This window comes from Elgaria multicarinata, chromosome 8 (assembly GCF_023053635.1).
Source record: "Elgaria multicarinata webbii isolate HBS135686 ecotype San Diego chromosome 8, rElgMul1.1.pri, whole genome shotgun sequence".
Taxonomy (NCBI): Eukaryota; Metazoa; Chordata; class Lepidosauria; order Squamata; family Anguidae; genus Elgaria; species Elgaria multicarinata.
Genome location: NC_086178.1, coordinates 62,643,141 through 62,861,688, shown reverse-complemented (window position 1 = coordinate 62,861,688; position 218,548 = coordinate 62,643,141). Strand labels below are relative to the sequence as shown.

The following is a 218,548-nucleotide window of genomic DNA, read 5'->3' as shown; positions in this document are numbered from 1 at the left end:
TTTGCACATATTTACATTCCCATCACATATGAAGATACGTTCCTTTTTCACCACAACCCCTCCAACAATCTGCCAAATGCTGATTATTAATCTTGTTTAATCTAACCGGGGTTAGGTACCACCTCCATACAATTTTATAATAATTCTCCTTTATTCTCACTGACATATTTCTCAACACTCTCTGTCTCCATAGTCCTTCCCAACTCTGCTGTCCTATCTGTATCTTCAGATCTGTCTCCCAAACCAGTTTTCCTACACTATCCGACAAACCTTTCTCAATTAATATATTGTATAATTGACTCATTAAACCTTTTATCACTGTATTTTCTCCCTTATCCATTTCTTTTTTATCAATTCGTTTCTCAAACTTCGTCATCTCTCTACACTCTCCATTTTCTCTTACCCAATTTTTGGTCCATTGTTCCAATTGCCAATAATTTAGCCAAGTTAATTTTCTATCTTTTAGAACCTCTTCCATCTTTCCTCTTGTATTCATCCCTCTTAACCATTCTCTTAATTTCATTTTGTTTTTCTCTATTAAAACTTTACTTAATCTATTCTTTAAATCTTCAGGAAAATTCTTTAACATTATTACCGGTGTTAAAGGGGAGCTGCTTGGAAGCAACTCCTTTTTATATTTGCTCCAAAGTTCCCAATGGAACTTCAAGAGCTGATTACCTATAGCTTCAACCCATTTTTTACCTCCTTCCTTAAAAAATACATTATCCAAATTTAATTCTATATTGTTTTTAGTTTTATCCTCCATCCAATCTACCTTTTTCTGTTGTTGTTTTTTATTAGTAGTAGTAACATATTTTCTTACTGGAAGCTGGGATGGCTTAGAAGCAAAGTGAGAGCTTGCAGCTGCTGCCATCTTCATTTCCCATGAAGCCTCTGGACTATATGGTGTGGCTCAGAAACATTCTTAGGAAATGAAGATGGTGGCTGGTTATGGCAGCCATTTTGTAGTTGTGCACAGGACAGGTTCTCAAATTGTGAAATGTGCCCTAAGGCCCAAAATGATTGCCTACCCCTGCTCTATAATATCACCATCAACTCTGAAAAAATATGCCAGTCTCCAGACTTTGAAATGACCTTCTCAATGAACCTTAAGGACTTCTTTAAACAAGCTATTTATAGCACTCTCGTGAGTTTGTTCATTCTCATCTAATCCAAAAGTGCTGCCAAACACCAATTTAGGGTTGGGACCTAATTAAAAATGGCCCCTAATCTGTTTCTTCAGTGCAACTTTATTCCTCACCTCTTCTATACTGGAGATCCTGTTTTCTCTGATCCTTGTATTTTCTTTCTAATGTGGACTATAAGCTCACCAGGGTGTGGACCAGTACTGTGTCTTCCACAGCAAGTAGCACACTCTTGATGTTAAATACATGTTACATGGAAGGCATGGCAGTAACAATTATATTTCTCCCCAGTATGAAATATACATAGCCTTGTTAATACACTGTTCAAAACTCATTTCTAGAAGCATGCATTGAAAGCTCACCCTGCTTTTGTTATATTTTTCTTAACAACTGTGCCCAGTACAATGGCTACATTAAAATGTCCATCATAGAGACTACTACCTTTTAATTGCCACTTAAGAGAGAATTATGGACAATTGCCAGTCAGCTGCAAAACTTCAGAAAGAGATTCAGTGCTAATTCTGATACTACCATTTGTGATTTCATCTTTGTGGAAAATGGATAAAGTGAACTGCCTATGATTTCCAGGTTTCCTTCTAAAGATAATGTGGAGTCCTAAAATATACACATACATATTCATACATGCATGTACACGGAGTAACAGGTGATCAGAAGATCACATGGATGATTAGATTAACTCAGAGAAATTCCTACTTGATTATCTCTAACACATTCTATGTCTGTGCTATAGATTGGCACATCCATATTATAAATGCAAGCAATAATTCAGTTGTGCAAACAGTGTTACAGTAGAACTGGGCCTTGGTTACAAATGTGGCCTGGAGCAGCAGACCTATGAAAGTAGAATTCTATACATTGAACAACAAAGTCTTGAGGCTTCCCCAGACTTGACCCACTTCCTTACTGATGTAAATATCATTGTAGCTAGTTTTCAGTGGAATATAAAGACTAGTAGATTTGGGCTGGGTTCTATGAGGAGCATGTTTCTAGGGGAGTACTGTAATAAATAAAGTGGTGTTCTAAATCCAGACAGTTTTGATGGATTAATAGTACAGAACGATGTGTTCTGAAAGAGAGAAACTAGCTAATACTGTGTGCTGTGCGATCCACACTCTCAAGTATTGCTATATATGTTTCCATTGATAAGCTCAGTTTCAATGGCACGTAGCAAGTGTGTATGAGTATTCATGCATGCACATGTATTGTGAGGGGAAAGTACACCCCAAATACAAATGCTGTTACTGCTCCATGGCCTTTCATATCTTGGAAGAGTCAGCCATCTGAGAGTAAAGGGCCAGTCTGTGTGAATTGACAAAGAGGTCACATAATTGACTAAAATCATGAAGGATTCAGTACCCTCTTTGTTAAAGATGTTTATTCAATGCAGCACAATCCTATGCACAGCTACCCAGAAGTAAGTTCCACAAAGTTCAATGAGACTTATTCCCAGGTAAGTGTGTGTAGGAGTGCAGCCTACATTATGTACATACTGTATCTAAAGGCATGGGCAATTGTCATATCATCTGGCTGCCAGCAAGCAAACATATCTTGATGCTCCAAGAAATAGCATTGGAGAAGCGAGGAGGAAAAACTAAAACAATCCCAATTGAGCAAGTCATCTTTTATCTTGCTTGTTCATTTTTACATGTAACTAGCACATTATTAGTAAAAGGATTAAAAATAAATCTGCCTTAATGCATTTATACAGATCTATGGTGCAGTTGCATTTGGAATACAGTTCTGACCATCCATCTAAAAAGAACTAGCAGAAATATGAAAGGATCAAAGCTTCCCTATAAGGCATGTGTGGGGACCCTCTTTCAACCTGAAGGCCAGATTCAATTTTGAAGAAGCTCTGGAGGGCAGAGGGGAGCATTTCAGTGGCAGGCAGGCAAAACAGATGTGGCTCAAAACACCAAAAATATCAGCATATTGTAACTTAAAGTTTTACTGCTAGCAACTAAGTTTTTACCCCATTCAACCTTTTGGAATGAGGTAAACACTGCATATCTCTGAATACCAGATGTTGGAGTCATGCATTGGCCATTCTGGCTGGGGGTGCTGGGGCTTGTAGTCTAAGAGCTTTATCACACCAGTGTTATACTGTGCAATCACTGTGAATTGTATGCAAAGGACTCCGAAGTTTTCGAATTGACTCCGAAGTTTTCCAGCTTATAATTTGTTTTTATTGTGAAGTACTCTGAAGTTTTCCAGTTTATAATCTTCTTTGACTGTAAAGTACTCCCATGCATCCTGCTTTAATTGTGCTATAAAGGGAAAAGAATCGAGGTATTTAGCTACTAGTTTTCAAGTGAATCATTTGTTGTTTTCTGAGAGGCCACTAGGAGTGCAGGATCATGTTTAAAGAAAAATTAAACAAATGCTTACATCTGCGTAAATTTTAAAGATAAAGACATCAAAATTGGTGCAGTAATAGATATTAAGGAGAGTTTTAAGCATACCAAATTTGAATCAGATTGGGTCATCCATTGATTTTTGATGATTTTTTACATTTCCCTCCTTAAACCCATTTCCTGGTATGCAAAAGATCTTAGGAGTGCTGCCGTCCAGGGTGTGATTTAGCTAACAACAACAACAACAACAACGGTGACAGCTTAGCACTGTAGGGGATAATTCAAGGGAAACAGGTACATGGGATGAAGCTTTAACACATCTGGAGGGCACCAGATTGGCGAAGGTTGGCCCAAGAGAACAAAGTATTGGGGGACTAACAAAGGGTATTCCACAAAGTTGGCAAATATTTGAAATGAATAATATTTCCATGTTAAAAAAGATGGTATTTTCTTACCAACAGGCCTTTTTTGAAACACCTATTTTCCCGTGAGAGCTAATCCTATTCCAATATCTTTTACACATTTCATCTGCCTCCCAAAGTTCATAGCTCCCTGGTTTTTAAAACATCAACCTGGCGTTCCCCGCCCTTCCCAAAGGATAAATATGCTGATTGTTAAAAGGCATACACTTCATTCCGTACAGCATGAGTGATATTAAAATGGCAGCATTGTTTGATTTGCAATACTGCCCATTTTTCTTTATATGGTTATGAAATAATCATTGGGCTATTTAATTTTTGCTATTGTTTTTGGAGCGTGATACCTTGCTTCTGCTCTCTGGTACTTGGAGAACAATCAATGTACATGGCACTCTACAGGTTTAAGTGAGGCAGAACCCTGTTAAAAGTTTTACAATCTAAACTGCAAGAAGAACAATAAGAGGAAAGAAGAAAGATTGGTCAAGGCCAAATGGTCAAAATGGGCAGGGACAGCGTACTGGCAAAATATGAAGGAGTACAATTGCTTTCCATAGAGCAAGGAAATTGATGATTTTGGGATAGTGGGGGAAGGATAGCATTTTTCTATGTAGAAAATGCAGTACACAGAATGCTTGGCAGATGTGCAACCTAAAGAGAATCGACCTAGACTTCAAACCCAAAGAATTAGCACCTGCACATTTATTGTGCTAAAAATTGTCTGAAAAAAAAAAGCTGTTTGAATGTATGTTGGTCTCCGATTAGTTGTTTCATTTTGCAACGTGGCTGGGTAGAGTGGGTGGGGGATGCACTGCTTTCAATAATTGCATAGCATAAAATAAATAAAAACAAAAGGTACACAGAATTGTATGACATTGCTTTGAGAACAAAAATAGCTACATTGATGCGCAATACATTTCTTGCTTGATTGTTATATCTTTAAAGCATAGATCTGTCTGCTTTATGCCATTTCTCTCCTGCCTTTCTCCATATTATGACTTTCTCTTACGTTGGAGTGGTGCAGTTTGCTCCTGACGAGTACTTCTCATTATTTCATTTTGTTTTACTTGCCTTGAATCACTTTGCTGGCAGCCTGTGGTATGACATCAGCTAACAACCAGAATGCATAATTCAGAATCCATGTTCAGCCATTTTATTTGATAGTTTTAAGCATTTGGTTCTTGATCTGTAAGAAATTTTCTTGTAATACAAAGATGAAAAGGGACTATCTAAATCAGTTGAATTAGGTGTACCTGTGAGATCTATTTAAGCCTTTGGTAAGAGTTTTAAAAGACAGTGCTAGATGTCCCTATCTTTTTGCCTGGCTTAGAGTACTGCTTTAATTACTTTGGGGTCAGCTACTATTTGCTCCATATAGGCAGCTGTGGAAACCAAAGTTTACTTTTATGCCCATCTACAATCTTTCGGCATTTCCCTTCATCATAGCTTGACTTAAATCCTTTGTATTAAGGAAATGTCTTTTCAGAAAGAAGTGACTGGTAGTTCATTCTCTGTCATGACACATTCTCAAATACTGGAAAGTACAAGAAGTTTCTTTTTTTGCTATTTTTTTTTTAGAGATCTCATTGTTGCATAACGGTGTTAGATAGCTGACAGCACAATACTGTGCATATCTGCTCACAAGTACTCCCCACTGAATTCCATGGGATTTACTCCCAGATGAAGGTATATGAGAACATTAAAGGGGCACAGTTTCCTCTTTAGTTAAGGGGAGCTGCCAAAATATGCCCCACCATTATAAGCCACAAAATTTTATTGTTTTTTTTTTATTATTTTTTAAAAACACTTATTGAGATAACAATTTGAAACTTCGCATACATGATCTATTTATTTATTTATTTATTTATTTATTTATTACATTTTTATACCGCCCAATAGCCAAAGCTCTCTGGGCGGCTCACAAAAGTTAAAACCATAATAAAACAACCAACACGTTAAAAGCACAATTACAATTACTTGATGAGTTCTGCAATTGTGACATACAAAACAAAACAAATTGCCACAGGTACAGCAAATAAAAATGTTATTAAAATCCTTTTTACTCCAGTTTTCAGACATGCATATCATATATTTCAGTCAAATTTTGATGAAAAATAATGATGCTTATTCAGTCCTTCATTTGTTGTTTAGGTTTTGGTGCCCCATTAAAGCAACGGCTGGCAAAGTTATCTCATGCATGCTCAGGCAGGATCTACACTACTGCTTTATACTAGTTTATAATGGTATTTACAACTGTTGGTGCCCAGGACACATTCCATATACTGTTTTCAAACTGCTTTCAAAGTGTTATATTCTGAAGCTAAAATGCTGTTAATCCTCCCGTGTTTTCAGAGGGATTCTATGTTGCAGAAGAAATCCAGTGGATCCTATGTGCAATGCCTATTTCTTTAGATATGAAATGTGACCACACAAAGTCAGGCCACATGTCACTACGTGGATTGGTGGTACCCAATCCTGATGGGTTAAGGGATTTTTATTTATTTATATTTATTTATTAAATTTTTATACCACCCAATAGCCGAAGCTCTCTGGGCGGTTCACAAAAATTAAAACCATAATAAAACAACCAACAGTCTAAAAAGCACAAATACAAAATACAGTTAAAAAAAAAAAAAAAGCACAACCAGGATAAAACCACTCAGCAGAAACTGATATAAGATTAAAATACAGAATTAGAACAGTAAAATTTAAATTTAAGTTAAAATTAAGTGTTAAAATACTGAGAGAATAAAAAGGTCTCCAGCTGGCGACAAAAGGAGTACAGTGTAGGCACCAGGCGGACCTCTCTGGGGAGCTCTTTCCACAGCCAGGGCCGGTGCTACCATAGAGGCCACTGAGGAGGCCGCCTAGAGCCCCAAGCTGAGAGGGGTGCTGGGCACAGCGCAGCACTCACAAGCGTTGGCTGTGAGCTGGCCCAGCCCGAGGATTCAGCCGGGCCTGGGCGGGCGAGATGGCGTCCCATGCCAGCTGAAGCAAAGCCAGGGACGCTGGGGTGGGGGTGGGGCAGCTCCACGTTCAGACTTCCAGAACATGCCCGGAAGAGAGAGAGAGAGAGAGAGAATGTAAGGGTGAATGGGGTGCATGGGGTCTTTGTGTTAATGCACGTGTTCATGCGTGTGTTTGTTTGGAGTGAGTGATGCTGAGTGTGTGTGTGCGCGCATGCATGTGAGTTGGGGGGGATGATTTGGAGGTGATATTCCTATTAAATAATGCATTTTAGACCCATAGACGTTCCTTTCCAATTTGTTTGCTATAATTGGCATGACGTATTTCTTGCACTTTAAAATAAATTTAGCAGTTTCAAGTTTTGTGCTTCTTACTTTTTCCAGGAAACATACATTCTTAAAAATCAAAGTTGGCATTTTTGGGGGGTGATGGTGGTGAAAGTAGCTCACCTTGCCTAGGGCGCAAAATAGTCTGGCCACAGCGGAGAAAGCCCTCCTCCTAGTAGCCACCTGCCTCACTTCCTTAGGCAGAGAAGGGGCCTTCTTTAAAAAACTTTCCCACCCCTCCGCAGGATGCCTGGATCACCTGAGGAGCTGCGATAGAATTCTGAGAAGGTTGGGGGGGGGGGTTTGGAGGGTGTAGAAAGGTGGTTCTGAGGGAGAGTAGATTTGAAAAAAAGGAAAGCGATTGGGGAGGTCACAGGGAAGTGAGTGAATAAAAAGTATAAGGTAAATAAGACAGTAAAGGAGAAAACTGAAGCCAAATACCCTCCCTCTCTCCCTCCCCCCTCTCACACAAACACCTCTCTCACACACACACTAACACACACACACACACACCCCATGAGTGACCCGCTGAGGCCTGCAGCTGCATTCCATCCCAGGGCTGTGTAGCAGCAGCTCTCTTCCTCCTTTGTTTTGTTTTGTTTAAAGAGTTACCTTAAGTTGCATAATTATCTGAATTGTTCCTATTGCTTCTTTCCCTCTTTCTCTCTGCTTATTCAATAAATTCTTGTCAGCAAATATTTTCAACCTTCATTAGCATTTTATTCAATTTCCAAAGTTTTACTCTGTGTGTTTTTAGGGATACATAATAATTTTTTAATTATTATTTTTTAAAAGAAATCCTGTACACAACTGCACTACTGGTTTAGGTAGAACAAGTAACTTTTCCAGAGAGCAGAATCCTATGCAAACCTCACTAAGCTAGTGCTGTGCCAAAAATTTCTCCCTTGAGAATTTCGACCATTCTTATTCAATCTCATAGAAGAGAAGTTGCTTTCGAAAAGATATTCAAAGGAGATGAAATTTCGAGAAATTCTCATGACTTTGGTTGAGACTTTTTGTGATTACCTTACTTATGAGATGGCTGAGGGGTGTGTGTGAGCGTCCTGTCATTCATTGTACAATCACCTCTCTGACACAGCCTGTAGCCTCCTTGGCTTTCTGCACTTCCCACCAAGAAGAAGACTTCATACATTCATTCCTCCCTTAGGGACTTTTCAGATCATGAAGTGCAGGTGGCCTGGGAGACTGTAGGGCAATCGTGAGATGAGTAATAGAAAGAAAAATATAGATAGTATCCTCAGCCACCTTACAGTGATTAGGTAAGGCCAAAAACACCACCAACACACATTTAAAATAGATTATAAAATTCCCTGAGTATGAGGCATAAAAATGGAAGCCCCTTTCATAGGGGAAAACTTTCAGGAAATTCCTGAGATTTTTCTTTTCTTATGTCCTAGAAATTAAAGGACACTTCAAAATTTTTGTCACATTTTCTTCACCATTTGTTTGTGTGTGTGTGTGTGGTGGCTGTATTCCCTCCCTTCAGTGCCCTGGGGTGATGTTAGGTATATGGGGCATTGTGAAGGATGCAAAATGGGGACCAGACTGCCAACACAGTTGCAGTGAGAAAAAAATACCCTTAAGAAAAAGAAAGAAAGAAGCTGTTCTACAACCCTTGCCAATAGTGATGCCTACCTGTGAGAAATTGTTGGAGAATTTCTCTTCCCCATGGAGAAATTCAGTGAAATTGTCCCCCTTCCAACTCTATAATGGAAGGGCAGGGTACACATTTATTTTTAAAACATTATTAAATAGGTTATGGGCGCAATCCAGCCTAAACTTTAACAAGATTTCAAAACATGCCTAGGTATCCCATTGACATCAGTGGGGAAACTTATGGACCTTGGCTGAAATATGGACTTTGTGGGTTTTAAGTTCATTAGCTTTCTATTTGTCACCACAAAATCCATGAAGAAGGTGGGTTCGAACTACAGTTTAACTGGACCCTATGTAGTCAAAAGTTTAACTTCCTCTTCACAGTCATGGCCACCAGTGGACTGAACCCAAAATACTTGCAGTGAATCCAAATGAAACATTATGAAAACAACAATAATGGTTCTTTTTCTACCTGACAGAGAAAAGGGTGAAATTTAATAGAAGGTCAGGGGGTGCAAGAATCAAGGCAGGTTTCAAATAACCTCATCTGTGGACTTATTGAGCAGGCTATATCAAATAACAGCTGCAGGGTGTGTGTGTGTTGTGGGAGAGAGATTTTAATTCCGAAAATGGCTGTGGGAAGAGGATAAAACCCTATACACTCCATTTCTGACCTGAAGAGTCTGGCTTGGACGTCCCATCTGAGAAATTCAGAATGATAAGGCTATTGGGAGGCTGAATGACAGGAAGATTATGAACATATTTTTTTTTTTGGAGGAGGATGAATATTCTCTCTGCAGTTGTTTATGGATTGCAAACTGGTATATAATTAATTAAAGGGTGTGTGTTTTTAAGGCAAAGGAAAAGTGAATTGTTTGGTGTCCCTTTACATTGCAGATGGAATCATCTCTCCTTTTAGGTTGATGTAATGGTGTTTTGAGTGTCCAGGACTTTGGTCCCTCGTGAACTGGGCCAAACCCAGTCTATCTGCTAAAAGGTGAATTTTACACCACTCCTAGGAATACAATGATTGATCCACTGTCTGGAAAAGAAGCTTAGCCTGGAGGATAGAGAGAAGGTCATTTGACATCACTCAGTGCAGGGAGAAAACATCATTTTTAAAAAACAAATACTCTATTTCTTTATGGGGAATTCATTTAGGAGCTTATCCCAAAGGGTGTAATACCTGCACACCTAAAGAGTGAATACACACCTCAAGATGTTGGATACTGATTTACACAGTTAGGAAAAATCTAAGGAAACCTGAACTTTTCTTACTTCCTGTCACTTTGCACATTGCAGTTGTCCATCAGAAGGAAGTGGGATTATTTGGGCAATCCCAGTTTGGCTATGATTTGTATCCCATAAAACATTGAGAGCATCATCAGACAGGGGAAAATTGTGGTTCCCTGCAATCGCTTCTCTGCCCTGAAAGAGGAAATAAACAAAGACCATGTGGCCCATTCAGGGGCTTTTTTATCTTGCCGCTTCCCCTGCACACAGCAGGAAATGGGGGCACATTCCATTTCCAAAATGAAAAAGAAAAAGCCTGATTAAAAGGTGTCCATTTTGTGACAGAAAAAGGGTGAGAAGGTGTGGGATGTGTGTGTGAGGTGGATGGTATCGTCTAAAGGATGCGTGAAAAACCATGAGTGGGCAGTAGCGAGTGTGCGATAGTATTGAAGCCATGCTACTGAAAGGACTTTGTTACAAAGAAACAAAACCTTGGGATTACCTGTGCCATTAGTTTCTGACTGCTTCACTTTATTATTATGGAAATGTCATTCTTAAAAACAAATTGGAGCTGTACAGTACAATTAGGAGTGCATATTCATTTATTATCCGTCTCTCTTATGTGTTCCCTGTTCTACAGTGTTTAATGCTTGTTAAACTGCCATGTTGAGTTGTGCCAGGGGGCGGGGGGAGCGTTAATGAGCTAAGTTCAACCAAGTGATGGGTTACAAGTTTCATTTCTATAATGTGGTTTTATTTAATATGGGTGTTTTAGACCACATTGCAGGTGAAAATTGGAGCAGAATCCGTTTAGGGAATGGCAATTGTTTTGATGTGGTTGGCTGGCACAACATACCGTCAAGGGAAGCAAAGATTGTTACTATTCTCTTGTTATAGGAAACAATATTTACTGATTTTATTTTAACCAGGTTCTTGATCAATTGCTAACTTATATAGCAGCGGAGGGGAAACCTCTGGTTGTTGGACTAGATTTGGTCCAGTAGGCCTGTTTTGACACCTTTCTCTTCACAAAGTCCTGCCCTCAGAGAAGGGAGAGGGATGCCACTTCAAGTTGCCTCCTCAAGGCACCAGGCAGGCTTGGCAGTTCCTGAAGTAGCAGTGAAAACGGATGAATGGTGTGTGAGAGAGATAGAGGGAGATGGTCCCATCCACTTTGGGCTCTGCTGTTACCCACTGAGGCCTTCAACATGCTTCCCTGGAGCTAATATAGCCCTCAGGCCAGAAAAGGTTCTCTGCCTCTGTCATATTGCCATACCATTTCATTTAGAGACTCATCACACGGGAAAATCATGTTTGCTTATTTCTCTGCCCACGCATTTGAACCCTCATTACTTCCTCTTGCATGTGACTTATTCAGTGGGACATTTTGATCCCACTGCTTCTCCTGCACACAGCAGGAGGTAGTGGCAACTTCCGTCTTTAAAAATAAGTCAGACTTACTGGCGGGGGGAGTGTTCGTCACACAAAGAAGGCTAGAAGGGGCGGGAGGAGCATAGGAGGCTGACGACATCGGGAGTGGGACCCGCAAAAATAAAATGCTGGTTTGATGGAGCTATTGGACACCTGCCTTGTGTGTAGTTGCTATTGTCAATAAAGAAGGATGAACTATAAATAAAGCCAGGTGGAGTTACCTTTCTTTCAGGGAGTGGAGGATAAGTCTATCAATAGTTACTCCTCATGATAGCTAAATGGGGCTACCCTATCAGAGGCATTATTCCTCTGAATATCTGATGCTAGGGACAAATAACAGAGGTCTGTGGGCTTCACAACCTCCTTTTAGGCTTCTCAGAGCCATTGGGCTGGCTGTGATTAAAACAGAATGCTGAAGCCAGTCTGATCAAGTAGAGCTTTTCTTGAGTTGAATCCAAATTTGGTCATACTTTGAGAAGATTCATTGAAATTAATAGAAGTTGTTAGTCTTAAGGCTATTAATCAGGCAGTAGCTAGAAGGAAAGTCACCCAGCAGTTAAATATGAGGATTCTGAATGTGGCTTTGAGTAACCAAAGCAACATGGATTGAAGGAGATATCACTATGTTTCTTATTGCCCACCAAATACATAACATTATCATTAGGGGTGTGCACGGACCCCCCACTCTGCTTCACTTTAAGATCCGCCATTTTCGGATCGGCCCGCTCCGCCCCGCCCCCACTCCGCCTGTGCCCACTCCACTCCGCTCGGAGCTCCGGATCCGGATCGGAGCTCCGGTCCCCCCCATAGGGGTGTTTACCGGGCCCTGCCGCCATCGCCGCCCATGCGGCGACGGCGGCAGAGCCCGGTAAGGGACCAAGGGGGAGGGGGGCCTTACCTGCCTCCGTCCGCGGTCCGTCGCCGTCTTCAATTGAGCCCGTGGTTCCACCAGGAAGTCTGGGCCGCAAGTGCGGCCCAGACTTCCTGCTGGAACCACGGGCTCAATTGGAGACGCTGACGGACTGCGGACGGAGGCAAGTAAGGGAGAGGAGGGCGGCGGGCGTTACCGGGCCCTGCTGCTGTTGCCGCATGGGCGACAGCGACAGGGCCCGGTAAACCCCACTTACCTTTCCGGCGGAGCACCGGATCGAGGCGAAGGATCCGCCTTCACCTCGATCCTCTTCGCCACGCTCCGCTGGCCCCCCAATCCTCTTCGCCTCCACCTTAAGGGCAGGCGAAGCCCCCCGCTCCGCTACTGCTTCTCCGGTCCGATTAGAAGCGGAGCACATCCCTAATTATCATCATATGCTCCTCAAGCCGCAAGTAAAAAAATAGGAGATAAAAACAGCACTGCAGGCAAGATAACGTTATTCTGAAATATTGGTATGTTAATGTTACACTCCTATGATACACAGAATTCAAGCATGCTTTCAATGATATCCTAGTGCCTGGTAGCCATTAAACAATCTGTTGATGTTAGATTTATTTGAGCCTAGTTAGCACACCTTTGAGGACCTGTTCCTCCCCTGTGTTTGTTTATGTATTTATTTATTACATTTCTATACCGCCCAATAGCCGAAGCTCTCTGGGCGGTTCACAAAAATTAAAACCGTAATAAAACAACCAACATGTTAAAAGCACAATTTAACATGTTGGTATTACTGTGCCGCCTTCTATTGTTTTATTTCTGGAAGCTCATCTCACAAACTTAGGGTGCTTCTAGCACTACCATTCAAAATACATTGTGAAGCTAGGCCATCTTTTCCTGCTTAATGGGTTTGTTGTGTGGGTGGAAAGCAACAAGATAGAAGCAGAGGTGGGAAAACATTGGAGGGTTACAACTGAAGAAAACGTCATCTGCATTCCCCATAAAATACCACGACTGAGGGCCAAATTAAACGTTTGGCTTCAGTGCAGACATTTTTCTTTTTATAACCACCCTACAGTGTGTGTGTGTATATATAATTTGCGGAAGGCGGGAGGAACAGGTGGGGAATGATTTAACCTCTCTCCCAGAGTGCCAATATGAATTTGGGTCATATCTGCTTACAGGAGAGTAAGAAAAACAATCATGCATAGTACGACTATACATATTACCCCAACATTAAAATCACTGCACTGGCTGCCAATTAGTTTCTGGGCAAAGTACAAAGTGTTGGTCATTACCTTTAAAGCCCTACATGGTTTGGGTCCAGGTTTGCCTTCTCCTATACAGTCTGCCCGCACACTCAGGTCCTCTGGAAGAACTTACTTCAGTCAGCCAAAACTAGTCTGACAACTGTTACCCAGAGGACCTTTTCTTCTGTCGCCCCCAGACTGTGGAATAGCCTGCTGGAGGAGATTCATAAACTTAACTCTCTCTCTGAATTTAAGACAGCTTTAAAGACTAGCCTTTTCCGGCAGGCCTACCCAGATGAATGTGAAACCGAGAATTTTTAAAATGATTTGTAGTATTAACGTTGTTCCCTGCCTTGATCCAAAGGGAGAGGCAGGTAAGAAATAAAAGGTTTAGTCTGATCCTAAGGCAGAGCAATTCCATGATAAAAGCTTTAATCTAATTGTAAATGGATGTAGGAGCATTGCTTTCTTGTGGATTTTGACCCAAGTGGGGAGGGGGGTGTTTCCATTTGATTTCTCTACATGACTTTTTTTAGGGAGATGGGGGAGAAATCTAGAATTTGGGGCTTTACTCTCAGGGTAGAGTGAGCAGTATGTAACAGCTCTCCTCTATTGTCTGCCAGAGGCCGATGCAAGAGGAAAGAAGCCCCCCCACATGCCTTCCATTTGCCCACCCCCAAGAACTGAAGATTTGTAGATCAACTCCTGGAGGCCAGACACCCCTGGTAACGAATCACTGAGCTATCAGATGCAACAAAGTCCCAAAGAAACATACAACATCTTTAACATTCAAAAGCAGTGAATAAAAAGTAAAAAGAGTGCACATATCACTGTCTTTTGACATGATATTTGTAGGTCTCTGGGTTATTTGAACTGCATTTTGAGTGTGTGCTACTTATGGTGGAAATTTGGTTCTGGGAGGAATACAGAGAAGGGACAAGCCTTTGAAGCACCCAGGAATTGATGTATGGTATAACAAAGGGAATATTTATATGGATCAAAGAGCTTCCTGTTCTTTCAAAAACGTTATCTTCGTGTTGATTTTTGATTGGGCTTTCTTTTCCTCCAACCCAAGGCCATCATGCTCTTCCTGGCTATGATTTCACCATAACCAGGAAGAACATGATAGGTGGATGGAGAAAAAGACAATCCTTCCAATCCAAATTAGGAATCCAGGTCAACTGAAAAAGTATTGAACGAGTCCCCCAAAATCATGCCGACCGCAACATGGCCACATGTTTGAGTATTTACAGGATCTTCGTGAAAACTTTTCAGAATTAAGTGTAAACTGTTCTTAGAAGGTGTAGTGTAGTTTCTTGGAGAGAGCATTAAATATAAGGCTGTTGTAGTCAAATATTACTACCACCACCACCACGGAGTATTCATTATGCAAGCTCCTACCTAGATAATTTTATCCATTGTGTCCCCATTTAGACTGCTATCAATGGATGTCTTATCTTGAGTGGCAACTGGAGTTAATGCTCAGTGCCAGAGTTTCTAGATTTGGGGCTAGACCTTTGAAAATCCCACTTTTTGGACTAGGGGTATCATTCTTTCTTTTGAACTATGTAGTAGAGAACAGTCAACCCTGTCATTCATTCATGAATGCCCACCTACTCCCAACTAACGAGTAGGGTGGCCATGTGACTTTCTTTACAGATGGCAGTCATCTATCTGAAGGGGCTGTCCGGTTTAAAGATAAAGAACTACAAGAAAGGAGAACAGGGGCCTTGAAGTTGTCCACATAGTTAGCAATATCTGTACAGTGCATCGGGCAGCAGGCACACAGGTTACCTGGGAGCTGCCTAGATACTCTGAAAGCCTTGTGGTGATGTGCGGGGGAGCTGCGTTGGTTATATGATGCAGCAGCCACCTCTCAGCCACTGCAGGGCTTCCCCGTGACGCTGTGATTTTAAAAAGTCAGGGACTTACCCCAATGTTTTTGTCGGAGCGAGGTGAATTTGGCACATCTGCCATGTACTGTATTTCTGACAGCTCAAAGTTGTTTTTAGATGTATGTTGTCTTTATGTGAACTGTTTGTTTTTACCTTTTCATGGTTTAAAATTATGTATATTGTTGTTTAATGTTTTAATGTTTTGTAAACTGCCCAGAGACCTTCGGCTATGAGGCGGTATAGAAATGTAATAAATAATGATGATTTCTATTTAAATTATAGCCATTGTTTTTAAAAGTGTATCTCTACATATAAATTAGCATATGCAAATTCTGTATGCATCTGAGTCCTCTTTTGTCCTCTTTTTCGGAGGTTACCCAGCCTATCAACTATGAAGAGGAACATTAATACTGCATGAGCTGTAACTTGTGAACAAGGCCTAAGTTAACTGTGGTCGAACTGGATGGGGTATTTCCCCACCCCCATCCAGTTCCACCACATAAACAGTGAGTGGAGAGCAGGGTGGTATTTCTGCTTCCAGTCTTTGTTAGAAATACAGGAAATCGAGGCTTACCAAGACAGAAAGATAGAAATCCCACAAAGGGGTGGGGTGGGGGATCTTTTAAAATCCCAGCAAGCGTTAGTAAGAACAATGGAGAGTGGAATAAAGTTTAACAAACCACAGAAGATGGAAAACATGATAAGGCTGTCTGTCCTAAACTTTGGTTTTTGTTCACCCGATTGCCTAGGAGAGTTTCTGTTTGACTTAAATGTTTTAAAGAAAAAAGGTTAGCACTTGTTGCAAACAGAGAACCCAGGATAATCTGAAAATCAATTATTTACTCTGTCAGATTAGAGGAAGCTGTCAAAAGTAATCCATTTCTGCACCCCCAGCAAATGTTTGTGTCAGACTCCCGAATTGGTTTATTTCAGCATTTATTCACAAACATTTCTGGTTTACTGATCAGAAGCTGTCCCATTATCATAGAATAGTAGAGTTGGAAGGGGTCTATAAGGCCATTGAGTCCAACCCCCTGCTCAGTGCAGGAATCCACTTTAAAACATCCCTGACAGATAGTTGTCCAACTGCATCTTGAAGACCTCTAGTGTGGGAGAGCCCACAACCTGGTTCCATTGTAGGACTTCTCTAACAGTCAGGAAGTTTTTCCTGATGTCCAGCCTGAATCAGGCTTCCTGTAACTTGAGCCCATTAGTCCGTGTCCTGCACTCTGGGATGATCGAGAAGAGATCCTGGCCTTCCTCTGTGTGACAACCTTTCAAGTATTTGAAGAGTGCTATCATGTCTCCCCTCAGTCTTCTCTTCTCTAGTCTAAACATTATTTATTTATTTATTTAAAATATTTATATCCTGCCCTATATCAGTAAGATCTCAGGATGGTGTACAGATAAAAACATACAGTATAAAACAATAAATATACGCAGTTAAAAACAAATTAAACCATGATCCAAGTTAAAATATATAATTTAAAAGCAATAGATACAGATTAAAACAAAACAATGTGCCAGTGAGTTTAACCATCAAAGGCTTTGTTAAAAAGCCATGTTTTTACTTGGCGTCGAAATGAAATCAATGTTGGTGCCAATCGGGCCTCCAAGGGGAGGGCATGTCCAGTTCTTTCAGTGTCTCCTTGGTTTCCAGACCCCTGATCATCCTCGTTGCCCTCCTCTGAACACGCTCCAGCTTGTCTGCATCCTTCTTGAAGTGTGGTGCCCAGAACTGGACGCAGTACTCAAGACGAGGCCTAACTAGTGCCGAATAGAGGGGAACCAGCTCCCCCTCCCAATTCTTAAGCAATTTTAAATGCTTCAGATTCTTAGGGGGAAATCTCTACGATGTTGATTTGCTTGCTGATTGCCCCCAAATTCCACAGCATCGCTGCTGCAAGGCAACATCGATAGACTTACATGGCAGAAGGGAGCATGGGCTATCTGGCCAGGAAAAACCACGGCACCGTTGTAAGACGGTGGGAATGGAAAGGAAATGGAAGGATCAGAAAAATGCAGGAGGGGCAACTCTGCATAACTTTGAAAGCCTGTAGCTTGTATCATAACTGCCCTTACTTCCCTGGAGTTTTCCCTGGCAGCCATTCCTCTAAACTTGTCAAGCCTGCCCCTGCCCTGCATTCCAGCACTTTTCCTGCATTGGGATTCACCCAGAGCTACTCCCACTTTATTAACCCAAATCAAAGCCACCACTGATAGAGAAAAAAACAACAGAGGTGACATCAGAGCAATAGGAGAAGTCACTGTGAATCGATACTTAGACACAGTGTAGTTTTGAGGGAGAAAGCCCAATGCGGCTGCTAGTTGGCGGCTACATCATATAAACAACGAGGCGCAACTGCGCAGCCACGACAGGGTTTTTAGAGCATATAGACAAGCCCAAACTCTCGATCCAATCAGATGATCAGTGCAGTTGTTTTATTGTTTTATTTAGGGCTTTCAGCTGTTTAGGTGCATTCTAAGAAATAAAACAGGCCTGATGGGATGGAGGTAAGGGCAGGAGTTCAGCACACAGCCAAAAGCAAAATGTATGGAACCAACATAGTTTTATGCATGTTTACTCAAAAGGAAATCCTGTTGTGTTCAGTTGACAGTTATTTCCAGGAAAATATGCATAGGATTGCAGACTTAAAAACACACAACAAACAACAGAGCTCCACCTCCTAAGCACAAGCCCCCCAGCATCAGAAAAGCAACTCGGAACATACTTGAGTGTTTTCTTGACTTCTACAAGGCTCGAGGGGTTATCTACCTGGGCTTAAGGAAGAATGCTGGGGCCATGCTGATTTGTAGATCTCTGTGAATATTAATGCATGCAAACATATGCAATAACGCATACACACACACAGCCATGTCGGAATCAAAATTATGAAAGCCATTGGCAATCAGGCCAAGCTAGTTTTAAATCTTCTTTGGTGGCAATGGTTTGTTCCTTTTTATTATAACAATTTTATTTGGGGGGGGGGAAGGCCCCCAACATCATTCGTACCTCTCAGGTTCTTTGCAGAATAGAGCTCGCCATTCTTTGGCTGCCTCCAGGCAGGCAATTTTAGGGCAATCTAGCATTGCAGTTGCTTTGCTTGCACTAGCTACCGAGAAAGTAGATGGGGCTCAGGTGCTGCTTAACTACCTTATCACCTGCCTCTGCTCACAGCAAGTCTAAAGGGCAAAGTGTAAAAGAGGCTGTCAGTGTGGCGCTCATCATCTGGGAAGCTCTACCAGCCATGGAGCCACAGGCCTCAATCAGCAAGGGAGGAATCGAAACCTTTGCTCAATTACAGGCCACAGGACATGGCAACATTTTCAGCCAAGGATAACTTTCAGTTGTGAAAAGGTTTCGAAGCCATTCGTAGCAAATGTTGAAAGTGGCCTGTTTTGTGAAACATTAGACAGGAAAAACAGGTGATTTTGCTGATGTCTATTCCTTTTTGCCATTGTTCCATGTGCAGAACATATATACCACCTTCACGCTTTAAGGCTGTGATCCTATACTCAGTTCCCTGGCAGTAAGCCGCTTGGACTCAATGGGACTGACTTCTGTGGTTGACTGATTGGGGAGACACTACAAATGTGCTGTTCAAGCAGTGGAGATGTTTAGAAAACCAAGGCCAGAGCTACACCAAGCAGGATATCAGACTTCGAAAGCAGCTTGATAACTGCATATGGAGTGTTTCATAGGCCCCAACAGTTGTCACTACTGTCATAAACCATTTTAAAGCAGGAGTGTAGATCCTGCCAAAGTTGTAACTCAATGTTTTACATCAAGGTGTCCACACACAGTGCTGGGTCCAGGTTTGTAGTTGCAGGGAGAGGTCTTGAGCAATATCCCGCCCCCGCTCCAACGGGCTCCCCTCCTCCTTGATACTGTTGCCACTGGCCAAATTACGGCTCCTTCTCCTTTATCCTCTCACCTCTCTTGTGGAGGGCAGATGGCAACATGGAGGAGCAGCAGAACCAAGAGACTCTAGGGACTGGTGGTGCTCCCCCTGCTGGGCTGAGAGCCTCAGCACTGGCCCAATGGAGCCAACTTCTGATGCTTTAAAGTGCTTTAAAGCGCTTTATAACCGTTTTGACAACTGTTGGGGCCCAGGACACACTGCATATACAGTTTTCAAAATGTTTTCAAAGTGCTTTAAAGCGCTTTAAAAGCAGTAGTGTAGATTCCCCCCATTGAGATCCACCAAGCCAAGTGCAGCACACATTGAACCTGGGACCCTCTGCATGCAAAACGGATGCTTATTAACTAGGCTATGTCTACAGCTAGTGACTCAATCCAAAATAATAATAATAAAAAAATCATAGTCCCAAAAGAGGACCACAGATTCGCCTAAGATTTGCAAATGCTAATTTATAAGATATAAATGAAAATTTAGAAATAAAATTAAATAGAAATTCAGAACATCTCACTCCGGGGGAGAAGACTATAACCAGGCAACCGGTGTAGCTGCTTAGTCTGCTGTCCAGGGGCTAAGTGCGGATGGGCAAATTCAAGGCACCTGCTTGCTCTCCCTTCTTATGGTCATCATCATCACTGATGCTGCTGCTGTTGATCAGTAGAGCTCCTCCTCGGATTCATTCTTCATCTTGAAACTGGAACTGGATAGCTCTTCAAATGGAGATGTCTTCAATTACAGGTCTGTCCTCTCTGACAGTCCTTCAGGTAGGTGACTCTCCTACGTAAAGTAGGTCACATGGCTACCCTTGTTATGTCCCCTCCCACTGACTTTCAGTAGGTTCAGCAGGCCACTCAGGTGAGATTACAGGTAACCTGATTAAAGATTCTGATTCCTTTTGTAGCACAGGCTGGTTTTTCTGGGCAATTTTTATACCTTTTATTAGCCTTGCTCTGCATTCTGGCTCCTGTTAATGTCTGGTCTTGCACTAACAAGGGATCATAATTATACAATCATAAAATACATAATGATAACTTCTAGCTACATAGATATTTATTTATATTTTTGCCCATTTATGCTAGAACTGATGTATAAATATATACACAGTTCAACTTTTTAGTTATAAGTCTTGATTATATTCTGGCTCAGTTATGTTCTAAATGTATTTAATTTTAATAAAATCAGTGTGTGTGTGTGTGTGTGTGTGTGTGTCAACCAATGTACATTTAAAATTCTTCAAGTCTTCTAAAGACTGTGGGTGGGGGAGGGGTGGGGAGAGACATTAGCTTGGATCCAAATTGCTCCTTCAATTGCTCTTTCCTCCTCAGTTGCACCCCTGTGCCATATTGGTCTCACAAACTTGAGTAACTGTATTGGGTGGGGGCAGGAGGGGCTGGGAAACCCTATCTGGGTATGTGGAGGATTCCATGCAGTTCTTTTGAACACAAGAATGTAAGAAGTGTTGGAAAGTATGTATGACTTACAACAGAATTGTTTTATATAGAGAAAGCATGGCAACACAGCACTTAGTATTGGAGGCAAAGGGTAAAATCCAATGTAAGCCCTTCTTAGAGTAGATCCAGTGTGGTGTAGTGGCTAAAGTGTTGGACTGGGAGTTGGGAGATCCGGGTTCTAGTGCCCACTCAGCCATGGAAACCCACTGAGTGACTTTGGGCTTGTCACAGACTCTCAGCCAAACCTACCTCACAGGGTTGTTGTTGTGAGGATAAAATGGAGAGGAGGATTATGTACGCCATCTTGGGTTCCTTGGAGGAAAAAGGTGGAATATAAATGCAATAAATAAATAAATAAAATAGATCCATTGAAATGAATAGGACTTAAGTTAGTCATGACTACCCTTAATCCCATTCATTTCAATAGGTCTTCTCTAAGTAGGACTTATGTTGAATTTTACCCAATAACGCAGGCTAGAACCAGTTTAAAAGAAGTTAAACTCAATGTACTTTATTTGTGCTTTTATACACATTGTCAGGGAAGTCTATCTAACAGTGTAACTACAAGCACCCCCTAAAGCTGGGTGTGTGAATGTCAGTAAATGAAGGCCTGAGATATGGGTACTTGCTTCCTTCAGGGAGAGAGATGCATGGTGCTTGTTCCTCATAGCGGCTAGTCTGATGCTTCTGAGTAGCTCACAAAGAGGACACGGAGGCAATAGCTGCCCCTAACTGTTTCCCCCACCCCCAGCCACTGTTGTTCAGTGGCATACAGTGACTGTATGCCACTGGGGTTCTATTTGGCTGTCGTATCATTGCTAGACCTCCTCCCTGTGAATTTGTCATCTTTCTTTTTAAGGCCAAACCACACACTATCATCACCATGTCTTTTGGCAGTGAATTCCATAACTTAAGCTTTTCCTATTGTCTGGCTTGAATCAATTGCCATCAGTATCTTTGGATGATCCAAATCTGTATTTTGCTTAAACTCTCCCTTTCAAATTGGGACAGGATCTACACTGGATGCCTTTTTGTGTACGCCATCTTTATCATGCAAGGAACTGCCATACAGCAATGCATTGTGCGAGAACTGGGAAGAGTTGAGATGGTCATCTGTGTGCCACTGATTCCATTTGTAATGCAATATGGCACCTCAGGGTAATCATATGAGACTAAAATCCCACATCCTTACTGGGACTTCTGCTTCCAGATTCTTTTGGGATTAAGATTGGCTCCTTTACACAAGCAGACATGTGCTTTTGAATCAAGGACTTCCTTTCTTGGCAAATTCTATATGTTTCATTATACAGCCACTAGATGGCACTGCCTATATGATAGATTAATGTTCCTTATTGGGTTATCTACGATTTTTTTCAAAGCAGGATAAATGTCAAAAAGCACGAGAAATGCCCTGGAGGTTGACATCATCATGTAAAGGACCTGCAAACTTCCTTGAGTGACCAATCACATTTGTGCAATAAAAGCCTTGTGTAGAAGTGATCACAATTGTGGTATACATAAATTGGTTCCTTTTCCTTTAACACACACACACGTTCACCTGCATTCACTAAAGTGGTAAACCCTAAAAAATGAGAAAGCACATCACCTATATTTCCACACAGATACTGAACAATGAAAATTCTGGTTCTTTTGGGGCTTCCATCTGATTGATCCAGTATGTTACAGTCACATGCTTGGTCTCTTAGGTAAACAGGTATTCAGCTTCATTGCCAGATGCAAGTTACCTCCTGCTCCAATCAGTTCAAAATAGATCTTGCACGAATTGCATGATCACTTGACCTCTACTTACGTTGCATAATTGTATTAGTAAAATCTTTAGGGAGAGCACCATATAGATCTAGAGATACACTTTGCACAGAGTTGCAGCATCAGAAGCCCTAGAGTTAGGTATTACCATTTTAGGCAGTTAATTCTCACATAGGCATTGAGAAACAGCGTGGCAGCACCTGGAAATGGTTGTGACTCTCAAATGACCCTAAGAATACATAGTTGCTATTGGATGTTTCCAGCCAGTGAAGATTGGTGGGAAAATCTCATTCTTCAAATTTGGGATGATGATAAGACAAAACCCACACTTTTTGAAATTGTGGAGCTTCGCCCCACACCGGAGTGGAAGCATACCCTAATGCAGGCAACTGATACTTGTTGAGAAGAGTGTTTGGAAGTTTGCAAACATCTGTTTCAACAAAACAGCAGCAAAACAGTTTGGCTTTGGGAAATATTGCTGAACATGACTCTCTTCTCAACAGGTATCAACTGAAATGTTTATTGAGATGTGCCTTGCCATGAAACATGTGTTACTGTGGTGTACCATTCACTCTGGAGATATATGGGTATGTACTTGTTTGGTAATGGTAATATTGCTCACCATTTCTTTTTCAGATTATGGATGGATTTGGCATAGTTGCTTGTGATGAGATATATGTGCCAATAATATTTCCAATATGGCAGGGTTTCATAAATTGAAAGCATTTCAACGCCATGGTTCTACACGACATGATCAACAATACCAGATGGTTAATTATTGTTGACACTGATTGGGGCAGTAAAAATAATGATGCTTATGTGTTTAGAAATTCTGTACTCTGTGATGCTCTGGGTGCCAGTGCATTTGTTCCTGGTAAGCTGCCATTTACTGTGGTTGACATGCAGATTCCTCCCCTTCTAGTTGCTGACCCCTATATGTAGGCGGCTGATGAAACCTTGCAGGTGAACCCTTCATCAGCTCCAGGTACATTTCAACTACTGCTTACCCAGAATTAGAAACGTGGCAGAGCATGATTTTGGCTGCCTGAAAATACATTACTGCCAGGTTGCCCAAAGAGAATGTTGCATCCATCATTAGCACATGTGTGATTTTGCATAATGTACATGAATCCAAAGGTCATGCGATCATGACACATTGAGAGAATGTCATATGGGGAAAAATGATACCGAATACTCAGTACAAGGTAACAATGTATGCAACATAATCACTGGTTGTGGACTGGTTGGGCTGGCTGTTAGGTGCAAGTGCAAATGTCTGTACATTCACTCAGTTCATCTGCAGATCTCTGCATTAGATTTTGCTCCATCCTCTTTCAGTTTATACTGCACTGCTGCTCCATTTATGCTATTAGCATTTTTAAAAAAACCTTTTCCTCTAAGTTGTGTTCATTACCTGGAAAATTTGCCATCAAATAATAGATTGAACTCATCTCCCTGCTGAGCAACACAGCTGCGCACATACATTTGAAGGACAACAGGTGGCACTAAAATGAACTATGTGGTTGCTGGGATACTCACTGGTTCTGGTGTCTCCTGGTCCACATGCTGCACAAAATGTCACCAGGCCTAGTGGCAGGACGAGGAGGTAGAAATGCATTTTCAATTCCTCTGGGAATGTGATATGGTGGAAAATGCAGAATTCATGACTCTCCACCATCCAATAAAAATGTAATAAATAAATTAAATACCCACATTTTCAGGGGGGTTGCATGAACCCATTGCCTTTGAGTACCCTAGAACTGCAATGCAAGTGTAGACAAAGTTCAAGTCCTTTAGGTCAATTTTTTTTGAGGCAATGGAAACCTACCGAGGTCACCCTCCTGTTATTGCTTAGTCTCCTTTCTTCGAATTACCGTACAAACTATGGGAGTATGGAGGTCAGCCAAGCTGGCAAGAGAAATGTTCTGGAGTAAATGGTGAAAAATCTGTACTATAATGCTATTCTAAGGCCTACAGTCTACTGATTTTTCTCCATAATTTAGGCCATTACTTCATTTCCCAGGTATAGCTACCCTGGAAGTTTGTTGTGGAAACTGCTTGCTGTTTAATACAGTGGAACATAGTATTGTGGGAAATGTCCCATGCACTCTCAAAACATACTCCATATTGTACAAATTGAGCTCACTCTTTTTGGAGGTGGGGGATGCCCTATCTACGATGTACATTGCAGTTCAGTTATAAATTGTGCATTTACACAACTGCCCTTTTAGCCAGGCTCCAGAATTTTAGAAGTCTTTAACCTTTCGTTTTTTAAACTTGCAGTAAGTGATGACTTTGAAGGTCCCACAATGCCATGGATACCATGGATAGTACATTATGGGTATTTTTCCATTCACATGCCATGCAGTAACCATTGCATGGGACATGAAGCAACACAAGGCTGTGAATAGGAAGGCATCTTGCCTGTGCTAATGATAGAAATGTCGTGCATGTGAGCACAGTTCTTTGTGAGCACTGGTCTGGATTCACTGATCAGTACATCAGTATATAACACAATACTCGTGATGTGCCCACTAAGAAAATAAAGACTGGGCAATCCAAGGGGCTAAGTGGCAGCTGAGGAACCTTTAATTGTGGGGTTTTTGGAGAGGAGTCACATGAATGTTGTTTGTCCATGCACGAGGATCATCAGAAATGGGGGTGGGGGTGGAATCATGTTTCCCTACCGTTGCTTTGCCTCCTGCTTCTGACTTATAATAGGGATGAACAGCTTCCTCTTTCTTCACACTGGGAAGAAAGAAGAAGCAAGCAACGACCACGTGGCCCATTCAGTGAGCATTTTTATGGCGCAACCTCTCCTGCAAATGGCAGAAAATAGCACCAATCAGTGTTACAGCCAGAAGAATCAGATTTTCTGGGCTGTATTTTGGAGCAGGGAAAATGACAGAAGGAGAGGGAGATGCACAGGAGGATTTCAGCGTTATCAAAATGTCCCCACGAAGATCCGTGAGTTGCCAGTCACGAGTGTGCCATAAAATGCTCGCTTGATGATGCCCATAGTCATAAACACTTTGAAGGGCTGCATTGCAGAGCACAAATAAGCATATGAGAAGCATCTCATCACTGTAAAGTTAACCTATGCTGGTATGTAAACATATGCATAACATACTTCAAGTAGACTTCAGTGTGAATAATACTGCGGTGGTGCAAGAATGCAACATAGGAATGTACAGTGCTCTTATTGTTCAGTGAGGTTGTATGCTGACTGGGGAACGCTGGGAGTTGTACAACATTTTTCTGCCTAAACGTGCATAGGATTGCACTCTACATTGCTAAAATACATTGACTTATTTGTGACAGTTTTGGTTAGCTATAAGTACAGTAAAAACAGCAAGGAGTAACTACTTCAATATGGAATAAGGTGCCGTAAGCTACAGTTGATGTCAGATGCATGAAGTGCCCCTCCTGGGTTCCACATCTATGTACATACAGACTTTTAAACAGTGACACAGAAGGGAAGTCATATGTTACCAAATGCATTTGTGGAAGGGAAGTGTATTGCACTGAAAGTTATGTCATAATAAAATTGGTACATTAAAAGGTGACACAAGAATCTATCCTGGTTTTGCTGCAATGGCCTAACACTGCCAACCCTCAGAAATATGTACAGTGGATTCACAGAACGTTAGTGTGTTGTTGTCACCTCAGACATGTCATTGTAGAGTACCTCCTTCAATTTCAGAGCAAGTGGAAGAGAGACTTTCAACTTCCTCTGTGGGCTGAGGCTGCGCTCAGCTGTCTATTGCAACCCCGACAGAGACTTTTCTCTATAATAGTGGGACTCAGACTGTTTCCAGTAACTGCATTTCTGGTCTTAAGGGACTCTGTCAACAAATCAGTTAGGTAGCCACCACAACACAGTCCCTGATACTGCTTCTGCATCCTTCTCCCTCACTCCTCTGACTATTAACAACTTCCTAATTGCTTCCTACAGGTCAGTTAAGGAGAGGGTCATACCATTGAATGGATGTGTGTTGCACCCGAAGCCTAAGAGCACATTCTCGAAGGAAGACAGGGATAGGGCCATGGGCATATACGGCATTTTGGAAATGTGTCTCAGGCAACACCACTAATTGGTGTGTGGGGTTTTTTTTTTTAAAAAAAATATATGTTGGGAGCAGCTTCCCTGTCTGGACTCTGAATGTTCTTGTCCACCCCTATCTCCCGCAGCCATTTTTTTTGGCAGGGGACCTTTGTCTCCACCTCTGTTCAAGTCAGCAGAGCACTATCACTCCACTGATTTGTGCAGAGGTGGGTGGTGGGTAGGAGAGGGACCTCTGCTGAAAAATGGCTGAAAGGGAGAAAGTCCACGCACCATCCAGGTTCCTGTTGCCCCAAGGGTCCTTGGTGGGGTGAGGTTCCTCCATCTCAAGCCATTTTGCAGCAGGGAACCCTTTTCTCCACTGCTATTCAAGTCAATGGAATGACATTGCTCCATTAACTTAAACAGAGGTACGGAAAACTGTTCTAATGAGATGAAAAGGGCAGCAGTGGTGAGTACAAAGGCCTTGCAGGTACAGTTGGGAGTCCTGGCAAGTGCTAATGCACCTGCAGCCACTATGTTGCCATCCCTTGAAGTAACGCATTCTGATCCAAATGAGAAATTTTTAGTAAATTCAAGGCAGCTTATTTCTTTTGGGTAAGTATTGCCCACCTCTGAGCTGTTTCATGAACAAAGTGGGATGTCATGATGTGCTTGGAAAAGGGGGGAATACTGAGACTGTGAGCCATTCTACACAAGACATTTATTGTGCACTTGTGATTCCTCACTCACAGTAGTTTGCAAGTGGATTAGACCACATCCTCCTCCTCCTCCAGGGCAGCTCCTGTTCTTTGCAACCATTGCAGTGCTCCCCCTGCCCCCATGAAGAAAGTCTAGTATTTCTGTGAATGTCAGGATGAAGCCCTGGTGTATTTGCACAATTTTGATACACCACAGTGCCACCTAGTGGTTATGTAATGGAACATATACAAAGGCAGAGAAAGAAAAACCCGAGGGGGGGGGGGAAGATGTGTAAAGGAGCTGAACTTAATTCCACAAAGAATATGGAAGCAGAAGCCTCAGTAAAATGGTGGATTAAAAGCTTCATGTAGAAAAACCCACCAATACTGTCAGGATGATGGGCCAGGGAGTGCCTCGTGTGCTGCGCAAGTGAACCAGGCATTGCAGTAAAGATATTGATCCAGACAGTGGGAGATCAGGATTTATTGCTATGAAAAATGCCAGAGTAGAAAACAAAGCCAAGCTGTCTTGTGATGTTTATCATTTCCATCCTATACCTGAAGTAGAGGAATGTCAACATATCAAAACCCAATTTTTCTGTGAAGTCTTTGGAATGACCTTCTCATTTCAAAGTAATAACCTACTTTAAGGGCATTTCTACATGAGGCTTTTACATTATCAAATACGTAATCAACCTCCAGGGCCTCTCCTGTGCCTTTATAGTGGTGTTTGCTTTGCAGTGAATTTCCAGAATCCTCTATATCGCATCTATACTGCAGCACCATCTAGTGGCTGAATAATGAAACATATAGAACTTACCTGGAAAAACACCCCCCCTCTGGAAAAAAAAAAGACATGTAAAGAAGGCGATGTTAATCACATAATGAATCCAGAAGCAGAAGCCCTGTTAAGGCTGTAGGATTTTAGTCTTGTGTAGTGAAGCCCTATGCCTAAGTCATATTTAAAATGTGAGCCCATCAGGACAGGGACCTGTCCTCCTTTGTATGGCACTATGCATATGTATAGTGCTATATAAATATAAATACATAAATTAAGTTAGGCCAGAAATTCAGCTTTGCCTAACTTTACAGTGACCACACCCAAGAGTACAAAGAGCCAGGAGAGGCAGAGAAAATGTGTTTTGTTTTGTTTTTAAAATCTGCCTCTGCTCTGATATTGCCAAATGAGAAAGGGATTCTATTGCACCACTGACATCCCCATCATATGATGGGTGCTATATTAGTTTCATGGCTTTAAACCACAGGATGCTTTTCTTGTCACCCCTCCCCATATACAGGCATGTGGTATCTGAAATGTTCTGTTCCTACAAAAGCTCCAGGCACTGAGCGTCTGCACTCCCTTGTGAACACACCCAAAGTAACAACCTGCCATTTTTATACTTTTTTTTTAAAAAAAGGGCAGTTTTTTAGGCCATGGTTTTTCCTTTCCCTTTAAAACTGCTACTTAAGGTATAGTCCAGGGTGAAGCGGAGTGGCAAGTGAATATAATTAGAGGTTCGAAGATCTGATTATACACTTGCCTGCAACATGTAAGCAATATTATGTTACCAAATAATGGGAGAGAAGGTAACACTTCAACCTGGCAATTATTTTGTTATGATACACCGGAGCCACAGTGGAACCAAGTGGAGCACTTGAAGCCAAGGACAGGGTATCATAAAAATGTCTGGGTCACAGAGATTTTCATCTGAGCAATTCAGATTGCTAAGCGATATTGCCTGGATATTCTAGGATGAAGAGCATGTTAAAAAATACTTTGAATGAATACATGTAATAGGGCACGATTAGTAGTGCTGGGATACCACATTAAGGACCAATCCATGCATTTATGCACATTACTAATACTTTGAAATAAATAACTCAAAAACTGAACTACCTTTGAGATGCCTTTAGACGATATGAACAACTGAAGTTTTAATTGTGACGTGACAAACATACAAGTCTGTGGTTCTTCATCCTGAGTTCAGCTATGGGAACTGGTGACTTGGCCTTGGTTTCTGAGAGTCTGGAGCCAAACAGAAATGAGACAGTGGAGGCTGGTGGCTGCAATGTCAATGGCGCAATGAATCTGCTCTGGGTTATAGAGCTTTATCACACCAGTGTTATACTGTGCAATCACTGTGAATTGCATGCAAAGGACTCAGAAGTTTTCCACCTTATAATCTGCTTTGATTGTGAAGTACTCCCATGCATCCTGCCTTAATTGTGCAATAAAGCAAAAAGATTCACCGTATTTAACCCCTACTTTTTGAGCATATTTTCCGAGCCACTGCTGGGGCACAGAAGCAGGATTTTAAAGTAATGCTTACATCTGCTTAAGCTTTAATGATAAAGACACCAAAATTGGCACAGTAATAGATATTGGGGAGTGCTTTAAGCATACCAAATTTGAATTGAATTGGGTCATCCGTTGATTTTTAATCATTTTTTTTACATTTCCCCCCTTAAACTCAATTCCTGGTATGCAAAGGATGGCTGTCGCCTGGTAGCAAAAACAACAACAACCGAGAAAGCTTAACGCTACGGGGATAATCCGAAGGAAGCAGGTACATGGGATGAAGCTCTTAGAACTCTAAAGGAGCTACCTTGGATAGCCGCTTTGCACTTTGTATTGCTCCTTTAGTTCTGACATTGGAGCCACCAGACTCAACTGGATTGAGATTCCGCAAAATGTCCCCTTTGAAACATATGAATCTGCATTTGTGTTTTATAACTCTTTCCATCCACTATATAGCAGATAGTTGGGATCAAGAAAAGAGCAGGTAATCACTGGTAGTTTGAGGGGGTAAGAGAAGCCTGGTGAAAAAGGGCCGGAATGATGAGATGTATATGACCAAAGGCATGGGAAATACATTTAAAAACCTTTCAGGATAGGACTTAAGAATGATCTAAAATGAGCTCTTTTAGCATGCAGAGAGTATGACTGTTTCAGCTAAGTCTTCTTTTTTTAAAAAAAAACTTTTTTTGAACTACTACATAAAATACAAACCAACATAACAATTTAACATACCATACAAAAAGAAAAAAAAAGAATTCCAATACATAACAGATTACTTGAATATATAATTGTTAACATATAATATTTTATCCATAAAATAATCCAACATAATTCAACATAATCCAACAAGTGCTCCCCCTTCCCTTCGGGATCATTCCTGTTTCCAAAATCTTAACACCTCTTCTGCTGGTGGTTTCCCACTTCCCTTAGAAAACACAAATATTAGGAACTGTTTTTGCTATACCTCTTCTCACTTTAATGTTACATGTCAATTTATCATTAATAGCAATATCCCACAGCTAAGTCTTCTAAGAAATATGTTCAGTTAGTTTTGAGGAAGGATCTTCCACTCAAAATACATTGGGTCACACTGAACAGCGATGGTTTTTGTGCACCTTTGGGGCTCTTGGGCTGTGGATTCCTGCACTAGTGCCGCCCACGTCTTACTGTTCTAACCAGCTTGGCCACCCCATTCCCTCCCCACCACCCCAACAGGACATGGCAGCCCATAGGTGAGAATAAGCATGACAATGAGCTGAATTCTTCACAGCCATCTTGTCCCTTGTTGTGGTGGTTGGCTTGGCACAGAAAATTCTAGATCCTCTCCCTTGGGCTCCATTGTGCAGGGCATTAGCATGCACACCGTGCAGAAGGCGAGTCTGGGCAGCTCCATGGCATCATTTATTTATTGTGAGGAAAATGAAAAGGGTAATGTAAATGTCGTGTGTGTGTGTGTGTGTGTGTGTGTGTGTGTGTGTGTGTGTGTGTGTGTGAAATCATGAAAAGACCAATGGGTGCAATAATAATCAAGAGAATAAAGACAGCTGCCTCATAACAGATCCAAAATGAATTCTGTTTCCAGTGGCTAGTATTTTGAGCCTAAACATGCCAAAATGTACCCCTGCCTGATGCACCGCATAGTTGGAGAGAGAGAGAGAGAGAGATGTACCTCCACCTGGGTCTGGATTGCCCCGGGTTGTGTGTGAGAGGTTTCATTCTTCCTCCTTACCCCCACCCCCTGTTTCTCCCCCACCCCCTCTGCCACACTGAGTTTGTCTGGACGTCAAATCTGCACTTTGTGACCATGTTCAAGCAGACAGCTAGACAAGCAGGCGAGCCTTTCTCTCTGAGAATGTGGCCGAACGCCATCTGCTGCTTTAGCATGACTCCCCCATGCCTTTCCAGCTCTCTCTCTCTCGCGCGCTCTCCCACACACGCACGGCCCCGGCTTTTTTAGACATGTTTACCAACTGTCAATTAACAGGCCTTCCATACACTGGAAAGGGAATGTAAGCCACCCTGTGACAAGGAAGGTGCCAAGGCTGGTAGGTGCTCCATTGCCAACACGTGAAACTTGAGCCTTATAAGGTCTCTGACCTCAAAAGAATCTCAGCCTCTTGGTGCTTTTGATGAAACACCCCCCCCCCCCAATGCTTAATGAAAAGCGGCATTGTGATCATTTTACGCAGCAAGGAGATTGCGATGATCTCATTGGGCTGGGTGAAAGGGACTGTCGTTACTCAGGGCCATTGGAGTGATCTCATTTGTGAGCTGGGCTCTAGGCAAAGGGAGCCCATCTGCGGAACTTTTTTTTGCCATGAACAAAATGGGATGTTGCAACATGCCCAGCGCTGGATATCAGGGGAAGCTGATGGCTCCGATGTCAGAGGGGTGGTGAATCTGCTCCGGGTCTCAGTCAGAACCAGTCTGAACCCTAAAAGAGCTATCCAAGGTGTGAAGGAACTATCCAAGGTAGTTCATTTGGGGTTCTGACACAGAGCAGGTTTACTGCCCCACAGACATTGGAGCCACCAGCCTCCACTGCTGGATATGCACTACTGTCTTCTCCCTCATTGGTGGGCAGTTTCTTCAGAGCCAATTCTTTTGGAAATAGGAAACCTGGGATGCTGTTACTCTTGGTGAAAGGTGGAGGTGGAGGGATGGCTCAGATCATTTCAGCAGAGTCAGTCCAAGGCATTTTGCTGTCTGAGACAAAGGACAGTATGGGGTTTTCCCTGGCCCCCACCCCCACCCCAAATCCCTATCCAATCAGAAGCTGATTGGACAGGAAGTTGGATCTTACTTCAACACTGGCAATGACAAGACAACATCCTCCACTGCACTAGAGGGCAGCAGACTAGTTTAGGGCATGTGGTGCACACAACTCTATCACCTCCAACACCTCACTCCCTCTCCTTGTCCCTTCACCATCTGCCACCTGAGGCAGCTGCCTCACTCTGCCAGAGGTTAGGGGCGGCCCTGCCTCTCCCCTATTAGAATTCTATATTCCAGCATGGACCAGGGAGAATGGTGGACTTCAATAATCCTCTCTCTGCCACAGACCCTCTGGATTATCATTGATTGGTTTTAACGTTCTGCTTCCTCCACCTTCTTGATCTGGATCAGGTCTCCATGCACCAGCTATTTGCAAAGACTGGAATATTCCCACTGGTGCTAACCCACTAGAAATAGAGCTCAACCCCACTGTTCAGGGTAATGCACACAACTGACAATTTGGAAGCTACTGTATGCAAGCACGAACACCCAGTTTTTCGGGGGGGGGGGTGCATTTGAAATTAGGAACCAATTCAGAGAGTCAGTCAGTAAGCATTGTATTTTCAGATGTTAACTAAATCAACATAAGCCAAGGGTGAGCACCTTGTGGTCCTCCAGATCTTTTGGACTACATCTCCCATCAGGCCTAGCCAACATAGCCACTGATGAGGGAAGCTGCAGACTGAAACATATGGAGGGCCACAACTTGCCCACACCTAACATAAACAAATGAACAAGCCCCCCCCCCTCCTCAGGGAGACATAGTAAGCCTATTGTGGATTCCAACACTCCCCTCTGCAATTAATTTTTGTTTTACAACTAGGAAATCTGTATCTCCCACATGGCCATGGCTTCACATTTGTGCAAATTTGCACTTGAAAATATTTACAAATCCCTCCCCCTCAAATGTGCATTTTCAGGCATTGCTTTTTTAAAATTTTTACTTATTTATCTACAACTAAATTTGTGTAAAACTCTGGAAGGTAAATGAACTGGTCCACAAGTCTGCAGAATCTGTGTGACTCAGGAAAAGCTGGTCTGATGCAGAAGCTGTGGGTTGGATTCATAGACATCTGAATTCATTTGATTCTGTTGTGGATTTCTTTGGCATCCCTCAACCAGTTGGTGCATCTCAGGATTCTACCAAAACCCGAAGTTTACCCACCCCTAACTTCCAGCCAAGGCTTTTAATGGCAGTATCATTCTGCATTGTTCACAATTTTACAGGGGGGTGGTGGTTTCAGATCTCGTCTTCCATTTGTAACTCTCCTGTGTCTTCCCACGGGTTCTTCCATCTTTTTTTCTTACCAAAGAAAATCCAGTAAGGAGGGGGAAAATGGAACAGGTTCTCAATGTCTTTTGGCTGGTAGCACATTATGAAGCCTCCATCTGGAGGCATTGTTCATCATCAAATTGCTGTTCTCCTGTGGTTTGTGTTCTTCTATCTCTTTTTTAGGCAGTAGAAAATCTGACTCACTTTAGTGCTGCTCGTCCATCTTTTTAAAGAAGCATGATTCTGATAAATGCAGTGATGTACTGGGCAGTGAGCCTATCACCATGTATCTAGTTTGGCACACCTTTGCAATTACCTTTCCTATTGGTGCCATTTTATCAGCACGTTTATTTATTTTTTAAAGAATATTGGAAAGCATTTTGAACATTTGAAATATTTATAGAAATGAAACGGTGCTTTTACACCCGTTTAAACATTGATGAACACAAATAGAAATGCCTTTCAGGTTGGTGACACTTTAGCAGTGTGTTCAATTCCCCCTCAGTCTTGTAATTAGCATTAACACACTTGTCCATTTCTGCTTGCCCCAAAGGAGGGAAAAATACAGGTGCATGCATTTCCCTCTAAGGAGCAGCAAACACCAGCAAGGAGGGGAATTAACTGAGATCACTGCAGTAGCGTTGCAAAGCAGAGGCAAGAGGGCGCAATTTGTGGGGCTGGAGTAGGAGGTGGCACCAGGTGCTTTGCCCTTTTCCCTGCTTACCACTTTCCCTTAGCAGCTATCTCCAGGCGACCATTTTCTCCCTATCTGGTTCTTGATGTATGTTTGCCAAGATGAAGATGAGAAGTAGGAAAATGGTGCTGTCTGTAGAATTCCCCCCCCCCCGTCAAAGTGATTACTTCACCCTGTTTCATGTTAAGCCAGTCCCGAACCAGGTAATCCTTATAAATTACACCTATCCCTCATATGGACCTGCAGTGTGCCATAACTGAAAAACAAGTAACTTAATGGTGGAAAAAATGACCCTATGAATCCACTCTGTGCTTCATTAACATAACCTGAATGTATAAATAAAGCAGCAGCCAGCATACGCTTAGAGGTGCAGCCACCTACTTCAGTCATGAATTCTTACGGACAGTCCAAATGACATCATCCTTCACTTGTAATCCTCCCATGTTTTCCTACCACTTCCAGGTTTGTGTTTTGTTTTTTCTTACCAAAGAAAATCTGTTAGGGAGGGAAAGACTGAATCACTGCCCGATGCCTTTTGATTGGTAGTGCTAGAAGCTGACTGGAAGCACCCAAAGTTTTAACTTCCCAGTTTGGCTTCTGTTGTAATGAGAGCTGATTATCCATGATGATTGGAAATGATGTTTGATGGCTGATCTTCTGGTAGAAGTTTCACATAGACAAGTTAAAGAGAAACTACAACCAACATGGAAAAAAATGTAACACGTGAACTCATCCAAAGATCATTTGGCAACAATATTATATGATTACTTCAATTTGATAATAGAGTTTGTCTGCACCATCAACATATTCTTTGCATGGATCATGTTCTAGAATACAACATAGGGAGCTCACTGTTCCACAACTCATCCTGGATAGTACTTCTGATCAGAGGCCTCATTTACACGTGCTTTTTTGGGGGGTAGGTGGGTGTTTCCTCTGACTTTCCATCTGTTCTATTACACAACCACTAGGTGTCACTTTGGTATAGCAGAGTTGCGCAAATACAGTAGGGTTTCATGCTGGCATTCATGGAAATACCAGACTTGTTAGGAAAAGAAAACCACTAAAATGGTTGCAAAGCAAAGGAGAAACCCTGGAGGATGACAGTGTCATGTAAAGCACCCATAAACTACCATGACTGTAGAATTACAAGTGCACAATAAATCCCTCATGTAGAAAGGCTCTTAGTCAAAACAGAGAAATAAGAAAAAACAGAGAAAACGTAGACACATGGATATTTTGCAAGGTGAAGGAAGGAGAGAGTGAAGACAACCCCACCACACAGATATTTTTGACACAGGCTGGTTTGGGGAGCAGACAGACTCCAGGGCAGCCTTCCTCATGCTGGCACTCTCGAGATGTGTTATGCTGCAACTCCCATCATCCCCATCCAGCATAGTCATTCTGGCTGATAATGATGAGAGGTGTACTCAAACACATATGGTGTTACACTACAACTCCCATGAGAGGTGTAGTCAAACTATGTAGAAGGTTTCCCTAGGGGATTAATGTATTATAGACCAGTACTAGGTCGACAATCCAATGCAGAGTTAAATACACCTACATTCATTGATCTAAATTAGCTTAAGTATGCCTAACCCTGTTGGACTGTGGCTTAGGGCCCTCATGCTATCTGCTTCCCTGGTCCACAGGTAGCAAATTCAATGGCTAGTGCTTTTTGAGAGACAGCCTATCAAAACTCCCACCTGTTCCTTGACCATTATCATTTTTTCTTTTTCTAGGCGGAGTCAAACAAACTAGGCTTGTCCAAGATGGAATGTCCAAAATGGGACCTTGTGAAGATCTGCCATCTGGCCAGATGTCGGGGTTGGTGTCAGGGGTTGGTACCTGCTGAGAGCCCACAGACATTACCCCCCCTCCCGCCCCGGATTTGTTCCTCCTTTTCACTATGGCTTATTCACCTGCCCCTTGCTCTGGCCCAGACAATGGGAGTAGTGAGGAGGAGGAGCAGGAGAGGCCACGGCCTCTCTGGCTGTCAAGCAGGCAAGCCAGAGCAGTGATGAGAAAGAGAAGGGGGAGCAAGCTATAGCAATGTCAGTGGGAAAGTAGACTGATTAAGGGAGGGATGGGGACTGAGGGTGTCTTGTCCAAGAGCCCTCAAAAACCTGGAGCCAGCACTGCCAGATATGTTCTTTTATAGTTCAATATAACAAAAATTGATGGACAGAGCTTCTTTTCTTTTTCTTTTCTTTTTAACTGAGCGCCTGTCAAAAATTGCCACTTGCCATGATTTGCTACCTTGATTCCTGAGATCCTGTTGCAAGGCAAGAAAAGAACGTAAATAAATAGACGATGACATGTGGCAAATCCTGTAGCCAGAATGACATGAATTAAGTAAACAAGCATAATTCTCTTAGGGTGCAATCCTAAGCAGGCTTGGACAGAAAAAAATGTTCTACAGCTGGGAGTTGCATAGGATTGCACCCTTAACCAACAAAATTAAGAGGCTGAAGCTTCTGTTTGTACAATTGGTTTTTCTTTGTTCCAGAACTGGGTTTCTTTGTAAGGAAAGGTTCTATTGACTAAGGAAACTTTTAAAAATCCAGCTGGAGTTAAGCAAAGTCCTTGCTCAGCAGAGTCCAAATGTGTTTGTGTGCCAAAACATACGTTACCGCAGGAATCCGAGATCTAGGTCAGAGATTCAGTCTTCAAAACATATTTCTAATGCGAGAGCCCATCAACCAAAGCATGAAGAAGTCAGGAATAATGGGGTGAACATTGCAGGAACATCCCCATTTTCATTCCAACTGTTTTGCATTCCGCAGATAAGATGGATGTTTAGATTCCTCCTGTGATGACCAGCCATTGCCCCAGAAAGCCCAAACTGTTCCTTTTAAACTCTAGAAGATTTTAACAACCCCCTTCAAAAGGACTGGCAGCAGGGTGGGGGTGGATCGGGGAGGGGGATGAATTTGAGCCAGCCTGAAGAAACAAACCAGAATGTTAGCCACGGAAACTGTTAGGCCAAGAAACAATTTGAGTGAAAAGCTTTTGTGGGCATGCCAACAGCACATTCAGCCCCTAATTGTTTTTATTATTTTTCCATAGTTGACAGCCTTTTTCACACATTTATAAAAAAAAGAGCGCTCTCTCCCCTCCTTTCCCCCTTTTTTTAGTCTAAAGAGGGGGGGAACCCCATAATTAGTAGTAATGGTTCTAAAGATCTATTCTGGGACAGAAGGCTTTTTGTACAAGCAACTTTGCATAGGCGTGCATATATTTGGCACATGTTTTCACTGCTCTAAATTATAGTCTGTGTCCTCAGAGTTGGCACATGATTTGGGAAGAAGGGATGCATGTAAACAGAGGATTGCCTTGGCTGGGACGTTGCAGGTCAGCCAGGACGGTTAGGGTGCTTTCAAAGGTTGTCTGGTGAGCATTCACGCTTAATTGTTTTTAAAAGCACTTCAGAGAGACATACATGGGGTAGTGTGTGTGTGCTGTTTGCTCTAAATCTAAGTTGCATCTGCACAAAACCTGATATGGGTGAATGCTTAAAGCAGTTTAAATGTGCCAGTTATTCTGGTTTGGGATTCATAATATCTGAGGTTACAGTCTTGGCTACAGCAACAGGTGTGTGGTAGGTGCAGAGGAAGCCTCTGAAAAGCCTCTGCAGAGTGGCTTTTCATGTGGCTGCAGAGCCCATGTGCCTCTACTGCCACACGATTAAGGCATGCCATCACCAATGATCAAACTGCAGTTTGGAGAGAAGTGCCAGCATCTAGATCCTTGCATGCATAGTGACAGAAACACGCAACGGGCTAACTATGAGCTGGCTCCAGGGTTTTGAGAGTCCTTGGGCAAGACCCTCTCATTGGGCCCCCACTTGCTTGCTTGATGGACAGTGAGATGGCGAAGTAGGAGATAGTCCAATCGGCTGCTCTTTCTTTTCACCCCCACCTTTGTCTGGGCCCAAGCAAGAGGAAGGTCAATAAAGCAGACTATGACTGTGACCTGAAGCAAGTCCAGTGCGCTGGGGTGTGGGCCTTCTGCAGGTGCCTGACCATGCCTCCCCTTGAAGCTGGCTCTGGCCAGTATACACATACTTTTCACATTACCACCACTCTTCCACAGCTGCCTTTGGGGATTTCAAGCTCCCTGTGAGCCAGTTGCACTTATACAAGACCGACCAGAAACAAGGCTGGACCCTAAAGTATAAAATGGCTACCTTACTGGCACCTGAAGCATCTATTTATTATAATGCTGGCTTTGGGACAGGTTACCTAGGGTGACCAACTGTCAGGATTTCCCTGGATTTGTCCTGGTTTTTGTTCTTTCCATGGTGTCAGGGGGGATTTTCTATAATTTTCAATAATGTCCTGGAATGACACACCTTCCCCTTTAAGGCTGCCATTAGCATGGCAGGAGTGAATGACATGCTTTCTTGAGGCACATCATTCCCACACCCTGAGCTCCAATTGAGGTCTTAAAGGGGAAAGTGGGTCATTCGTGGACATTATAGAAAAGGCCCCAATTGGAGTGGATGGTGGTGGTACGGAATGAAATCCTTTCCCCTCCTCCACTCCAATCGGGTTCTTTAAGGTGGCGGGGGAATAACATACTTTCTGCAGGACTCAGAAAGCTGCTTCCCCACACACACACTAGGTGTCCTCTTTTTTGGTTTCCCAAATATGGTCACCTTAAGGTTACCTGAAGGATGATCTCCTTCCATATGCTCCTGCCAGGATCATAAGATCGTCTTCAGAGGTCCTTCTCCCTGAACCCTTGCCAAAAGAAGTGAGGGAAGAGGGCCTTTTCTGCTGTGCCCACCCCCAGTGGAATTAGCTTCCCAGAGAGACGCACCTGGCACTTCCATTGTGCTCTTTTATTTTAGTTTTTTAGTACTGTATTGTACTGTATCTTGTACTGTATTTTAAATCCTTGCATTGCTGCTAGGTTCTATTTGGGTATACTGTAGTTTTAAACTTTTATATTGTATTTTATCATCTTATATTTTAAGAGCTTTGGCTGTTCGGCAGCACAGAAACAAACAAACAAACCAGACTCATACCAAAGACTGAATTTTTAAGATCCTGCTTCTTGCTTTACTTTTATCTCCCGGCTGCCCTATATTTTCTAGCCCTCATCCTTTAAATTACAAATTACCCTTTTGACTGTGACCCTGGAGTGGAACTCTGCCCTCTGAGATCCTTCGCTGGCTTTTGTTAGTGAATCATTCATTTCCCATTATTGACTCCACCCCACCTCCCTCCTTTGCCTGGACCTTGTTTCAGCGCTGCAACACCTTGGCTGTGCTGGAGACTTAGGGTGCTTCCAGATGCAGGGCTCCTAGTGTTACCAATCAGAAGGCCTTGTGCAGTGATTCCATTTTTTTTTCCTTAAGGGATTTCCTGCTATAAGAAAAAAGACAGAAGAAGTGGTGGGAAAATGCAGGAGGGATATGAATGGAAGAGTAAGATATCTGGATTCTGTGAATGAGGCAGGACAGTGCGCAATAAAAGCCTCTTCTGGATACACGGAGTCTGGATGCAGTGGAGTCAATGGCAAAGGCTTGAATGACTTCATCCTTTGATGGTGTCCCTTGTGAAAGTTTTCCCTTATCTTGTCTAGAACATAAATTATTTTATGTTATTTTGTGCCTGTGGGCAAGGCTTAGCTCTTAAGTTTAGATAAAAAGTTGAGTATGAGGGCCTTCTTTAAAACTAGAAAACGATAGAATTGTATTAAAAAATATGCATGATGTGGAGAAAATAGAAATGGGAAGTTTTCCTCCCTTTCTTGTGATACTAGAACCCAGGATCATCCCATGCTGAATAGGGGGTTTCAGGACATATAAAAGGAAGTATTTCTTCACGCGGCACATAAACTTTGGAATTTGCTACCACGAGATGTAGTGATGGCTGCCAACTTGAACAGCTTTAAATGGGGTTTAGATGTATTCACAGAGAATAAGGCTATCAAAGGCTACTAATCATGATGGTTATTTATTACCTCCAACCAGGTTTCAATGCTGACATTCCATACAGCATCTTGTTTTGGTTAAACTGGGTGGAGAGGGACAAGGAAGCGACAACTCAAAAGGGGCCTTCTGCCAGATTTTATGCTGTTTGCCTGGAAGTATTTTTGACTGGCAGCAGTAATGGAATTGGTCAATGGGCATCAAGTCGTGTAGGCATTGAATGTCCAAGGAGGAGAGTTTCCTCACAAAGGTGAGAGCTGGGCAAGAAAGGCTATTCCCCCCAACACACACTGTGTACCTGAGGAGACTACAGGATGGATATGACAGGATGGTTTGCATCGAGAAGGAGTGTGGTGTAGTGGCTAGAATGTTGGACTGGGACTTCAGACACTTGGGTTCTAGTACCTAGTCGACTTTGGTCACCCAGTCACTGACTCTTACAGCATCATCACACAAGAGGAAAATCGCATTTCCCTACTGTCACTTTGGCTCCTGCTGCTGTCTCACAATAGGGACAAGCAGCTTCCTCTTTCTTCACAGGGGGAAGAAAGAGGAAGTAAGTGCCACGACACAGGCTCTGAACACCAGACCTCACGTCTGCCACCACTTCTTATGGGGCGACACAGGCTCTGAACACCAGACCCAGCCGAGGCCACTCCCTGCTCAAGCCAAGCACCACCACTTGGTACGTCTGAGGCAAGGGATAAAGCCCACCTTCCTCCAAACTATGTGGAGAAAGGGGTTTAAAATGGAGAATGGATTTTAATATATATAATAATGCGCTGTGAGTTATATCTGCTTAGGTGAATGATTGTCAGAGTGGGTGCTGAATGTGTAAACTTAAGATGATAAACGCCAAACAGACACGTGGGATTTTTGTGGTAGTTTTAAAACAAACAATCAAAATTTATTTTTAAAAGTTAATAAGCTTTGTTTCAAATAACAACATTTAAAAACCTTTTTTAAACCTTCCATACAATCCTGTCACTCTCACATTCGCGCTTTCCTTTTTCTCACACAATCACTCTTGAACTTTCTTTATTCTCAGTATTGATTAATATACTTCCACTACGTGCACACCACACTCTAAAGACACCACTCACTACACTGACTCTCAAATTTCCCAGAACTTAAGTACCATAAATACAGAGAGCAGTAAAGACTCTAAGAGTACCTAACAAGTCTCCCTGGAAAGCTTTCCTGAAAAGAACAAGAACAAGAACAAGAACTCTCAGTCCCCTCAGTCATTCCCTTATATATCACTCCTCCCCCCTCCCAAGACATTCTAACTCCACCCACTCAGGCCAACATTCTACAAACCACAGACTTACAAACTGCAGACATACATTTGGAATTGACTTGTGGGGTGTAACGCCACAGTAAGCACCAGCCACGTGGCCCATTCGGTGGCGTTTTTATCATGCTGCTTCTCCTGCACACAGCAGGAAATAGTGCCAAGTTTCATTATGGCAAACAAGCAAACAAACAGGAGGTGAGCGACATCGTGAAAAGGAACAATGAAAAATTGTGAATGACCAGTAACGAGCATGCTTGCCTCATGAACCCCTCAGCCTAACCTATCTCACAGGGTTGTTGGATAAAACAGAGAGGAGAGGGGGGCTCGCTTTGGGCCTTTTGGAGGAAAAGGTGGGATATTAATGTAATGAACTAACAAACAACACAACAATGGAGTTTGCTGCTGCTGCAGCTATTACAGGGAAAGCTAAAACATCAGCTTCACTAGGGTGCAGACATCCTTCCTCAACCTGGTATTCTTCAGATGTATTGGACTGCAGTTCTCCTTGCCATTGGTCAAGCTGGCTGGGAATTATGGAAGTTGCAGTCCAACACCTCTGGAGGCTGCCAGGTTGGGGAGGTGGTGCAAATGTGGCAAGTTCTTCTAGAGCCCTCCATGCCTACAAATGGCCCTACTGATTAGAAATAACGTTGAAAATAGTCCCTTGTAAAGTTGAATGAAACATAATCATATTTCATTTAAAAAAAAAATTCAACCACTATCTGAACTTCTGTTCCAGACTCAGCCAACTGACAATATACATGCAAAACAACAATGTGGTCGCATTAAGGCTACTTAAGGAAAACAAATTAAACAATGCAGTACTTCCAGCTCACACTCAAAGCACATCTCTGCCATTCTCAGGCACCTAGGAGCCTTTTGGGTGAGGAGGCAAGTGCTTTGTGCAGAGATTTTGTAGTCTCTGGTCAGGGCAGCTGTCTCTGGCCTTTGCTTTCACACAACAAACAACTTGCGGAGAAAAATGCCGGTTTTGACAATAGATCAGCTGCTAGCAGCCAGGCAGTAGGGAGTGCGTGTTGAGGGTGCCTGTCTGTGGCAGAGGGAGGAGAAATCTATATTTGGAACACAAAATAAAATTGGATACATTTTCCTGTGGCATTATCTTGCCAGGGCAGACTTGTTGCGATTAAGACTGACAGTTGAGTACCAGGGTAAACAAGCACCTTATCTCTCTGGTGCCTGTGCCTGCTGATTTCAGCAACTATACACTCAGCCCGAGTGAGATACATCCATGCAAGCTGTAACCACGACCTCTTTTACTTAACCATGTTATACTATCAAAGTTCTATGTTAAGTGAAACTTGGGCTTCTGCCAAGATAATGCACTGAAAGGGAAGACTATAAAGCCAACGCTTGCACTGGGCCTCAAGGGGACAACTTTAAAAAGCTTCTTTATGCTTAAGCATAAAGATCTAGAGAGCCATTGTGGGGGGGGCATAAACATCTCTCTACCTTGCATTTTTCTTTTCTAAAACTTAGTTGACCCACAGAAAAAAATGAAGAGAACAAACTAATTTCCTTCTATGTAATCCTCCAGGGGTATCTCTGAATGCTCCCAGTACTTAGCAATTCTCTCTTCAGGATGTTTTACTCTAACTGTCCCACAAGCCCACCCATGGTATTTGAAGGGCTGAAATCAGTGGTTCAGATTGCACGTCACAACAACACACTGTGTATGTGTGTTTTAAAAAACAAGAGTTGTTGTGAATGAAGCAGGAATGAGTGAGCATGCTGGTTTTTACTGCATGATCTCTTTCATTGCAGCTGGGCGGAGCTGAACAACCCAGTGACACTCTGTCCCTGGCTTGTTTATTGTGGCATCTGAACCAAGAATTGTGGGTTGATGGGGGAGACACAACCCAGAGTTAGAACTGAAGAAGAAACCAAGGTTCTAATGCTGGTTATCCCCCCTCCCCCAACAACTCCACAATTACAAGTTTGGACATCACAATTTAAAAAATCCAGGGACAGAGCATTCCAGGATTGTTTAGGTCACGCTCACTCACTCCTGGTTTAAACAAACCCTGTGTAGCTGTGACATATGAATCTGTTCATAGAGTTTCTTCTTCTTCTTCTTCTTCTTCTTCTTCTTCTTCTTCTTCTTCTTCTTCTTCTTCTTCTTCTTCTTCTTCTTCTTCTTCTTCTCCATCATCATCTCCTTTTCCTCTTAAATTTGTGATTATTATGGGGTACACTTCCTGTTTTCTGCCTGTATTTTCAACTTCATTTCAACTTTTCTGTAGCACCATCCACCATCTGGAAAATGCTCCCTCGTGTGTTTCGGGAGTTGGAAATTGTAACACCCTTTAAATGCCTCCTGAAAATATGCCTTTTCAAACAGGCTTTCCCTGGGCTGTAACTGCTACTGGGTTTATTTTGGTTTTATATGGTATTTTTAACTTTTAAAGCTTTTTATTATGTTCTGACTTGCTGTGTTTTATAGCTTTAATTGTGAACTGCCCAGGGAGCCTTGACTATTAGGAAGTATAAAAATGTAATCAATCAATCATCATTGTTGTCTCGACTGATCTACTTTTTCGCCATGCAGAAGTGCTAGAAGTCTCTCTTGATTCAATAGCAAAGTTTATGGATATGTGGTTAAAGCTATCAGCCTTAATATAAATGCAAATAAATTAATTAGCAGGGTTATAATTTGTGCTCTTTTGCGTAAAGGTTTCACCTGCAAACCTACTAAGCATTTTTCCATGCTGAATAAAAGAAGAAAAAAGGTTCAGACTTCAAGAAGCTCCTGCCCTAGGCCCACTGAAACCTGGCACAAGGCCTTACCAGAATAGTTCACATGCAGGACTTCAAACACATCTACATGCTCATTCCATCAGTGTTTCAGGAGGGGAATAAGATCCTTCATTAAGGGTGTTTACAGACGTCCCCTTCCTGGCTCCTTGCTGAGGATCCCACAATATATATATTTTTAAAAATCAGCACCTACAAAGATTTTGATACTCTAAACATTGCAGTGCACCCACAATATAAAACATGCTTTGCAGGCAAGCTGCGAGGTTCAATCCCTGGCGTCTCCAAGCAGGGCTAGGAAAGAATTCTGCCTGAAAATCCAGGGTCAGTGTTGACAAATGGTCTCAACATTATCTCTCAACAAGTAGCCTGCGGCAGGATCCACCCTTCTCTCTTCCACACAGTAAGAGCATGCTTTGCTTTGCTTAACACCCTGCTTTGCTTAACAGATGAACCTATTTTGATCAGCCAAAGCTTTGGAAGAATAATAGTAAAATTAAAAGAGCCCTGCTGGATCAGACCAAGGGTCCATCTAGTCCAGCACTCTGTCCACACAGTGGCCAACAAGCTGTTGACCAGCAACAGCACCCTCCCGCCCATGTTCCCCAGCAACTGGTGTATATAGGCTTACTGCTCTGATACTGGATAATAAAAGAGATTAGGAGCCAATCAATTTGACACTGAAATCCTATCTATGTCTAGTCAGAAGTAAGCCCCATTGCATTCAGTGGAATTTACTCTTGGGTAAGTGTGTATAACTGAGGCCCAGTATTGGGCAAAAGGCGGGATACAAATAATAATAATAATAATAATAATAATAATAATAATAATAATAATAATAATAATAATAATAATAATAATATTGTAGCCTTACACAGAATGTTTCTTTGAAGCAGAAAATTAGGAAAACTTGTTACATACTTAGGTTAATGCTACCATCTGAATAAAATTATTCGAAGTTAATTTGTGTGTGTGTGTGTGTGTGTGTGTGTGTGTGTAAACTTGGGATACAGTTGCAACTTTGAGGGGTCAGATATATTCATTCAATGCTGCAGGTCCCTACAAGACACACAACACCCATTTGCAGTGAGGATGGAGGGAATTACAAATCCAGCATGGACTGTGCAGTCCTATTTAGGGGAAGGAGCAATATTGGCCTAGAAATCTTTGAGCCGTGTGCATGTTTTCCTGTTTAATACTAAGAATGCAACAAGCATCCGTATGAACTTGCATTTAGTCTGGATCATGCACGAAAAGCTCAATTTAATTATCATTTCTTGCTTTAGTGGAGACCACTTAAGCCAAAGGGGCATATAGAACTAGGGCTATGTTAATGTTTACTGTTGTTTTCAAACCTCAGATGTGAGGTTGCATGGCATCTAAATGGAACAAAAAAGGGGGGAAAAAACCTAAAGACAGAAGTTTTCTGACAACTTTTTTTCTAAAGACACTTCTAGCAAGGTGTATGCTTATCCTTCTGCTTGCTATCTGAATAATAGAGAATTATAATATCACCTGAATGACAGTTTTCTTCTGTTATTTGGGCAACTTATAAGAATGTTTGGGTTGTGCTTATGCTGCCTCATTACAGGGCATGTGGGGTGCTTTGAGCTACCACTCAGATGTCAGTACTAGGAACCTCCAGCTCCATTCCAATCCTATCGTTCTAAGAATTGCTTTGTTTTTAAAACTGCTCTGTACTTAAAATGTAGTGCGAAGTAGTTTAATAGGAAATCTACATGTCAATCTTAAATTGTGATGACTGCATATATAAAAAATCTATCTGTGGACTGGGGGCACTGTTTTACAGTGGTTCCACTCCTACCTACAGAGCATATTCCAGAGAATAGCACTGGGCGACTTTGTTGCTTCCCCTGGCAGTCTTCCTGTGGGATGCCTCAAGGTACCATCTTGTCTCCATTTATGACTGTCTGAAGACACTGGCCATTAGGGGATTTGGGGCAATGACAGCCAGATCTATTTCTTCATTACATCTGAATCAGGAGACGCTGGGCAGTGCTTGAACACAGTGGTGGACTGGATGAGGAACAATGAGTTGAAGCTAAAACCTTATAAGGTGGTGGCGCTGTGGTAAATGGTTTTGGGGTTTGGGAGTTAGAGGGATTATCAGCTCTGGATAAGGTTATACTCCCCCTGAAGGAACAAATTCACACTTTGGGGATGCTCCTGGATTCATTGCTGTCATTGGACATTCAAGTGATCTCCATGGGCAGGGGAGCCTACTACCAGCTTAGGTTGATACGCCAGATGCACGTGTTCCAGGGCAGGCATAGTCTGACAACTGTGATCCTAAAATTGAATTGTTGTGATGGATTACTGCAATCTGCTCTATGTAGGACTGCTCTTAAGGTTGGTTTGGAAGCTGCAGCTAACGCAAAATGCACTGGCTAGGTTACTGACCGGGGTGCCTTACCATACACATTATGCTTGGGCTAAAGGATCTACATGGGCTACCAGTCTGCTATCAAGCTAGGTTTCCAGTGTTGGTATCAGTAAACGAATCCCTATACAACTCAGGCGAAGGTTAAGTGAAGGCAGCAATACAGAGATGTGTCTACTCTGCCGTGGCAATCACCCTCTGAAATTATCTTCCCTCTGTGGCTCACCAAATCTCAACACTTTTTTTCTTAGGTTTTCCCCCAACTGCTTTGAATCAGTCTCTACTATAGTTAACTATTTATTATGTTATATTTATTGTATTCTTTTCTAAACTGGGAATTGTGCAAATGAGAAGCAGTATAGTTGGTAATATACCACCCCATCGAATTTCATTTCAAAATCCTTTGCTGTTTCCCAGAGCCGGTATACTGCAAGTACATAGAATGGAATACTTATATACAGGTGGAAGTGGCCCTAAAATGGAGGGTAGTCTGGCATGTTAAATGTGAAAGTTCTATCAACTACCTAAAATAATACACTCTAAAAATAGGAATATTATGGTTCCCAACACAGTTGGCAAAAACCAGCATAATAATGTTAAAAGATTTTAAGGAAAATGTGTGGGGAGAAAATGTGTGTATAGGGAGGGCGAGAAATCCTATGAGATAAACATTCCATTTCTGGGTTTCTAACTGAGCTGATAAACACAGACATCCAAAAAAGCCAGCTGTTCCCTTTCATCTGTTTGAAGTGCAGCTGGAATAATGCCCACAGAGCCTCCACCAAAATACTTTCTTTGAAAGCAGCTTGCTAATTGTCTTTCAAGGGATTAATCCCACACACATCAAAAAATGGGAAAGGGAGCAAGTGCCACCTAACGGTCATAAGCTGCATTGCTTTGCACTGTACAGATAACCATATCTTCAAAGTAATTACTACATTGACAGTATACTCTGCTCTGAGTTGTTAATGCCTGCTGAGAACATATACACAACCAAGCAGTGGCAATTGTGGGACATGGTTGAATTACAATGAATGCAGTTGAGTTACACTGAATGTAATAGCCACACAGCAATACAATCTCCCCTTTTACAGGCTTTAATAGACATTGCGTACAATTTTAAAGTTTTCCTGTTGCAACGATAAATATAGAAAACTGGTGGGGTATCTGTGCTTATTATAAGATTCTATCCTAGAGACCATGCACAATGTGATTACAGATTTCTAGACCTTCTGAAAATAAAACTAGGTAGTTACTGAAAATTGCATTTCTGTGTTTGACACATTGTAATTTTCTAATTCAGTCTCTTTAAGAAATAAAAATAAAATAGAGCTCTGGTTAGCAAGCTATTTTACTCAAAGCCTGCTGGCTGCCACTGCATGAAGGGCTGCATATTTCACACTCCCGTGTGGAGGAATCCTGTGAAGAATGGTAGCTTCCAGAATCCATCTATTTAAAATACTGTTTATTTGTGATTTAACATTAATTAGCATTACATCTATGAGCAATTTCCAACAACATTTATATATCTTTTTCCACAGGACACAGAGTTGGCTGGCTCATTCTTTATGCCAAAGCAAGTAAATAGAGGCATTAGCAAAAAAGGTGCAAATAGTTCACGGTTGCAGTTTTTAAAAAATATTTATGCACATTGCATTCATTTAGATATATTTTTTAAAAGTTATGAAAAGCATAGTTCACAGGTTACTGTTTCTACATATGTTGTAATACAACACAAAAAAATGTAGAACATAAACGAAGTTAAGCAACTTAGAGATTCCCACTATTTTTTTTTAAAGAACACACTGATTCCAGTATTTTGAGATATCTAGATATCATTTCCAGAGTCACTCCAGCGCTGCATTGTCACACTTACACAGTCACAGCTAACCAGCCCTGTAACATGCTATAGTCATTTTTTGCATGCCAAACCACGCCCCAGCCATATTTAACAATCTATATACGGTATATATTTGAACTGGAAATCTGGGAGTCACATTGATATTTGAGGTGTATTTGCTTTAGTGGCTATTGATGTACAAAGGCTAGTTTAAAGGCCCTAGGTTAATTTCATGTTTAGTGTGTATTTACAGGTTTCTTTGTTTTGTTTTAAATCCGAAGGAAAATAAAACTACCAGCAAAGAGGAATACGTGGCAGGATCAGCACATACAGTGCTAGCTTAATTGTTTCTATGATTCTTTGAGAAGGCAAAACTCAGATTAAAATGATTCTATTAAAATCTATTACAGCAAAGGGGGAAAGTGTGGCACTCCGTATGAAATTCCTATCCACTATTTTATCATTTTAAAATATGAAACTGCTGTTCAATCAGTTTAATAAAAATACCCCCAAATCTATACCATATATTTTATGAAAAATAACCCACAAAGTACTACTCTTTACCTCTACCCCTTTAAGCTTTCCATTTCACTTTCCCTTTTTCAGTTTTGGCTCCTTCATTTGGTTGTAGGCCTTTCCAGACGATCAGTTTGTAGTGCAACCCATATGCAGTTGCTTCTGATTTGTTGTATGGGATCCAGACTCATCCCCCAAGGAAGCACAACTGTTGTGGGGATATTGCATTTTGCCTGCATTCAGATGGCAATAGTTTCACTTCAGCAACATTATTCTTTCCCTAGCGAGTGGGGCCATTGCTAGTTGGGAGTGTTGCCCAGAATGTGGTTATACAAATGTGTCAGGCACATGTAGTCCCTGTGATATGCTTTGCCTCATGACCTCGCCATTCTGTGGCTCTAGCACCAACACTCTGTCTGCCAAGAGGGAACTCCTACAGGACCTCAAATCGAGTATCTCAAGGCAAAGAGTGGAAAACGCCCTTGTAGTTTTAACTTGACCAGCAAGTTCCTAAGACTTTGCTTTGTGACTTTAGCTGGGCTTGCTATAGGAATATCCGAGAAAAGTGAAAATGAAGCTGGGACATGCTTTGAACTGATCTTCTGAATAGGCCGTATGTCAGCAAGATTATTTTTCTTCATTCAATAGTAATACCATGAGGAAAAATATATAGTAAGATTTAAACCTGAATCCAGTTAAATTTGTATGCTTTCAACATCCGGTATCAGAAGTTCTGGATTCCCGAATTATCTTTAAGTATACTCTAAGCCAAGCATCCTTAAATACGTTCTACTGTTAAATGCCTGGTTTACATGCCTATAATACTTTATACTGAGTGGTATACAAAATTTTCAACATATAAAATTCTTTTTCTGTTTTGCCATAATTAAACTAAGTTATCAATGTTAAGCATATAAAATCCCCTTTATTGAAAAATAAGGGCTTTCTCCCTGCCCCCCAACTGATAGAATAAAAAAAGATTTCAAAAATTATATCTTACTAAAATGAAATATTTGGCAAGTTATTGTTGATGAATGCAATCTTCATAGAGTCTGTAAAATTCCAAATGCAATTCCTTTTACAGGTTGTCCCTCTAATGTTATGTGCCAGTGTATAATAAATGACCTACTCTTAAAAAAGGTGTAGTGAGAAGCACCCTCTGTGGCAGGGGCAAAACAAATGCTATGGTCAAGATCACAATACAAAGAAGTATCATCTAATTACACAGTGAGGCAGTAGATTAAAAAACAAACATTATCTGATAACTCAACAGCTACCTCAGTGAAATTGTGCTGAAGATTTTCTAATCAAGAAAAATCTCCATGTGTAACTTGCTACCATAAGGGTATCTGAAATCACTATAGTGCTATATTGGAACACCTGCCAGTGCTACTTTATGGTGGAACAATTCCATATTTCAAACCCTTATAGTAATTCTTACTCATACAAATTAAGAGATGAATTCTTTGCTTAATTAATATAAAAACTGTTTCTATTATTTTTTTCCAGTTCTGTTCTTAGGTTAAGGCCCAGTTTCCTGCACAACCCTACCTAACTTGACCATGTTAATGGCAGACTAAAACGTGGGTTTGAAATGTGCAATGTAGCCTCAGGCTTCCATCTTTTCCTTCTTTTTGTTCTTTTTTAGGAAAGATGGAGTGCGGAATTTCTTCTTCTTCTTCGATGGTGACTTGGAAGGAGAGCCTTCAGGGGATAGGGCCTCCTCAATCTTTTCAGAGGTCTTAATTGTAATCTCTACATTCTCTACAGTACTAGTGGTTAACTGGCTGACTCTCTGTGCAAGATCCTCTTCCACATCATGTGCATCTTCTTTGCCATTCATCACCACAGCTGGGAGCTCAAGAGAGATGAGGTTAGCATCCTGTAGGTAATCATCATTATTTTCTGGAGAAAGAAAAGGGGAGGTGTGTTACTCTTTTTTGCACTGAAGGTTATGCAACAATTCGACAAAGGGCTAAAATGCAAACTCTGGATTTGGTGCCTTGAGAGAATAGCCAGTAAAGCCAGTATTTGGGACTGGGCTCCTCTTCAACTCTGAAATGTTCAATTTCCCCCCTTCCCTCACTTTTTTTTTTTTTGAATAAAAAGAATACAGAATTTAACTCATGGGCAATATTAATTTCCAGACACCTGGAATCAAGATTTTTAGCCAGTCCTGCACACAACTAGACACTTACAGACTGTATCTCTGATTAGAATGTGATGCAATGACAATCCCACCGGAGCAACATCATGGCCTGTTATGTTAGCCTGGCATTATAGACCAATGTACACACATAGTGCTGGCAAAGAAATGTGGATGCATTTCCCCCACAAAGTCGTAAATACAAATTAGTGCTAGAACAATAGATCAATATGATGTTGAAACTATCTGTAAGTAACCTGTTCTGAAAAAATGAATGAAATTACAGCCAACTTCTATTCAATAATTCATATAGAGAAGACATTGGATCCCCTAGTTATGATAAATCCAGAAGGATTCTTAAAAGATGTGGATGGCAATAAATAAAATCCTAGCCTTCACATATTGATAAGGCTACTATATTTTCCTTGGCTGAACCAAGGAATTAAATAATAATAATTGGCCAGGAAGAATATAACAGGCTCACGATATTGTATAGGACGTTACATTGTATACCTTCTAATTTGTCTGGGACATTTTGTGGGGACTGAGTTTGAGAGTTAATTTGTGAAACAGATGACCCATCATCTGAGAATAATTCCTGATCAGCATCTGCAGGACAAGAGCTTGAGTTAGTAAAAGCCATGCCAAAACAAACTAAACACCAAAAGATCAGTGTATGTTAGTGCATACAACACAAGCAACTCTGCTAGTACTGACCTGATCATGCTAATGTTATAACACACAATTAGATTATAGTCTTATCCTATTAGCAACCTATAGTTGTTAATGTAAAATACACCAGAAATGTCTCCAAATAATTAGAAGAAAGCATTCCATGAGAACATATTTGGTTTAACCATGGAACTATTACTATACAAAATAGACAGAACAATCTATGCAACGTTAGTGCTAGAAATGCTAGTGTTAGACAATAACAAATTAGTAACTCCTGCATTATTAAAGACCCTCATCAGATGCTTTGAATGAAGATGGGTGAAAAAGTTTGTTGAAATACAGTATTTTTACCTTTGAATCTTTATGCTTTCAAAAACAAGAAATTGGCAAGTTAGAAAATTGCTAACTTTAATGCTAAGATCGCAGGCAACATAACATACTATTGTCAGACTATTTTGCTAGAAAACAAATATGATGTAAGAAGTCTTACCTTTTACCTTGTTGATTATACTGTTGAACAAACCTGGAAATAGTTTCTAATTTCTTTCAACGGATGTGTAAGACTTTGTTTTTAAATGCTAACATGCTCAGACTAGTAACATGCAAAAGCAACACAAATGTACAACAGATTGCACCAAGTGCATGTAGCCATCTTTCCTTTCTACATAAACTCCTTTATAGAATTATGAAATTTAACAAGTACCCATTTTTATTCTGTAGATTTCAAGACTATTAGATGCATGCTCCAAGAGCCTGGAAGTGAAGGCTATTTTGATTTTGTGGAGGGTGGAGATAAATGGTGGAGAAGATAGCAACCAGGAGTCAAGAGGAAAAATGGAGTGCTTAGATGAAAACTATAAATGCTCTAGAAAAGAACAGGTGGGCGGAAAAGAGACTGTAGTAGATTGCTTCAATTTCATAACTGAAAAAAACATCAGCCAAAAGCATGTATGTGTGAGAGAACAGTAGGCTTAGTAATGTATTAGAATGCATTCTTTACATATAAGACACTTAGATACATCAAAGTATTATCCAAGCTATGAAGTTGTTCTTCTGAAGTTGTATAATGATGAGTACAAAGTTGGAAATCTTGGAATACTGCTGGTCCATCTGATCACCCCTGGCATCAAACTAAGATTACACTTCTATTTATTTATGTCAGTTTTTAATCTCCATTGATCTAACCAGGTTCTAAGGGTTGTGTAAGGTTCAAGATTTACTGGTCACAATATAAGGGGAGAGGGTAAACACAGCCTCTCCACACGTTGAATGAACAACATTAGTAGCCCTTTCTCTGGAAGCACCCTAGGACTCATACAGGAATGAGCATTTTTCCCTAAAACACAAATAAGTGAAGACTTTTAAATGTGAACTTATTGAGGTTGCCATTGATAATGTGATAGCTTTTAGTCTAGGAATTTAAAACATTCAAAATTCATTTCAATTATGTTAATTCAAACTTACTCCATCAAAACTAAATGTTCAGGTGATCAGAACACTCACCCTCCACTCCTTGTTGCTTGCGTTCGATTGTCCGCTTGTACTCTTCCAGTTCCTTTTCAGTGAGATGACTGAATGGGTTGGGAGGTGCTGGTGGGGCATGCTCATCTTCTTCAAACTGCATGGGCTGGAAGAGGAAAGTAAACATTTTAAGGAGTAGAAAGCAATTCCCAAAACCAAACACACTAAACTGTTCCCAAATTTTCCTATTGTTGGTGATAACATCCCTCAAAACAAGAATCTGAAAGACTGAAACAGTTAAAAAACAACTACTATTACACAATTTACCCCAGTTAATACACACTCAACTACTGTAAAGGTAGCTTACCTATGTGCTGTGTGAAGAAGTACTTTGTTCTATCCATCCTGAATCTCTCACCACTTAAGTTTCATTGGATGACCCCAGGTTCTAGTTTCAATTTTCTCCTCACGCTGCAATTTTTTATACACCTCTGTCATGTCCTCTCTTACTTGGAGGGGAGCTACTCCAATCCCTTGATCATTCTGGTTAGCTTTTTTCTAGTTCTATAATATCCTTTTAAAGTTTTTGTGTCCAGAACTGTACAGTGTTCTAAGTGTGGTTGCTAAATAGATTTGTATAAATGCATTATAATATGGCAGTTTTAATTTTCTATTCCTTTCTTAATGATGCCCAATACAGAATTCACCTTTTTCACAGCTTTCATGCACTGGCTTGACATTTTCATTGAGCTGTCCACAACTCCAAAATGCCTTTTCTGGACAGTCACCCCCTGGTCCAAACCCAGCAGCATATACATGAAGTCAGTTTCCCCCCACCTCCAATGTGCATCACTTTACACTTGCTTTCACTGAAGCAAATTTATTATTTCAATTCCCATTCTTCCAGTCTGGAGAGATCTTTTGGGAGCTCTTTGCTGCCCTTTTTTGTTTTAACCACCCTAATTAATTTGGTGCCATCAAAAAAATGGGCCATCCCAATTACTGAACATATGGAAAGGTGCATTAATCAGCACATCGTGCCAACTTTAAGTCAAAACAAAATGTAATTATGAACACCAACTTGTTGGTTTGAGAAAGCTTGCTCAGAAAGCAATAGAAAGCAAAGAGTAGGAATAAACAGCCAGTTCATTAGTAACTTGCTTCTCTCCTTTGTTTGAAGAGGCTTATAAAAGCAAAGAGACAGACTCATGAAACAAGGCTGAACTTAAAAGTTTAAGCTTGGAACATTTCAAAAGTTATTTTTTTCACCTAGACAATGGTTAAACTTACAGCACTCGGCTTTTTATCCACCACTATCCCAGCAAGCAGCTGAGACTGTGGACCTGCAGTCTTTAAGTCATACCGATTTTGTTCTCGAATCTGGAAAGAAAGAAAAAAAGCAAAAGGGTTTTGGAAGTACCCATTCTCTTTACTTCAGAAACACAATGAAATATTAAGAATCCCTGACTTGATGTGGGATGTACAAAACAGATATATCACCCTACTGTTATTAGATTCTGGTCAATCTAAAGTGCTTGCAAATCCTTAAAAATGACAATATAGTTTTTTGGTTTTTTTTGCTTGAACATGCATTTTGGAATATCATCTAGATGTAAAATGTATACCAATATTAACCTGAATTATTACTTTTCTTTTCCACATATTTATATATCTGAATCAAGGGTAGCGAGTTTGGTCTAAAGTAGGCAGTTCTTTAAGGTTCTCTCTAAATATGTTGGCAGATTATCAGTCCTGCACATCAGCAGTCTTAGAGGTTCTGCATAGCCTTAAGACCACCCTTCCTGCTTAACCCAGCTCCAATCTCAAGCTGACATTAATCATTCTTCTTTGTGAAATACAGTCCTGCTGATACAGTTGCCAGCAGAACACTTGAAAACCCTGCCAGAACTTCTGTAACCACATTTTCTTTCTTCTGTTGCAGCTAGCTGCCCTGGTGCACAGCTGATGACAACTATAAAAATGTACAGAACATAGCCTCTCATGTTGACATCCAAATGTCAAGTCTGCCTGAGAAAGCTGCGTATCTAGAACTGATAATGCTATTCTAAGCTGATGTCTGGGTGACATTGCTGTCTTGATCCTTCCCTATAAAGAGAGCAATCTCTTCTGAACCAACTTGATTCCTTCAGGACAGTGGCTTTGCCCTTTGATCGCTAGCAGATGCAAAGTATGAAATTCCCAGAACTTCTAGGTGAACCTTCATGTATCTGGCAAAGCAATCATTTCCCAGGATGGAGCCTGAATTTGTATGAAAAATCAAAGAATGCACACTGAGGACAAAAAGCAGCTTGCTGTCTGTGCCTACAAAGAATCTCTTGTCATCATCCCTCATTGCCATTGTTAAATACCCTAGCTGATTGGGAACCAAGCAGGCAGAAAACAGCAGGGTTCAGGCTACCAGGGCAGAACATTTCTAGTGTAAAATGTCTAGCTGTTCCTTGAAAAATGAAAGGAAGCAGGAAAGTCCAAAATCGCATAACGTTAGGAAAAACACAGAAGAAAATATCAACTTAAATACTTTTCTTCAAAATCAGAATAGGTATTTTTAATGGGAATTTAAAAATGAAGAATTTTCCAGAACAAAACTATTGAAAACTTTTAGCAAGTGCTAAATACTCTGTTGTACTCCAAGGCTGCCTTCAAACTACCAGTGAAACCAATAGTGTTTTTTTAGTGCTATTCAGGCAAGAAGGATAATTTAAACATATTCCTTTCATGACTGTTGTCAAGAACCAATGAGATATATCTTCATGAAATCTGCCATACCCTATTCCTCTTTTCCAGTACGTCACTTGGATTTGTATTCAGAGGGACAAACTGGTTTGGATCTTCAATTTTGATTGGAGTTCCTCCACTAATCTTCGACGAGTCTTCAGCTTTTATCCACTTGGGAAAGAAAAAAATGCAGTAAGAAAAGAGGAGATTGTACTCAAGGGAAAGAGTCAGTTTAGTCGTTGGAGTTTTAGGAAAATGGGGTTTATATTCAGCTATGCAGGTGACCTGCTAATAGTTCTTTGTCATGTAAATTAGCTTCTCAGAACATAATTTCAAAGGGATATTAGGTGGCCCTCTTGCTTGAGAAGACATTAAGTATTTTTAATTAATTATCTGAAAAAATAACACTAAATATTTGTAGTGTCTCCATGGCCATTTATTTGTTTATTTATTCTGATGGACTAAACATCTACAGCATTTCTTAATTCATCACCCTGATGTCCATTCTAAGTAGGCATTTTTATTATTCCTCTAAAGCAGTACATCTCAAAGAGTGGCTTACTGAAAACTGCTGATAAAAAACATAACAAAACAGAAACAATAACCTAGTTGGTTTTGTTAAACTACCACCAGGTGGAGCTGATTATTTAAAGTTGAATTTATGCTGTGGTCACTAATGTCATAGCTGCCTTGCATAATATTTATTTTTTTATACATGCTCTCTGAATAATAGAGAGAACGAAATACTATCCTTGGGACAGGGTGGTAGAAATAATCGCTATGTGCTACAAGGTTTTGGAGAAAAGGGCTCTATAGAAAAAATGATCTTGGCCGTCAATGTAAGCTACCATCCTGCTACCAGGAACATAGGAAGTCAAACCATTGATCCATGCAACTCAGTATTGTCTGCACTGACTAGCAACAGCTCTCCAGGGTTTCAGACAGGACCCTCTGCCAGCCCCACCAGGAGATACTACAGGCTAAACTTATGCTGTACTACTGAGCCATGGGCTGTGTAAGGTGGGAAGAAAGGTACATAGGCGTATTCAGATAATCCACTAAAAACATGAATCCTGTTCTAATGGTACTAGTATGCTATACAATCTGTGTGAAATGGATTCCAAGAGGAGGGGGTTAATTGCAGCAACAGGGATAGCCTTGCTGTGAGGTGGTATTAGCAGCACACATTTTAAAAGACTGGATGATATGCAGCCCAGTCACAAAAGGGCACATGCACTATCTGTGAAGAGGAGGCAGGGGTGGGAGTTAGAATAGATTGATTGTATCATGTATTGGGTGTAATGGATAATAATGCATAGATTTTCTTGAGAAAGGGTTCTTGGTTCTTGTGCCAATGAACTAGCAACAGCAACACTTCTGTAGTGCTATGAATTGTCTGTATGGAAAGGCCTAGTAGGTATGAAGGGGGAAGGAGTAGTGAGTGAGAGGATGGAATATAGGCAAATGGGTTGAAAGCATACAGACAGCTTTGCACAGAATGGAAGCAGTTGGAGCAGAGATAGGAATTTTGCTCACATTATAAAAGAACTTTGAAATCATTTATTCTCTTTACATGAACAAAATAAAGCCTTCCCCAGAGTTGCACATTATTCCTATGGGAAATCAAGGAGACGGTGTGCAGAACTGCTGCCAAAGTTTGCCATCCAGATGTACTCACTGCTCATTTTCTCAGGGGCCTGGTTCTTCCAAAGATGTAGCTATTCATGCACTCTTCACTGAATCATCAGTTCTACCACATACGACACTGACAGTCCAAAAGAGCCCTATTCCCATTCCTTTTAGGACATCCCCTACAAATCCCTAGAAGCTGCTTACTGTAGTTCTAGTCCGGGGACTTGTTTCTCCATTCCGGGATTCTTCAGGAACATCCACTTTCAAATATGTATTTGGGGAGTTTAGCCATCTTGTCTTCTCCCGCTGCTGTTTTTGTGCCAGGAATTTGAGAGGGGAAATTGGGAGTGGATCATCCTCAAAGGAAAAGGCAGTCACGGTGGCAGGGATCTCAACATCACTCTTGTGCCTGGGTTTCTCCCTCACTAGGGGTTGTCGATAAGCATAGCCTGTTCTGTAACCCTGTAGAAAAGTGAGGAAAATGTTTGTTTATTGTGCCTGAACAACAGTAAATGATTGGGCCTAAAATTAATTCTAGATCATAAGTGATTGCCAGTTATGTTTTGCATAGGTATCAAAAAATACCTGTGCAAATCTAAATGGTGAAAATATCAGCTGAACTGCCACCTTTAAATCTAGTCACTAAATGCCAGTTACCAAAAAAAGAGGTATTTCAGGCTTGCTCTTTGGCCCTCTGTATCTTTGAAGGCAATATACACTCTGGTGTTGACACTTATACCATCACCTACAAAGGCAGTTGTAGGAAATTCTTGGTATGACACCATGGCAGTTCCAAAGCATATCCCACATGGAAAAGATGGAGGTCCTTACACAGAGCAGGCAGAGCCCACAAAATAAAGAAGTGCAGGCGAGATCTAGTATGGGCCTAGCTGTCCACGAACTATACTAGCTGTCCATACATCTAGTATGGGCCTGGCTGTCCACGAACTATTGCCTCAACCGCAGTCAAATCAAGTATCTCTTAATTTATCAAAACAAAATGCTGGTGGTTTCTTCTCAGCATGTATTCTAGAAAAGTACACAAATGTGCAAACTTATATAACAATTTCCATGCAGGTATTGCATTTTTTCTATATGTATTATTATCAGTGTAGGGAAGGCACAACATGTGAAGTAGTTTTGTTCACCAAATAAGGAAGGAAAATATATCTTTTGGGCCAGTAACAGCAGACTGAAGAACTGACTCTTTTTTATTGCTTCTGAAAGGAAGTGTGTGCTTTTCTGTACAATAAGGTTCTTAACACATGTGCTGTTCATACATTTCCCTTGCTACCCAGGGTATTGGATGGCAGGTTGTCTAGCGGAGAAAGGGCCTTCTCCACTAGACAACCTAGTATCGCCTCAGTTGCAAAATTCTCTCCTTGAGATGCACACTTAAATTACCCTGATGTCATCTTGGAGCCAAGCAATCCAATGTTTTATTATGGCTAGATATGTTGTTATTCTCTTGCTCCTAGTGATTTTACTATTTTCAGTATATAGTTTAATGTGTATGTTTTAAATTTGTTTTATTGGCTTTAAATTCTGCAAGCAACTTTGGACATTTGTTGATCAATCAATCAATCAATCAATCAATCAATCAATCAATCAATCAAAATAAAATAGTATGAGGACTGGGGAGGGGAGCAATACCAGAATTTCTTTCTGGCACAACCCCATAGAGAATACATTGTTCAGAACATGAGAGCCTCTGGATTAGACATGTGCACTCACCAGGTTGTCCAGCATCCTCATCAGTGCTTCAAACTCTAGTTCTCCAACTTTCCACTTGAACTGAGAGGCCATATGAATTCCTTCACCTGCTGCCACTTGGTGTGTGAAAGGTTTATACTTCTGCAAGTCTAGGACAAGAAGATTGTCTATGCCGCCTGCAGACAAGGCATGTACCTGCGATATAAATGACTAAATAATTTGCATTCTTACAAGAACTCTTTGAAGGCTGAATATATAGCCTTCTTGAATTTTCCTGAAAGAAAACATTTGTTATTATTGTTCCTCTAGATATGTTAGCATATACAAACATGATAACCATCTTGTAAAGCGCAGTAACAACTAAATACTAGGACAAAGGCTGTGTCATGTCTGCATCCTAACACACAGATGGTTTTTTATAAATGTTAACTATAATAAATTTTCCCTTCATCGTGTGGATTTCCTAGAAATATTTGCTCTTAGTAGCAAGCACTCTATTGATACACAAATATTTTAAATGTAGCATTTATATAGCATTTTAAGCATTTAAAGTGCTTCATTTACAGCAGTGGTTCCCAAAGTGGGCGGTACTGCCCCCTTGGGGGCGGTGGGATTGCATAGGGGGGCGTTGGGTGGCAGGGGAAGCGCTAAGAGGCAAAGGGGCGGCAGGGGGGCGCTCGAGGTGGTCTTTTCCGAGAAGCGCCTCTCCAGAAGGTCTTAAAACCCAGGGACATTTTTATGGGAGAAGGTAGTTTGGTCCCAAACCATATATATAGAGGAAGAATCCACACGTGGCTACTAGGAGGAGGGCTTTCTCCGCTGTGGCACCCGGCTGTGGAATGAGCTTCCCAGAGAGGTCCGCCTGGTGCCTACACTGTACTCTTTTCGTCGCCAGCTGAACACCGTTTTATTCTCTCAGTATTTTAACATTTATTTTTAACTTAAATTTAAATTTTACTGTTCTAACTCTGTATTTTAATCTTATATCAATTTTGCTGCATGGTTTTATCCTGGTTGTGCTTTTTATACTGTATTTTGTATTTGTGTTTTTAACCTGTTAGTTGTTTTATTATGGTTTTAATTTTTGTGAACCGCCCAGAGAGCTTCGGCTATTGGGCGGTATAAAAAAGTAATAAATAAATAAATAAATAAATAAACATGTATTAATACCGTTTAAGAAGAGTCCTTTTAACGGTGAATTGAAATGTTTCAAAAGCACCAAAATGCTAATGAAGAGACATACCCTGCTTGGTGTGCCCCGCCAAGCCGTATTCGTTCTTTTTTCCCTCCCTCGGCAAGACTGCGGCGGGTGCTTCTCATTTAAAGGGGCCACGCGCAGTATGACCCCTTTTTCATTCTCAGCTCAGCTCCTCCACCCAGCCGCCGCCGCTGCTCAGCCCAGGCGCCCAGACCAGCAGGATCCAGAGGAGCGGGGCCCCTTTAAATGGGAAGCACCCACCCCAGGCTTGCCGAGGGAGGAAGGCAAAAGAGAGTGAGCGCCTCTGTTTGCAGCCGGCGCGGCGGGGCACACCAAGCAGGATATGTCTCTTTATTCACATTTTAGTGCTTTTGAAACATTTCAATTCATCGTTAAAAGGCTTCTTATTAAACGGTATTAATACATGTGTGGATTGAGGAGGGTCTTGTTGGCAGCATGGCTCCAGACAACTCGGGCTGATGGAGCTCCTCTCCTGGCATGACCCTACCCAAATATATTACACTCATCATCTAAGGCCCTGTGATATCTAATATTCTTGCTAAATGACTATCACACTTTGAAAAGATGATATCACTGGATCAGGTTCATCAATTATGTTTAATTGAATAAACTAAAACTAAAAAATGTAATTGGAGTTTGAATAAATATTCAATTAATTGTTACTGTTTTGAATTTTATTGTTATTATCTTCCTTATTGGGTCATTGAAAACTGCTATTCTGAACAATGATTTTTATAGTGTATGGTAGGGGGCACTGGGCATGAGTTTGTGGAACCAAGGGGGCAGTTACCTGAAAAAGTTTGGGAACCACTGATTTACAGCTTCCTCACCTGTGTTTCGCAAGCTAATTGCACATTGTAGATGTAGTGGAAGGCCTCCTCTAATGTCTCTCCCAGTGCTACTACGCCATGGTTTCTCAAGACCAGCACCTAAGGAATGAATACACTCGTAACTGGCAGGAACTGGGCAAGTACTAGAAAACATCAACAAAATAGTAAGATAGACTGGAATACCTTACAACTTGGTCCAAGAACTTTTTGGAGTTGAATTTTCTCTTCCTGATCATCCAGAGATCCCTGATAATTGTAGTATGCAACATCCCCTAGAATCAGAGCCTCCTGAGAGATAGGAAGTATACCACACTTCATGGAAGAAACCTATTTCAAAGAAATAACATTTCAAAGGTGGAAGAAATTTGAAAGCTATTTAAAATCTAAAGCAAGTACATTAGTACTTATTCTATGAATTTAATTCTCAACAATTTCAAAGTAGTAGAACAACAATTCCTACCTAGTAGAGAGTCCACCAATAAGCTGTGGGAGTCTTATGGATGGATTGCCAACATATGGATTTTGAGGCAAATGCAGACAAGAGGCTTCAGACTCTCCCACCCAGGCTGCTCATACAGATTTGGAAGCTAGCTAGGCAGGGAGACCTGCTGGACACTGGGTTATGATCAAAGACAGAGCCTAGAAACTGGACTTACTCTTCTCTTGCTAACAGACTGAAACAGGAAAGGAATTACATATACTGTGGTTAGGTGGGAATGTTATTCTTTTCTGGCACTGCTATCTTATATGGTTAGAACTTTTCCCTATATATTTTTTAAAATTATTCATTTAAAGAATTTATAATTAGAAGCAACACCTAAAAACAATACTTTAGTTATACAGACATACTACATACTACACACACACACACACAAAAGAGCTGCTTCAATATGCATTCATAAACAAATGTTTGGTGATCTTTTTATTTTTCAGCTATGCAGTACATATAATTATTTGTTAATTAGATGTTTCTATACTATATAGCATTTGTTTCATCGGCATATTTTAACACACTAGCCTGGATGAGCCCAGCATACTATGAATGTGCATTCTGTATGAATTCACTAATATACAGTATTATGGCAATCATCTTGCAGCTTGATTTAGATTTTTGTAGCATGAAGTTCATCTTTCTTACCATCCTGCTGTTTAATCACTATGCATAACATAAAATCATAATGAGATTGCCTTGTATGATACTTACTAAAGGTTAATATTGGCTTGAGTTATAGCTAGCAATGCAAAAACATAAAACAGGGGTCTCTAACCCTTTCAGACTTGCGGGCAAATTTTGGAATTTGAGAAATTGCTGTGGACACCACTACAAGATGACTCCCATGAAGGATGTTGCTAATCACATAATAGCTGCCATCAGGGCCTGGCTAGACAAAGAGATGTGTAGAGAGTGGGGGTGGGGGTAAAATAGCAAGGCCAGAGGCATGGAACGGGGAGAAACAGCAGGCCTGTTCAGGCAACATGCTCAGCCATGGTTGGGCTGCTGACCCTTTTGCAGCAAATAGTTAGCAAGTAGGTTTAAAACGTGGTTATGTAGCCACCATGGTTAGGAATCGTTCACACGACATGCTAAGTCATGGTTCACATGATATGCTAAGCCATAATGTTTAGCTCAAAATGCTTACCCACTATGTGAACCATGACTTAGCATGTCGTGTGAACGATTCCTAACCATTATAGGCTTGCTTATTCGTTTCACAATGCGAGTTAGTCCCAGGCTCAACTATAACAGGTGGTTAAAGGTGGTTACTGAAACTTCCTCTTCTTTATGCCACATTGAGAATAGACTTACAGCTGCTGTTGCTGGAGTGTGTATGTGGATCACACACCGGACATCAGGGCGCATGGAGTAGATGGCTGTGTGAGGGCTGAATCCTGCACTATCAATTCTTAGATTGGTGCTTCCCTGGTCAACCACATCTCCTATGATATTTACTTTTACCTGGAAGGATAAATTAGAGAAGCAAGTCAAGAAAACACAGCGAATTACATTTCAACCTTGATTGCAAGTAACAAAGAAACACAGGATGACTATGTTGCTTGCTTGGATGAGTATGTCAATATGCATGTTACCATTATAGTAGTTAAGGGAGCAATTCTATGGCCCCCCTTAGACTACTATAATTTCTATCTCTCAGTTGTTGTTTTTAACTATGTCCATTCCATTACTACCTGCATTACCTGTATCAAGTAATATTTTATATACTTTAGATAGTAAACTTTTGTATTCCTGAATGTAATTCAAGTGAAATATAATTTCTAGCCATATCTACTGGTCTAATAATTTCTTGAATATAGGTTTTAATCTGTCGGTATTCCAGCAATTTTGCACTGTCTAGACAGCTATAGGATTTTTTGGTTTCTGGGAACCAAGTCAGAGCCAGCGCTCCGACTTCGTTTCCCAGAAACAGCTTGTCCTGACCTCTCCCCCGCCACCTCATAGCCAACGCAGTTCTCTCCGTGCAGGCTCCTTCTTTGCACTTTGGAACAGAATCTCCCCAGCTCCAAATCTCCCCAGCTTGACTCTCAAAATCGAGTGTGCAGCAAAAACTGCAGGGCGGATGGAGCATGGAGGAGAGAATACTGCACTGAATAGCTGTCAGCCTCCAACTTCAAGGGCTGACGACGATCTTCATAGGATTTCACCCTAATTGTATTTTGCTGTACACAATCCTTTCTTGGCGGCTAAACCAAGTCTTGTCTGCTAAAAGGGTATCAAGCCCCGTTTGTTCTCCAATCCAGGGTGGAGTGCTTTTAAATGTTTAAAACCATTGCAACAAGTATGGCTGCCTGGGAATCATATACAAGGTTGGGTACTGGAAGTCCTCCTTTTCCCTTCTTTTGTTGTAATATTTGTGTTTTGACCCTCATGGCGTTATATTTCCATATATACTGATTAACATCTGAATTTTATTTAAGTTTTCTTGTGATACCCTAATTGGTATCTTAAGAAAAAAGAATAGGTAGTATTTTTATTCTAATAATAACAATTTCCCCTAAATCTTCACATTATTATCCTCAATTGTTATGTATGTTATATGAAAAAGTACCTGAAGGTATTTGATATCTCCTGTTTTACATTTTGATCCTGTTATAAATTCAATCCTGCTTTTCGCTCATCCTGAACATTTAATGCTAAGATTCCTGATTTCCCTAGATTTACTTTATAACTGGAGACTTTACCAAATGCTTCCAATTCAGTTCAAACCTTAAAAAATTTTTTTTCAATTGACTCCATTTATTTGCCATTGGAATAGGTATAGATCTGATGAATTAGTGACTCTGGATATATTAAGTAGGTGTGATGTAGTTATATTTGAGTATTAACAATAAAAAGAGGCTTCAGTGTGATGGCCCCTTCCTATGGAAGTCTCTGCCTTTGAAAGTCAGGTAGGCGCCAACACGGTGTTGTTTCTGGCGCCTTCGGAAAACGTCTTTATTTCAGGAAAACTTCCTTGACAGACCAGCCATGGTTTTATCAGAATATTGTTTCTTTTCAAAAATTACTTTAGCATGATGTTTTATTCTTTTATCCTATTTTGTTTGTTTTTTTACCACACTGAAATCTGTCTAGATGTAGAATGGTATACAAATATTTAAAAGATAGCAAAATGGGAGGATAGCTTGGTGTGCCAACTCAGTCGACACATCAAGGAGAATCTTTAAAGGAGAATCTCTGAAATAGAGGAGTTGAAACCCACAGAAATAGTTTCTTAAGCAGAACAAGGAGGTTGTCTACCTCACCCCATTGCCCACTCTCCGAAGGTATACCCCTGGATAGTAGTTAAAGAACATCCAAATTTGATATAAGCTGGTCAAAGACTCTGGATCATCAGATAGATATGCAACATGCTTTAGATTTTGGTAAAGAACCTGTTAAAAATGCAAATGCTTACTGGGTAGAAAACTATAGGTGAAAGGAGATAGAAACCTAACACAAGTGGAACTTACAATGAAGGAGAATTGTTCTAGTATCAGAAAAAAACATTTGTCTTGCTAGCTTAATAAGAAAAAGATCAGGGACATATACTATATCTTCTGAATTGTTTATTGGGTCAATAGTTTTTTGAAATTATTATTTTTAAACGCAACTAACTATGCCTACAAAACTATCCATTTTGATAAGAACATACCAAATTGGAAGCAGAAGCTTCAGAAAATGATAGGCCTCTTGGAATGATAAGAATATGATCATGTTCTTTGCTTACTCTTACCTGGAAATGAAGAGGAAAAGATTACTGTTATACTGTCAAAACTGTATGTTCAATCTAAGGTGAAATATATACAGTTCATTGGTTTCAATATACAAGGAATGAATGAAAATGTTGACTTCAGGATACTTACTGTGATATATGAATTGGCCAAGTGTGCCCATCCGAACAAATCTGTCAACCTATACAAGCTCGCTAATTTACAACGTGTAAGTTTTTCTCCCTTAACAAATGTAGTGGTATCCATCCCAGGTAGGTCATTGATGGGTGTAATCAGTCCAGAGCCTAAAATAATTTTTATAAAAATGAGTAATAATACTATCTGTGAATGGAAGCATACAGCCACATTTAATATTTTACTAGAAATTACTATCATTGGAAATCACCACACCGTCTCAACAATCTTTGGCATTTTGAACTACTAAACATTGCACCTGAGTAATGCTCATTTTCTGACTTTCAAAAAAGGAAAACAGAACCGTGTTGTTGATGTGACACCAGTGGAATTTGAATTCTAGTACAAAATGCTGCCTTTTATTTTGCAAAGTATTTAACAAGCCATTCAATACAATAAAAAGTTTAATAACACAGAAGAAAATGTCTTCCTTCCAACTTTTGTCTCCATTCCAATTGATAGGTTAAATGGGTAATTTTTACATTGTATGGAACAATGGATCTTTTGATATCACATACATACCTGTAATAATCAGGAACAGAAATTTGAAAAAGCAAAAAAGAATTTTTAAGGAGTTTATTAAGAACATGTGGGCTGCATGTAAACCATACATTAATTGATGGACAGGGAAACAAACTAGTAAGATGGTATCTAAAGAAAGAAAATTTATCCTTTTAGCTATTAAAAACATGATTACTACACATTGCACACACTTCTACTTACTTAGAGGAGATGAAGAAAACCCTGCAAAAGAACTTGCCATAATGTAGTCAGCAATCTGCTGTAAAGCAAGCAATCCAGTTGGGTTATTGCCTTTCTTCATCTGTTCTTGTATAAGGGATTCCAGGTCCTCCCGAAATGCCTGTAAAGACATTAAAGTATTCCTTAATGTACCTGGCAGTAAAAAACAGTTTCTACCACTCAAGACTGGTACTTATTAATAGTTTACTTTAAATTTGAAATATTCTGTTATCTGAACCGCTATACTGAACTTCAGGGCACTTACAGAAGTGTAGTGTTGCTTAGTATGGATTGACTACACTTTCACTTGCTACTGTTGCTTTATTGTGGCAGAGCCAGGGAAAGGAGAACAGAAGATGCTTAGTAGCTTGTTGATTATTACATTTATATAGCTGAAGCTTTCTGGGCCGTTTACAAAAGTAAAAAGCAGAGAATATTAAAAACAAATATACACAATTTAAAACCAAAATAATTATAATCTATCCCAACAACATTCTGTTCTGTTCCCTATGTAGTCATGGAGTTCAACGACAGAGGTATTGCCCTAACCTGAGGGTCATGTCTAGAAACATTGTCAGCTGCACTTCCTCTACTGCCTTTTTCTCTAGGATTTTTGGAGACTAGGCAAGGAAAATAGTACGTACGTACACACATACACCTCTTCTCCAAAATATGGTAATTTAATAGATCCCTGAGGTAGATCTCTCTCTGCAACATTTTATCATCTCCTTCTCCTTCTCATGCTTACTTCTTACATTGTCCTGTCTCACTCTAGCATGTAACATTTTTATATCATGCATTATCCTACAACAGAGTTTTCAAGCATTTTCCAATTTTTCTACAAAAGATTAAAGAGTATGTGTGAAACTTCAAGTATTTTGAATCATTAGTGAAAGCACAACAGCAGCTGATGAAATACTTGGGGGGGAGGAGGCATTTTCACCTGAATCCAAAGCTATTACTTAGAACAAGGGTGGGCAGATGTCAGGCCTGCGAGATCTATTTTGTTTTATATTAGACCCCCAAGATCAACCAACCAGAGTCAGGAGCAAAAGGGCCTCTGAGCACATTCTCATCCCAGGAATTTATTTTCAATACCAGAACTGAGCTCATAGTCCAGTCACACAAAATCCCAGTTCTGGTCACTCCAACCTCCTCAAGTTCGCCTCCATCTCAAAAGCCTAATTTAGAATGGGTGAGGGTGGGGGAGTTGTCTTGTTGCCATTGGTAAAACAACTGGGAATCAGAAATGTGTGGTGAGCTACTGTGAATTACCCAGACGTGGATGTCTGCAGAGACATCCTGCACATTACCTGCACAGCTTGCATAGCAGTTTGTAGTTTTAATTTGCATGCATAGTGCGCATCGCAAGAACACGCTTGTACATTTTCAGTGCGTGCACTTTGTTACTTACTATCACATTCCATTACATTTAGAACCATACCCAGAGGAGTAGAAGATCCTGGGAACTGAACAGCACTGATTTGGAAGAGTGTTATATTCAAAAAGTATCATGAATTCCAACAAAACTTTATTCTGAGTGAGGGATAAAAAAACAACCTACACACACCTGGGAACAAGAGAAAAAAACCACCAAAAGCGCACACACAGTACAGCTGTTTTAAGAATATCATATCGGACCCTGTATGGCATCACTACCCTTATCTTAACATTGACAACTTCACATGACCTGTCTTAGACTGATTTCCTTCACCTTGGAAACATTGGACTACAACTCCCAGCATTCCTTACTGTTGGCCATGCTGGCAGGGGCTTCTCGGTTCAAGTGGCTGGGGCTGATGGGAGCTGAACTCCAAAGCATCTTGAGGGCACTAGGTTAGGGAAGGCAGCTCTAGAGAGTAGCAGTCATATCTGTGCGGAATGTCTTTTGCAGTGGAAGGTGAAATGAGTATGCTTGATCAGGGTTCTAGAGATGCTTAGACTACTCACTTTACTTTTCACATTGTTATCAACCACTTTTTACACCAGCTAAAAATACAACTTTAGCATGGCTTGAATTTTGAACTGCAGCAACTGCATATTTTTCTGGAAGCACATTAGGAATGAGCAGTGAGGTAGCCCCGTTTGCTGATGACAACAACTTATTTAAAACAAAAAGGAACTGCAAAGAGCGCCAAAAGAATTTTTCCAACTCGGGAGAATGGGCACCAAAATGGCAAATGTGGTTCAATCTATGTAAAGTGACGCAACTTGGGGCAAAAATTCCCATATTCGCTGATGGGTCTGATCTAGTGGTGATTGAACAAGATGTTATGATTGTGGTAGATAGCTTGATGAAAATGCCAACCCAATGTAAGGTTGCTGTAAATAAGGCAAATACAATGTTAGGTATAATTAGAAAAGGAACTGAAAATAAAATGGCCAATATCATACTGCCCTTATACAAATCTATGGTGCGACCACACTTAAGAATACTGTGTACAGTTCTCGTCACTGCACCTAAAAAGAATATTGTGCAGTTGGAAAACATGAAGTCAAGGGCAACCAAAATTATCAAGGAGCTGAAGCAATTCTACAAGGAAAGATTACCACATCTGGGTTGTTTAGCTTAGAAAAGAGGTGAGTAAGGGGAGACATGATAACGGTGTACAAACTTACGCATGGCATGGAGAAAGTCGATAGGGGACATTTTTCTCCTTCTCTCATAATACTAGAATCTGGGGTTATCCAATGATGCTGATTGGTGGGAGATTCAGGACAGATAAAAAGAAGTACTTCTTCACCCAGTGCATAATTAAACAATAGAATTCACTGCCACAAAATGTAGTGATGTAGTCACCAATTTGGACGGCTTTAATAGGAGATTGGACAAATTCTTGGAGGAGAAGGCTATGAAGGTCTACTAGTCCTGATGGCCCTATGCTATCACCAGTATCAGAGGCAGTATTCCTATGTACACCAGTTGTTAAGGAACATGAATGGAAGGGTGCTGTTGCACTCATGTCCTGCTTATGGGTTTCCCACAGGCAGCTGGTTGGCCACTGTGTGAACAGAATGCTGGACTAGATGGACCTTGGTCTGATCCAGCATGGGTCTTCTTATGTTCTTTACTGCACATTTTGTGTATGGTTGCACATTAAAAAAAAGCCCTGATAGCACCAGAGAGCCTACCAAGATAGGTAAACCTGGCCTCTGAGAAATTTGTATTCTGGGTTTACCTCTCTGTTGTTTCTCAATTATTAGATCTGGTGTCCAGACAATGCCCTCTCCACCTGCAACTGGAGCCTCTAATTCTTTCCCTGACTCCCTTCACCCCTGTAAGTCCAGGGCCATTACAGGAGTGAAGAGCATGGTTAATATTGGAGGAAATTACCTGCACAGCTTGCAATCCATTCCTAGGCTCAGCTCTGCAGGCAGTGCACAACAGATTTAGGTATCTTCACAACAGGGTTATTTATTACTATAATACATGAAAAAACACAAACTTCTGAGGAACTGCATGACACACTGTCTCAATTCCAAGGCCTGTATTAAAAGGGAGAAGGGGAATTTCCACTTGTATTTTCTGCAAGAGTTAAAAATGGCAGGTCCTCTTAAAGCTATATATGCAGTATATATATACAACTCACTCTAGCCCTTAATAAATTGCACTGTTGCTATAATCAGCTTCACAGTCCCGTCTGCATGTCCCTAAAACACCAACATATTGAGAGACTGGATAACAACACTGGACTACACTGCAGAGTTGTCATGCACTACTCTAACCCACCTCCCCTCCGACCGTAAAATGGGAATGACAACACTAGGCTACTTTGCAGCACTGCTGTAACCCAGACTTTCTCAGTCACAGCCCTATATCCTGCAATATGGGCACAATAATGATGAACTTTATCTGTACTTGTTGTCAGGGTAATTTTAAAAATGTTTATAAATTCAGAAAAAATATTAACAAGATCTGAGTTCGAAAGATCATGATGTTACTTTTTGTTTTTGGTAGACATACTATTGCCCAAACTCAGGTATACTAGATACCTGGAATTCTAAATTGTTTTTCTTAGGAGGCTGCTATTACGTCCTAAAAGGAAAATCCCCCAAAAGGCTTAATCCACCCAGATATGACTTCATTCATTTGCTAAAAGCACTGAAAGTCAAGAGCAGGGTAGTTTCTCACAAAACAAATGGGCAGAATATAGCTGCACTTTTCCCCTCATACCTTAAATTCTATAAAACATGTTTTTTTAAACAACCAAAAGGTGAGAATATGGAGATTACGGCTCATCAGGTAGGTCAATTGTCTTTTGCCCCTTGCTGTGGACACTCATGCACCCTGAGATCTACCAGGAGACCCTGATCTAACTTCTGCCCACCCCTGACATAGGAAACCCTTTTCAAATAGGGAGGCTCTTTGAATGTCTGTTCCAAATTCCACAATGCAATCACTTTAAAATCATCCAAATAAATCACTATGTATCTGAAGACTTAACATGTGAACTTATTATATGTGATTTCATTGTGTTAACAGTTACATGTCCTGATGCTCTCTGAAGTGGACTCTGACATTGTGCAATACTGCGGAACTGAGCACTACCGTGTATTAATATTTACTCTAAGAGGTGCAATGCAAAGCAGAAAGTTATGCTGTGTCTACCTGATCTTTATGAAACAAACTTTATTGAAACAAAGTATTTTAGTTTGCTATTACAAACATGCAAGCTTCCACATTATGCACATTCCACAAAAAACTTTGCCAACCTAGTTATAGGCTTGACTCAGGAGCAAATGTGCGTAACACACACACACCTTTTCTTGATGCATGCCACTATAGGGATTCAAAGTAGCTGTCAGAAGCAGCAGAAACATTTGCTGCCATATAGCAGTGCCAAAAGCAAAGTGAATACAGCTCTATGACCTCTGCAACTTGACCCCTCTGACCCTGGCTTTGCTACCACTTACTTGTAGAAGATCCCATGTCATCCAACAGTCAGTCTGGCTATACACCCACTGCCAACCCATACCCAGTTCCAGTTGCAAAAGTCTACAAGTCAGATGCATTGCAAATCTTGTATGTCAAAGCACTTCAGATCAGTGGCTTTGTTCATAGGAAACATAAGCTAAAATCTATATTTGGAATCTTAATGTGTGAATGTCAAATTTCTACTTACATAGTCTTGACTACATAATAGGACTGTAAATATTACTATTCCATGACATCTCAGTGCTGTTTAAAAATGAATATTTAGCCTACTCAGCATCCCTTTCAAATGTGTGTGACCTATTTTGACAGGCCACATTAAATATTTATATAAAATAGTCAATGTAGTATTTTTTCAAGTGAAACAGGAAATAATAATTTCAGATGAAATACTTGACAAAATGCTGAATCAGGAAAAGAAACCATAGCAATTGTTAGAAGGATTGTTACTAAATCTGTACACTACACTTTATTCAGTTAAGAAAATGTTTCAGCCAAGAGTTATGTGGATCGTGCAAGATATTGCAGAAACTCAGAAAAGCAAAACTCTGTAAGGTTCTTGAGTTAGCTTTCATATTTTTCCTGTATTTGTGGTGAGAGTTTTATCAGCTGTTCAGAGGACAAATGCTAACACCAAGTAAGCATGTCTTCAGTTGCAAACCAAACCAAAAAGGTTTTAAGACTTGTACATTGCCTTGAAAGTCTCTGGGCTAAGAACGTGATGTATAAAGCAAGACTGCTGCCAGAAGAGAAAATAAAAGGGAACTAAAGTATCTTCAAACAAGATCTAAATGTTCTCACAGAATTGCTTCATATTATGTATTTACTATTTTTATTTGTTTGGAAAAACAGACATTTTGTTTTGTTATGTGGAAGATGAAGCAACCTGGTTTTTATGTATATTAAATATGTAGCTCTTCTTAATTAAGAATCCCTTTTGCACTTGGTGTACAAAGATATAACAATGATCCTGTCTATCAGAGAAGTCAAAATCTGCGTAGCATGTTTTCCTGGCTGCTGAACTTGCAGAAAGCTGGTATTTTCAGTGAAGAAAACACAGTAAAATACCATGACTAACACAAGAGATGCTCACACAGCAAATCATACCAGAGAGCCTAAGGGACTGTGTGGGTGGATGTCCAAACTCAAACTAAAGGATGCTGGGAAAGTGGACTTAAACAAGTGAAGGTGTTTCTTGACCAAGCTCCCAATAGTCAAGAAACACTTAAATAACAGTTTTCTGAGTTGGTTTTCACAGGAAGAAACCCGCTTCCCAAAAAATTTGGTCCCTGAATGGCACTGTTAGCAATAAACAGTTACAGTTTCAGAAAGTCAGATGTTTCCAGCTAAATAATGTTTCATATGTTGACATCTGAAAAAAAAAACACCAGTGGATGAACTTGTACATTAGTAAATGTAATCCATCTGGTTTTAGTAAGAAACAAAACAAACAACCACGTTATTATACCATGTCTCTATAAAACTTAGCAAATATGCTCTAAGCAGACTGGCTAGAATACTGTACTATTTGATGGGAAAGCCACAAATTAGGGGGTGATAAGTGGAAAATGCTGAAGGAATTAATGGTTTAAGGTCTTAATTATCTGCATTACAGTATTACTAAAACTGCTAGATTATTCTAAATCTGGAAAAAGAAAGGAGAGGAAAACCCCAGTAAATTATTGGCAATACCAGTATAGCATCAGAATTGTGCTCAGATCACTTCATGTCTGGAAACTGCTGATAAGACAATATAAAACTAGAGCTAACTAAAAGCCATCTACACCCCACTTTATGTAACACACAAATGAAAAAATAGGCAGGGCTGACATGGAAAAAAGCAAGAAGGAATCAGCAAATGTAACTTCAATTTGCTGTTCCCTTTACCTACCCAGAAAGAAAGATTCTCCATAGACTCCACAGTTGAAATGCCAGGCTGGATTTTACATTGTGCACTGATGCCAGCATTATGCAATGCCTGAAACTGTGGGCAAGAAGCACCACTTGCACCATAATCTCAGCTGTGCAGAACACAACACCATCTACACACCCTAAGCACTAAGGAGCCCTAGTCCTGCGGAAATAAACTACAGTCCTCCTGGAATCTGAGTTAACTGGGGAAACCCAGGTGGCTGCGGTGTCCAGGAGTGCATTCTACCAGCTTAGGCTGGTACGCCAGCCGCGGCCCTATCTGGAAAGGATGGACCTTGTCTCAGTTATCCACATACTAGTCACATCCAGGCCAGACTACTGTAATGTGCTGTACATGGTGCTGCCTTTGAAGACGGTTCAGAAACTTCAGCTGGTGCAGAATGCGGCTGCCCGAGTATTGGTGGGGGTGAGGCGATCTGACCACGTAACACCTATACTGCACCAGCTGCACTGGCTACCTGCATGTTCCCGAGCCCAATTCAAAGTGCTGGTTTTGACTTTTAAAGCCCCAAATGGTTTGGGACCAAGCTACTTGAAGGACTGCCTTTACCCATATCACCCTGCCCACACTTTAAGATTAAAAAGAGAGGCCCTTTTCACCTGCCCACCAATGAGAAAAATCAGGTGGGTCTCCACACAGGAGAGGGACTTCTCAGCAGTGGCCCCACACCTGTGGAACAAACTCCCACCGGTGGTCCGCCATACACCATCCTTACAGGCTTATAAGAAGGCCTTAAAAAGGTTTTATTTTACTATGTCCTTCTCATAAATGAATCCTTTTGTTGCTTTTATTGTTAGTTTTTACTGTTAGCGTTAATTGTTTTTAACTGCTATTTTACTGTCTATGCTTTTATTGCTTTTAATGTTTATACTGTTTTTATGCATAGTTGTAAGCCGCCTTGGGAGGGCTAACCAGCTGTCAACCAGGGACTCACAAGCAGGACACAGTGGAACAGCACCCTCCCACCCATGTTCCCCTTCAACTGGTGTACATAGGCTTACTGCCTCTGATACTGGAGGTAGCACATAGCCATCATGACTAGTAGCCACTGATAGCCTTCTCCAGGAATTTATCTAACCCTCCAGGAATTTATCTAACTTTTCTCAACTCTTCTCCTTACGCGTATCTCCTATATCCAACATTCATCAATGACAACTTCAGCATCTGGATCCATGTGGAAGGGGGCCCTTGAGAAATTCCACGAGGAATTCAAGAACTCCCTGAGCCAGCCCACACAGCAAGTTTACTTTCTGGATTCCACACAACAATTATGTGATAGAATATAAATACCACCTTGTTCCAGAAACAAATGGACTACTACATTTAAACACATGCTTCTAGTTCACACCACATAATCCATAGTGTATAGCAAAGCATTAGGCATAACTGTATTCCCTTCGGTTCTTTGGACAGGGACAAACACCTGCAGAACTTACATCAACCATTCTTAAACCTATGGAATTCAACTGGGGAAGTAAAGAAACAGATTAGCACTCTTCAGGCATTCTACTTACTGCGTTGTATGAACACATGAAAAAAGAAATGCTTCAGCCCTGCCACCCCACCCCCCACACCTTGTTGCATCTGTTGCCCTGCACATGTAGAGGGTAACAGTCTGAACAGGAGAGCCTCCTGTGTCTGCAGAGGCTCTCCATGCAATTAAGAACTTTGACTGCAGAAATCATATAACACCAATTTCAGTGGAACTGTACTGGCTGCAATTTGCTTCTGGCCAGAGTTTTGATATCTTAAGAGAAACTAAATAGAAACCTTTTAATGTGCTTTAAATCTACTTTGTCATACTCACTTTCATCTACAATGATATTTTCTAAAAGTTTGATAATGGAATATGGATATTTTCCCAAACCTGTGAAGCAGCACCTTAGAAAACAGTAGCATAGCTACCATTATTAAACTTTTTTAGCACAAGAGTGTAGAAGGTTCTGTATAATATAAAAAACACAGTTCCTGCTCTCATTGAAAAGAAAATTGCACACAGTAATGATAGTTTGCGTTTTATTTAGATGCCTGAAGTGGCCTATGTAAAATGCACGCTACAGTTTATTCAGACATAGTGTTTTCTTTCCTAATGGAACATCTTTTGCTCCATGTTTTACAGAATTAGGGAAGATGGTGAATTGTTAACAGGTGACAGTGGAACTACTATTTTGCTTCTGTTTTCTCCCACAAGGGAAGTTGTGTTCAACCTGGTACAAGTAGACCAAATGTTATATGGAGGGATTTGCAGCCCAGAATAAATAAAGGACACGGAATAACGGGCTCAAGTTAAAGGAAGCCAGGTTCCAGCTGGACATCAGGAAAAACTTCCTGATTGTTAGAGCAGTGCGACGGTGGAATCAGTTACCTAGGGAGGTTGTGGGCTCTCCCACACTAGAGGCATTCAAGAGGCAGCTGGACAAGCATCTGTCAGGGATGCTTTAGGGTGGATTCCTACATTGAGCAGGGGGTTGGACTCGATGGCCTTGTAGGCCCCTTCCAACTCTGCTATTCTATGATTCTATGAAAGAAGTAGTTACTTTAAATGAGTTCAAGTCTCAAGGGCCAGCTGAATCACATCCCTGGGTGCTCAAGGAGCTTGCAGACATTATTTCAGAGCTGCTTTTTATAATCTTTGAGAACTCCTGGAGAACAGGTGAGATACTGGAGATGGGCAAATGTCATCCCTATCTTTAAGAAGGGGGGGGGAAAGGTAAATCCAGCAAACTACACACCCGTCATCTTGATGTCAATAATGGGCAAAATTCTCAAACAGATGATTAAGTGGGCAGTCTGTGAGCATCTAGAAAATAATGCATTGATTACTAGGAACATGGGTTTGTCAGGAAATACATATTTATAAAGAGAACACCAAAGCTATTAATCTTCCTTTATAAAATGGTAACATGTGGGTTGGACAATATAACAATTTGGTGGATCCACAGCAAGTTGAGCAACCAATCTCAAAAAGTGCTGATTAATGGCTCAGCATCCTTCTGGAAGGAGGTCTCAAGTGCAGTGCTGCAGAGCTCTGTTTTAAGCCCTGTGCTGTTCAACATTTTAATAAACGACTTGGATGAGGGTATTAGAAGGGTTGATTATCAAATCTGCATATGACACAAAGCTAGAGGGGATAGCCAACACCATGTAAGACAGGATCATGATTCAAAACAGTTTAGATAGGCTGGAACACTGGGCCAAACCTAACAAGATGAGATTCAACAGACATAAATGTAAAGTCTTGTATTTAGGTACAAAAAACAAACAAAACAAAGACAGGGAGACTTGGCTTAGCAGCAGTACATGTAAAAAGGGTGATCTACTACATCTACTAAGGTGTCTTAGTAGATCACAAGCTGAATATGAGCCAGCAATGCAATGCAACAGCTAAGAAAACTAATGGATTCTTGGGCAGTATTAACAGAAGCACAGTGTCCTGATCACAAGAAGCAAGAGTTCCACTCTACTCTGCATTAGTCAGCCTGCATTTTGAGTACTGAGTTCAATTCTGGGTATCCCATTTTAAGAAGGACATTGACAAGCTGGAGCATGTCCAGTAAAGAGCAACCAGTCTGGTAACTAAGTCCTATTAGGAACTATTGAAAGAGCTGTGTATGTACACTGAGAAGAAAAGATTAAGTGGAGGCATGATAATTGTATTAAATATCTAAAAGGCTGTCATGCAGAAGATAGAGCAAATGTGTACTCTGCTGCCTGAAGGAAGGACTAGAAGTGTCGGGTGAAAATTGCAGGGAACCAAACTTTGGCTAAAGAATAGGATAAACTTTCTATCAGTTAGAGCTGTTCTGCAGTGGAACAGATTATCCCAGGATGTAGTAGGTACTTCTTCACTTGAGGCATTTAAGCAGAGAGTGGATAGCCATGCTGTAGCTACATCCTGCACTGCACAGCCTGCACTGATCAGGGGTTGGACTAGATGACCTCTGAGGTACCTTCTAGCTCTATAATTGTATGAATAGTGGGCTCACTTAACATGAAAACTAGAGGAGGTCAATTGCTATTACAGGTATGAATACAAAGTAAATCTTTCATATACAATTAACAATATTATGCATTTTGGACAAAGATGAGATAAGAATATGGATTTCTTTGTATTGCTAACTTTAGGCATTCTCATGCCTGAAGTAAAAAAAAAACATGCCTAGATCAGGACTGAAAATCATTTCTTAAAAATGATTACACAGAGATGATGCCTTAACAGTGCAACCTTACACATGTTTTATTCACTACCTTAACATGCATGTTTTATTCAGAAGCAAGTTCCATTGTCCATTTAGGCTGCCATCCTATGCACACATACTTGGGCTTACTCTCAAGTAAGCATGTACAGGATTGCAGCCTAAATAGACTGTGGTATATTGTTTGATGGTAGGCTGGTCTTGTTTCCTTGGCACACAGACATATAAAAATTGGATAATGTCCAACAAATACATAAATTTAAAAGCAGAAAACCAGATCTCTTACAGATTTTGACAAATTACAATCTCACTTGGACTCCTGAAGGAGTTAAACAGACATGACTACAATTATGAGAGTCATTGAATTCACAATGGAATGTACATTAAGCTGGTGTTCCAAAACATTATCGCGATGATAATGTAAAAATAGTTTACCTTTTCCAACAAACCAAATCACGTGAAGGCATTAGAGGCAGCTTTTAAGTACAGAAGTCAAAGTAAGTGTGGAATGACGATCTGCATGTAAATATCCCAACAGTTTGTATCTGGCCAATGACTTCCCCTCTCTTCCCTGTGTCTAAGCAGCAATGAAATGTCATGTAGCTGGGGAAGCTACTTTTGTGCAGTGTTAATGAAGCATAGCATTAAGGGGGGGGGGGGAGCAAAACTCAGGATAAAGGGCTGTTTGTTCGCACATGAAAACTGTGCAAACAAATACTGTACAAACTATCCACTGATGATCCACATGAAAAGTTGCAGTCGTGAGGTATTCTTTCTTGTTATAATGTGGTCTGTGTGTTTCTCTCTTTGCTCAGTTTGTATTTGTGTGTGTATATGTATATAAAATGAACATACAACAATGCAAGTCTCTGAAAATGAAGATATACAGTTTTGTTTCCTTTTCCCCTTTGAATCCTACTCACGGGACTCTGCAGTATCTGTGTTACTCTCTTCCTTTGTTCCATCATGTTAAAGTCTTGCCTAAGGTCAGGAGACATGTTTCTTTCACGGATGTAGTCAGGGTCATTTTCATTGATGCGGTCAAAATATCTCTCTTTGTGAGGCACACTGGGTGGTGGAGGGGTTGTGACTACCCCCTGGCTCGTCTCAGCACTCATGCTTTGATCTGGATTATTCTCTTCACCTGGAACATTAATAAGTCAGGAGAGATTTAATGGAATTTAAAAACAAATAATCAAAGCGACCTTACAAGCATGGACAAATACAATCTCTTTTCTTCCTAAGGAGAAACAGAGAGCGGCAAATGTACTCAGAGCCCTGTAGTTCTACAAAACAGAAAACAGCAACAAGAAGTGTTAATATTTTATAACAATCCATTCACGTCTCCTTGTAGTATCCTCACTGAAGCAGATGCCACAGTTCTAGGTTTACTGTATACTAGGGTGACCATATGAAAAGGAGGACAGAGCTCCTGTATCTTTAACAGCTGCATAGAAAAGGGAATTTCAGCAGGTGTCATTTGTATATATGGGGAACCTGGGGAAATTCTCTCTTCATCACCACAGTTAAAGCTGAGTAACCAGATTTAAAGGAGGGCAGGGCACCTGTAGCTTTAACTGGTGTGATGAAGAGGAAATTTCACCAGGTTCTCCATATATACAAATGACATCTGCTGAAATTCCCTTTTCAATGCAACTGTTAAAGATAAAGGAGCCCTGTCCTCCTTTTCATATAGTCACCCTAAACTAGCTACCAATGAGTAATTATATGAATTCTATGGAAGCCAATTTATAGGCGTCAAAGGCCACCTGAACTGATCTTATGAACTTGCCCGAGGGACCTTTCAGATTTCTTCAGTTTTGGATCCTCTTTAACCAGTGGTCTAAAATCTAGATGTCAGTGACAATTACCCTTCTAGTCTAGGGTGATCATTAATGGAATTTAAAAACAAATAATCAAAGCGACCTTACAAGCACAAAATCCCACCCACCTCCAAATTCTTTATGAATGGCAGAGAACTCTGAAGGAAAAACAGATCTTTGTGCTAAGCACAAGAGATTAACCAAGATATTTATGCTTCTTCAAAGTTTGGCAAAGACATATAAAAGACCCCCAACAGTCCTTTACATGTAACCACAGACCAGGGCCTCATGCACTTTGTGTTGGACTTAGGAGGAAGAAGCATGAGGGAGAGTCATACTATCTCTGCCTCACTCTAAAGTCTAGTATGAAAATAGAGATGAACTCTACTCCATCTCAGAGTTCTCTACCTTTTCCAGGACTGGGAAATGGTGTAAGGGGGTCAGCGGTGAGCACAAATAATGGCTGGTTATTAAACCATCCAGTATTTGTGAACCACTGGTGCATCATTTGTAATCGCCACCCTGTAACGTACACACTTATAACAGTAGCATCACTTCAAAGTCAGATTGTAAGTTCACTGGGAAGATAACACTTCAGTTGCTGTAAATTGCTAACAGCAGATCTCAACAGACCACCAGATGGTGTCTAAGCCCTGAGGAGATCGTAATCAAAAACAGCTCAGATATTGGGAAGGTCACATGATTAGTTTCACCGAACTGTATCTAGAGTTCTGAGAAAATCTAAGTTCAGTTTCTTCCACCTTTGTGTAATGCAAAAGATTTTTCCCCAGCCTGAACTTTAAATATTCTGCTGTAGAAAGTAAAAAAAAAATCTTCGCACTGTAAACAACAGTTCTGAACAGGAATAAGTGTCTGAATTCTCACATTAGGCATGTTCACATAATATCATTTCTTCAATTTGTGGTTAAATACTAGACTGGATATCATGTCTAATGGCTAAATTCTCATTTCTAATTCTGCAACTCAGAAACAGAATAATGACATTATTTTCAGATTTTAGCTAAATATATTCTTTATATTATTTAAGAGAAATGAATAGAGGAATGGGACTGTGACAATGATCCAGATTTCCAAATAGGGGTTTCTAATGGCGGCTATGCAGGTCTAGCAAGGGAACACACTGAGCTATTCCCCCTAGCATTGCTGAAGATGGAGTAGCTTTATTTAAATGTGTGGAACTTCCTTATTGGATTGTGACCACTACTTGGTAACATAAACCCCCTTGTAAACAAGAGATCAGCATAGTATTAAATGCATAACTGCTTACATAGAGGTTGGGTGGGGTTTTTTGGTGGGGGGTTGGATGCTGGTCTTGTCTTCAGTGTAATACTCTGTCCCTCATACAGCAGGTGAAACTATAAATATTAATAAGAGCAAATCCAGGGATTCTCCAACTTGGTAAGATGTACAAAAATGAGAATGGGTAGATTCATAGGCTGTTCAATTTGCTTGCAGCAGCAGTTATTTGACAAGTGGCAAGTTTCTTTAGAGCAGTAATTCCCGAGTTGGGTGCTGGGCAAACTACTGGAAGGAAAGAAATTAAATATTCCTGAGAACCCAAAACAAAATCCCGAGCATATAAATATCATACTTAAATAATGTATAAACTCTTGTGTGAAATAACCAGTTCAGGTTGTTTCTTTACAATGAATTTCCATGATGACCAAGTTCACCTATGTCCACAAAGGACAACTCAAGCAAGCATCTGAATGGCCCCTCAGTTTCCCCAAGAAACAGGAATTCTCACATTTAATGCTCTCCCTGTTCTCACACTACCCCTTACATTTTATTTGAATATGTCAATATTATAAGAGAAGATTGATAACTTTGGTATTCTCTTAATAAATATATACTTTTGTGATTCCACTCATGACATATTACAGCCTGATCTTATGTAGAAGCATTCCATTACAGGAATACACAGGCACAGGTCCAAGTGTTGCTGTGAACAGACCAGCTTTTTCAGCTGGAGAAAGAACACCACTCTGATACAGCAGTATAAAGCTTTCCTCAGGAACCTGCATTGTGCACTTGTTCCATGCAAGGGTCTTTGTGATGCTTTGGCAGGGAGGTTACTGCAGCCAAGCTTCACCAGCAAGAACTGATACTACACAAAATACTATAAGGATTCTCAGGCATTTGGTCATATACCTAACCTACAGCAGCAAAAGTCCCAGTTCATACAGCAGCAGCTTAAGGTGATCCCATAGGATCAGGCTACTTGAAATTTCAACATACCCACTATCTATATAAAGCTTTAAAAGTGTTATGAAAGTGGGTAAAGTTCTTATTATCCAAAAATATTTTTATAATTGCAGCAAACTGCAGCAGCTGGAACTGGAGACTGGGAAAGGACACTTACTCCCCTCCTCCTCCTCCTCAGATCTCCTAATTGATGCTGCACCAAGAAACAAGACACAACTTGCAGAGAGCCTGCTGGAATAAGTCAGCCCCATCCCTGTGGAGTAATTACATTTCTTGCCAGGTGAAATGTATCAGCCTACTCCTTGGGGGAGAGATACTTATTGCAGGCCCGTTGGAAGCATCCCAAAGGGCCTCTGCCAGGAGAAGGACAGGGAGTGCAACCCTGTTGGTTCTCTTGGTGCTTTCAATGGCTTTCTATACCATTGACTAAGTATTCTTCTTAATGGGCTATCTGAGTTGGGATTTGGGGAATAGTGTTTTGCAGTGGTTCTGCTCCTACTTGGAAGGCTGATTCCAGAATATGGTGCTGGGGATTATTCCTTTGCCCCATGGCAGTTGTGCTATGTGGTTCCTCAGGGATCTATTTTATTACCATGCTTTTCAACATCTACATGAAACCACTAGAAGAGGTTATCTGGACATATGAGCTGAGGTGTCACCCAGCTTTATCTCTCCTTTTCATCTAATACAGGTGAGGCACTTGATATTAAGAACCAGTGCTTTGACAGGATAATGGATCTGGATGAGGGCCAATTAACTGAGACTCAATCCAGACAAGAGGGAGATACTTGATATGATTGGTTCATTTGTCCAGTTCAGAGGTGATCATCTTATTCTTGGAGGGGGGTACACTCACCCCTAAAGGAATGAGTTTGTAGTGGGGTGGGTGTGCACTCTAAGATTCATCGTTGTCACTTGAGGTAAAGGTGCCCTTGGTGGCTCAGAATGCCTTCTATCAGCTTAGGCTGATATAGTTGGGCCTACCTGGACAGAGATAGCCTTGTGACAGTTATCCATGCCCTGGCATTCTCCCTGTTTGGATTACTGCAATGCATTTATACATGGTTCCACCCCTGAAAACAGCCTGGAAACTTCAGTTAGTCCACTATAGGGCAATTAGTCTGCTAACTTAGACTGACTGATGTGATCATATTATGCCAGTTCTTTGCCATCTGCACTGGCTGCCACTGCCCAGTTATTTATTTATTACATTTATATCCCACCTTTTTTCCTCCAAGGAACCCAAGGTGGCGTACATAATCCTCCTTCTCTCCATGTTATCCTCACAACAACAACCCTGTGAGGTAGGTTGGGCTGAGAGTATGGAGGGGGTTTTCATGGCCAAGTGGGGACTAGAACCTGGATCTCCCGACTCCAAGTCCAGCACCTTAGCCACTACACCACACTACACCAATTGAAAGTGGTGGTTAAATAAAAATAAATACAATGTCTTCTCCTGTCTATGCCTGTCTCCATTTCCCCCCCCCTTTCCTCTATTGTGTTGAATATTTGATTAGCTCTTCAGAACAGGGCCCTGTTCCTCCTATACTTCGTAGGCTGCCATGCACATTAATGGCACAACTTCTCTAGGTATATGTAATTTATTTTCATATTGATATAATTTGGTCTCCTCACATCTAGACAGGTAGCTATGTTTTTTTCCATAAACACATTCATTATTTAAGACTCAAATCAGAAACATATTTTTAAAGAGACATATCTTAAAATATTTACTTAATTTATTAAAGTTATTTTTATGTGAAACACCAGAAGAAGGAAAATTAATTGATACTCCTAATTGGAAAGACTGTTTTTCCATCTTATCTTCTTGCATTTTTACTTTTTTTCGTTGTTTCTTCTAAGCTGAATACAGTCCAAACAACAACACAGAATCATTTATGATGCCCTATGTAATAACTTAATTCTATCTGTTGACTAGTTGCAGGGAGCTCACTTCCCCCTCCCTGTCAGAAAGAACACTGAGCTGAAAGAACACTAAACACTGAACACACCCTGGTTTCTGCCATCAGCCTGCCATTGGGAGCCTGTAGCCCCTGCATCCCGGGAATAACATCAAACCAAGGGGATGAGCAATCTGGTCCATTCATCAGCCAAAGAAAGAGCTAGGAGTTCATTTCCACCTCCTGCCAGAAAGAACACTGTTTACCCTATTCTACAAATTTCAGAACTATTGATTAAACAGCCATTAACTACTATCTTTAGAATTGTTAGAATTTTCACCACTCCCTTTGAAATCAATTGCCAAGTTCCCAATTATGGTCATTAAGTTCAGTTATGCAAATACAATAGCAGAAATACTCAATTTAATTACCCTTTGAACTCCATGTCCCCACAAAATTAATTAGGATTTATAATTATATGACATGCCTTATTACAAAAGGAGACAGGTTTTCCTATGAGATAAAACTAGCATTTTGGATTCCCCACCTATGCATTCCCAGCGTCTGCCTGGATATCTCTCGCTGATACCAACAAACTGAATATATAAGCAGAACAAAGGAGAAGAGAAATCCCATTTCAGGGGAAGACCAGCATTTGTTCAAAAAATTATTAATCAATTTCTGATTACATTCAGAGAAATGTAGTCACAAACCCACCCATCCCATTTTGGAAGGCCTCCCCAAAAGGTCAAACTGTCAATGACTGCCTCATGGGGACAAGCAGAATACTTTAATAAGGTCCTGCACAAGTTCTTTTCTACTTAGACTAACTGAGCTTTAGGAATTGTTTTCTTTCACTTTGAGACTCTCGTAAAAGCAACAACAACATACCTGCCTCACCATTTGATAGTGTGTCCCCCAGCCCCACAAGTAATGAGAACATTTGTACATTCAACTGTTGGATAATTAATTGCATTTTAGGTTATGGTCAAGAATGGGGAAGGCCTACAGGAAGACTGTCTAGGCACCATCAAATACTTTTTTCTCTTGTTTTTGTTTATTACAAAACAAAACAAGAGTGTGAAGAAACATGTTGTGTTTGTGTATTTATTAGAAACGCTGTCTGACTTGTATGTTTTTATATATATTTTTAACTTTTTTAAAACTGCTTTGTTAAATAGAGTTTAATAAATAAATATTAAAAAAAAGAGTGTGAAGAAACATGGCAATTTTATGTATTACTAATACATTTCCTCTAATAGCAAATTCAGATGGCCAAGTCCTACATTTAAGAAATGAAACAGGATTCCCTAGGTAACAAATGGCCTGAAAAGAATGTATGTACTGTACAAATACTGAGGTGTCACAATTGTTTGTGTATGTGTTTAGACCTCTTCCTCCTCTCCCCTAGGCCTAGGCCTTAACAGGACTAAAAGGGTCTTGTTCCAAGAGAGCTGAAACCTTGAACAGAAACGTTTTCTTTAGGAGCCAACGTAATAACGACGACAACAACAATAAGCACCATGTCAAAAAAGTTCCTGGCAATGACGTTCCTATCTAGAGCGGGAGTATGCAATGCGCTGCCTGTGGACTCTTGTGTGTCCCCAGGCACCTTTCTTGGCACCCACTGAGGTGTCACAAAGATAAAGAGAGTGTCTACGAGTGGTGAGCCAGAATATATATATATGAGAGAGAGAGAGAGAATGGGTAGTGATCCAGAATGTGAGAGAGAAAGAAATAAGGAGAATGACTTGGCTGGCAGAAGACTGGGTTTTGATATGGGGAAATTACCCAAAAACAAAGGATTTATTTAAAAATATGTCAATGTCACCTAACACTTTATACTTTGCACAATGTCCAAAGAACTCAAACATTCAATATTTAGAGATACAATGCACTAGAGAGATCTTCTCCACATTTTTAATATACATTGTCAATCAGCCAACATTACAAAAGATAAAGGACATGTTTGGCTTCAATACTGAATGACTTGAATGTTGTCCTACTGGTATATATGCATGTCATTATAGAATTACATGGAATTTTTTCTTCATTATTCTATGCAAAAGTAAGTCTTGTATCTCATTGGAAAAGAAACAAGCAATTTAAGTTATTTGACAGGTACTTTACCATTTGGGATATTGAATTAATATCAAATAATAATAATAATAATAATAATAATAATAATATAAATTAATGTTTAAACTCACAAACTATGTTGGGGGAAAGTAAAATATATGATAAATTCTCTGAAGAATGATCTTAATTTGTCAGATTAAGGGACAGTAAAATACTAATGTTAATCTGTACTTTGTTCTCAATAGCATAAACTTGCTGTTGTTTTTATTTCATTTGTTACTGTGTCTTGGATTTAGTTCTAAAACGATTTCCTCTTAACTAAACAATTAAGTAAACACTTCCATTTGAAACTCAGGTTTCTGAGTCGATGCATGTTTTTGACCATAAACGGTTTCAGAGACGAACAACAATTTGCAAAGAGAAAAATCTCCTTTTGACAGTTTATTCTCCTTTTACTCTTTGCTTTCAGTTATTTCTGCCTCTTGCTTGAAATTCAACTGGTTCTGTTGAAATTCACTGGCTACTAATTACAATTTTACTAAATGCTCCAGTGGAGTCTGGGATTGGACAAATTACCCAGTATTAGAAAAATACATTACCAGCTAGGGTATCTGTGAGCACATTACTTTGCAAATTTCCCTTTCAGACAGTTAATATGATTTGCATTCTGTTTGCAAAAGCATGACCGGATGCCAAGTCATAGCAGGTGGACATGTTCCACTAATTCTATATTTATATTCTGGAATTGTAAAAAACTGAAAAAGCTTGAGCAAAAGCTTGAATTGTATTAGAAACAGAGGGATTACAGAAGAAAGCATTTTATTAAAAAAAAATCCTTGCCTCATAGAACATGGTTAATATTTTCAAAGTTGCCTAGAGACATATCTATTTATTTATTTATTTTAAAAAAAGATGACAGTCTTAATAGTCAATCTTGAGTTTGTGGCCATAGCCCTCCCCTAAACTCTAGACTTGTAGCCCACAGACATAGCAGTTGTAACTTCATAGTAAAAGAGACACAAAGGTAATTGTTGACAACAGGAGAAAATATGTTTTTGTACAAAATAAATAATATTACAAAACCAGAGCTTACTCAATAGGAATTTTTTTTACAGAAACAAATAAACTGAAAATCAACAGCAACAGGTCTCTCTCTCCATATCTCTTTTCACCTAACATTTTTTCCTTCACCAACTTCGCTCTGGGAAAAGATTTCCTTTAAGCTTTGGTGCCTGCTGAGCAAACAAAAGAGGGCAAACAAATCTGACAATAAGGGCCGCAGCACATTTTGTTATAAAACATCCATTAATCAGGTGGCAAGTTTTCAGGAACTTTGTTCCGGCATCAACTATGAAAGTGCTTTGCTCTATTCCCAACTACTTCATGAAACTACTCACAGAGACAGGTTAAGCAAAGGAAAAATGTGTCAGCAGGGCTGTTTTGTTCTCTGGAAACGTCCATTTTCCACATCTCCAGCTGGCACCCAAATAATAGAGATTCTTGATTTCCTACATAATGGAACTCACGTCTTACTATTTATAGTCAGCTTCAACTGACTAATCCCAACACATTTCAGTCATCTCTATAGCTCTACTATCACAAAGGTGTCCCATGCTAGCTGCTTTGCAAACACATACAGAACTACTTCATAAATCCTGAAAGCACTTCTTTCCTGAAAAAATAAAGTGGCTATTCAGTTTCTCTTGAGTGCTCTCTACACATTGAGCAGTAGCTGAAGGTTTATAAAGAAGTCCTTCAAGACTTTATATACTTAATGTTGTTGTCCTAAGCACACGTATAGGAAGCAACATCCTCACTGGGACATACTATAGCAAACACACTTAAGATGTGCCTTCAAATGTACTAATAACAAACAATTTATTCTTAAGTTACTCATGTAACAGCATAGGAGCACACACTGGCATCATAATTGTGCCTAAATGGATGGCTTTATGCCAGGATAGAGACAGTGTGACCTTGTTGATTCTCCGGGGATCTCTTGGTGACTTTTAATACTATCAACTATGAGTATACTCCAGGACCAGCTATACAAATTGGGAGCTTGGGGCATGGTGATATGATGGTTCTGCTCCTATTTCCATGGCTGCTACCAGAAGGTAGCTTTGGTGGATAATTATTCAGATCCATGGCACTTATGGTGTGAGATCCCAAAAGCTTCCACCTTGGTTCCCCCCCACCCCCGGTAAGAGTAACTTTAAAGTTTCATCCTTGAAGGTTTATGTTTAATCAATCTATATAAAAGAGAATGTGCATCTGTCAGTGCTATAGCACCAAGACTGTGCAACTAGACACCTGGAACTTGGCATACATTCTAGGTGGACCCTTGGGGTGTACACCTCTGGATTTATTTGTGTGTTTTTAAACACAGTAATTTAATTTAAATATGCCCATGTTTTTGAAGTCTAATGTACATCCCTAACCAGTACATAGTTTTGCAGTAGAATTTGAAGGTGGGGTGGGGTAGTAGTCTGAGGGTCAGAGTTACATGCCTGCCCCCTCCTCTTGCTGTGGGGCAACCCCCTACTCAGGCGAATGAAGTGGACAGACCACTTCCTTTAGAGTGCTATAGGGGTGCACCATGTCACGGGCTATGCTTAAGGTTCCCAGCAGGCAGGTACAATGACAGCTGCATAATGTTCCTTGAAATCTTCTCTGTATTGAGCTAAGGACTATTCCAAACTTACAAAGCAAGGTCTGTGTGTGTGTTCGTTCATTCAAATGTCAGTTCAAGAAGCAGTATCTGGTGAAACTAGCTGGGAGCAGAGCAGCTAGGAAATAGGCCTAAGCCTAGACCCACCAAAGTGTTTAGGCAGGTAGAGTAGGGCTTAGGAAATTTCATTTACAGACCTGGGCTGTACAGGGATCCTTTTCTAGATGATCTTCCATCTGGTAGGCTTGGTTGGCATTGTTTACCCATTGTTTACCCAGCACTTTTTCATGAATCAACACAGTCAAGATTAGAATGATGCCTGGAGCCTTTAGCCTAATCCAAAATGCCACTATGGGTTAGCTCCAAACCTAGTCATACTTAAAATAGACCCATGGAAATCAATGGGACTTAAGTTAGTCATGATTAATTTGTCTCATTGATTTTTATGGATCTGCTACAAATATGATTGTTCGGACAATCATGATGGGGAAAGAAGCCATCATGACCTCTCTCCCCCATGCCATGTGCACAATGGCCATTTTAATTCCCCATGCTGCAGTGTGGTCTAGCATGTCATCTGAACCCAGCATGTGGCATGACAGGGATAGCCTCGTACTCCCTACAACCTTGAGAATGGATTTGGGGCCATCCCCACTGTGTGCTAGGTCAGACATGTCAACCCAAGCTGCAGCACAGGGAATTATGCAAATTGCACAGCACATTTGGGGGTGGGGAGAAGCCACGATGGCATCTTTCCCCACTGCGATCATCTGAACCCACTCTAAGTCTGGATTCAGATGATCGCAGTTTGTACACTGCCTATATTGTGACCTACGGACACAATATAGGCAGTGTACAAACTGCGGTACCATTATTGGCAAAAGGAGCTGAACACTATTAAAAAGACCAGAACCCTACATCTAAAGATTTGCTGCAGTTCTTTATTATTTTTGTAATTGATAAAATCGGCAAATGTTGTGTGACTAGTGTAAGTATCCTCCTCTGTTGAGTGCTCCATGAGAAGAAAATGTTCACATGCTGTTGATAAGGGAAATATTATCTGAGGGATCACATCCAGCTACAAGCTAAAGAAATGCATTATCAATGGTTCATACAATTTTTAGTAGATTTGTATGTATCCTGCTTTTGAACTAAAGTACACAAAATAATTCACAACATTCATAACAAAATTATATGTAGTATATAGCAAAAAACCGAAACCCTTAGTACGACCAAAATGGCCTTTGCTACTCCTTTAATCCCCAGTTCAGTTACTTTAGGGTTGCCTCCACAATTGTGCCTGATTCTCTGGCTGTTTTTGTCACTGTTCCAGGACAAATGCAAGACATTTGAGGAAAAGAGAAATGAATTTACTTTTACATGGAACTGAAGTGAATGCCTATCTCCTTTTGTACTAATCATAAACAATCAGGCATAGTTTCATTCCCTCATTAAGCCCCCCACCCTACCCCACCCTAAAGTTGGTGCTGACAAATTCGGGTAGTAAGCCATGAGGAAGGGAATACAGATCAGTAAAAGGCTTAAACTTTTTCAAAAAACATGGCAATGAATTCTGTGATGTGAGAGCAATACAAGAACTCCTAAGGTTCAAATGTGCATATTTTTTAAAAATGTACAAATCAGTGGGTTGAAAAAATGTTTCCAGAGATGACAGCATTTTTCTTTGCTTGGATAGAAAGATTTTGCTGCAGTCTTGGCAACATATGCATTGCCGCACTGAAACTGCCAGTTTTAGTTTTTGGTTCTCATGACCTAGCTTATTTTCACTGTACTTAATTCTGCTTGGACAAAAGTAAACATCAGCAGAAAGAAAGAGGGAGGAAAATGGAAGGGGGGAGTGAAGGGGCTCCCAGTGGGAAGAACCCCACTGCGACTTTGAACTCAGCCAACTTTCTGAAACCTTTTGCATCCCTTACTTAATAACATTACATTTGGCATTTCATATTAAAATAGTCATATAGTTGTAGATTTTGACAAGAGATTTTTTTTAATAATATAGTTCACAAATCTGGCAGTACTTAACAAATGGCCAGTGATATTCTTAATTTACTATCAACTGGCAATTGTGCGTATTTTTATTGTTTGTATTCAACTGTGAATAAACTTGTAGTCATGGAACAATTTTCTTCACTTTTTATGGTTTGTAAACTGTTTCTATGGTTCCACCGAGATAATTATTACAAGTACAAGGAACAATTGCACCACACGTTTGGTCCTAATTAGACAATGTTTTTTGAGGCCAAGAGTTTGGAAGTTTGTAAATATTTCCTATCTTGCAGCACCTCCTCGGCTCCTAACCTCGTTTGCACAATCAAGATCAGTTTTTTTTTACTTTTTCTTTTCAAAGTCTCCCTATGCAACAGAAGGAAAAGTTTTCAGTCATTGCTTAGATACACAGCTGACATACTAGCTGTAACTTACTGTTAGGTGGGTGGAATTAATCAGGAATTGCATGTTTTTTGCACATGAACCTCATATGTGAACTTTCCCTACAAGGAATATCTCTGACAAATAATATCAGAGAACACTCTGCTTTCTCTCATTACTTGTAGCAGCGCAGATTAATATTATATTGAAACCTTTTTTAAAAAAAATTATGGTGGCTTTGCCCATCCTTAGAAATGTCAGAGCAGAAACAGCTGTCTCCTTGCTCCAAGTGTAGGTTCAAAAGTTGGGAAGGAGAGCAACTCTAGTGACAGACGTGGAGCAACTGGTAGATTTTACAAATGTTTACATGAACAACTGATCTCAAACAACACTGCTATAGTATGTGCCTGCTCTTTTTATAGTGCAGGGCCTTGGAGTTCCTCCTCTTTACCCACATAGTATAAGACTAAGGGTTAACTCTCATAAGTCATCAATTTTATTATCAAGACAAAAGGGCTATCAAATCTTCTGAAATGCTGCCACCTAGTGAGAACATGGAGATCCATTACTACTGTATGGCATCTTGAATGCCAGTAGGGTATTCTAGCAAGAAAATTGGAACTGATAATCATTAGTAGGGGCAGGGGCTGCACAGAGTTTCAGAAAGGGCTATGAGCACAACAAACCAAAATGTTCAGATCCAGCACAAAGGAATTGTCCAATGTTATTGTTCATGTCCACTGAAACATCTAGAAATGGCAGCTACTGTAATAAGGGCACTGTGAGGGATCCATCATTGGTTTGCACCAGGGTAGATTTGATTTAAATCATGATTTAAATCACGATTTAAATCACTACTCAGAAAGACTCGATTTAATCATGTGACTTCCCACCCACCCCAAAAGTGCACTCTTCCTCGCTATATTTTACACAACTCAGAGTTACCAAAGACTCATTCTTGCTGGTATAATCTTAATATTTACAACCAGATGAAGGTTTCATTTTAGAATACCAACTTTTCAGATTAGTTTTAAAGTTATATAAAAAAATACTGATTTGGTTATACTATTAGAAACACATCATAGATAGATAATTAAGAAATTATTGTGAGGTGAACTATCTCCAGTTGAATAGGTTAATCATTCTTATTTGGACAACTTTTCTGCTGTACTTTATTGGAAGGAGAAAAATAATCTTACAGAAACCTCTGGAAGAGCATGACATTGTGAATGGATTAATGGACTTCATTAACCAAAATTTTTTAACAGCCTCATGCTACATAATTAAAAACTAATCCTTATTTCATGATGAATAACCTTTGGACTATAATGTATCTTAAATAGAAAATGATATTTAGATAGATTTTTCCTCAAAAAGCATTTTATTAAAAAATCTGATTTAAATTTAAATTAAAAAAAAATCTGTGTTTTTTTAAAATAAAAAATCATTGATTTTTATCCACCGTGATTTGCACCAGTCCAGCATTTCTTTTCAAGGTGTCTGGTCTTCCCTGTTCCATGCTGTAACTGGCACTCCAAAGTTGCGATAAGCATAAGGATAATGAAGCCATAGTTATCCATGTGTCTATTTTTCACTAAATTCACATAGTCCTGTTAAGCCACTGATACTATTGACTATTAATTTACCCTGAGCTAGACATCTCACAAATAACTTATACACAATTGTGCAAATCTTCATGAACCATATGGCCCACCTTTTCAGAAGGAACTCTGCTTGCTACACTGAGTTTGCAATGAACAGTACAAACATATGAGTCACTCTGATGCCATGGCTCATAGGATTAAGTGAAAAGGTTTCAGCATGGTACTAGGGCACAAGCAATCATCTTATGATATAACATTCTCCTTGACTCATACAACATGTAACATGACTGCCAATAGATTTCTTGAGTAGGGTCCCTTCATTTAGAATAGCTCAAAATATATGTGAAGCCACAAAACATTGTGATGTGTTTAGAGATCAGCGGTACTGCAGTCCCTCAGAACTGGATGTTATTACTGGCTTGAGATGGATCCTGCCATTCTTAGGTGAACATTTTTAATTACAGAATAAAATCATACAAAGTACAAAATACTACTAAAGGATATTAAGTATTTTGGACTCTCACACTAACATTTTCTTTTTTAAAAAATTGACCTAACTGTTATACTGGGATTATACTTTAAAAAACTAATATTGGTTTTATTTTTACCATTCAACCAGATATGACTACCATTACCTAAGAAAAAGCCAAAAAATGCCAAAGAACATGTTTTTTATTATGTTGTCTGGTAAGAAAAAAAACCAGTGCCAAAAATGGCTGCTAATGGTTCAATTCCATAATCATAAATCACAGTCATAAACTAGTACCAGTTAATTTTTGGAAGATACTATAGAGCAAGATAGAATCAAGCAAAGCTTATAAAAACTGAAGACTCAGTAGTAACAATGCAGTTTTAAACTGATAAAAATATATTTAGAGGCGAATTAGATTCTATTAACAGTAACATTAATTTTCAGAAACTTGGCCATGATGGGACCACCCTCAGATATTTGGAAGGATAAAATAACCCAGAAAGCAAAGTATAATCAAATAGGTAATCTAAATTGCTTTTAGGCCGTAACAACAAAATTTCTAAGAAAAATAGCATTTCCTTAGAGAATAATGAGCCAATTAAAAACCTAAAATTGGTTTATGTTTCCTTAATTTGCTTGAACTGACCACAAAATGGAATAAAATGCTCTATGATTTTCTAATTGCATTATGTTTACTAGTGTAGTTTTGATGATCAAATTTAACATAACTAATCTGCAATGGATTTAAAATACATGAGTTCAAGGAAAGCTTATGTTTATAATTTCAAATCTAATTGCTGATGAATGTAGGAAGCACTGTACTCACTGGAAGTATATATGTATGGAGTGAAGTGATGAAAATATTAGAGATGTAATCACTGTAACGTTGAAGGACCTGAATATGGATTAAAAGTCTCCAAATACAACTAAGTGGTTAACATTTGTATTATACATGGAGCCAGCAAGCTGCTCATACTTCACTTGGCAAAACAAATGTTCAATGAGGAGGCCCAAATTGCTTCAGAGATCGCTGCCTCGCATATTTGTTTATCTAATATTTCTTTGCAAGTGAGACATTAACAGAGCCTCTCCCCTAGAGTGAAGAAGGGGTGAAGACTATTTCATAGTTCATGCCATTAGAAGCCTTTTGTTTAAAATAAAGGCCACTTGTACAATCAGTTTTTTTGAGAGAAGACAGACAAAAACTATTGTTGTAATGAAGAAAGTAAATGCTTGTCCAGGAATCTCAGCTTGCTCCAGAGGCCTCTCGGATTAAACTTCACACGCAGTTCTCATGGGCAGCACCAACATTATCATCTCAATATCATGTTAAGTTGAAATTCAGTGAGTTCAGAATCCATATTAGTGATATATTCTGCAAAAGAGTCCACCACTGTTTATTTCCCTTACAATGCTATGTGACACACCCGGCTTGAATTTGCATCTCACTGTGTAAACTTTGTACAAAAGGTATAACAGAATTGCATTTCTGACTTGAAGATTTTACCATTGGCATAGATAGAAAAATGTTTGGGGGATGGATATACCAAGCTTATAGATACGTATCTTCCAAATGAAATACGCGTAAAACTGGACAGGTTTTCTTTTCTAATCTGAGCCCTTTTGAGCTTGCCACATCTATTCCCACTAACCTACCTACATGTTAAACTGAGCACTCAAACAGAATACTGTTCCATTTTCTCTTTAAGGAAAATAAAAGCCACCTGGTGATGATACAGAAGGCCCTGGATGAAGCAAATTATCATCTCTTCCCACCAATAGTTCATTGCATCTTTCTGCCCTTATACCTGCACAAAGACTTTCCTCCACAACATTCTTTGACATTATAACAGCTCTATGTCAGCAGAAGTCTTGTTATGGTAGGTTTTGGCTGTCTTCATGCCACAGTTCTTCAGTATTTTTGTGGCTTCACTTCCCTCACCATCCTGTCATCTTCATACATCCCTCTTATCCCCACCCCTACTTTCCCCTAGGCTCTCTGCTCCCCTCTATCTAGTCCTTTGTACATTTCCCTTCTATTTGTGTTCTCAGACCCACTCCACATACTTTCTTTCAGGTCCTTTCCCCCAGTTTCCACTTTTGCTTTCCTATTCCTCTTCAAGATCTCTCTGATAAAACAGTTGCACAGACCCAGAAAAGGGGGATGGGCACAGAGGCTCTGGAAGTGGCATGGTGAAGCGGGGGGGGGGGGGGGAGGAGGGGCACAAGAGCTCTGTCTAAACCAAGCACAAGCACAAAACAGCTTCAGCCTGTTCAAAATATCTGAGTATGTTACAAACTTGGGTTTAGCTTTTTCAGAAGAGAAATTTATCTGTTGCCAGTGGTCTTTCCTTGAAGAGAAACACAGTTTTATGCTTGTTTGAAAATTAGCAATATGCACGAGCTTGTACTTCACTGATTCAATCAATGTGCAGCAATTTTTGATCTCAAACATTCTGAAGTATCTGCAAAATATTACAGAAGTTATTGAAGCTAAGATCTGTGAACTATCAACTCACCTGTTACTTTCAGGACAAATATATTTAATTATTTACTAACTGAAATTGATAGATAGGAAATCAAATCTTCACATATCAACAGCAGAGTGGAATCAAGGTTCATGACAGGTAAGGTGTGGGGAGTTACTAAAAGAAATATCTACTCAATTGAAAAAAAAAATACTATTTCCCTTGCATTACAATTTAATAGACCCAGCCAAGTTTGCCACTGGTAGGCCTATGATGGAGAAAAACCCTATGTTATGCAGAATTAGAATAACCAAGTATGAAACAGAGAAATTTCACCATCATGCAGTTATTCCTTCTGTCTGTTCACATCAGTTTACAAAGCTGCCATGGAAACTAGTTGCAAACATGTGAGTTTTCTTGCTATTTTAGATTCTGAACAGAAAATCTTTTGTGAGAATCCATAAGGATCTGCAACCAGTGCCAGCTATGTAATGAAATTCTAATTACTTCCATCATGTCCAACACAGGGGAGGCCTGGCAGTCACTCATCCTTCTTGACAAAGAGAAAGATTTTAAACATCCATTTCTACATTAAAATTTGTATCAAAGTCACTACCAAATGATACCATGGGAATTAACTCAATGGACTGTATAGGCCCTGAATTAAGTCTCATAACTGCAGTTTACTTATATGGTCAGTTCAAACAACACATTTGTTTTCATTCATGCAAGCAGTCCTGAGCATCGTTTGATGTGTGTTCATATGGACAAATAGTGTAAACTGGGCAGTCACATAGCGAGGCATCAGCAATTCCAGTGACTCTGGAAGTTGGCAAATGAACCTCCTTAATCACTGTAATTGCTACCAATTATATCCACAGGGTTGTTCAGAAATGCTTGCACAGACTGAGAGCGTATGGTGCAATCTAGATTTTAGTAACAATTATGCAAACAGCTAAAGTTTTAAAATTTCTTTCAAATTTTGTTTTAACTGTTTTATTCTGTGTGTGTGTTTTTCATTTTATCTTGTACACCGCTCTGAAATTTTTCAATGGGGAGCGGTATATAAATATTCTAAATAAATAAATTCTAAATAAATAAATAAATAGTTTAGGATTGGTTCACATATGCATGAACATCACTTGATTTCTCTACTTTTTATTATTGTATACTTGATCGCTGGAACTGGAATATGAGAAATTATTCCACTGAAAAACGCTATACTGATATATAAGTTATGTGAAATGGTCCATTTAAACATGCAAGTCATTAAGTGGTGAAAGCATATGTATTAAGCAGCTTAGTACCGTGAAGAAAATAAATTTAGAGCTCAGGATTATATGTGTTGTACTAGCTAAACCGTGGTTAAAAAACGTTGATTTTCACAGAACTGTTATTGTGTTTAACAGAATATAAGAAAGAAACAAGTCCTTATCCTAGTCTGAAGTTTGATTAGGCTGATGGAGAAAGTAATAGTCTGACATTATGTTGAAGTTTTAAAAGTGGCATTCATCAGTATTTATGGTGTGTATAAAAATAGGAGCATTTGCGTAATTATATTTATTTTACAGCTATTATAAAGCTAATGCTCGATCCAAAGGGAGAGGCGGGTAAGAAATAAATATATTATGATTATTATGATTATTAATGAGAATTCTGAATTTTTAGATTGGAGTTCAACGGTGGCAAGTATATATTGCAGTAAATATTTTTGAAACTATCAGTTGAGTTGAGTTGTCTGTCGTAGTTAATCTATTTAAAATTATTATCTTATATTTGTGTTTGATTCCTGAATAGTGGTACATAAAATTTAAAAATCCATGTTTCTAGGCACCAGCATGAGATTCCTAGGTGACTAGAATTGTTCCAGCTCTGCCCTGCAAAAGCTTCAGTGTTAGCAACAATGAGTAGTAAACAGAAAAATTACTGATGCTGCTTAAGTAGTTAGAAGTGCTGGAGGATTATGACTATGAAGCACCTTTAAAACTACTAGATTTATTTTTGCCACGTTTACTACAGGAAACAGTAGCAGGAAGCTCTGGAGGTTAATTCTGGTGCTATGGTTTGGCTAAAAATTAGAATACACCCTAAATTCAATCCAACTGCGAATTACTGAACCCATTCTAAAATCCAACCAACATTTTTTTAAGGCAGTTCTCTGAACGAAATATTGGCTTAGTCATGACACTTGTTATTCTAATGTTTTAATACCTTATTCTTCACTCATGGTTGCTTCAATAAGATAAAAGACTGAAAACAGCATTTCCTGACAGGAAGTGAATTCCCACTGTTTTTCCACAGGATTTCAGCCAAAATTTTTGCTCCAGAGAAGGAATGGCACTACAAGTACAAATTAAAGCAAAATCCCAAAAAGATCTGTTGAAGTTATTGCTAGAAATTTTCTGTAAGGTGATTTTTTTTTTTTTTTTGTAACTACCTTATGATGAGATATTACCCCTAACTGAGCATTCGGAATCTGTGTAGACTAAATGTGTGAGGAAAGGGAGTGAGCTAGCCCATTGCCCTCTACTTGTTGAGAGCAAATAATCTCAAGAGGAATGGGCCCTGTATCCATGGAGACTCTCCACACAATTAAGAATGCTGGAAAATATAAGCTTATATTGTATAAGGGATAGAATGGTATCAATTGCCCTCACTTGGTAAAAATTGGCTTTTACTTCTCTCCTAACTACATAGGCTCACCATGTAATCTGATTATTGTCAGATGATGGCTTTTTTGAAGTCAATAATGTTAAGTGCCAATTTCATTTCCAATAGACTAAGGGTGTCTTATTGTACAGTCCCCTTGCCCCATTCATATAATTTTACAGAGGTGTCAGACTATGATTTCTTCCACTTCTTTCTTTCCCTTCTGTCCCAAGAAAAGACAGAATAGAATGCTTTTTGACTGGTAGTGCTTGGAATGCTCTGTCTGGAAGCACCCTAACTTATTTAAAAAAGAATGTATTCCTCTTGCCCCCAGCTTTTACCGTCATATTTCAGATACCAAATTAACTTAGGTTACCATGGAAAAGGTGCTCTAATTGGCCAAAATCACATGGATAGAATGAGAATGAGTTTTTTTGGACTTCCACAAAGCTCTTGACAAATCTCTCAAACGTCAAGATCCCTGCTTCCCAGAATCTTAAGATCAGCTATCGCCCATATTGGCAGAGTGGCAAACCACCAAACTTCTTTCTACAAAATTCTAAGAGGCAACATAGTCTATTTTGAAGCCCTACGTGTTCAAAAAGGGTGCTGAACAGTGGTAAATTTTTTATTATTGTGTTCCTTCAGACGTTAGAGCACAAAACGTTCTATGCAGAAAGCTATTTACATTATTTCTGCAGCATATCAAGTTTGATGAAAAAAAGTCAGGCTATCCATGGTAAGGGTGACAAATCCCAACCTTCCTCCCAAATAATGAGCTGCAGAGATGGGCAGAGAGTGTCCAGCGGTTGTGCAGAAAACTCCCCTCCCCAGTTCCAAGGCTGGGGATTGTTTTGTCACTGTTTTCCCAAGGAGCCCAGGACATTTCAGCTGAACAGCCGCCAAAAGGACCAGCTCTCCGTGAGAAAGGGAAGTGGGGGCTTTCTTGGATGCTGAGAGATCAAGGCACCTGGAGTACTATGACTGAGTAATAGCCAAAAGGGCAAGTGTGATGGGATTTTTCTTTCCTGTGCCACAGCTGCTCTTGCAAGGCAGGCCGCTTGCGCACTCATCTGTCAGCTCAGTAATCTGCCACCCCACTCCTTTTCTATCCTCTCATGCTGGGGTGGGCTCCACCAGAACTATGAGCTAGTTACTTGCCTGGGCTTGAGATAGTAACAAATGAATCCTCCCATCACCACTGGCAGGCAGCTTGTATTCCTCCTATTTACCCATAGGCAATAATTTGAGTACTCTAGTAGTGAGGACCAAATGGCCAGACAGCTGGGGAGACAAAACTTCTCTCTTAGACTTTGGTCAGAAATCCACACTCCAAATTTAGAGAAAATGTTTATTCAAGGAATATAATAAGGAAATAATCACTTGCTAATCCTATGCTACAGTTCTATGACGCAAAGTTACTCATTCAATGTAAGGGTCACCTGGAGAGTGGGGAAACATGAAACATCCTTCTTCATTGTTCATTATTCTTCATTGTAGGGGCAGATGCTCAATATTTTGGTTTGGGTACTGGTGCCAGACAAAAATTGTGGATCCTTAAAAAAAAGTCTTAATGATCCTCCTTAAGAATATAGATCTAGTAACCTATACTTCCCAGGATTATAATATATCCTGGCTGCTGGCAGCTAAGTTGCAGTTGTCTGGGGCAATTAGACAGGTATTTGAGCACATACTTACAGTTGCTTTAGTCCTTATGCCAGGATAACAGCTGATGAAATCAATGCTGAGATCCCTCATGCTAGACACCTTTCCTTGGCAAACATACCAGTCACATCATCAAATATACACACACGTGATCAAGTATGAATCATTTTTACGAACATCCTATCCTCGACACTGTATGAATTACTGCTTCTACAACAATGTACATTTGTTGCCAGGATGGCAGGTTAAAGTTCATCTCTCATTCTGTTTCCTCAACACAACTCAGAAATGTTATGTCAATTTATGTCATTTTCAGTATTCAATGAAGTAAGGAAGAGGTTTAAAGAACTAAAATGTAGAAATAACACAAGACAAGCACACCAATGTTCAGCATTAAGTGTCAATGTTTCATTTTATATGCTTGGACTCAGAAAAAAGATTCATGAACTTTCAGATATCAAAACCAAAAATTACTCGAGACAGGTAAGGTATATTTTGGCAAAGAACAAGTTGGTTAAGGTTTAAGTAACTGAACAAAAAAGATTCCTAAAGGTTTTGACAATCTAGTAAACATGCATAGGACTGCATTGTCAGAATCCCCAAGCTCTGGCAAGAACAAGGACTGGACTCTCCTCTTTTTGCATTTTAAAGTAAGTGACCATGTAAAACATTACAGGCAAGTTGCAATGTCCAAAGTGTGTGGCTTATAATTTTCCACTAAAGCACAGTGTATCTATTCTCATCAGCAAGGAGATGTAAATAAAATTATTTTGGACTACCTTTGAATTTAGTAGTTGTTATTATTTTAATGTTACTATTTTAAATATGAGAAAGTGTATGTATAAAAAAAATACTACAACTTGCCCAGAAACAAAAGGAAAGTCTAATAAAAACCCCTCCCGCCCCAAACTATCTATCTTTATCTCTATTTAGTATAAACAATCTCTTTGTAGGAATTCTCATATCGATCATCCTGAAACTGTTTGGCTTAAACCTTTCACATATTTACTTCAATTTCTTAGTAGAAAACATGCTTTTTATTTTATTTTGATAGTTGCCTATTATCAAAAGAAAAGGATTATCAATCACATTATTTTGTTTAATACCATAGTATAACCATGTTAGCTTTTTGTTTACAAATTTAAGGTTTAAGTGTAGCACACATATAGATGATTTGTGATTTGTTTGTTATTCCACAATTGTTTAAATTATTCTAAAACTTGTTCAAACCCATTGTGAGTACCCCTTCCCTGTTTGGCTCAAATAGCCCAGGTTAAAGTTGATATATTGCATAATTTAATGACCTATTGTCAATGTCATTTTATTTCTAGTGCTTTGCACTATTTCTATTCAAGCTGCTAAAATCATGTGGAGAGAAAGTGTTTCTTTATCCTGGGGTACCTGTCCTTTAAAGTACAAAAAAACCAATTTAGAATAAAGACATAATTTCACATTACGGTTTTGTTGATTCTACTAGTACTGATTTCCAGAATCCCTTAGTTTTTTTCACGGCTGGCCCAATAATTTCTTTCTTACTCTACAAATCTTTGCCGGAATCGCAGGAGGAAGGGCAACATTATTGTTTCCATTTCACAAGTAGAAAATTAAGGCCAAGTTCAGGCTGACCCAGAGCTAAGATTTGAATCCAGTTCTGCCAGTACTGTTCTCCACATTTACACAACTTCGGCACAGTGTGGGCTTCCTCAGCTCAACTCCATCTCTTGATTCTTTCTTCCCACAGATGCCCACCCCACTGCTGATCACACACCATTTAAAGCAGGGTTGGTGGTGGCATGATAGATTCACAAAGCACCTTGGCACCCATAGGACCAGGACCTGGCCTTGAAGCTGTTGAGCCCGTGAGCTGTACAGGGCTTAGCAGCCAGCCACAGGCAAGATTCTAACCCTCTAAATTTACTCAAGCACCCAACAGAGCCACTGATTCACCTTCTAATCTGCTTTTCAAGCTGGGAAATAAACAGGCAAAATCTCTGAATTAGAAGATTTTTTTCCTTTGAAAAATGGAACTTGCATATTATATCCTTTCGAGAATCTTTTTATTCTCTCAGTATTTTAACAACTCATTTTAACTTACACTTAAATTTTTACTGTTTTAATTCTGTATTTTAATCTTATATCAACTTCTGCTGCATGGTTTTATCCTGGTTGTGCTTTTTATACTGTATTTTGTATTTGTGTTTTTAGATTGTTGGTTGTTTTATTATGTTCTTCATGGTTTTAATTTTTGTGAACCGCCCAGAGAGCTTCAGCTATTGGGTGGTATAAAAATGTAATAAATAAATAAATAAATAAATAAATTTTACTCCTGTGGAGAGGGGAAACTGCTGACCAGGAAGACAGGGTGCGGGCTGTGTGTGCAGAGAATGAAATAAACATTTTTGAATGTGGCTAGGAGTTGGGTCTTCCCCCATATGCTCCCCCTCCACATTTCTTTCTGGGGATTTGTATCAAAGTTGGATTGAGCTGATCCAGGATCTTTTTCTCACCCCTTTCCACTTTTTTGTAATTTGAGGATAGGCAATGGGTACCCATGAGCCCCCGTGTCCCCCTGAGGACCCACCTAAGGTACCCTACCCCTTCCACTTTAAAAATGAATGTGCAGAAAAGTGCATTGAATGGGCATTGAAAAGTGCAGATTCAAAGGAGATGATAATAATAATAACAACAACAACTAGAGAGCTTTGGCTATTAGGCGGTATAGAAATGCAATAAATAAATAAATAAACAACCACACATTTATCTGGATCTAGGCAGGGAACAAAATCAAATAAAAAATACTATAAAATCTTTAATACTAATTAAAAGCATATAAAACTAATACATTAAAATATTAAAATCATTTAGCTTGTTGGGACTCAGACCCCATCCTCACCTTGTACTTAGGCTTTTGGGAAAGTTACTTGTCCTTTGTGACTAACCACACCTCATAAGGCAGCCATTTTGTGGTGGGGTCCACAACTATTCCTCAAATTTCCAAATGTGCCCCCAAAATTTGTCTATCCCTGCCTTAAGTAGAAGCTTGGCACAATGTTTGATTTTGCTGCAAACTTCTCTCTTCCCTACCCCAACAGGGCCTTGGGGGCATTTCCCCAGACTCTCAGCTCTGTTCAGTTGTGGGTTTTGTGATTTTACAGCCACTGGGACTTGCTTACCATGCAAGAGGAGGAGTGAATGAGTGAGCCAGCCAGCCAACAAAACAGCAAGCAGATGCCACTACCACAGTTGCTTCTGCTTCATGGTGTTTGCCTCCTCTTGTCCTCTTCCTTCCCACTGCAGTGACTCCATCTTACCTCCAAACCAGTAGAGGAGGGAAAGCACTATGCAGGCTCATCTGTGAATGAAGGGGGGCAAGGGAGGCAGCGAGTGAGGTGAAGATGGGGGTGGTGGTTGGAGACTGGGTTACCAGTACTGCCCAAACCTGCCACCCTAAAATATGGCCCAACATCCTGCAGGGAGGATTATGGTAGTGGGGTGGGTGGTGGTTGACTTCCCAATTTTGACAAAAGTAGCTGCAATGATGAGAGCAAAGCAGCTGCAGGGGCTTGAACCTGATCCACTGCCTGAGACAAAGGGTGATAAAAACAACAACTCCTCTCTCTGTTGCATATCTAACAAGTATCAGAATATTCTTGTTGAATCTTTGTAATCTTCACTGGAATTATTCTTTTAAAACAGTTACTACTGTATGGTTATCTATCCAGTTCCACAAAAACCTCCATATGTCTGGTGTTTGAAAATCACTATTCTTTTATATATCATAATTTATCTATCTTTATGTTCAATAAGATATTATAAATTACTTCTTTGGTCTATTTACTTCGTCTTGTTCTAACTTAGTAAATCATCTAATATTGCCTCTTCCTTCTCTAATCCATCCATACCACACGAAGAAGAAGAAGAAGAAGAAGAAGAAGGCAGCTGCCACCACCTAATTTAAAAGTATTCATAAAGAGGAGACATGTTTGAGCATATAAACAAACCTTAAGAGCCTAAGGCCTGGGTTTATCTAATTGGCTAGAAGACTTAAATGATAAGATGGCAGTTGTTAAAGCAATACTCATTCAAGTCAGACTTTGAAGCTTTGCGAGGGAAAGTCAAAAACTTTGGGGCCCAGATAGTTTTTTCATCCATCCTCCCAGTACTTGGAAAGGAATAGAAAGGGAAAGAAAAATACTCCAGGTGAACAATTGGCTACGAAGGTGGTGCCGATGTGAGAGATTCGGATTCTGGTACCACGGACTATGCTACTTGGAAGATGGACTGCTGGCAAGGAACAGGTTTCATCTTACAAGGGCTGGGAAGAATGTGTTTGGCCACAGCATGAAGAACTTCATCTGGAGGGCTTTAAATTGAATCCTACGGGGGAGGGAGACGTAAACTTGGAGGCAACAACGGATGATGATTTATGCATTATAATAGAGAGAACAGCTCTAATAGTGCCCCAAAATAGTCTTCACAATAGTATAAGAAAGAAACCAGACTATAAAGCACATGGTCTTCGATGTCTATATAGTAATGCCCAGAGTATGGGAAACAATCAGAACGAACTTAAACTCTTAATACATGAAGTTGCCTCTTTTGGGGAGGGGGTAACAATAAGGATGAACTTTGTACTGAAACAATCTTTAATAAGGAAGAATGTGCATGTCCTCCTAAACTACCTACCAGCTTCTTGGAAGTTAACACATGGTCAGCGCAGATGGATCTTCAGATCCCTTATGACAGCCAAAAGACTTGTACTATCACACTGGAAGGACAAATTCAGACCTCCCATAATGCAATGGATTGAGAACTTAATAACATTATCAACTTTTGAACATGTTATATAGAGGCAACTTGCAAATGTACAAATACACAGATATCTGGTCTGCTTTTCTTGAAACATTTGTTTAACTCTCCCCAATCTTTTTTATATGAACAGTATACATTTTCACAAATGTTCTATTCCACCCCCACCACCACATGTTCTATTTTGTTAATATTCACAACAAAAGGGGGGAATACATGAAAGCAAATACAACTTGATAGGTATAACTGAAACTTGGTGGGAAGACTCCCATGAGTGAAATACAGCAATTGAAGGGTATAATTTGTTCAAAAAGAACAAAAGAAATAGAAAGGGAGGCAGAGTCTCACTATATGTTAAAAATACTTATCCCTGCACAGAAATACAGTAGGATGAGCCTGGTAGCCCCATCAAGAACATCTGGATTAAAATAAATGGGGCAAGAAATAAAAGGAGCATGATAGTCGAAGTCTACAAGGAGAAGATGAGGATGACATTTTTGAAAGGCAAATTGCCAGTGTTTCAAGGAAGTGTGATGTAGTAGTGATGGGGGACTTCAATTACCCCAATATTTGTTGGGAGACAAAAGTGGCCCTTCCAAGAAATTCCTGACATCTGTTGCTGTTAACTTTCTCCTACAGAAAGTGGAGGAAGGAACTAGGATTGGCTATCCTTGACTTGATACTAACCAATAGGGATGACTTAGTGGATAAAGTGGCAGTTACAGGAACTCTGGGGGGAAGTGACAATGTCATACTTGAGTTCTTGATTTTAAAGGAAGCAAAAGCTGACTGTAGCCATACATATAATCTGGATTTTAGGAAAGCTGATTTTAATAAACTCAGAACTATAAGTAAAGTCCCAAAGCAAGAGGCCCTAAAGAGAAAAGGAGTCCAAGATGGGTGGGAGTTTTTTAAAAAGGAAATTTTAAAGGCACAATTCCAACAAAGAAAAAAGATAGAAGACAACAGAAGAAACCAATGTGGCTCCACAAAAAGCTTAGAGATTACCTGAAAACAAAAAGGACAGATATAGGAAGTGGAAGGAAGGCCAGGCTACAAAAGAAGAGTACAGACAGGTAGCACAGAAGTGCAGGAATGGCATCAGGAAGGCTAAAGCTGAGAATGAGCTGAGGCTAGCAAGGAATGGTAAAAGCAACAAAAAAGCTTTCTTCAGGTATGTGCATAGTAAAATAGGGTGACCATATGAAAAGCAGGACAGGGCTCCTGTATCTTTAACAGTTGCATAGAAAAGGGAATTTCAGCAGGTGTCATTTGTAGATATGGAGAACCTGGTGAAATTCCCTCTTCATCACAACAGTTAAAGGTGCAGGAGCTATACTAGAGTGACCAGATTTAAAAGAGGGCAGGGCACCTGCAGCTTTAACTGTTGTGATGTAGAGGAAATTTCACCAGGTTCTCCATATATACAAATGACACCTGCAGAAATTCCCTTTTCAATACAACTGTTAAAGATACAGGAGCCCTGTCCTCCTTTTCATATGGTCACCCTATAGTAAAAGACAGAGGAAAGAAATAATGGTTCAACTGCTTAATAACAATGGCAAATTGATAACAGATGACAAAGAAAATTCCTACTTTGGCTCAGACTTTTCTCAAAAGTGTGTCTATGCCCCCCCCCCCCGCAAAAGTGAAGTACAAATTGAAGGGGCAGGATTGCAGTTTGAGATTGATTAACAAATGGTCGAGGAACACCTAATATCTTTGAATGAGTTCAAATCTCCAGGGCCTGATGAACTGCATCCTAGAGTAATAAAGGAACTGGCAGAAGAACTATCAGAACCACTGTCTATTATGTTTGCAAAAACATGGAAGACGGGTCAAGTACTATAAAACACATGGTCTTCGATGTCTATATACTAATGCCCAGAGCATGGGAAACAAACAGAATGAACTTGAACTCTTATTACATGAAGGCAAATACGACTTGATAGGTATAACTGAAACTTGGTGGAATGACTCCCATGACTGGAATATAGCAACTGAAGGATATAACTTGTTCAAAAAGAACAGAAGAAATAGAAAGGGAGGTGGAGTTGCACTATATGTTAAAAATACCTATCCCTGCACAGAAATACAGGCGGATCAGACTGGGAGCCCCATCGAGAGCATCTGGATTAAAATAAATGGGGCAAGGAATAAAAAGAATATGATAATCGGAGTCTACTACCGACCACCCAATCAAGGAGAAGACGAGGATGAAACTTTTGAGAAACAAATTGCCAGTGTTTCAAGGAAGTGTGATGTAGTAGTGATGGGGGACTTCAATTACCCTGATATCTGTTGGGAGACCAATACTGCCAAAAGCGGCCCTTCCAAGAAATTCCTGATATGTGTGGGTGATAACTTTCTCCTACAGAAAGTGGACGAAGGAACTAGAGGATCGGCAATCCTTGACTTGATATTGACCAACGGGGATGACTTAGTGGATAAAGTGGCAGTTATGGGAACTCTGGGGGAAAGTGACCACATCATACTTGAATTCTTGATTATGAAGGAGACAAAAGTTGAGTGTAGCCATACACATACTCTGGATTTTAGGAAAGCTGATTTTAATAAACTCAGAACTATGATAAGTAAGGTCCCATGGCAAATGAGCCTAATGAGAAAAGGAGTGCAGGATGGGTGGGAGTATTTAAAAAAGGAAATTTTAAAGGCACAGTTACAAACAATTCCAACAAGGAGAAAAGATAGAAGACAACAGAGGAAACCAATGTGGCTCCACAAAAAGCTTAGAGATGACATGAAAAACAAAAAAGGATACATATAGAAAGTGGAAGGAAGGCCAGGCTACAAAAGAAGAATACAGACAGGTGGTGTAGAAGTGCCGAAATGGCGTCAGGAAGGCTAAAGCTGTGAATGAGTTGAGATTAGCGAGGGATGCTAAAAGCAATAAAAAGGCTTTCTTCAGATACGTGAGTAGTAAAAGACAGAGGAAAGAAATGGTGGTTCAACTGCTTAATGAGGACGGCAAATTGATAACAAATGACTAAGAAAAGGCTGAAGTGCTCAATTCCTACTTTGCCTCAGTCTTCTCCCAAAAGCGGGTCTATGACCCCCCTGGAAAAAGTGAAGCAGAAGTTGAGGGGGCAGGATTGCAGTTTGAGATTGATAAACGAACGGTCAAAGAACACCTAATTTCCTTGAATGAGTTCAAATCTCCAGGGCCCGATGAACTGCATCCTAGAGTAATGAAGGAGCTAGCGGAAGAACTCTCAGAACCTTTGTCTATTATCTTTGCAAAGTCATTGAAGACGGGTGAGGTGCCGGACGACTGGAGGAGGGCTAACGTTGTCCCGATCTTCAAAAAGGGCAAAAAGGAGGAACCAGGGAACTACAGACCAGTCAGTCTGACATCCATCCCTGGGAAAATTCTGGAGCAGATTATAAAGAAGTCAATCTGTAAATACCTTGAAATCAATCCGGTTTCAACATAGAAGCCAACATGGATTTGTCAGGAACAAGTCCTGTCAGACTAATTTGATCTCATTTTTTGATCGGGTAACCTCCCTTGTGGACTGTGGGAATGCTGTGGACGTCATATATCTTGATTTCAGCAAAGCTTTTGACAAAGTGCCCCATGATATTCTGATTAACAAACTATCTAAAAGTGGGCTAGATGGAACAACTATTGGGTGGATTTACAGTTGGCTACAGAATCGGACTCAAAGAGTACTTATTAATGGAACCTTCTCAAACTGGGGAGAGGCAACGAGAGGGGTGCCGCAGGGCTCAGTCCTGGGCCCAGTGCTCTTCAACATTTTTATTAATGATTTGGATGAGGAGGTGCAGGGAAGGCTTATCAAATTTGCAGATGACACAAAATTGGGTGGGATAGCTAATACCCTGGAAGACAGAAACAAACTTCAAAGTGATCTTGATAGGCTGGAGTGCTGGGCTGAAAACAACAGAATGAAATTTAATAGGGATAAATGCCAAGTTCTACATTTAGGAAATAGAAACCAAATGCACAGTTACAAGATGGGGGTACTTGGCTCAGCAATACTACAAACGAGAAGGCTCTTGGAATTGTTGTAGATCGCAAGCTGAATATGAGTCAACAGTGCGATATGGCTGCAAGAAAGGCAAATGCTATTTTGGGCTGCATTAATAGAAGTATAGCTTCCAAATCACATGAGGTACTGGTTCCTCTCTATTCGGCCCTGGTTAGGCCTCGTCTATTTATTTATTTATTTATTACATTTTTATACCGCCCAATAGCCGAAGCTCTCTGGGCGGTTCACAAAAATTAAAACCACAGTAAAACACCCAACAGTTTAAAACACAATTACGAAATACAGTATAAAAAGCGCAACTAGAGTATTGCATCCAGTTCTGGGCTCCACAATTCAAGAAGGACGCAGACAAGTTGGAGTGTGTTTAGAGGAGGGCAACCAGGATGATCAGGGGTCTGGAAACAAAGCCCTATGAAGAGAGTCTGAAAGAACTGGGCATGCTTAGCCTCGAGAAGAGAAGACTGAGGGGAGACATAATAGCACTCATCAAATAATTAAAAGGTTGTTACACAGAGGAGGGCCAGGATCTCTTCTCGATCCTCCCAGAGTGCAGGACACGGAATAACGGGCTCAAGTTAAAGGAAGCCAGATTCCAGCTGGACATCAGGAAAAACTTCCTGACTGTTAGAGCAGTACGACAATGGAATCAGTTACCTAGGGAGGTTGTGGGCTCTCCCACACTAGAGTCATTCAAGAGGCAGCTGGACAACCATCTGTCAGGGATGCTTTAAGGTGGACTCCTGCATTGAGCAGGGGGCTGGACTCGATGGCCTTATAGGCCCCTTCCAACTCTGCTATTCTATGATTCTATGCCAGACGACTGGAGGAGGGTTAATGTTGTCCCTATCTTCAAAAAGAGCAGAAAAGAGGAACCTGGGAACTATAGACCAGTTAGTCTGACATCCATCCCTGGGAAATTTTTGGAGAGGATTATAATGAAGTCAATCTGTAAGCACCTTGAAAACAATGCAGTGATTACTAGAAGCCAGCATTTGATTTGTCAAGAACAAATCCTGACAGACTAATCGGATCTCATCCTTTGATCAGGTAATCTCCCTTGTGAACTGTGGGAATGCTGTGGATATAATATATCTTGACTTCAGCAAAGTACCCCATGACATTTTGATCAGCAAACTATCTAAAAGTGGGCTAGATGGATCGATTATTAGGTGGATCCACAGTTGGCTACAGAATCGTACTCAAAGATTGCTTATCAATGGTACCTTCTCAAACTGGAGGGGGGGAGGTAACGAGTGGGGTACAGCAGGGCTCAGTCCTGGGCCCAGTGCTCTTCCACATTTTTGTTAATGACTTGGATGAGGACTTGCAAAATATGCTTATCAAATTATTATTATTATTTATTTATATAGCACCATCAATGTACATGGTGCTGTACAGATTACACAGTAAATAGCAAGACCCTGCCGCATAGGCTTACAATCTAATAAAGTTGTAGTAAACAATAAGGAGGGAAAGAGAATGCAAACAGGCACAGGGAAGTGTAAACAGGCACTGGGTAGGGTGAAGCTAAACAGTATAGAGTCAGAACAAACTCAATATTTAAAAGCTATAGGGAACAGAAAAGTTTTTAGCTGAGTTTTAAAAGCTGTGATTGAGTTTGTAGTTCTCAAGTGTTCTGGAAGAGCGTTCCAGGCGTAAGGGGCAGCAGAAGAAAAAGGACGAAGCCGAGTAAGGGAAGTAGAGGTCCTTGGGCAGGCGAGAAGCATGGCATCAGAGGAGCGGAGAGCACGAGCAGGGCAATAGTGTGAGATGAGAGAGGAGAGATAGGCAGGAGCTAGGCCGTGAAAAGCTTTGAAGGTCAACAGGAGAAGTTTATATTGGATTCTGGAGTGAATTGGAAGCCAATGAAGAGATTTCAAAAGTGGAGTGACATGGTCAGAGCGGCGGGCCAAGAAGATGATCTTAGCGGCAGAGTGGTGAACAGAGACCAGCGGACTGATGTGAGACGAAGGAAGGCCAGAGAGAGAAGGTTGCAGTAGTCCAACCGAGAGATAACCAGTGCGTGAACGAGAGTCTTGGCAGATGCTACAAAATTGAGTGGGATAGCTAATACCCTGGAAGACAGAAGCAAACTTCAAAGTGATCTTGATAGGCTGGAGTGCTGGGCTGAAAGCAACAGAATGAAATTTAATAGGGATAAATGCCAAGCTCTATACCTAGGAAAAAGAAACCAAATACACAGTTATAAGATGGGGGATACTTGGCTCAACAATACTACAAGTGAGAAGGATCTTGGAATTGTTGTAGATCAGAAGCTGAATATGAGCCAATAGTGTGATGTGGCTGCAAAAAAAAGCAAATGCTGTTTTGGGATGCATTAATAGAAGTATAGCTTCCAAATTGCACAAGTTACTGGTTCCCCTCTATTTGGCACTGGTTATGCCTCATCTTGAGTACTGTGTCCAGTTCTGGGCACAACACTTCAAGAAGGATGCAGACAAGCCGGAGGGCATTCAGAGGAGGGCAGCGAGGATGTTCAGGGGTCTGGAAAGAAAACCTTATGAGGAGAGATTGAAAGAACTGGACATGTTTAGCCTGGAGAAGAGAAGACTGAGGGGAGACATGACAGCACTCTTCAAATACTTGGGGCCAGGATCTCTTCTCGATCATCCCAGAGTGCAGGACACAGACTAATGGGCTCAAGTAACAGGAAGCCAGATTCCGGCTGGACATCAGGAAAAACAGCAGTACAACAAGAGGCACCTGGACAGCTATCTGTCAGGTATGCTTTATGGTGGACTCTTGTATTGAGCAGGGGATTGGACTCGATAGCCTTATAGGCCCTTTCCAACTCTACTATTCTATGATTCTATGACTTTATGACACTAATGTGCAAGAACTATGCACAGTTCCCTGCTGGAAGTTTCTAATGAGATGATGAGAACAAGATGCCTGAGCCTGCTTTTATCTCAAACGTTGCAGATCAGATTAATCTGTATTGATCAGATTTCATGTCCCTTCAAAGCATCTGAATAATTTTAGAATATTGATCTCTATTCATTTCATTTATTATAGCTGAAACTCTCTGGATGGTTCTCTATATGTATTAACAAAACACCAAATACACAAATCTCCTGATTATTATCTATTTTTTTGGCAATCATGCCTGTGCCATAGAACTGTGATTTACCACTCATTGTCTATCCCTAATATTCAGACTGAAGAGACTTCAGTGTAATTCCTGTGAGATTGGAAAACTAGCAACCTTATTGTTACTTAACATAGAGAATACCAGCATTTTAAGAGATTTAACTCTGTTAGCTGCTATAGCCACACTGCTATCACTATATCATTCAGTGCTTAAAGCTGCAGTTGTTTCCATATACATTATGGATGTTAACACAGTCAATGTCAGATTTGACACAGAAAGCACATCCTGGCACTAGAATAATTATTTACTGTATAGAAAACTCATTATTTGTGCAGATGTCACCCTATCTCCAATTTGGCAAACCAGTAACATGGAACTACATAGTAAAAGCTAAAACTTGTTTCTAATCCAACCATATCAAATCCTAGATTTATTATAACACTTTGTAAATGTAAGTCTGTTATTCTCTCAAGAACCCACTATGCAGAATACTATATCAGAGAAAAATACTGTGCAAGAGAAGAGATTTGGATTAATGTAAAAACTCCCTGCAGAGGAAAAAATAATAATCCACACAAATTCAAACTCACCATTCCCATTGCTAAAGCAACGATAAAGGGAAAGTTTCTAGCAGAATAGAATAGAAATATGCTTCAAAACCGTCTTTGGCTGCATCTCTCTCCAAATGGTCTGTCAAATACACAGCAGTTACAGCACAAAGCATCTTTATGGGTGGAATAAAAGGCTCTTTAAATGCTCCTTTTTTATTGAATGAACCCACTCTTACACAAAGTTCATGCCACGATGTCTCGAACAGCAGAATTGCCAGATCACAAGTTATCGTTTAATTCTTATAAATTACGTACATAGAACATTCAAGTATTTACTTGATATTCAGTTAGTAAACAAAATGTTTAATCTATGCTTAGTCAGTTGATTTAACATTTTAAAAATCTTATTTATACCATCCACAATATTGAACTTATCTCTAAAATTAATTTGGGATTGTTATTTCAGATCAACAACTTTACTCAAGTTTTATTTACCCTGGGATTCCCAGATCATGTTATTTAGCCATACCTCCTTATCTTGCCTTCCTGTCTCAAGTCACTCTGTGAATTATGAACTTCATGAACTCTGACTATACGGAACCACTGATCACAATGCTGTTTATTTTTGCAAAATGAAATAGTCCTTATGTGTACAGGATCTCTTTTCTACAACTTTTAACTCATTTCAATTTAGAATTTAAAATGAACCCTTTACTTCTGTAAACAAATCTATGTGACATCATATTAAGAATGCCAGTTCTTTTACATGATACATCTCTAATGACAACATATTTTTGCTACACTTATAAATCTGAAAATATGTTATCTTTTCCCTCCAGCAGATGTATATTACAACAGCGCCCCCACATTGCTTTATATTAAAAAAAAAGTAAAACAGGAAGCCAATGTTCATCACATATGGCAGTACTGAAAAAATCTTGCCCTGGAGGTGACCCTTATTTTTCATCAAGCTTCTCATAATCCATGTTCTAGAGATCAAGGGTGGAGCTCATTCTGTGCAGAAAACTACTATACAAAACTGATGAAAGCATAGTTATTTGTACTTCACAATGGCCCAGCCAACAAGTTGTGCTATCTAAGCAAGGATGATTTGAGTTTTAGATACTGGGGAAATCTACAGTATCCTGTCACTGATGATTTAAAGAGATCTATAGGAACATCATTTACTCTCTAAACAGAGAAGGGAGAGCCCTCCCTCCCCCCGCATTATCACCACCACCCCTTTCAACCGTTAGATGAAAACTGATCAGGGCATTTTCACTTGCACTGCTCTCACAGAAAAGAACACACAAAAGAGATGAAATGGTCTCAGGTAGCAAGAATTTTTTTGAGGTATTGAGAGAAGTCAAATTTTAATATTCCTAAAATTTGCAACTTGCTAGCTCAGCTGTGAGAGCTGCTTGGTGCTGACACTGCCATCTTTTCGATGCCAGGTTAAGAATGCCCTCTACTCCCCGACACTTAATGGCATATGATGGGGCACTTAAAAGTCAGCTATTTTGAACAGGACTATTAAAACTGTTCACTGAATTACTTTTTTAGCTGTTGTTTTAAATGTTTATGTTAAAGTTTTAGACCATGTTTTATCATGTTGTATTTTGTAATGTGTATAACACTGTAGTTTGAATTTTTCTGTGAATTGTTGTGAACCACCCAGAGAGCTTTGGCTATTGGGTGGTACAGAAATAAAATAAAATAATTAATAAAATACCCTCTGGTGAGCAGCAATTTTCTCTAAATGAGCACCTAAAGTGTAAGACCTTATAGTGTTTAGATTTGGCCAATTGTCTTATCAATCTTCAATAATAATAATAATAATAATAATAATAATAATAATAATAATAATGGTCTGGGAGGGTGTGATGTATTTCATGTTATGCCTGAATTTTGCTCCAAATTTCAAGACTTTTTTTTAAGAAAGTCATTCAGTGGGGGCGGGGATAGTATTGGCTTGTTACATTTGTCTGTTTTATTTTAGCAGAATGACTCAACCTCTGTTGGACATGCTATTGAATTGAAATATGTTATGGAAAATGAGGCAAATTTTAGTATAGGCTTTTAAAAAATGTAATTATAAAAAGAAAAAGGAGGTAAATTGAAATACATTTTGGAAACTCAAGTACATTTCTTTATCATTTTAGCAAAGGTAGGGCTAACATTTTTCCTAAACACAAATTTTTATCCAGGAAATTTTACTTTTAAATTGTTGTTTACTTATTTTAAACTTAATGCAATTATATATGTCATAAGATACCTTAAGCAGATTAAATCTATTTAATGAATGCCTATTAATAAAAATGGCTCTGTGGCATGAGGCCAATTTAATTATTAATCTTAGTATTAGACTTACTATTTAAAATGTTGATGCCATATGAAAGAATTTCATCAACTTCAATTTAATTGGCAAATAATGTTTTTGCTTAAACAGGCAGAAACCCATCCTAAAAAAAAAAACACCTCAGACTTGCCAAAACTGAGTAGACATTTTGTGGCCCAAATGTATTTTGTCCAAATCTTGAACTTGGATCTTACTCATCTTCATTACAGTAAGTACTTAATTTGGACATCATATCAGGTATTGGCATATATTGAATGGTAATCAAAATCATTTAGTTACATTTAGGTTTCACAGAACCCCTTTAGTGTGCTTGTAAATTTAAAAGAAGAAATTCCCCCAGGGCTAGCCACGCTAGTCTATTGCAACAAACACAACAAAGAGTCTTGTGGTACCTTAAAGGCTAACATATTTATTACAGCATAAGATTTCATGAACACAGTCCAGTTCATTTGTTGTAGACTGTGTCCATGAAAGCTTATTCCACAAGATTCTTGTGTTTTGTTGTTTTTGCAAAAGAAAAAAAGTCCTTATATTAGTTAAATTGGATATGTGATCTGTACACTTCAAGCTCAATCCAGTCCTGTGCTGTCCGGAGGTCTTGAAACTTTGGGCACATTTGGAATTTGAGAAAGTATTAAGGGTGCCATCACAAAACACCTGTTTCACAGAAAAGTAAAATGGAGATGGTAAGACAAAGTAACTTGCCCAAGAACCTGAACACATCTCAGAGATGGAGTTTGAGCCCTAAAACACAAACCCTTTCCTTTCATAACAATGATCTGGGCCCGTGTTGGCACAGCTGGCGTCTGGTGCTCTTCTGTCTTCCAAGGTGAACATTTTATTTTTTTAAAAAATGGGAAAGCTGGGGGCTTTGGTACACGACAAGAGAGATGCCCAGGGGTGTTTTGGTGATGGTGGACACCATGTTACCAACCATAGATATAGGGCATACAAAGACCCATTTACTCACACCATTCCCATACAGTACATATGCATAGATATATAACATGCAGGGCACCTGGGATACCAAGCTGTCACAGGAAACAGAGGGCAAGTCTTAGAGGCTTTCCATTCCCTATTTGCAATGGTACCCATATACTACATAAAAGAGAAAAACGGATTACATGCCTTGTCAGGATTCCTCTACACCCAGTCATATGAACAATATAAGTGGACCAAGCCTAGGTATTTTCTATGTTTTGGTCCTTAACAGGTTTCATGTGCTTCCCATTTAAAGAATATTTCAACTCTTCTCTTCATTTCTATAGTAACATGAACATAAACCTAAGTGTCCACCTCTCCACCCCCTTTTAAACCAAGCTCCTATTACATATTAGTAGTATACCACAGCTTGTCAGATAATACTTGCTTTTAATCTTAATATTTTCAACATTATGCTTGACTTGGTATTCAGAATGCTGTTTGATATAAAGCTTTACACACATATAAAACTGACATTTTCTGTTGAAAAGACTTTTCCAAAGCAAATTACTTTTGTTTTAAAGCAAGGATCTGCCCTTTATTTCCCAGCCACCACCCACTCTTCCAAATAAACAAGTGAGCTGATGTTGCATAGGAATTTTAATTGTTTCCATAACTCTCATTGTCTGCCAAAAAGTATTTAATATGAGATAGCTGAGGGAGGACGCAAAAAATCCATGCACACGATTGTGTAATGAATGAAAGCACATTAAATTTCTGCTTCCATAAATCTTATTTTGGGAGGAAAACAAACACACCCAAAAAGACGTGGACCACCATTTAAGTCACTTATCTTTGGACTCAATTTCAGTGACCTGGTTCTTATCATGCTAAACTACGGTGGGTTACCATTGATGGTTGCAGGGTGGGTTAGCGTGACATCCAAACCTGGAGCAGTTTTTCTATTGTGGATTTTTTCTTTTGCAAACAAGCCACCCTGAGAACCCACAGCTTGTAATAGGGTTGTTTAGAGTGGTTTATTCTCAGAATAGCTTTTTGTAATGTCCAAACCTGCAGGATGATTTTAATGTAGGTTGTCAGGAATGGCTAAAGAACTGTCTGGTAAGAGGCAACCTGTTGCCCTCCAAATGTACATAAAAGGGAAGCAGGGATTACACGCTTGCCAGGATTCCTCTACACCCAGGCACATGAACAATATAACTGGACAAAGCTAGTTATATTCCTGCTCATCTATACCATCCTGAGTTCCATCACTTGACCTTTCTAAAGTAACAGTATCTTGTAGTCCAATCCTATGCATGGTTTACTTGAAGACAGTTCCATTGAGCTTAATGGGGTTTATTCCCAACTAAGCATGCACAGGATTGCAGCTTAGAACCCAGTACTGGACCACTCACTTCATTGTCACTTTTTGGACTTTAAGAAAAGCACTTTATTGAATAGATCTGCAATAAAAATTAAGCACAATTAAATGGATTCCTGTCTTGTGCATATCAGAGTTACATCCAAATATCAAATGTACCTATGTTCTTCTGCCTGCCAATTTTTATACTGTATTTTATATTTGTGTTTTTAACCTGTTGGTTGTTTTATTATGGTTTTAATTTTTGTGAACTGCCCAGAGAGCTTCAGCTATTGGGCGGTATAAAAATGTAATAAATAAATAAAATAATTTTTTTGAATAAGGAAAAAGATGGACACACATCTTTGGAACTGAGTGGTTGCTCATGCAGAGAGAAAAAGAACAGTTGTTGCTTTAAGTACTGTTATGGTACCAGCCATTTTCATGTCACACTGCTGAATTAGTCAACATAGAATAAAAGCAATGGCCTTCATTTAACATTGTTTTACATGACTTCGTAGCTTCATTATTACTTTTTGGACTTTAAAAAAATGTAATTAATATAACCAATCAACCACACCATACGAATAGAGCTGCTACAAATTGGCTTTACCTCTTGAATCTCCACCACTGGGATCACAACCACCACCTGCAAAATCTTTTCTAACACACCAGCAATCAGAATACTTCCTCAATTAAAAGTAGAATCACTTAAGAATTGGATTGCCTGTACTAACTTAACAGTGATAGAATATGAGGGTGGAGGCAAAGTACTCTTAACATTGCAATATACCTACTGATAATAACTGCAAGCCAACATGTTAACTGCCACACCTTTACTGTGGTAGAAATTGCTCATGAATGTAGCTGGTTATTTGTGACCTGATGAAAGAGCAAGCAATAAAGTGTTCCTGAAAAAATATCCAGACATAAAACTGTCATTCTCACCCATAGAAATATATGTACCTTTAAATACAAACCAAGATGTTTAGGTAATCTTATAGAATGGGTCAATTCACACATCACAACAAACGACCATGGGTTAATTAACCCTCAGGGCACTGTAGCACATGCTGGCAACCATTTTGAATGTGCAAGCCCCAGCTGAAAGTTGCCATGCCATGCTGGATCATGCAAACCTGGGTGGTGGGGTTGTACAAGGGCTGTGCATAACCTGAGCATAACCCTAGAACAAACCATGGGTTATGCAGGGTTGTTTAACCCTCACACAACCCCCACCGCTCAGGATCACACAACAAGCCATGGCAACTACCAGCCAGGAGTCTGCATATTCAAACTGGCAGCTAGCACACACCATCATGGCTCCAAGAATTTACTAACTCACAGCACCTTGTGACATGCGAACTCAGTCGATATCTCAATAAAACAAAACATTACCACTAGTTAAAGGCAAACAAGGTGATAGTCAAAGTACCAAAGTTTGCAGATGAGTGTGTTCCTAAATAAAGGGCAAGATGTCTGACAAACTTCAGGGTCTTCATTTTCAGAGTTGCAAGGCTTTATGAATTTGTTTTTTTATCCCATCTTCTCCCTAAAAATACTCTTAGTGGCTTAGTTTCCACCCCCTTCAAAATATGACTGCATGACTCTTGAGCTTTCAAAATCAGTGCTCTTGCAGGAAGTATTTAACTTCAGATGAATCTATAATATTCGTAACTTTAGACTACTACTGCTGGAAATGCCCATGCTTTCAGGTTCAGAAATTGCCTTTCACAGCTGCAAAGGAAATGACAAGAGAAGAAAAACACAGGCAGCAGAGATCAGCAATTAATTCCATCCACAATTGGCCAGATGTTTGCATATAGAGAACTCAGACTGTTTCCTTTAGGGGTTGTTGCCACTGAAAACTGATCTTGTGCCTTCAAACAGAAACTGTTTGTAACATGTTAGGAATGCATACTGGATCACACAGAGATGAAGAAATCAAATCCAGATCTGGCTTTCTCTGCAGCGTGTGCTGCATATCTCAACTAAGAGGATCAAGTTTTCTATCCCCTCCTCCCTACTCCCTTGATAACAATGGACAACTGCCAGCTCTGTCAGATTATGTATCCTGAGTGGATGCAGTTGTGCTTTACTGGCAAAAGGAAGGTGTGACATTCTTAGGGTTCTACCTTTCGTGGCATGTTAAAGTCACTCAAAGCATTAGTATTTTAGGAGGTGCTTGCCGAACAGAATCAGTGGTACACAAGGTTGCATGTGAAGAACAATTTCATGAAGAAACTTCAAGCAGCACAACATGTCTGGTCAAGAAACACACATGGTCAATGATAGTTCTCAGTGGTGAGATGAACACATCTGCAGAGCAGCTTCCCACACTCTCTGTCCTATATTATATATAAAATAAGACACCTATCTAAAAAAATGGCATCATGAGGCGTGGATATTTTACTAAGGAGCAAATCATCACCTTGTAGAATGAGGAAGCAGTGCACTGTACAGAATTTCTTGCATCTAGAGTGCAGCTTACAGGAACTGAGCATGCTAAATATTTGTATGTATCACATAACCCTCTCTGCCACATGGACACCCCAGTATTTCTGATCTACAGAAGTTTTATGAATGGGATTGGCCCTTTACATACATACTGAAAAGGCTTCTTTATCGATTTTAAGCTGGATATGTATGATATTTAAAAAAGAAAAAAAATGTGACCAGAAATGAGAGGCTTCAATATTTTTCAAGTATAACTATATGCAAGTTTCTAAAAACATTTTTATGCATAAAAATTATTGCAATCTATTTATATTTAGAATCAACCCAAAGACAATTCAAGCTAAACATCTAGTCAAAATACACTTTTTACATAGGATACATTAATGCAAATACATCTTTGCCTGGTGTGAAATATAGTTGATTATGGAAAATGCTTCTCTCCTGTCCAATATATGCACATCACTCTCTGCCACGAGCACATCCCTTTTACTTCCTTATATAATGAATTCAAGCTTTGTAGATACAATAAGTGTAACTATCTCTTGGAAGAACAGTGTATGGCAGAAACAGAACATGATGCTGCTGTTTTTAAAGACCCCAGTTTTCTCAGTTCCTTATCAGGGTGATATTCTTTGGGCCTTTTTTTGGTTGATGTATATTCCTCTTCTTACTGCAAGTTGACAAAGTGTATATCAAAACAAGCAATGTCTATAAAAACAGTGATACCAAAGTAGACCTCTACAATTCAAAAAAAGTATTTTTCATATCAATAGAAAAAGATAGTGTGTAATTATGACATAATTGACATATTATATGAGGCTGCATATAATTCTACTACACAGTTCATGACTGTGTTTGGATGACACGGTAACCAAGGGTTGGTTAAACAGTCAACAGTGGGTTACTGTGTCGTCTGTTGGGAGTTTTTCATATCATTGTTGGTTATTTGGTCGAAATAACAAATACAAATAATCAACGTTGTGCAGAGTTGATTATTTATTTGAACAACCATTGGTTGTCATGTTGTGTGTCTGGCACTGTTGAATATTCCATCACACACAGTTGGTTATTTTTGGTGACTAAAGAGTCCCATGGCAAGAATGACCAATGTGGCGACTGCTGCTTTAGTCCAGCTGACAGAACTTGCAATGGCTAATGGGATACCAGCAGGAGGACTAGGAGGGGGGAGAGGGCAGGGGATAGGTCAATCAAACACACCATTGACTAATAGTCAACTTGACACTGGCCTTAATCCACACCACAGTTGATTATAATTTTGTTGTGTGGGGTGGGGAGTAGCCCCTCAATAATCAACCATGGAGTTGACTATTAACCCACCATTGACTGCTGTGTTGTCCAAACATAGCCCATATGCCAACCTTCAGTTTATGATGAAAATTTAGAGTTATTTAAAGTCATTGTGTCCAATTCTCACATTTATGAACTTCAAGGTTTCAATTATTTATACAGACCAGCCATATCCTAAATAGATGAAAGGGCATCATGTTTGATCTTGGTATATACACCTTTAAGAGTAGCTGCTGCTTTTTGCCCATTCTCATAGGATTAAAAGAAACAAAAACAGGTGGCTGTGCTAGTTTGAGCTGGCAAGATATCAAATCAGTAATGCAGCACAGGACAGACCTATGCAAAAATGACTGAGCAAGACACTTGGTGTGTACATTTAAATTTGTCAAACTATTCCAAATGTCAGTTAATACCAACATTAAACAGTACTGAAGTGTGATGTACAGGATCCAACTCAAAACAAATAGGTGTTCAGGAACAGCATTCTAGTACAGTAGCATCCACGCAAAATTGTTATAATTGATGAAGTAATTCTAATAAAATTATTTTTCTATAACACAGAAATGCACACACACTTTAACAAACACTAGTTTAATGTATAACACTATGCATTTTCTCAATACCACCTAAGTGTTAGGGAAATGTGCCAATACAATAATTTCCTTACTTTATAGTGTCTGAGGAATTTCAAATAAAGTATTAAAAGTACAAATATAGTGCCTTGTAAACAAAAATCTTGTCCATCGCAGTGAAATGACTCCATTTGTGGTAACCATTACATTCTTATTCACACATTGCTGACATTGTTTCTGCAAAAGAGCTTCGGCTATTGGGCGGTATTAAAATGTAATAAATAAATAAATAAATAAATAAAAGATGGAAGCAGAGGAGGCCAACAGTTTAGGCTGATACTAAACATCTATCTATAATGTTAGTACACCAAAGATCTTGCCAGAACACCTTCCTTGGCTTTATATCTCAGAGTGTTGGAGATCCCTGAACTTACCTCAACTGAGGTTTACAAGCTCATGTTACATTGCTCTTCATTAGTAACATGTGAAGAGTAGAGTTCAGCTTGCCTATTTCCAGTCATTTGTAACCAAACAATGTGACAAAAGGGTAAGTTCAAAAAGCAAACAATTACTAAGCCAAGAAGGTACAAAGATAACAATTCTGGTGACATTACTGTCAATTCTTTCCCACCTCTGAACTAAAACTCTGTCTTAGAACAGTTTTTTAATGCAAAGAGTTAACATACAAAGTATAATGTCAGCAGCACTTTATAGCAGTAATGGGAATAAGATAGTGCTTTTGAGTTTCGTATTCAAAATTATGGATCCCAAGTCTAAACAATTTATACATTTTACAAACACAAAAACAAAACAATGTAGACAAACCATTAAAACATGGAACAACTCGGTCTGACCAAGACATTTTTGAAGAATGTAAGCAAATAAGATATCCTTTAGTTCAAATATTTAATTCAAACACAACCATGTCTGAGTAAATTGAAGACACCATGAACAGGGAAACGCCTATACACTTCAATGCAACTCAAGAAGAGGCTGCAAACTTATAGCTCCGATCTGCCAATAAACTCTTGTTCCAAAATTTTCAAACTATGGGCATGCCTCTTAGAGAGGTGGGATAAATCAATGCCAGGAGGGGCATGGTTTTCCTCTGGTTCAAGTTTGGCTTTAGAGAAGTAGCTGGTACAAATATGAGTGCAAGGATGGATAAGCTGAAAACAGTATTAGTAACTAAACTCTATGGATACACAAATTCTGCATCACTAGCTTTTGTGGTAAGAAGCACCTGTCAGAAGAGACAAAAGTCTAGTTCACGCAGTATGTTTTCTAGTTTTGACAGTCTTGTAAACCTAACATACAAACAGGCCATACCCATGATCGCTCAGTTTGTAGATCAGTTTTTACTTGCACATATGTAGCTTGGGATGGTCACAACTACTTACAAGGACAGAAAATAATAGATATTCAGAATATAGTTTTGTATTTTATTTACAGCAGTTTTACCCCGCTCTTCAGCCAAAAAGGGCTGTGAGAGTGACTTACATAGATTAATAGTAAAACAATTCCTGCCCTCAGGGTTACAAGTGTATAGCCTATTTCAGAGCCTACCCAAATCAGCCCACTGAATTGATTCCACTGCCTTATTTTGCTAATAATGTGAACACAATTTATTCTAGCAAAAGTTATTTAGAATAGTGTAACCTCTCTTTCTAAGAAAAATATGTTAATGGCTGTCTGCCAGGCTGACAGGATTTGTCTACCTGAATCCATACTCAAAGAACTTCACTACTGTTTGTATGTATAGAACATGTATTGCAAGAAAAGAATTGTACGTCTTTAGGCTTGAAAAGTCCATTATGAATCAATAGACTATCTTAAGGGTTCTTTTGAGAAAAAACTACAAGATAACAACACCTTAGGAAACTAATATGAGTAGCACCTGGAACTGGGAAGCCCTGCTGTTACCGAGTCAGCAGGAATAAGCGTTTAAGATATGGATCAGCTCTAAAATTTGCATCTCTCTCATAACTTCCTTAAAAGACAGGAAACATTCACAGCTGTTTTCATCTGTGCCTAAGGCAATGAAAATGAAGTCACACAATATCAAAGATCATCCAGAATGACTTTACAACATTCAATACCAGCTTGAGACCAGGGGGTTAGATCCAAGATCTGACTTCCATAGATGGAAGGGCTCCACTCATGAAAAGTGCTTCTGCCCCATACCACAGTTGACCTCATTCAGCAGGGTCTCCAACCCTTTCTGTAGCATTTTCAGGGAGCTGAAGGAGCTGCCATAGGGAGGAAGGAGCAAGGAACCCCACTTCTACCAGCCCAATGGCAGGGATTTGGGGAGTGTAGTGTGAGAAATGCAGCTCCTTGCTTTGATGTACTCATTAGAGGAATGATTAATAGTTGCAAAAGGAATATAGATATCCAATATATGTTTTAGGATAGAAAAAAGACTGTCATCCATCAAAGCGATTAATATGTGCAACCATTTAAAATACTGTTTACATTAATAAAACAAATATGATTAACACAAGCTAGCTGTTTCACCACTTCGGGGAAAGCATACATGTGTCTCTAGATCTTTGTCAACACATGTCTCTCCTTCATATTTTTTGGATTTAAAGAACAAAAAAATATATACAGCTAGAAAACACACCTGCTATGCAGCCTTTTGCCACAAGACTATCAATCAGCATAGGGGTGGAGAAACATAATTGGATAGATGGGGCAAATGACCCCATCCACAGGCCTGATAATGGTGTCATGCCCCTGACATCATTTGGTCCCAAGCTAAAGCACCAGCTAGAGCTCCTCCACCTGGTGCCTCAGCCAGGGACCCAGCTTCAGTACACACTGCCTCAGTTCAGACAACACAGTAGTCAATGCAGTGTGAAAACTCCACTCAATTGTTGAGTTCTTAGGGAGTACTCCCCACACAACTTGTTCTAACTCCACCGTTGTGTGACTGTGGGCTATTGTGGACTTGAGTAAAATCCACCGCAACATTTGATTGACAGTTCCTCTGCCTTCTCTCCTCCCTCGGACCTCCTGATGGTATCCCATCAGCCATTACTGAAAAAAATATATATCCCGGTGGCTCTCCTAGAGGGGCACTCACTTCTTTTGCTGTTCTTACCAGGGAACTCTGTAGCCAGTGGGAAAAGTCAACTCAACACAACAGAAAATTCCATGGAGACTGCCACGGTTGTGCAGGAACTCTCCTCTGTACAGCATGGATATTCTACCTGGAGTGTTTTCCCAAAAAACTCCACCATTGCATGGAGTTTTCCCACCAGACAACACATTTCTCAATGATGTGTAAAAACTCCACCGTGGAGTTCTAAAACCACCATTGAGAAACGTGTTGTCTGAACTAAGCCACTGTCTTTTCCCAGCCAGGTATTCTTAGTTGACAGAAGCTGTAGCATGCCTCCTCCCTGTAATCCATCACTACAGGCACTTTTCTCCAATCCTGGTTCAGCTGAGTCAATGAGAAGATTGCCTATAGTGACAGAGCATATGTACTAGGGCTTCGGTTCTTTTTGTTCATGTTACCTTTGTACCGTAAAAATGAGATCCAACCTCACCTTTTGCTTTATATGTGAACGGGATAGACACATAAACAAACATGTTTGGCTGCCCTAGTCACATCTAACTTGAACCCAAGTTATTTGAAGAAAAAACTAGGGGTATAAGCATAGTTGAATATAACATTTTGACATGCATTTGCTATATGCAATATACATATCCAGTTTGGTCAACCCTGGAAGCTATTTTTACCATGTCAGAACAGTGACTGTAAACTGTAAACAAATTTTTGCTCCTAGTCTGGAGGAAAAGCAACTTATGTGAGACTGTTAGGGACAAATTATATTCTATCAGAGTGTCAGTCTCTTCTTAGTTTGCATAATATTACATGGGCCCAAGAATACCAGAAGAAACTTTAGTGGAACAATAGATCAGCTACATATTCTAATAACTGATCAAACTTAATGACAAGGCACATTTTCTTGAACCATTAGAGTAGAGACTAAGGCAAGATGAGAAGCTATGCATGAGACAAGAATAAGATACCGCAATGTGGTTAGGGGGTCAATATCAAAGGTAGATCTGGAGTCAGTTTGCGTCACTCTGGACTGGGAGATCATGAGTAAGAGCAATAAGTAGGACAAAGATGAGGTTAGGCGAGGCTGGCTGTACACAAAAGCACTACAGGACAATTATTCCTAACTGGTGACCCATCAGCAAGCAATGGGTCACCAGGTATGATTAATCAAGAACCACAAAGCATGCAGACGACACTCTCATTAACTTCAAATAATTGAGATCAGTCATAAAGGCTAGGCATATTGCCATAAAAACTCAACAGTACCCAGTGTTTTCTTCTTCTGCCACATGTAAGTCTTTCACTGACCTTTTGACCTTTCCATCAGTGAGCATTCAAGACCAGGAGAAACTTCCAAATGTCTACAAGTAAGCTGTAACCAAGAGAGAGCTATTTGCTCTTCTAGTAAAATAAGTAGGGAGAGAACCTGGGCTCCTGTCCAGCCAATCAAAGTATGACTATAAAAGAAAATGAACTTATCTCCTACACTGAGAAGGTAAGCTTCATCCCACATACCTGCTTCCCTCGGATTATTCCCGTAGCGCTAAGCTTTCGCGGTTATTGTTGTTGCTACAGTGTAACAGCGATCCTTTGCATACAGGAAGTGAGTTTAAGGGGGGAAATGTAAAAAATCATAAAAAATCAATGGTTGACCCAATTCAATTCAAATTTGGTATGCTTAAAGCTCTTCCTAATATCTATTACTGTGCCAATTTTGGTGTCTTTATCTTTAAAGCTTACACAGATTTAAGCATTTGTTTAAAATCCTGCTCCTGCGCCCCAGCAGAGGCTCAGAAGATACGCTCAAAAAGTAGGGGCTAAATATGGCGAAACTTTTTGCTTTATTGCACAATTAAGGCAGGATGCATGGGAGTACTTCACAATCAAAGCAGATTATAAGGTGGAAAACTTCTGAGTCCTTTGCATGCAATTCGCAGTGATTGCACAGTATAACGCTAGTGTGATAAAGCTCAGAACCATTGTTCCAAAAATTTGTTGAATCATTCTTTACATATTTTTTGTGACAATATCTGCAACCTTCCCTGCTGAAGTCCCTCTTCCCTCCCTGTTCCATTTCCTTATCCGCTCCCCCCCCGCCCCGGGTACCTTCGATTTTATTGAGGTCACTGAGACCCAAGTCTCCCAAATTATTTCTTCCTCCCCACTCACTACCTCCTTTTCCCTTTATACTACCCTGTGTTCCCTCTTCCTGACCATATTGACTCGCTGAGTGAATTGTTCTTTTTCTATGGGCGGTTTTCTAGGCTCCCTTAAGCACACCTTCCTTCGTCCTTTGTTTTTGTTTTTATTGTCTGAGTTACCATCCTGTTTCACTTTTACCCTTCCTATCTAAAATACTGGAAGGAGTGGCCCTCTCCCAATTGGCTCCTTACCTATCTTCCTATGATTTCAGTGACCTGTCTCAATCAGGGTTCCAAGCGGGCTATTCAACAGAGGTGGCACTGTCTTGTGTATTGAATGATGTCCTTGTGGCTAAGGCACAGCGCCGATCTCTCAGCAGCATTTGACACCCTAGACCTCAAGATATTTCTGGCTCGGTTAGCATCCCTGGGCATTACCGACGCTGCTCTTTCCTGGTTCGTGTCCTTCTTGTCAAATCCTTTTCTCTATATATACTCTTCCTCTGGGCCCCCTCATTTCGATTCTGGTTTCTAGCATCACATCTATGCTGATTAAACCCAGGTTTATCAGTACTTTGATCAGCTTGGGGAAGGAGAATGGGCATCTGTGGGAAATTGCCTACTGGAGATTTCCTCATGGATGTCTGCTCACTGCCTCAAGCTGAACATGGATAAAACTGAAAACTTGATTTTCTGTCCTGACCACCCTTCCTCCTTCCCCTCTTTACTTCCCTTCTGTCTTCAAGGTACTGGGTTGGTCCCAGTCCCTGTTGCCAGGGGCCTGGAAGTCCTGGTGTATGGCCGTCTCTCGCTGTGTTCCTTTATTAAGAACATAGTGAGGGACTGCAATTTCCATCTATTCAATATCCACCGGATTCACAGGTTCCTCTCTCAGGCAACTGCAGACCTCTTGGTTCGGGCCTTGGTTGTCTCATGCCTGGATTACTGTAATAGTCTCCTAGCAGGTCTTCCTCTTTCCTCTCTCCACCCTTTGATCCTGATCCAGAACAGTGCTGTTAGGACTGTTCAAGACCGCCCCCAATTTGCCCATACCTCATTCCATCATAGGGCCTTGCACTGGCTTCCACTGAAGGCCAGGGCCAAATTTAAGATCTTACTCCTGGCCTTTAAGGCCCTTCGGTTGCACCACCCAGCTTACCTTACCTTCCTTTTGTTCTAGGCTGGGCTACCAGATCCATGGGTCAGGCCCTCCTGATCCATTCTACCGCACAGATCGCGTTGTTCAGGTATTGTGCATTCCAGAACCTTGTACCTCAGCTATGGAATTCACTCTCCCTGTCACTGCCGTTGTCCGAGAGTTTAGAGGTGTTCAAGAAAGGTTTGAAAACCTTTCTTTTTGAATAAAGGGGAGTTGGCTGGCTGTTCCTGAGATAATGCTGAAGTTTTTTGTGGTGGCCACGACACATTTAATATGGGTTTTTAAGGTTTTGTTGTTATATTCTTTTAATTTCAGTTAAATTATTTTATTAGAATTATTGTATTTATTCCATTTTTGTAAACTCCTGATGTAGTTTATCTAATGTACAGCACTTTGTTAGAAAATGCTGTATAAATAAATATTATTATTTTCTCTATTCTTACTTTATTTATTTTATTTATTTATTTATTTATTACGGTTTTATACCGCCCAATAGCCGAAGCTCTCTGGGCGGGTCACAAAAATTAAAACCATAATAAACAACCAACAGGTTAAAAACACAAATACAAAATACAGTATAAAAAGCACAACCAGGATAAAACCATGCAGTAAAATTGATATAAAATTAAAATACAGAGTTAGAACAGTAAAATTTAAATTTAAGTTAAAATTAAGTGTTAAAATACTGAGAGAATAAAAGGTCTTCAGCTGGCAATGAAAAGAGTACAGTGTAGGCGCCAGACGGACCTCTCTGGGGAGCTCATTCCACAACCGGGGTACCACAGCAGAGAAAGCCCTCCTCCTAGTAGCCACCTGCCTCACTTCCTTTGGCAGGGGCTCATGGAGAAGGGCCCATGTAGATGATCTTAAGGGTCATCTACAGAACAATGTAGAACTGAACAATGTTTACAAAAAATGACATGAATTTCAGTTGACATGCTAAGATATTTGGGGGGGAAAGTTAGCTTCCCAACAGTTACTCTTCATTCAGAATGATCTACTAGGTATATATACACCAAAAATAATAGGTACAGTGTTGCAAGAAAATCTCCACTCGAATGTTGTTATTTTCCACTGACATATTTGCTGTAACTAACCAAATCTAAGAGAATCAATCAGACAAGAAAGAAAGGAAAGCAAGTTTTAAATCAAAATAATTTATAACAATATGTTTCTGCACCTTTCCAACTTGAATTGAGAAATCATGAACGTAACCAAAATATATGCTTTAACTCTCCTTAACTAGAAAAACTAAGTAAGCTAAATTTAAACAGCTACAAGCAGTAGTAGTGATCTAGTGATTCATTTACATTAAAAGCATTTGCAGTGTAAATACCACTATCCTTTGAAAGGGTTCAGAAAAACCTATGTCTCAGTACTTCAATATGCAATTATACCTGAATTATCCTTGCTATTTCTTTTCAGAGACACAGACTTTATACAAGGTCTTTATTTTCCTTTATACAAGGAAAAGCATATGCTGAGTTCCTCACCTTGAATAAGCCCCCTAAAATTCAACTGAAAACACACAATCCATGTTTGGAGGACGAGAAAACTTGAACATTTCAGCTACCACTATAATAACTCACTCCTGCATAATTCCTTTTCAAAGCAATAGCCAAGTTTTCTTAGCCATGAATGCAATCAGAAACTTTACATTAACCTTAACCTTCTCCTTTTTGTGTTGTACTAAACTGGTTTATCTCATGGCCCAGGAATCTGACAGAGAAAGCGATATGGAAATTTATCTGCTGCCAGAAAATGGTTTGCATGCTAGCATGTGGTACTGGAAAAAGGAGGGACAGTTGGAGAGATAGGAAAGAACATTTAACACAGTACAGACCTTATAAGAAAAATACCAGCTGCTTCATAGATTTAAAATTCACAAGATTTGTCTTCAAAAGGTTGATTAATTAGCCTAGAAAATATGTATAGTAAACTCCCTATATTTGGATACCTGCAAGATGTTAATACTGTATGCAGAACAGTGGAGTTAAGAGGAAAACATCTCTGATAGTTGTCTCCCAGTGTGTGTGTGTGGTGTGTCTGTTTAAAATCTACTTGCTTAATTGATATCTTTATCATCAGTTAAAGTGATTATAAACTAGATTAACCTACGTAATAAATTGATGAAACATTACAGCCCTCCTCTCTAATATGCCTTACTACCAAGGAGTTCACATTTTGAAACTGTGCTCCAAAGTTCACATTCTAGTACAAGGAAACCAAAATGCGACATTCAAGTCATGCAAATACAATTGTTGGCAATGCCAATGTATTTCTTGTTTTATACTCTATTTGCCTCATATAGTCCTAGATTCCTTCTTTCATTAGGTTAGTCACAAATTAATACAAAAGACTACTGCGACCATGACTATAATACAGAAATGTTTCACAGGCTGCAACAAGAACAAACTTCTCTTTGTAAAAGTATCCTAATAGCATTAGTTTAGTAAGATTGTTGCTTAGCTGAACTTAAATGAGCTTTTCTATGCTAACTGAAAATAAATTATCTGTATTTTATTGGTATTAGGATTTATCTAGACTAATAGCCTGCTCCTTCAAAAGCTCAGGATAGATGTTAAAATAGAGAAAGACCTTCTCCAACAAAATAGATTAAAAATAGTACACAGAACTGAAGTTTAATATAGTAATAAATTCTACTGCGGCACACACTATTTTCTGCCCAATATGTTCCTAATCTTGAGCAAATATACAATTGTAAAATTAAGTATGTATTACATGGCACAGAAGCAGCATGCAGAAGGTAGTCCAAGTACACACCAGTACTCCGTAATCCCCAAATGGCTTCTTCTAGCTATATCTCTTGGCATTGTTTCAACCTTTTACACACGTTTGGTTGAAATAATCAATGCAAATAATCAACAGTGTGCAGAATTGACTATCTGCATAATCGTTGATTATTGTGTCGCATGTTGCGCTCCGTGGACTATTTCACATGCCTATAGAGTTGTGCGGCAAGAGCAGTAGAAATCCTTGTCGTCTTGCCCAGCGGGGCTCTATAGGCATGTGTCAACTGCCCCAGGAAGTGTCAGTGGCACCCCACATGTTCCCATGGACATGGACGTCCCTTTGCCCCCTCTGCCCTGCAATGCATTTAGATATCAGCTCAAGGGGATGGAAGGGGCTTCCTTCCATCTGTTCGAGCCAATATCCAAATGTATCACGGGGTGGGAGCGAAGGATGTCTCCCATGGCTTGATGTGTAATGTCAAACCGCAGGAGATATCCTTCCATCGATATTGGGGCAGGGCGTGCAAGCATCTCCTGATGCTGTCAAGTGGCAGGAGATGCTTAGCACCCCACCCTAGTTCTCCTCAAAGTGGTACCTAATGGGGACAGGGACGAGGGACACTAGGATCCTAGCATGTGCTGTCTGTTTCGCCATTAGCCACCATTTTGAGGTGAACGAGGGCAGGATAGTGGTGTCTAATGGAGGCGGTGATAGGGGATGCTACAATCCTAGTGTCCCCCATCCCTATCTTTGTGGATATGGAGCATGCATAAGGGGATGCTGTCAGAAGAGCTGTCCTCCCCTGGGCGCTCCATATCCACAAATGGCACCAAGCATCTCCTGCCGAGAAAGACACAGGAAAGTCACCAGAGAAGGGTCGAGTAGCAGTACAAGAACCTCGGCGGCGGCGGCTCTCTTGCATCTTTCTCCCCCTATCTGCTCTCCCTACTAAATGGCGGCGCTGATGGCATCCCGATATGGAAAGCAGGAACCAGCTCCGCCATTCAGTGGGGAGGGTGGTGGAGGGAGAGCAATACTCAGACATGTGTTAATAGTCTATTCCATGGATAATTAGCATGTTGCATTAGGAGTACCCTTATGCAACATGCTAATAGTAACCCGTGAAGTGGACTAATAACACATGGTTGACTATTGTGTCATCTGACTAACAATGGCTGGGTTTGCACAATCACAGAGGCAGAAATAAGCCACATGCTGGAGGAAATTTGCATAAATACCCTTGCAAGCACAGCTATGTGAACCTGAAGAGGATGAATTGTTGCTGTGGTTAACAAGCCACCTAGAACCCATGGGCTGTTTTACACCTGGTTTGCATGATTGTCATGGTGGATTGTGGCACCCATGTGTGCCAGGTTGCTGATCCAAGTCCCCATGGCTTATTACATGTGAACCGAGTGTGTGTGTGTTGTTGGGATGGTTGACAAGCCACCCAGAACCCATGGGTTGTCTTAGGGTTGCGGGTGGCTTGTCAACCACCCCAACAACCCACCCTTTGCAGGTGCAGATGTAACAACAAACAATGGTATGCCACCACTGCACCCCAAATATTCAAAGCGGCAGCCAGCACTGCAACAACAAGCCCCACGGGGAAATTCAACCACAGTGGCTTCTTGTTATGTCTGACCCAGGTTCTGGGTTGGCTTGTTAACCATGGTAACAAACCACTCTCACCATGTTCATATGATATGGCACATCGTGACAGCGAGGATAATTATGTCAATCCCACTGGCAGGTGGGGCAAGGGAAATAAGCCACTATGGTTTATTTCCCTGTCCATGAGAGCCTTGGCTGTTGGGCAATATAAATATGTAATAAATAAATAAATAAATAAATGAATGAATGAATGAATGAATAAAATGATTGTGTAAACAGGCCCAGTGTTAGTGTGATGCCAGCATTCACCTTGTTAGGTACATTATATCTCCCATCTCTCTGAAAATAGGGTTAAAATACCTACCCACTCTTGCAATCATGAAAATGTATGCCCCCAATGAACATGTCTAAAGTGCCTTACTTCAAAAATGCCTCAAGAGTTCTTTAAAAAATTGCATTATACTAGCCCTCTGGATGTTTTTTTTAAAAAAAAACTAAAGTAGTATCACAATAGAACAATCACTTATGTCAAAAGTTCTACATTTATTTTAAGTAATATATTAAAATGTTGTTTACAGAAATAAAGGTAACAGAAAACCACAAATCTTCCACAATTTATCTCAACTGGGGAGGAATAATGGGCTTAATTCACCTCAAAGGTAAACTATTCTAATCTGCCACACCAATATGGGTTTTATCATTCCCAAAATGCACCATGATTCACACGCTTGTAAAAAAGAAAAGATTAATTTAGTAGGTCTTAAGCACACAGATTTTGAAGGAAAAGTTCAACTGAAATCCAACTAGTTTGCCTCTGCCGATGGAAGGCTTCTGTCAATGGAATAGGGAGTAGAACAATTTCTAGCGGTTTTACCTCATCACTGCAACCCCACAAAATCTGCTTTGTGGGCTTGGGAGTCTTTCAGAGTAGATTTGGGGGAATGTAAGGGACTGTAAAGAGGTGGAAATCACTGGAATTCATCCCCAACTCTTGACGAAAGCCTTCCGTTGGCAGAGGCAAACTAGTTGGATTCAGCCCAATGTGACTTGTTTACAAGGACATTTACTGAGAACTGAAGTCAAGAATTATTCAGATGGTATGTTAAGCTCAGTTTTGGCTGCAAATAAAGACTATTTTAATTTGCAACTGCCATGGATCCACACCCCTTCTTAATTTAATGTTTGTGAATACTACAATCTAGCTGCAATAATATTTATGTACTTCTTGAATTTGCATCTGGATAGTATTCCAGCCTTTCATAATTTTAGTAAACAATACAGTTCAATAAATAAACGCAATACATTAGCACAAGAATAAATAAAAAAGAGAAAAGACATAGACAAAACCACTTCCTTTCTTGCTGAAGTACACAGTTGTGAGCACTCTGGCGAAAGAGGGACTATCTTTCCAAAGAGTTTCCTGTGATCAACAGGAAAAAGAAAATCTGCAGAATCTACTGTGAAAACAGTGTTTCTTTCCTTTCCAGAGCAGATAGAACCATCAGTGCATCCTGTTTTTACTGTGGAATCTGGATTAAATTATACAAAACTATAGCAAACATAGAGTAGAGGAAAAAATTACCACTGGTATTCACAAGTAATTATTCAAGATCCCATACAAATTTAATTTATCCCTTCATAGTAAGCATAATATTTCTGAATGGGTTTTGTTGGTGAAAGATCATCTTTAATTTGCAAGACTCAAAACAATGGATTCAGGTGCCCAATTGGAGAAGATGACCCCTGGTAAATAAGCTACTTTACCTTCACTTGAAGGCACTTAAATTCCACCTTCTAATCATAAATTCAATTCCAGGCACCACTGATATTTTGATTTATTAAATGTTCAAGGCAGTACATCCCGATTTTGAGCATTTGGATATACTGTGCTGTTTTTCAAATATTTGCCAAAATATTCAGTGTTGTCCTTTACAGTTCTTATAATAGATTCATTGTCAAAGTCTATATGCCTAAGAGTTTTATATTATTACCCAAGTTCATTAGTCTAATTAAATTCTGTTTCCCTACAATTTTGACAAAATGTACCATTTACTGTATCCTTGTGTCTCTGAATAGTTTATTTATTTAAGTACTTATATCCCACCCTTTATGTTCTTAGGGTGACTTATGAAATCCAAATGTCAGAACACTTAAAATATACACATCAAATGAAACATATGTAAAAGCAGCATAACATCATTTGGCAGAGATAAAAAACAAGACCGGAGCTAAAAATATATTTAAGAGGTCTGAGAAAATAAAAAGGATTCCACCTGGCACCAAAATGACATGAAAACAGGTGTCAGATGAGGCTCTCTGGAACAGCATTCCACAGCTGGCATGCCACCAATGAAAAAGTCCTCTCTGAGGCAACCACTCACCCAGTGGAGGCATCAGAGAAGGGCCCGAGATTATGAATTTAAGAGTACAAGCAGACACATGTTGACGCGTAATCCTTCAGATACTCTTGTCCCAAACCATGAAAGGCTTTAAATGTCAAAACCAGAACTTTGAGAACAGGGTTTTGAATCCAAACTTTAAATAATAACAGGATCAAAGGGAAAACAGGGAAAAATTGAGTTTTTAACCATGAACAACCCAGAGTTCACAACACACCAACGAACTATGGTTTCTCTTCTTGGGTTGTTTTGGTTAACAACCCAGAGTTAAACTACAGCGTGGGTTTCACACATTAACGACAACCCACTATTTAATGACAACGCATATGCAGGGTTGTCATTGCGTGTGAACGAGACTTATTGACCTGGTTCACACATAACAACAAACTATGCCTTAATTAACCATGGTTTGTTGAATCATGAGTTCTCCTTCCATGTGATCCCCAAACTATGAATTAACTACAGTTTGTTCACCAAAAACAACCCACAATGGGAACCCATGCTTTGTTGTTGTGATTCATGGGTTGTTTGAACCATATGATGTCATTACATGCGAACTCAGAATTTATTTATTTCATTTTTATACCGCCCAATAGCAAAGCTCTCTGGGCGTTTCACAAAAATTAAAACCATGAAAAGCATAATAAAACAACCAACTCAATTGTGAGTTGTTTGGCCAGGCAGAGAGTAAAAGTGGTAAAAAAAGAGGCTCTTTTATGTGTCAGTACTGCAGTGCCATGAAGGCAGTTGAGATACAGGGAGGAAGCGGGCAAAGAAACAAATAACTCAGTGACTGAAAAAAGAAACCATGGTTTGTTCAATGCCAGATAAAACCTGGGTAGGGCAAAAAAAAAAAAAGTTTAAATCAACAATGGGTTAGCATTATGTGCAAGCCAGGCCTTTGTTGAGATAAATACATGCACTGAGGTGATCCTGGATAACTAATACCTATGTATTTATTTTTATTATCCAAGACAAAGTAATCTATTGATAAATGACAATGGTAAGGCTATGGTTATACAGAGATAAATGAGGCAATTCATTTTTAAAAAGAGGAAAATAGTTTTTTGCCAATCTGCCCAAAGAGTCAAGTAGGATAGGAAGAGTACGAATTTTATGACTCAGCGGCATTTTGGCTCCAGTCAGCTAAAATTTGACAAAAGAAAACAACCTGCTTTGTCTGAAACTTCTCTATCTATTGACTGTGAGAGTTCTGGCTTCAGTAGATTGAAATTAATACCGCTCCAGAAGCCATTGGCTCAGTTGCTTATATATTATGGAATGCTTCATGAACTGCTCAGAGGTTTTTAAAAATTGCAGGCACACAAGGCCTAGGGACAGATGGGTGGTTAAAAAGGGGTGCAGGGAAGGGAGCAAGCAGCACTATCAACATTCAACTGTTAGATTTCATTATTGTGAAAGAGTGTACAAGAGTGGGTGTACAAGAGTGAATGAGGGTAAAAGGGACAAAGATAAAGTACTGAAATAAGCCACACCATCCAAATATTGTTATGTCAGTCACGTCTCTATACTATAACAGTAAAAGTAGGTTGATGTTAATATCCATGCGATTTACATTAAAGCCTAGTTCTGAAACTAGGAACCTTTACTAATGGTACAGGAAATGTACTGTCTTATTTCTGATCATCCAACATAAAAATGTTCCTTCTTCCACTATTAAGTTCCACCATAAACTTACTTGTTCCTGGATGTTATTTTCACAGTTGTCCTTCGTCTCTTAATGCAGCTGACCTGCAAATAAAACAAAGCATGTCATCTCATGACAGAACTTGCATGGATTACAAGTTTCATTATCACTTCACATAAGCAAATACCATAACTCAAATGCACACAACTTTTAAAAAATAATAATACAAAAATAAATCAACACCAGGTGTTCAGGGAAGTGAACTCTTCAACTCTTCTAGCTCCCCAAAATTGGCTGTAATACAGCTACAAGGTTGCGCACTTGAAATCAACAGGACTTTAGCATGTTCCAGCCAATGCTTATATAAAGTGCTTCTTTACAAATCTTGAGATATGAATCAAAATCGGTCTCAGAAAGTAAGAATGCAGCATACATAATTGATGATACAAACATCAGCGCTGCATAAGTTGAACACCACAAAATCAGTACTTTGTTGTTAGGACATAATTACCAAGGGTTCACAACCCCATTTAGCAGGTAACCAACTGAGTCAGTTCCATTCACTACATTTTCCTGAGCAGGAGAGGTCCTGATTTCTCATAATTCTAACTAGGTTGAAAAATGATTTGTACTGCTTCTACAAAACGTCTGAACAAAGTGAAAAAGTCTAGCTCTTCCTATCAGTTGTCTAGCACATACAGAGCAAGGTTGAGCATAAGGTAAATCTTAGGATGTTTTGGACTTCGACTCCCAGAACCCCAGTCAACATGGCCAATAGTCAAGAATGTGGGAAGTTGAAGTCCAAAGCATCTGGAGATCTATGTTCTGCCCAACCCTGGTATAGAGGACTCAGGGAGCAGAGGATGTATTTTCTCAGGTGAGAATTTTTTATTCAAAATGGGAAGAAATTGTGTGGGTGCGCGCGTGTGTGGTGTGTGTGTGTGTGTGTGTGTGTGTGTGTGTGTGTGAGAGAGAGAGAGAGAGAGAGAGAGAGAGAGAGAGAGAGAGAGAGAATCAGGCATCATTTCCGTGATTGGGGGAGCCTGAAGGTTTTCTTAAATTTGGGAGAGGTTGCTTGTGCAGTGGGGCAAGGGAAGAGGGTTTTAAAAATATATATTAAAAAGCATCCTCCCCACCCCGGAAAAAAAATGTCACAGAATAATGCTATATTTGAGGCATTCTTGGAGGAAGGAGAACAGCAGTTGTCAGGAGGTAGCCCACAAGTGACCACCCCCCACTGGCACCTGTGTGCCTGTTTTAAAAACTCACCATTGTCGCTATAAAGCAAGCACCCCATTTTTGAAGACCTTTGCAACCCTGATATAGCCAAAATGGTCCCCAAATTTTCCACCAGAGAATGATATGCAGATGTAGGAGGTATTTTAAGCTCATACCTACTAAACACCATACTTTGGAAAAGAAGACAACCAGCACAAGTCATTTGGAGTCAGGAAGAGGAAAGTACATAGTGGATTCACATTGTTTCTTTCCTTTGCTCTGTTTCTTTCAAATGCCAATTATGATGAAAGAGAAAAGACTGCCTCTGTCCACACATTATCGGCATGATGTAGGAGGGCAGGGGTAGGTAATCGCCATAATAATAATTGCAATTATTTTACCAGACTAAACCTGACTCAAAATCAAATAGTGATTGTAATAAAGAAGAATTTTAGTAGACTAGATCAGCCTTCCCCAACCTGCTGCCCTCTAGATGTTTTAGACTTCAACTCCCATCAGCCCAAGTCATCATGGCCAATGGTCAGGAATGCTGGGAATTATAGTCCAAAAGACCTGGAGGACACCAGGTTGAGGTAGACTGGTTTAGATATTTATGGGATGATCTCTTAACCATAACTGATACATCTCTTAATCATTATTATTTATAGTATGTCTAAAAGAACTAGGAGTTGTACAAAAATTAGAAGTGAATCAACCTGTCCACGAAATTGCAACCTAACCTAAATGGTGAACAGAAGTGGGCAACAGAGTAAGTTTGCAGCAATGGAGATGGGGGGACACCTCTGACATCCTGTGGCTGTATCCAAATCTCTTAACTGCCCCAAATATATCCTTCTCAGTCATGGGTGTATTACTAGGAACCAATTCTTCAGTACAGTGTACTGGAAATGCTTCTGTTAGGTGGAGGCTTAATGCAGGCACCTTACGAAGTTACCTGGCATGTGGAACAGTTCCAGGAAATATGGTGCTGGCATGGAAACTCTCCACATGACTGTAATCAATCTGCCATGTAATTGGTGCAAAACCTGCAACCTCACCCCTTCTATTCCCTCCAAATGGAGCCTCTGCCACACAGAACCATTTCCAGAAGCTTCCCACATTGGGGCCATAATGTCTTCTAAGCACAGGCAATGAATGGAGAAAGGAAACGAAGGAGCACTTTGAACCTTGTTTAAGGATCAAAGTGCAATGGTGTGTGTTTTTAAATAACTTCTTTCAAGCTCAACCCTGTTGATCAACTACTCTATTTTTGTCTTAAACCTGCAAATAAATAACCAAGGAAACAAGAATACTACATTAATTATTTCAATTGCTTTGTCTTGTAGTATTGTGAGCTTTGCAATTGTGCAATGCACCACAAAAAAACCTACAGCTTGAAATCACCAAATCAACATTGTCTTGATTCCCCCAATACTTCCGTACTGCTTCCACCATTAAAATATATGTATGCAGGTGTGATTATATATGTGGCAGCGGTCTACATATTTTGCCAGCAACTCTAAACCTGGAGGTTCTATGACTGTATTTTTAAACCTATTGAAGCTACTGGCCATCATCACAGTCTATAAATGCATTGTGTGCTATGAGGAAATATATTTTCTTTTTCCCATCCCTACTCAATTACCAATTAGTTTCATTGGATGAACCCAACTACAAGTATTATGACACAGGAAGAAAACCTTTCTATTGAGTTTCTCCAAACCATGCATAATTTTATACATTTTTAAAAATATAAAATTAACACATTTTCTGGGTGTTAATCTTCTAAAATTATGCATCCTTTAGAGGGGGCTCCATATATTTATTTTAGAAAGAAAACTTAGATTTTGGTTTCAGAAATGAGTCATGAGATTGTTCAGAAACAACATGACTATGAGGGAAAGTCTTTTTCATGAGATTAACGCTACATATCAAATTGTCAATACAATCAATAAAGTAACATTATAACTATTCTATTATTTTGTAACAGATATTTTGCATTTGCCTGTATGTGCAATGACATAACAGTACATTCATAATAATTTCAGCATATGTGTTTAAAAGTAATTAATATTTCAGTGTTGGTACGGCACCACACACATTACAACTTTAAATTAGATCTTACCACCAGAGGTTAGATTAATTATAAATGAGGCTGTACTGATATTAAACCCTAAATACTGAAATCCAAACTACCTCAAAACTATCCTTAAAGTACCTCATGCTTTAGAAGTCTTTAAAATGAAAACAACAACCCTTCTCTTTTGTCATATTTGAACAGATACAAAATCTCTCCCTGGCTACAGTTTAACTATCTCCTCCACCATATTTATGGATAATCTTTCCCTCAACCATTTAAAGGCAGAGGTGGCTTAAGTCCAGAGAATCCTGCATTGAAGCATCTTCCTAAAATTTAAACATATTGCTATAATAAAGATTAGATATAAATCAGGATTAAACTTAAGTTGCTTAGGACAGTGTTCATTTAACATAATTCTCCTCTTAAGAGATAGGTGGCTAATGTATGGACTTTGTGCTCCATCCACGTGGACTTATGTGCACTGTTTAGAATCAAGAAAATCCTTGAAAAACAGTGTTTTTCCACAGAATATCCTTTAACACTCCTTCCAGAGCTCAACACAATCAGCAACACAACAAAAATCTGTATGAAGTTTTTCTGAAACTAGGAAAATATTTTTCAATATACTGAGCATTGCTTACCCACACTATGAAAAAAAAAGGATAATTTGAACCAAGCAATCAATCATTCATGGAGTCTTGCTGGTCTTTATTCCAAACCATCCATGGCATTATTGGCTAATGGAGAAAATCTGCTCCAGCAACTTTAAGGAACTAAGACTGGGTTTGGATGTCACGATAACCCACACTAGGTTAATTAAACCATGATGGCTTAATTAACATCATCGTCTGGTGAGTTTTTTTTTAAATCCACGATGGCTAATTTGGCCAAAATAACCCAATTTGATAACCCATGGGGGTTAAATCGCTAGAGAACTGTGTGGCAAAAGTGGTCAAAACTGTTATCAGTGTCAGTACACAGGGTTCTGATGATGCATCAGATGCCTCCCAACTAGGACAGGCTGTGTGTGGAATTTTGACACGCTCCTGCAAACCTCCAAGGCATTCTAGCCACTTCTCCCTTTTTGGTGCATTCAGGATTTTCCCTCCTTGGTCAGTGATCCTGCAGGGGTCTGATGGTGGGTCAGGTACCTTCTGACTGGAGGAGGCAATATATAAAGTTTTGTCTCATTCTTGCAAATGTCCAGCGCTTCTGAGGTGAAACAGCGCCACTGCACAGGTGGGAGGACTGCAGCAGGATGGGGGCGGGGGAGTGTGAGTCAAATTACACACATCCGTTTAATAACCATTGGCCCACATTAGTGGGCTAATAAGCTACTCACAAGTAGCTTATTAGCCCAGTCATGTGGTAGAGGATTGTGAGCTATTTAAAAAATAAGCTACTATGAGTAGCTTATTAACCCATCATGGGCTATTGTGATCTCCGAACGTGGCCTAAGAATGCAATGCTATGGGATTGCTTCTCTATAGATAGAAGGCTCTGGTCTTATCAACCCTAAACCCTACTGGCAAGAGGCATGCAGGGCAGGAGAAACAAAGGAAGATGTTTTGCCTCTGGTTCTTCCTTTACAAGTATTTTTAGCTAGACGGCCTCTAAGCCCCTTCTTTCCCCTCTCACCAGCACATCCTACCTAGCACATTCTATCCTACCCCGCTTGCTGTTGTTACCTCGGAATGAGGAGTCACTATGGAGCATTTAATGATTATTTATTTATTACATTTTTATACTGCCTAATAGCCAAAGCTCTCTTGGCAGTTCACAAAACCACAGCATTCTGTTACAACTGGGAGTGAGGTGGGATGAGGGGAAGATCCATGATCGAATCTCCTCCTCCACACTCGTAGCTCTATCTATAGGTTCGGAGGAAGAGATCTGAAGCATTCTATGACCCCTAGACACTGTCTTGAGGTCAAAGGATTGCTCTGTAAGAATTTTATCAAATACGGCTTTTTCATAACAGAGCTGCAACAAACTTTCTATGCAATTTTAAATGAACAGGAGCACTCCCCCAGGTTTGGCTCTATTAACAGTCTTTTAATGAACTGTTATTCAATTAAGTAATATTTTAGGATTTTAATGAGAACAAAAAAAATGTAAAAATCATTTATTGAAATTGTTTTTTTAATTTCTAAATTAGAAAATTAGTAAAACACAAAAGTGAAAATTATAGGTGCATTCATCTAATTCCATCTATTTAAAGATATCTAATTCATAAATTAATATTCTTAGCTCATGTAAACTGAGGCCATTTCTACACCTGCCTTTTTCCCCAGGATCATCCCGGGATCATCCCTTTACATCCAAATGACACACAGAGGATCCCGGGACCAGGCAGGGACGATCCTTCCATTTGCCTAGGATAATCCTTAAGTGTAGAAAGGGCCATAGATAAGAGGTTAGATCATAATGCAATTTACCATTCCAATCATAATAAAGGGCATCCATTTTTTGGCAAAGTTATTATTGTACCTATTATTCTCCGTTAGTCAAAATTCATTAGCACCACCACTTTCCATATTCTTTAGAACCAATTGGATAATGGGGGCAGGAACAAAATATTTCTTTCCAATGTGAAGCTATAGAAATTTTGCAGCATCACCATATCATTCTTGTCCACACAGCTTTTAAATAATTCAATAAAATTCTCAAAGGATCCATCAGAAGTTTATATTCTATAAATTGTTCAAATACACTAGTACCACCTGCCCAAAACTTTTGATATTCTCACATTTCCAAAATATGTGCCTATAATTAGCATGTGGCTGGCTGCAATACCAACAACTGTCATGAAAGCAATAATAAAATCAATTTCAATCTATAGGTAGTAATGCCTTTAAAAAGTTCTTTTTTAAATTCATCACAATAAAAAAAAATCCCCCTCACCACAGCCAGAATTCTAGTAGCAATATTTGTATATCTCTTTTCATGTATTCTGAAGAATTAGGTTTATCAGATTCAATATCCAAGAGTTTTCTATTTATCAGCCTTTTAGTGATTGGGGAAAACAACAAATACTTTTCCTGTGATGACTCTCACATTGGGTCATATTTCCTAGCAAAAGCAAAAATGGAATGTTTAATTAAAAATAGAATAATCTCTAGGACTATTGAAATTCTCAATCAGATAAATTAAAGCAAACTGCTTATATTTACCATTTCTCTCTCTCTCTTCTTTTTTGGTTTAAGATGTCCTCTCTCTTCACAGTATATCTGCCCCAATCACCACCACATTTCTAGCACATGCCTACCCTGTAAAACTCAATAATTGGACAACACTTAAGAATTGTGCTGATTTATTAGCAAGCTTCAACTCCAAAAAGGTAGAAATTGAAAATAAGGCTCCAAATGAGGTATTACATGTTGTGAGTTGCGTGTCAAAGACTCATCTGTACTGCACATCCAGATCACAGAAATGTAACAGTTTTCCAAAGAATCCCTCTTATTCATTTTGTTAGTAAGACATGAGCTAATCTGTCTAAAGGTTGCAATCCTACACACACTTGCCTGGGAGTAAACTCCACTGAATGCAATAGGGATTACTTCTGAGTAGCCATGCATAAGATTGTGTTGTAAGGTGTGTATCCAACATCCACAAATGAACCTGTAACTAAAGATTCAGGGTACTATAACAGGATGCTGAAACATTTAGAGATAGATTAGAGCATGGGTTCTCAACAAAGGGGGAATTCCACCCGGGGGGGGGGATTTTACGGTTCCAGGGGGGGAATTGGGACCAAAGTATGATGGTCCCATCAGCAAAGTATGATGTCCTGTAGATTATGTCTTCCTACACATTATTAAAAACGTCCCAGAAAAGTGTCATGTCCTCTGCAAAAGCCAGGCCTTTGCTCTCTTTTCCCTCCCTCCCTCGCAATCCTAGAAGTTTCAAGCTTCCCATTTAAAGGGACAATGCAAAGCATGGGAGCTGAGAATGTAAAAGGGGACATGCTTTGCGTTGCCCCCTTAAATGGGACTAATATAGAAAAAAAATAAAAGATTTTCAATATTATATGCATATTATTTGGAATACACCTTTTGAGTTAGACTATCTTGGGAAGGGGGGAATTATATTCTGAACAATGGTGAAAGGAGGGAATGGAGCAAAAAAGGTTGAGAACCACTGCATTAGAGAAAAATCCTCTGGAGTGGTGGGAAATCTCTCACAACTACTAGCTTGCTTGATTAAATTAAAGGAAGCACCTCTGGTACAATTCCTGACTTTGGGTTATAAAAATGAAGATAAAACCAGCAGATGTTAACAGAAAACTTAAGTTTGCACAGTAATGGATTAGAAACCAAATTCCTTTGTTTTCTACTTCACCTCTCTTTTCTACTTTTGCTTTGCACCCGCAAGGCATCTAAGGATTTCAAAGTTTAAAAGGGGTCCTCGGGGAAATAATTGGAAATTTTTATAACGTAGTATTTCCTTATACCACAGACCACAGGAATGCAAACTGCTTTACTAACTAGAGTTTTCCTCATTGGAAACAACTGACAACTGGAAACAACCCAACAATTGTTCCATCCCTAAATATTGCCAAAGCCTTAAGCATATAGAAAGCAGGGAGAGGATACAGAATAATTATACACAAATTCCAACAAACTGAAGAATTTCAAATGTTTTGAAGGCACAGGAATGTTAACAAAGGAAGTTATGGGAGATACTTACCTCGAAATTCTAAGACATGTATACTCATAAGTTTTCTTGCTTCCAGCCTGATAAAGAATGCATAGAACTGCAGCCCTAAATGTGCATTTAATTCACCATCATAATTTCCTCTGCACACCCATTTACAGCTATTCTTAACATGAACCAAAGCAACTCCTGTAGCTCATGGTCAGGCAAAGCTTCCATTTCTTTGTAATAATTTTGCTTAATTAAGGGCTGAAATTTTGGCAGCTGGACAGACAAGTGTTTGAGATTATAGGATTTTATAACAGATTTTAAGATTAGTTTAAGACAATTCTTTAGCTGCCTTAGCTTAAATTTTTGGAAGCAATTATACAATATGATAATAAATACTAGTTATTTCATTTCAAACCTAATAGAAAACTTGACAGCTGTTAGACAAGCAGAGCTAAGTGTTTAGTCAAAAATAGAAACTGAAGTGTTTCTCTGTAAGAAATTATTTGCTTTTGAAAAATCACACTTGATCCCTGTCAAATGTATCTGCCAAAACGCAAAGACATACTACTTTTACTTTGAGATACAGATTTCCATCTAGTATCACAAATTGCTTTTGGAACCAATCTTTAGTTTCAAAAGTGGTTTGCCTTGGTGCAGAGCATGTGGCCCAAGCTATTTGATAATTTCATTTGTATACTTCTCTTTGATGCAAGGCACTTTTTCATCCTTTGCTGCCTCTAAATTCATTCTTTAAATTGGATTCCTTTTAATCATGAACAACCTAAAGGTTGCTACAGATACAAAAGTTTAATATTCTGCTCATCACTCTTTGCCTCATATGTGACAAAACATCAATAGAAGTTGTTTAGTATCATATTTAGCTAGATATGCCTACTGAGCCCACAGTAGGCATAGCTAGCATTAGGTAGTTAGGCAGTGTAGTTTGCAAACAAAAGAGCATTGCAGCTATATAACCTGCATTCGCACATATGTATGTGGAATGAAATGAAAAGTTATCGTTTATCAGGCAAGGTAAATTACACAATTACACAATTAGACCGCCACCACTGAGAAGACCCTCTCCATGGAAGCCACCCACCTCATCCTGTACTGAAGATCTTAATGCACAGGTAGGATCAGATGGAAGACAGTCCCTTAGGTATCCTGGCTCTTGTTGATATGGGCTTAAAACCCAAATCAGAACTTTGAATTGAGCCTGGACAGGGACTGGGTGCCAGTGCAATTGACATAGCATACTATAGTCATAGCACCCAGTCCCAATTAAGAATCTAGCAGCTGCATTCTGAACTAACTACAACTAACTGCATTCTTAACTAACTACACATAAAACATATTACAGTAGTCTCACCTGGACATTACCAGATAATGACTATTAGAGATGTGCACTGACCACAAGATCAACTCAGACCTGATTTGGTGTTTCAGAGAATTTATTTATTTTTTATTTATTTTATCATACTTATACCCCGCTCCTCAGCCAAAAAAGGCTCTCGGAGCGGCTTACACTTAGCAAAAAAGACAGTCCCTGCCCTCAGGCTTACAATCTAATAAAGACATGACACACAAGGAAAAGGAGTCAAGGAGGGAGGGAGGGAGGAGAGAGAAAGAGAGAGAGAGAGAGTCCAGCAGGAGCAGGCCCCGATGTTACTTCTGCCTGCTCCTGTCCCCTCGGTCCTTCTTCTTCCCCACAGGGCCAAGATGGCAGTTTGCCCTGTGGGGGGGGGAAGAGTCCAGCAGGAGCAGGCCCCGATGTTACTTCTGCCTGCTCCTGTCCCCTCGGTCCTTCTTCTTCCCCACAGGGCCAAGATGGCAGTTTGCCCTGGGGGGGGGGGAAGAGTCCAGCAGGAGCAGGCCCCGATGTTACTTCTGCCTGCTCCTGTCCCCTCGGCCCTTCTTCTTCCCCACAGGGCCAAGATGGCAGTTTGCCCTGTGGGGGGGGGGAAGAGTGCAGCAGGAGCAGGCCCCGATGTTACTTCTGCCTGCTCCTGTCCCCTCAGTCCTTCTTCTTCCCCACAGGGCCAAGATGGCAGTTTGCCCTGTGGGGAGGGGGAAGAGTCCAGCAGAAGCAGGCCCCGATGTTACTTCTGCCTACTCCTGTCCCCTCGGTCCTTCTTCTTCCCCACAGGGCCAAGATGGCAGTTTGCCCTGTGGGGAGGGGAAAGAGTCCAGCAGGAGCAGGCCCCGATGTTACTTCTGCCTGCTCCTGTCCCCTCGGTCCTTCTTCTTCCCCACAGGGTCAAGATGGCAGTTTTGGTCCAATTCAGCTCAGACTGACTGAGAGGATGTCTATTTCAACTCAGATAGCCTGCAAGTCGAAGGGAGGGACTATAGTTCAGTGGTAGAGCATATTCTTGGCATGCAGAAGGTCCCAGTAGGGTTGAGGAAAAATCCTGTCTGAAACCTGTCTAGAATCCTGTCTAGAGAGTTGATGCCAGTCAGTGTTGTCAATGCTGGGCTAGATGGAGCAGTGCTTTGACTCAGTTGGCCTCTTTGCACATCATGACAGCCCTCTAATGGCTTAATTTACTGGTGGGGGTTGTTGCATTATACCAGGCACTGCACCTTGCTGCAGCTTGTCGTGTTGTGCAAACCCGGGTGGCAGAGGTTGAGAATTAAATAACCATCAAAAATGGTTTGAGGGTTGTCGAACCCTAAAAAAAGCAATGGGTTACTTGAGGGTGGTCTAACCCTCAAACAACCCCTGCCACCTGGCCTCACATGACACGACAAGCCATAGTATGTTGGTAGCCATAGGTGCCCGGGATAATGCAACAGCTCCCATGTGAAAATTAAGGCATGGTGGGCTAATGTGTCATGTGAACCAAGTCAGTCTAAGGCAGTTATGTTCCTATGAGGGGATCGCCGGCTGGGTCCAGGAGGTTGTAAATGTCTCGAGAGAGGGAGTGGTACCAGCCTCTTTAAAAGAGGCGGTAATTAGACCACTCCTGAAGAAGCCTAACCTGGACTCGGAAGATGTTAACAACTACAGGCCGGTGGTTAATATCCCCTTCCTGGGCAAGGTGCTTGAGCAGGTGGTTGCAGGACAACTCCAGGCACTCTTGAATGAAACGGATTATCTAAATCCATTTCAATCGGGTTTCAGGCCTGGTTTTGGAACGGAAACTGTCTTGGTCGCCCTGTGGGATGACCTCTGTCGGGAGAGAGACAGGGGGAGTGCGACCCTGTTGGTTCTTCTGGACCTCTCAGTGGCTTTCGATACCATCGACCATGGTATCCTTCTGGATAGGTTGTCTGAGCTGGGAGTTGGAGGTACTGCGTTGCAGTGGTTCCGCTCCTACTTGGATGGCCGATTCCAGAAGGTGGTGCTGGGGGATTATTGCTCTGTGCCGTGGCTCCTAAGCTATGGGGCTCCACAGGGCTCTATTTTATCCCCTATGCTGTTTAACATATACATGAAGCCGCTGGGGGAGGTTATCCGGAGATGTGGACTGAGGTGTCATCAATATGCGGATGATACCCTGCTCTACCTTTCCTTTTCATCAAACTCAGGTGAGGCAGTGGATGTTCTGAACCAGTGCCTGGGCATGGTAATGGACTGGATGAGGGCTAATAAACTGAAACTCAATCCAGACAAGACGGAGGTACTGTTAGCGGGTGGTTCATCTGCCTGGCGAGGTGATGTTTGCCCTGTCCTGGACGGGGTTACACTCCCCCTAAAGGATCGCGTCCGTAGTTTGGGGGTGCTCTTGGATCCAGAACTGTCACTTGAGGCACAGGTGAACTCAGTGGCAAAGAGCACCTTTTATCAGCTTAGGCTGATACACCAGCTGCGTCCTTATCTGGACAGAGATAGCCTAGCTACAGTTATCCATGATCTGATAACCTCTCGTTTGGATTACTGCAATGCGTTATACGTGGGGCTGCCTTTGAAAACGGTCCGGAAACTTCAACTGGTACAAAACAGGGCAACACGTTTACTAACAGGGACTGGCCGACGAGATCACATTACGCCAGTCCTTTTCCAGCTTCATTGGCTGCCAGTCCAGGTCCGGGCCCGATTCAAAGTGCTGGTATTAACATTTAAAGCCCTAAACGGCTTGGGGCCAGGTTATCTGAAGGAACGCCTGCTCCCATATGTACCTGCCCAGACCCTAAGGTCATCCTCAGGGGTCCTTCTCCACGAGCCCCTGCCAAAGGAAGTGAGGCAGGTGGCTACCAGGAGGAGGGCCTTCTCTGCTGTGGCACCCCGGCTGTGGAATGAGCTCCCTAGGGAGGTTCGCTTGACACCTACATTATATGCTTTTAGACGCCAGGTGAAGACCTTTTTATTCTCCCAGCATTTTAACAGTCTATAAATAAATTTTAACTTTGTGTTTTAAATTTGTAATTTTGCATTGCTGCTGTTTTTATCTGGTTGAGCTTTTATATTGTATTTTATAGTGTGGTTTTATACTGCTGTTTTATACTTTGAATGTTTTTAATTTTTGTGAACCACCCAGAGAGCTCCGGCTATTCGGCGGTATAGAAATGTAATAAATAAATAAATAAATAAATAAGAACAATTTCAGGTACTGAATTGAGATTCAGAAATCTGAGGTGTCAAGCCTCCCACTAACTATAATAGGAAATTTAAAAAATGATATTTTCAGAAATGGATGAGACTTGCAGGCATAGTTAGCCCCTTGGGAAGGGATTACACCAGCCAAATTTCATAAAAATAAGTGCAGTAGTTTTTGTGCTATATATTTTTATTTTTTCCCAAGGGAATTTCCAATAACCTTTTAATCACTTGGCAATATTGGATGGAATTTATGTGGATTGGTGTTCTTTCTGAAGTGTTCAAGACTCCAAGTGTCTGGATGAGGCCTGGGCTCCCTGGTTTGGTCTCAGATTCTGCATCAGATTTGGAGCCTGAGGCCAGCTGAGGCAGGAAGCGGAAGATGAAATTCTTCAAGAATCTCCAGGAGGAATCTTCCCAGGAGCTTATCAAGCAGTAGGCCAGGCTCAGAGATCATCTCTCCACCCACTCACCTGGAACTCCATCTTTGTCAGAGGGAGAGGGAGCATCAGAATCCCAGAGTCCACTGCAGGGTCCAGCAGACAGAGTGAGAGGGGGTGGGAGGCAGTCCACCAGATTAGATGCAGGACAGAAGTTACATCATGAGGCACCTCCCTGAAGGAGGAGTTTTGTAAAAGCCTCCCAGGCATGACAGGAAACTATCCATCTAATTTATAGCCTTGCTTTGTTAGGCTAATGAAGCTTAGAGGATAGCTCCTAGCATTCACGCTCCCTTCAGGTGTGAATAGGTGTTGTTGTTTTTTGTTTTCACTGAATAAAGATTTTGTGTATTACAGAGCGGACCTCTTTGTTGTCTCACATTTAGGTAGGAGGGCTTAGAATCATGACACCCAAGTTTCACATAAATGTCTGCAGAGATTTTTGTGCAAGGCAGCATTTACATTTTGAGGACATCCCCCCCCCCCAAAAAAAGAATGCATTTAGGCAAGTTTCTCCCTGTTCAGGTAGCGCCACATCTGGCACACCAGCTGAAGATGCTAAAGTTTCATGCCACAGAAGTAATTTGATTCTCTAGTTTCAAATTTAGATCAAGGAATATCCTCTGTATTGTGAACCTGTTACTTCAGAGAGGGTGTAAACCCATCTAGTGGAGAGGATGAACACCACTCCCATGGGCACATGAATCACCTACCTCCTGTCTTCAGTTACTAACCCAGACCATTACTGTAGCCAGATTTAATGTTTCCACTGTTTCACCTGAGTTTGATGTAAGACTTTGGTGTAGAGTTGGGTATTATCTCATATTAATAACACCTAAACACCAGATGACCTTGCCAAGTAGTTTCATGTAAATGTTGAATAGCATGAATAACAAAATAGAATCCTGCAGGTCGTAACATACATCAGCCTTCTCCAACCTGGTGCTCTCCAGATGTTTTGGACTACAACATCCAGCATTCCTAACCATTGAACATGCTGGGACTGATTAGAATTGGTTCCAAATGTCTGGAGTGCTTCATGTTGGGGAAGGCAGGGTTAGATGCCAAAGAATCAGGCAGTAATCTCCCAGCATCACCTTCTGCAAATCAGCCAGATGCTCTTTCAACGAAGCATTTGCCACATATGGAACCAGCTAGTCAATCCTTCCATGCTTAATGAAATGAAACCAAGAGGATTAAGCCTGTGTATACACAAGGTAGGATGCACCTGTCCATATCCTCAGGCCTCAACAACTGAAATTCATGCAACAACACTGCACCAGACAATCCTCTGAACACCCCAATAAGCTGGCCTGATTCAATCATCGCACCCAAGGTGAAGCAGATGTGAACAGTTTTATTCTTGAAGTGCTTTGCAAACATGGCAAGCAAACCTCCAGGAATTCCTTCATATCACCAGATGGGTCAGATTATAAGGCACCATTACTCAGAAAAGCTCTGGACAGCACTGTGAGAATGCAATGGTATCAAGAAAAAAAATGTCTGTCAACTTCACTGTCTCTGAGTAGTCTCAATAAAGAGCTCTTTTTATTTCCAAATGGACTCTGACTATTACCAAAGAGAGCAACTGCCCCTAAAGCTGCTTCAGTTTTAGCCAACTCAGCTAGAAATTCCCAGCTGTACTCTCTTCCTTTATATCTGCTTGAATTCAAACTGCAACAGTTTCTCTACTTCTTCAACTACCTGAAAGGTTGTTGAAAGGATGTATCAACATCCAAGAAATTTACAGCCATTGAGGAATACTGATTAAAAAAAAAGTCAGGCAGTTAGTTCCAGGTGGCTGTTGTTTACAGTAGCCCAAAGAAAACTAAATGGATGCAACTACTACCAGTATTTTCCTATAAATTCATTTTTCTATTGTAATTTTAATATTTAATCTAATTTCTGAGCATTTATTCTCACTATAGTGTATTTTTAAGTTCGCAGCTTAAAACTGTCCTTGTGTTTTAAACATTACCACATATTTCCCCACCTCCAGTTCCCCCACAACTGACAATCCACTAGGAAGAGCAGATAAATGTAAGTTATTTTTTTAAAAAAAACATTTGTGGAGACATAACTTACATTTACCTGCTTTTAGTTTTGGTACATTATTCAACTGAGTAGCACAGTTCAACATAAAAGCAATACTCTTCATCTTCCAAGTCTTTATATAGAGAAAAATCGCATTACCACTACTACACCCCCACCCCACACACACCATTTGCATGTGCAAGCCCAAGAAACTTCACCATGAAACTTTTAACTGTTTAGGACAGCATGCTAAAACTTAACTCGAAATAGCCTCAGGCAACAAATCTCATTCCAAAATTTCTGAACATGATATAAACAAAGGACATAGCACCCTAGTCAAAAGTAATACAGATCTACAAAGTTGTACAGTTTTACTATGATAAGCACAATTTTTAAAAATAGATTCTGCAATCTTAACAGAATACAAGTATCAAAAGGACATAAGAAGAACAGAAGAACAGAATACCATACTGAAGTGAAGAAGAGAGATCAAGCAAAAGACAGAAAAGAATTATGAGACGTGTAAAGGCTAGCTAACCTGGACACCAACTGTTTCATGCAGGCAAAATATAGTTCTTTGAAGTTCCAACTCCAGACTCCATCTTAATTTTTCACCATTTCTGAGCCTGAAGCTGTACTTGGCTAACAAGAGGGGAGGATTTTTTCACTATAAATCACCTGCAATAGAAGACACATCCTTATCAGTTCACAGCACTGTGGTCATTATTCACAGCAGAGCCAGAGAAGTTCAGAAATTATATTTCCCAGAAACTCTATTAGCTTCCAACTTATTATGGCTTTAGAGAAGTTTGTACACTGAAATATTACTGCAAACCATTCACCATTCCTTTCAATGCAAAACAGACCTCTTAATCGTTTTAAATAAATGGAGCAGGCATGAATAATAATTTGATTATACAACTGAATATTCCATTTGTACTACTGCAACCATCCCCTGATACATTCCGTGACTTGTTAAACTCCCCAAACTTCTCTCCAGGCAACGATAACTTCTCATAGGTCATCAGCTCAATTAAGTAAGTAGGACTTAAATTAGCATTCCTTTCAGAAACTCTTATTAAACCAAATGCATTTCATAGAATCATAGAATCATAGAATAGCAGAGTTGGAAGGGGCCTACAAGGCCATCGAGTCCAACCCCCTGCTCAGTGCAGGAATCCACCCTAAAGCATCCCTGACAGATGGTTGTCCAGCTGCCTCTTGAAGGCCTCTACTGTGGGAGAGCCCACCCCCTCCCTAGGTAACTGGTTCCATTGTCGTACTGCTCTAACAGTCAGGAAGTTTTTCCTGATGTCCAGCTGGAATCTGGACATCAGGAACCTGTAACTTGAGCCTGTTATTCCGTGTCCTGCACTCTGGGAGGATCGAGAAGAGATCCTGGCCCTCCTCTGTGGGACAACCTTTTAAGTATTTGAAGAGTGCTCTCATGTCTCCCTATGTCTCCCTATGTCTCATGTCTACAATCATTTGTAGCCAAAGCTTCCTTTTCTTTAGATTAACTGATGTGCACCTTCACACTTTACAATAAAATATGAACGTCTGCAACTGATGCTAAGACCAAATACAGCAAACCTAAACAAAACATCTTTCCAATAACAAAAACTTTCCAAACACCATTGGCAAAAGGGGAACAAAACACAAAAACACATTTCTACACAGCATTATCATTTAAAACAAGAGTTAGGCCAGACACTGCTGTTAAGCAATTCTGCTGATAGTTTTTAGAGGTAGACACTTTAAAGCTCTTTATATATAACCTACAAATATAGCAAGACCTTAGAAAATACTAGATACTGTTGGGACTTACTTGCTCTGCAAAAACTGGTGAAATTCCTTACACCAACTAACCACTAATGCCTGTTCTATCCTATTTATGATATGCAGTTACTCAATAGTCTTCTTTTGCCTTTTAAGGTGGCCTAGAAATATTTTAATTTTTTAAAAAAATCAAGCCCATAAGATAGTCAAGGGGAGCAGTAAACAGCAGCTGCACTGAAATATGTTGTATCAACAGAACAAACAATTTACCAGTCATTGTTAAGTCCAGGAAGTTAAGCCGTGCTCCAGTTCTATATACACTTTCTTGGAAGTAACCTTACTGAACTCAGTAAGACAAGAAAGCATAGGACTGGGCTGTTAGAGTCACTGGTGTTAAGAGTTATCCCAACAACAAATCATGAGCAATTGTTGGGTCAACTCTAGGTTGTTTAACACATAACCAACAGAGTTTGGGTTTGCATGTCACAAAACAACCCAGGAATTGGGCATTCCTGAGCTGTTAATTAAAACTGGAAATACAAGCATGCACCTTGTGCATTCCACTTGTGCCGTACCATGTAAGAGAGGTCAATGACGAAGATTTGCTGAAAGGCATACAAGCTTGGGACCCCCAGTGTGAAACCACTGATACAGCCCTCTTGCATGTGTCACTGCTACCTTTTGAGGCATGATTGGTGGCAATGCAAGAGAGGGCTTTCTTTGTGGAAGAGCCTGATCACCCTACCCCAAGAGGGTAGGTCCTCTTCCTCTCTATTTGTGCTCTGCCCGGATTTCATGATGTTTCTTTTTAAATAAGCTTACAATTCTGTTGCAGTTTAATTTATTTATTGTTAACTCTGGCTCTCTGGGGCCCTCTTTCCTTAAAGCTGGGTTGTTTTTGCTAATTGTTTTAATAATGGAATTGTTGTTGTTGGTTTGTTTTTATACTTTTAGGTGGTTTGAGCAACTCCTTTGTAGGGGGGAAACAAGATATAAATTGTGTATAAGTAAATAAAAATAAATGAACAATGCTAGAAAGAATCTTTTTAAAAAAATATATTTGATGAACAAGGAATTCACCTCGACATCTGTACCTTTTTATTTTAAGAGCAGGTTAGAGAGGCCTCCAATAATAAGTATGCTACAACTTCATTAAATCCTAGCTTCTCAATTTCTGATCAGGCCCCTCAAAAATAGGGTGTTGGCTCTGGGGCAATCAGCAGGTCTTGTCAGTAGTCAAGTAGCATCTAGGGAAGTTGCTCTATTCTAGGACGTAGAGCCTAAATCCCAGCACAAGGAGAAAATGCTGAAGTGATATAGAAGACCTTTCCTGAGAATTTAGCCACAGTGGACAAAGAGAGATCATGTAAGTTCTAGTCTTTCTACCAGTACCTTAATGATCCATCCAGTCCTACTGCCTCCTCTATAGCTCCAGAGCCCAGCTGCTTGGAATGGCCTGTTTTGCTTTCCCACCAGTCCTTTCAGGTAACAAGACATTCCTAACTTCTCCCTTGACATCAGCAGCAGGACCAGCGTGCCCCATTCCCTTCTTACCTCCTGACCTGGACTGGCAGCTAAATAATAGGGAGTAATCGCTGTGCTCCTGATAAGAGAATCATCAATACTCCTTCACCCTAATTACTATATTCCACGTTCAGCAATGGTTTTTATGCATACTGCTGGAAGTAATAATCTCCACATGTGCACCCACCGAACAGATGATTGCCACTTGTTTGGGGGTGGGGACAGAAGGAAGAGAGGATCTACCTCTGGCCAGTACCCATGTAGAGTGCTACCACCAATAATATTATAGGCTATTGTTTATATACCATATTTAAATGGATGCTAATCAGCATATGTTGTCTTGGCAGCTTACAGAATAGATAATAAAATATTACAATAGAATACAATAATTAAGAAAAGAAAAGCCAGTAGAATGAAGCCTAAAAAACTTTCCTCTCAAGCAGCAAGGGTGGGGTGGGTGGGAGCATCAATTAGCAGTGGCAGATAGCCACTCTATTACCTCAGCCTGAGGAAGCTCCTGCTGAGATACATGTCAAGTTTCACAAAAAATATTATTAATAATATTAATAATAATAATGAACAAAATGCCCAGAGTCTGTATAGAGTGTGTGTGTGTGTGTGTGAGAGAGAGAGAGAGAGAGAGAGAGAGAGATCAAGCTGTAAGGAACAGAATCTTCCAAAACTAAATAAGTTCTTGATTGTCAGCAAATAACCCATTCAAGGAATTAGAGATGTGCTGGTCCTAACGGAAATGAGGCTTTGGATCAAAGAGAATGGTATGTACTCTCCTCCAAAATGAGAAGGGGAAAATAAGTACTTACAGTACTGACAATAGCTTGGATATAATAAGGAATGTTTTAACATAGTTAAGTAGGCAGACAGAGGGATATTCGTCTCTCCATCTTCAGTCTCTTAACTGGTAGCAAGGGAAAAACCCAAACAGACCAAGATGTTAAACATCCCTGAAGGCTGCTGTCATACAGAAGACCCAACACATCTTCATAAGACTACAAGAACGTAAGAGCCATGCTGAATACTACCAAAAGACCATCTAGACCAGCACTCTGTTCATACAGTGGCCAACCAACTGTTGACCAGAAACCCACAAGCAGGACACGAGTGCAACAACACCCTCCCACCCACTCTCCCTAGCAACTGGTGTACACATGCCCACTGACTTTGCTACTGGAGGCCACACATAGCCATCAGGACTAGTAGCCATTGATAGCCTCCTCCTCCAGGAATTTATCTAACCTCCTTTTAAAACCTCCAAATTGGTGGCCATCATTACAACTTATGGTAGTGAACGCCATAGTTTAACTATGCACTGTGTGAAGAACTACTTCCTTTTATCTGTCCACCATTCAGCTTCATGGGATGACCCTGGGTTCTAGTAATATGACAGAGGGACAAAAATGTCTCCCTATCCATGTTCTCCATACCATGCATACCCCTCTATGCATCTCCCCTTAGCCTCCTTTTTTCCAAGATAAACAGTCCCAACTATTATAACCTTCCCTCATAGGGGAGGTGCTCCAGCTCCTTGATAGTTTTAGTTACCCTTTTCTGCACCTTTTCCAGCTCTACGATACCTTTTTAAGTATGGTGACGGGAACTGTATACAGTATTCCATGGTCGCATCATAGATTGTATAAAAGCAGTATGATATTGGCAGTTTTATTCTCAATTCCTTTTTTAATTATGCCTAACATGGGGCTTGACTTTTTAACAGCAGTCGCACATTGGGTTGACAATTTCATTGAATTGTCTACCACAATTCCAAGATCTCTTTCTTGGCTGGTTACTGTTAGCTCAGATCCCATCACTTATATTTGAAGTTGAGATTATGCATCACTTTACACTTCTTACATTGAACTGCATTTGCCATTTAGATGCCCATTCCCCCAGTTTGGAGAGATCCTTTTGGAGCTCTTCACAATCCCTTTTTGTTTTGACCACACTAAATAATTCGGTGTCATCGGCAAACTTGGCCACTTCACTGCTCAATCCTGATTCCAGATTATTAATAGAACTGAAACTCGCCTGATCTTCAGTACCTAACATAGTGTGAGTTCCAGGGCTGAACACCAATATGTCCAGGATTCTTTGGCAAGTGGGGCCAGTAATCATATTTGTCATGTGACCAAGTAGCCCTCGCCACTTGATATAACCTACTGGACCCTTGGCCCCGAAACATACCAATGAACTCTGCTGGACACTGCAGTATGGACTTAGAAATCTCCCTAGGTATAAGAGGTGAAATGTCTGCTGCTGAATCTTCATGCTAACACTCCAAGCTGTATCATATCCAGTGTTTTAAGTTAAGCACTAGATAGCTTAACTTAACCAGGAAGTCTGGTGCAGGTGAGGATTATTGCAGTACTGAAATTGTTATGGATGTTTTTCTAGAATTTTAATATTCCTACTAGTGTGTGCTGCTTGAAATATGATCATATGCAACTGATACACATTTGCATTAGAGTTAGTTTTTAAGCTCTTATGATGTATGTGAATCTTTAAACTTCTTGTAAAGGATGAAGTTTTTGTTAAAACACAATCTTTAAAATTCCTTCCAGGAATTTAAACTCCTTCCCCCAAGTAAGGGTTCACTACTCTCAGCACTTTGCATGCCTACAGAGTCTTACTCATTCTTTTTCAAATGCAGACACAAACTTTTGATTCTTTTGTTCTACTCAAATAAAAGTTCATTTCAATAGGAATAGCAATGGAAATGTAGTCTGAAGTGTTGTTTTACAATTATTTCAACAAAGGCTTTCTGAAGAAAATAAAATGCATAGTTACTTCCACTCCAGATTAATTGCATTCCAAACCCAATTTCAAGTTTTTGTCCTGCATTTTGTATCTGCACACTAATCTCAGTGCTAACATTGTGGGGGTGGGGTGAATTGTATTTGCTCACACATTTCAAAGGAGTCTAGCAATGTTGGTGATAACAGTCTATTTCCAGAAGAGTGGCTGAGAGAAGGGATCAACAGTTCAAGACTAAGTTGCATGCATACACAGATGTACGCCAGGACTTATTTCAGGATACTATTCCACTTTCAAAGCAGTATAGATTGTGAATGTACTTTATAACGTGATGGCATCCCGAATTCTATTTTTAGATGTTAAATGCAGATGTATAACTGAACAATCTAGCAAAATGCATACCAACAATGAATAAATAAATAAATATCTCTTGCCATTGTACACTTGAGGAAAATAAGTTAAACATAGAACCTAGTCTTATTCCGAGTAAAAATTAAAAGGATAAATCTGTTCACCAGGGCTGCAATTTGCATAATGTGATTTCTGCCCTGACCAAGTCAGCAATTTATAAAGCAGTTTCAAATGCACATTATCTTGTTATAATCCTAATTATAATTATAATGAATTATTTCTTTTTGCATCTTGTAGAATGTGTTCTAGTGGTTTTTAACTTTTGTAAACTGCCCAGAGAGCTTAGGTTATAGGGCGGTATAAAAATGTAATAAATGAAAATGAAATGAAATAATCTTTACAATGGCTCTGTAAAATTAGTCAGTATCCTACAATAGAGTATGCTGGGTGAGTTCAAATTGGTATGTGACAGACTGATGTGATTCTGCAACTTGCTCAGCCCACTCTGCTTAAGTCTACACCCCCTCCCTTGCACACTGTGCTACGTTTTAGAAACTAAAAACATAGGAAATGTTTTTTAGGAAAGGGATTCCTCATGATCACTAGAACATAATGGGACATCAAGAGCAGCTGCAACTGCCCCATTAAATCTACCACATGGATTAACTATTAAGAGTTACAGTTTCAGTGATGTCAAATGCAGCATTTTCATGGGGAAAAGGCTCTTTGAAGGCATTCTTTAAAAATGAACAAAGGCAAAAGTTGAAAGTATCAGTCCATTTTATTCATACATAAAAGAGAGACAGACGTAGCCAGGAGTAAAATACGATTGATTCAACAGCACCCACGTCTAGCATTTGAACTACACTCTGCCTTTTAGATATTATTGCTAGAAATAAATGGCCTGTGTGTCTGACAAACATGAGTCTTTGATGTTAAACGGAAGATTGACCCAAACTTTAAGAACATGAAAAAGGCTTTATTCTAGAGATTAAATTTCTCAAGGGAATACTTTCTGTCAGCAAGTACATATCAAAGAGTAAAAAAGCTATGTCTAAGCAATATCCCAATCCTATTTACCTTATCTTTGCATGAATACTCTAGGACTGAGAGGTTGATGGGTATAGTTCTCTGCTTTCACAGTCTTGTTAGGCAGTGACAGTTTACTCATAAAACAGTTAACATATGGTTACAAAATAAATAAAATGGGTGGACTGCTATGACCCATCAAGCTGTTCTATGCAGCCTTCAAGGCACTAAACAATGCAGTCTACCCACTAGTAAAGTTATGTCAATTATAGCTGCTGTCTTTACTGTTTCCCCCCACTGTGCAACCTCATAGCCATCAGTAGGTAAGCTGAAGATGTTCTATTTTTTGAAAGAAATTTTTGTTTCTCTTGATTCATTCAACAGGCAACAGTTTCTTAGCAATTCCAAGGGTTTGTATTTTTTTTATCAGAAGTGTAGTATCCCTAGAAGAGATTCACTAATGCAACAAAGAAAGGGGGGAAAGATTTAAATGTATTTCCTCCTAGCTAAGATGATTAAAAACTCATTCATACTTAGCTTCTGAAAAAAGTGAAAAGGGACTCTATCTCTCTTCCACTGGTTGCCAATACAAGAGGGAAAGACAGGAGGCTTCCAGGACTGGTCTTTTTTTTACTACTTGCCTTGCCCAGTGCCAAGGAAAAGCACCCATCAGCACACACACATCCTCCTGCCATGTGGCAGGACAATACCTGGAGTTTTGAAAGCACACTTTGCTTAATCTGGGAGTGGCTGCTCCCCCTGGTACAAGGAATTCTGTTCTCAGAATAAGAAAGGCACAACTGGTGTTAGTTAGGGTGAGTATGGGTTGGCAAAATGGCAACATTCCTCCCCAGTTCAGGGCAAGGTAAGTAGTATATATTTCAGTCCTAGAAAGCCTCTATAGACTTCTGGTGAAAAGGAGTCTGCTAATTTGTTAATCACTAACCATATTAGTATTTTCAGTTGTCCTGTGGACCTCAGTTTATATTATTTTAATATGTACAAATATAGGTACCACAGAAAATAAATAACTTCTATCTCTTCATAAAATACAAAAAGAAGGCAAGATAGTTAATCTTTTTTACTTACCCTCACATATGAGAACAAACACTGATGTAACTGCATAACAGACATGTGTTACAGATGCAATTATTGGGTATAGTATCTACTTATACAGTACATACAATTTTATTCTTTGATCAGCACATCCAGACATACTGAAACCCTCCCAGTCTGGTTAATTCGAGACTCAACTAACAGTGTGCCACAAAAATATAACGGCACAATTTTCTGATAGGTTATGAAAAAACAAACTAATTCACAGCAAATGATGTGACCTTGCAGTTTTAAATCTAGCAGAGGCTGACACAGGACAGTTCGAGACTGCTTTATCTCTGGTACCTTTTGTAACAGCTATTATAATGAAAGTCTGCTATTGTAATGTCAATTTCTAAATCAACAGGGGATTATAAACCTCCTGAAAAGTTTAAACTGCTAAGGGACTACTAAAGAAAACAGAACAAGCAAAGATGTCATAACAATTTGGTTCACTATATGATTAGAAATAAAAACAGAAATCATTAAAAAATATCTTAACAAGTCACATGACCTACGATTAATACAAATTAATGTATTCAAAAATGTGTCATTTTGAGAAAACCCAGAAATTCCCCAACATACTCCAATTCAAAAACATACAAACACTGAAACAGCTTTATAAATACATGCAAATTATCCCATGCATTCAAACACGTAAAAAAGTATGACATGGGTCAGAAATGTAAAATAAAACTCCAGCCCTGTCATGTGACAACACTCTTCTTCCTTTTACAGATGATGCTGTTCAATCTCAAAGTTGCAAAATTACTGCTATGTAGGCAAAATTATTCACTATTCTAGATTTATCTAGTTTCATTTCAAAACTCACTTGCATTTGATCTGCTACTTCTAAATATTTCTATCCCGGTTGGGTAGGGATAAATACATTTTATTAGCACATAGTGATTTGACAAGTTAAATGTGTCCGTATTTGACCACAAGTCAAATCTTTCAGCATATCAGAAATACACTTGAACATTACTGAATTTAGAAAACAGTTATCTTTTCTGCTGCATCCTGGTGCCATCTATTACCAAAGTCAGGACGTGCTGCTACTTTTCCTACAGAAATCAGCAATGGCTGATGTTTGTACTGGACCTCCTCACACATAAGGAATATATCCTAGGTTTTTATAATACAGCCCTCTTCTATTCCACTTCCCTTCCCTCACGAAATAATACATAATGTGGATATTTATCTATCAATTATGTCTGGTTTTTTTAAAAAATAGCCACTTAAATTACATGGTGTGTTTTGCTTGTTCAAGTTTTCATACATTGCAAATGAAATAATATAATATTGCATAATAGTTAAAACTCTAATTTTTTCTCAGGAGAAAAACTTTAAGGTGACTGAAACAAAACCTGCATATGTGAATATGCAGATAGAAGCACATTTGATTCTTATAATGGCTCAAGTCACCAGGAAAAATGAACAAGCTAAGCCCCAGCCTGGTGGTGCAGAAGGGGTAGATTTGGCTCCTGTTGCAACGACAATCCTTCATTTTCTCCAACCTAAATGAATAGCTGTCATTTATTGAGGGGCAGGAGAGTAAAGCTGGAGACAATGTTGCAGTGGGGGCAAACTTATTCATTATACCTGACAGTGGATGGTCCAGCTACCACTATGGCCCCAGGGTTTTCTGAAATATACACACCTACCCCGTATCCATACCCCATCTGTCATGATAGCAACAGTCATTTCACTAGTTAGCTATAACTGCTACTTTCTATACCCTATTATATTCTGCTTTCAAATACAAATATTTTATTGATGTATACCTATTCAGAAAATAGACACTATCATGAGTGAAGAAGCAACTGACAGGCCTGGGTTTTGCACCATAGAGTGTAAGAGCAGCCATGCTGGATCAGACCAAAGGCCTATCTTTGCAGCATTCTGTTCACACTAGGGCCAGCCAGATGCCTACAGGTAGCCCACAAGCAGGAGTGCAATACAATCTTCCCACTTATGTTCCCCAGCAACTGGTATTGAGAAGCATACTAGAGATAATATATAACCTTCATGACTAGTAGCCATGATAGCCTTATTCTCCATTAATTTGTCTAATTCCTCTTTAAAGCTGTCCAAGTTGGTGGCCATCGCTACATCTTGTGGTAGCGAATTCTACAATTTAATGATGTGTTGTGTGAAGAAGTTCTTCCTTTTGTCTGTCTTGAATCTTTCACCATTAATCTCCATTTATTAATCTTTTCCTAATAAGGAAAAGCAGCCACACACTGAGCTGACATTATCATTGAGTTATCCATTACAACCCCAAGTTTCCTTTTCCAGTAGTCACAACCAGTTCAAACCCCATCAACGTATATGTGAAGTTAGGGGTGGGGGGTTCCAATGTGCATCACTTTACACTTGCGTGCATTGAACTACATTTGTCATTTTAATGCTCATTCCTACAATTTGCAGATATCCTTATATTGCACTTCAGTATGTCTTTTATTTTAACAGCCATAAATAATTTGGTTTTGTTAGTAAAATTCACCTCACTGAATCATAAGCATTTTCTAGAAAACCCACTAACTGGATCTACTTCCCAAAATTGCATCGGAGGAATAATAAATTAGTTTCTACACATGGTGAACAGTATTAATCAGTCTAACCTTGTGTTTGTATTTTACATATATTATTCAGTATATATGGACAAAGGGGCAACTGAACAGGAAGCCGTGTAAGTGTCAAGAAAAAAACAGAATAAAGACAGGTCGATCAGTTTGTATTCAGTGACAAATTAGCAAATGCAAATACACACATGAACCTGACTTAGCAGGTTGTCCACACCATATAATTTGGCCCTAGAAAGAATAGCATGGCCCACAGTCTGTCAAGGAAATAAATTTGATCAAGTAGCAGATAATGCCACCATCACACTAGACGGCATGAAGATCCTCACTGCAACATAGTGTCATGTAGCCTAAAAGTTAGACAAAGTTGTTCATCTCTGATATTTCTTAAATGAACATTAAAATGCAAACTTTCTCTTCAAATTATAGTTCGCTCAAAGCCAAACTATGATTTTGTTGGCACTTATGTCTACTTGTACAATCGAGACCTCCCTGCTTGCTTCATTATTGCAAAAAGTCAGTATACTGAATTATTAAAGTACTCTCCTCGATCCTGGACATCTGTCTGTCCTGCTTAGCTTCAACAACTAAACATGAAGCTAAGAGATATTCCAAACCCAATCAAAGTTAACAGTTACAACTCAAAGCCTGCCAAATGAATCTCTGTATCGTGGCTGGTTCCAAATGTGTGGAACATATATTTACATGCATTATTATGTATTGATTCACAAATTATGTGTTAAGGCTTTACCAATGCTAGTTGTAAATATCTATGCTCCTGAGACCAGGCATGTTTGTTTTACAATGCTGACCTGCCAGCTGGATGAAGTTGCAAATGGCTGCAAGAGACACCACTCCCAGGAAAAGCTAGTACTTGGCTGGCTAGGTATCTCATGAGTCACTGTGAAGAATTATATTGTCCATTTTATATATCAGATGGAAAATAGTACACTATTTTAATGTTATTTTTTTCTAATCTGACACTTTAGTGACTGACTAGTAAAATAGAAAGTAGTTTTGAATAATTTATTCCCCTGCCCATCATCTAACTACCAGATTAAAAAACTCCTGCAATTCCCCAGTTTGAATCATCATTTAAAATAAAATAGATCACGATTTTCATTGTTTAAAAATGGTTTATGAACTTGATTTTTGGCTATATAACTTGAGCTGACATCTGAGTGACTATTATTAACGAATTCTGTTAGTTGTACAGTTTATGTTCTTTCCTTGTGAAAATAAACATGGCTTTTAGATTTAATCCTTGGGCTACTTAGGGCAAACCCTATGCATGCTCAGACAGAAAATGAACAACAAAAAGTTGTAGGACCTTTTTCTGTCTAAACAGACATAAGATAAAAAGCTTCTGAATAAACTTAAAATAGGATAGGTTTTGGGCTATAATGAGAGCGTATTATGGTGAGTCTTCAGTATAAGTATTCCAACAAACTAAAGGTATGTGTCATATAGTTTGCTCTTTTTGTGATACACGAAGAAGTTATAATGATACAAAAAGTGTAACCAGATGTCTTTAGCAGACAATGATTTAAAAGGATTGATTTCTAGGAGCATTACTACAAAACGTGGTCTACCTCTTATAAGTAACATTTAAAAAACAGGTGTTCTTAATAAATCCTTCTGCTTTAATAGTAACTTTAATACTCTAACATCAATGTCCAGAGTTTTTTTAAAAATGTCTTCGGATAATCAATCAAACACTAAATGAAAACCAGGAATGCCATTAGTTCAACATGTACTTTTCCATTTCTTTTTTTAAATGTTACCACCACTTGTGTTGCTAGGCTGTCAATTTATTCTTCCTGATCCAGCCTACTACTTCCCTACTAACCCAAATCCTCCACCTTCCATTGTGCTAGTACTTACAAAGTAAGGGATATCAAACTCCTCCTTCAGAATTCCATAGCCCACCTTGGTGTTTGGACCAACAGGGCAGTATCCAACGGTGACATTCTGCAAATTGAAATAGCTCCCCTGAATGTTTTCATTGTACAAGCAGTTGCCCATTACGTTTCTGCAACCATTTGTGTGATCAGTTCTGCAACTGGTTACACAATATGTTGCAGAACACATTGTACAATAGGTACACGCAGTTGCACAAGCAGAATGAGCAACCAGTAGCACAACAGATGCAAAGCAGTTGCATAACACATTGCACAATGGGTGCAAGCAGTTGTGTAACAAGTTTCAAACAGGAGTGCACAACACGTTGCCTAACGTCTTGTCCAACCAGCTGCCCAATGGATTGTCTAATGGGTTGCACAAGAGCTATGCAAAACTGCTTGCGCAAATGGAAATTTAGTTGGATTCTTCTTTTGCACACAGTTCAGACCTAGCTTCCACTAGCGCAACATCATTCATGCTAATGGAATTACACAGCTGGATACTGCCCATAGCATCCCAGTTGCTGGACTGGGATTTCCATAATCCAGACTGTGAGGCTAAGTACACACATGTTTATTGGAGCCCCTAACTATTTTTTCCACATCTCTAAAAAGTAGATTTAGGGGGATGCAACTGTGAACAGAGGAGCTGCACAAGGACAAAAGGCACATGACCTTTTTCTTGCCTGCTGCATCCCTGCTTTAATTGTGTCTCCAAATGGATTTCCCCTGCAATGGTTCAAATGTATGTTTGTTCCACAGGGGGCAAAACCACATGGGGGATAACTTGAAAGGAGCAAAAGACAGGCTGGGAAATGGTCGTGCCTTCTCCCCACAATACCCCTCTGCTTTCAATCCTACCTTTCCAAAATACTTCTCTTAAGTGTATGCATCTGTGGAGGGGGGGGCAGATTGTGGCTCTAATATGCGTATTTAAATGAAACGTGTAGTTAACTCCTAGTCTGTGATTACTGATTACTTCATGAAACAGGAGGAGGTTAAGCACACTTGGCTGCAAAGATATTACTCTTGTACACCCAATCTGACCAGTAATTGCACTTAGCATTATTGCTATTGTCTACAAGGGACTCCTTTTGCATCCTCCAAAAGACAACAGAGTTCTCAAGCTTGTCTGAAAACAAAATTTTATGTAGAAGATTAACATTCCTCTGGCTGTATATATACACTATGAATTCAAGCTGTCATTACTTTGAACAATGAATTGTTGCTTACATATACAGCCCATAATCTCAGTTGAATTTCTTTTTCTACCTAAGCATACTATTCTGAAAAGCTACTAGAGCCAATTCACACACCAATTTTGGGGTTTTTGTTTCTGCCACAGCAACTTCTATGACCTTGGAAGCTCCAAATGGGTTCCCAGAAAGTTGCAGTAGCTGAATTCCATGAAATTCCTTGACATTTTGTCAGCATTGCATATATTTTGGGGGATGGTTACCCCTCCTAGCAAATCCATCCTCTGTCACTTGCATGCTTTGAGCTCCCTCTCCTCCCAATTGCTCCAGCATCTTGCTAAACCATCCTCTCTTTCTGTCCTCTGTCATTTGTCCCCTCTCTCCCATTGTGACTGTGTCCTCGTACAATACTTATTAACTAAAAACTACCTTCACCTTGGGCAGTCTTAGCTGAGTGCATACATTACTTACATTTCATCCCCTCTCATTGCCTCAAGTTATGAGAAACATTTTGATGTTTCAGAGGGAAGTATCAGCTTTGCATGCATTTGCTCCAATGCAATACAGGCTCAGATTGCCTTTTCCCATTAGCAACTATAAGGGGGAAAAAGAACATGCATACTCATAGCACTATATAAAACACAGGACAGCAGTATGCTAGCCGCATGCATGGTACTATACTCACCATTCTCATGCAGTTAAGTGGAAATTTATGTTACACTGCTAATGCAAGAGGAAATAAGCAGCAGAAAGTAATGTATCAATCAGGTCTAAAAATCTGCACTAGTATAATTTTTCTGTTAGACTATTTTTTCCGATTAAGTTCATAGTAAAGTTGGTAAGTAAAGTCCTGAAAGTACATATATTACTATTTTCCAACACATCTTTAAACATAATTAGAAAAATGTAAGCACATCATGTAGATGAAATTTAACATTATGGGTCACACATTAGGAGTGATTTAAGTTTAACTTACAATTAATTGCGTTTATCATATTTGATACTTTGATACTTAAATATTTAATAGCGCCTTTTAAATTGAAACTAGGGTATTCCCAAATTAGATTAGACTAGTTAAATACTTAATTTCAAAGTGAGTTTTATTACTGAGATTACTGCATTTGCACAGTATTGACTTCCATTAAATTGATTAAGATAATTGTAGCTATGTCAGCAAATTGCCATGACGACATCCTCTGATCTAGCAGTTAAAATAAAACAGTGTTTTAAGAATAGGGTTACTTACTAAAAGCATGTTGCAGAAACTTCACTCTTACATAACAAAAAAACCTTCAGTCATGACAATATATCACTTACATTTAAATTGTTGTTCATAATAATAAGAGAGCTATTAAAACAATGGGAAAATGAGCTGGAAGATAGTAAATTTAATGAAAAAGGATAAGCATTATTCTGACCCTCTTAGCCACTATACCTAAAAGTTTCCCACTACAATAGTAGTTATGATGTTATTATCAATCCTTGCCTTGTCCATTAAACAGATGAGAAACCAAGGCTGGACACATACTTAGGAATAAACCCCACTGGACACAGTGAAAATTACTTCTGAGTAAACATGCACAGGACTGCAGTGCAGTGCAAAGAAAGTAACATCCTAGACCCTAGTAAAGACAAGGGAGATATGCCACTGATATAACCAAAGCTTAAGCTGGAAGAGTTTAAGGTACCTAGGAGGTTGGGACAGTTGTGTAATAGCCACTTCTGTAATCAATTATTGAAATACACTATAATCTGTTTTCAGGCAATTAGATAGATGCCAACCAGAAGCTTTAATACTGAACCTATACACAGAGGTAAGCAAAGAAGCGATGAGGGCAAGAGCAGAATACAAAAGGGAATGCAGTACAGGATTTAAGACAACGGTTCAAAGTTAAAAACAGAGCAAGTGCAAGACAGCACCAAAAAAACATACAACTATGTCTAAGGAGTCAGTTGCAAAACCCTCTAGTAGAACTCCAGTTGTTTTGGACCTCAACTCCCAGCATTCCTGACCATTGGCCATGCTGGCAGAACTTTCCCAAGGAAATCGTTTCTTTCTGATTCAAGGGATATTTATGTTAAAAGACTTCAAGGACCTGTTGTGCAATGTCATAGAGGAAGCTTGTGGAAGAGTGAACAGGGCTGCATAACATTTGAAACCATTTTAGCTCATTGAACGAGCACAGCTAAGGAGCACCACTTTCTACTATATACTACACAACATGCATCATGTGTGACCCATCTTTTTATTTCCTTAGTGTAATCATTCAAGTTCTTATATACAGATGAGTGCATTAAAGGGTACTACCTAAGAAATAAAATCATCTGGGCATCCCATCAAGTCAAACCTAATTTCAACTATTATCCTCCATGGAATTAGCACAATAAAGTAAAGCCATTACCAGCTAAATAACAGTTACCCAAAGGGAGAACTATAAAAATACCAAACACAGAAAAGTTTAGCTTTTCTTATTGTCCAGAGCAAATAGAACTTGGTGGGGTGGGTGAAGATTTTGACATAGGAACTCATAAAACTTCACTAGATCCATTGCCAAAAAATAAATGTTCCACTGCCTACTGAAGACATCTGATTCAAAGCATAGCTGTGCCCAGCACATTTCATTAGGATGTGCAGCAGACAACTTTCTTTTTTCTTTTTTTAAAAGGTTAACATTTATTGAATACTCAACCATACAGGACATTATTTTTATCCATTTGTTTATTAAATACTGTAGACATTGATGCCCTACTCCATGATCAGCTTGCCTGACTGCGGGAGGGCTGTTGCAAGTGGGGCTGGGGGGAATGAGGAGTCGCTCCTCAAACCCCAGCATTGGTGGAGGTTTGGTGCACACTGGTGGACATGGGCCAGAGAAAGGGCTTATGAGGTGATATTAGCCTTCAGGGGCCCTCATCTTGGCCTCTTTGAAGCATGGCTCCTGGCTTTGCTTCTGCTGCCGGGAGCAATGGTGCACTATGGAGGGAGGCAGCAGAGCAGCAGGAGGGCCATTCCCACCATGTGGGTGACATTTCAGAAAGGTGTGCTCCTGGTATCATTTACACGCACCTCTGCTGGCGCAAGGTCCAGCAGAGGCCTAGTAGCTGAGGGGTGTAGTTCCCAGCAGAGCGGCTCCCAGCAGAGCGATTTCTTTTCACTCCTGGTGCCGGGAGCAATGGTGCTCTCTCGGAGGCAGCAGTTCTTTGGAGCGGTGACAAAGCTGCCAGAGGGCAGCCAGAGACTGCGTCTGGATCCCCCCTCTGGATCCCTAATCAATGCCCCCCTCAATTCAGCGCTTATTGCTTGAGATATTAGGGTGTGCCTGGGCACACCTGGCACACCCCTTGCACATGCCTATGATTCAAAGTAAAAATTAGGCCATAAGAGAGAATGATACAATGCTTCTGTGTCATTTGAATAACAAGGCCGGAACTGGCTGCTATTGGTCTAGCAACTTACCTTAAACACTCATGCTGATTCAGTTTGAAATTATACTTAAAGGAGTGAATGCCTGCAAACAAATGGCTGAAAACATCATTTATAGCCAAATATGCTGTTGCTTGTTTCCATTATGTAGAATCATTATATCTATCTACTAGATACCTCTTAATTAGACCAATGTTTCCAGCTGACTGAAGATGCCTTGATACTGGAAACTCCCCAAAGAGCCATAAATTCAAGGCAAGTACCTTAAGTGCATACAATGGATTATGTGTGTGTGAAGCCAGTAAGTACAGATTTGGCTCAAGGAAACTTAATAAATTTATGCCAAGCATTCAATTTACAATGAGCAGGGGGTAGGGAAATCAAGTTTATAGACTCTTAAAACCACACAAAAGTGGGAAAGGATTCTTCATAAATGGAACAAGACCACGGATGTTACTTAAATGAAGCATTCAGAGAAAGAGCCCTCCAGTCACATTTCTAGGTAGATACAAAACACAGAAAGAAGTCTAAAGCAGAGCCTTCATAGGAGCTTAACATTTATCCTCCCACCTGCTCCCCAATCCTTGAATTTTATGACAATTACCAAAAGCACTGAGCAATTTAGAGTGTGTGTAAAGGTGTTCTGAAGGGGAAAGATGCTCTCTTTTAAAGTAACTCTTCTAGAAATTTTTAAATTTTTAAAATTTAAAATTTCTCATTTGCAAGAGCAGTCAAACAAAAATAAGGGCTTTTCCATTTTAAAAATATTGTTTTTGCTTTATAAAAGACTAATTTTACTAATAGTTTGTGGTTCCTGCAAAAGTACTATTACACTACCCAAGATGTCAATTTAAAACAAGTGTATAATATAGTCCATAAATGTTTACTATAGTAGTAAACTAATAATAAGTTATGAAAAATCTGTTATGCACATAATAATTCCTACTATACTATAGACATCTCTGAACATACATGGTGGCACAGAAAAGTTCCAACACTCCATGAACAAAGTGGAACTGAAAAGGAAAGTGGAGTATTTTCCCAGCAGTTATACTACAAGGACCTCTGAAGTACAGCAGAACTGCAGGAACAATTATCTGCCCCTTCCCCCAACTCCAAGCTTAGCAGGAGGTCTGTGTAAAGTAGGGCTTCAGTCTTTAACTGGAAGATTAAATCAGTGGGACTGTTTGAAGGCACTCTTGCTTATTTTGAAGGTATTTTGACTCTTGAGAATGAAAATATTAAAAAATATCAAAATATAACACTTCCTGCAGGAGCTTGATAAGAAAATATATTGAACCACTGATAATATCCCAATTGGTTTAAGCAACTGCATGGAAACTTAAAAGCTAGATAATTCATCAAGAATCCTGGACAGACTACAAGAAATCACTATCCAACATTTTACAGGGTTCCACTAATTACCTTTTTCACAACGTTAACAAGTAGGGCTTACAAACTTGGCTTGAAACGTTATATTCCCAATGTCAACTATTGCTTGGCCGCTCAGAAACAATCTGTCAGGACAGTTTGGTGTGATGTAAAGTTATGTCAGCTCCACACAGCTATTGGAGAAAGCTCTTCATTGCAACTCTGTGACCTTCCACTGCAAATGAAACATCCGCCCCAGAACCTGGCTTTGTCAACTTTCCCATGGCTGCATTCAATCAAGTAACCATAGCAAAGTCTTGATAACTTAGTAAAGTGTCCAGACTTCTTTAAAGAGTTCGATTTCAGTGGAAAACAATGGATGTAAAACCTCAAGTAAGCTCTCTAAAACAAAGTACAGCAACTATTACCTTCTAGCTGTATACTAATCAAAGAAAGCTTTACAAAATCTATAATGAACAAAAAAACCTCAAAAAAAGCATTTGTATAAAGTGTAGAGTATATCTCCACAAGGGCTTTCTGGACTGTGTGCAGACTTGGCAGGCTGCCTGCCCGGGGGGGGGGGGGAGTAGCAGCAATGCAAAATCACCACACCCCAACAAGTGAGGACAGAGAGAACACCACTGCCCCTCAAAAGAAATGGAAACTCTATGTTCCAAGCACCCGCCCCGGGAGAGAGTGGAGGGAGAAAGGAACACCCACAGCTAAAAAAAGACCAATCATAGATGGGTGGTGATGCTTCTGCAACCCAAGGGCCTCAGGATGGATTTTCGGGAGGAACCGGCTGATGGGACACAAGCGGGAGGACTGGGAGAAGGGAGAGTGGGGGACAAGTTACTCAATGCACCACTAACAAATAGTCAACTCAACAATGAACCCAAACTGTTGTGCGGTGAGTACTTGCAAAATAACCAACCGTTGACTGTTGTGGTTTCTGAGCATGGCCATCATCACCTCCCCTACTGGCCATACTACAGGTTTTCCACTGATAGGTTATAGCCTGACCTAAGATGGTCCAAGGTTTGCAAGAGCAGCATCTCCATCATACAAATGTATGGTATAAAATTAAAAAGTGGGCCTCTAAATGCATATTTTGATTAAAGATGAGTCTGTCCCCACTCATCTTTGGGGGTTATGCCAGTTTTCCTCCCAAATTTTCCTAAACCTGTCCGTGTTCCCACCCCTTGCACTTTTGTTGCCTTCTCTGTTATAAACTTTCTCTTCCTTATTCATTTGCCCTCTCGTCAGTTGTCTGTCTCCCTACCACATACTAGATCAACTTCCAATCTCCAAACGTTTCCCCACAAGATTGCCCTAGCCACATCTATTTTCATTGTTCATTATAGAAAGCTCACAAAATATAATAGAGCACCACAGACTCATCTGTTCCATGGTACTTGTGGTCAGTTACCTTGGTTTACCCGACATCAACTTCGGCTATGGGGCGGTATATAAATGTAATAAATAAATAAATAAATAATATAAAGCTTCACTGCTCTTTTATCACTTTCACCATCATATTTAAACTGCAAGCCCTCTCACTTAAATCAACACACTCCTGATTACACAACAAAAAGTGTTTTTTTGGAGAAAACATTTTTAATTTTTTAAAAACACCACCAAAACGTAATTAGGATAGGTCAGTTACATCCCTTTCCAAACTACACTATGATGACACTATGATGACAGCATACATTATAGTGAGCCTTGCTGTCACAAGTGGGTATGGCAAAGCTAAACTAAAAGCCAAATATGTTACATGAAAGATTTGTGTTTGGATCCCCAACATTTCCTTTTAAAACTAAATACAGGCACATGGCCTTGCCAATTTGATAGGATAAGTGACACTAGGGAAAGGGTGCTTCCCTGGCAGCGGCTGCTACACCAGGGGGATGGGGTGGGGGTGGGGGAATACAAGAACATGTAATATTTGACTTCATGAGTCTAACAGTAGCTTGGCATGGGGGTGATGCTGAAAGATTCAACCATGGATCTCCATGTAACTGGACCCTAAGCCACGTCCAGCAAGCTAATGATTTGGCTTTGTTAATATGAAAGATCCGCATTGGATGGTAGTCTTCATAGATTTTGCTCTCAAGTGGGAGAAGACTTCTCCAGAACCTAACGTGCCATCCCATGCATATTTATTTATTTATTGTATTTACATACCGCCCCATAGCCGAAGCTCTCTGGGTGGTTTAAAAAAGTTAAAAACAATAAACATTAAAAACAAATATACAAAGTTTAAAAACATAAAAAGCATAAAAACAACAGTATCCGTATAAAAACAGCTATTCTGGGGTCCGTTAAAAACAAACAAACTCAGCATCTGTTTTTAAATGCTGTTAAATGCCTGGCAGAAGAGAAAGGTCTTAACCTGGCGCTGAAAAGATAACAATGTTGGCGCCAGGCGAGCCTCGTCGTGGAGATCATTCCATAATTGGGGGGCCACCACTGAAAAGGCCCTCTCCCTTGTTGCGATCCTACGAGCTTCCCTCAGAGTAGGCACTCGGAGGAGGACCTTAGATGTAGAGCACAGTGAGAGGGTAGGTTCATGTCGGGAGAGGAGTCCCGTCAGGTATTGTGGTCCCAAGCCGTGTAAGGCTTTATAGGTCAAAACCAGCACCTTGAATTGGGCTCGGAAACATATAGGCAGCCAATGCAAGCGGGCCAGAATCGGTCTTATATGTTCAAACATTCTGTTTCCCAGTAATCAACTCTTCAATGGAATGTTCTTCAACCTACAGCTCAGAAACTATTGCTGAACAAGACCAGAAGTTACAGTACAATAGCTTCAATTTACTAAAACAGCAACTGACCTTGAGAAGGTGACATATCTCTCAATAACTGAAATTAAGTTTCCTTGCTTATTTACACAAAGCAGCATTCTTCTTGCTGTTCTTTTTATTTCTATATGAAAGTAAAAAAAAGTGCCTGCTCTTTAGGCTTGGGAATGGAGTGGGGATTGGAAGAGTAAAACACGTACACAAAAATAACCAGTCAAGCTACACTGTAATCATGCCATGGTTTTGCCCTCATTTGACTCTCCCTATAATCCTCTTATGACTCTCACTTATTCTGTCATGATGAATTTTGTTTACATGGCCTTGCAGCGGGAAAACACGGGCCTATATTTTTTCCCCTTTTAGGCAAAATTAGGTACTAAATTTTAAATAAATCAAAGATTAAAAACATCAAAACTGGTTTTATTTTTCTTCCATTAGACATATTTCTCCCCTACCCTCATGTTGCTACATAATAATTTCTGAACTGCCCCATGCTTTCATTTCAAATGTTGTCATAGATTCAAATGTGAGATTATGCAATTATTCTCTATTTTGACTTTAAAATTCTAGTATAACAAATCCTGAGGATTTGGGATGGTTAACAAGAGTTTAATGAGACATGTAATATGCTGAAATCATAGTTTCTGCAAAACCATTGCTTTTACTATGATTATGACCTATAACTAAAATGATAATCTATTTAGTTACTTGTTCTCTCTAGATTAGTGGTAGACACCAGAAATCAGCAGACACAGAAATGTCTTGTTTATACTTCTAAAAGTTATTGTAGCCTCTGCAAGTTTCAAGGGAAATGGTGAAGCAAGAAAGTGTGGATGCATGAACAGTAAATCCACTCCTCACACACAAATTCAAAATAGCATCCCAAAACAGGACATGGGAGACAAGGTTATCTTGTTCATAAAATATAATTTATTGGGGTGGGGAGAAGAGACAAGGCTAGAGCAGGAATGCAAAATTACAATAAACTATCAAACTCCACAGATTCTGGAAAAAAGAGCCAGCAATGTTTTTCAGTGAGATCATAATGATCCCTTATACGACAATACTGCAAATATACAAGGTTGCAGTTTCCAAGAAAAACACTTGGCTAATGGCTCAATACATATTAGGTGATGGAAGACTAGCTAGATGTACCCTACCTTTGTGGTAGATGTTTGTCCTAAATAAGGGAGGGGGTGGCAAAATGGAGGAGGCTTGGTATTTAAAATGGATTCCAGGCTGCAGGGAAATGGATCCAAGTGGCACATGTGTTGCTCATCATAGTACTTGATTATTATGTCAAGAAAGCATGAGTAATTGCTTCCATACTCTTTAATTCTCAGACATTATGTATTCAATTGCCATGGCACGTATACTACAACCTCCTATTAAGCAGTATGTGATTGTAGAAAATTCTTTGTCCAATGAGAAGAGCAATTTAATGACTCTGAGAGAACTAAATGATTCTTTTATAGTCAGCAGGTTTTCTAGACTCTTTAGAATAAGGAGGTCTTGAACAGCCACCTGTTTTTTCAGCTTATAAGAGAATTACATTCTGGGTGCATCAAATGACTAAGATAGTAGCTTCCTCAATGACTGGATTCGGAAAACACCCACAGCTCATTGTAGGGTGCCAGGTTGCATATCCAACCCCAGCTTGCTGTACTGTGTAAATCTGGCAAGTGTGGGTTTTGCGAGGATTGTTTAACCTTCACATTACTCTTGTTGACCAGGTACACATTATTTGACAACCCCTAAGCAGGAATTGCGTATTCAAAATGGCAACCATATGCACCCCACACACATTGCAGCTATCACACTGTGCAAACAGCCCCAATAAATTCTTAACACAGCCAGAATTTCACTAGGCATCTTTTAATTTTTAAGATCCAAACTCTTTGTAGATATCTCAGATCTGAGTAAGTTAATTCACTATTCATTTGGTCAACTGCCTACCAAACTGTCATACCCCTGCTGGAGGAATCCTAGAGTTCCCAGAGACAGACAATGCCAAGGAGCCACCCATGTCAGGAGAGCTGGGGGAACCCGGGCCCTCAGAGGAGATCATTGCTAGTGCATCCCTGCAGGAGGAGGGGAATACCTGTATAAAAGGTAGGGGAGCCCTGTATAAAATATGATCATACAAGTGGAATCTGGCAACACAATGTTGCAATGTGAAGAAGTTTTGTTTAGAGTTCCAACAACACCATTTCATCCCTACCAGTGTTTTCCTCCCTGCCACCTCACAACCTGTCAGTTAGCTCAGACCTCATTGGGCTATTTTGGGGACAGGTTTTTCCACCCTTAACCAGATTTTTTTGCTTTTTGGGGCAGGGATGGACATATTTGTGCTGAATTCCAAATACACTAAAATCTTGGGTTTCTCCAGTTATCTCTATGGGGATCTCTCACTTCCTTCCCTATGGGCATTTTATAACTTCAGTGTGAACCAGGAAATGACGTATCCAGGCAACGAAATAGTTTTCTGGTTTTATATTTAGAGGTCTCTTTCCCCCTCCTCCCTTTCCAGTCACTCTAATCCATTACCCTTCCCATCTGGTTCTTCTCTTTCTGTTCTACGTGTGCCTCCAATACGAAGTATAATGCAGGGGTGCTGAACCTCTTTCCACCCAAGGGCAAAATTCCATTTCAGAGAAGCTGCATTTCAGTAGTGGCAGGGCAAAAGTAAGAACATATTTTACCTTGAAGCTCTTTCTGCCAGCAACTAATCCTTAGGAGAGGCATCTCAGCACTTTAGAATGGGGGGAAAACTGCAAAAAAGCCAAGAAATCACCAAGCGATCACTGGTCTGAGGAAAAGAGGCATGGCCAACTAGGGAAGCCCAGATTGGGAACCCAGGAGGGGCGGATCTGGCTCCCAGGCCAAAAGTTCTGTATCCCCGGTGTAATGTCACACCCAAGACTACATCCTTCCCCTCAGAGGAGAGGCAAGGTTGGTGGCCACCATAATTTTAGCACTATACCAAGGTCTAACAAAATGCCCAAAGTAAAAGGGGGGGAAACACCGAGCCTTCACCTCCCCAGAGTTCTCTGCACATGCCAGCTCAAGGGAGGGTTCAGTGATGACTATATTTTACATATAGTTGAGACGCTGGGTAAAATGCATCAAGTACACCAAAACACACAGTCTAATGAATTTTATTCCACAGAAAACAGGACAATGGCAAACAGGCACAGGCAGTTGCGAATTATGACACTTGGATATGAAAGTATCATGAGTCAGCAATTTAATTCCCTCAAGCTTCAAAATATGAGTCAATCATTAACAGTTCAAGGACTGCATGCATGTTAATATAGCAGCCCTAATTCCAAACTGAAGCATAAAAGTGTGTGTGTGTGTGTGTTTGTGTGTAGGAATATATGCTTGAGAACCACATGGCCACAAATGATGTGCCTGGTACGCTTATAAATGACAAGTTAACTGACAGCCATTAAAATTCAAAAAGGAGCTCATGAAGAGTTTTATCTTAAGTTTTACAACTTGAATTTGACAGTGCATTACAGAAAAGTCAACCATTTCTCCCTATGATAACACTAGGGAAGAAAAGCTTGTGTGTTTTTGTCTACACTCATAATTTATTAAAGAAGATTAGATGCACAATCCTATGCATGTTTAGATAAACAAAGCCCTATAACTCCCAGCATTCCTCAGCTAGTGTGGTTGGCTAGAGAATGTTGGGAGTTGTAGGGTTTCTTTCTGTCAGGATTGCATCTTAAGTTACACTACTTTTAAGTTAGCATTTTGCATGAGAATTTTTTTTTAATTTTTTTTATTTTTTAAACATCCAAACAATACAATATAAAACAGTGCCCCATAATACACAATAATATAAAGTAAACAATTTAATAAACATATGTTCTAACTTAATTCCATTTAACACAATCATAATTAACAAAAGTGTGCTCCCCCTATCCATGGGATGTTATTAATATTTCCAGAATCTCATTGCTTCCTCTGGAGGTGTTTTCCCTCTCCCCTTTAATAGTACAAATTCTAAAAACTGTTTCCATATTCCTTCAAAATCATTCGTTTTTATCATTCCTCTTCTAACTTTCATGTTACATGTTAATTTATCATTAATAGCAATATCCCATATTTCTTTATACCAATCTTCTATATGATAATCCCCTTGAACCTTCCAGTTCCTGGATATCATTAGTCTTGCGGCTGTTAACAAATTCGTTATCAATTCTTTTGTCTCTTGATTACAATTCAATTCTCCATAAACTGATAATAATGCCACATTAGGTGTCTCTTCAATCTCCATTCCTATTTCTTTTATCTCTTTAAACACCATTTTCCATAATTTTTGTACAAATTCACATTCCCACCACATATGTAAATACGATCCTTTCTCGAGAAAATTCCTAACAGCAAGGGCACATGGCGCCTTCTCATGCTGGCAGTTCAGGTCTATAGATACCTGAATCCCCAAGGACATCCCTGCATGTTACAGTGGCTGGCCAAATCTATGTTGCTCCTGCAGTGGTGCCAGGCAGAAGTGCAGACTAGCATAAATTTAAGAAAAGCCTGCCAATCATTGAAAAATTGATTAATTAAAACAGCAGATCTCCAACATAATGCCCATGTGCACCAAGGTGCCAGCAGACTGCTCTCTTGATGCCTGCCAGGCTCCCAGCCCTTTCTGTTACTTACAATTTTTTAAGGTATTTTATTTTTAAACTGGGACGCTGGCATGCTGCAAAATGAAACATCAGCCTCCAGCACCATCTTTATTCCCAACAATGCCTCTGGGTTCAATGTGGACTCATTCCACAAGGCACTGTTGGGGGTGGGGGGAGCTGTGAGGGGCAGGAGGCATCCTGGATGGCTAGAGATGCTGTGTGTGTACATAAGTGCATGTAGTATGTTTTGCGTGTGCGTGGTTGTGTGTGCGTGGTTGTATGTGTATTTCGCATAGTTTATTTGGTTTGGGAAGGTGCTTTTGCCTTTGTGTTTTGTATTTCTCTGAGCCTTCTGTGAAATAGGTATTTTGTTGTGCTTTGTGGTGGTGGTGGTAAATACATGATTTAGCATTTGGAACTCGGATTATACCTTTATCTGGTATTCAGTTTCTTGGTGAAATAGCTTGTCTCTGTGCCTCATCAGTATGCCTTCTATGAAATGGGTGCTAGAGCAGAAAACTGGGTCCAAAGCCCACCTATTCCTTGTACTTAGGTTCTTGGTCAAGTTACATTCTTTTAGCTTGCTTACTGGGAAATTGGAGTTTTGTGACTGGCCTGCCCACTCATGACACTCTCAGAATTCCACATGCACCCACCAACACAAAGAGGTTGATGGGTACATTTTGCCCTACTTCGACACACAAAAAAGTGAATAAGTTCTGCATTTCTATCCCAAGAAGAGAGCTCAGAGTCTCTCATTTCCATTATGGGCCAATTCACACATTAAAGCCACCATATTGGAGTGCTCTTGCCACAAGAGCAAATCTCAATGCCATCAGGTACCAGGAGCATATTAAGAGGCTTACAAAAGTCCTGGGTCTTTGTAGAACTGATGTGAAGATCTTTTCACAGCCTCCATATGGAAGCCGTAATGTCTGTAATGGCAGCAATTGTTTGAAAAATAAATACTTCATTCTTGTAGTAGTAACACTTAATATCATCCCAGGAAAAAACTGAACACTTATAGCAAAAAACCTCAATTGTTCTATACCAACACTTAAGTCCTTCAGATACTTTGTTTAATTATAAATATACAATATGTATAAAAATACATCCTCATCATATATAGATGAAAGACCAAAATTTGTGAATAGATATAGTAGAAAACATATAACTTTTACACTGATTTTTCTCTAAACCAGTGTTCTTCACTGCAGGGCCCGAGGGTGACTGATGGCTCCCAATCATATCAAGTGTGAGTTTCCATCTCTCTGTGTTTTTGCAGTAGGTGCTCACTCACAACAGGGTCTCTCTAACTTAGCCTTCTTGTTTCCTTAATGGCAGGACAGCTGTTGTGATCTGAACTACAGGAGAAGGCCCATTAGTGGCCTCAATAGTAGTGCCTGGAGCTCAAGTAGAGAACTTCAGCTATTGGGTGGCATAAAAATGCAAGAAAAATACTGATGATTACTGCTTGAAACCATGAAGTGCAGTAGCTCCAACTTGTCCCCACCATCACTAGAACACCCTACTGCCAACAATAAATTTATGCCAGGGCTGATGCCTCCCTGCCAGTGAAAGATGACCCATGCCAAAACCTAACTCCTCTTGGGTGGCCACTGAAAGAGGTTAATAGTTACTCTGTCCATCAGCTGTGAGAAAGTTTTATATTTATATAAATATGGATTTTTAAAAATGCTCAAATTCTCTGTGTTGTCTGTCATCTTGCAGGCATAAAATTTCAATAAGCTTTTAAAAAACAATACAGTTATATAACTAATCTTATTCAACCATTCCCTGTCTGTACACTATCCGAATGTCATTTAACTGCATCAGAATGTTTATAGCTGTTAAGACTCCTCCATGTTCAAACCATACTGCACGGTTACGGAAATTAAAATATTTTAAGACACCCACTTGCTGTTATATGTACAATGTGAAATAAAAATGATACGTTTTGGAAATTATTTACATAGTTCTACCGGATATCTGTGCAATCTGCTCTACATTTACCACATTTCCAACTTATATAGAAACCCACATATTTTTTGCAGGGTTAAATGCCAACAGTTTTCACTTACGTTCACACAAGGAGATAAACCCAGACCATCACTACATTAAAAAATCACCTCTATAATCCTTAACAACAACATCTTTCTTAACTTCTTTATTCCCTAATTTTCATTTGCTATCATAATCCGATATACCTACGACAGTGTGTTTCTAAACTTTACCTCCCTGACCCCCTAAAGGTATTCATTCAACTTTTTTTAAAAAACAAAAAAACCACACCATAATATATGGCATACTGAAGACACCACCATTACAACACAAAATATAATTGTACACTGTCAGTGTAAGTTTCCCTCTATAACCTTATAGCAAGAAAAACTAACTCATGAGAGCACTATTGGAAAGGAGTCAGTAACTAGAACTCAACACTTTTCATTTAGTAACAGTGCAATCTTATGTTTACTCAGATGTATGCCCATGATTGCAGTCTAAGTTAACAAGTGATTTCTAGATGTTCCCTCATGATTTGAAAGGGCTGACTCATGACTTCTGTCAATGTCAGTTAGGAATATCAGGTCTATGGCTCTCCCAAACACAAAAGAATCAAGGTGCTAGGCAGGGGAATGCTTACCATGACTTGCCAACTGTATATGCAAATCAGCCCAGCCTCTGGCTCTAATGAGGTCCTTGGCCACATTGCCCACTGCTGTCCTTGACAGTCCTTCCTGATTTAGAAATATAGGCAGGATACACATTCCTCCAAGTTAATCAATAAGCAAAACACTCTTGGATTTATTTTTATTGTGCAAAAAGTAAGTATCAGGTGGTTTTTCTACTACAAATCTATAGATTATTAAGAACTGTGCAAGTATCTCAAGCAAGAACAACCAATTATCTCCATATAAAACTTTAATAGATGAGGAAAGCATGCTTTGATTTTCAACTTCAAACATATTTTGACAATTAACCACCAGCATATTAAAGTCAGGTGAGGGCTGTAACCAAAATCTTTTACAACAGGTCTTTGTGAAACCTGAAGCCAAAATATATCAAAGGTCACCTTGCATAAAAGAGAGACTTATTGTTTTTCTAAGCACTCTAACAAAACCTTTGCTCGATTAGAAGGAATTCAAGATACTATTTTATTTAACCCTAGGCAATGGAAGCAGGGTACAATTTATATTACAAAGGTGGAAGATGAGATTACCTGCTGCAAAAAGGTTGTTTTATGTTGGAATACTGGGTGTTGGCATTTCTCAAAAGCAAAGCTTCAGGCTACTTTTTGCCTTTATGAACCCAACATTACACAACTCAGTTATCCTTTGTTCTTATTCTGTGGTAAACATTTTAATAGTAGTTTGAAATAATAGTAATGAACAGCCTTAAGCTAAGAACAAGGGCAAATATTGAACGTAAATGTTTTGTCTAAGTTTGATTCATAAAATGCTATAATTATATTGCCAAACATTGAAGAAAAAGAAAAAATAGTAGGCAAATCAAGCTGGTTATTCTCTCTTTTAACTATCCTTTCTCTTCATTTTTAATCGAAGGGTAAAGAAAACGGTCAAATTTGTTTTGACTTATCAAATAGGTTTGGTAAACTAACATTGCAGTTGCCATAATTCACAGCACACAAGCAGGGCCAGTGCTACCATTAGGCCAACTAGGCAGCCGCCTAGGGCATAGACCTCAGAGGAGCGCAGTACTGCCCTGCCCTGCCCTTTAAGGGTCACAGTTTTATACAAATTAGCTGTTTTAAGAAAAAAACATAATAAAAGGAAAATATAATAGTTCAGAATCTCTTCTTGAACAGCTGAATTGAAGTTGGCAATTTTGGGTGTGTGTGTACAAGTAGCTCGCCTTGCCTAGGGCGCAAAATAGTCTGCCACCAGCCCAGCACACAAGGAAATGTGGCATGTCTGGATAGACTGAAGAGTTATCTACCATGCTCAATTTCTACCATGCTCAATATTTCTGAAGATTGTGAGCCTAAACCAAGCAACTATGAAGGGAGATTTGTGTGTGTGTAAGGGGACGGGCAGACCAGTACTCTGTTCTGAATGGCAAACGCCTCACTTGTTCTTTCCTTTCCACAAAGGGATCTACTATTTAAACCCATGAAGTTCAAAGGCAGTTCCAATGTGGTACAGGCTACTGAATCAGGGCCTTATACTGGTGTCCTGTGTAAAGTATCCTTGGTAATGTCATTGCCACATTAGGATTCCCATTTTGCATTGGGAATCTAGATTCCTTGCCACAGCATGTGGAGGGAGGGCTAGATGGGGGATATGGGAGATGTACACTAACATCCACCCCCTTGTTTTGCTTGTTCCTATGAGGTCACATTAACGGGGGGGGGGCAACAGGGTTTTATTGAGCTCAGTGGGATTCCTTTGTAAATTGGCACTGTGTCTTTGCTCAAATGGATTAAAACTTCTGTCTCAAATACTCAAAACTTTTTCTAATAACATATGCAGACCATTCTGAAAAGAATGTTAGTTATATGTTAGTCATTGTTCCACTCTCAATTTTATGCCGTACGCAAGTCACATTTACACTGAATGCCAAGCCACACAATGTGTAAAAAAGTGTATGAAATCTTTCACCCTTAACTGATTTATAAAAAAATTAATTTAGTCACATTTATCACATGTAAAATAGACCTTCCTATTCAGGACAAGAACAAAATATTCTTTGCACAATTGAAGTAGATTTTATTAAACTAACCCATTATAAATGCTACAGTTCAGTGTTGAAGACAAATCCAAGTTTTCAACTTCAGAAGTACTTACTGTCATACTTTTGTTCACAAGTATTTGATTTATAAGCTTACAAAGACAACAAGGGTTACACAATTCTGACCATGCTACCAAATTCCAAGCTACAAGACCAAATTCAACAGTTTGGAACATAAGATTCATTACCATAGTTACATCCATACCTATTGATACGCTCCTCCCTTCATACAGAGAAGACTTTGCCAACCTGGTCCGGCTAAATGTTTTGGACTTCAGTTCCCATCAGCCCCATATAGCATGTCCAATGGTCAGGAATGCTGGAAGTTGTAGCTCAAAACGTCCAGAGGGCACCAAGTTAGGGAAGACTGCTGAAACACATTATACATGGCACTGCCCATGAAGACTGTGAAGAATTCAACTACTAGATTTCGACTGGTTTAACTAAATTGAGCCATATTATAGTAATTCTAAAAGAAATAGATTGGCTGCTTATTTGCTTCCAAACCCAATTCAAGGTGCTGCTGGTGCTTACCTTTAACTTGTGGCCCTCCACAAGTTGGACTGCAATTCCATCATTTATCATTATTGGCTATGCTGGCTATGCCCTGCATTGAGCAGGGGGTTAGACTCAATGGCCTTTTAGGCCCCTTTCAACTCTAGTATTCTATGATTCTAGGCCTGATGTGAGCTACAGTCCAAGAGCATCTTGAGGGCTTCAATATGATACCTTTCAGAATCAGCCATGGGGGAGCTGTTTTATTTGTTTGGGTTTGGTGATTTCATCCCATACAGCTGGGCACCATACCTGAATGAGGAATTTAAGTGGGTCTTTTCCTACTTCTCTAGGCCTGACTTCTGTAGCTGGGTATCAAACATACGCAGGACATAGCAACAATTAAATGTAGTCATTGGCCAGCCCATTATATTTCGACTTAGGGTCCAATTGTTTGACTCAGTATTTATCCAGATCATTTGATGATGCTTCTCTAGTAGTCTTCCTATCGGTGCTACTATGTGATGAAAATCATTTTAACTTCGCCTCTTTTCTTGTGCGCACCCCCCAACCCTAATCATCATCTCTAGAATACTTATTACAAACTGTTGGGAGCATGAGCAAGCCAATTCCCTCTTTCTCCCCCCAGTTTTCTCCCCTGCCCCCAACTGAAACTTATAACATTCCACAGCTTAATAGTCCTCAACATTCCAAAGATCCTAGAAACCCACAATCTTTTGTGGGCTGTTTTTGTTTGCTGCTGTTGTTTTCAAATATCTCCTTTTCTTTTAAATGTACCAATTTCTGTGTATGTATAGAGAGCACGGAGAAACCCATTTCATTAAAAAATGAATAAACATGGGATCATCAATTTGTTATTAGGGAGAATATATTATATTAATTGTATTGTATTTATAAATGGGTTTTCGGGGATAGAAAAAAAGTTTGGGAAGAAATTCAACTATCTTAATGGCTCAATATTTGAGGTACTCTGTGTGCTCCAAGGTATATTTCACACTTTCAGTGATCCGTGGCAACTCTTATGCAAGCACTGCTAGTGAGACTTCCAATTCCCATTTCATTACTACTACTACTTTTTTAAAAAAGGCAGAGCTATTATGGGAAATCATAATGACATGCCACAATAAAAACAAACAATTACAGTGGGTAAACTATGACAAATGTTTAATGATAACATTCCTAAAGGTCATTCATTAGACTTTTTAAAAAGATTCCAAAATGGGCACTGAAAGTACACGAAATGTTGTTTTAGTACCAGACTCCTGTTCGGACAGGCAATTATCAGCCAGGTTTAAAATATGAGTTAATTTTAATTCTGATAACTGATAATTATTGGGGTGGGTGGTAGAAAGAGTCTAGAAGTAGGACAGAAAAGATGCTAACTAAATACTGGGTGCAAACTCATATTACAAGATAGAGATGAAATTTGGGAAATATTTCTACCGATAGACCTCCACAAGACTACTGGCACAATATGTTTGTGTTAAGAGTATGATATCTCCAACATCTGTTCAAGCACCACTTATACAAACCAATCATGTTCCCATTAAGGCAAATGCATGATAACACTATTTAAATTCAATCAAGTCATTACTATACATTAGTCCCAGGTTAAATAAGATCTCATGGGAAGATGGAGTGGTCAGGAAGAAAATCAACTTTTTAATGAAAAAACTCACCATAAGCAAAACACACACACACACACACACAGAGTAATTACCTGAGACATTTGTTCTTTCTAATGCCACTTTGGGCAACTGAAATCAATGAAACTATCTAAGTGGTCTCTAAGTAACTTTAGAAGTGGAAAAATTAGTAAAAACAACAAAAAAGTGCCAATTAAGGCTGGATAACTTTAGCTATTACTCATTAAGTATTTGGTAGTTTATTAATAATTATTTCTAGCGGAAAGCAGAACATGTGGTTTTCAAAACACAGTGCACTCTTAGGGTAAAACATCACATAGAGTTAAACATTTAATATAGCATATTTTTGTTTGCTTGTTTTATTGTAAATAGCAGCCTCTGGGGGTCCGAATCCTGTTTGGGACTTTCATATGCAAGGACAAGGATTTAAAACTTTTTCTCCTGCACTGTTGTTTATATGAAAACTGCTATTTGGCATGGGAAGGATACTCCCATTGGTGACAAATAGTTGCATGCCAAATAGCAGCAGAGGTGGGCAGGACAGATGGTTTTCATCTGAACCACAGTGTGAAATGGAAGAATGAAATCCTCTTTCCAACACACCACAGTCCCAAATCTGATTTGAGCCGTCAGCAATTGATACATAAACCATTTAACATCTCATGTCATTTGGCCCTTAGAAATGAAGATGGTTGCTTAAGTTACGTTTGACATTCTAATCGAATTCATACTGGACTAGACCCATCCTTACAGCTCATTATGAACTTCTGTGCAAAAAACAGACACCTATGTTAGAAGTTAAAGCAAAGGACAAAACAAGAGAGGCGAAGATTAAGCCAAGCAAGGAATTATTATTCATTAGATACACATCCAATTAGCACTCAAAAAGCTCAGCAATATTGTACAATAACTTTGAGGATTAAAGAAGTTGGTCATTCTAATCAAATATACACAAAGTAAACTTTGGCCATTTTTCTAAGTTGCAATTTTTTAAAAAGTTAGAAAAATATCAACAGTACATGACATAATTTACTGGACTTAAGATAAAAGTTCAAATCTCTATTCCACTAGGAATGTATCAGCATATTGAATAAATCACTTTCTCATGAAGACGGGAATCATGATCTAATTCATCAGATCGCTGCCAAAATTTAAAACATATATTAGTCTGATCAAATTAAGTAACATAGGAAAGTAGGAAGTAGTTGTAAAACCCAAACTGTACACTTGAAGCGCAAGGAGAAATGGCTAAAATGTAACCTGGGAGCTAGCTCGCTGAAAGGGGCTAGGACTGGGCTCCATCTGCTCTAGTGCCTCGTTCTGCCCAAAGAAATCTCTATGAGCAGAAAATCTCTGCCTGTAGTAGCTGGAAGGCCACAAGATGTAGCATTTGTGGGGGATGGTGGTGGAAGGCACCAGAGCTTTGGAACCATTGAAACAAAAATCCCACAAATCTCTTGAGGGATCTGATCCAGAATGAAAAAAGGATACCAACAACAACATTCCGCCTTGGCTGGCCCAAGCTAGTAAGGCTTGGGATGTGACATGTCATATATGACATATACTGATGGTATTACTCTATATTTCATTGTAAGTTATAGAGTGAGAATGGTATGAATGACAAGAGGTATGATGTATTTGCATATCTGTGATGAGATGATTGGCTGAGTGAGTAGGGTTGTGAAATAGTGTGAGACATATGAACAGGGACCTGTGCTTGTAGAGTTTATATAGGGTTTGCAGAGTTTTGAGAGAGGGCATAGGGAGAGAGAGATTGATATGGAATTTAAGGGTCAGTGAAGAGATAGTGGCTAGGATTTGGGTGGATAGGATTAAAGTAATTGTGTGTGTGTGTGTGTGTGTGTGTGTGTGAGAGAGAGAGAGAGAGAGAGAGAGAGAGAGAAGATAGACTTTTGAAGTAGTTATTTGCTGTTTATATCCATGAGCCAAAAGTTAAGATATTAAACTGGTAAAGATTTAGTGTGTCAAATAGGACTATATTTGAAGTTTAGCGTATTTACAGCTTTGAAAAACAACTGCTTCTCAAGGTAGTCAAATATTTTCTATGCATCTATTAAAAAAAGCATAGCAGATACACTTATCAGTCTGTAACAACATAATCCTGTGTGTCTACTCAAGTCAGTCCAAATGAGCTCATTGGGGGTTCTCCCAGGTAAGTATGTATAGGATTGCGACCTAAAGTTCCTTTGTCCCTTTAGGGTATCAGTTTCACCTGTTATCAACTTGAAAGCTATGTACTATTTTTGAAGACTGCTGAAAAATTGGAAAATAATTGCGGCAGTTGGACACATTTTATGTAGAAATAGCAGTACACATCATGCTCCCTAGGATTTCAAATTCTATTTCAAGAATTATATTTTTAATATTATTGATGATATAGAGCATCCTGTGTAGCATCCAAATTATAAGATTGAAAATCTCAATCAGGAACATAAGATCTAAAACACACATAAAATGTATCTTAACCCTCATAACTGCAGAGATAGACATTACACTACCTACCCCTAAAGCCTGTACAGTGGTTAACTATCAGTTGTTTTTTCTTAAGCTAGCTTGGTACAACTATTACCAAGAAACCTGGCAGGAAATAGAACAATTACAGAGTGAGTCATCCTTGCCACTTACATGAAGATTCCATCGATCAGAGGATCATGGACACCTGCAGAGTAAGAGTGAATGTCATATCTTGGCCAACAGCCAGTGGCATGGGGTCTGAACATCTGTACGGCTGTGGCTGCAACGCAAATAAAAGAATTTTGGATTTACCACAGTATAGAAACTGGCAGCTTAGAACTGTGGCAATCACAGCTTCTTTTAAAAAGCAGATCTCTCTTTCTATTGTTGAAGAGAACTACTTAAAGATGTGCTAACATTGGCCAGATTCTAAAAAGACTGATATGGGAAGATCCAAATGTATAGTGGAGCTTATGGCAATTGGTCAATTTATATTTGGACTTTTATCAATATTTTTAAACAGCCAGCTGCTTCAGAAAATTTATTGGCAATAAATTCCTCAGGCTGATATTATTCTTTCTTTCTTTCTTTTTTTTAATGAGAAAGCCCATTTATCTGTCTTGGATAACTCTTTTCTTAATGGCAGCACTGTATACAATTGTCAACCACATTTAACCAATGGAAGTGTCATCTCAAAAAAAATCTTGCATGAAGTCCCTTATGAATCAATTAGTAAAAACATCTCAATATTCTCCCACTTGTACCATAAAGGATAAAATAGCATGATACTAGAATAGGAAAATAAAAAGCAATGGTCCACTATCACAGCACTTGGATGTTCTACCCCATATGCAAAATGAAATTCTTCATGGACAACGTCCAGCTTTTTGCACCTACAAAATCTTTTTACAGTGGAAATATTTAGCATGAGGCAACAAGTAATAGTCTTGAATTAGGCCAATTCATAACATGCACTCTTTTCTAAACCATGATTGCAATGCCCATATTCACATTCACAACATGTTCAGGAGGGTACATATATACATGCAAACACAATATACTTCTTGGAATAGCTCTGACCAAAGTTACAAGTGTGCCTTAAAAAAGATAGTACCGTCAAGGTATAGCGGGCCTCTGCAACTTATGACCTACTAACCCAAATGCTGCTCACCAGCCATGTATGACAGCCTCCAGGAACTTTATAAACACCCTGGTTTTGCTATATGCTTAGGGATGCAAAAATAGTTCTTTTGAAAGTAAGGTGTTCAAGATCAGAATTGCATAGCTGGTAATTTGTGTTTGTGCAGGCCTGCTGTAGACTTAACTTTATTATTATTATTATTAATAATAATAATAATAAGTTGTTGTTTTTATATTGTTGTCTATATGTTTCTGATCGTTTTTTAAATGTTGTATACTTTTTTAATGTTTACTATTTTTAACTGCTGTAAACCGCCCAGAGAGCTTCGGCTGTGGGCTGGTATATAAATGTAATAAATTAATAAATAAATTATTATTATTATTATTATTACTATTATTAATAATAATATTGGATAACAAAGAAAAGAGGTACGAGGGATTTCAGTTATTCAGATCTCCTCACTCACAAAGTCATAATAGCACTGATACCCATCTACACAGAAGCCATGCTTACTATGTATATTTGCACAGAGCAACCAACAGATACCAGATATTTTTTAATTGTCACCCAAAGTTTTGCTTCCCTCAACCTAGAAGTCCTTGGATGAAATTTCATTCAATTTCATGCAACAAAATAAGTCACAAAATATACAATGCAGTAATATTTTATTTTTGAGAAACTGAACATAAGTAATTGATGAAGAACTGAAGTAAAAACCTCCTTGAAAATGCTGCCACATTAAGTTGACAAAATATTTATCTTATCTTCACACTCCAGCTGTGCTCCAATACAAAATATCTTATATCTTCTATAAACACACATCGCAAGTGCTCAAGAAAAAAATATTTTTTACAAAGCTCTCAAACATGAAATTTCAATGAGTGGCTCAGCAGGATAGTTGAGTAAACTTACAATTATATTCACTTTACAGCCCACTAGGTATAGTAGGACCTGAGCCCAAGGAAATACATTTGAGCTGCAAACAGTCTTCCACTGGTACAAAAGTGTTCATTTCCACCTGGCACCCAGTGGACTGTCTCTGCCCTAGTACTAGAAATCAGTATCCAGGCTATAGCCATCCAACTATGTGGGTGCAAGTTATCCACATAAGCTCATAGATGTAGTGTAATCAAACAGAAACAGAGCACTTTGTGGGACAGGTATCAGAGTGGCAAGATTAGCTGGCATCCTATCTACAGTGCCAAGATAGGGATCCCACTACCAATGCAAGGGAACACTCCTAAAAAACACAGACCTCCAAACATAAAATTAACATCATGCATAGCCTGATAAATCCAACAGCAGAAATAGGTCATTCTATGCACATCCAATACAACTCCATAAAGTCTCTCTATGCCAAGACACAGGAGCAGGTCCCCTGAATATAAAAGTTAGTAGAAAATGCAACCCACTTGGGAAACAGGACACAGATTAACAAACTGAGTACCGGCTCAGAATCAATGTTAATGGACCACCCACAAAGTAAAGGATATGATGCCAATTAACTAGAGAATGGGAAACTGACTACTTGCACCAGTTGCAAGTAAAAATACAAGTGGTTGCTATTCTAGATGGAACATATGATAAGGCTATGGTTCCCAACGGATGCCTGAAGGTGACCCCAAGTGTAATTAACCCACTAAGCATAGGTCACAGTGATCGAACCATTACAACAAAAGTGGCGTCAATGTTCCTAAATTTAAATGGCATTTCCACACACAAAAATGGATGTACAACTCCCACCCACCCCCCACACAGAAAGATGATTAAGAGTGGTCAAAAATTAGAATAGATCCGCTAGGCAGTTCGTCCCAAATGATGCCCAAATCTAGGTAAAGTTGATTCCAGAGTTAGGATGAGCGAGGCCCTTCTTTCACCGACAATTTATCAATAACACTCCCCACGCCCCATTTCTCTCAGTCTTTCAAAACGCGAGCTGGTGCCCCAAAGCAACACTAAACGGAACAACATCTCTCATCAGTGGGCAGGGTGTGTGTGTTGAAAGCTATTTGAATTAACTTGCCTCAGGGTAGGAGTAGAAGCGAACACCGTAGTCACTGTAAATACACCAGGACACCTTCCCGCCCCCGCCCCCAAAATCCCGTCTCCAAAGCGACAGAAGCACTTTGACTCTCGCACCCAAGTTGTGTGAGAGAACTATGAGAGTAAAAGAAAAAGTTACTCTCGTACCTCGCCCGCCGCGCCCCTAGGTGCTCACCTATTTCTCCCCTCTGAGGAAGGAAGGGGGTGCAAAGAGCTGGCTTACCTCAGCAGCGCCCGTGCCTTTGTGTTTCCCTCTTGCTTCCTCCGCTGCTCTGGCTGGCTCGCTGGAGCAGCAGCAGCTCCTCCTACGGGGGAGGGGCGGGTCAGACCGAAGCTACCAGCGGGAGGGGCGGGACGGAGCCCACTCACTATCTGGCAGGAAGGGTCTAGCGGGCTCCTCCCCTCGCCGGCAGCGCTAACGGCGCACTATCTGGCAGCGCCCCTTCTGTCCTCATTGATTCCCTCGCCTCCCTCCGCCTCCCCTGAGCGGAGTGGCGCCGCCGCCAAACGTTCGTCCAAGTTTGAATCTCCCCCCCTCTACTCGACACCCCTGCGGGGTGAAGGAGGGGGAGACAGTTAGGTGGGCCTCCGGCAACAACTGCTGTGCAGTCGCCGCTCCGGGCTTCAGCGTAACAGAGAAGACCCCGCCCCCAACACACACACACACACACACACACACACGGTTCTTTCGGTCCGCAGATAATGAGGGAATAGCGAAAGGGGACAGTTTGTTGTTATCTCACAGTGGCCGTAGACGACGCCTCAGAGGCGGAGGCTCCTCAGTGACCGAGCTTGAGGGGCGGGCCTACTCGCGCCGAGCGCCTACAAAACGTCCCTCATCTTTCCCACCACGTCCCTCACACGCTCATGTCGCCTTCGTCTCCAGGATGCGAAATGTTACTCCCCGCCCTCTTTCTCCACGCAGCTTTTCAGAAACACTCGGGGGCGCTCCCCGTACACTCGGAAGACTGTGTGTGTGCATGTGTGTGTGTGTTTCACACATAGTTATACCGGGGTCCTTTTTGCAGCTGTCTGCACCCCTACGGTGAACATTAAATTTCCCCAAAGGAAAATGCACATTAAAAGTTGCTTTCCAGCCTGGGTTAACACAACCACACACATGGCTTCAGTTCCTCGCTGCTACCTTGATTCTAAGCATGACAAGATGGCTCAAGTAATGCGCTCACACATGCAATGTTGGTCTAACTTTCCTCTGCATTGTACTCCCTGGGCTGTAGACAAATGCTACAGCCTACGGAGTACAATGCATTGCGCGGTTTTGTTTGGCTTCTTTTGCTATCACGTATACCACGCCTGTTAGTAAATATACGAATTCCAAAATAAAGGAGTAAGTAAACAAGTTCTCTCCAGTTTTTTTGTACACCCTTTTCATGTCCTCCACAATAGCCCTCCCAAGACCAGTTCAATCCTCTTTTCCTCATTCCTTCTGCAGTAACCTCAGTTTGTTCTGCTACTCCATATTCCCTTCACGTTCTCAGTACAACTCTTCCATTCTCTACATTAAAAATCCAGCTATATCAATTTACCTCCCAAATCCTACTGTTGATGCATATACAGCTTTTCACTTTAGCCATTATACGCATTTACATTCATACTTCAAAGCCCAATATGTTGTAAAATCTCTAGGTAGATTGTACAACTTGGCTTCAATGGAACTACTTTAGAATGTGACTTGAAAATCAATCCGCTTCAGTATATATTAACCTTCCCTAGCTCTGAAATAAATCAGCCACTCCTTTCAAACTACACCTTCTTTCAAAGTAGACTCTCCTCCTACCCATGCCCGCAGTCACCTGTTTCGTCTGTAGAACCGATCCTACGCATATTTACTCAAAAGTAACTTCCATTGTGTTCAGTTAGGTTTACTCTCAAGTATGCGTGTGAAGGACTGCAGCCTTTAAAAGAGTTAACTCTACACCGTAGAACCCATTCCTCACCATCTTTACTCGTCAGTAAATTCCACTTATTTCACTGGGATTTAGGTTGCAATCCTAGTATACACACCTGGAATTAGGTACCATTGAATTCAATGGGACTTACTTCTAAGCACACTACAGCCTATAGGATTCAGCTGTTAGTTGCAAATCAATGTTTTTAGGATGACAGTCTCTCTTCAAAATAAATTCCCTAAACACCCTTTTTGTAGACACATATTTTACCTTCGATTTCCAGCCCTTCCAGTATACACACACTTAACATGCTTTCCATTTCTCTGTCACATTCCCACTCACCTCACTCAGCCAGACACACCCACACCTCCTACTACAGACGTTTAGTATTCTCTTCATCTCTCCACCCACCTACAGATAAACCTTTTAATAAGAGGAAGATTCTTCTGGCAGCCAAGATGATCTGAAAAATATAGCCTCCATAACGCTTGAAAACTCAAAGACTGCAGAGTTCGACTACCTTCGGTTATCCTTACCCTCCCAGATTATTACATCGCCCTGATTATGCTTTTAAATTCAAAAGCATAGGCTTGCTTTGCTTGAGGATATGCAGATTTAGCCAGCTCCATTATGGCAATGTATCAATTGAGATTTGCTGCGGCTGCATATTCAATACGGAAAGGAAGAGGTTGCATATTTCAGTGTCATTAAAAAGAGAAAATGCTATTCTAATTACTTGCCTTCTTGTATGAAAGTTTATGTTAATTAACTGTACAAAAGCAGCACTCTGAGAGCAGGGAAAGGGGAGGTGTCTCTTGCTGTCAGACCACCAGATAATCATCCAAGTCTGCAACCCTTACATAAAAAGCATGCAGCAGAATAGATTCCAAGCATGGCTGAGTATTCTTCCTGCTTTTCCCATCACAACGTGCACATTTTAGAGTCTGATAGAAAATTCCTTACCAGATTAGGTTTCGTAGTTGTCCTTTTCGTATGCCTTTTCCTTTTGTAGGAGTGTTAAATCTCACAGCGCTGCAGAGAGAGAGAGAGAGAGGCGCGCGCGCACACACACTCACACACACTCACTGCAGCAGTTCTAAAGCCAAAGGACAGGAAAGTATGTTTCTTCCTAGAGAGGCTCTCTGTTGCCGCTAGGCGCTGGCAGAAGCAAAAAGCATTTTGTCTTAAAGCTCACTGATTTCTCCACAACTGTTTCCTGCTATCTAGAATACAAGGAAGTTCATCAAACGAACTGTACTGGAGAAAATTGTGTAAAAAATGTAAAACTGAGAATTAAGAAGAAGAAAAAATGCAACTTGACCATGGATCAAGGAAAGGAGGAAACTTCACCCAATGCTTGTTTACTAGGAGACTTGAAGCCCCACTGAGTTCAATGGAAGTTACTTCCCAGCAAGTGTGCATAAGATTACACTCCTAGTATTTCAAGAAACTTTAAAATCTGCCTCATTCAACTTCCCCATATACTGAATATATCGTTTTGTCACTGCTAGTTAAATGTGCATTGATATAAGCAAAGATACCACAGTGCGGTCTAGGGAATATACTGTATTTAATTTATTTATTTATTACATTTTTATACCGCCCAATAGCCGAAGCTCTCTGGGCGGTTCACAAAAATTAAAACCATGATAAAACAACCAACAGGTTAAAAGCACAAATACAAAATACAGTATCAAAAGCACAACCAGGATAAAACCATGCAGCAAAATTGATATAAGATTAAAATATAGAGTTAAAACAGTAAAATTTAAATTTAAGTTAAAATTAAGTGTTAAAATACTGAGTGAATAAAAAGGTCTTCAGCTGGCGACGAAAGGAGTACAGTGTAGGCGCCAGGCAGACCTCTCTGGGGAGCTCATTCCACAACCGGGGTGCCACAGCGGAGAAAGCCCTCGTCCTAGTAGCCACCTGCCTCTCTTCCTTTGGCAGGGGCTCACGGAGAAGGGCCCCTGTAGATGATCTTAAGGTCCAGGTAGGTACATATGGGAGGAGGCGTTCCTTCAAATAACCTGGCCCCAAACCATTTAGGGCTTTAAATGTCAATACCAGCACTTTGAATTGTATGTAGTATTTAATAGAGCATGTCATACTATTTTGCATTTCTTTATGGTTATAAAATATAGACAGAATTTAAACATGTAAATGTGATATAATGGAATTTTTGTGTGATCTACAATATTTTCTTGAAAAATATAGGAAGAGCAGGGGAGGAATAATGGAGAAGAAAAGTCGGGTGGGTGGAGACAAGTTTACAGTGCAATGCTGTGCATGTCTCTTAGGAAGTAAGTCTCATAGATTTCAGTGGGACTTACTCCTGGGTGAGTATTATTATTATTTATTTATTTATTTATTTATTTATATAGCACCATAGTATGTATAGGATTGCAGCCTTAGTCCCATTGAACTCAGTCACAGGATTTCCATTAGTTTCTATTAAGCAGAGTTTCCATTAAGCAGAGTTGCAATGCGTACCCATACATGTCTACTCAGAAGTAAGTCCCATTGAATTTAATGGGGCTTACTCTCAGGTAAGTTTTAGCTGATGATAGGTACTAGAATACTGTTTCAAACTACATGAAGTGAGATAAATGGTGTGTGTTTTTCTATTAATGACAGCAGGATATGGAGGAGGTGTGAATGACAAAGGTGCTAAATATATGTAAGGATCTGTAAAAAGAATACAGTTCTATATATACAGTTAAGTTTCTAGGTTAATTTTAAAGCAAGAACATATAATTAGGGCTGTGCACCGCCTTGGCCTGAGGCCCCAAATCTGAGGCGAGGCGGGCTGATTTCGCCTGCCTCGCCCCAGTTCCAAGGCAGTTCTGGCTCAGCCTGAGGCACCCCGAAACCGATCAGCTCTGAAGCTTTGGGCCGCCTCGGGGCACTTTGTAGCAGCACTGGGCATTCCTCCTTACCTGGTGCCATTGCGACAAGGAGGAGGCGGTGGTGATGGCAGCAGGTAAGTGGGATACGGAGGCTTTTTTGGGTACTGGCTGGGCAGCTGGCACCTAGAAAAGTCTGAGTTGCTTCAGAGGGTCCGAATGTCGCCTCGGCTTTGGCACTGAGGTGAGTGGGGCAACCCCCGAAGCACCCCTGAGGCAAATCGGGGCTGCTTTGGGGGCTCCGTAAAGGATCGGAAGAATTAGAAGGCATTCTGCACCAGTGGAACCATTAGAGTTAAGCAACCACTTTCAGCTTCTGGAGAATGAGACTGAAGGACAGTTTGCAGAGGAAAAAGTACAGGAGACACCATGCAACAGTGACCAAGAGGCAGAAGGTAGGTCAACCAAGAAGAAGAGAAGAGTAGTCATTGTGGGAAACTCCCTGCTGCATGGGATTGAAACCCAAGTATGTAGTGAAGACCCATGGACTCGCCAGGTGTGCTGTCTCCCTAGAGCACAGATTAGAGATGTGACTGAAGGGTTACCGAAGCTCATAAAGCCCACGGACACATACCCCTTTCTTCTCATCCATGTGGGAACAAATGATGTCGCCAAGCAGAGCTACGAAGAAATCATTTCAGACTTTGAAGTTCTGGGAAGGAAACGGAAGAACTTTGGGGCCCAGGTAGTTTTCTAATCCATCCTCCCGGTTCTTGGAAGAGGATTAGAAAGGGGGGAAAAATACTCCAGATGAACTACTGGCTTTGAAGGTGGTGCCGTCATGAGAGTTTTGGATTCTGGGACCACGGGCTCCGCTACTTGGAACATGGACTGCTGGCAAGGGATGGGTTGCACCTCACAAGGGCTGAAAAGAATGAGTTCGGCCACAGCATGAAGAACTTGATCAGGAGGGCTTTAAACTGAATCTTACGGGGGTGGGAGACGTAAATTTTGAGGCAACAATGGATGAAGGCCAATGCACCACAGTACAGAGAACAGCTCCAACAGTGTCCCAAAATAGTGTCTGCAACACTGTAAGAACAAAGCCAGACTATAAAACACATGGTCTTCGATGTCTATATACTAATGCCCAGAGCATGGGAAACAAACAGAATGAACTTGAACTCTTATTACATGAAGGCAAATACGACTTGATAGGTATAACTGAAACTTGGTGGGATGACTCCCATGACTGGAATATAGCAACTGAAGGATATAACTTGTTCAAAAAGAACAGAAGAAATAGAAAGGGAGGTGGAGTTGCACTATATGTTAAAAATACCTATCCCTGCACAGAAATACAGGCGGATGAGACTGGGAGCCCCGTCGAGAGCGTCTGGATTAAAATAAATGGGGCTAGGAATAAAAAGAATATGATAATCGGAGTCTACTACCAACCACCCAATCAAGGAGAAGACGAGGACAAAACTTTTGAGAAAGAAATTGCCAGTGTTTCAAGGAAGTGTGATGTAGTAGTGATGGGGGACTTCAATTACCCTGATATCTGTTGGGAGACCATTACTGCCAAAAGCGGCCCTTCCAAGAAATTCCTGACATGTATGGGTGATAACTTTCTCCTACAGAAAGTGGTGGAAGGAACTAGAGGATCGGCAATCGTTGACTTGTTATTGACCAATAGGGATGACTTAGTGGATAAAGTGGCAGTTACGGGAACTCTGGGGGAAAGTGACCACGTCATACTTGAATTCTTGATTATGAAGGAGACAAAAGTCGAGCGTAGCCATACACGTACTCTGGATTTTAGGAAAGCTGATTTTAATAAACTCAGAACTATAAGTAAGGTCCCGTGGCAAGGGAGCCTAATGAGAAAAGGAGTGCAGGATGAGTGGGAGTATTTAAAAAAGGAAATTTTAAAGGCACAGTTACAAACAATTCCAACAAGGAGAAAAGATAGAAGACAACAGAGGAAACCAATGTGGCTCCACAAAAAGCTTAGAGATGACCTGAAAACAAAAAAAGGATACATATAGGAAGTGGAAGGAAGGCCAGGCTACAAAAGAAGAGTACAGACAGGTGGCGAAATGGTGTCAGGAAGGCTAAAGCTGTGAATGAGCTGAGATTAGCGAGGGATGCTAAAAGCAATAAAAAGGCTTTCTTCAGATACGTGAGTAGTAAAAGGCAGAGGAAAGAAATGGTGGTTCAACTGCTTAATGAGGATGGGAAATTGATAACAGATGACAAAGAAAAGGCTGAAGTGCTCAATTCCTACTTTGCCTCGGTCTTCTCCCAAAAGCGGGTCTATGACCCCACTGGAAAAAGTGAAGCAGAAGTTGAGGGGGCAGGATTGCAGTTTGAGATTAATAAACAAATGGTCAAAGAACACCTAATTTCCTTGAATGAGTTTAAATCTCCAGGGCCCGACGAACTGCATCCTAGAGTAATGAAGGAGCTAGCGGAAGAACTCTCAGAACCTTTGTCTATTATCTTTGCAAAATCATGGAAGACGGGTGAGGTGCCGGATGACTGGAGGAGGGCTAACGTTGTACCTATCTTCAAAAAGGGCAAAAAGGAGGAACCTGGGAACTACAGACCAGTCAGTCTGACATCCATCCCTGGGAAAATTCTGGAACAGATTATAAAGAAGTCAATCTGTAAATACCTTGAAATCAATCCGGTGATCACTAGAAGCCAACATGGATTTGTCAGGAACAAGTCCTGTCAGACTAATTTGATCTCATTTTTTGATAGGATAACCTCCCTTGTGGACTGTGAGAATGCTGTGGACGTCATATATCTTGACTTCAGCAAAGCTTTTGACAAAGTGCCCCATGATATTCTGATTAACAAACTAGCTAAAAGTGGGCTAGATGGAACAACTATTAGGTGAATTCACAGTTGGCTACAGAATTGGACTCAAAGAGTACTTATCAATGGAACCTTCTCAAACTGGGGAGAGGCAACGAGTGGGGTGCCGCAGGGCTCAGTCCTGGGTCCAGTGCTCTTCAACATTTTTATTAATGATTTGGACGAGGAGGTGCAGGGAATGCTGATCAAATTTGCAGATGACACAAAATTGGGTGGGATAGCTAATACCCTGGAAGACAGAAACAAACTTCAAAGTGATCTTGATAGGCTGGAGTGCTGGGCTGAAAACAACAGAATGAAATTTAATAGGGATAAATGCCAAGTTCTACATTTAGGGAATAGAAACCAAATGCACAGTTACAAGATGGGGGACACTTTGCTCAGCAATACTACAAACGAGAAAGATCTTGGAATTGTTGTAGATCGCTAGCTGAATATGAGCCAACAGTGCGATATGGCTGCAAGAAAGGCAAATGCTATTTTGGGCTGCATTAATAGATGTATAGCTTCCAAATCACGTGAGGTACTGGTTCCTCTCTATTCGGCCCTGGTTAGGCCTCATCTAGAGTATTGTGTCCAGTTCTGGGCTCCACAATTCAAGAAGGATGCAGACAAGCTGGAGCATGTTCAGAAGAGGGCAACCAGGATGATCAGGGGTCTAGAAACAAAGCCCTATGAAGAGAGACTGAAAGAACTGGTCATGTTTAGCCTGGAGAAGAGAAGATTGAGGGGAGACATGATAGCAGTCTTCAAATACTTAAAAGGTTGTCACACAGAGGAGGGCCAGGATCTCTTCTCGATCCTCCCAGAGTGCAGGACACGGAATAACAGGCTCAAGTTAAAGGAAGCCAGATTCCGGCTGGACATCAGGAAAAACTTCCTGACTGTCAGAGCAGTGCGACGGTGGAATCAGTTACCTAGGGAGGTTGTGGGCTCTCCCACACGAGAGGCATTCAAGAGGCAGCTGGACAACCATTTGTCAGGGATGCTTTAGGGTGGAGTCCTGCATTGATCAGGGGGTTGGACTCGATGGCCTTGTAGGCCCCTTCCAACTCTGCTATTCTATGATTCTATGATTCTATGTTAAGGCAGATAAAAGCTCCCAGAGACTTTTTTCTAACACTTTTAGAGTATGCACATAGTAACTGAAAAGCTCCCTTCTCATTAACAGGAATGAGTAATATATCCACAACAATCAATCTATAATAATATTTTTGCACAAACACACTATCGCATGATAGTTGCAATTATATGTAAGGTATGATTTTGTGTCCAATTTTGTCAAAGCTGCCCTGTAGAGTGATCCAAAAGCAATAGGCCAGTTGCTAACATTCTCTTCTTGGGCAAGGTGCTCAATCAAGTGGTTGCAGATCAGCTTTAGGCTCTCTAGGATGAAGTGGATTTTCTTTATTCTTTTCAATCTGACTTTAGGTCCAGTATTGGGACAGAAATTGAGGGGGGGATGCAACCCACTTGGTTCTCTTTGATCTTTCAATATCATGGTATCCTTCTGGATCAACTCTCAGTTGGGAGCTAGAGGCACTGTTTGGCAGTGGTTCCATTTTTGTCTAAACCAGGTGAGGCATTGGATGTCCTGAATTGGACCAGGGTAATGGACTGGATGAGGACCAATAAACTGAAGCTCAATGAAGACAAAATGGAGATACTGTTAGTGGATGGTTCATCCACCCAGTTGAGTGATGCTGAAATTATTCTGGACTGGGGTACCCCCACAAAGGATCCGGTGTGCAGTTTGGGGTTGCTCCTAGATCCATCATTTTCACTTGAGGCACCTCTGTGGCTAAAGTGCCTTTTATCAGTTCAGGCTAACATAACAGTTGTAAATCTGTATGGACAGATATAGCCTGGCAACAGTTATACACACTCTGGTGACCTGGTTGGATTATTGAAGTGCATTGTACTTGGGACTGTTTTTGAAGACAGTTGAGAAAGTTTGGTTAGTTCATAACAGAGCTGCTAGGCTACTAACGGACTGATCATTTGATTTCAGTGCTTCATCAGCTGCAATAGCTTCCAGTCCATTTTTCAGCCCAATTCAAAATGTTGTTGTTGGCCAGTTTTAGGGTTGCTGGGTGGATTGTTAACCACCCACCCTTGCCATGTTCAAATATCATAACAGTGAGGATAATTATGTAAATCTGGCTGGCATGCAACTGGCAAATGCAGGGTGATTAACAACCCATTGTGGCTTATTAACCTGCAATCGTGCAAATCAGCCAATTGTGTCACTGATCCTTAGTGCTGCCATGGAGATTAGCTGGTAGCTGCCCAAGACGAAAGATGCTTCCAGATAGGGCTTTTTATTATACAGTTGCCCTGCCTCATTCATGGGTTTTAACAAGGGACTCCAGGGGTAGTTGTCCTACACTTGTAATCCTCCCTTGGTCCCCAATGCTTTTTCTGCCTTTTTTTCCTACCAAAAACTCCACTAAGGAGGAAGAAAATAGAATAGCGTACAATGTCTTTTGACTGGTAGTGCTAGAAGCCATCCATCTGGAAGCACCACAGTTCTTCATAGCACTCTTACACACTAATCCTGTTATTTCCAGGGTGGTAGCAACAATGGTACTTTTAAGTCTCTCAGAGACCATATTGTTATGAGGTCAGGGGCAATTCTTGCCCTTCTCCCCCACTTATCTGCATTTAGGAAATAGTTACTTGAACTTTTAGTGCTGGGAAACTGCAATTATCCTACAGTTGAGCCAATTACTAGTGAAAATTCTAGGGTGTGTGATTTGCCTAGGTGCACCATGTTTAGTTTAAAAGGCTCTTAGGCTGTTTACCAATCCATTTGAGTGCACCATTTGCAAGCCAACATTTTGTGACTTGGTCATCAGTGAAAAAATATTGCACACCAAAGGGCAGAAGACCTTTTAAACATCACATCCACCACATGAAGTGCCTACTCAAATAAGTGCTTTTTGGCAGCTTCTTTGTGGGAGCTATCGTATTTAAACTGACCCTTAAGCTGCAATCCATCCTATGAATTTATTTGTGAATAAGCCCTTTGGAATTCATCAGGACTTACTCCCAAGTCAAGATGTATAGGATTGGGCTGGATGTCCCATTTATTGAATTTGCCCTTTAAAAATGCATGGAATATTAGGTAGTTACATCTGACATTTGTAAACAGAAAAATTGGACCAGCACGCCATCGATCCATGTTTATACTAGTAACTATGCACACATTAAAAAGAGAGAGATCTACCACCTTGGAATATCATTCTCTTTCTGTATAGAAGTCAATCAGAATTCGACTAAGAGTTACTGTATATTAAGAAAAAGTATTATCAGTTAAACAGGAGGGTTGCTTCAGAAAGAACTTCATGGTTCTTTTCACAGCTGTGGGTTACATAGTATATATGCCCAAGAATTCATTCTAACTTGTTAAATAATAATTATAAATACCACAAAGTTTCCTAGGCACCATTTGTCTCTCCAGTCATTATGTTCTCACTACTACCCCTTTATTTTCTGTTTGCTCCTGAAGTCGTTACAGCTTCAAGAGTTATATGGCACAGTGCCAGATTGTAATGTTGCAAAATGTGCTCTTTGTGCAAATAACCCCAAGAACTCCCAGAGGATGATACATGTTGCTGCTGCTAATGACTGTATGTACTGAAGGAGCATCGGATTGCTAAGTATTTTCCGGATAATAGCTCCAAGCTTTCACAAATTGCTGCATTGTCTATTGGCCAAATCAAAATTCAGCTTCTCAACTTGAGTAGTAGTTGTAGCTAAGGTCTCTCCACCCCCCACCCCCCAACCTTGCCTAATGGGATTATAGCCTCCTAGTTGCACTCTGTGATTACTTTCTAATGGTTTTAGACTATTTTTCTTTTCACAAAACGTCTCAGATTTAGCTCCAAAGATAGATTTCAGAGGACAATTTCATGGAACAATTGCAACACTGGGAAGCAAGCAGGACCAGAGAAAAAAGAAGAAGAAATCATAGCCACTTGCTTCCCTCCCAGTCATGCCGTTGCCCAGATTTACATGTATTGCTTATAAGCATGAATCTAGGAGTGCTGTGTTAATTCTTGGACAAAGTTATGATATCAGCAAGAATAAAAGCTGGAACTGCATTTGAAAATCATTGTAAATGAGCACAAAAGCCATAACATCCACTTACTTATCAGAGTTTCATTTTGAGGCTGGAATGGAGCCGGCATCTCTTGTATGATTCTAGGTGGGATTGGAGGAATACATATAGATTTGTATAAAATCAATAGGAAAAAAGAAGACATTTGAGAATGACATAGAACTTCAGACCAACAAATAATGCTTAGACTACTATTTTAAAATAACTGTTCCAAATTTTATGTAAGCATGCCAATTAGTTGAGCTATACTGTGGGTAGGTAACACGGTGCTCATGGAAAGAGTCTTCTCTGTAGTGCCCTCGGGCGGATCCACACGTCGTTCCGGAATCGCTTGCTTGTGTCTGGAGTGCGCCCCAAAGCTCATCAGGACACACAGGCGTACTTTCAAAGCGCCTTTTCCCGGCTTTTGGGCGCTGTTATTTAGTCCGTCTTAGGTCAGTTTAAGGCGTCCCTTCTTCCAAGGTGTGAAACAATTAGTCGCTCTTTCCTCCCCGCCCCGCCCCGCCCACCAGACTTTGTTGCCTTTTGACTTCCTCTCCTCTTCCGATAACATTTCCTGTCCAAACAACACCATCCATCTTTAATCATCAACTTTTCTGCGAGCGAGGACAGGTGAGGTCGGTTCCATTTACCTCAGTCATTTCCGCTTTTGGCTTTCTCATTTCTAATTTTTTTTATTTGTTCTGATCTATGCGCATCAATGCATATTCGTTTAAAAGGCTCTTTACAGAGCGCCGGCTAGTATAGGCAAAGCCCCAAATCCAGCGCGAAAAGCAGCCTCCATTTTTCCGCTTCACCTTTCCAGCCAGGGATGGGGGATGGGGCAGGTATTACAACTGGGAATTACAACTGGGAATGGCGAAAGAGAGAAGGCTGAGGACAATGGATACCTGCCCCATCCCCCATTCCTGGCTGGAAAGGTGAAGCGGAAAAATGGCGGCTGCTTTTCGCGCCAGAATTGAGCTTTGCCTATAGAGTTCAAAGCACACTTGCCTGCGCTCTGCGGCTGTACACTCTTTCCTCTTTCACCATTCCCAGTTGTAATTCTTCATTTCAGTGTTCTGACCTATGCGCATAGGTGCATATACGTTTAATATTCTCCTTACAGAGCGCAGCGGAGTGCATGTATAGTGTATAGCCGCAGAGCGCTGGAAAGTGTGCCTTGAACTCTATAGGCAAAGCTCAATTCTGGCGCGAAAAGCAGCCTCCATTTTCCCCCTTCATTTTTCCCCTCCCCCTTCAGGGGGAGGAGGCAGGTATCCATTCTCCTCAGCCTTCCCTCTTTCGCCATTTCCAGTTGTAATTCTTTTTGTCAATGGTTATGAACTATGTGCATACGTGCATATTCGTTTAATAGGCGCTTTACAGAGCGCAGCGTTGTCTCTGTATAGTGTATAGGCGCAGAGCACAGGCTAGTGTGCTTTGAACTCTAGGCAAAGCTCAATTCTGGCGCGAAAAGCAGCTATTTTTCCCCTTCACCTTTCCAGCCAGGAATGGGGGATGGGGCAGGTATCCATTGTCCTCAGCCTTCTCTCTTTCGCCATTTCCAGTTGTAATTCCCAGTTGTAATACCTGCCCCATCCCCCATCCCTGGCTGGAAAGGTGAAGCGGAAAAATGGAGGCTGCTTTTCGCGCCGGATTTGGGGCTTTGCCTATACTAGCTGGCGCTCTGTAAAGAGCCTTTTAAACGAATATGCATTGATGCGCATAGATCAGAACAAATTAAAAAAAAAATTAGAAATGAGAAAGCCAAAAGCGGAAACGACTGAGGTAAATGGAACCGACCTCACCTGTCCTCACTCGCGGAAAAGTTGATGATTAAAGATGGGTCTATTATGGCTTGGGGGTTGCCCTTTGTGTTTTTCTATGGCCTCAAAGAATTTTGCCTTTATATTTTTGAATTTTGTGCAACAATGAAAGGCGGCACTTCGATGTCCCCAATTCTCCAGACCTCATTTGAGGGGCAAAAAAGTCCTGCATCCATTGCCTCAAAGAGGGATGAATTTCTGAATACATGGGCATCGTGGTTCCTTCCACTCCACCCCACGTCAATATGGGTGAAGCGCCAGTGTGGTCCGTAGTCCCCTGCAGAATCATGGAATAATAGATTTTGCGATTGATGAAATCGTTGCCTTGTCTTATGGGACAAACTATTTCAATATGGCATCCATCGGTGGCTCCACAGGCTCCCCGAAATCCCAACACTGCAAAGCCGTCCATTACCTGTATTTAAAAATGATAGTCAATTTTTAAACCACCAGTAATGTTAACATAGATAATGTTATTAAACGAATATGCACTTATGCGCATGGGTCATAACACTTGAAAAAAAGAATTACTACTGGGAATGGCGAGGAGAATGGATACCTGCCCCATCCCCCATTCCCGGCTGGAAAGGTGAAGCGGAAAAATGGCGGCTGCTTTTCGCGCCAGAATTGAGCTTTGCCTATAGAGTTCAAAGCACACTTGCCAGCGCTCTACGGCTAAACACTATACATGCACTCCGCTGCGCTCTGTAAGGAGAATATTAAACGAATATGCACTTATGCGCATAGATGAGAACAATTGAAAAAAAATTACAAAATGGGAATGCTGAAACACTGAGCAAAATTGAACGTCATTTTCACTTGTGCATCCAATTTTACTTAGGAGAAATAAAAAATACCTTTCGATGATCGCCAAGATAGACCGTGCGACGAAGAAGAACTAGCTCCATTGCCAATCACACTTCAACAAAGACCTCGCCAACTGTCGAGCGGCCAACCCCAAACTGCTCTGCTGCATTTTTATAGAATCCCGGGTTAGCTAGCTTCCAAATAGCAATTGCCACACGCTTAGCCACTGAAAGCGGCTGCCTCATGGCCGTCTGGTTCCTCTGGAATGCAGGAGTCAGCTCAGCAACGATTTCAAACAGCGTGGCTCGAGTCACCCTGAAGCTCTCAATCCACCTTTCATCGTTCCATACTTTCAGAACTAAATTCTCCCACCAGTCCTTGCTACTGGGACGGACCAAGTAGCGTCTGAAAAAAGCAGGGAGACGAATGAACTCTGTGCCTAACACAACAAAGTTCATCTCCTGCTCCAGCTGCTGCAGGAACAGCATCCTCCGGCTCTGGTGCATGTTCATGATTTTAAGGAGTTGCGAGCGGCGACGGTGGTAATCATCCTCGATCACAGACAGTGCTTGAAGAGCACATAGGAGTAAATTGATGGAAACAGCCATGATGCTGACTAACTCCATTTGGCTATCCATCTTCTCCACAAAGATCACAACGAACGACCAAACAGGGAATTCTGGGTTTGGAGGAATTATTTAAAAAAGAGGGGGAGCAAGAGAGAACATCACAAGCATCCCCCAAAGCCAGCCCCTAAGAAACACCCACTTGGGACGGAAGAGACAGAAGTGTGAACCGCACAGACGAAACGAAACGAAAGAAAAGCCGCATCAAGCAATAAGGAAGAGCCACCTCATTTAGGAACGTTCTTTAAAAAGGCGAACTTAAGCGATTTCGGAACGATGTGTGGATCCGCCCCTTCCCTGGCTATTGAATGTCCATCCCAAGGAGATCTGTCTAGCATCTTCACTGTGCACATTAAGGGTGTAATCCTATTGGATCTGCCCTTGATATTCACAAGCCACTAAACTCAGAAGCCAGTGCAGAGTGGGAGGTTCAGCGGAAGTGCTCTATGTCTCCACCATGCCTCCCACTCTTAATTTTAGCTTGACGGGCATTTTCCATCTAGCTGAGGCATCAAGGAGCGGGAGGGAAAGAGACTGGGGAAACCAGAGGATTCCTTGTACAGTGGTCTCCCCTCCCATGGGAAAGGCCCTTTCCCTTCCCTCCAATGTCACTCGGGGAGGCAGCCAGCTTGGTTCTCTCCACAACAGCTGAGAGAGGGAGGGGAGCTCTGACTCCTGGGTCTGAGGTCGGAGTGGTGTTTCCAACCTCTGATCCAAACTAGGGTGACCATATGAAAAGGAGGACAGGACTCCTGTATCTTTAATAGTTGTATTGAAAAGGTAATTTCAGCAGGTGTCGTTTGTATATATGGAGAACCTGGTGACATTTCCTCTTCATCACAACAGTTAAAGCTGTAGGTGCCCTGCCCTCTTTTGAATCTGGTCGCAGTATAGTTGCAGCATAGCTCCTGCAGCTTTAACTGTTGTGATGAAGAGGGAATTTCACCAGGTTCCCCATATATACAAAAGATGGCCTGCTGAAATTCCCTTTTCTATGCAACTGTTAAAGATACAGGAGCCCTGTCCTCCTTTTCATATGGTCACCCTAATCCAAACTATCCTATGCCCCACAAGGCTCTTTCTAGAGGGCATAGGATTGCTCTCATAGACACCAGGTGAAAACTTTCCTCTTTAAGTAGGCATTTGATATTTAATCTGTAGCTTTACTAATTTTACTCCTCAATATTTTTACTCCTTTTAATGTTTAATATTGTATTATTATTATTATTATTATCATTATTATCATTATTATCATTATTATCATTTGTTTGGTTATTGTAAATCGCCATGAGAACATTTGCTAGTTGGATGGTCTACAAATCAAATAAAAAAGTAAAAAAATATGTGAAACAGGTTTCTGCTGGGATGAAAACTATGTGTTCAAAGAAACTGTTTAATTGTTGGGGCTCAGACCCCCACCCCCACCTCTACCTTATACTTCATCTTTTGGGCAGGTTACTTTCCTTTGTGACTAGTTATTCGTCCTATGACAGCCATTTTGAAGTGGTGCCCAGGACACTTTATCGAATTGCCTAATATGCCCACTATTCAGACAGCTTAACATAGGGTGACCATATGAAAAGGAGGACAGAGCTCCTGTATCTTTAACAGTTGTACTGAAAAGGGAATTTCAGCAGGTGTCATTTATATATATGAAGAACCTGGTGAAATTTCCTCTTCATCACAACAGTTAAAGCTGCAGGTGCCCTGCCCTCTTTTAAATCTGGTCACTCTAGTATAGCTCCTGCACCTTTAACTGTTGAGATGAAGAGGGAGCCCTGTCCTCCTTTTCATATGGTCACCCTAGCTTAGCACAGCACAGCCTCTTCTGTTTCCCTTTTACTCATTTGGGTGTCTCTCTACCTCCCTCTTCCTTTCTTTAGGGGAGAAGAAACAGTGGGGCGGTTTGCATAATCAAACAGCCCATTGACGCTTATATAAGCCATGGTTGGTTGTAGCTAGTGCCAGTAGCCATATTGAATATTCAAGCTGTGATTGCAATAATAATCACCAATTATTTATGTTTTTAGAAAAGGATTATATGTTTTAAAGTGAAAATCATAAAATTATTGTGCCCAACTAGTACCCCAACTATAAAATGTTTTTAAAAGAAGAAAGAATAACATGGAGAGCAGCGTTGGCCCAAGCCCATGCTGTCCCACCCAGATACTGGCACTGGAGTTGTTTGCTCTGGTCCAAACACCTGCCCCTTTGTGGGAGATTATTTGGGGGTGGGGTGCTGTGAGATTCTGGACTTCAGCCCCAAGGTCTATCCCTAACCACACCACATTCTCTTAATACAATGAGACAGGAGAGAGTAACATCCCCCCTATGGGGTCCAAGGCCATATGGGGTCTACATGATTGAGATGGTGATACCTACCGTAGTTGATCAGAGAGACAAGACATGCTGTAATTCTTAAATGGGTGCTCTTCTCTGCACTCTTAGGGTTCCTCCAGCCACCAGTCATGTTCCTGTTGTCACAAAAGGGCATCTGCTGCCTATTTTGAAACCTGTAAGTGGTATACAGATAAGCAGCCATATGAATGGTTGTTACTCTGCTGCAAGTCTGAAATAATTGGTTGAACCTAGAATTTTATTTCACTCTCATTAGATTCAGTGTACTCTAGTAAGATTCATTTTCCACAGCAGAAATGAAAACAGGTTCAAATTCTTGGGAGTAAAACTTCAAAATTAAGAAAATAATCAAGCATATATCTTCCCTTTATGTATTACTATTCTTGTCCCAATAGTATTACAGCTCATATCATGCCAGAAACCCTAGTTCTCATTTCCTGCTAGCCCCCTCAGGGCAGGAAAGAACATCCTGTTCTTTTAATAACATGAGCCAAACAACCATTATTGGGGGTGGGGGCAATGGAGAGAGAGAATCAAATCAATTTGAAAGTATTTGAAAAGAAAAGACAATTCTAATCCTGGATTCGGATTACATAAATGTAATAAGAGCAAACCTGATCTCTCTGAATCTATTGTTTATAAACTCTTAGCTTCACAGAAGCTTAGTAGGGAGTTCATATCAGTTCAGCAGTGAAAATATCCAGGTGTTATCTTTTAAATAATGACTTATGATGTTGGAGGACAGCAACACCCACAATTTAGGGTGTGTCTCATGCAATGCTTCACCCAGGGACCAAATTGGATGGAGGATTACAGCTATAAGTGGGCTGAAAGAAAGGATAGGAACCCCAGTTCCAGTTTGAGGCCACAGATTGGACAGTGACGTTCATGCTGATTCAGTAACTTTATAGAAAAAGTGCCGGAGATCCATTTGATCCATCTCATTTTCTATCTGTTTGCAAGAGAAAGGATGAATTTTTCCATTCTGAGTAACATTCTGTATAGACTCTCTGGTCTGTACAGAGGATGCAGGTCTTGCAGAAATATTGTGATTCTTTAACTAAAAGGCTAAATCAAATTGCTATTATGTATGTGCCAGGAAACAAACCGGTCAAGGAGTAAATAAGCATCAGTGGCCAGCTCTGGTCTCACCATAACTAAAGAGGGCGAGGAGGGTTAGATGAATCAAGTTGGGATGTACACCTGCAGGAGCACTGTTCCAGGTAAGCATTAAGATTTGAAGGCAAGGGGATGGCATCCCACCAAACATATGAATATTGTCAGTGGGATAAAAATTGGAAGAAAGATTTTAAATAATTAAAATACATGGTCAAACCATGATAATATTGATTATTGCATATGCAAAAAACAGAAAAGTCACTTTTAGCATCATATATGCATATACCTTGGGAAAAATATTATATTGCTTAATGGAAATGTGTTCCATCAAATTCATTAGTGCCTACTTCCATATGTTATGTTAAACTGAATTATTTCAACATGAAGTTCTTTATTATTTTTAAACACAAGTGTTGAGTATGCATATATTTGGCATTTTTTTAGTTTACCATTCTCTAGAAAAGGGTGGGCAACTTGTGGCCTTCCAGATGTTGGGCCTACAACTTCCATCAGCCCTAGCCCACATAGTCAATGGTGAGGAATGATGGGAGTTGTAGACCAAAACATCTGGAGGGCCACAAATTGTCCACCACTGCAGAAGAAAGTTTGTCTCTGTCTACATGCACTTCTCTGATCTAAGCAGATGCAACTTATCAGTTCAACTAGTGTGTATGTGTCTATGTGTGTGCGTGCATATGTTTGTTTGTTTTATTGGGTTTTACTTTGTTCAAGATTATCTAACTCGCAAGAAGTGCTGACCTTGTTTTTCCCAGAAGTAAAATAACATTCGTGAGTTTATTGCCTGTGTAACATAGGATTATCCATGAACCAGTCATATTGTGTATTTGCATATTACTGCCTCATACCTTAGCTGTCTGCTCCCAGACCCACCATATCAGAAATATATTGGAAACAAACATGGCAGTGCCAGTGAGGTTGAAGATCCAGGTTCACTGTGTTTCCTAGTCTCACTGTTCAATTCCTGTCAGTAATTAAAAGTGATTGCTAATTTCCTATTTGATTAATTTACATACTAAACCTGTTAAAGTTTGCAGACCTCTTTTCAAATAGTTAGCTGTCTGAAGTTCTTGCCTCAACAAAATAATTAGGAATTCTCCTTTCAATACTTAGATCAGCCTTTGCCTTAGACCAACTGTCATCAGCCCCTGCCAGTATGGCCAATGGTCAGGAATGCTAGGAGTTGTAGTCTAAAACATCTGGAGGGTACTAGGTGTCATAATTCCAATGGCTCCCACTGAGATGTGAGACAATAAAGAGGTTCGCTGTGCAATCGACAGAGTCTTTATTCAGTTTTTTTAAAAACAAAACCCTCTTCACACCTGAAGGGACTGTGAATGCTAGCAGCTATCCTCAGGGTTAATTAGCCTAACAAATCAAGGCAGTTGCCTATAAACTAAATGGATAGTTTCCTGTCATGCCTGGCAGGCTTTTATCAAACTCCCCCTTCAGGTAGGTGCCTCATGATGTAACTTCTGTCCTGCAACTAATCTGGTGGACTGCCTCCCGCCTCCTCTCACTCTGTCTGCTGGACCCTGCAATGGACTTTGGGATTCTGATGCTACCTCCCCTCTGACAAAGATGGAGTTCCCAGGAGGGAGAGGAAGGCGATCTCTGAGCCTGGGCCTCCTGTTTGATAAGGTCTTGGGAAGATCCCTCCCTGACTCCTGGAGAGTCTTGGAGAATTTCCTCCCACTCCCTGTTTCAGCTGGTCACCTTCTACTTCAGCCTTATCCTGACACCAGGTTGGGGATGGTTGATCTATATCAGGGATTTGCTGAAAGTAGAACTCCAGTTGTTTTGGACTTCAACTCCGAGCATTCTTGATCACTGGCCATGCTAGCAGGGGCTTCTGAGATTTGAAGTCCCAAACATCTGGAGATCTACTTTCTGCCCACTTCTGATCTAGATCATCCTTCAAGTTTCAAAAATTACTATATTTCAAACTCATAAGGAGTATTACACATTTTATTTTAAAACAAAAGTGTGTTTATACAAAAATTTCTACTCCACCCTCCAAACACATATTCATTAATCGGTTTAGCTTACAACAACAACAAAACACACACTTATCATTACAAAAACAACAATATCAACAAAATACTGTCTGTGGGGAATCATCTTATATTCTTGATTCCCCCATCCCCACTCTCAATATAACATCTCATTTCATATTTCCTCTTAATTCTATTATAGTTCTCTTTAGATGGCTATTACTTTTAACACTTCCGTTTCCAACCAGCTAAACTGTACTGTCATTAGTTATCTGCAGTATTCATTTCAGTTAGGTCTAGTCTTCTGTTGCATTGCCTTGGCAACAACATTTTGCAGTGAGGCACCAGCTTTGAACTTGTCCAGATCTATAACAATATGCACCCAGCATGTTTTACTCACTAACACACATCAGGTTGCCATGACTACTGTTCACAATATACCTCACCCCACATGCTTTTCATCCTACAGCATTTACCCATTAGTTCTGAGATGATCTCAGGCTGTAGAAAGTCAATTCTGTGTTCATTAGGCTTTTATAAATAAGAAAAAATATTAAATAGTGGAAATTACTAGGGAAATGGACAGGTGTATGTTCACTTGATAGGAAGTTAAAGTTCTCACCAGAGGAATAGGGATTACAGAAGAATGGAAAAATCGATACTGAAGGAGAGAGTAAATATTTCAAAGTCTAAGAATATTCACAAAATGTGGATTGGTTAATTTGTGACATGCATTTATTTATTTATTTTATTACTTTTATATCCTGACTTTTTTCCTCCAAGGAAATGCACACAGGGCATTTTAAAAGTCATTAGACATTGAATTTACAACATTACTGGATTTTCATGAGGTTATGGGGACACTGGCAATTTGAATCTTTGTGGATATAAAAATGATGCTAGTGGTTACTTCAGATTAACCAGTGTGTTTGTCCTGTAGGCATACTACAATTGCCTTTGTGGACAATATATAGAAGTGGTCCAATTTTTCCAATCCTCTGCCTTCAACATAAGCCCATTTTTTAAAAAAATCAAGACTTTTCTCTTTCTCTTTTTCCTATCCCTCTTCAGCTTTTCACTATTTCCCCCTTATTCAATCAAGCCAGCAATTACACACCAGCAATTGCAACACAAATCCCAGTAATAATGTCCGTGTTAGGGCTGATATGTAAAGGATCCTGCATTAGGATGTGAGCTTCGGCTATTGGGCGGTATAGAAATTCAATAAATAAATAAATGTTAACCTTGATAGAAACTGTTGAATCTGTGGCTGCATCCAGGTGGTAGATTATCCAGGTTGATTTATCCCTAGTTTTCATTCTTTTTGCTTATCTGTCTTAAAACCTCCCATCATGTCTGTTTTGCAATCCTTGTGCATTCCAGAGGATTCCAGGAGAACATTCCAGGAGACTATGTTCACAGTTCCCGATCTTCGCTTTGAGAAATCATGAAAAGCTCTGAGGAACCCCAAGATTCCCTGAAACACAGTTTGAAAACCATGGCTTCCTTCAGTGTATGCACAAGTGCAAACAAATATTGAAGTGTGCTCTTGATCAGAGTCCCAGCCAGCATGCCATGCCCTTTTCTGGAATACTCTACTCCATCCTTCCCTACCCCATTATTGGATTCCCCCCTCCAAACAGATAACCAGCATTTTTGGCTTCCGAGCATGATCAGTCCTCACACTGACCTACGTTTTTTGGGGAGAAGGGAGGATGATATGTTACCTTCTTAGATCTCCCCATAACTATATTTTGTACTTCTGCAAACCTTGGGGTTCCTCCAAATACCAATATCGTTCGTGTGTGTGTGCGTTGCTATGTTGGCTACATAAGGATCAGCACTCACTTTAGAACATCTCTAATATAGGGAATTATGACTAATTCAGGATTCAGAGTAATACATTCATTTCCATACATGCATTGGAGACTTTGGAAGTCCTGCCTCCTTTGCCATGGTGAACAGTCCAACCTCAATTATCATGAATATCTCCTTTATCTCTCTCCACCCCACCCCCCCTCCGGCACCTCACAGTTTTGTTGGGTAGAACTGAACTTCTGGGTAAAAATAATAGTACATGCATGTATGGTTCTAGTCTTCTACATCATCGCCTGAACAATAAAGGACCCTCTTAAGCTTCTGGCGGTTTCCCTCTCTCTTTTCATGGTCTTCCTGTGGTTTCATTACTCGGGTTGCATAAAATAATCATGCTTCTACTGCTTTTCATGGATCCGTATACTTATTGTCCATCTTGATGACCATACTACAAGTCAAACGGTTCTTTGAGGAAATGTAATTCAAAAGGCAAAACGTTGAACAATGGGAAAGTTTGTTTCAAAGTATAAGACACTGGCAGTAAGACAGGATGCAGCATGTTTCAAGTGTTGCTTACGCTTGCAAACAGGAACAGGAAAGAAGCTACAGTTTTTCCTTCTTACTGAACAAAGTTCTCATCACCCCCAAGGCAGGAAATATTCATGGCAATGGGATAACTAATGTAGATACGAAAGGACAGATGTTCTATTTTAGATGCATTGCCTATTATGAACTGAGGACTCCTCCTCTTAACATTCTGATCCTATATGCCTCTATTTGACAGTTCCACTGAAATCAATGGAACAATTCCATGTTTCAGTTTAGGAAGCTATGGTTCCCCCCACCCCCATTTCCCTCCCCCCCTAAAGATAGCAGAAATTGAGAAAATTAGTATCTTCGTACACTGACTTGCAAGTTAGGTCTATTAAAACAGTATTAAGACTGACTTACAAGTTAGGTCTATTAAAACTGGCACAGTGACAGTAATTTTGCTGAAACTTAAAATATGGAGATAGGTACAGTAGAAGTATAATTAGCCAGCAGGATTTGGGATGTTTGAACCTATTGTATATTTTATCTTTCTGATGAGTGCATGTTTATCACTAATGAGCTATTGAACAGCTGTTTAGCTATGAGTGCTAATCAGCTGTTCACATATGTCAGAACTAACAACTTAATAGCTAGATAATTGGTCTTGAAAGCTCTGTAGGGGCTATTATTAGCAGAATTACAGATGTGCTGTTCTGTTATGCAAAGTGGCTGTCTCCTACCCTGGGCCTTGATAGTACATTTTAATGGATCTAGAATATGAAGCACTAGCTGATATACCCGGCATTGCTCGGGCCTCCTAAGATATGTCTGCGAAGTAATCATCTTAAAATAGTAGGCTGATGCTAGGCCTGTGAGTTAACTGTTAAACAAATTAAATTCATTTCTTTTTTCTCTCTCTCTCACCTTCATGACAACCCTGCAAGGTAGGCCGGTGCTAGGCCTGTGAGGTAACTTTAACATGAATTAAATTTGTTCTCTCTCTCTCTCTCTCTCTCTCTCTCTCTCTCTCTCTCTCTCTCTCTCTCATACAAACACACACACACACACCTGCTGCACACCAGGGCCATCTTGAAGCTGCAGCTCTCCATGGCCGGTTCAACCATTTTCTGCTCAGGGCTCTTGGTGGGCCTGAGGAAGAAGCCATGATTTCCCTTGTACCCAACAGAAGCCACCATGATTTCCCTTGTCCCCAACAGAAAACAAAAGCTATAACTCCCAGCATGCCTTTCGACATGGTGCCCAACTTGCCCAATGGGAGTCTTGCCATCAAGGCTCATGGAAAGTGAAGTCTGGCTGAGCTGATCGCTGCACTGTGAGATCGGTGCCCATAGGTAGGCTGTGGGGGAGCCAGCCAGCTGATTGACTGATGATTAGCTTGTTCGTTGCCATCAGTGATGGGTCCAGAGCTGTGCCCTACTTCCCCCCTGCTCCCGATGGTGACCGAGGCAGACGGCTCCAGGCACTCTCTCTTCAGGGCCAGGATGGCAAGCCATGATTGCTGCCAAAGCCCAGTAAGCCTTGGTAGTTGTAGGCATAAGCCTAGGTCCCTGAATAACATGTTAATCTTTGAACACCATCTGAAGTCAGATGAGAGACAACTGGAGAGCAGGTCTTCTTAGTTGTGGCACCCTGCTTATAAGTTTTTTTCCCCCAGGCAGTTTTATCTAGTGACTGTATTAGTGGCTTTCCAGTGCCGAGTGTATTTTTTAAAATTTTTCCAAGGCTTTTAACGTGATGGCATTAAACCACAGCATTCCAAGACAGATGCAGGAATTACTAAATAAAGTTTATGATTTTTATGTAAAAGCCTGACAATACAATTGACACAGAAGAGTAAATGGAGGAATGACTGATAGCTGAGGCTAGAATGGAAATGAGTGCAAAAGCAAGGAAAACCCCGTGGGGGAGTAAAAAGAAGCCAAAGGCAAAGGTAGAACCAGGCAATCTTCAAAACGGAATATTTACAAAAGTTTATTTACAGTGCCAAGGTGCCGCCTACGCGTTTCGAACGCAAACTGCGCTCTTCCTCAGGGCTGTTATAGAGCTAGCAGCGTTCTGCAGACAACTTAACAAACTCTATAACAGCCCTGAGGAAGAGCGCAGTTTGCGTTCGAAACGCGTAGGCGGCACCTTGGCACTGTAAATAAACTTTTGTAAATATTCCGTTTTGAAGATTGCCTGGTAGAATGGAAATGGGCAGGGTTAGTGACAGTTGGAGAAAGTCAGGTAGAAGGAGAACAAAGACCATTAGTGAGAAGCCAGGAAAGTGGAAATTGAGAGATAGTGACCTGGTTTGCTAACCCATGCTTTATTTACCATCAGCCACTCTACATGCCAGTACTACACCTCCCAGCATGCCTTTGGTGGCCTGCAGGTGCTTGCATCCTCTGAGAGGTGCTTCCCTCCTCTTGTTACTTATGCTGCTCCTTGATAGACATGTCCAGCTCTGGCCAAGTCCTGCTGGGACTCCTTAGCTCATGCTTCTTGCCCACCAAGTGCTCCATCAGGAGCCTGTACTGAAGAGCTGGGTCTGGGCCGGGCACTTGCCCCCCTTTGTCGGTCCTGTTTCTGGGCATGCCCAGAGTGCCTCCTCTTCCTCCCTTTCAAGGCCACGCATGCATGCACACTTTTCCTAGATTCTGAGAAAACAGCAAAATCAGGACAGGGTACCTTTGAGCATGTTCAGAGTTTGGCCTCTCAAAGTCATGCTGTTATAATTTTAAAACCATGCAACATGGGTGGGAGGAGGCACTGCAAAAGGATGCAGCCCATTTATGTGGGTTGTTTCCTTTTATGTGGAATTGGGTTGACAGCTCGAGACTGACCTTAGGAGTCTGGGTTGTGAAAGGCACACCGTGGCCACCCACCTGAGTACTCACAATGTCCACCAAAGGCTGTTAAGTCTGGCCTCCCACCCAAGGCATGCTGGGAGTTGTAAGTGTAACCCTATTTTTTTTATTATTAAATTATTTAAAAATATTTCAAACCCAAAAATTTCATGTTTTTAGATTTCCCCGGTACATTGTACAGCCAGACCTATCAGCTTGCCAAATTTCAAGTTTCTAACTCATCTGGAAGTGGGTAAACATTTCTGGACATTTATCACACTTGCATACTTTCAGCTTTATAGGTGGAGATGCCCAGGTGGAAGGCTTGGGCCTCTTTTTTGCCAGGTTAGAGTGTAGGTTAAATGAAAGCTGGTGGAGAATGCTTGGATTTGGGTTAGAGAGCTGTTTGGGTGTTAGATTTTTAGAGTGCAGATGTTACTTTTGGGTTAGCAGCACTGACTGACTGAACACACACTTGCAACCTCATAATTTGTTCTCAGCCTGGAATGTTCATACATAATGATAAACCAGAATTTCTGGCTTACCATGGTTTACTGCAGGGTGGGGGACTGCTTTAATTGCTTCTCTCTGTGTGTGAGTGGGTAAAACAAACCCAAAATGGAAAGCTTTGTGTGAATCATATTTATGGTTTATTGCTCTCATACAATACAGAATTCACAAGCCATTAACAAATCTGGGTTTATTCCTAATTTATTAACATGGGTTGTTTGGGAAGAACAAGCCAGGAACCTGGGTTTGGATGTTACACAAAACATTCTATTTCTAGTTTTATTTCCATTTCTGGCTTATCTGCTTGAGTGAAGTGGGAGTGAATGAGTTGCAGGCACCAGCAGACTGTTTATTCACAGTAAACCAGAATAAGATGGCAAATCTGGTTTATCGTTATTTGTAAACGCAGCCTATGTGTAACTTAAACAGATTATTACAAAGATCCCTTAAGTTGCTAACCTTATTTCTTCCAAACAACATAAATGCTGAAATGCCTGCACTGCATTTCTAGGTGTTTGGTAAAGGGGAATTGTGGAACACCGCTGTATCCAACAATAACAACAGATGTTTTGTATGTCTATTATAATTCACTGTGAGACTCAGGCTAAATGGCAGGCTAACTGTTTTGAAACAAAATGAATAAACTATAGTAGAGGACTCAAACAGATGAGCTGAAGATACAATCATATTTTAGTCAAGGCAGTGTTGAGAGGCAAGGTGTTATGGCACTCCGTGGTTTATAATGATGCCAGGTTTATGGTAGGTTAGAGGTAAGTTTACCTTGTGGTGGTGCAATGCAATAACATATTAATTAATCATTTCCCATAGTGTGGTGTTTTTTAATCAGGGATAATTTTGCTTGTAATACCAGACCTAGGGACACACATTGGATCACAAAAAGTTAGACATGGCTGCCCCAAGACTTTTTAGTCCCGGAGGTAAACAATGAGATGGTCTCCTCTACTCTCTTCCATTCCACATACAACTGGACTGATGGCTAAACCTTATTTTACTGCTGGGGATGGAATTGCATCTTCCTCCACCACACCTGAGGAGCTCTTAAGAGGAACAGCAAGGGGACTGGCTCTGCTTTCCCACAGCATCAGCTACCTGCAGCGGTTGCCTCACTTTGCCTAATTGTAGGCCTGGCTCTGAAGTCAATAAAGAAGTGTGTTTCCTGTGTCTATCACACTATAGAAAGAAGAGTATTAAACCATTAATGTTGGGCACAGATCCAAAGGAGGAGTAGCTGGGAAATGGTCTGAATACAACAAACATGTCATGGTTGTATGGCTGTAACTTTAAATAAGACTCAAAACCTAATTAGGCCAATTCAAATCTGCTACAGCTACTGAAGCTACCACTCTCTCTGCCACTTCATTGGAACTCCCTTCCCTTTATCACACTATGTTTAAAATGGTGACAATGTAGCATTTGTCCCATTTGGTCCCATTTATTAGGGACACTCCTGGGCAGGATCTACACTGATGCTTTACAACAGTATTAAAGTGCACTTACAACTGTTTGGGCCCATGACACATTCCATGTACCATTTTCAAACTGCTTTCATAGTGTTATATTCTGCTTGGTGTAGATTGGGCCCATCAGCAGAAAGCGAGAGAAAAGGAGCAGGCAGAACAAGAAAACACATTACCAATTCATCTTTGGCTCTGAACCTGCCCACTGCCTACATGTAGACCTCAATAGATTACCCATGAAGGAATGTGGCCCTCGACAGAAAAGAAAATCTGCCCACCCCTGGTGAGTACAATACTGGATAAGAAGGACCAATAGTCTGGGTTGAATAAAGTAGCTTCCTATATTCTTATGACACTACGGAAGCCTTAGGGTACTGTTGTAGGATAGGCTGTTCACAATTGGCAATGGATTTTGCAGAATAAAGCCCTTCCTTGCCTATCTAAATCTTTCTCTCTTTGTGCCCTACATGCTGTTCTGGCTGAGAACTAAGGACTCACTACACTGTAGTTATAGATTCTTAATCTTCCACTTTAAAAACAAATCAGTTGGAAAACAGACAAATTTTTGAACTTTGACACTACGTTATAAACCCACAGTGGTGTGATAAACACGGATTTAGCAAGAGATCAGGAAACGTCCTTGATTATAACCCATCTGTTACATTTAAACTCAAATATGTTATTACTCTAGTTAATTTACATTTCAAGGTTCCTTCTTTCCCCCCACTGATTTGAGTAAACAATTGCAAAATCTCCACCCCCCCACTCCCACACAGTTAGTCTGGTGGGGGGAAAACATCAACCCCAAAGTAT

The 218,548-nt window shown here is 40.2% G+C and overlaps 1 protein-coding gene across 12 annotated transcripts; it reads right to left on the bottom strand.

Annotated features, from left to right (window-relative positions):
• Positions 1-48,307: 48,307 nt before the first annotated feature.
• ADD3 (adducin 3) lies at positions 48,308-193,038 on the bottom strand. 12 transcript variants are annotated; one of them, XM_063132621.1, is made up of 17 exons: positions 192,931-193,038; positions 151,552-151,691; positions 136,106-136,158; positions 78,755-78,975; positions 66,752-66,890; positions 65,987-66,138; positions 65,776-65,856; positions 63,435-63,584; positions 61,811-61,954; positions 61,628-61,726; positions 59,600-59,773; positions 58,070-58,327; positions 56,285-56,404; positions 54,788-54,877; positions 53,540-53,663; positions 51,875-51,970; positions 48,308-51,120 (listed from the first exon to the last, which is right to left on the bottom strand). In XM_063132621.1, exons 4-17 carry the CDS (start codon positions 78,947-78,949, stop codon positions 50,825-50,827), a joined length of 2,118 nt encoding a protein of 705 aa, XP_062988691.1. In that variant the 5' UTR covers positions 78,950-78,975; positions 136,106-136,158; positions 151,552-151,691; positions 192,931-193,038; the 3' UTR covers positions 48,308-50,824. The 12 variants fall into 12 exon arrangements, with proteins under 12 accessions (XP_062988691.1, XP_062988693.1, XP_062988694.1 ...); XM_063132623.1 differs by lacking the exon at positions 192,931-193,038 and adding an exon at positions 190,281-190,354; XM_063132624.1 differs by lacking the exon at positions 192,931-193,038 and adding an exon at positions 152,842-152,858.
• Between the last annotated feature and the right edge of the window lie 25,510 nt (positions 193,039-218,548).

Bases quoted from the DNA above. Each gene is read 5' to 3' on its own strand.
- ADD3 (XM_063132621.1), bottom strand. From the start codon at position 78,949: ATGAGTGCTGAGACGAGCCAGGGGGTAGTCACAACCCCTCCACCACCC. The intron at 61,955-63,434 runs GTAAGTCTATTC...TCTTTGAAATAG, and splicing joins ACACTCCAGCAACAGCAGCT to GTTTCTTCCATGAAGTGTGG. The intron at 58,328-59,599 runs GTGAGTGCACAT...ACTTTTCTACAG, and splicing joins TGAGGATGCTGGACAACCTG to GGTTACAGAACAGGCTATGC.